The sequence below is a fragment of the Enoplosus armatus genome, chromosome 20 (assembly GCF_043641665.1).
Source record: "Enoplosus armatus isolate fEnoArm2 chromosome 20, fEnoArm2.hap1, whole genome shotgun sequence".
NCBI classification, from domain to species: domain Eukaryota; kingdom Metazoa; phylum Chordata; class Actinopteri; order Centrarchiformes; family Enoplosidae; genus Enoplosus; species Enoplosus armatus.
The window spans coordinates 14,850,526-15,113,017 of record NC_092199.1 but is presented as its reverse complement, the minus strand read 5'-3'; the positions used below and the strand labels follow the sequence as shown (position 1 = coordinate 15,113,017).

Here is a 262,492-nt window from a genome sequence, read left to right as displayed (position 1 = left end):
TCTCTCTCTCTCTCTCTCTACTTTTGTCTGCCAACCCCCCCTCTTCCTTTCAGATCTGGCGAGGGGCCTTGTCGCGTCAAGAACGAGGGAAGTCATTTTGGCAGACGTCTGCTTCGAAGAAAGAAGAAGAAGAAATTGCCAAGAGAGGAAAAGAGGAAAAGAGGGCGAGGAGGAGGACTGTGAGGTGCAGAGAGAGGGAGAGGGATCACTCGGTTCTGCTTTAGCTCCGTCATGACTTCTCTTAACCTGTCAGGTTGTGAACAGTCATGCCTTTTGGCACTGTGGGGCTCCTTTTCACGTATTTCCACCAAATTCTTATCTCCCCCCTTCCTCCCTCCCTCAGTGTCTCACCCTATCATCTTCTACCAGTTTGGTTACCCTGTATCTTTGTTAACAGACACACTCGTGTCTCTCCCTCTCAGTGCCTCTGCTGTGCTAAAGCTCTGTAAGCACGTTAGCACCGCTGTCTTCTCATTTATTCAATCTTTCTCCTGTATACGCACCATTTGTTAGCCCCCTCCCTCCTTGAATTCCATCACTCCTCTCATTATTGTTCTGCACTAATTGTTTTGATGTGCTGCACAAGCTGAATTTTAATTAGCGCTGAGATTAGTGGTTGACCCCGGCGAACCTGCTGGCCCGCTAATTATGAAGCCGTAATTTACGTGCCACAGATCAGCAAAGATATTAATGATCAGACTAAATGAGATAAAATGATAAACCCAATATAATATTGTAAGAGATTTATAGTCGAGATGAAATGGGAAAAAAATCCATTTAACCCTTTAAGATCACATCCCCAGTGCACTGATTTAACAATAAATGCCAAAAAAAAATTTCTTTGTATTCATATATCAAAATCCAATCATGTTTTCAAGTCAAACAAAATGTGACGCGTGCTTACAGAAGCTTGAACCAACCAATTTCAACCAATAACATCATGACATCCACCCATCGATCAATCTTCAACTTTTAACGGCACAGACCTAACATTCATTAGTTAGCTAGCTCGCAACAGCGCGGTGCGCCGGTTATGACACGCCCACTTTTCAACGTTCAAATCAAATTCCTCCCAACGTGAATCGACCCTTGGGGTACGCCGAAAGTGAGTTTTGTAAATGAGGAAATTAAGTTACCAAGTCCGACAGAAAACAAATCATTGATTCAAAAGATTTGAACCGCTGAAGAGCCAAGAGACTGTTGAATTCACATAGTGAAGGAAATGTACACATCCAACTAATGTGTGTGTCATCATTGTCCATTTTGAAGGGTTTCTGGGTGTGTTTTCCAAATGCTTTAGAACAAATTTGTGTATACACTACATTTCTCTATATGTGTATGTGGATTTAAAGCATGAAGCGAAGCTTTGTCCTTTGTGTTTATTGCTGTATACTATATATATATGTGTGTGTGTGTGTGTGTGTGTGTGTGTGTTTATTTCATCATTTTGTTCTGACTTTGAATGGGAACACTGTTTAGTCATGGCACAGTCTGTGTGTATGTGCAACAAATAGTGTTTTGGATGAAAGAAAGTTTCTGTAAAGCAAGGCTATCTAAGGTTGTCTGTTTGTGTGTGTGTGTGTGTTAGTGTGTGTGTGTGTGTGTGTGTGTGTGTGCGCTATTGTGTTTGCTATCAGATGTGGCTGCTGTGTTTCAGTCTGTCTGTGTGATAATGAGGCCACAGGGGGCTGAGAACAGCGACACACTAACTCGAGAGGAGGAACATTCAGAGTCAGAGGGTGTGTATGGGTGCTCTTATTCTACTATTCTGTCACCGCCGAAAAAACCAGATGCATCTCGAAAATGCCTCTCCGCTTTGGTGTTGTCTTCCAGAACATTTCACAACTTTCTAATCAATTTCATTTAGAAAACCTTTATATATCGAACAAAGTTTGTCTCGTTAAGAGTTTCATTCACAAAGCATAGAGTTGCAAAAGTGTGTTTTGTATATGTGCATTTGTGTGAAAACAGTTAATATATCTGAGTTGTGTGTGTGTGGTAGTGTGTGTGTGTGTCAGAAGTATCCCACCGCCAGTGCCTCTCTGATAAGCCCAAGAAACTCCGAGAGGAAAATCAATACTTCTGCTCATCAACCCAGGCTGGAACCTTGGTGATTACACTCAGACCACACACAAATACACACACACACACACAGATAAAACCGAGACAAGAGACGAGGAGAGTCCTTGGAATCCAAATGTCTTGATGTACCACACTTTCCCTTTGTGAACGATGCTGTTGATCAGAGTGGTGGTACGCACAGAGGACATGGTCACCTCCTCTTTCTTTTTGCAGCGAAGGCTCTATGCTTTGATGAGACCGCACAGTGTCAGCCTGAGCCAACAGATGTGAGGCATTCGACTCCATGCAGCGTGTGATAGAACAAGACGACCGACTCTGCATCTAGGGTGCCTGACTCTATTGTCAGAATTTATTTGTCTTCTCTCACTATGTTTGGCGTCTTCGATGTGCCCCCTGCTGCTTCGGACACCGTGGTTTGGCTGATCCTGTCTTTAGCTCCTCCTCTTGCCCAGTCACCTTTGCACATCGTGCAGGTTGTAAAAGACCAACTTGCAGAATGACTGGTGTAATCTGAGTTATCTCAGTCGGGGCATGGAAAGAATTTAGCTAAAACACACCAGTGTCCCACCTGGACAGGTAGTGTACATTGGGTTCTTTATTAAAATGTATTTATTTATGTATCTTTAGCTGTAAATGACTTCCTGCTGCTGCTGGAAACGAGATTGATGAAAACATCACACTGAAACAAAACGGTGAAGTTGCAGGGAAACCGAAACAATGAGCCAAAAGATGCGAAAACATTCTCCAAAGCTGACGGAAACTGCAGAGTTCTGTGATAATTATCATTTAATCCATTATTAGTAGAAGAGTATTGATTAACCATCTCCCATTGGTCACTCCCCAAACATTCAAGCCACTGGTGTGATGCTGGAGGCCCCCAACAACAGTTGCTGATTCTGCTCATTATTGGAGTAGAATTGTCTTTTCACTTCCTTAATTGGCCATAAAGATTGAAAGCATTGATGAGATTTTGCCTTGGCCTATTGTTGTGGGAGGTGGTGATGAAGGTGAAGAGAAGATGTCTGTCCACATTCATCATCACTTTCTCTGGAGTCAGCGGGAGGGCGAGGCGGCTGGGCAGAGCATCATGACAAACTCTCCTAACCCCTCCTCGCCCCTTTTTTCGTGTCGTGTATGTCCTCCCAGCAAATACAGTATTTTAATGTTGAACTGATGTTATTGTGGTCTCAAGCAGTGAAAACCTCTTCGTGTACAGAATGTATGTCCCCAAAAGAAAAAAATGATTAAACATACAGTATATATTTGGCCGTCACAATAGCTGTGTGGCTCTAGGAATGGCGGTGTTGGTCGAGGTCTACCATTTCAGTCCAGACTCAACAAGTATTGGATGGATTGCCATGAATTTTTGTAGGCATTCATGGTCCCAGAGGATGACGCCTATTGGTTTTGATCCTGCTTTTCATCTAGCACCACTGGCAGGACAAGATTTCCACTTTAGTGAAATATCTCAACATCTACTAGATCGAGTGGCTCTAACGTTTGCACAGACATTCATGGTCCCCAGAGGATTAATCCTAATGCTTTAGGTGGTTGCCAGCATGAGGTTCACATTTGTAGTTTTGAGTGAAATGTCTCTACAGCTATTGGATAGATTGCCATGAAATTTGCTTCAGACATTCATGTCCCCCCAAGGATGAGTTTTAAAAACTTAAATGACGTTGGTTTATGACCAAATACCCCATCAGCCTCAGCTGTACGTTGTGTTTAGTGCTAATTAGCAAATGTTAGCATGCTAACACACTGAACTAATATATCAGAATCAGAATCTGAAATACTTTATTGATCCCTGGGGGGGGGGGGGGGATTGTACAGTTCCGGTGCTCCCATTCAAGAGTAGAAAGCAGCATAAATTTAGAAATAAAAGTATGTACAAAATATAAAAATAAGAAATAGAAAATAAAAATATACTCTACAATATTTAAGTGAAAAATAAAAGTAAAAAATATATACAACAGCAATGCATATGTATGTCTATATATATATGTATGTATGTATGTATGTATGTATATGTATGTATGTATGTATTGCACTAACATGGTGAACTGTATACCTGCTAAACATCAGCATGTTGACATCGTCATTGTGAGCATGCTGATGTTTGCATTTTTGCCCAAAGCACTACTGTGCCTACGTAGAGCCTCACAGAGCTGCTAGCATGTCTCTTTTTTTGTATTTCACAATTTAATAGTGTTATTGATAAAATGATTCTGCCAAATCCCATTTGTCACGCACTTGGTGGTGTACAGTATTGTGGTGGTGTTTTTTAAAGATTAAGTAAAGATTATGAAATATATTAATAAGTATACTTGTTGTATGCATGTATCTGTAATTCAAACAGATACATGCATACAGCCTGTCAGAAAAAAAAAGTATACACAAAAATATAACATATTTACAGTTTGATGTGTGGATCTTTGCTGGACGCAGATTATATATATATATATATATATATATATATATATATATATATATATATTGTGAAGAAATGCCCTTTTAAAATGTCTGTGCAGTAAGTGTGTGTGTGTGTGTGTGTTGTGCATGTGTCTTGCCTCCCCCATGAAATATTGAACCGGACAGCTCATGATAGCTGGTTAATGGCAGCTCAGTTCACTTCAGCGCTGTGTGCAGGTGACACTGGAGAGAGAAGTAATAATATGTATGCGAGAGGACAGAGAGGAAGATGAGAAGGAGCGAATGAAGGAAGAAAGAGTCAGTAGGTCAGTTATTTAGAGTAAAACAGGCAGAGAAAAATATGAAGTAAGTTGCCAGAGAAAACACTGTATGGATTTTCATTACTGCACCTTATGCTATTATTGTGGGATACCGGCTACCTTCCTTTTGAGGTGGCTACTGTTACTTGTTTTATTGCTCCCGTTCAGTCACTTTGTGTGAACGTTATCACCGCCCTTCTGTTGTTGTGTTGCCTTTTTCCAGCTGCTACACTGCACCATAAAGCTGCCCAGTGGATATAAACTACTGTTCCAGTAGAGATATTATTAAACAACGCGAGCAGAGATTCCTTTTCCCTCATGAGAGAAGCAAGAAAAACCATTCCAGAGCCACTACACCGGTCTATAAATTATACCATGAACCCTAATATTTCTCAGACAGGTCTACTTTTTAAATGCGTACAGCTCGGGCCTGTATGGAAGCCCATTGCCGCCAGAAAAAATAGAAATGGATGAAATCATCAATATCAATCTCATGTCAGTGAGCTAAATATGAAGCCCCAGCCACCAGCCGGTTAGCTTATAGCTTAGCCTCAAGACTGGAAACAGGGGTAAACAGCTAGCCTGGCTCTGTCCAGGCAAGTTGTGGTAAGTGTTGCCCACTTACTGTAACAACTTTCGAGCAAATTTCTTTCAAAAAAGCAACAAAACTTTTTGGGCAGACCTTTAAGGAGGAGGGACACAGCATGTTCAGTTGACCAATCGCATGTTTCACACATTTATTCCAGCGTCCGGATCCTCGTTATTCACGACACTTCAGCTCTATAGTCTATACGACAGATTTCATTCGAAGTTTTTGAAATTACAGTTAGACTTGTATGCATATTGATGAGATGATAGCAGCTTGGAAGATAATAATGGCTAATAACAAAGCTTGTTGAAGTTAGTTAAGTTTGGCAGGTCATCTAACGACATCTAGCAACTTTCTCGAGCAGGCGTTAGCTGCTTTCCATTGAAATGAGTTGGCAACACTGGTTGTGGTTTTACAGGGAGTTACGTGCTGTAAGAGCGACTTCCTGGAGTCATTTTTCACACTTCAGTTTTTGTATGGATTAAATAAACAAGATAGAACGTGTTACAAATGAGCTTTAGAGGTGCTGGAAGAAAGATGTTTTACCTTTGGGCAGAGCCAGACTGGCTGTTTCCTCCTGTTTCCAGTCTTTATGTTAAACTACGCTAAGCTAACCGCCTGCTGGCTGTAGCTTCATATTTAGCGGATGGATATGAGAGTGGTATTGATTACGCAATTAAGCTTTTCCCAAAATGTCAAGCTATTCCTTTCAGTAGAAGTCTTGAGATTGACAAAGTTGAATCAAGATACTAACTGACTTAACCATGATTATGTTTGTTTTTTCATTCCTAACTTTTCCAGGCAGAAATGGGCCTCCATAGACTTGCCACTGGTCTTCTGTGAAGTGTTAGTTAGAAAGACTTAAGCTGGCATCCGAGGTCATGCGCACCACACCCATGTAGTATTGGGTTTCTTCAAGGTCATTCTGCTGGGGTAAGTCGATCATCCAACGTCTCTTTGCATTCACAGCCAGCCAAGTCTAATTAGAGCTGCTATTGATTAGAGTTTGCTCCCACTGAAAACCCAAGTTAGAAATGTTCATAATAGGAAATTAAATTAATGTAACTTGCCTGTGTGTTATGAAATTTTAAAACAGACATCATCAGGAGAGGAAATTGATCTCATATTTTCTCATTCGCCATAAAACAGAAGTGCATCAATCTTTGTGTTTCATTGTTATTGGATGAAAAACAAATTCCTTGAAGGGCTTTACTGGGGTGGAAATTAGGGTACTTCAGCTGTAGCTGTGAGTCTTCCAGGTTTTGAGTCACTTTTATTTTTTGCAGGACAGTAAAAACAGATGTCACTTGTATCTACTCATAGCTGCTGATGGGCTAAGACACGAAGAAATAGAGACAAAAACAGTGGGTGAAGAAGAAACACGGAGTGAATGCTCTCTCCATCCCACAGATTCATCATGTGTTGCCAGGCCCCGGTTTGCGTGGTGGGTAGGGAGGTAACTAGAGCGATGGAGGCTGAGGGGGAACAGGGCGACTAGTTCATCATGTTAGCCTAGTTAGATGAAAGCTGAGCGAAAGAGATGCTCATTAAATCCTTCCATGCCCTCTGCCCAACTCCACATTTCCCCCCTTTTCCTCTCCAGTTCCTTCCTCTTCCCTCTTACTCAGTGTCACAGTTTTGCGTCATGCTTGGCGAGAGAAACATAAGCAGTTGCGCAAGACAACCGAGTAATTATATGCTTCCTGCTGCTCATTTTTTCCTCTTAATTGGAATCATTGTCAATACCGGTGCCAGGGTCATTTCACACTTACAGGTGAAGGGTAACAGTGTAGGATCAATGCAGGTAAATAAGGTCTTTATGCTGCTCTTTTGTGTGGTGTGTGTGACAGTTTTATTGGCTTCTTGTATGTATGTATGTTGCCTATACTAATCCATACAGTGTTTTCTACACTGTTGAACAGGTCCCCTTAAAAAGGGATTTTCCCAATGAGACTTTCGCCTGGTAAAATGAAGGAAAATAAAAAATAGAAAATGGTCTATTTGTTCATGCAGCTAGCAGAGGTGAACGGTTGTGAAGTCGGTTGTGTTGTAGCTTTACACGCTTGCACAGATTGCCCACTCACACACACACACACACACACACACACAAACTCCAAGAACCCATGCCCGTCTTCATGTCCGAGCCCTTGACATTTCCCCGACATTTGATGACATTTGTGGACACATGTAAAACTAAACTGCTGGATGTGAGTTTATCAAAAATGGAGGGAGAATAGTGAATGCCAAATGTCAACAGGCTCCAGCCATCTGTTGTTATGGCTCCAGCACTGATGTGGAGTGCACTGTGGGACAGTGTCGCGGTGGTCACTTCTGCTGTGTCATGGCTCAGAGTTGGAGGGGGGGGGGGGGGGGGGGCAGTCTATGGCTTTGTAGACACAATAAACTGGACACTTGGATAAAGATTAATCATTGGAGCCCCTGCAAACTCCTTAGATATTATCTATAAATAGTTTGTAACTCAAAAACTCAGATTATCTGCTTTACATTATTGATCAGATTTGATTGACAGTGGTCTGGAAACTCACATTTTGTTTCAATATTGCTAAATCCCGATTGGTCGTCAAATTTACGAGACATTTTTTCCAACTGAGCCGTCCCCACGTCAAACAAGTAAGAAAAATGCTGTCACGAACACAAGATTACAGAGAGCTCTCCAATAACCAAAACTGTTCTAACTTTGGCAGGCTTTTGCCATTTTCTCTTCCAAATCCTTTTGGCTAGCATGGGGGTCTTATTGTCTCAATACTTGTCTTTTTTTAGCAATGTTGCCGCTCTCCCAGATCTCCACAATGAACTTGGTGAGTACGATGTTATTATCACCAATGGAACTGACGGCCAAAACTTTGAAATAAGACCCAAGTTTTAATAGCGAAGCAAGCACATAATGTTTGAGTAAGGAGAAAAGACAGAAAGGACGGTGCGTGAAATGACTAAATATTCAAAGGAACAATAAAAAGAAAATTCAGCAACAGCCACAGGAATATAACAACTGTTACATGTGTGCACACACATGTGGCCTGGCATCATTTGAAACTTTTGATTGCTAAAGTAATTTTAATTGTCGAGAAGTTAATGTACCATAGCCTTGCATGCAAGCCCCATACAAGATCCCTTATCAGCCGCAAATCACCTCAAAGCGACATTCCTTTCAGAAGTTCCTCCTACGCTGTCGGTGAAATTGCAACCAGCCAGGCCTCTCTGATGGAAACGATATTAAGAGATTTTGTATGACAGATGCCGAGACAGACGATTATTGTTAACATATGGTGCTTCATGATTCAGTCCCGCTGTAACTGAGTGAAAGACCAATACAGACACTCCGCATTGCCAAATTCCTTAAAGAACCTCACACCCACTCATCAGAGGAAGGAGTAAAGCTTAGATATGGTGGAAAGGAGCAATGATGTCGCAACAAAGTGATGGGGCGCCAAGAAAAGGTGGTTAGTGTGACAAAGAACACCCAACAGATAGGGGACACGCTGCTACATGATGTTTTTAACCATGCTGGCGGCATGGCGCTAGGGATGGCAACATCAGTCTGCTGATCTCAACAATGACTGGATGAATTGCAATAAAATCTTGCACAGACATTCATGGTCATCAGAGGATGAACCCTACAGACTTCGGTGATCCCCTGACTTTTCATGTAGCACCACCAGCGGAATAGAAGGTTTCACTTATCCTGTGAAATATCTCAACATCTACCAGTTCGGCACAGAAGTCGTTCATGGTACCCAGCCAATGTATTTCAAATGACTTTGGTGATCCCATGGTTTTTCCTCTAGTGCCACCACGAGGTTCATATTTGTGGTTTTGAGTCAAATGTTTTAACAACTATTGGATGGATTGCCTTGAAATGAGGTACACACATTCACGTCCCCCTCAAGATGTATCGTAACAACTTTGGTGATACCCTGATTTTTTATCTAGTGCCATCGTCAGGTCGAAGTTTCAATTTGTCCAATACTTTATGACTTTATCAGCCCCAGCTGTACTAATGTGTGTTCAGTGCTGATCAGCAAAAATTAGGATGATAGCACGCTAAACGAAGATGGTGAACATGGTCAACATTGTACCTGCCAGCATTTTAACAATATAATTGTGAGCATGTTAGCATGCTGACATCAACATTTAGCTCAAAGCACCGCTGTGCTTCAATACAGCCGCTAGCATGGCTTAGTCTCGCGAAACATAAAGGTGGATGGATGGAGACTGAAAAAGATGCAAGATAGGAAGGAGAAACTGTCTTGCCCAGAGAAGGGTGTTGCAGGAGAGTGAGTGGTATCTGTAATAGGAGAGTATATGGATGGATACATACGTGGAGGAATAGCTAGATAATGTGGACAAACTAAAATTGAAAAAGGAAAGACATTTTACATCCTGGAAAGTCAATGTTAAGCAGCAAGCCCGTGGATAGGATCCGTGAGTATAAGTGCTAATAATTTCAGTAGCTTTGATCTGTCTTTGCAGGAATAGGTGACCATGCAATGCACAGAATGCAAACAAACAGCTTCCCATTAAATCTGAACCCCTCTGTGATTTACTGCATTAATTTCTGCTCATACATACGCAGATAACAACTTTGATATTCTGCGAGCGGTGCGTGGTGTATTGACGATTTGATTACTGCCGCATTTCCATTGACTGGCTGTCGTGCTGTACATCTGGGATGGCTTGGGTAATGAGAAGACACATGCTGTAGCTTACACAGATAAAATCACTTCATTGCCTCGGGTTCACTGGAGGTTTGTTTCCCAACATCAGACAGGATGCAATAATTCACACTTTATTGAAAATATCAATTTGACTGTATATTCTGCACAGTGTGCTGCTGTGTGGTTGCCAGGTTGCGTGCATGTAGAGGACGGGTGTTTTAGTCCAAGCGACTTGGATAGAGGCAACTGCTAATTTTCTATAAAACATAATCAGCATTTTGGTCAGCCACTTGGGGGCAACGGAACAAGCTGTGAACACGGCATAACACAACAATGACACAGTATCAACTCATAAAGCTGTAACTGTCCATAAATTGGCTATTTCCAGACGGATATAGGTCCCTCTACTTTTAGCTCTGTTTTGGTTTCCACCATTTCTTGAGGGAAATGTCTCGCTGTTTAGCTGCTAAATGTTCCAGCATATGTTAAAAGGATAGTCCCTAACTGAGGTTTGGTTGAAGTTGCGGCTCTTGAAAACCAAAACAATGAGCTAAAACGCACAGTAGAGCCGAGGGGAGCTGCAGAGGTGGGTGATAATTCTCTGTGGGCTCGTCACTACCAGTGACTGCTGTTTTCCCCGGGACACTATTTGTCCAGGGATAAGATAGTGAACATCTCAAATATTCACTCACATATTTGTGGAGCTTGTCTCTCAATCACATACTCTCACACCTTGTCAGGTTTTTGTCTGAACCCCTCATCATGACATTAATTGACAGATGATTCGATCCCCAGTTAAGACATCAAGAGACACTTGACAGTTGACAAGAGGTGTCAGAAACTCCCATGGGTTAAACTGGGCTAAACACTTTTAGAGATACAGAAACACTATCAGCGTACTTGATGAAAGTCACTAGCCTAGCAACATTAAGGTTACAAACAACCCATTATGCAAAATTCTCTTCATTCAAAAAGAGTATCTAATGTTATGAATATGTAAATGTCTATTCCTCGAATATAATACAACGCCTGCTTTTTCAAATGTCATTTCCAGAAAGAAGTATGGGGAGAAAAAATTGGTCTGAAAATAATACTCAGATTGGAATGAACCGGAATTATCCTTTGAATTCATGTGGGTAAGTGGGTATTTGCACTATTCTACCAAGTTACACAAACCCTTAATTTCACCAATAACCCATTACATAATATCTGCCATATTTAATGACGGAACTAAGGCATAAACCTCAGCGGGCATGTCACATCTGCAAGCTACTTCCCAGACTCCCGGCCCCTTGAAATAAGATTGATAAAGTGGAAGTGGAATTCCTTTTTGATGAGACATCTAAACTCTAAACAGCGATGTGACCACAAAGAACATGGATAAAAGGTGCAGATCATTTTTCTTCTGGACATTTTGCAGCCGAGAGCGAACACTTGCGTGGCTTCGCGCTATTGTGGCCGTAACTCTCTCCAGACCGTTGAAGAAAGCCGAAGGCCGGCCAAATTGTCGACGCACATACACACACACACACACACACACACCCATCTCTACCTCCCTCTCTCACTACCTTTCCTTCAGGTTAATGAAGTGTGACCGCTCTGACAGGAGAGACCCGCTCAGAAAACCCACAGAGGAGCAGGTTACACCCTCCAAAGAAAACAGACACACTCAGGCATCCAGGAATACCTCGATTCAGTCTTTCTATCTGGTGGTGTCAGTCCTGTGTGTGTGTGTGTGTGTGTGTGTGTGTGTGTGTGTGTGTGTGTGTGTGTGTGTGTGTTACAGGCCTGAGTTTTCAGTGGCTTATGGAAATGTTCTCCCACCTACGATACTACATCTGTTCCCCTGGTACCACTCCCCTCCTTCCCTCAGATCTGTGTCCAGATGACATTCCTGTCTGGCCTGCTTCATCCCAGTCCCATGATGAATGAAACAGCCTCATTTACATAATAAACTGCTGGAGCTGGAGACGCAGGAACGAAAGGAAACCCCGGTGAACTCTAGACGCCCATCTGAACTCTGAGACACCTCTTGATTCTTTCTGGGGTGAAGAAAACCCCCATTTACTGTACAGAAAAAAAGTATGTTAAGATATTCATTTTTATTAGAGAAATAGAGTTGAGCATCCTTAGATATTGTGAGACAGACATGCATGTACTAGTGAAAGTCCGCTTAGTGTCATTTTTTATCTGTGAGATAAAGTTTAAACACTATGATGTACTGGTGAAATCTTTCTTTGTGAAAGAATATTAAGTTTACAAGAAGAGTTTGGCAATCATTTGATGATGAATTTACTGTATATCTGGCCTAGGGATGGCACAAGTCTGCTGATTGGTAAGTCATTTGGTCTGTCCACCCTTCTGTTCATTACTTTATGCCACAAAAGCATATCTTGACAACTTAGTACCATTTGTCATGAAATCTCACACGCATATTTCCGATTCCCAGAGGATGATTCTTAACAAGAGTAAGAGGAACCAGCCACACAGATGACTGCGAGGCTGTACTTTGGGATAGTTTTGCTTCGAGTTTAATGCGAATGTCAGTGTGCTAACAATGACAACGCCAGCACGCTGTCGCTCAGCAGGTATAACTATGTGCTAACACACAGTTTAGTTTGTTAGCAGGCTAACATTAGCAGCAGTAATCACATGAACAGACAGTCAGGTAATTCCAATTCATTCTAATGGGGACATCAATGTCTGTCCAGATTTCATGGCATCCCGTAGTTGCCAAGACATTTCACCCAAAACCACTAACGCCAAACTCATGGTGGCTCTAGAGGAAAGGTCAGGGGATGACCAAAGTCATTAGATTGCATTTTCTGGAAACCATGTCTGAACACATTTTCCTCATCCATCCAGTAGATGTCGAGTTATTTCACTCAATTGAAAATTTTGACCAGCTGTTGGCACTAGATGAAAACATGAAAACTCAAGAAGTCATTAGTATTCACTCTTTGGGAACATGGATATATGTATCAAACTTCATGACAGTCCAACCTATTTAATGTGAGCCTTCCCATCGCACCACAATCAGACAACATTTCCACTTGTACCAGGACCAGATGCTGAACGCCAGAAAGCTCTCGCCTTTCCTCTAATGCCACCATTATCAAAAACTCCACAACTAGCCCCACAACTGATTTCACAAGCATTTTCCACAAGAACGTTTAAACCAGGCGGTGTGTTTTTACATATTGCTAAACTGGTCTGGCAAATAGTATCGTAATATGAATGAGAAAATGAGCAAATCAGGGTTATTTAAATTGTCACAACCAACAAGGTCAACATCACTTAGAAACACTGCGCAGCTGCATATACACGAGGGCTGGAGCCGGTAGTCACGGCTGACTTCCGGCAATGCAAACAGTTATAAGGGCCAGATGTGGCCAATACACAGCATGCCGATTTAAGAGTTAGTTGCAATGTGTCGCATACGGGCCAGATATGGACCACGCAGCACCGCTTTGCTGGTTTGTGGGTGAGTTTGGCCTATTTGTATTTGGGCCATGTACGAGCGATACACAGCAAGCTAGGTCTCAAGTAAGTTTCGGCTAGTAGCATGCGGGCTAAATGTGGTGATACGCAACACAGTGGTTTGAGGGTGAGTCGTGACCATATTGCAGCATGCTGTCTATGAACCACAAATTGCCAACTTACGGCCCTGTCATTTTACAGAAAGTGCGGGCCACAACACTTAACCTAGCCTCATATTAGCCCAATGTTTACAGCTCTTTTTTTTTTTTTTTTTCTTTTTTTTTTAAACAAAGAATACAACTAGATACAGTAGGTAACCTACACGCCCATATGGTCTGATGTTTAAGCTATTGAAGCAAAAACACATTTCCATCATTATATTTTTGAGGTGATGAATCATGCAGAGGAAAGAAAATATCTGAGCTGAGCTGAGGATGATTGGTGGCCCCTGCTGGTTGAACCTGTGCGTCTGAGGGCTGCTTGCCTGTGCAGGTCTCTCTCAGAGGGTTCGGCTGGGCTGAGAGGTGACTGGTAAGTAACCGGCAACGTTAAATACCACTTTTCAATTTAAGTAAGCAATGTGTTTTTTATTAAACTGATAAACAAAACGTCAGAGGTCAACAGTTAGCAGTTAGCCAAGCCAAGTGACTTGGCTAGCTGGACAGCTTATCAAAGCAGCTAGCATACATTGTTAGCATCAGCTTGGCTTGGCTGGATTAGGTAATATGAGGCAAACTAACTAACTAATTGTTACGCTTAAAAGCCTGATTAATAATGTTTAATAAGCATGAATGTTGAAGTTGTGAAAAATATCTAACTTGTTCAAAGGTACACGGTAAATATAACAAGCTAGCGGCTAACCTGTAGTTAATCCTTGTTGCAAGTAAACAAAAACACTGTCTCTGTCTCTCTCTGTCTTTCTCTCTGTCTCTGTCTCTGTCTGTCTTTCTCTCTGTCTCTGTCTGTCTTTCTCTCTGTCTCTGTCTCTGTCTGTCTTTCTCTCTGTCTCTGTCTCTCTCTGTCTTTCTCTCAACCCCACCGAGAGCCCGGGTCTGTTCTGCCCGTTAAAAGGAAGTTTCCCCCTCATGGTGGGAACTGTTGGGTCTCTGTAAATAATATTATAAAGAGTGCGGTTTAGACCTGCTCTATATGGAAAGTGTCAGGAGATTGCTTTTGTTGTGATTTGGCGCTACATAAATAAAAATCAAATTGAAATTAATAGTGAGATAATTTCATTGGTGAGTTAATGACTTAAAATGTGCATTTTGCTTTTGTTTTCCAATTTGCTGGTGTTGGCTGAAGGAAGCTAGATGTTTCAACTGAGGTTAGAAGTTGGTCCACATTGTAGAGGGGACATTGTGGTGCAACCTGTTTTAATTTACTAATGCGTGAATCTACTGGTGCAACCATTGATGAGCGCCATTCTTCCAAAAGATATTCCCTCATATGGCGATTTGATGATGGTAGTGGAGGGTGCTGTTTATCACGTCAGTACAAAAACTCCAAAAGGTGTTCAGTTGGGTTGAGATCTGGTGTCGCTGAGGGCCATAGCACATGATTCACATGGTTTTCATACTCACCAGACTATTGAATGACCCCTGGCTGTATGGAGGCACACAATCTTTCTCAACTCATTTATTCAGGGTTTTTTTTCCTCTCCATGTTTCTCTCTCACTCTCTCTTACACTCACACACACTCCACCCTAACTCCTACACTTTTCCATCATTCTAATAATTCAAAACACCCACCCAAGCCATCACGCGAATGGAAATATTGATCTCCCTTTCAGTCGCTCGCTTCGGTTAGGGAAATGGCTTGAGACAAATGTGAGGGCCCTGGCCTTTTATTTAATCTTCACCGGGTAACATATATACATTCGAAAAGCCGCCTGCTATTTCTGACGTGTGGGATGGAAACATGAGCGTTTGGTCAAACTCGGCACTGCCAGGAAGGCCGCCGAGAGGCTTTTCAATCACGTACAGACACGTAAACACCTTCCTCGGTTTTCCTTCCCCCCTGACACCATATTGGCTGTAAAGCGCAACCCCTCAGCTTTCAGAAACCATTGGAATTTTTCCGATAGCACAAACCGTGATGTACTTACGGTAATCCAAAGTGTGCTTGCGCAAACGTGTTGCCAACGACACACTCGGTGTTAAAGGGTTAATGTATCTGCTTACTTTGTGGGTGTGTGTGGACGTGTGATAGGCAGGTGAACAGACGGCTTGTCAGATGCAATTGGCAGGTAGCAGCTGTAGATCATTTTTGAGGTCAGGGGGTTAGAGCACACACACAATGTCAGGCCACCTTATTAGCACTGTCCCAGTCATGAAAGATTCCAAAAGTGACTCAGTTCGGACAGATGTCTTGACAAAACCAGGTGGAAGGTGGAAAGTAGTCCAAGTTATAAAAGTTTGACAAGAAGAGAGACAAACGTGTCAAAAAGTCATTTTTCTTTTCATCTTTTCATTTTTCTCTTCTTAAACAGCATTCAAGAAATAAAAGAAGTTGCTTAGCAATAGTGGCTGTGTGTGTGTGTGTGTGTGTGTGTGTGTGTGTGTTTTCATTGCGTATGAAAAATGTGTGTCCGGGGTTAGTCTGTCTGTCAATATGTTCGCCCTGTGGGAATGATGGATTGCCGTGATCGCTTTTCCTTTTCCTGCGTGGATAGGCACAGCCAGCTTTTAACCCACATAGCCAGACTGCAACCATCAGTCTGAACGCTTGACACTTGGCACTGTGATTTTCTCATGTGGCCTTTTAGACAGTCAGCCGCTAGTCGGACGAGGACGAGAACGGTCTTTGCTGCGTCACTGAATCCTCTAATCAAAGAATTTACATGAGCCAAAATGTGTAGATATGATTCAAGTTGCGAATATTGCCTGTGTGACTTGATGTACAATTGCCTCAGACTGCTGTTTACAATGCTCCAGATAAGCTATTAGCCTGAATAAGATAATAACCCAATTATGTGAAACTAGATTAATAGAATACATGAGTGGTTTTATTCACACTAGCGCCATGGCTAAAACTCTAGGGATGGCAATGGTGGTCCAGGCTGAAATATCCTGGTGCCCAGCGGATGACGCGTACTAACTTTGTTGATCCCCTTACTTGTCATCGAGACAAATGTTCAATTTAAATGTAAATACTTTAGTGTATGGCCAAATACCTGCAAAAGTAGTGACATTCCCATCAGCCTTACCTGTATGTTGTGTTTACTGTAAATTAGCAAATGTTAACATGCTAAACTAGGATGGTGACCATGGTAAACAGTATGTGGTTCCTTGACAAAAAGATGAACATTTTCCAAGGTTTTCCTTCTCGTACAGTTGTGAGTTTATAATTTAAGAGAAAAAGCTCTTTTTTCTCGTAAATGTACCACTTTAATCTGGGACAATCTGGGAGTGTTTTTTTCACAGAATATTATTACCCCACTCCCCTGGCTTCGTAACTATCATTTTTTTTTAAATAAATCAAATACGCCGTCGTACCTCTGTGACTCAGTTCATGTACTTTAAATGTTGCATACCATTCACAGATAATGGATGATAATAGAGCAATTATATGAATCCAAAGTATTGTAGCAGGGTAACAGGGGCACTTTTTCCATTTCTAGGATAATGTATACATCATCTCCAGAGTAATATTCTGTTTATTCATGTATGCAGTGATATTAATAATTAGGATAACACAGAACATGACCCAGTATCTGGTGGTGTGCATGTAAACACTCATTACGATATATACACACACACACACACACACACACACACACAAAAAGGAACTGACATGAACAGATAAACACACACCCCAATCTAATTCTCCCCATGTCTTATTTACCCTCTCTGGTAGTTTTGGTGTAGTTTTCCACATTTTGGCCACGTGGGACTGTCTCAATATTCCCATATAAAACCTTCTATGCCCTTAGCTATTAGCAGCCCAGGCTCCAGAGCGGGCCCCGCACAGCCCTGCCTCACCCCAGGGACAGCTGCTCATCCTGGGTTGACTCGCTAAGACCCCCAGTGGGATCGCGGAGCTCTGTGGGAGCCGACACTGACGGAGCTGGAGGACGCTCAGAGAGGAAAGAGATGAAAGGCAGAGGCAAAGAGGGAAGTGCTGAGGGCCCCCTTCTGTCTCTCTCTCTCGTTCGTCTCAACTTTTCCCTCAGCTCCGTCTGTGTTTTTGTCATGCTGCAATAGCAACTTCTTGTTATCAATTTACGTTTGTACAAAAAAAAAGAAAATGCAGGTTTAATTAGGCTCAGAGAGGAGAAGGGGGAGGGAATCAAAGAGAAAACAAAAGTGGAGTGTGGATTTCACGTCTCAGCACCTATCTATTAGTCATCATGGCACAGCGTTCTTCTTCTTCTTCTTCTTCTTTTTCTCCTTAAATTGTTCTCCTTCTGTTGGTACTCCTCCCGGTCCTCCTCCATCTACTTCTCTCTGTTTTTCTATCCTACATCTACATCCTCTTCTGCACCCTCTTTCTTCTTCTTTTTCCGAGTTTTCTTTTGATGCCTGTTCCTCCTACCACTCCCTCTTGTCTTCCTCCTTCACTTCCTCTTTCTTTTCCTTCTCATTCTAGTTTATCTCCTCCTATTCTTCATCTTCATCTGGCCCCTCCAGTCTCCTCTCCTTCCTCTTTTTTTTTTTGCCTCCATGTCATTACAGGCATATAATTTATGAAGTGTTGAAAATGTTCCTCTGCGAGCTGCTCTGCTCTGTAACCAAGGTTACCAACATGTGAATCAGTATCACTGGAATCACGTGTGATTTTTTAGGTGGGCAAGCAGGGATGGAAAAGCTTCAGAGTCGCTGCTTTGTATAGTCTGGAGTCTAATGTTTAACATTTTTCAATTAGAAGTGATTTTTGTTTATATATGACTGATATTGTTGTTGACCCTCTTCGGGCTCCCATAACACGCCCACACACACGCACATGGACACACCACATGAGTCACACGGAGTGCATTGTATTACTGTATTGTTTTGGATTGCATGTGGGCTACAATAAACTGACATGCTCATTTTCTTCTATTTATCGTTCAGCAGATAAATAGAAAAGTGAGACCACAGGCAATCATCTCTTACGCATGGTTGCCAGCCCGGTCCGGTCTGGTCCAGCAGTTTCCTCCAGCCACGTGAGTGTCTGTTTGGTGTGTGTATTGGTTGTGTATCAACTGTTATTGAGGGGTTGTCAGACCACAGTCCAGCCATATCCCTACAACACCAGGCTGTACTTATGCACCAGCGTTCTCTAAATTATCATTACTTTTCTTATATTTATTAAATTACTGTATGTGTTCGTTCTACAAAATCCAGATGAAATCCAGATGTGATTTAAGACACTTTCATTTACACCTACAGTATATGCGTCTCTTTTAGCTATAGGGCCTCCACCTCATGTGACCCTTGTCGATGGTGCCTTGAGAGTCGTAGACATGCATGCTAGCTAAATGGCTGATGCAATAATGATGTTAAACAAGACAACTTGTCTCTGTCCCATGTCCCCGACCCCGTGTCATCACATACAACTTTGTCATGCCTCCACACAACAGCCCCCCACTCCCCACATTGCATGTTTGAAATATTTTGGATGGGAGGAGCCGGGCAGGCTCCGGAGTTTTTATTTCCCATCAGAGTTTAGCAACATTACGCCAGTTCAGTATAATCTGATCAAACCACTCAGTCCTGTGTTAGCATGATTAGCTGGGTTTTTGAACTCTCAATACAAGGATGTTTTTCTCCTGAACTCTAAAGTTTGATTGTTACTTATTTAGTTGTGAAAATAATGTTACAGTCGATTTTGGGGCCTTTAATGTCCTATGTCAAAATATTATCAATTGCTAGCTCTAAATGAGTGCAGGTTTGCTGGCACTAAATATAGGAATGGGCTGTTCGTCCAGAGAAGAAAAAAGCATATGTGAATAACGACTTCCTGGATTTCACAGCGGCCACGGAGATCATATTCAGCTTCAGCTGATTTTATTGATAATAAAGGAACCAGCTCGACATATTTCAACATGCCGTCAGTAAATTGAACTCTTTTTGTCCGTATTCCATTTTGGTTTGTTGATATCTTCCCCTGCTTGGGAAAGTGTACATACTAGATACCCCATGACAGAAAACAACATGTAAAAATGGTGTGTTTTCCCTCAGTACTCATTAATTATATACCACAGGACTACATTTGTTATAGTCAGTGGTGAGGAAGCTCTGCTGCAGAAAGAGAAACACCAATATTCTTTGACTGCTTGTAGTTTCGGCTTTATTAGTGTAGATCGTAGTTACAGAGAGGCTAAAAAAGCCAAACATGCTGAAATGCAACCATTAAATGTCCCATGGCACCTCCTCCTGGGAGTTTAAACAAGTTTATTCTGATTATTATGATTATGTCATTGATTCTCCAAAACTGATATTGATCTCATGAATCCCAAATTCAAATTAAGTAAGCATGTTACAATAGTTAAGCATGCCAGAGGACACAGCCCTCGCATCAACTTCACTGCATCACTTTTACAAAGAAGTAGAGGTCTGCTTCAGATTCCTTGATTGTGACCTCCGATGTATCCCTGGCTTATTGCTGCTGCTTCTCTTCATGACAACTACAGTAATAATTTGTTTTGAATGTCTCTGTGTGACAGGATGAAGAGAATGGACTTGAAAAGGAACTCTGGGCCTGTATACAGCAGAGGTACAGTAAATGTTAAGTGATTGGACAGCCTCTCTACCTGTAGTGTAAAGGGTTAACTGTAGGAACAATATTGGAGCAAGGAGAGATAGGATGACTGATTGATCAATATAGTAATTACCTCTTCTGGACAATCCTCACTCCTAAAGCCTGTGGAGGGGGAGGACTAATGAGGGTTCAATGACAGGGATGTGCAATCACACACATCTAACACAAACAACTCACACACAGTGCATCATAGCACACTAATCAGTGATTATCAGGCATCAGATAATTCAAATATCAATGAATTTATGGAGAGAAATGGTGCAGATATTTGTTCCTGTATTTCTTCCTTCACACCATCTCAGGGGAGGTCAGAGGTCAGAGATTCCAGAGCTGGTTGGGATTTGGTGTCATTTGATGACATGAATGCTGGTCATCAGATAGGGCAACCAAAAGATCAATGACACTGAGGAAACATTTGTGAAAGCTCCTGTTCCATATCAAGTTTGGGATATGAATGTTTGATTTGAGTTTTGATCTTTCCTGAAGACGGTGCTGGATGTCAGGGAATTACCAAGTTATTACAATTTGCCTTGTGAGGACCATGAATGTCGGTACCAAATTTCATGACAATCCATCTAATAGTTCTTGAGATATTTCAGTCTGGACCCAAGTGGTGGACCAACTGAGAGACATTGCCATTCTTAAAGCCACGCTGCTAGCATGACCAAAGATAACAAACTACTGTACTTTTGCTAGAACTGTTAAGTTTATCCTGAATGTGGCACCAGAGGGTCTTTACAATACAGAAGGGAATTTCATGGCAATTGTTAGATCATGAGAAATCTTGTGTGTAAAGTGGCCATTTTCACTTGAGGGTGATAGTAAAGAAAAGCTCATGGAGTGTCTGAAATGGAAATGGTTCATCCTCTAGAGGGCATGAATTTACCTTTTACTTACACTTACTGTAATTTAACAGGAGTCTGCCGAATAGATTTTATTATTTGTAGTATACAAGTAGGTATTTTTAGCTGATGGTGGTGCTGAAGGAAATGTCAGAGGTTCCCCAAAAAGATTAGGATTCATCCTGTGGGGACCATGAGCATTGACATTACAGGGATGCCCAGCCATTAGATTTCAAGATACCTTTTCAAGGACCAAGGTGTTGGTCAAGGAGAGATTTTGACCTGTTGGTGGAAAGACAAAAGGTAAAAATCATTAGGGATCGTCCTCAGGGAACCGTGAATGATAATATGTTATGGCAATCTGGTCAGGAGTTGGTGACCTATCTTGCTCTGGACCATAGAGCTTGAGAAACGAACCCACCAACTGCATCGTTGTTGTATGTTCAGATTGAATGTGAAGAGCATTTGACCGACTTTGACCTCAGCAGTGTTTTGGCAGTTTGTGTTTATTTGCCCCAGCTGTGTTCCAACTGTGCATACATTAGATGTAGCTAGCTAGCCTGGATTGATCCCAAAACTCCAGGTTCTGATAAACAGGGTATAATCACAGCGATTAGGTTGTATGTATGTATTGTCATCTGGGGACCATGATCGTCTGTACAAACTTTCAAGGCATTCCATCTCATAGTTTTTGACACATTTCATTAAAAACCTAAAGATTTCAACCTCATGGTGATGCAGTAGCTCAATAGCTGTTGAGATATTTCAGTCTTGACCAGCTTGGGGGACGGACTGATCGACAAAATGACAGGCCGACATTGCATCCCCAGAACCCCTCACATGGCTAATAAAAACAGTGCAAAGGCAATAGCAGAGCAGTGTAAGAATCAGTTTGTCAATGAACCTACCTACATTACATTACCTAGTAGGCTATAGTACAACTATTTGTTTCCATGTTTTCCCCCCATGCACACACATTTCTGTGGATCAGAAGTCTTCAAAATGCTGTAGGTATGGACTCTAGCCTCTGGTCGACTGAAAAGATGTGAGTTGCCAATTTATTCACCTGCTCAGTATCAGGCGTTCTCCGTCACTAAGGTCTGTCATGGCAGTCAGCTGGAGGTGAGCAGTAATGTACGAGCTGTGCGTCTGTACAAACAGTGCTGCTGGTCAGGAGGCCTGCAGAGTAGCCATGAGAGAAAAGTTTCCCCCGGAGAGCTGAGATCACTCACTCTGATAAATTGGGGTCTTAGCTCGGACTGGCCAGCACTAACAAACACCATTCATCAACCACTCATAAACACTCGCCTTGGGAAGTGTTCATGGGCACTCAGTGTTGAATTGCCAATGCTTTATTCCATTCTATGAATAATAGATGCATAATTGTATTGCTTATTATTAATGAATGCTGTATTTGTACTGTTAGGTGTGCTTCACCCAGAACCTGGTTTTAATTGTGTTCTACTTTTTCTCTGATGTATTCAGAACAGCGCCTCATTCCTGCCTAATAGGTACAAGCAGTGCTGGATCAATATGTTTTAATGGGTACTCTGTTAAGATAGTACACAATTAAGTAATCAGCCCAAACAAGGTTTATTGACAGAGGCTGTAAAGAGTTTCGCTCTCACTTTTTTCTCCCGTTGTCTCCTCCTCCTGTGTGCACATGCAGGTGTTGTTGTTTTTTTTTTCAGGTCATGTGTGCACGTGTGATGCTCAGTCTTCATGCTTTCACAATGAGCTATGTGTCAACAGCCCAGGTGATTAATATCTGCTACTGCACGGAAGCATGGGCTGCGACAGATGCTACGGAAAAGAAATTGGTCCTCCTCATTGATTTGCTCCTGCTCTCAGATCAATGATCACACTGTAATGAAAATAAAGTATGCTACTGCAGTATAGTGAGTTATGTGCTGAGACTGTATATGGGTTTGCATGTGCACCAGAAAAGATAGAGGGACAGCATTGTAATTCAGAGACACTATGTCACTTAAAACCACAAAGTACAAATCTATGCTCTGCCTCAGGCTGTATTACTCCCTAACCAGCTGTAGGTACTCAGAGTGAGAGTGTGTGTGTGTGTGTGTGTGTGTGTGTGTGTGTGTGTGTGTGTGTGTGTGTGTGTGTGTGTGTGTGTGTACAGTATGTGAGAGGCAGAAAAGCCTAGGGAAACATCTTCCCCTAGTGGCCACCAGCATACATACCAGAGCACTCCTCCAGGGCCTGGGGTCCCCAAATCTGGCAACCTAAATGAAAAAAGACAATCCCCCTTTTTATATTTAATGTCATGTTGCTATGATTACAAAAGAATGGCGAATTTCTGTTTTTCTTTCATTTCGTTGAATTTCTATCACGACTGAAAGCCAGTATCCTACTAACTGTTCATTCTCTGCTAATTGGATAGTCTGGCAACTTTTCCCCTCAAAATTCCCCATAATAAAGCTCTGCGCCAATCACACAGCCATGCTGCTGGATGCCACCGCTCCCTCGCTTCCCATTGGCCGACAGTTGACAATAAGATTCCAGCTGTTTCACCCCCTCCTCCCCGCTGCACAGCTCCGATCGACATCCATCTCGGCCAGTGGGGAGGGAGCGCCGAGTCAGGCCGCGCCGTGATTGGTGCAGAGCGGGCGCTCGGCGGGCGGGGAGTGAGAAGTTAGGATCCCCCAGGATCCAGCTGTGTGAGCTTTGCTGATGGACGGAACCGACCGACTACAGTCTGGAGGAGACAAGAGTGAGAGCAGGAGCGCCCGGTGGTCCATGTGTGCAACAATGGAGAGGGGAGGTGTTCGTGAGATTTAGAGAATATCAAAGGCTGCCTCTCTGACGCCTGTTCGTGCTCAGCGACAGGACGTGCAGCAGCATCTCCATGGATCTTTAAAACACTGATGCGGGATACGCGCTGAAAACCGCCTGTGGATGCAACGAAAAGTACTGGATTCACAATTTGAAGGGAGAAAACAGCGGAGGAAAACGCGGGAAACGAATAGATCACTAATTTTCGTTATTTCTGCTGTTTTTGGGGGTCTGCCCATCAGCTCTGCGGAGGAGGAGGGAACCATCAAGAAGTTTGTGCGCGGCGTTAATATTGAACCTGGGGCTGAACGCAGCGAAAGTAGACACACATCTCACGGTTACCTGTTTCATTTCTAACGGAGGATGCTTATGAAGTGTTGCTGAGGCCCCTGGAGAGGCTTGGACACCGGAGACCGGGGCCTGGGCGCACAGGCGTCTGTAGAGAGACAGACCCGCGCAGCGGCACACCACCTGGAAACTATACGGTCCGCCAGGCGCACCAAAACCCACAAGACCCTCTCCTCTCTCTTCTCCCCCCTGTTCCCTCTCTTCTTTATCTCTTTCCTCCTCGTCTGCCTTTCTTACCAACCGGGTTATTTTTCTTCAGACTGGTGTGGACTTTATAGCCACGGCAAAAACTGATCATGCGATGACTGAGCGCGCTTTGGGCACATCGACCGAGTCCATTACAGGTAATAACATCGAGCGGAAAGATGCTCCTGCACTCGTTTACAAAGAGAACTGCTGCAGATCACTTCACGGGCAGCGTGCTGTCGGTCGCTAAGTGATGGAGCTGAAGTTTGGAAACGAATTAGACCAATCACAGGCTGTTGTTGCTGATGGGAGAAAGATTTTGGCATTGTTTTTGATGAAAAGGAATGCGAGCCCCTCTTGATTTTTTTTTTTTTTTTGGGGTGGGGGCTCAATTCTGTTTACCAGCTTATAGCAACAAATATATGCGTAGTCGTATCTGTATCCATAAAAAAAAACTGTTTTGTATAATATTCTTTCTTTTAGAACAATTTAATGCAAATCGTTTTTCGATGAGGTGTGCGCATGTTTTCCTAAAATAATCCCTCCACCACCACTGCTCCCTGTTGCCTGCTCCGACAATACTCAGATGTAATTGTGAGTATATGTGCAGCGGGATGTTTTTTTTCACTATATGCAAAGTTGGTAGATGTCTAAATAAAAAGCAGCAGATTTAAATGTACTCTTGAATCTGTTCCGGCTGCCGCAGACACGTCAGCTGTATTTACTCTGTCTCATCATATGTTCATGGTCGCAGGAGGCGAATGATGGCCGAGGATGGGGGAAATCTCTCCGGGGTCCCCGACGCCAGGGGCTCGGAGGGCCGCTCCTCTCTGCCGAGGACTTTCATCAAGCTCAACGACCTGTCCGGGGTCCGGATAGGAGGCGGGGAGCGCGGCGAGGCGGCGGTGGAGCCGGCGTCCCCGGCGCCTGACGGGATCTCTACAGCCGGGGAGGAGGCGTCGGCGAGCGGCGACGAGAGCCTGCCCTACCCCACCCTGGCGCCCGTGGTCTTCTTCTACCTGAAACAAACCACCCGGCCTCGGAGCTGGTGTCTCAAGATGGTCTGCAACCCATATCCTTTTACTTTTCAGATAGGAGTCTGCTCATGCGCACACCTGTGACAGGTAAGAAACACCTGCTTGGCAGCTTCTCCAGTTGACCTTATTATTGAACGACCACGAGACTTGGAATCAAAGAGTAAACACGTGGCCTGCTTAGACACACAGGTTCGACGTGTATCTGTGTGTGTGTGTGTGTGTGTGTGTGTGTGTGTGTGTGTTGATCTAACTTCTTCCTATTGTGTGTATCCAGTGAACAAGCTTCATGACCTAATATGAACAAAAAGATCAGATTCTGAGGCGTATTTGTGTGACTCAAATGTGTGTGTGTGTGTGTGTGTTGGAACCACTGGAGCTGCATCCATAGTCACCTGACAGGACGTGTGTGTGTGTGTGTGTGTGTGTGTGTGTGTGTGTGTGTTTTGCTCCTCAAGCCCACACGCTCTTACTGTTCCCACGTCGTGCTGTGATTCCTCTGAGCCGGTGTTACCTTCAGATCGATTATTCATAACGAATGCGAGCGATGAAAATCTATCGACCTCACGTGACCCGGTCTACAGTGAGGGGTCCTGCGTGTTCTAATTAGTTTATTGATACACACCTGGAGTGGCCTGCTTTATTGAGCTTTACTTCAGGGTGAAAAGCTGCGGAGGGGTGGAGTCTATTCCAGTCACAGAGCCTCATTGAATCATTCCTGCCACTGAAGTGCGTTATTGATTCATAAGTGTACAGACCTGCACTGATTCACTTCCCTGGGGAGAGGAGAAGGAGGCACTGGAGACTCCTTTCTGTCTCTCAGTGTCTGTCTTTCTGTCTTGGTGTGTAGGCAACGTGTGTGTTTTTGTGCGTATGTGTGTGTGTTGGTAGCTGGATGTGAGAGAGCTATGGGAAGGAATGTTTCCTTGGCCGATACTGCTCTGCTCTGGAGGTTTCAGCCTTTGTTTTTTCTCGTAGGTGCTTTGTGTGTGTGTGTGTGTTAATGTCATTCGGATTACCTCTGCTCCTTCCTCCCCTGTCTGCCTCCCTCCCATGCCTCCTCCTCCTCCCTCCATCCATCCGTCCCTTCTGCCTCGTCTGTTGCTTCACATCATAACTCGCCCCTCTTTCCTCATTTGTCACTGTTTTAATTTAGATGCTAAGTAAGCCTGTTCTCCTCTTCCCCCAGAAAATGCTGCTTGCACTTGTCGCGAGCAGCCCCCCCCCCCCCCCCCCCCCGCCCCTTCTTTATTCCCAGCGATCACAGCTGATTTCCATGTCTGTAAATGTCAGATCTTTAAAGGTCTTAAAAATAGACTTTTTTTTTTTAAGCAGGGCACATGAGTCCCTTGTGCCTCCTCGGGGAGCAAAGGCGATCCTTGACACTATTATCAGTATCAAGTCAGGGGTTCTCAAACGTTTGCATTTCGCGGACCCCCCACTGGGACCCCCACATTAGGGCAGAACATACCCGTTTGATAAGAATTTGACCCGGTGCCTTTTAGATTGGATCTGTGAGTGACATTTGTTGGGAGAAAAGATTTAATTGGTATAATTTCTTGTTTAGTTTGCGGGAGTATGAAGTTGGTGGAGTTTGTTACAAACCAATCAGAGATGGAAAAGCACGATTTATTTAAATTATTATTGAGCCACCTGAAAATGTGCACATTAGCATCAATATGACGTTGTACTTATACAGTTATGTAATTCCCAAGTTGTACAGTGTTGCTAGGGGATAATTATTGCAGTTGTATATTGCATCCTTTGTACGACGGATGATACATTTTTCTAAAATAGGACAAATTCTGCACATCATTTCAGTTTTTAGTGGTGAAATGGTAAGAACTAGGGATGGATCTAATAATCATTTTCATTATTGATTAATATGCCAGTTAGTCAGCCAATTCTGCCAATTCTTTTCTCAAGTCATTGTTTGGTCTTTAAAATATCAGAAAAAGGGTGAGAGAATGATGAGAAAATGAAAAGCAGATGATGATCACATCTGAGGAGCTGGAGCTAACTAATGTTTGGCTTTTTAGCTTGAAAAATGACTCAACAATTGGTCGATTATTTAAAAGGTTGCTGATGCATTTTCCTACCAATCGATTAATTGTTTCAGCTGAAGTAAGAACCAGTCCAAATTGGCTCCTCCATCATGTCAGTAATGCATTACAAAAAACCTGACCCAGGATCTGGAACCGCAAATGATCCGACCAAACATCTGCTGAGATCTCGTGAGGCAGCCGCTGTCGCCACTGACAACCAGTGATGTTTTGCACAACTTCCATGCGGTGTGATGAAAGTGTCGACCTGCTGTGCTCTTCTCTGTTTGCCGCGCTGAAGTCCTACCTGGCGTCAAGGCCTTTCTTCTCCGACGGCAGCCAACTCTTTTCAGGTCGAATTGGGCCTGTGGTTTGACACGGATCAGTCAGGCAAAGTTTTGCAGACCCTGCTTTGACATGGGATGAGGATTTGAACATATTGAAATGACTGCCGCGCGATTTGTGATGAGGTTTGAATGCTGTGTGTGTGGACACGGGTCCCCGGGGCCGTAAGGATTTGTATTTAGACGTTCTCTGTCTTCTCGTTTGCCCTTTAAGGTCTATTTGTACCGATTTAGGAAAAGGTCGCCGCTTCTGTAATGCACTGTAACACTGCTGAGATCGATCGGTCTCCATGCCCCCTGTGTGTGAGTGTGTGTGTGTGTGTGAGTGTGTGTGTGTGTGTGTGTGTGTGCTGTGTGTACACTAATGCTTTGGGAGCAGATGTATCTCTGGCTATATTTTTAACTCTTCCTCTCTTGATCTGTGGCCCTCCTCTGCCGCTGTCTCTCTCTCTCTCTCTCTCTCTCTCTCTCTCTGCTTTCTGGTTGGAGAATTAATCCTGCAGTAGTCTCTCGCACTCCTGCTATAAATACATCCACAGCACACCACCAGCAGCCAGCTCTGCCTCGGCTCTGATGCACAGAGACCGCTTCCTCTGTCTGATGCTGTAGACCGACAACACGGGAAAACCCGACTGATCTCGGGGCCAGAATCTATTCTAAACAGGCATATCCCCGGTAAGCCCCCGGCCTTCAGCAGTCTGAAGTAATTAGGACCCCTGGATACTCGCTGAGGTATTTAGGGTCTAATTGAAGACCCCTGGGGTGCACGCTCTGAGTGATGTTTTGCCCGGCACATTGCCTGTGTGAAATTCCCTCTGCTGGTTTTGCTAATGATTCCTGCAGAATCTGTGTATGATAGAGAGTGAGAGCTTTTGTGTGTGTGTGTGTGTGTGTGTGTGTGTGTGTGTGTGTGTGTGTGTCTATGTGTATGTCTGTGTGAGTGAGGTTGTGTAAGCAGCACACACACACATACACACACTTCCACAGGACTCCCGTAGGTGTCTCCTCTCTGGCGGGGGAGCTGGATGTTGTGCCAAGACGGAGGAGGAGGAGGGGAGTTTGGGAACGTGTCCAGTGCTCTCTATCCTTTGCTCACGCTGATTTAAGCAGAGGATTACATGGCCCCCGAACAGCGAGGGAGGACACCTGGCCAGAATAGGTGTTTGTCATCACGTTGAAACGGCCTCATTGGAAGGCCGACAAAACCACTCGCGCTCAAGGGAGTGGGGGGATTTTGGCGAAATATGCTAGAGATTTGTTGTTTTTGCCTTCTGTTTTTTTTTTTTTTTTTTGCTTTTCTCTATATTTTGGCAAAGCTGGCTTTCGCATTTGTTGCTCGTTGCTCTGATGCGTCTGTCAAATAATGGAAGCCGAAGCAAACACTTACTTAATCAGCAGAAAATGTCTCCTACCCTCCCCGTCGCCTATTCTCCCTTCTCACCCCTCCTCCTCCTCCTCCTTTTGTGCTTCCCTTTTCTCCCGGACCCCTCGCCTTTTTCCCTCCTCTGGAGTTAAAAGCCTCACGTTGGCTGGAGAGTGAGGAAGGGTGTGTGCGTGCGTGCGTGCGTGTGTGTGTGCCATCTCCGACGGCCTCCAAAACCAGTAGAAGAAGAAGAGCGAAAAAGAAAAAAAGAGAACGGGGGGGATGGGGGGGAGAAAATAAAATCAAAACTCAGTTGGAGAGCCGAGTGGGATTTCAGAGAGCATTTTTTAAGAGGTGAAAAAGTAGGCCTGTACCAGCCATCAACTTTCATATTCTCTCCCTCACAGTACGCCCCCCCACCCTCTCTCCCAGTTCTCCTTGGAGAATTTCAGACATTTCCAACTTCTTGCAGTTTGAGAGTTTGATGGTCATTGCGAATTCTATCTGAACTTCTTTCATAGGTGTGTGTGATCATGTGTCTACATTTTAGAAGATGCATACTGTATATGTATGTATGTGTGTGTGTGTGGGTGTGTGTGTGCCTTTTCCATATTCGCTATATGAACTGAATCTGTATGTACTCTTTAACTCACTGGGAGTCTGGATGAACTCTGAGTATGCACTGAAAGATTATGTTTAATGAAGTATTCATTTAACATGCAAGGCCTTTTTTAGTGTGTGTGTGGGGTGTGTAAGAGTGTGTTTGTGTGTGTGGGGTGGGGGGAACATGTGATTCATGTGTCTTGTTGAGCATGTGATGTGACTTGCATGTATTTTGCATGGAAAGTGCTTGCCACAAGGGATGTGTATCTGTGTGTGTGTGTGTGTGTGTGTGTGTGTATTTGTGTGTATATGTATGAGCTGCATACACAATCATATTAAAATTTAACATATGCCTAGCTGGGATTTTTAAAAGCAAGTTTTTATGTAAAACACAACTTGTAGATATTGTTGACCAATCAGAAGCCTCCGTGACTAGTTGTTGCCCATTCACATAACTCCACCAATGACCAGTTGTTACCCAATCAATGCCATGTTTGATGACTTGGTGATCAATCAGATATTACTTTTGCTAATTGTTGACCAATCAGACTCCCCCCTGACTTACTGTACCCCAATTAGAAGCCTTGTGGACTAGCTGTTACTAGCAGTTGCCTGTTTACACACCCAGCAGACACAGAGCAACATTAGCATTCAGATTGGAGCCATATTTCTGCCCACCTGACATTTTAGCAGCTAGATGCACTGCTATGTTCACCTGCTAGCCGCTAACTTTGTTTGTGTGTTGTTTGGTGCTGGACAGGCGGTGTATAGTGAGTTTATGAGAGATTTTTCTTTTGCTCAGAACAGCCGCCTGGTGCGGCCGAAAATGACACGAGGGCGGTGAGAGTGAACCAAAACAGTTGCTGGCCGGAAAACCAAAACAATGACCTGAAAGGTGCTAAAATGCTCGTTAGAGCTGAGGGGAAACTGCAGGCAGATGATAATGGGTTTGTCACTACACGCTACCCAGTTCACATTCCACATAGTCATTTGATCACTTGTTAATATAAAATATTGACTGGTGCAGCTTTAAGTAACATTTTCAGATATCTAAGCGTCAGTATCCTGTCAGTAGAGTCAGACAATGAGGCTAATCCATCTTAGAAGCAGCAGTGTCAGAGGTACTGCTTTCTATAGCCTCAATAGACCAGAATGCAGTGCACATGTTGTGATTTTGCCGTTCTTAACTGGAAAATTTCCTATTTACTTTGCTATTGCTCTCTCTGCACCAACATGTGAAACCCATAGTTAAAATGCTCTGGTGCATTCTTTAGGGATGGACAAAGGGGCATTCTGGGAAATGTAGGAAATCATTAAGACGTTGAAAAGTAAAGAGGGGAAATGGGGACAACAGATATTCATCCAATGACACTTTCTGTGCGCTCTCTAATGAGAACGCAGCTACAGTCAAAAACACTGAGTGCTGACTGTAGCTGGCATTCATGTAGGCGAATGTGTGTGGGTGTAGGGCTTTGTTATTGTGCTCGAAAATCTTTGTTACATTCAGAATTGAATGTTAGTCGTTGGGATTTATCGCTGTTAGTCACTCAGCCTTTGCTCTTGGCTTCGGCAGACGGAAATGACTGAGTGTTCATCACATACCAATCTAAATATCAGTTGTTATTTACCAGCATAATTGCAATGATGTTTGGTTGTCCGTATCATGCGGCCCTACCTTGTGCTTGTGTCTTAAAATCCAACTAACATCTGTTGCGTACACACTCATCACACACTCACAGGCACCGAGGTCTTTGAAGAAAGCGAAGGTTCTCTTCGCATAATGTGTTGAGCCCAATCCAAACACCGATCCACTGACAACAGTGATAGATCAGTTTACTGGCAATGACAAACTCCTGACACACTATACAGTGTGTGTGTGTGTGTGTGTGTATGAATTCAGTGATTCAGCCGCCGCCGCTGCGTTGAAAGTGCCAATTATTGATGAAAAACAGCAGTGACAATCAGAAAGAGGTGGCAGGAGATTGAGAGAGAGACGACGAAAGGGAGCAGGGCCGAGGCAGAGCTCAGACTGCAGTAAGGTGTGAGTAGACGACTCAGTATGAGGTCCGTTCTTAATGAGGAGCTTTGTTTAAGCTGTTAAACTGCAAACAGGCTGAGCACAAAGAGAACCCTTCTTTGTGCTCAGCCTGCTACTCGTTTTTCTACTTTCTAGGGCTGATTGCTACAGCACTGTAGTTTCGACCTATAGTCTGCTCATTACAGTTTTTACATTTTCTGCTCTGCACACCTGGCGTTTGGTAGATCTTTTCCTGGGAACTCTTCCTTTGGTGCACAGAGTGGTGCATTATTACATGTTGCAAAAGTAACCGCAGGTCATCGTCCAGCCCAGCTAAAACATGTCTATTTGGAAGAAAAATGCTGGCGCATTTAGCATCTTGTTGCAAATTGCTGTTGCTGCTGTAGTTGCTACAAATAAATTCCTCATCATGGAAATCTCACATACGTAATAGAAATCTTTTCAACATTGCCAATCACGTATTGATTATTAGCCTCAACACTCAAACAGAAAAGAAAACAGATCTGAAAGGGGTCCTGTGTCCACAGGAGGGGGAATGGATTCCCCTAAAAATCAAGGCATAAATAAAAACAAGACCAACACATATCCACCGCACTCAGGTCTTCCTCTGGGTCAAACAATCACACACCAACAAGTGGATGCTAATTTTCTCAGCCAATTCTTACTCCCTCGCTGCACCTGTAAGCACTGTCGCACATAATAGTAAAAAAAAACATATATACATACTGTATATGTATATACTATACTATGTTAGACCTGAATGTCTGTTAAAAACATTGCAAAACTTTGGGAGAAAATGTATCATTCAGCCAAAAGAAATGGTGCAAAATGGTGACTTATATAATATATAACATATATATAATAACACAGCCCACTTTGTTCAAAACAAATACTGGAAATTGTCAGTAGTGACCTGGGGGCCTTTATTTACCTCGTTGGGGAACCTTTATTTTCTAATTCCTCCAGGAACTTCCTCCGTGTTTACCTGTTGCGTCGTACCTGTCCAGTGAGTCAAACTCGACACCCCAGCCTTCCTTTTGTCGGCAGGTTTTTATAATGTGAAAAAAAAAACTGCAGGAGCAGCAGTGAGTATGACAGGCCTCATATGTTGCGCTGATGGGAAGGTACATTGTTGATGTTCTTGTTGTCTTATTTTAGACTTGTAGCCATATTTCTGCTTTTTACAAATCCAAGGGGAAAAAAATATCGTGGCTCTCGAAACACTAATTAACAAGTGAATAAAAAAATTATATAATGAATGGAAAAGTGTGTCTCTGAGGTGTCTGCCTGTCTGGCCAGTGAAAAGCCCTGAGGAGCCTAATCTAAACACTGAGAATAGATCGAATCTGAGCGCTGCGTCTTTGGATTCATGGTGGAGCATGGCAGACTGAAGCTGCGGTTTATGGCTGCTCTCTGGTAAAGCCATCACACGTTCTCTGGTTACTTGCGTAACCTGGTTTGTCTTTAGTAACCCGGTTACTTAAGTGCATGTAAATGCGCTAACTGTGTTTGTGGGCTGGGCCTGGCAGCTGCCTGCGTGTGTGTGTGTGTGTTGGCAGGGTAGGACTGGCTAACCTGATACACACCCGGTGAGACTCCGACCACAGTGATTCAGGGGCAAACCGCAAACTCCACTGTAGACTGCCAGACAGCAGCAGGAAGCACTCTCACTGTCTCTGTGTGTGTGTGTGTGTGTGTGTGTGTGTGTGTGTGTTTGGCTGTGCGCATGTGTCAGCATATGTGTGCGATTGAGTTTGTGTGTGCCTGTTTCCATGAATATGTGTGTGAGAAAGACATCGAGCTGAGTAGAAATGCAACTCTCTGATTGAGGGTGAGGCAGCAGCCGCCAACTTTTTTACGCGCTTGTATTTTGTCGCGCTGCTTCGTTTCTCTTGTCAGACTGTGTTGAGCTCTTCCGCCCCCGTGACTCCGGTGGCCTAGTTAACAAATTAATGTGAATCCTGTAAAAACCACAGGCTAGCTCCCCAACGGAGGAAGGGGGGGGGGGGGGGGGGGGGGGGGTGAGAGGAAAAGAGGAGCGGCGGAGGGGTCTGATAACGGAAGGTAGTGAAAAAGGAAGTGAGAGGGGGGGTAGACTTTTACAGATGTGTTCAGGAACTCGTCTGTGGCCCTGTAAAGATCCCATCAATGTGTGTGTGTGTGTGTGTGTGTGTGTGAGTCTCACCCGCTCATAAGCTTTGTTTTCGCCTCCAGCTACAGTATCTCCCCTCTCATATTGTCTCTTGTTTGATATGCACAGTCACGTGTGTGTGTGTGTGTGTGTTTGTCTCCAGACAGCAAACATGTCACTGATTTTCAATCAATTATTTGTTCAGGGGAGAACAATTAGTGCAGATAAAACCCGGCAGTTAATTCCTGCTGCTGCAGAAAAGCAGCTTGACGTGATTAAGACGAATGAAAAAGCAAAACAATCCTGTCACTGTCATCTGCAGGTAATTATCAGGAGCGGCTGTCTGGTTAGATGATTGGTTAAATGTTTTGATGGTTGGCTGTTTGGTTAGGTGGTTGGTTGACTGGTTGGACGGTGGGGTGTTTGACTAGTCGGGTGGGTAGATGATTGGTTGATTATTTCACTGGGGGGTTGGCTGGTTTATTTGGTTGTTTGACTGATTGGATGGTTATGTGTTTTACTGGTTGGGTCGTTAATTGGGTGGTTTCTTGACTGCTTGGTAGATTTGTGGGCTGACTGGATAGGTATTTCATTGGTTGACTGTTTGGATAATTGGCTGCTTGACTGGTAGAGACTGGTTGGATTGGTGGTTGATTTGGTGATTGATTGATTGATTGATTGATTGAGTGGTTGGTGGGGTGGTTGTTAGTTGGTTGGCTTTAGGACAAGAGGGTCTCAACTTATTTCATTTACCAGTCGGTGGGCTACTGTACAATGTAAAGCTAAGGTCACTGAAATAGTACTAGCACTAAATAAGCAGACCATAAAATAAAACACTTGAAGACATTTTAATTCCTAAAAGACCAGTCTTGCAGCTTTTGATAGTGTGTGCGATAACACTGTGTGCCAACACGTTACAAAAGACATATGTGGATAGATCGATACTCATGTATAGAGTACCAAAAGGAATGAGGAGATGACCTCTCCACATTGATTTTTAATTTTTCGCTCTCTTCCAATGTGTTTTTTTTTTTCTTCCTCTTCAGCCCCCCTCTACTTGGGCTGTTCCGTGAGATGGCTGTAAGTTTATGTAGGACTCAGTCCAGGATTTTCCTACCAGCTTTTTCTCATTAGGGTATTGTGGAAGACTGGAGCTTGGCTGCACAGAGTGGCAACAGGAGAGAGGGAGGGGGGTGGTGGGTAAAGAATAAGGAGGAGGATGGGGGCGGGCAAGCGATACACTTACTCTTACACAGCAAAATCTCGATGGGCACCTGAATCGAGTTATCTTTAACTGTCTTACCGCGGCTGCATCTATCCCACGTCACAGCCAATACCTCAGTCTCTCTCCTTCCCCCTTCACCTCTCTGCTTACTCCTTCGCTTCTCCTCCTGCCTCTCTCTATCCCACCACCTACTTCAGTCTCCCCTTACTGTCCCTATTTCCAGGCACATTCACTCCCTCCTCCAGTCTCTTTCCTCTTCTGTCTTTCTTTTCCCTTTTCACACATTCCTGCTCCACCCTCTGCTAATAGTTCCTGTGATAACTACATCTCCTCCTTTCAAGCTGTTTTTTCCCCCCTCAGATTGATAAGTTAGTGAGCAGCAGAGCAGGGGATGCCATGTCCGCGTTACGTAACTAGGGACTCAGGTGGCGTTGACACACACCAGACCTGACCGCTGGCCTTATCTCAGGACCAACACACACACTCATACGCACTTTTCAAGGGGCAAACATGTAGGGCGTGAAATCGGTCGACTGTCAAATCAGCTCGCTGAGGAATCGCCAGTGTTGTCAATAATTCAGACACATGCAGACACGCAAAGAAATACATCTTTCTTGTCACTTTCTGCACTTTTTTGTCCCTCCCTCCACCTCTCTCTCTCTCCTCCTCCCTCCCTGTCTCTGTATCTCTCTCTCGATCGCTCTCTGTCAAGTCATCAGGACACTAATCAGGATTTTCCCGCAGCAGGACCGGGGAGTCTGGTGAAGGAGCGAGGGGGGGAAAAAAAAGGAGAGATGTCTTATTATAGATAACAAACGAGGGATATAAATACCTCTGGGGGCGGGAAGCTTATATAAGAGTCATGATATGTCCGTTGGCCTCTCAGCCCGCCTGTGCACGAGATCCTGTGTGCGTGTGTGTGTGTGTGTGTGCATCTGTGCGGATGTGTGGCCTGTCCATAGCCTTGTTCATCTGTAGCTCTCGTCTGTTTGTTGCTTGCCTCCACCTACAGCCAGAGCTTTAGTAAATCCCTCCCATTAATGTAAATGCAATATATTACACGGCATAATCATACAACAGCAGATTGCGTGATAGTCATTCTCTCAGTCGGGTTCCACAATGCGCCTGAAGCTCGCTGCACCATTCAGCATAACGTGCAGTCAGCCTGGTTTGTCCCAATTAATGCAGATACAGTAGAGGCTGAGTAGAAGCTAATGAACTTTACCAGCCATGTCTGCACAGTGGGATGACCACCAGAAGGGATGTGTGTGTGTGTGTGTGTGTGTGTGTGTGTGTGTGTGTGTTAGCACGTGTGTTTGTGTTTTCGGTCATTATGGACGTCTGTTGTGTCTAACCCCCCCCCCCCCGTGGTGTGTGTAATTAAGAAACGGCCTGCAGAACGAAGGAGGCACTGGTTTTTAAAGCGCGGTCATGTATCGATGAGCACATGTGTTGTGTGCGTGCATGAGCAAGCGCTGTGCGCGTTGTACTATTTTTTTTTTTTTTCAAAACCCAAAACACAAGCGCTGAAGTATGAGGAATACATTAAACACTGTGTATCTGCTCTAACGTTAGCTGCAAACATTAGCATGTCCGGCTAACCAGCGCACTATCTACAGTAGCAACCTTAGCCAGCTTTACTGTCAAGACCAATGAGCATTTCATACTACATTATTTTGTAGCCAAACACATTGGTTAGTCCCCCTCCTCGTCCCATTCCTATTTTAAAATGAGTCGGCTGGAAATATTAAGAAGTCAGCCTCAGAGTTTTCAACCCACGCATGTTAGCTTGATTAGCTAGCTAGCGACAGCTTATAAAATATGCCAGAGACAGTTGTCATTTCAGCTGGAAAATGGATGGTCACTTGCGAGAAATGCTTTTGTCCACCATTGAAAAGCTTATAGAACATTAACTAAAGGGGGGCAGGGCTGAATGAGCGGTCAATAATCCTCCTACATGTAACGACAGGAGTGACCCACAGGCCTTGCATGCAAAGCTTTATTGCACATTCAAACATGGGTAGAATGTGTGTAGCCTATATACTGTATATCTGGCTTGTGTGCAGCTAATATATGAGAAAGTGTGTGTGTGTGTGTGTGTGTGTGTGTGTGTGTGTGTCGTCTGTGTACTTACTTTTGTCATACTGTAATTACTCCGCTTCACTTCAGTGCCCTTTCACTGCGATCCGTTTTGCTCAGGCAGTGGCACTGACATGACAATAGACTCACACAGACACACACACGCCTACACACACATACACAAACACACACACACACACACACACACACACACACACACTCAGTTTTGGGCTCTCTCCCCTCGGCGCTCGGCCCAAATCACTGTGACATTTACAGTTTCGCAGCCATTAGAGCTTAATGTCCCAGGGGTGACTGTGTGATAGTGGCTGCTCCAGACTCAGATCGCAGCACTTTGTGAAAGCGCCGAGCCTCAGCATCCTTGTAACTGCTACACCTGTGCTGAGAAGGAAGCAGCTGAGGAGGGAATGGGATCCCAGGAGCCTGAGGCTTACCAGATTTAAAGGCGGTTACAAGGTCAGGTGAAACAGGTGTCATCTGTTAGACTAATGTCACAGATCAGTGCATTAACACCTGATGATAGAGCCATCCTTTGTGAAGGGGCTCAACAGCAGCTGTATTTCATCCCATTATTAACTGAATTTTATGTGAGCTTTGGAGAGCTCAGCTATCGGCTGCATTTTTGAATGTCACAAAAATCCAACAGTTACTTTTAAGTAATTTATTTGTACTAGTATTTGTAGGTTTGTGTCACCTAAAAAGGTGTACAGAAGATCTTCTGCTAAGTATTGAGGCAGGAGTTTGATGACAAAGCAGGAAAAGCACAGGTGTAATTAATAACACTAATGTGTGGCTGGACTCATTTAGGTGTCCCAGTTTCAGGGACGTGGTACCGAGCATGCCGGTTCACAGGCTTAGTGGGACACTTATCTTATTATTCACATTATATGTTATCTTATGAGTTACATTTGTGATTTACCTGCAGTGACCAGGCTTTTCAAATTGGCCCTATTCAGATTTATGGAGCTGGAGCAAGCAGCCGGTAAACAGGAAACGGCTGCTCCGTCCAAAGTTTGTTGAGCTTACCTCTGGACAGGGCCAGGCTAGCTGTTTCCAGTCATTCTGCTAAGCTAAACCAACCGTCTCCTGTTAGCGTTAGCGTCGTATTTACCAGACGGACATGATATCAATCTTCTCATCTAACTCTTGGCAATAAACTGAATACGCATGTTTCCCAAAAATGTCAAACTATTCCTTTAATTCTTCATGTAAATTGTCCCATTACAACAAGTGCAGCAGGTCAACACAGTCCTGAGAAGAGGGCTAATTAGCCAACCTAAATGAAAACGCCTGTGCAGGTAAACCGTGGCTATGTAGGGGTGTTCAGTGATTTTCTATAATATACTTAAGCATATTCATTCATTGATTTTTTTGTGGCTATTTTGGAGCAGCGAAACAAGCTAAAAACACCATATAAAGTTTTTGTAGCAAAGTGTCTTTGCAGACAGTCATTTGGAGTCATGTTTCTGGCCACGTGACGAGTCCTGTTATCTTTGTTTTCACCCACTCCAGAGACAAATGTCTGCTCTTTAGCTGCTAAATGCTCCACTATGCTCACTAGCTAGTTGCTAACTTTGTTTGTCTGCCCTTTGGTGTTGGCGAGGTAGTGCATGGTGGGTTTATCAGAACTTCTTTTTTTTTTTTTTTTCTGAAAACAGCTTCCTGCTGTGGCTGGAAACAAGGTTGATAAGTGCAGTGAAACTGATGCAACAGTACATTTGTGGGCAGTCAAACCAAACACTGAGCAGAAAGATGCTAATATTACCACCAGCAATGACTACCAGCGACCTCTTTCACTGTAAACTTAGCAATTTGACCTATGTTTCATGTGAGAACATTGAAACCTGTGCTTTTCCTGCGATGACAAGTCACAAAATCTGTTGTGAAAACTTCATCTGTGCACACGCAGATAGGTTTGGGACCAGAAGCAGAAGTTAGCCTAGCTCTGTCACAGGCAAAAAAAATACATCTTTCAGCAACTCCTTACTACACATCTTGTGGTTTTAACCAAATAATCATCACAACATACAGTATGTTAAGTATATTATATTGTAACATAGAACTCTGCACTATGTGAATACTGCTCAGCATTATTGCTTCAGATGAGGTCATGCTAGATTAGCAACTGAATTGTGAAGCGAGAAGTAATGAAAAAAGTTGGACAAAGTAATAAAAAATATCTATATATCTTGAAAGCCCACCGGCTCCCTCAAACACTCACACAGCAACAACAGCTCAATAGAATATGCCAAAAAAAAAAAAAAAAGCTACAATACCTGAATCCAGCACAGATACAAATGATACCTAAATGCAAACAGTTGGTCCCTCTCCCTCCATCACACATATTGCATTCAGAAGGCTCCCACACGTTCATAAATGTGACAATATCATATCTGGGAGAAAAATGCATGTGCTCCACCCGAGGGTGCACGCCATCCCACATGCCGGATGAGAAAGAGAGTGAGATCTGCTTTGTGTCTTGATTAATATTTTCTCTTCGTCACCACTATATCATCCTCCCTGTTCCCTCATTTCCACTCTTCCCCCTGTGTGTGTGTGTGTGTGTGTTTATAACAAGTGTGCATACTGTTGCGTACCATTATGTAAGATCTGTTCTTTATTAGTTCTCATATAGGCCAACACAGCATAGCTTGGCCAGATATACAAGCGCATGGGGAGGTCTCTCTGCTCTGTTGCGTGTGTGTGTGTGTGTGTGTGTGTGTGTGTGTGTGTGTGTGTCTGTGAGTTTTGCAATCATCCCTACATACAGTTTGCAGATGTAGACTGAGAGGGAAACCCTGTCTGGTCCCCGGAGAGGTGTGTGTGTGGTTTGTGTGTGTGTGTGTGTGTGTGTGTGTGTGTGTGTGTGTGTGTGTGTCTGTTAGTGACGCTATGTTTGTTTGTGCGATATGTAATCCAGTGTGAGTGTGTTTACCTGTATTTATGCATTGTGTAGTTGCCATATGTGCGGTTGTGTGTACAGTATGGCCGTGTTTTTTTGTCAGTAGTGGCTCAGTGGGCACATGTCTGAGAGTGTGTATTGCACTTTCTGATACACACACACACACACACACACACGCACACACACACACAGTGCAGGGAGGGGAGCCTCGGCGCTCGCGGTTTCGGTGTCCCTCGTTAACATGCTCTGTTCAGGATTTCCTACAAGATGTGGCTACAAAACCAGTTCCAGACTCCCCTGTCTCTCCCTTCTCTCCTCTCCCTGTCTCTTTGTCTTTTGAGAAGGAGAGAGAGACACAGAGAGAGAGAGAAAAAGAAGTCTGCTTCTAATTTAAAGAGCTCCCCGGCTGTCCTCCTCTGGGTCCTAACTCCCCTCTGTGTCGAGGCAGGCCGCCAAGTGCCTCTTTAAGAAAAACACAAATTAAATTCATAAATAAAACCGTGTGCCTGTGGCTCGCAGGGGAGCTCTGCTTGTTTGCCTTTATCCTTCTTATGTGTGTGCTGAACTGCTCTCGCACTCCCCTCTCTTGATACAACACCATGTATCTGAATGTAGTTATTGTTTGTTTGTCCCCCCCTCGTTATCTTATATGAGTGTGTTAGATCTTTATAATGTGTTGTTATGTATGCCTTGTGGTAGAGTAACATTTGATAACATGCTTTGGAGCACGTCATTGATTATTTTAAGACTGTATCATGAATTAGGGCTAGGCAATATGGATAAAATCCTCTTACGGTGCATGTCATTTCGTATTGCTTTATCGATATATATTGAGGTAGTAAATTCACTAGAAATTCAATTAATTTTTTTATTTTCCATAGATAAAATTACAGATGGGAATGTCTGTTTATTGACAGAATTAAATGCCTAACAAATTAAGGTAGTTCATCACATTGATGTCGAAATCCTTTCAATCAAATATTGCCATAATGCTGTCCTTCTCATTGATTTACAATATTGCCTGTCATGAAGTAATACTACCAGAGCTATTACAAAGATGCAGCGTGTTTGCATGCACAAAAGTAGCTGGGCTACAGTCGCCTTAAGCAGATTTCTTAGATGTCATGTAAAAGAATACTAGTAATTTGCAACAGGCACCGCGATTACATTTTTATGGATATAATGAGGAAATGTTTTTAATGAACATATTTGCCACATCGCAAAATGTTCTTACTGAACGTACAGTGTCTACAAAATGTTGTTTGACAACATATTTCATTTGTTTTCCTGCAGTGTCCACGATATCAGTTTTTTTGTGGTTGTGTTCAGGCACTGGAATCACTTGTGTTAGGGAAAGATTAGCACTTTGTTCCCTGGAAAAAAGAAATGTTCCCACTGAACAAAACCCTGGCAGTTATTGCAAGTTAGTGTTATATAAAGGTCATTTCTGGGAGACGGGGTTGAAACGGAATGGCAGAATCTCAATAGACAGATTTCTGAGTCTGCATTCCTGATGCTAACACAAGAGAAGGCTGGGGAGGTTTTGCAAAGACGCTGGCGATAAATCATCGCATTGTTTATATCTATATCGTTGTATTTCCCAATCCTACCATATTTCAAATGAATTGCAACACCTTATGTTACTCTCTGTCTCGCACCTGTGGTAGGCTCAGTGCTGTAGGGTTTTTAAAAACGAAGACCACATATCCTGTGAGCCCCATTTACTCAATCCAGGACGCCTGTCAACAATTTGTTGTAGCAATGTTGCGTATTTTCATTTGACGCAGTGACTTTGCCCCAGAATAAATTTGCACAAACATGTCGCTCACAAATTTCCCTGAAGCTGAATCTGTGATACATGAACTATTACATGAACATGAGGTCAGATAAATGCATGCGGTGAAGGAACATGCTGAGTCTGCATTCCTGATGCTAATACAGGAGAGAGGTTTTGGGAGGTTTTGCAAAGATGCTGGCAATAAAGGCAGCAGGCTAGATGTGGTGTTGAGCAATGATGTATGAGCGCCAAATCTGTTTATATACACTAGTTGACTGACATGGATCCATGTGCTTGGGAGGTTTATGAAATATTTGACATGCTGGACTACCCCAAAGCCTAATTTCCTCCATCCATCTTAGCAAAAACCTTTTAAAGCAAACTGCCGCTGTTTCCTGCTGTAGTTCACACCTGTCCCTCAGATATATGGCTTTTGCTTCTCCCAGTCTCTTAGGGTATTTTCATCGATCACACCGTCATTACTTTATCCTCCTCCTCCCTCTTTGCTCATCTGTTGTTTCAGCTCCCACGGCTGGAGTCAAATTGCTTTGATTGGAATTTCTGAAGGAGATTGAGAAAGATTGACAAAGTCAGCCATGCAGGAAACATCGTCTGCTCAGTTTTTCTTTTTTTCAGTCCTGCTGGAGAAAAAAACAATGTCTTTTGCAAATTTTGAGACTAGGGAAAACAATTTAAGTGGGAAAGAGTAAAAAGATGGGCTGTGCTGAAGGTGGAAAAAGAGCGGAGATGAACAGGAGGCGGAGGATGGTTTATATATATGTATTATAAGTGTTGTTCCTCCAAAGGCCTGGAGGTTGTTTCTGACAGGCTGGTTTGGTTCAGTGGAGCAACTCATTGGTCATTTCTCTATTAAGGAAGTTGCAGAGTTTATCTCCCAGCTTTCAGCGTGGCCTCTACTGTACCCTCGTGCTGTGGGCTTGCTGGGATCAAGTTCACAGCTTGTCTGTATTAGCAAAGCTAATGAAAACACTGACCGTCTACAGATGGTCAGCGTCTGTGTAAGTGCTTGCATTATTGAGAATCCCAACCCCCATAAAGCAGGTCTAATTGGACATATGACATAACATCCCTTGAGAGTAAAGGGAGTCTGTTATCCCCGGAAGTATCATCTTTGACACCTGATCCAGGGTGCCTGTCTTCTCTGGACTGAACATGATACTTTGACCTTAGCATGATTATCAGCTGACCTGGCCCACTAAACACAAACTTTACCACCGTTACCACACAGAACAACTGCAGGGCTTACAAATGATATAAGTTCAATGGTTTGTAGGTTTAGATTTTGAAAGCTGGGTCCATTTTAGTTCCAGGTTGGTTAAATACCCAGATTCGTGAAGCGAATGCATCTCTTTCAAGTCTTTTATCTCTCCTAGCTATTGTTTATTAGCTAATACTTGTACAACATATAGTTAAGTAGCAGGCTTCTCAGTCTTAGCTAGCAAAGACTGTCACTTTTGCTAGTTAAATGGCAGTGTAGCCGGGAACATATTATATCAGCTGACGCTAGTTACTGTGTTCTCTGTTAGCTGGTGTCTGTATATGGCCAAAGATTGTTAGAGAAAGAAACGCCACTAAAACACCACTCTATGATAGCTAAGTGGACTACAGGCAATTGGGTAGGGTTAGCATAAAGACGGGAAGCAGGCGGTAGGCAGATGCTTTTACCATTTGATAGAGTCAGGCTAGCTGTTCCCCTCTGCTTTAACTAGTTTCTTGAAAGCTAAAGCTTAATTAATTCTCTATGGGAATCGAAAGGATTCAGTTTGGAAAGCGGATTCAATGGTGGTTTTCAGATTTGATAAAATACTCTCGAACCCCATACCTACATATCTGGTTTTGTCAGATTACACTGGGGAACAATTTGAAAAAAAATTTCTGTTGAGTTAGATTTTTATGCTGATTAAAAAGTCAAGTTTTTTCTCCACAGCAAACCCTCCAGATAAGCAAAATTCCACTGATTAGCTGTAGTAAGACTTGCCAGCTGATTACGATTGGACTCATCTACAGCTACGTGGCAACTTGTTTGTGCAGTCACAATTGAGACAGTGCGGTGAGAGGTGTGTGCAGCTCCCAATAGGTCAGTACTATCACACACATATCTGTTAAGTACAGTATTTTTCATATTTTTTAAGAAAACGGGGATCCTATAGTTCAAAAACTTGACGTGATAGAGAAAAACTGAGATCAGTTTTGGATTCCGCACCCAAAAATTAGTTAAAAACAGCTGTCAGACCTAACTCAACAAAAAATGTGTTCCCCAGTGTTATCTGCCCATGTGTAACAGCTGAATATAATTATTATTAATGCAGCTATGCTTTTACATTGCACACTCAGATTAGATGCGTATATATTTTATTCTGCCTACTGTGTATTATCAGGATTGGCAGTGCTTTTGTTAGTGGCTCTCAGATTCCTGGGATTCTCAAGGGTCCTTGAGGGGAAGTCCCAGTATAATGAATAATTGTTCGGTTTCCCTATACTTCAATTAACTCCAAAATATCCCATTTAATGAGTGTATAAGAATGGCTATTGTAATCATACGTTTCCCTCCCCCCATTTTCATCTCCCCACATACAGAGCAGACAGTCACAACAACACAAATTTTCCCATATGAGGGTACCCTGGGGCAAAAATCTATCAAATGGCAGTCTGTAATACGTATCTATCTTGGTGTTTAGACGAAGGGGGCTTGTTATTGGAACAGTGCTTATTCTGATCTGCAGTGCAGCTGGGAAAATGTGGGTGGGGGAGACGAAATAGCCCTTGTTGATGTGGTTCATAGCCCAGATGGTAGAATTTTCTCATCCTACACAAGTCCATGAAATATCTCAATCAACACTTAAATCACCAACCCTGGGGTTAGGATATTTCTTCCACATGACCACAGTGATATTTTTCTTTCTGAGATGGACTGTGCCTGGCTGTTTGACTGCGATAACATACGAGGAGACAGATCATGGCCTGTCATTCGCTGCCAGGCCTGCTTACACAAGTGCGTTTGGAACATACTATTCTGATGTTGTACACTAGCTCGGGAACGGCGGCGTGTCATTGGAGATTAGGCCTCTGTGCCGTTCTTTAGCCATAATGAGTCGCCAGACTGATGAGCGAGACTGAAACGTCTGGGCACTACAAGCACTCTTATAAATCGGGCCCCGTTCTGAATTATTCACTACATCTTTACCCTAAGGAAATGGAGAGGAAAAAAGGAAGAAGACGGGAGGAAGATATAACCACGAGGGAAGAAACAGGATGAAGCAAAGATGAAAAAGTGGAATGAAAGAGAGAGGGCAGAGGTGAGAGATTGCAAGGTGAAGGAGTGCTGGAAGCTAGGAAAGGGTGAAGGGAAGGTGAGGCGAGATAGATAGGGAGGTGTTTGGTCTTGTGGGACGGGTGACAGGATTCTGAAGTTGGTGGTGCTTTTTGAAGCATGACAGCCCTTATCTTGATTTTCTCTTTTTTTTAGCTAACACAAGGCTCTAGGGACGGTCTGTTGGTCTACCACTTACGTGTAACTATTGTAGGACTTTCAGACAGATATTCATCACCCCCAGAGGATGAATCCTACTGACTTTAGCGATCCTCTGACTGTTCCTCTAGTGGGACCATGAGGTTGACATTTTTGGTTTTTAGTGAAATCTCTCGAAAACTTGGATGGATTGCAATGAAACTCGGTGTGGATATTCATAGTCCTCATGGGATGAATCCTAATGACGAATGCGAAAACATTTGCAGCCTTTGTGATCAGTGGTGATCCCCTGACTTTTCTTCTGGCGCTATCATCAGCTCAAGATTTCAATTTGTCTAATACTGCAATGAATGACGAATGACTTTCCCATCAATCTCAGCCATACTAATTTTAGCATAATAGCTAAACTACAGTGGCAGACATTGATGAAAACACTGATTTGTTTTTTTTCATTTTCATTTTCAAACTTGCAGCCTTCAGCCCCAACTGACGCTGATTCCAGTGACATCGCTTGAGGCAATTTATCAGATTTCGTGCAGCTCCCTCTGGAGCCACAAAAGACTAAATACAACTTTTTCACATATGCAGTAGTATCCCTTTCACGCTCACGACATGAGAAACCTTTCTGATATTGGTTACCAAAGGCCTTTACTCCAACACCACATTTTGGACTTCAACTGTTGTCTATCTATTATCTTATCTAACATTGGCTTTCTTTACAATGAGCACTACAGCCTTACAGAGCAGCTAGCATGGCTATAGACTCTTGATCTTGATATAAGCTGCATACTGGTGTTATTTTCAGTACTGTGACCAGCTTCAACCCCGGCCTCTTCAGCCTTTCCGACCTTTGCTGACAAGCCTTACTTTTTCTCCACACACCAATCTTTCAATTTTCGATCCTCTATCAATCCCTACTTTCTGGGGCACTTTTATTTTCCTCTCTTTCCCTTCCCTCTCCTCCTTCTCAGTAGCTTTTTTTTTTTCCATCTTTCTGGTATGCTACCTTCCCCCTTCAGCCAAGGTTGCTATGGTGATGTGAGTTTTTTTTATATACTGGAAGCTTCTTCCAGTGTTTTTTCTCTTCCCCTTCTTACTGTTTTTTCTTTTGTCTTTTGTTTCTGACTGGCTGCTTTTCTATGCAGAGGATGCAGCCATTGTTTTGCCTCGAAGGGCTGAGGTGTTTTGCTGCCATGTGTGTTTACTGGCTGTCTCTCCCTGAAAGAGCCTGAGGTTGGATGTGGTTAGATAAAGGAAGGACAGGTATCTGTTTCTTCCTTCTCTGATGTGGCCTCAGCACTTCCTTCACCTCTCCTTCTCCCTTTTCTATCCGTTTTCATTTAGCTTCATTCCCTCCATCTCCTCACCTTGTCCTCCTCTCTTCCTCCCTCTTTCCCCTTCTCTCCCCGTCTGTCTACCTCAGCTCTTCTCATCCGTCCACCCACCTAACACCGGCTTTCTCTTCGCAGTCAGCTCATTGAAATAGATGTGTGTGTGTGCGTGCACAGTGCTCTCACTCACTGCGCAGTGTGTGAAGCTATCTGTCAGGGCTTTTGTGGGCGCAGCATGCTGCCGCACAGGGAGGCAGGGATGGAGTGAGGAGGAGCAGAGAGGGGAAAGGGGAGAATGCAATTTGAGAGAGTGAAAAGCGTTGAGGAAAAGAGGGAAACCCCCGTCTAGGGAGAAATGTGGGAAACGAGTTTTTGGCGCCAAGAAGCTAAAATGAACTGAAGTGAGCTGAGTCATAAGAGATAAGATTAAGATGAAACTTAGTCGTTCCCTTTGGGGAGATTTGGTTTCTGGCAGCAGCGCAATTAATTTTACAGCAAGGAAACAACAGAAAAAAATCAAATCAAATCACAAAAGTAGGAGATAAAAAAGCAATAAAATAGCATATAAACAGGTAGGTAGACTGTAAGAGATGGAAATGTGGAAAAGAGTATCGATTATTCGAATTTCTGGGGTTAACACACAAACACCATGTATGATCAATGATTAATCCAAGTTTAATACTGGATTTAATTGACTGGAAGCCCCGTCCTCCCTTAGTTACTGTTGCTGTATGCCTGTCAAGCTTTCTGTTTGGGCATGGCACATAATACGGTTTACCATGATAACTGATGTTAGCTTCATGAGTTCGTTGAATACGCTGTCTCTTGTGCTAAATGAAGAAGAAAAGCAGTCTTAGATGTTACTCTTGAGGGCTACAGACATGATGTAGTTTTAGCCTCCTAGCACTACATGTCACCTCAGCCAGGGAGGTAACAATGACACACAGTTACATACTGAAGCAGTATAATCTGTTAGAGATGGACACTGCTGTGTGAAAAGACTACTCAAGGCATTAAAACTAGCACTAAATAAGTATCCTTGACTGGAAGAAAGACGTGAAATCAATCGTGATTAGAGTGTAAGGAGATACTGACGCCGCTGCACAGAGCAGAGTGAGGTCACACCCAAACAGGCCAATATTAGAAGTGACTTTTCACATAGTATTTTTGTACTTTTTGGGACTATTTTGGCATTTAGTGTTTACAACTGCTTATTCAAGCAGAGGTTTTGCTGTAGTTTAGTGGACTTATTTGAATTGGAAACACAATGAATGTAATGAAGGTGCGATTATTCCGGTTTCAAGCATGCAAATTAACGACAGAAAAATGAATGAATGAATAAAGAGAAGAAGAGCTGTCAGAGTGACCTGCATCAGAAGCACCTGATGCATGAAGACAAAAGCAGAGAAGAAAGGACAAGGTGGAGGTGGGCGCACAAAACGGAAGGATTGATGAAGCAAGGGAGTACCTGTGTGTGTGTGTGTGTGTGTGTGTGTGTGTGTGTGTGTGTGTGTGTGGGAGCAGTGAGGCATAACCTAACCCAAGGTAGTCATACAGTACTCGAGTATTGTACTTGAGTTGAATCAATAAAAACATACACGCAATCACACTGTATGTAGCCAAAGCGGTTGGATTGTGTTATTTTTATTGACTTTTTAATTGAATCCTTCTCATTGGCCCGTGTGTTTGCACATTGGAAGTGTGTGTCAGTGTGCTCTGAAGGGAGAGAAGGTGATCAGCCTTTTGTTTCTGAGTTTTGATTTTTTTCCTCTGCATGTGAGATATTCCTCCCCTCACTATATTTATCTCGGCTGCCGCTCCGCTATGCAGACAGCTGAACAACATGAAAGGCCTTTGCCCATCAGACGAACACATGCACGCAACCCACGCTCGCACGTGTACACACAAACACACAGGGAGAAGCATCAGCTAGCCCTCATAGAGCTTTTGATCAAAGTGCAAACACGGACTGGAGTTTAAAAAGCGTGCGGTCATGGCAGGTACGGAAAGTGTGCGTGCGTCTGTTCCCTCAGGTGATGCTAGTTGGTTTGCATGTACATATGTGTGCACGTGCGTGTATGTGTGTTCGCGTTTGTGTGCTGCCTGCAGCAGCCCATTCAGCAACATTAAAGGCCCATTTAAACCCCCTGAGAGGCCTGAGTCAGCAACATCACTGTCAATGAGGTCGAAGAATATTAGAACATGTGTGTGTGTGGGTGGATGGTGTGTGTGTGTGTGGTGATGGGGAGGCACTTGTTTCATGAAATATGCATCATTGTCATGCGAGTGCAGGAATGATTGAGTACATGTTTGGTAGGATTGCTGTGTGCGTGTGTGTGTACTAGTGTGAATGTGTGAGTCAGGGATTGTCTTCTTTTGTTCCTGTATTAGTGATTATGCTTATTATTTGCTCTGCTTACTTCCACCTCCCACACACACACACATTTACACACGCATACACACATAGCATCACAGCAGCAACAGACGTGGCAGCATCTGTTTTGGCATAAATTATGGTTCATGAGAGACAGATAAAGAGATGTAGAGAAGGATGGGAAGAGCTTTGCGTTAAATGAATAGCAGGATTTGTGTTTAACGGATGGCTACACTGTGATTTTAACAAATTAGTCTTCCAGGGAACACGGCCCGACTGCTGTTTCACCCAGTCAGCCCCGTTTCTGGCTTGAAATTAGGAAAAGCCACTGATTAGCAGCGCGCCAACTCAGTCCCATTTTTCGACGATGAAGTCAAATGAGAGAGTCTGCTTTTCCTGATATACTAAATTATAGCTAAATTAGAAAGAAAAACATATTTCCTCGCTCACCTCTAGTGAGTGGCGTTTAGCCATGCAGATACTTACATATGCCCAGATCTAATGATATCTGTCTCTAAGGTTTCTGCTGCCACCCCAGTACAACGGAAGTTTCTTCAATAGAAAGTAATTCCAATAAAGATTATTGACACCGTGTTCTGCAGTTTAACAAGGTTACTGAAAATGGAACCTCATTACTTTTTTTGTAGCCACTGAAATGTGTCCGCCTGTGTCCCGTGCTGAGTGCTGGCACTGAATGCCTGGCTCGTAATTTTGTGTCCTTATTCTTTAGTCAAATACTTTCTCATTTCATTCGATGTTTAGTTCTATTTTATCGAGGCAAACCTGTTGGACAGGCTGCTGTTTGGACAACATTTCACGTTTGAGAACCTTGACTCAACTTTTGTTGAATTAAAGATGGCACTTAGTAGAAAGCAAGTTTGTGTTATATGTCATATTATATTATGGTTTATTATCATTGAATGCACTAACATGCATTGTTGACAAATCATTACAAATCATACTTTTTAAAGCTGGTTAAGCTGGTCATGTTTGGAATGTAAAATCTGAACGAGCAAAGTAACTAGTAACTACAGCTGTAAATAAATGTAGTGGAGTAAAATATTTCCCTCTGAAATGAAGTGGAGAGGAGGAATAAAGTAGCATGAGGTGGAAACACTATAGTTAAATACAAGTGCTGTATATGTGGTATTATGATCACAACACACACTTTCTCAATATATATGTGTACGTTCTTTTCGATATATAAGAAAATAACTGTTAAATTGAGACATTGGTCCAGCTTAAAGCTCTGTAATATCTAGCTTTACAATGTGTGTGTGTGTGTGTGTGTGTGTGTGTGTGATGGATTGCCTGTGTGAGGGAATGCCATCATTTACTGCCACTGAAAATCTGACACAACCCTGCTGTCCCGCTGACAAACTGCCCGGGACTATTCTATATGGATGGGTAACTATGTAGTCAATTCACTTCTTTTGCCTGTGTGTGTGTGTGTTTGTGTGTGTGTGTGTGTGTGTGTGTGTGTGTGTGTGTGTGTGTCCACAGCCCTGCAATGGAGTATAACGTATGGTGTGGGTGTATACAGGGGGAGTGTGTGTGTCGCCTCGTCTTTACACTGTTCCTCCCTTGCGTAATGACGGAGTGTGTCTGCGAGGCAGGTTTGCCTCGCTAAGTATACCTGAGGGAACTCTGCACAGTGTAGCCGATCTTTATCATAGCTGACATGCTACCATACGTGTTGGGAGAGAGAGAGTGTGTGTGTGTGTGTGTGTGTGTGTGTGTACCACGAGCAGACGGCCTTGGTCGAACCCCTAAAACACTCTCCCAGCTCAGCGTCCAGCGCTAGTGATGAGACACAGTCATCTATCACACTTATACCTACACACAAACACACAGTCATACACATGCATGCACTGCAGGGAAACATATATATCATACTATAGACTATGCAAACATATGAGGATACTCACAAGCTCTTCAGAATGTAACATAACAGTAAATAAACGCAGACAAAACACACAGTCAAAACACTCATTTGAGATTTACGCACTATTTGCAGATATTAAACGGGCTCACTTTGTTTATTCAAATGCATGAGGTAAGTCTATCTATATCTGTAGCTTTCAGAGCAGAACATTTTAGATATTTTTAAGTCAGAATCTTTACAATTTCAGTCCTTGTTGATTTGCCAAGCATCCAGAAACACACCACTCGCATGGTGGTACAGTGACAGGTAGTCAGCCACCTTAGCCAGAGGAAGCCTCTAAAGCAGGCGCTCTCAATCAGCTTCATGGCGGAAGGACTTTAATGCTTATGGCCAAAGAAAAGTTTATTTTGCAATAGGCAACTTTCATAGGAAGGAAATTGGCGCCACATGTGACAACCTGGAACCAGAGAATGTTCAGACTTTTAGCCTGAAAAATTATTGAAACGGCACGTTGATTTTCAAAACATTTGCAGATTTAACTTTCTGTCGATCGACTAATCGATTAATCAAGTTATCGTTTCAGCTCTACGGTCAACAGTGTTGTCAGCTACAGTGATACTGACCATGTGATGGAATGATGAAGCTGGATTCTTCCCCCAGTAACAATGAACACGAACCCTAACCCCTGTCCCTAGTGCTGTCTATACAGTAGGTTACTGATCTTTACACAATACAAGTACATTGAATGCCCATCATCCAAAAAGCCATGAATAATATATAAATGGCTTTCAATAGAATGTAAATCCCTAGGTTTTTAAGTCTGAGAGACAAACTAAAAAAGTTATTAATTTCCTTTAATATATTAGTCAGAGTTAAACACTGGGAAAGTCTACACGGATTTGAAGCCCTAGATGGGGCCGGTCTTTCCATATATAACCAGCTCCATGATCTTTCCCCAACCTTAACCGAGTGTTGGAGTATACTAAATGTAACAACACACGGGGCGCCGGATGTGAACCCTGGGCTCTGGTGCCCAATCATCCACACTGAACTCCTGTGACTTCTCTGAGGTGCAGGAATGTCACTCTTCCTTTACTGGAGAAAAAAAAACAAAACAAAAAAACTTTGCCAGTGAACATATTCCAGGCGGCAAACAGGTTTCCTGCAACATGTATTTGGCAAATCAGTAGTAGATCAATGTGTTTCGGAGGAGGCAGGCAGGCTCGTGGAAGAAGTAGAGAGGTGGATGAGAGGACAATAGAGACGGAGGTAGCTTTGGAAGGACATAGAAATGAAGGGAAAAGAGAGCAGAAAGCTTTAAATGTGGTGAGATGGAGATAGCTGCTGCTGGTAGCCCACCGCCGCTCCGTGTAAAACAATAAAAGCCGATTCATGTCGACATTCCTCAGCTGGTTGTAAAACCTGCTTGCTCGCTTTAAGCGAGGGCTCTGCCAGTCTCTTTCCCTGCATAGGCTTCTTCTATGAAGCCACATTACACATGTATACTTATACAAACACACACACACACACACACAATCTGATCAAATCATACCCTGATATCAGGAAATACCTCTAAGCCCAGAACACTCCTCTGATAAAGCGAGTGTGTGTATGTCTACATTTATATTTAACTTTGTGTGTATTGACGCACACATTTCAAGCCAATCGGAGACGCCGCTGTGATATGTGAAAGTCGGGGGGGGGCGCTGTCCCAAATAAGAGCATCGAGCGGCTTCTGGCTGTGGCGCAAGAATAACAAGTCATTTTGGTGTTTCCTTGGCTGGAGGGCAGAACAAAGCAGAGGGGATCTAATCAGCCTCATTTCAGCTTCATTCATGGCCTGGGCTGACTCGTTTAACATTCCTCGCCTCTCCGCCAGCATGAGACTCCCATCGTGGTGTTGGCTGCAGCTTCATAATCTGATAGAAACGGCCATTAAAGTCAAATCCCTGCAGGATTATGACTTCGCTGATGTTGGGAATCAAAGGCTTTTCTAGGTTTTTCTGCAGGTTGTTGCACAATGCTGCTTTACACTGCACTGTAATCCACGTCACTTCTGCTGGTTCTGTTTGTGCATATCATTGTTTTGACACATAGAGTCTATCTGCTGGCCCCGTGGCAATTTCATATATATATTTAAGTGAAATTGTTTTTTCTGGTACTTTTTGTTAAGCAAAAAGGATCTTACCTTTTTGTTTGACCAGAAACAGAAGTCTTGTTTAAGGAGAAGTCTCGCTCTGAAATCTCACGAGAGGGTTGAGTTGTTGCAGGAAGACAACAGCGTTTCTGGTTAAACAAAATGGATTGTACTGTTAAACAAGGGATCCTTTCCATAAAGTTGTCAGACACTCTTTTAGTGGACGTATGGTCGCGGTTTCCTGCAAGGATTACGTTGCAGCCATTGCAGCACGTTCACGGCTGCCGGCTGAGGCGATCTACTGGACCAATTCCAAAACCTTTTGTAACTATTAGTCATTTAGACCCCAACATTTGTAAAAAATATAAAAAAAATAAAATAAAATAAAATAGGGCCCTCTAATACCAGGTGTAAATGAAGTGAGGATATCTCAGCCTTTGCTGTAGATTTGACCATTCTTGAAAGGCCCTTTCTCATGGAAGCACCAAACTAAATCACTGGAGTACTTGTTTAACACTGTTGCTTTGTACTCAGTGTAGGCACTAGTCCAACAAAACAGCAAAAGTGTGGGTTACTCCTCATAAAAGAAAGTAAAATCTTTCTTTTTTTTTTTCTCTCCCTTTATCTGCATCACTGCTCCTGCAGGAGATGATTTTCCTCTTAAAACTGCAGATGTGCATCTTTTAATAAACGGTCAGTAGATTAAATCGCTGCTGAACGGCATCAGTCGGCTCTCGCAGTTTGGATGAACAGAATTATTCCATCTCATCTGCGCTATCAAATGCATGCGGTGTGATACTGAGAGCCAGCGTTGCAGGGTCTTGGCTGTTGCTGTATCCTGCGCCTGGAGACGCTTCCTGGTTCGACTGGTGGGGAGAGGCTGTGCTTTGTCTGAGGGCAGCTCTGCCTTGGATCACGCCGTTTTTTTATTATGAGAGCAAAGCATAGCCTTCTCTGTGAACGTGAATGTGTATGTGTGCACGCTTATTTTTTTACACCCCCCCCCCTTCCCTTTCGCTTCCTCCCCTATGACCAGCCTTAAATTACTGTCTGCCAATATTGTCATCCTCCCTTCCCTCGGAACCCTTCCTCAGTTTACTCTTTCATCTCACTTTCTGCATTTCCCTGACCACGCTCGAGCCCCCCCCCCCCCCCCCCCCCCCCCCTTTCCCTTTCCTTTCTTTCCTCCTCTGTGGTTCCTTGGCTTTGCAGGAATTTCTCCCCAGCTCCAGTCCACTAATCAATTCCCTCCTGAGTCAGTCACTTCTCTTCCCCTTTTTTACTCCCATCTCTCCTCCTCTCTCCAACTCTACGTCTATTTGATGTGCTTCATTTTCTCATTTTTACACAACTCTGCAGCCTCACCTGTTTTTTTTTTTTTTTTCTTTTACCCATCATTGCTTCCCCTCCCTGTCCACCTCCTGTATTTGCTCTCTCTCATTATGTCAGTGTTATCTGGCGATTTGTTCCCTCCCAAACCCCCCACTCATCCCTCTCCTCTTCTCCGTTGGCTGGCGTCTTTTGGGAACTGGTGGGAGGCTGCGGTGGTCCATCTTGAGTTATCGTTTGTTTTGATGTGCTGGTATAGATAGAGATAGGGGCTGAAGGGCTGGGGCACTGGGAGAGGAGAGGAGAGGAGGGTGAAAAAGCACAGAAGAGGACAGGAATAGATACATTTGGCCAGGGGAGAAACACAAGAGAATGACGGAGCAGGCGAAATGAGAGGAGGAAGTGGGGAGGAGGAGGCGTGTGAGTGATGGCTCACTTTATAGTGGCTGGTTTTACCTCCAAGTCGACCCTCAGGACCACGGGTCTGAATGAATTAAAGCTAAGCAGACCTCCAGAGATCCTCTCCCTGCATGAAGGGATGCAGTGATGGAGGGAAGAGGAGAGGGAGGCAGTGCCCTGTGCTGGGGAGACGGGTGGGGGGGAACCCCTGAAAGGTCCCTGTGTGGCGTGAGAACCATGTTAAAGCTACAGATGGCAGCCTGCGAGGATTATGCAAAGAAGGCAAAAAGCAGATGACTGAGCACACCGAACATGCTTTGTTCCGAGGCTTTCGAGCGAATATGTCGATTTCTTTTTCTTTTGTTGCCATTGATTCATTTACAGTGTTTACAGTGTTGTGTGGACTCCAAGATCAGTCAATCAATCGATCTAAAAGAACAGACTTTTGATCACGGAATCTGCCAAGATCAAATTCAGGCGACAAGTCCTCCAAAACAGTTCGCCTTCTGAAACGACTCATACTGTTTGATCGTTTTTTCATATAGCAGTTTTCTGATCTTTCACTGCTATGGGTACGCACGAGACTTTCAGGAATGAACTATTTGGTGAATTGACTTTTCTTGCTACTTGGGTGCAGCGAAACAAGGTGCAAACAGAACATTGGTCTTATAAATGAACAGCTGCATATTTACACACCCAGCAGACACAGAGTTGTGTTTGTATCAGCTTGATGAATGTCAGTCCAACATTCACTCTCCTTTTAGCTCTGCTTTGGTCTTCACCAGCTGCTGAGGGAAACATCTGGCTCTTTAGCTGTGAAATGCTCCACTATTTTCACCAGCTACTGGCTAACTTTGTCGTCTGCTGTTTGGTGGCAAATAGTTCTAATAATGTGGCTTCATCAGAGCTTTTTTTTTTTGCTGAAAACAACTGCCTGCTGAGGCTTGAAGTGAGGATGAGAGTGGTGAGACCAGAAACATTAAAGTTGCAGGCCGAGAAAAGCAAAACAACGAGCTGAAAGACGCCAAAACGCGACCAGTTGTGTGATAATCATTTTTTTTTGTTTGTCTCTACGAGCTTCCGTATTACCCATAGTCCTACGAGGTTTTGCAGTGCTCCAACAGCTTCATGCTACTTCCTCCTGTACGTCTTAATTTGTATGTCCACAAATGTGCTTTTCAGGTGAATGTAACCGTAGGTCATTTATACACTTCAATAGACAACCAATACTGTTGTTCTTCTCGTGTCAACAGTCTCAATTCAGCTCACCGCACAAAACGTGCCTTTAAAGCAATGTCATTCCCTTCGACGTCAAATACACTGAATCTTCTGTGGCTGCTTCATAATAAAAGCCACCCTGTGACTGGTCATATAAATGCATTTAATGTGAAGCAGCAGCAGTACGAAATATTAAGTTTGCCTAAGCAGGAACTTGATACAGCTCTGATAACGAAGTGCACGCATGCATTGTTTCCTGTGAATCTGTTGTGTGTTTGCGTGGCAGACTCCGCCACTAACAATGAAAGTGTAACCGTTGGTCACTTTAACTAACCTCTCAAACCAGGAGCCTTTAAAGGAACACTATTTCCCACAACTGCAACACAATCAGACTATAATAACTTACTTCCCCTTCTTCCCGGCACACGGAGTGTCTCTTCGTGGGTAGAAGTAACTAATTTCACTCGCTCTTGTTCCTGTAGTTTGAATAGCATTTGTGTGCACTGAGTCACTAACTTCATTAAGCTTTTATTGACATAATATACTTCCCTCAGATCACGTTGGGTAATTAATACAAGTGTTGATGGCTCTCCACAAGCATCAAAATTTTGGCATCAAAGTTTCGGAGCTATTACCAGTGAACGGGTTAGTCAGCCAAGAACAAAAGTCTGGCTTTACTTTGTGCGTTTTGTAATTTCCAATTTTTCCACTTAAAACAATATGGCTTGAACTCTGTCCTTTTAGCTTTTTGAAGTCGTAAAAATCATTTCCAACCATGTTCTTTCTCTATTAATTAACTCAGCATGTTTTTTCTCTAAGGACATTGTCGAAAGCCTTTTTAAACGTTCTTCTACTTTTGTGAAATATCGGTAAAATAGCAGCATTTCTGCTTTGGTAGGACATTATAATGCTATTTCCACCGCTGCATCTTTTTCCTCTGCTTGCCCTTTTTATTCTCCCTCCTTTTTTTTGATTTGTGCACCACTCTTTCCCTCTCTGCCTTAACCCCTTCTCCTCTCCCATACTCCCTCCCTCTTGGGCCCTGGGCTGGTATGCGACCTCTCTCTACCTTCTCTCTCTCTCTCTCCATCACCGCTCCAACTTTTCCTTGCATCTTCGTAGCCCACATTGCAGCGATTTGCGCCATCTCTCATGATCAAAGTGGAAGTTCAGTCGCATTCACGTCCCTAAGAGGGTCAAATTGAATCATAGCCACTTTCTCTTTCATCTTCTGATCCTCCCACCTCTTTTCCCTTCTCTGTCTGGCTATTTGGCTCTGCCACTCTGCTGTTTTGTCGGTGAATTTACATTTCTACCCCCGTCCGAGGCGATCCATTTCTTTCCTGTTTTTTTTTTTTTTTTTTCCTCCCTCTTCAGTCAGTCAGCTGAGTAAACAAGGGCCGGTTTATGTCGATTTTGTTGACGTCAGAGAGTCGTCCCACAACCTTTATCATCTGCGTATGAGGTCATGGGTCATTATTTCTGGTTCCCTCCCCCCCCGGAGACCTCTGAGAAAAGACCAATGAGTCGCAGCCCGACGGGGGGAACAGCCCCCTGCCCACGCGAAAAAAAAAGCAAAACAGACAGCTTTTAAATAAAGTTACTGCCCTGAGGTGCCAGAACAGCATCCAGCACATCTAACGGCGCAGCACAATGTGACACAGAAGCCAGCTGAATATGGAGAGAGGAGGCCGCAGCAGCAGCTGTGACAGCGTTCTGCTGCTGACACGGAGATCTGCGATCTGATATGACTTGATGTACGAAAGGTGGACGCTTTCTGTGATCAGCCCTGTCAGGACCACAGAGAGGGAGGACATTTTAGAGCACAGCTTGATTTATCACCGGGGAGTTTCTGCATATAGAAAAGAGATGTGTCACTTAATAGAAAGTTTTCTTTCTTTCATGCCTACTCTGTCCTATGATCCCATATTGCATAAGATGTGCAACTGAAGAAAAGATGTCTCCCGTCCAAACAAATTATCTTTGCTACATAAGTGGGTGGTAAATCATTTTAAAGTATTTATGGGTTTATTTTCTAAATCTAATCTCCGCCTCCAACCTTTGACCTTAAAGGCACATGAGAATCAGTTACTGCCGTGGATGCTTTGTGACACACTGCGAGAGGATGCAGTCGCAGATGTTTTGGCATAAGGTCACTCACTGGTAGTTGAATTATGCTGCAGTTCCCAGATACATATACACATATATCACAGTGTGAATGTGAAGTCAGGTGTTTCAAGGTGTTGTGTTAACCTTCCCTGGCTGAATGAAGGTTAAAGCAGGCAGATACGACGAAGGTGTGCGTTCTGTTGTTGTGTCTGATCACCGTGCTGTTGTGTGTCTCCCGGCTGCTGCTGTTTTATCTCTTCCTAATCACCACAGCCTCAACTTGAGTCCTTCAGACACACCACACTGTCCAGGCCTGCGAGGACCTGCAGCAGCCCTGATAACACAAACACACACTCACATATATGCACATATGCACTTAAGGACAAGTGTTTGTGTACATAGATGCACACACGCACACATATACATGTACAAATGGACACATATACAGTTGTGCACGTGCGTAGACACAGGCATGCGCGAGTGGGGCCAAGAGGCTGAGGGAAGCTAATAAAGTGACCACCTGCTATCTGAGCAAGAGTGTGTCTGTCTGTCTCTGTGGGAGTGTGTGTGAGTGTGTGTGTGATAAGTGAAGTAGAGTAGAAGTTCAGTCCTAATCAGCGGCCGTCTTTCTCTAAAGGCTCTCTTCACCGTCCACTCACAGCACCGCCACATCTCCATAACAAACAACACACACCCTCTCAGCAGACAGACAAGGACGCTTGGGCCAGGCATGCACACACACACACACACACACACACACACACACACACACACACATACACAGACACACAATGAAATATATCCCAGAGGGGCATCCGAGAAAGAAGAATATATAGTCGAGTTTAAACACGCTTAAAATCAGTTTACCTCCTGAGTAACATTTTCATGAGATGCACTTAGACGCAGTATAGAGATAAACTGATGTATATGTCATAATATGCAATTTAAGCTGATTTAGGTTGGATGATGGCAGCCTTTTACCCATTTGAACCACGGGCTGTGTATGCACAGACTCATGGAACAGTCTCCACATGTCTGTCTGCTGCTCAGAAATGCACTCACAGTTGTGCAAACTCACTTTTCATGAAGAAAAACAAGTTTTACATCATTTAGATTTAGTTTTTGACCGGTTTCAACATGGCAAGTGTCTCTGGAGAGAAGAGGAGAGTGTCGGCACTGCAGGGATATAAGAACCAAAAATTAGAGCTGACACAACTGGTCAGAAAATGAATCATCAACTGTTTTGATAATCAATTAATATTTTGTCATTTTTCAAGCAAGATGACAAACGTTCTCTGGTATTATTGTTATATTTGATATAAAACTAAAGACACCAGAGATATTTTAAACTGAATGATTATTGATAACACCGTGGTGAGTCTGTGCCATAGAAAATCACGCTACTGGCATGTCCTGCTAGCACTGCAAACGTGGATGTAGAATACACTCATAGATTACTTTTGATACGAAAAAATAAGTCTTGATGAATCACTGGAAAGACTGAGATGCACTAAGAGAGACGGAACAAATTAAAGCTTTCCGGGAAGTAACATTCTTTAAAAGTTTTTGCCCAGTGATGACCACCTTTAGCTGCATTTCTATTTAACATTACTTCCCTGAATGCATCATAAAACACACATACGGAAACACAAACACACCAGTTCAGGAGCAGTTATTTTGGTTCCTTCCCCATGTCTAGAGTGATGGAGAGGAGATTCTGCTCTGTGAAAACTGCATTAGATAATCCCTGAAGCAAACCCAAACTGTAACAATAACAGAGCTATCATCACCAAAACTATTTGTGACACACACACACACACACACACACACACACACACACACACGCTCGCATAGACGTACGCACATCCACAGTCAGATCAGTGTGGGAATGTTTGTGCCAGCACCGAGCGTCTTGTGCTGTGTTGATGTTGTGATTATAGGGGGTGTTTAAGGTTGAGGATGACTCATCTCACATACACACACAACGCTCACGTACACACACACACACACACACACACCGCACCCACAGTAATCTAGATAAAGATCATCACTCACTCGCCCTCTCCTCCTCCCTCTCTGACAATGCTTACAGCTCACCAGGATTTATCCTCACCATGTCACTGGTTTTAAACATCTTTATATAAACGCTTTAATTCCTGCATGCTGCTCGGGGGGGGGGGGGGGGGGGGGTTTAAGTGTAGTACGAAAGAGTCAAATTAATTGAAATCATTATCAGAGCCAGTTTTAAAGTGGTCTTTTTATCTCCACGCTATATGTGCATTTCATTAGAATGGGCCAGATTCATGGCTCGCCGCCGGCGGTTCTCGGTTGTTTCGGAGAGCAAAAAGCAAATTCTCCTGTTCTGTTTTTGTCGCCACACGTCTGCCTTGTTTAGTTTTCGATCCTGCGAGAGATATTATTCACAAGACCTGCCTAAACTCTGTCAGATGACCGTGCTTAAGAAGATTTATCGTTCTTTGTACTCTGCGTTTTCATTTTTCTGAGGCTCTTGTTTTGCTTTGCTCTTCACATTTTCGCTCATTGAGGATCACGTACTTATGTAGGCATGTATACACACTCCACATCACGCTTCACCCCTCATGCTCCACTAAAGCCTCTGCCACGAAAAATCTAGTTCCAGTATAAAGTATGTTTCCCTCTGACTAATGGACTCACTCGCAGATGGGTCCAACTTTACAAAGTTATGGTGGTTCGACAAACTTTAACATAACTTTATCTGCTCATGTTTCTGGACATGTCATGCTCACCAGCTAGTTGCTAACTGTGCAGTGGGTTCTTCAGAGCCTTTCTTGCTGAAAACAGCTGCCTGCTGCTGCTGAAAACCATGCAAATGAGTGAATAAGTGAAATTGATTTCAAAAAGTCCTGTGCGACAGGTATCTCCGGTTATTGTAGCCCATCAGACCTATGTTAATGTTAAAGATGTGCGGGGTCCTGTTTGCTGAGGTCAGCAGGTGTATATAGCAGGTGCAACAAAACTTCAAAGAAGCATGAGGGAAATGTCAATCAAGCACCCTTTGTACACACCCACACAGTCCTGTGAGCGTGATCATTGGGTATCCCAACAGAAAGAGAAGAGGTTGAATATCTTTTAAAAAGTAGATTACGAGCGTGTGTGTTCAACCACATCTCACTGTCTTCACCATAGGCTTTCTAAATGTTACCATCATTTTGCCAGATTCACTGCCATTGGTGTAATTCTATTATTATGTATTGCAATGTGACATAAAACCAAATCAAATGTATTGAGCTGTATTGTGACGCCGGGGAAATTATTGTAAACTTTGCCATTTCTGTCCAGTCTGCCAAACTTTCCACCTCATTATTAGCATGACATACTCGGTTGGAACCCTAGATCTGGTCTCTGTTCCAGTCCCGTCCTCTGCCCCCCCCCCCCAATGCAGCCCCATGAGTCCAACTAGCTTCACAGTCAGGTGCTAAATCAGTTCTGTTGTTCTTCAGATCCAAACAGGCAAGGAGAGGCCTTATGGAGGAATGAAGGAAAGGGTGATAGGCATCGCGGTAGACAGATGGAGGGAATGCGCCACCGAGTCCCAAACAGTGGGAAAGTCCAGAGGGAGAGATTTGTTCTGCTCTCCTCTTCTACGCTTCACTGTCCCTCTTCCTCACTCCTTCCCTGTCTACTTTCATCCCTCCTTTCTCCCTCCTTCGCTCTCTGTTTGACTTCCCGGGCTGGGCTGTGATTTGTTTTGTTCTCTGCTAATGCTATCTGTTGCTATTCTCAGAGGCTCACTGGTTATAAGGATGGACAGTGTTTATACACTAGCCTCGAGTGCGGCATCACATCAACACTGCCATGGCTCCGTGTGTGTGTGTGGTGGGCAGAGGGCGGGGGTGGGGGGTGGGGGGGGGTCTTTGAGAAAAAGAAAGGGCCAGAGAGACAGAGAGCTTGCACGTAGATGAGCATGGCTTCACTCCACATTCACAAGACAATTTTACTATCTACTTGTTGACAAAAACTCTCAAGGCATCCTGGGAGTAGAAGTCTGACTTGGACAACTCTCAGTGAAAATCCCTCCACTGGAAATGTAGTTTCTAGCCCACAAAGTGAATGTCACTTTTTCAGCATGAAGAGAGGATGGCTCTGAGCAGTAATCTCCCTTTCTGGTGGCAGCCATTTTAGAGCCTGCCATCTTCATGGTGGCATTGTGGTGCAGTCCCAGTTGATTAACGTGTCGTCGGTAGCTGTGGCTGTGTCTCTCTGCTTTCTGGAAGCCACTGTGCAAAGACAAGACACAAAATTGGGTAATATATGACTTTGGAGACCTGCGATTGGTTAGAACTCGGGACTTTATAGCATGTTGTGAATACAGTGCATATGGTTCTGATTTGGGTTACATTTTTTTTTTTCTTTCCAAGCTGGAGCGCAGACACTCAGCCACACACATGCAGATGCACACAGACAAACATGGAGAAACATCCACACACACACACACACACACACACACACACAATGACGATGAATGAAATCAGCCCCTCCAGAGCAGCATGTTTTCTTTTAAGATCACCATATTCACTGATCCCTGCCCTTTGGTTTTCTGACCCCACTATGGCTTATTCCTGATGGCTGCTCATGCAGTTAATTGCCAGTCATGGTCAGCGTGCCCTTATTGAGTTGCCTTGATTATGTATCCTGTGCCGGTCATGGACTCATTACTTTAATAGGCCCGCACTGACAACTATACATTACAACTGAGGAACCAGTCTTCTTTAATGGCTTTTGACACATCTTTGTTGCTGTAATCTAAACTCAGAGACATTTCCTGGGCTGAAGTGAAATGTTACCTGGCAAAATAAGCTTGTTAAGGGAGTACAGACAGTTTTTTGAATGTTTATGTTGTAGGACTGTTCATGAAAAAGTTGTTAAGTAGCATGTTAGCATGTTGTTAAGGGTAGTTGGTGTTTTGCTAATTGAAGTCAAGCATAGATGAAACGTGAGGGAAAAGAGGACGGATTGTGGAGAAAACAAGATGAGTTGGTGAAGTGAGTAGGGAAGATGTGCCGTCTAGCTGCCAGGAAGGCATTGAGCATGACGTTCATGAACATACAGTAGCTACACTCAAATATGCACTCAGCATCCTCTGGAAAGTGGTTTGGGGTTGACTAATTTCTCATTTCAAAAAGGCCAAATCATGAAGAGTCATGAGCACTCATGAACAAATGGAAGTACTCTGCTTGTTTTGTTTATACAGTATGTTATTATTGTGCACAGAAAGGCATTCTTTAGTTATGAAAAACGTACACAGACCTTGTTTAAAAGGTATAAAGGGCAGACCAGGAGTGCAACTTTATTGCCAGGCAACAACGTCAATGTTGGACAATTCTGCAAAACCCCACACCGTGGTCAATGACAACATTTCCGTACAGCCAATGCGAAAGCATTTTAAATTCTCGCTGTCTACAGTATCTGTGTGGGGCAAATACAGCATGGTTAAGGTTAGGGAAAGATCATGGTTATGGCAAATAAACTATAGTTAAGGTATGGCTAGGCTTAGGCGACTAAAACACTTGGTTAAGGTTCAAGAAAGATTGTGGACACAAACTCTGGTGTCCTGCGTTAAAGTCAGCTACACTGCCATTTGCTACAATCTTACTTCTCACCTCGCAACATAAAGTGCGAGCTAGCTTTTACGCTGGCATTGGACGTAGGCCGCGAGGTGCGTAATAGTCCAACATGGACAGAATGCCGAGGGATACTGGGTTTGGCCTTACCCTTGTTGGTGTATAGAATGGATTTTTATTGCCACATTGTGAGCATCAGCACAGTTCTTTGTATGATAAACAGTGACCGCACGTAAGTTAAATCAAATGTACACTTCATGCTTAGAAATGCATTGAAATAGTTCCAGGCAACACCAAACCATGAAGAAACATGTCCACCACTATATGGGATTGTTCCAGAACGTCCTCTGGCACTGACACAAGATGCTAGAGCGATGGTGTTGAAAGACAAAAACACAAAGCAGGCATGGTTGTCTGAGTCATGGAGTAGTCACTGTCCTTATGAAAAAGAAAAGCCAGTAGTGGTGGAGGGACACAACACGCCGGAACCATGCATATATGTAAAGACATGGGCCCACCCAAACTGTTGAGAGAGGCAATGGGAAAAACACTGCATTCACAGTATGTAATGCCAAGCCGCAAACACTTCACACAAAACAAAATCCCGAACTTGTACAGCAGCTGTCGTGAGAAAGAGGAGCAAATGGCACACACACACACACACACACACACACACACACACACTCACTCACACATAGCCTCAGCTGTGCAGCGTGATAACTTCCACCAACTTGTATAAATCTGCCTTCTCAACCACTGTAAGGTATATTAGTAATGAATTGGATAATAACTTTAACTCCATGAAAAAAGTAATTACTTCCCCAGAGTCGTGTACATACTGTATGCATTTCAATCTCATTCTGTTGGACTAAGCAAGGACAGAATGATAAACCCATATATTCACTATTATTGTGAAATATTCAAATAATACCACGACAGTTGATGTCACTGCTGAGAACCAGGATCTTGGGATTTTGACATTTGTTTATGCTATATAACGTACATAAGAATCTTATGTAATTTGCACACTAAATACTTGCTACTGATTGGCAGGAAAGTTTATGTCATTTTCAGATAATCACATCCCTCTCGACAGAACGACCTCATTGTTCTAAATTAATACTTCTTGTTGCGAGCAGAGAAGAACAGTTAAAGTGACGGATAAGTGGTTGAAGTAGTTAGCTAAAAGAAATGGATGAATGGTTGAAATAGTTAGCTAAAAGTAATGGATAAACATAAAGACATTGTAACAATTCCTACTTTTATATAGCTAATAGTGTCAAATAACATAGTTTAAAATCTATGGAAACATTTGGAATATGACGGGAGGTGTCGATGAAGGGGTTCTATGAGTTCACCTGACAGGGCTGTGGGGGTACATCTGATTAAAAAAAGGTTGGGAACCACTGATGTACAACATCTCACCACTCACGAGAAAGTTCAGTACTTAGTACCACCTCTTTGAAAACAACAGAGGGAGGTAACTAGGTCAACAATACACACGCATGCAAACACCTTATTCTATGAATTATTCATCTCTTCCTCTCATATTTAAAAGGAAAGTTTTTGTTTACTCGACACCTGATTAGCCACAGTGGGGCTGAATTATTGGCAGGGGAAACTGTCGTCGTGCTCATTTAATAATGTCTCACACTACAATGTTCCTGCAGCTGACGGATTTACTTTTTTTTTCCCCACATTTCCTGTAAAATATCACACCTGTATTCCTGCACCAAACGAAGTCAACGCAATCTTCACTGGACTTCACAACACTTCTTTTAAAGTATGTTTTTGTGTTTTGGATAACTCTGCTCAAAGAATTGTCATCAGAGTATGTCCCACCAAGACACTTGTGAATCATACTGAAGCGTCTGAAAAACCACAAACAAATCAATGATTAACAAAGGGCCACATATTTATAGTTTGTTTATGTAACCTACGTCTGTTTTTCTTGTGATGGATGCAGAACCTCTGAACTCTGAGTTGAACCCTCAGGTCTATTATTGAACACACAGCCAAGGCTAGTGGTGGTTTAATGCATAATGTATAAAGCTGCTAATATTACTTGCATTTTTTTCAAACAACTGTTTGTTCACTTGGGAATAGGGATTTGGGCTATACTGCTGCCAAGTTGGGGTGAGGGAAAACATCATTAACATTAAAACAACATTTTAAAAGAACAAGGGAAATATATTGGACAGGAGTCTAGTGACATATGGGTGTCACTAAGGATAAATAAGGATTTGGACTTCCACAGAACTACATATTAAATATGACTGACAAAGTTCATTGTGTACCAATTAAAGAATGTTAATTGGGATAGGGAGACATAAAAGGCATTCCTGAAGCGCAGCGTCTTTGTGTTTGAGGGTGAATTTTGAGGAATGATCTGTTTCTGTTCGAAAGAACACAGTCGAAGAATCCTGATTTGTTTCGGCTGTGTGAAGGCGACACGTTGAACTAGCTTTTTAATGACGAGATGTTTGTTTTGGCAGAAAGTGTGTGGCAGCTAAGAGAGGTGAGACATTTTGAAATGTTCTCTTTGTGTATTTTTTTTTTTTTTTGTGGAGCGCTAGATTGCGATTTGTCTCGTGATCATCGTGGTTGCTGCTGCTGTTGCTGTCTCGTGTATCTCGTAAGCCCATACGAGCTGGAAACCGTAGGACTGTTGAGGGACACTTAAATAACCTAAACCAATGAATCAATCAAACGTTCACACCAAGTTGTGATAAGATGGAATCAGGTGAGGAGGTGGGTGAGTTTTGTTGAGAAACAATATTAAATGTGCTGATGTTTTCGTGCCTTTCAGTTTAATGAACGGACTCCTTTGTTGTTGGGCAGCTAGCTGTTCATTAAGGGAAGTGTTTATGTTGAAGGGCAGCCTCAGTGCAACAGACCACAGAGGGAGCTGCACAGACAGTCTCATCCCTTCCTGCTCCACACCAGAAACCAAACTTCTGTCCCCACTTCATCAAATATAATCAGCATAACCAGCCTCGCACCGCCGCCCTCCTCTCTTACCCTCTGTATGCCTCCATTTCGACCCACTTTTCACGCTTCTTTCCAAACTTGTTTTCTTCCTCAGCCCTTCTCTTGTTTACCCTCTCCTTTACTCTTCATCCTGCCTCTCAACACCTCTCCCTTTGCTCTCAAATCCTTCTGCCTTTCTTTTTCTCACTTGCCTCCTTGCCCTCCGTCTGATCTCAGTGTTATACCAGCACAGAGCCTCGCTGTGTTTTTGAGGAGCGCTTTAAAAACTGTTCAGACTCCGCTGCATTCTTGAAACTTTAAAAAAAATATGAAAGAAGCGGCAACATTCCCTTCAAATTCTACAATGCGGCTCCTCAAGTAGTATAAAGAAAACAACCCTCGACTCCAAAAGTGGAATAATCTCCACCCCTGGGCAGATTTTTCATTTGCTTTAAGAAAATATATGGTTTTCAGACACACTGCGCTAGAATAAATGATTGTGTAAGATGTATATTATTCCCAGTGGGAGGCTTCTGCATTCACGGCATCTCCCATAATTGTTCTGGCTTAAAAAAAACCCCCCATGTATCAGTGGTTTTTGTCGGGGTGGGTGGCAGCAATAAAAGGCGCCAGTAGCATTGTGTATTTGTTTACATTTGTTAGCCGACAGGGTTGAAGGGGAAATCAGATGAATAAATAGCTGGTGTTTGTTCGTACAGTAAAGGCTGGGGTGGCAGACAAAGCCATGGGCTGCCAACGGATGAATTTTTCTCTGCTTTTAATTCCTCTTTTGTTTTCAGCAAAAAAAAAAAAAAAAAAAGCACTCAACTGTGTTAGAGAGTCAGCCTACTGCAGGGAAATGCTCGTCCACACACACACACACACACACACACACACACACACACACACACACACACACACACACACACACACACACACACACTCCTCTCCATCCTCAGGTTCTTCGGCTCTTCACATCTAGAAGCACTCGGCATATTTTAGCATGTATATGAATCTCATGATTTTTAATGGCTCTAATTGGCTATAGCTCATCGCTCTGGAGTGGGCTTTAATCTTTTGCGTGTCAAGGTCTCGCCTCCCTTGCTGAACCAAAACAAACGAATCAGTACTTGTCCTCCATTTAACTCATCTGCGTTCATCCACCTCCCCTCTTCTGTCTCTGCGAGGCGGCTTCAACACACAGAGGGCCGTTTTGAAGAGAAATGCAGTGTGAAAATTGGCATGTTCAAATTGGCAAGAGTGGAAATAAAGAATTACCTGCTCATTTCGCTGTGACCGAGTAGCTTTTTGTGGAGTTTTTGAACAGCTGAAGTCAGGAATTTAGCTTTTTACTCGAGTACATTTTTGAGTGAACTATTGTACCGTGGAACATTTTATGTGCCGGATTTTGCAGTAGATGTAGAGCACAGGTTTTATAGAGGCTGACCATATTTTGTATTAAATTGGCATAGTCAAGCATACGGGGCTTTTTATTCCTATCTTTATTCAAGAGCGTGGTCTTTCAATTTGAGAGCATGACTTATTGATTTCACGTTCAGATTTTGTAATGTTTTCCCTCAAAACCCTGCCCTCGCACTCGAAACAGCCCCCCTGCTTAGATTTGCTCTGCTTCTGCTCAGGCTGTATGCTTGCACTATATTGTTGTGTCTCGTTGCGGGCGGGTTCGCTTCACTTCTTAGAGCGTCCCCTACTTCCCCTCTTTAACTGGGTTCGTGCATTCCCGCCCTCCACGGCTTTCTTTACGACTTTTGGAATAAAAGGACAGTCATTATGCAGCCTATCATATCCTTTGGTAATGGTGCTGCCACGAGTGACACGCAAGCAGTCAATCATTAACAGATGTGTTGTTCGGTTGCAACATCGACATGTGACACGACAACAGAAACAGCGTAGAGTGAGAAAATTAGTGCAGACTGTGAGGAAATTGATCATTTCAAAATTAATATTTTTTAGGCCTTTTAATCATTGTCAAACCTAAACAAAAACAAAACAACGTTGGTTACTGCGCAGAAAAAGTCCTTCTCGTGATGTATTTACAATATCTTGTCCGCAGTTTCCTCTGTAACGCTGTGTCTTAAATAAAAATTGAAGAAGAATATCATTGTTGCGTGCGTGGATTGGGTGAAATAAACTCATATTTATTCAGTTTAAAAGAGGTTTGAGATGAAAGAGGGACCCGCTTGAAGTTCCGTCGGAGCTGGTTGTCATTGTGATGCTGATTGGTGCCCCTGTCCGCTGCTTTTGTTGTTGTCAACATCTTGTTTTTGTGTCAAATGTCTGCCTGCCTGCTCTCTGCCCTGCGTGTGTGTGTCAGTGTACTGCGCTGCATGTGTGAGTGTGAAGCCCAGGTGTGGCTGGGGAAGTGAGACCATTAGCATGTTCACACCGTGTCAGAGCTGCTCTCCTCTGGGGACAGACGAAGGAGAGTGATGCCTTCTCCCTTCTCCGTGGGCAAACTCCAAGTGTAGCGTGCAAGTGTTGAAGGAAAACATCATCAGTTTTTGGTAGAAAAGGCTCCCTGTCTTAGAAAATGAGTTTCTTTTCACACTGAGACATCACACATGTTACCACAACATATTCATTCTGTAATCCCTTATGAGATGTTGGCACATTGGTGCTGCCACAGACAGATTTGCTGCAATCAATAATCTATTGATATAATAATATTTATTTTGATTCACCTGACAATACTCAGCCTGCGCAACTGCAAGCAGCTTTCCCGACCGCCCTCCCCAAAAATACGGCCGTATGGCTCGTCTGTGCAAGCAGCTTATTACGACATATTTACGTTTATAGTTAGACGGCGACCTCAGTAATTATGACTGGAGCAAAGGAGGCGGTCAGGTAAGGTTAAGTTACATTATTAAGTCTGGTGACGTAACTTAACGCCGTAACTAACGTACTTATTTTAACCCAAACCGTGATGTTTTCCTAAACCTAAACAAGTAGTTTCGGTGCCTAAACCAAACTGCGACAGTTTCACAATGCTAACCACGTATTTATTATTGTTGCCATGACGACCAAGGTCCGATACGCCTGTCACTGGTACTCTCCAACAGTCACATGCAGTCACATGTCTTTTTGGGGGTCATTTAGGTATGAGGATGTGTTGCATCTGTCAGACTAGTGAGAGTTATTTATATCCCAGAAATGTCCCATCTTTGTTTCCATTTCTGTTTTTATATCAACAGTGGCTCTTATTAGTTTATTATTTCTTTTCGGACCTCCAGTTCTTTGCTGCCTCTGTTCCCAATTTCCCCTGAGAGATCAATAATCTCATCTCATTTCACTTCTCTGTTGAAAGAAAATAAGCGGAACGTGATGGCAGACAACTGGCTGCTAGAAGATCAGCCATCAGCTGACCCCTCGCTGTTAACCATTCGTCAATTCACTAACCCACTGGATTGAGGTCACAGGGTGCCACAGGGTGTCAAATGGGCGGCCATGCTTGCAGCCCATCTGCTATATGAATCATGGATTGGGTGGTAGAATATGGGGCAGAGCTATGGGTCGTGTTACATCACCGCTGTGAGATATATGTCTATGTATGACAGACAGAGAGACAGCGTGGGAGGAGACCTGTGTTTGTGGTTTGGGGGGGGGCACTCACATATGCTCGGCAGCAGATACATGAACATGTCTGCATGCATAAGGGGACGCCATGAAAACTGGAAATAAACCCAAGCACCACTCGCCGTACTTCAACACTGGAGTTTTATGTAAATCCAACTGGGTAGAACACAGAGCTCAAGCAAGTTATTTCTGTTCTAAGAATGCATTATCCAAAGTGATGAGGACAGTTTTTGAGGTCGCTCCTGCTGGAAAATACTCAAGACGCCTGTGTGTGTGTGTGTGTGTGTGTGTGTGTGTGTGTGTGTGTGTGTGTGTGTGTGTGTGCAGCCCCCCCCCCCACCACCACCACCACCGCGAAAAGCCTCTGTTCTTCTAATTGCTGCTTCCCAAAAAGCTGCTCGCTGACAGTTTTACACCGAGTTTGACAAAAGTGGCGGGAAGAAGGGAGGAAGTGTGGTAGAGATTGGGATGAAGGGGTGAGAAGAAAGAGAGGAGGGTGGGCGGGGGAAAGGGGCGAGGTTGAATCGCACAGACTGAACTGTCAATACCGCTACCTTCCAGGGAAGTGCTGCCGGCTGCAATCCCCCGGTGCTTCAGCATCGTCTCCAGCGTCGAGAACTCTGCAGCGCCCTCCTACATCACCCGCTCCGCCTTTATGCATTCACCTTATTAATCCTGTGAACACCAGCCTCCCCTACACTGTCCTACACGGCACCTTCTGCTTCACTGTGTTAGTCAAGATAGCCATGTGAATCACTCCTACTGTCTACCCTTTGTAGATACACCTTTTATGGGAAAAAGAAAACATGAAGAACACATTTCTTGTAGAATCAAGACCCAATAATTCACGTCAGTTGCTTCACAAAGTTTACAGTGGATTCCAGCGGTGACCCAGAGTCACAAAAAAAAAGGCAAATGGTAGTTTTGGTTTTTTTTATCCTTTGGACAAAACCAAGCTTGCTGTTTGACCCGAACATAATGATCTTTTTGGCACACATGTTGTCCATCAATGTTTTCTGTTCTAGGGAATTTGTTGCCCACAGGGTAACAGACAACATGAAGCATTTTCTTTTCTTTATTATCTTTGAACTTCATACTTGACCTTGATTGTAGTTTGAAATGTCCTAGCTTTTTGCCAAACTGGTATTCACATCTGACTACCATACCATACTTCATGCATTGGCAAAAGAGAAGAGAAAGCCCCAGGAACGTTTTGTCAAATGGTCTATTCTTTTTGGACGATATTGTTAAAAGACGACTTTTGATTCCAGTTGTGTACCCCACATCTCTGGACCCGGGAGGAATAATCACAAGTCTCAGTCGTTGCACTCTGTTTGGCTGCCACTGATTCATAAAACAGCGGCTCAGTGTGACCACAGTCTGCAGGGTCTCACCCCAGCTAGTCTCTGTGTGCGTGGACAGACTTCGCAGATACAGTCCCTGGCTCTTAAGGCCTAGCTGGTGACTCCCACCTGCAAGCTCCCACACCAGCTAACAGTGTGTAAATACCCGTCCAGAAGTACTGAGTAAGTAATAGGATTGGTGGGTGGTTTAGTTGCTGTGTATATTTGCATGCATATTTTTATTGAAAGAACAAACAGTACTAAGCAAAGGCTCCATGACTGTGGTTTATGAATCATATACTGATCTTAATTTCAAGCCTCAGTAACTAAAGACAGATTCTTGGTTTTTCTTGTTTGCAGATTTCTAATGGATTTTCTGTCCATTGCATGCACTTACATGCCAATGCCTTAAAACATGGAGCCACATGTTTTTTATGATTGTTTAACCCCCCCCCCCCCCCCCCCCCATCATCAAGAATTTAGGAACCAATTGTAATTGTATCTTTGCTGCGGAGGGTTCGTGTTTGTGGAGAAAGGGTCTGCAAGAAAAAGGGGAATACTGCAGGCCACACTGACTGACAGTTGTGTGCGCAGTTTGGAGTCAGCACCTGGTTGGCCGGTGCGCGGTGGCAGCTGCTAGCATGGTATTTAGCTCCCCTTTTAAGTGCGGAGGGGTTTGTCAGTCATGATAACATTACAATGAGCTCCGGGCTGCAGTTTAAAGAGCTATTGGACGGTTAGCTACGGCAGCGCAGCGGAAATTGAGGCAAAAGATTTTATTGTCAATATCCACCTGTTAGTCAGACTCATCAAGACCACCAGCTGGAGGAGGGGGGGGGGGGGGGGGGGGGGCGTGTTAATGAAAGAGCGGGTGAAGGTCTGTAGGTGCTGTGTTGCAGTAGCTGGTGACTGATTACAAATTATCTTAATTATCTCCCGTCCCTTGAGATGCATTAGACTTCATGTAAACAGCACCACTGGGAATATTCCCACTGTTCCCTCCCTCTCATTTTCACCGTCCACCATCTTTACGCTTTATGTTTTTCTTTATTGGTGTGTTCCTCTCCTCTCCTCTCCTCTCACTTATTTACTGTACTTTCATGAGTACGCCGTAATCTCTTGCATCTGTAGGTGTTAGCAGACATTGTCCTAATGACTGTGTGTGTGTGTGTGTGTGTGCACAAATGTCAGAAAGATCCGGGAGATGTTTGATTGACGGTGACATGCAGTGACAGCGTCACCAAGTTCAACCGGGCGCCCGCTGTCATGGCCGCAAGCTGAAGCCAATTTGGAAGTACCAATAATGACTAATGCTACTTCCTGGCACCAAGACAAATCTCAGACTGAATTGGATCCCCTGCAGAAACTCTCAACTTCTCTTCTGAAGCACAAACTTAACTATGTTTTTCCCCCCAATACACTTACGTTCCTTCTTTTAATGTGTGTTTTGTCTGTGATTTTGAGAGTCAAATTCTAGCATAAGCCAACAAGATTGTTAGCCTCCACAAGCCCCCAGAACACCCTCAGTGCTCCTTGGCATAGAGAAAATCTCTCCCTGTATAATACACCAGGTAGTTTTCTATATAATGAGCTGTAAATTAAGAGTTCGGACTCTTACTGTGTGAATCGTCGTCATTTTGCATCACTTACACAGTCACGCAGGTGTAATTTTACGCATTTTTTAAATGTGACACATTGCATTATATCCCCTCATATTGTGTCCTTGATAATTAAGGGTGGTGAGCGCTGTGTAACGTGTCTTTCCAAAATCTGTCATGGGTTTTCAACTGGGCTGAGATCTGGTGACTGTGAAGGTCACAGCGTGTGATTCATTCCATTTTCTTACTCACCAAGGCATTCAGTGACTGTTCGTGCCCCGTTCGGAGGCATCTGCATTCATTATGTTTCTCCAGTCTTTTGTTCAGCCCCCCCCCCCCCCCCCCCCTTAATTTGTCACCCGTCTGTATATTTAGTGTAGTGTGTTTACTGGATTGACAGGTGTCTCAGCCCATCAGACTCAGCCATGGTGGTTGCTACTTCTTGGCCCTTCTCACCGACAATGAGAGCAGCAAGCAGTAAACTTCAAAACAGGTTTCATTTTGTCCTTTCAGAAACATATCGAGACATCAGGCTAATGAGCTAATATTAAGTACTAATATAGTTAGTATTGTAGGTGCACGCTAAGAAATCGCAACTTTCATTGTGGCGCTACATACGTCTTCACATTGGTTCAAGCTGTCTAATCGATTTGTCATCAAGATCAAGATGTTTCCTGCAGGTGTCACAATATATGTGTGTGTGTGTGTGTGTGTGTGTGTGTGTGTGTTAGAGAGAGAGAGAGAGAGGGAGTCTAGTAGGATATAAGAGTCTCTTTACTGTTTTCACGTTATTCTTTGTTGACTTAGAAAAAAAAAGATCCCTCCCACAGATTTGTGACTCTGCGTTTGTATTGTTCATGAAACAGGACAGACGCAGCGCTGTCCAAAGTGCCAGAGGGAAAGCAGTGTGGTGGTCACACACACACACACACACAGATGCAACAGGGTGAAGACAGAGGCAGCAGCACACTGGAGCGTCCAGTGAATGATGGTCTAGTTAGCAGCGGCGTGAGTCATTCTGACTTCCTGTTCAAAGGCAAACAGAGTGGAGCTGTTTGTCTCTGGCGCTGGTTTTGGTCTGCATTAGGTCAAACTGTTCTTAATATTTTATGTGCTACTTTTAATGCACTCTGCGTTGTTTTGGAGTTTTTTTGTCCTGCTCGTTGGGATGTATGATTGTCATACTTTCCATCTTTTTTGCATTAGTGTTATGGTTCTGACCGTATGACGAGATCTCTGCCGTTTGCCAAGTTTGTGGCTGCACTTTGTGAACGTGTGTGTGTGTGTGTGTGTGTGTGTGTGTGTGTCAGTATCAATGTGTTTTATTCCTAAAGTTTGATTGCCCATATTTGTGGCTTTATAGATGATCTCAGCATTGCGTGCTTTGTGGGCTTGTGTTGATGTTGTGTGTGTGTGTGTGTGTCCTTGTGGGTGGGTGTGTGTGTGGGGGTGTTTGGAGCAGGCATGAGGCAGGTTTCGGGGGCCAGCGTGTTGTGGTGGTAGCATGGCCGTCCTCCAAAGCCCTGTGGCTGTTGAACTTTTATGGAGAGTCAAGCACTGCACAGACCTTTCAGTCTACCCGGTGCACATCACAAACACACACACACACACACACACACACACACACACACACACACACACACACTCTTCATTAGAAGTGCCACCAGTAGCCAAGCCTGCAGCCTGACACTTCAAAGAGCTCTCTCTCTCTGTCTCTCTCTCTCTCTCTCTGCCCCCCCCCCCCCCTCTACTCTGTGCTCGTTCTTTCATTTTTGGGGCTTGTTTTTCTTCCTCTGTCCCTTCACGGCGTTCTTTATAATTCCCCCTCTCTATTCTACCACTTTTTCCCTGCTTATTTTCCTCTATTCCGTCACGCGGATGGTTTATTCACTTGGCTGAGCCCAAGGGAAAACACTTATAATTAGCTCTGTGTGATCTTGTAAAGGAATACTCTGCCAAAAAATAGTTCCTTTGTGTTTTAAATACTCACCTGAATTTACCTGCAGGCTCACCAGGCAACTCTAAGAACGTTGTAGTTTGCTCCTTAGCCGTAGTCGGCTGGGGTTCACCGCAGTTTGTGGCTGGTAACAGCAAAACGTGGTACGAATTCATTTGCACATCGTAATAAAATAAGTAGTGCTGGAAGCTTTCTGATCTTGTCACTATTTGGTGCACGGTTATATAAAACTGGATGGTGCGACATAGCTAATATGATAGCTTCCTCTGACTCTAGGCCTTAGAGATGCCACTGGAATCCATTAACGTGGGACGCTAGCACCATTTATAACTTTCCTGGACTGCAAGCACAAAAGTTTTATGAACATGTGTATCAATAGATTAGGCTGGTCTTTTCAGTCATTTTCAAAAGAATCTCATGCGGTACGAATAAGCTGCGAATCCGAGCTAACTCCAGCTTCCGTCCTCCTTTTTAAGGAGCAAACGACAAACTTTTCAGAGCCAGCTGTCAAGCCAACAGGCGGCTAGTATTTAACAGGCAAAAACACTGTTTGTTTTTTTGGTGGAATTCTGGCCGGTGGCGAGGTATCAGCCATGTGTCATATCGGAAGCCAAAGCAGGCAGAAGAAGGAAGGATGTGGGGAAGGACATAGCTGGACTCACTATTCTGCAGCATCGGCCAAGCGTAGTAACATCCCTCGCTACAGTCACACATAACAATTTAGGAATACAGTTTTCTCATATTTTCTTCCTTTCATAATCTGTTGAGTCTCTGGTTCATACAGTTACAGCACACACACACACACACACACACACACACAGAGGAGACAGACTGAGACTCTATATATCTCTTTCTGCGAGATGCAGTGGGGTAACTGAGCGCTACTTGGCCGCAGACCAGATCCCAGATATTGACTGATCCTCGTGTGGATTTGTTCCCGGAGAAATACAGCCCCGCAGACTGTGTGTGCTACCGCCGCGCATGATGCTCTGCAGTCTCGCTTGGAGCGGACAGATTATGCGCGTCATGATTCAGCATTCAGCAGCAACTTCTGATGGATTTTGTGTTTTGCGCTCGGTGATGAATCACGGAGCGGTGCGTGATAGCAAGCCTGGCAAAGCAAAAACAAGGCATACGAGATGTGTAGAACACGAAGAAGTGAGTTTTACAAATGTCCTCGTGAGCAGAATAGAGTCAAAATGAAACGGATCAAAAGAACGTGCTTGTGAATTTAAATGTTTCACACCCATTTTTGTTTTTTTTGTGTGTGCTCATGATCCCAGTTCAGCCTTGAGCCGGTCGTCATGTGGGCTCCAGCTGTGTGTAGTCCTTCACACCATCTCCCAGACCATAGGAACCCAAAAAAAAAGCACTGTCTGGCTTTGACTCAGGGAGACCCCAAATGAGTGTGTGCATGTGTGTGTGTAGGTGTATCTAATAGGGGGTAACCCTGTGACATACTATAACTTTGTTCTTTCATAGCAGGAAGTATTACTCGCTCATTTTTTTCTTCACTGTTATCCCGTTCATACCTAGCGCTCCCGCCTCTCATGACCAAACGTTCTCTCTCTCTCTCTCTCTCTCTCTCTCTCTCTCACGCACACACACACACACCTTGGGGTATTCATAGTTCTGCCAATTGTGTAGAATATTTCGTGGAAGGCCTGTGTCTATGTGAGCGAGAGAAGGAGGAGAAAATGGCTCCCAATTAGCTCAACTTTGAAACTTTGGCCACCATTCCCCCTTTTTTCTAGAACGTTCCCCCTCGCAGCCCCCAGCTAGGGGTGTGTGTGTGTGTGTGTGTGTGTGTGTGTGTTGGTTAGTGTGTATGCGCGCATGAGCTTGAGGGTCTGGCACTAAGACGACCAATTAAAACCAGTGCCGGCAGCAAAGGACCAATGGGAGCAGGGCGCCAATGCACTTCTCCACCGTCGACGTGGTAACGCAAACCAGATGCAGTTGGGCAGTGTGTTCGTGTGTGTGTGTCTGTGTGTGCATTTGTGTTTGCTAAAGTCTACTGTATGTGTTTTTGCAAATGCCTCTTTGCTGATACACACTTTCTGCTGCATGTAATGAACATTTTTTTACCTTTCTGGAAAAAGACATGCAGAGCTTGCAGATTTGTTTTTGTGCGAGAACCAAAGAGAGTAAGAAAGGGTCGGATGAGAAAGCCGTCCTCTAAAAGCCCTCATTCACTTGCCTCTGTATTACCACACACACCGTCACGTCCAACATTTGTTACAGACTTATGCAGAGCGTCATTTCTGACATTCTCTGTCCAAAACAACATCCTGGAGTGTGATTGCGTTGGAAGTAAGCACTATTGGCAGGACGGTGGTGGTGGGGGGGCTTTAGTTGTGCTACTGCTTTTGCTGAGAATGTATCGGACGCCTGGAGAGAATATCTGACTTCCCCTCCAGACTTGCAATTTGAATCAAGATGGTGTCTGTAGATGCTTTCAGCGCTGGGGCATTTTGGGGATGATTAAACACACACACACACACACACACACACACACACACACACACAGCAGCTGTATACTTTATGATGGATGTTAGAATCGGACGGGGCAGCTGACGTTGAAAGTGGATCAAGTGGATGTGCTCTCTCTCTCTCTGTCACATTATAGTCTGACTGCTGCTCTGTTCTCTGCTTCTGATTACGTCCGCAACGATAATCTTTTTTTTTTTTTTCCCACAAATACACACAGCGGCAACTTCCATCCATCCACAGATATCTGACCCTAGTGATGAATAACAGAGAAACCTCTCGGGTCCAAGTTGTTCTGTACGTCACCCGATTCACCTCGATTAGACGGGTTGACTGATTGTGGCAGATTTCATGAGATGATCGATGGTTCAGGAGTTCTAGATTGGGGAAGCGGTCCAAGTTGGAGCGAGGGAGCGAGGTGTGCATGGAAATAAGCAGCGTGCTCTCCTGCAATAGCCGGGAGAAGTTGTGCAGAGAGGGATGATGCAGAGAGGGATGGACACAAAGAGACAGGCGTTGAAAAGGAGGGAGAGGGATGAACGGAGACAGAGATGGAAAGTGACAGTCGGACAAAGGGGTGGAGGGACTTTAGACTTCATCGTCCATCTGTGGATGCTCATGATGGATCTGAGACGGAGACGAGGACTCATGACCTGTTGAGTGTGAAAATTGTATTTGTTTGCGGTATTATTGCTTCTGTGCCTGCCTCATTGGGAAATGAATTTCTTCCCTGAATTGGTGCGAGCTCTTCTTCTTGTGTGCACCTGTGAAAATGTGGTTCGCTTGTCCACCTTTTCTACATTCCAGCTGTTCAAGTCTCAAAGCAATGGTGTCCATTTGTCCATGACGTTACAGTAGATTAGATATTGATCACTGCGTGCCATAATTCCATCAAGGTATACCATGTGATATTGACTTGGTAACAGAATTCCATCAAGCCTCAAGATCTGTGTGTGTGTGTGTGTGTGTGTGTGTGTGTGTGTGTGTGTGTGTGTGTGTGTGTGTGTACGTACGTGCAAGCAGTTTGCCTGCGTTTGTGCGAGGCAGTAGCCTGGACTCAGGAGTACGTATCCTCCTAAATCCAGGCCATATGCTCCTCCCTTTGCCAAGGAATGTGCAGACAGTTTACATCTGTTTAGAGTGTGTGTAGTGGGCAGAAAGACCACCGTACTGTCTATAGGCTGCCAACCTCACTGTGTGATGTAAAAGAGCCATAGTGGCACGCGGCCCTGTAGACTGTACTGGGTTACAGGCCGAGGTAAACAAGCGGCCATCACTGTGATGGCATCTCACGTGAAAACGATTTAAAGCCCCTGTGAAAGGCTTGTCTTGATAACATATTCATGGCAAAATAGGAACCAATCAGAGTTAAAAAAAAAAAAAATTGACATCCTTAGGTATTATTTATGAACATTTTAAAGCTGCAATAACTGATTCTTTTGGCTACTTGGGGGCAGCGGAAACAAGTTGACGTATCCTCACCTTTTAAGTTGATATGGTGAACTTGTTAGCAAACAGTTGCTTATTTACACATCCAGCAGTTATGGAGCAACATTAGCATTCATTTTGACTTGTGTCCAATATCCACTCTCTTTTAATCTTTTTTTTTGCTGCTGAGTGGTTAGTGTACAGTGGGTTTTTAGAGCTTTTGCTTCACTTGCTGCTGTCGAAAACTACGCCATGAGAGCATTGAGAGTGAACACTGGAGTTGAGGGCCAGAGAGCTAAACAATGAGCTCACTATCAAGCTCTGAGGGGAGCTGCAGATTCAGGTGATTATTCTCTGTAGATTCATCACTATGGGCGACACCTTTCACACTGTCACATTGTCATTTGATACATTGTTATTATAAAAATATGGATTATAGCAGCTTCAGCACTGCAAAACTCAGGACTGTGTGGGTGTGGTTTCATCAGATTTGATCAACAGTGGTGGCAAATAAGAAAAATACTAGATAAATTCTGATTGGTGCCACATCATCATTCACCAACTGAGTCCACACCATTTCAGCAATGGAGGCATCGCTAGAGAGCACAACACATAAATCAGCCAGCGGATCGATCCTTAAAGATCCAGGCAGCATCATCCTGGGCCGGGGCAGGCCCCCCCAGCATGAGCACGAATCCTGTAATTGCTCTCGTGTGAGGAACGCAGATGCAGGAGAGGGAGTTTACTTGGGATCTTTCAATAAGCTGCATATATTCAGTAATAAGAAGTGACAGCTTTCTCTGAGTCACATCAGAGCTTCGTTTTCCAAGCAACTGAACGGAGGTCTCCTGTGGTTGTGAGCTGATTTAAAGAGAAAAATAAATAAAAGAAAAGCAACAGTGCTGAGAGAAAGATTATATTCTGTACAGACCATCCCCTCCTCTTCCTGTCACATGCTGCGCTCTCCCTTCAGCTTATTAGCCAGCGCGGTTTCAGAGTTTCCGACAAGCCTGACGGTAAATCCCAAAGCTTTATAGGAATCCTCTGTTAATTAGGATTCACCTTGCGCAAGGCGGGTTTGGGGGGGGGGGGGGTCTGGGGTTCGCTGGGTGGAAACAAATGCTTGCTGAGCTAATGGAACTGAGAGTTTTTAGTCTGTAAGAACGTTTCATCCCTGCAGTGGCAGTGCACTGTACGCCTCGGGGCCCCCACGGCTTTATACCTGCTGCCTCCACATCACTGCTCCTGGGCAGCTGCCCACACACATTTACTACTTGTGTAGAAAAGACAGGAGACTGATTGTAGTGGTGTTGTGGTACATATAAATGTTGGCAAGCAGTAGCTTCCATCAAACAGTTGAAAGTTATCGATCAAACACAGAATGCATGCTGATAATTTAATGGACCAATGGTGAGGCGATAAATAGATGTGCGTAAATGACGGCGTTTTTGGTCATGGAGGAAATAAAGCTGCTTCCACACTGCGTATACCGCACACACACCATTGACTTCCCAAAATAGCTATAGCTATATGGAACTCTGAGGGTGTTTGTGTGCAGATCAATGGCCTCCTCCTTCTGTTTGCCTCTGAATGAAGGCACGCCGGGATTAAACCACTCGTTCCCCTCCTTCCTGACCAGAGAAAGGGAGTGAAAGAGTGTGTGATAGAGAGGTAGAAAGCCCGCAGGAGAGAAGAAGCGGACCAGCTGTTTAATGAGGACCCTGGCTCTAATGCAAATGGGAATTGATTACCGCTGCCGAAGTGTCAGGAGATACTTAACTCTGACAGGGGGAGAATGTGTGTGCGTATGTGTGTGTGTTTACGTGTGCGTGGGCATGGACGTGTGTTTATCTTGTGGTCAATACGCTGTCTCTTCCATCTTCTTTACTTGTCACTTTATGAACAATCTGTAATTATACTTTTGTCAGCGCTGATGGATTTTTGATGTTTTCTTACATCTACACACACACACACACACACACACACGTTAGTTCCTCCTACACCGAGAACCACAAGCGGAAGAATGGGTACATGTGTGATTGTGCGCGTACTGTATTTGTGTGAGGCCTAGCGTGTTAGCTCTGTCATCTCATGTTAGCAGGAGCCTAGCTACGGCTCCTGAGGGGCCGTGTGTGACATTTAGACAAGGCGATGGAGCAGCCCCCCCCCCCCGGATCGATCTGCTCCATCGTGCCACTGCAAATAAACAGAGATCTCTGCCCTTAGACCGAGACAGGACACTAAGATGGCTCCGCTAGAGTGTGTGCCTGTGGGCTAACCATTGATGAATGTAATTATGTAGGTCATTAGATGTACACAGCTATTGAAAACACACATCGCTGTTACCAAAGCAGACAAATTTTTTTTTTTTTTTAACAAAAATAAACTGCAGCACAAGTGTAAGCCAGAGTGAAGGTCATAGCTTTGGTTAACACCAGCATGACCTTTAAATGATTTGTAAAATTGATCTTTCAGAAACGTCCTCGCTGGATTAACATCCCACCGCTGCAGTCAAACCCCCGTCCTCTGGCCTCCCATTTCTTCCCCCCCCTCAAAGCCAACAGCCCTTTAAAAGTTAACAAAGTGGCCTTCAGCTTTCATTTGCGGATGGATCACTCATTAGGAGCTCCATTAGTGTCTTGTGTTGTGTGATCCCAGTGAATTAGCTGCAATCAAGCCGTCTCACTGATGCTAATCTGAAACAACTTAAAGGGGTTAGCCTAGCCGCTGCCGGCACTCCAATTAAGAGCTGCGTGAGTCACTTAAGCAGCCTTCGCTTTCAAAAACGCCAATTCAAAAGACAATTGCTCGGTTACACGAGGAAGCCTGTGACTTGGTTTGGTTTTCATGTTGCTATGCTACTGTAGCTCATTTCCTGGACAGTAGGAGATTAGCACGTGGCCTGTTAGGCTTTTCACATGTCCTGAAATCAACTGGGCTGCCGTGTTTTCATAAGCACTGTGTTAACAGCACGAGGAGTCTGCCGGATGTTTAAATGTCTGGCCGAAATCGTTGTGTAAATAATATTGCTCTGATTCCAGCCCTGCTTCCCAGTCACGGGTCAGTATTTGTTGCTCCACAGGCGAAGAGCATTTAGATGCTCATGCGTTGAGGTGGCGGTGTAATCTACACCAGGCACCTGCAGTGTTAAGAGAGGGATATACATATTTCAAAAACCAATGAGGAGTGCAGAAAAGTGTGTCTGGATTAAGCTCCTTTTCACCAAGAAAATGATTGTAGAGCAAATCCATCAACATGTAGAGGCAGCCAGATGTGGTAAAGCAGGAAAAACAGGGCCAGAGGGTGATTGTGGGGAGTGTGGAGAGGAAAGAACCCGTCTCACCTTTGTTTATTGCAAATTCTGTGTTATTTTTGTAGAAGAACACACTCACTCAAGAAATCATGCAACATGGTAGGGTCTAAAGGGGTTATTAATGAACAGGTGTAGCATGTAGTATTTTCTTCTTGAATGATGCTGACATCAATCACACTTAAAGAAAAAGTTTGTAGAGTAACTTAAAGGAATAGTTTGACATTTTGAAAATATGTTTAATCGCTTTCTTGCTCAGAGTTAGCTGAGAAGATTGATGCCACTCTCATATTTGTATGGTAAATACAAAAATTCTCTCTTTGTCTCCCTATCCTTGCCAAGCTGCAGCAGAAAGGCACTTCCTGGTAGTTACATGCAGGCGTTTGATTTGTCTAATTCAGGCTGCTGAAGCATCAAATTAGCTTCGGCTAAACTTTGGGATGCATTTGTTTGGCAGAGAAGGAGGACTGTGCTCATTGTCCCAGCTGATATGGAAAGCAGGGATGATTGCAGAAAGCAATAACTCTCTCATATATATATGTCCAACCATCAGCCCTATTTGAACAAACATGCCTCTGTGCAAAAATTGTTCTTTACTAACGCACGAATACTGCATTCATACACTTTTCACTGACTGTGTTACTTTAAACTAGCCCCTTTCAGAATGAATGACTGCCAAATGGCCTCACAATATTTTCCTCTTATCATGCTTAAGAGGATGTTTTGTCCTCATGAGGACAAGCACACATATAATAGCTTGATGCCACAGTTATCTGGCTCTCTTGTAGGACATTAATGGCTATTAGCCAACCGCTGGTATTTACTCAGCACCCATTAGATCTGATTGTTAGCCTATGTGGCTAATTAGCATTCCCCAGCTGGCTCTTTCACTCTGTTATTAGGCTCTCTTCCCCACCAGCCACTACACTAGCAAATGTATCTGTAATGTGCATCAAACCCCGCTGACATCCATGTTTCGCTCCACGGCTATTAACAGCGTTGCTAATGATGTTTCACACAAACCTAGACAGTTTGTGTTCTCAAGGCTGGTTATAATCAATCCTGGTCTTTTACCACCAGGTTACACATCTGCCATGAAGCCGTCGACTCTCTTTGCAATTGAACATGAACATTAAATGCATCAGGAGGAAGGAAAAAGGGCATGAAATTCAGGTGTTGTGGACCACGCAAAGCAGCTCTCTGAGCTATTGTTGGCCGCATTAACAGGTGTCAATGCCGCATGTCTCCAGTCCTCGCATAAACACTGCTGAAACAGATCAAACCAAGATCAAACCAATGCAAATCAAACAGGTGGTAGACGGTTTGGATAATAACACCCTCTGCAGAAAATAGATAGCAATCATGGATGTGATGGGGAAACACTGTTTGTATTAGAGGCCCATTTGAGCACATGTTTTAATTGAAACTCAGGTAAATCACATCTGGAGACTACCAGGGGGTAACGAAGCCACTGCAAGCATTCTGCAGACTCATTACACCGCCATATTAAAAGCAAAGAATGTTTTGTCGTTCTTCTGCAAGTGAACTGACTGAATGAACTCAGTGGATAGATACCAAATCATATCGTCAGACTCCATCGTGTGCTTCCATTGTGTCTTTGTGGGAGTGCTGTTTGATTGTTCTGGAAAAACAGGGAATATATATTGGCTCCCGGGTGTTGGTCAGAGCAGCAGAGAAGTGCAGATCTGTTGTGCTGTAATTGCGCTGTAGATCCGACTCTCCGTCTCGCTCCCCTCTTGCTGGTCTCTTTGTTTCTGTGTGAAAGGAACATTGTTTGTGCCATGTGCACCTGGGTCGGCATCAGCCACTTCACACAGTGCAGCTTGGGGGGCCCCCAGGGAGCTCGTGCCTCTTGTACCTTTTATTCCCCTGCCCCCCTGTTTACTGATGAGCCTCACCGACTCTCTGCTGCTCTTTAACCCCCCCCTCTCCTCCCCCGGCTCCTTTACTCCTCCTCAACTACTAGCTTCCCCTTTTTACCTAGCATATCGTTGAGTTCCTACTAACTGCTTACTCAAAACTAAAACCTCCCAAAATCAGTCTTGGTTGATTTGGCGACACCTGTGGTTACCGTGGCAACAGCAAGTGCAGTTTAACACGGCAGCTTTGTTCCATAACTTTCTTGCAAAAATAAAAAATGATTCACTGAAGAATAAATGCAGAAAATGACACATTTTTGATTAACAATAGTGGCCAGCGCTAACCGTGATGACGAGTTAAAATCTTTGAATGTGAAGCAGCGACAGTGGGATGTTCCATTTGCTGTAACTGTAACTCCAACATGGTGTGAAAAGAGCAAAGAGGCTGATATCTGAATTACATGTATGCATCGCTTTTCCTGTTATCATTCGTGCTTAGGAAGGCAGCCCAACGTAAGAACGGCGGACTCCGCCACTGCTACTAATGATAAAATTACTACATAGATAATTACTGAACATAAATACATTGAATGGCTATTAAAGAAAAAATGCAGACCATAAATAGCATCAAAAATTAGGTTTGATTTAGTGAAAATATGTCATTGCCTACAAAAAGGGTAAAAGCTTGGGTTACAAACTTCTGCTTAAACAGGCTCCAATGTCTCAAAAAAAGTAATTCCTGCTCTTGAATGCACCCCTCGGAAAGTTTGACTTGGAAAACTGTGAGCTGAATTCGGGCGTGGGTGCCTGAAAACAGTGCATTAAAACCAGATATTCAATTTGAGAACACAATATCATTAATATTAATCTCACCAACTGCATTAAAAACTCATCCGGTCTCGTCTTACTCCCTCTCCTCTACGCCTTTTTTCTTCTCTGCCCCCCCCCCCCCCCCCCCCTCTCCACACGCTTCAGCCTCTTTCTGTCCATCTTTTGAGGCTCCCTCCTTGTTTGTTTCCTATTGTTTGGATTTTCCTCCGTAGCTGATTCATTCCCCGGCTCTCTCCATCCATCTTTATTTCCATCCGCTTCTTTTTTCCCCTGGCGCTTGCTGGTGTTCCCTCATTATAAGGGCTCGCCGACGGCTACTTCCCGCTGCACTGCTCTGAGGGCTGTACACGGATTAGATGCGCGTGCGTATGTGTGTGATCGGGCGTGTATTTCCATTTTTTTTTGTTCCTCAGTTGGCAGAAAAAAATCTGACAAATCCTACGTCCTTACGTTCTCATGTAAGTAGATGCAGTTTAACGAGATTTGGCTGAACTTGAAAAGACGACTCTACCGCGCTTTCGCTTAAATAAGAGCATACAAGCCATGTCGGCACAACTTAACTATTATTAAACCCCATCCCAGTCTTGGAAAAAGGCTTTCTCATCAGTTAAATTAAGAATGAAAACAGCCAATCAGAGCACTCGCCGCTGCTTTACAGGCAAGCCATTGGTCAAACTCCCAATTTCCAGACAACCGATATTCTTGCTGCGTGTGTGTGTGTGTGTGTGTGTGTTTGCGTAATCACAGCCACATGTGTACACATTCCTGTACTGTACATAACATCAACACACTCACAGCTCATGATGCCCAAACACAGAGATGCCGACTCCATCGCCATGGAAACCGGACCGTAGCCAATAAGAAGGAGCTGCCTCCTCGGGAGTGTAAACATTTTCTTTGTTGTCATGGAGAAACGGACACTGTTTGCATGCCATGTATTTGTTCTGATTTTTACACCGCCTTTCACTCAGTGTGTGTGTGTGTGTGTGTGTGTGTGTGTGTGTGTGTGACCTTAGATGTGTTGCCCGAGGGTGTGTAAGAGAGAGAAGGTCTGCGGCTCGGTAACGCATTAATACCAGCAACAAATTTATGGCGCTCACAGTGTGGTGCGCTTTTAGGTGGAGGAATGCTCCTGCAGACTCCACATGTTCTGGACTGCGGAGGCTGCGGTCGGGAGCGCGTCGGTGATGGCTTTGTGTTGGCGCGTAGGTCTGGTTAGAGGTTATTCAGGGTTGCTGTTCAATAACTGTTTGTTCTTGTTTGGGTTTTTGCCGCACGCTTGAACTCTGCGACAAAGACATCACCGCCAGGCGGCCGTCAAAAGGAGCTTATGTTTGAAGATTTAAATTTGCTGTTGTTGCATTTGCAGAGTCCTTCTTAGAGATGGTTTTTCTTTAGAAGTCTCCTTCTCTTCCTCCGTTTCTTTCTCTCTCTTTCTGATGTTGGAGGGAGCCAAACAACACAGACCTGGGATTTTTGCAAAGCTACAGAGAAAGTTTTGAGTCATCCAACACTTAATATCCACAAGGCATTCTTTGAGATTGGCAAAGCTTTTAGAGTCACTGGGGTTTATGGGCTTTTTCTCTCGCTCACACACACCCGTTGCCTACCTCGCTTTCCCTTTCTGAGAAGCTATTGGAGCCTATAGCCTTGGCTTATTTTCTTTGTATAATGGGCTGCTCAGTGCCAGAGGATTGGCTTGGCTGGGAGGAGAGACCAGAGGAGAGGAGAAAGTGGAGTCGAGGGAGGGAGACAAAGCAGAGTTCAGCTCAGGGAAGGCTGCTGTTCTGGGCCCCAGGTTCCCCAGGTCTCGGCTGTAATGGCTGTATGTGTGTGTATTCATGAAGCAGTGGTCACAAGCGGCAGCCAAGCTGAGATTGAGGGATACTTTGAGTGCACAGAGAACCAGACATAACGCAGACGTTACACCACCCTCACTGCCCCTCTTATTATACACTATTAGACTGAGAGAGAGTGTGTACTTGTATTACCCACAAAATTCAAATTTAAATTTCAGGGTAAAGACTTGGTTTTAAGTCAATGTTAGAGTTTGGGTTAAAGTTAGTCAGGCTTAGGAGTCAGGCATGTAGTGGCTAAGGTTAAGTCTTCAGCGAATGAAGTCGTCATTTCCTCACTCATGACTTTAGGGTGGAAATCAGCATTACATGAATATGTCAGTACTGACCGTTTATTATCAGGAAGTCATTCCATCATTCAGGGTCAGGGTGGCAACGTACCTACAGCCCTAGAACTAAACTCAGGACCATCATGCGATGGGATCACACCAGCCGCCACGCCCCTCAACGTGTTGACGTTCCGACCCATGAGTACTCAGTAGTCATTACTTAATGAGTACTCAGTACTCATGAGTTGGACCACACCCACACACTAACATGCCGGGATACCCTGATTCACGACTTAAAACGAATGTGGGTCCCTACTTCCTGCCCCCCTGCTTCTTTGCTTGTGACGCTGTCGCTGTCCACAGTATAAGCACCGTGGTGAAAACAATGCCACCCTCACGCTGTTGCGGCGGGTAATTAATGTCTTTCTTTACATTTGAAATGTATTTTTGTACCAGTAATAAAATCAAACCCCTGCGCTATCTCTCCCCAGCGTCTGCACGCCTCCTCATACAGCACCAGCCAACCAGCCTCTACCTCACAGGCACATCACTGCCAGAATAGGCAGAACCCCCCCCCCCCACTACTGCTTGTGATTTAGCGCTGAACATTCAAATAGACTTTTATTTCTTCCCTATCCAGCACAGGACAAGAGAAGACGACAAGAACAGGCTGTTCTGTCTTCTTTTAAAAATGAGAGAAGCCACAGAAAGTAAGATTAGAGCTGCAGCGCACCCTGTAGCTGTTACACAGGTGTAAGAATGACTTCAAGCTTGTCACAGAAACACTCTTTTTCAGGATCAGATTCACATTCTTTGTCAAGTTCGACACAAGGAGCTGAAAACTAGTGAACCAAAACTAAAAACTAAAAGTTGTGAGTATAAACTGATGCATATTACAGCATCAGAAACCGTACATATATGAACAATTACACACTCGCTTCTTATGTGCAATATATTTTACAGGTTCAAGGTCTACTTACTCGCCTTTTCCAGAGCTTTTAACCTCAAGTCATGGTCTTCTTGAACGAATAAGGCTTGCTCAGGTGTCATCTCAAGACTTGGGTGTGGAACCTTGTTCATGTGATTACACTTCATGGCACCTAAACTAGCTCCATTTTCTGAAGAAGACCTTGGGATGTGTTTGAAAGCTGTGGAAAGATAGTAAGTTGGACCTTTGAGTTGATTTTGTTAAAAATTCTGTTCCTTGCTCAGCAATGATGGACAAAAGTAAGAAAACAGACCCAAGTTGTAGAAAAAAGGCGGAATTATCCTTGAACTAACGAGATTAGATTAGTTTTTTATTCAAGTCATTTCCACATAACCTTTTATAAGTGTTTTCCTGTGTGCGTGCATGTGCATGTCGTCACTGCACAAGTTTAAATCTGTCATCTCGTTGTTAGCGCTGATTGCTAATTAGCGTTTCCGAGTGCTCAAATGTTTGAACTGTATCTAACATGCGAATATCCTGTGAGCTTTCATGTGCTCTCATTGTGTGTGCGTGCAGACTACAGCAGCGTGCCTCCGCTAACGTCCCTTATATTAGCCCGTGTTGTGTTCCGGGGGCCAGATCAGCTGCATTGATAAAGCTGACCCCACGTTAATCATGCTGATTCTGGCGCGGCGCCGCATTTTTCTCATATCTTAATTTCCCTCCATTTGCATATTTTCAGTTCAGGCATTCTTTTCACTTCCACTTTTCCTTTTTTTTTTTTTTTTCCTTCTTCTTCTAAGCTTTTCTTTATTCTCTCATTCAGCCAGCTAGCTGACCTCTAGCTACCTTGTCAATGCAGCACGAGGTGTGTTTCACTCTCTTTCCTCTCCCTAAATGATTGAGGACATATTTGTTTGCTGTGGCATTTAACTGGATTTCCTCAGGCCATCGTATGTGTGTGTGTCTGTGTGTGTGTGTGTGTGTGTGCATTCAATTCTAATTCCACTGAATGGAAGGAGGTCGGCCTCTAAATAGCTTTGCTTATGAGTGAAATGGCAGCAGTGGCAGACTCAAGACTGGGCGAGAGGGACAGACTGAAAGAGACGGAGAGAGAGCGAGTCAGTCAACGCTTAATTAATGAGAAGCTACAGGGAATTGAAACACTGCCTGACCTTTGCCCCTGCCTGCCCCCCCCCCCGTCTATCACACTCACTTTCTGACGGACCAGTTGCGTCTAACCCACAACAGGTCTTTCAGCCAGGAGCAGCCATTAGTGGTGATATCATACTACTGGCTTTGTGTGTGTGTGTGTTTGTGTGTGTGTGTGTTACTCTGCCAGGGATTAAAGCCTCGCATGGCCTTCAGATCAATTATTCATCCCTCATCTGTCTGTCTCTCTCCTTCACTTTTTGCCTGTTTAATTTGCTCTTCTCTCACCTCTCAATCTCTTTGTATAGCTTTTTCTATGCTCAGTCTTCCACTTTTCCCCCCCCTCTAAGTATTCCTACTCGCCTGGAAATGAGACATGAGACACACATTGAAGTGATTTCTGTCAGAGGTCATCCTCTCTTCAAACATCTAATATATATGCTTTCTGTTCCCCTGGGCTGTTCAAGCTCTCACTCACACTCAGAAAGACACACATACTGTATAACCAAGCACCTGGACACACAAACACACACACACACAAACACAAACACACACACACACACACACACACACACACACACACACACACACACACACACACACACACACACACTGGCCAGTACGCTTCTGTGCTGTATCCTGTCTGACGAACATGCATCTGCTAATTCAAAGCCTTGAGAGCACTTCCTGGCTGCAGGTGTTTGTGTCTGTGTGTGTACAAAAGCAGTTGGGATTTGTATCGGTTGTCTCTGTCTCGATACAGTGTTTCTCATCCGATGCTGTCCTCGCCAGCAAACCAACCGCATTGGTTGGTTTGCTCAAACATGCTTGACTTTGACACCCTAGGCAGCAAAACTCTCAGAACTCACCAGAAACAAACTTGAATTTGGACATCTACAATCCCCTCAATCTGCTGATGAAGATCATGTGATATGACTGAAAGCTCCAGAAAAGCTATTAAACTGGCCTTGTGGATAAGCAGGAACTTGGAACCTTAGCTGAACCATGTATCTGTACCCCAACTGTTGTTGAAATGTCATACAGACGGTTCTGGATTCTGTCATTTAGGTATCAGGTTGTTAGTCTTGTTATTTGTTGCACATGTTGGTTGCCCAAACCTGTATCCCTAGGATACTGTCACCATGGTCCCTAACCTTTACAATACCTAAACATACTGTAGTTGCCGTGCCTGACTCTATTTGAACTAATTAATTTAAGAAATGTCGGCATTGGACATTCAGAAACGTTGTCATTGGCAGTAATTAAGGTTTTTGCTCTTATTTTGTCTGGTGAATGAGTTATGGTCGTCCTACATGTCTTTATGTGTGTGTGTGTGTGTGTGTGTGTGTGTGTGTGTGTGTGTGTGTGTGTGTGTGTGTGTGCGCGTGTGTGTGTGACGTCGATGACTTAACTTTCACTCACGCTGGTGAACATAATAACACAGTCCCTCTCCATCATCTTCTGAACATGAACGGTAGTGTAGTGTGTGTAGTGTAATCGCTACTGAGCACGGCCATCACATTGGGTAATAAAGAGTCACTATTAAGTGGCATGCAGCCTTTAGAAAGCTGCTGAGTTGACAGTCTTCATCAGTGCAAAGAAGCCTTTTGCAGAGCAAATAATGTACATCATAAAAATATACTGCAAGAATTTGCATATTTGAAGCTCCAAATGGCAGCAAGAGCTACTGTACCAGTATGTGATGTACTGTAGTCTTTGCTGCTGACTGTCACGGAGAGAGGGATATTTCCTAATATTACGTCACCAAGGCAGCTCCTACAAAAGTGTGAAATCTCTCTCCCACTCCCTTCTTTCTCTCCTCTCTCTATTCACATGTCGGCCTGCTGGTGTTTAATAGGATAGTAGAGCTGTATTTTCTGCACCGAGTGTGGTAGTCTTTTGACACTACAGGTATTAGATCAGCTCTTTGGTCGGGCTATGCTTTCGCCATCCTATTGCACACCAATGACCCGAGGCCTGTCAGTTGGAAATCCATGCGGATAGTGAGGGATCGTCCAAAAGTAAGTCGGGGTGGCAGAGCAGGGCTTCGGTCTCAGCAGACGGTGGAGGATCGAAGAGAGAATTCTCTGCGTTTCTGGATGTTTTCTGATGATGCCGCTGAAATAAAATGCCGGATCACATCACAGACTTTCAAAACGCCTTCTTCAAAGTTCCGCTCTGTAGCTGCGACAACTCTGCCCCATCACCTCAGCTACAGGCACCACAGCAACAGAGATGTGACTTCACAGTACTTCCCAATGAAAGCCCGCGTTGCTTAGCAACTCACAGTCCGCAGTGGCAAGATACAGGGGTGTTTCCTGGCTGATGAGAGAGATGTGTGTGTATGTGGAGAATCTGTTTGTGCATTGAGCCCATTAGGAACCCCCCCCCCCCCACCCCTTGGTGCATACATTTCATATGTAAAACTCACTTCTAAAAGCACAAGGCAGCAGTTCGAGAGCTGAACTGATGCACCGTATCCACAAGAGGACATCTTGGATGATGAACCGGTTTTGCTCTGAACATTGATCTGAATATTGACGAGGCAAACCAGATTGCAAAGTCAGCCTTTTCTTTCGCCACCCGCAAAATGTATCTCTTCATATAGTTCCCCCTAAGTGTCCCCATTGTGTCAGTGTGATAGTCGGTGCCCTGTAAGTATCCATATTCATGAGCAGGGAGACATGAAACAAAGTTGCTGCCTATTTAAATGGACAGCGTCTTGGGTTGAGGGCTGGATTTATCAATAATGCAGGCTGGTAAAAGTTTAATGATGTTTGCTGTCGTCGATGTTCCCCCCCTGAGGATCGTTAGGTCAGTTCTCTAACCCCCGACCCTCCCCAGCAAAGAGACACACGTGATCGTGCAGTCACTTTGGTGAGACGTCAAACTGATACGGACGTTCAGCTCTATCTTCCTCACGTGCTTCTTCTTCTTCCCTTGTCTCTCACTTTTTCACACTCCGCCTGTCGCTCCTCTCCTTTGTATGATCTGTTTTTCCTCTCACACATGCTCTGTCTCTCACATCTTAGGCGCCCCCTCCCCTTCCCTTCCTCCTGTCTTCCTCCCATCTGTCCTCCCCACTCAGCTCTTGCCCAGTTTTTCAACCCGCCTCTCATGTGGTAGGCACTGATATAGCCAATGTAACAATGTGCCGCTATTTTCCCTCAACCTCCTAACTCCCCGGCTCCTGACTCAGGCTGCTGATAAGCCGTGTCAGCGAACGGTGGGGATGTGCAGTGTTATACCAGCAGGATTTTCCACGGCGCGGGGTTGAGACGCTCCGCTGTAACGCACTGGCCTTTTGCTAAGAGTCGAGCCTCTCAGTATGTCGCTGAGGCAGCTTGTTCACAAGCTGAATACTCATTTTAAGTTTTGATTAAACTCACTACCGCTTATTGACAACTGTATAAGAGCAAGAACTCCAGTATTCATCAGGCCTCATAGGTTTTTGTGCATCTTCCTTTTGCCTTTCTGGGTTATGGAAACATTGCAACAGTTCAGCAGTTTATAGACAGAATAAAAAGGACTCAACCAAAACCAGATTTCTGTTAAAATAATTGCTAAAGGAAAACCAACTAAGCGTTTTTCCAGCAGCATCAAATTAATGCAGTTACTCATCAATAACAAAGCTTGGTCATTAACTTTGCCCACTGACATTTTCACAGCTAGTCTCTGAATTCAAACATCTCTGAGGTCACAAGCATGCTCTTTGAACCTCTAGACTACTAAAAACTGGCCCAATTGTAACCTTTTGCATTTGTGGTATGAATGACTGTCCTCACAAGGAAGCGCAAATTGAAGTCCTGTGATGTTGTTATAGCCCTGCAATACATCTTAAAGTGGGCAGACACTGTACATTCCCAATAATCTTGTATGTCCCATATGTCCGGTTAACTCAGATCAATTAAGCTGCCATGGCGTCGGTACTGACGCTGAACATAAACATGGAGCCCTGATAGATTTTGCCCGTTGACAATTGCAATAAAGTTTTTTCCCAAACAAGATGGCTTGGATTGGATCTACTTTGAGCTTAAGCAAGAAGAAAGGGAACCTGCAGATGGCTGGGAAAATGCAGACAATATGATCTGTTTGGCAGCAAATTATATTACAGCACAGCTAGTCACAACATACAGATAATATCAGTAGTATTTAAATGAGCTCAGGATCTGTGGTGGGAAAATGCAGGACTGTTCAAGCTGCAGGACAGCCAACCAACATTTTGGTCATGCCAGAAGTCCATACGATTGCCCAAAGGCCAGACCTTTAATCGTTTGGGGCATTAATCAAGACTGAATGTTAGTTAGTCGGGAATGACCAGTTCTTAAAAGTGTCCACCCAGCAGTAGGGACGAGGTTGGGGTAGGTGGCTGGGCGTCGAAAGTATCTGACTTTGACAGGGGTAACGGTTTGCATCTCCAAACAGTCCAAATTGGCTCCCATGCCCACGATCTGTCCCTAACCTTAACTAAGTAGTTTTAGCAGTTTTAGTTATCTAAACTTAACAAAACCTTAACCATAGAGGTGGCAGATCAGATCAGAAAACACATTCCAAAGCACCTATCCTGCTGTGAAAGCGTTGGCTGAAAGATGAGAGAGGTGAAGACGACAGGGATACACAGACTGATCGATAGAAGTTTAATGTTCACCTGCTCAGAATGGGAACAGGCAGACAGCCAGAGAACTGTGATCTATTTTAGTGATAAAGTGGCGTTTCTTCATGAGTACTCACCTAACAGCAACAACAACATAGACAGATAAATGTAGACATGTGATTGCACACTCGTGCACGAGCGCACACGCACATATTTAAGCACAATGACAGTGACGGATCGCGCGTTACAAAGGGCTGCAGCAATCGGCCTCAATATTTCATGAACATCCTTCCGCTCTCAGTTCTCTCCTCCATTTTTTATTTTATTCTGGCATGTTCAGCAGTCCTTCCTCAGAAAAAAAGTTTCACTTTTGTCAATCTCCTCCCGCAAAATAGCAGGGGTAAGACGGTACAGACGGAAAAGTGAAAGGAGAGGGAAAAGAAAGTGATCAGAGAGGGAGGAAAAAAGAAGCTTTGAGCGGTTTGGAGAAAGGAGGGGTTGATGGGAGATGAGCAGCAAAAGGTGAGGCAGCAGCAACTCTCTCTGACTTTAGAGATAAACCTCGCTTTTCACCTTCCTTCCTGTTTTGCACACCTTCACACATAGTTGCTGTCTTGGCTTTGTAAAGTTCGTCTTCTGAAGGGAAGGCATTGCACTCCTGAGGAAACGAAGACAAAAAGCGGAGCTGTTGTCATGAGTGGTGAAAGAGAGAAAATGCTTTTTGTTTAAATGGTGAGGCCACTGAAGAGGAGCAGAACTAAGACAGGGCGAGTGATTTTAGTGTCAGCATTCCTCTTCACAGCAGCCATTTTGTAACGGTCTCCCCAATGATTTCCTGTCGTCAAGATATGAAAAGTTTCAATTACTGTCCGACTCTCAGACTAACTTCTGGCTGAATCTCGACTTCTCCGTGAGTTTAACATGGGAGACTGATGTTAGCTTCCCATTTCCTTCCTACAGTCAAAGTCTTTTAACCGTGACTGCAATCTTTCCACAACATAACCAAACCTTAACCATAGTAGTGTCAGAGCAGAAAACCGTGGTATGTAACAAATGATGTCATCCTACCATTAGTAGCTCCACATCAGAAAACACTTAATTGTGTCGTTCTGGGGCAATAAGAGACCATGTATTTTGTCATTTAATTTTCAGTCCACACAAGGCATAAAGCACATTTTCTGTGGACTTTCTGCTGACTTCGAGAGTCCACTCAAGACTTCTCTAATTGAGATGATCCATAATTCATAGCAATTTGGATGTGACAAACAATGTAAGTTCCATGCAGACCTGTTAAAATACTCAATAACATGGATTACATGGTCAGAGACAAGGCTGGATTACTGACCAGGTAGAGCGAGCAACTTGCCCGAGTCCTTTAGGCTTTGGGTTCCTGGGGAAGTTACCTGTTTTGCTCTGCAGCTGGTTTACTGTGTTTGTAGCACTTGGATTGGTATTAATAGGCCCAGGGCTCCCTGGCAAGTTAATTCGACCCTGGTTAGTAGTATTGGTCATATCAATGGCAATGACTGAGGTCTTCAGTCCAGTCTTATAGGGACCAGCAGCCTCACAGACTTGACGTGATGACAGTTACGTACGATAGAAGTCTGCGATACCCCAGTTCACATGTGCAGAATGTGGACTCTTCTATCTGTCCAGTTCTTCCTGCTGCTGCAGTCCAGCCTGCCCTTTTCCTGCAAGTCAAGCTGACAGCTTTTAATGAGGGAACACACACACACACACACACACACACACGTGTTGACGTACGGCTGAATGTCACTGCACCTGTCCCACCTCAGAGTAAGGGTGCTCGGAGTCCCAGCTGCTTCCCACGCATCACTGGTACGGGACTCGTCCTTTGACTCGTTTGAACTTCAGGGCAGAGTGAGTTTTAATCAAGAAGAGGGGCCTTTGCACATCCTCTGTGAGAATCCTCTGTGCTTTGATCTGAATTCCTTTCATGAACATAATCGGGAGTCGTGAAGCCAGAATTTCACCAGGTTGCATCAAGCAGACGATCTCGGTTACATACTGTACAGAGTAAGCAGTAATTATGCGGTTTTAACTCGTTTTTGAATTCCAAGGAGTAGTTTTGGGGGATTTAAGCTACCATTTGTTAAGATATATACCATGGAAACAAATATGGAAACACAAAGCCTGGTAAAGGATTGCGCCTCTATTCCATTGGCCCAGACATGGAAAGAGGTGCGATCCTTTATGAATCCTTGATGATCTTTGTGCTCAGTTCCAGTCTAAGATTTGTTGGCACTATGTGGTTAATTCATTTCTTTTTGTTTAGGAAAGGGACTGCATCATGATTCACAACGCTGTGAAAGCTGTGAAAGCTGTGAAAGCTGCTTCTTTTGACTGTTCTCAGTGCAGTTTTGAATTTTCTGAGAGTTTGTTTCTGATCCTCCAGTTTCGGTGCCATTAAACCACTGCGAAAGAAGAGCAACATGGTGATGTTATTAAAAGAGCGCCAGTCGAAGCTCAAAAATCATCTCATTCCATACGGTCATACATTTTCTGTACAGGCGTGTTCTGCAGCTTTTCATTAAAGCTGTATGATGTTTACACTGAGTGAAATATTCAAACCCAAGACTCCATGTTTTTGTGGCTGTCCAAATTTCATCAAATAGATGTCTCAAGGCCTCTCTTTTTCTTTTTTTTACACATTTTCCCAAAATCATGTGTCATCATCCTGACATTTTTGGTATCTTTCAAAGGTTTTTGACTAACTCCGCTAGAATTTAAAATGTAGATCGAGAGGTTTCAACAAAGTTTGTCTGCACGCGTGAGCAGAGAAGCTTGAGTGAGTAATGACCTGATTAGTGGGGTTCATGTATATCACATCTGAGACAACATTCAGTGTATTCATGTCAGATTGAGGATTCAACGTTACAGGAAAGATTACAGAGTTCAAGTGCCGAATACCTCTCACTCACAAGGCTGTGTAATCTTTACGTTAAAACAAGGCAAAAACACATTTCTCTCAATCTATCCAACAATTGCTTCTGAATAAATCTAAGGTGTGACATAGGCTGCAGTTGCATAACCATGCTATATTATATACCTGCAACACCTATAAGTGTTAACGAGATTTGGGAGTGTGGAGAGGCGGCGTCTCCCCGACTGAGAAAAGACATACATTTCATATTAAAAATGCAGTTTCTGAGATGCATTCAGGCTCTGCAACACTAATGGGAACACCTGATTTTACCGAGGTTCAGTGTTGACGTCATATATACGCACAACAGCTCCAGAAGTAACTGTAGTATCACGTCACGCGCGGGCACTCTGCGAGAGATATAGATTTGGAGAAAGAGCGTACGGACAGCCAAGGCTGTGCAGAGCAGAGACGGATGCAGAGCCACGTCCTGCGCGAGTTATAGTAAACACAATGAATAATATCTATTCAGAGAGGCTTGTCTGTATTGATCGCCCTCAGACTGTGTGCGCACCTCATCTCTTCCTGCCGGGGATTCATTTCCCTACTCTCGTGAATGAAATAAGGGCTGAAGAGAAACTTGGTGAGATGAGTTGAAACTTTTTTTTCCCACCAAACTTTGCTCTTTTGAATTTGTTGCCTTATTTCTCAGTTTCTTCCTCTCTAGAGTTACACACACACACACACACACACACACACACACACACACACACACACACACACACACACACACACACACACACTGATGCTCTTCTCTGTTGTTTGTGTCCTTGTGTCTGGTGTCAGATCATTAGTGGACAGAATCAGAGTGAATCAGCAGTGTGATGCAGGGAGGCGTGTGTGTGTGTGTGTGTGTGTACTCGTGTGTGTGTGTGTGTGTGTGTGTGTGTGAGCTTGCGTGTGTGTGTTTGTGGTGCAGAGCAGGCTTCTTGCTTTCTGAGTTTTGACAGAGCATATCCTTGTGTATCTTTCCTCTAATTGAATCCATCCCTCAGGGCGTCACCGCTTGTTTATATGCTGACACCATGAAGGTGTGTGTGTGTGTGTGTGTGTGTGTGTGTGTGTTCACACTGAAGGCAGAACACTGCAAACACTCTTCTCCTTATTGTTTAATTATAGCCCACCAGCTGGGGAGACAGAGGAAGAGAACGAGGGCAGGAGAGGAAGAGTTATTGATTGAATTAGTCAGATTATTCATATTTAATGTTTTGCTTTGTCTCCATCCTTCTGCCCGTAACCTCTCCTCTGCCCTCTCCTTGATTTCGAATAAATTATTTTTTATTTGGTTATAAGACCTCCAGTAAACAATACATTTCATGCACTTCATCAGGCGACATGGTCTGAAGTGCACCAGTAAAACCTGTCAGCTGTCTACACGTGTGCCCAAGGGCCTTTTAAAAAACATGCCCTTGCCTTGTCAGTTGTAGCGAGGGACGAAATTGTAGGTCTGAGTTCTCTCTTTGACCCTGACCTAGATCTTTGTTTTGCTAATGTTGTTTTTTTTTTTTTTAAAAGAAGTCTGGTGTCCGCTACTAGTGCAGCTAAGTTTAAGTCATGATTCTGGCACATTACTTCTGTGAAGAACCCATTTGTAAATTGACTTCATATTTGAGTATATACATGATTTCTCAGAGCTTTTAACACATTCATGACATGGCTTTTCATGTGTTGTACTTTTTAGTAATTCTGTGAATTGTGCAATGTTAGCATTAGCATTAGCTTCCTCAAACAAACTTACAACAAGTGGCAATAACAGAATGATGGTAAACGCTAACACATAGTCTAAGTGTAGCGAAGAGTCATAAAGTCCACTAAATGACTCAGAAACATCAGATACACAGGGCTCTAAAGTTTGCTAACATTCGCTAACACTAGCCACCAAAAGCTACTAGTCTTCAAGGGAGTGTATTGAGTTAAACCTGCGATTTTTGGCTGGTGGAAACAAGCTGTAAACACAACAGTTACACATCATCTTTAAAGTTGATATGTGAGCAAGCATGTTCAGCATGTTGCCTAAATACACACCCGACAGATACAGAGCAACATTAGCATTCGTTTGGAGTTGTGTTTCTGTCCACCTGACAAATGTGTGTCCAATATTCACTCTCCTTTTAGCTCTGTCTTTGGTCTCTTTCATGCTTCTATGCCTTTATTGCTAATTATTCAGAGTTTTTATTTGGGCTTTTTCTTCTTTTAAAAGTTCCATTGTCTCTCTCAGAGTCCTCTTAGTCAGTCTGCCGGTCAATTGTCCGTCTTCCTGTTTGTCCCCAAACCAACCTATCTGTCGATTGATCATTACTGCAGGATAGCAGCCTTGATAAACAGCACACCATGTAATGCCTTCAGTGAGCCACTCTGTCCACAGCAGCAGACAGCAATGACACTCAGCATCAGTATTTATGTTGACAGCTCACTGTGATGACTGTCTTTCAGTGCAAAAACATCCATCCAGCAATTTGTAATCATTGTAGAAAGTTTTTGCCATCTTTTTTCCTTCTAGAAGCATGATTTCTGTCTGCCTGCTGAGGGGAGCGTCAAATATCTTGCCCAAGGTTTTGGGCAAGATATTTACTGTATTGTTGTCTTGTCTTTTCTTTGAATGTTTTTGTGAGAGTTTCCACGCTGACCCGTGCAGACCGAGGAAGCAAGCGTCCAGCGTTTGATTCTATTGTGGCACATGCAGCAAGTTTGAACCTACAGGTTTTGAATAAATTTTCAGCGCAAACTCAGAGGTTTGCTTTGCTACTGTAAATTAGGAAAAGACAAATTACTCTATGAAATCTGAAAAGTCTATTTGCAGCACTAGTTATATCAGCAAAAGTTATGACCCTGTTAAAATTTGGGTTTTAGGGGGTAATTATGAATTATGAAAGTCCTTCTTATTATACTAGTCTTGTGGTTAAAGAGCTTGAAGCCATCATCAGAGACCTGTTCATTTATAATCCACTAGTTTGTTTTGTGGCAAGAACATATATTTATCTATAAACCCACATATCTGATGAATATACTGAAAGAATGTTGAACAGGGGGACAGAGGCCTCCTTAGAGTTTGAGAAAGTCGCTTATATTACCAATCTTTTTTTGCAGTACACGAAGCCTGAGGAGCTTATGTTCATGCATTAACATTAATAGCACACAGAAACCAGCAGACAATAAAGTTTATTCAAGTGTAGTCTGCATTTTGTTGTTTTGTTTCTCAGTAAAAACTGTTCTTTTTAACTTTAAACTTGGACAGTTGGCCATAAAGGCTACGGCTTACTGTGAGTGAAAGAAACATTTTTCATGCAGTCCTGTGGTGTAATAGAACGTTAACCTATGAGACATGTCATGCCCATTTATTATTTCTGATGGAGGAGGAAATAAAATTGCTAAAATAAGCCAATTTGGAACTCATAGTTGGCGGAGAAATGTCCTTCTTTTCAGATGAAATTGGTGATGAGATGTGATTTGTTTTGTCTGGAGCCTGATGGATCTCAGTGAAGAGCTGAAACTTTACTGAACTAAAATGACACTGAGTTTATCCCTGATGAAGGTTGATGAGATCAGTAGCGTACACAGACAACCCATGCAGCTCATTATTTTTAATTAGCCCCACCTTCTCAGTCCTTCACTGCGACCACCAGTGTGTCTCAATAATAGTTTGCTCTCCCTGAAACTTTCATTGCCACCGCTCTCAAACTAGAGGCCTGAGTGTCTGAGCGTTTGTTCCCTGTAATGATCCCACTCTCCATACCAACTGATCTTTTTAATTGCATCCCTTTGGACTCACCGAACTTTCTGTGCGTCCTCCAGTGTGTAACGTAATCCTGCGCTGCCTTCCAGATGCAACCGTCATTACCCAACTGATGCTACCGAGGATCCTTGTGGTCACCGACTCTCAACTTCCCTCCAGCCTGCATCTATTATTCAATATTCCTGTTCAATACTGTATTGGAACCACCACAGAGGATCATATTTCTAACCCAGTATCTCTTGGAATCACTTTAAAATTGGATGATTCTGCAGTACAAGATTTATGACTAATGTTCAGAGCCAACGCAGGAAGCAGTCTGCCCTTTGCTCAGCGAGGTATAGAGTAAAGATTTGGAGGTTGGGGGCAGTGGCTGAGCACTGACTTTCATGCAAGAGGTGGTTTGCTTACTGTCACAGTCCAACAGTTAAAGGGGAGCTCCTGTGACTTACAATAGTGCTTCCATAAAGTTAGGGGGAATGTAAAGGACAAAATTAAAGCAGCAGAGGCCTAAATATATCCGAGCTAGGAATGGGCCAAACTACATCCTACATTTCCCATGATGCAAATAGTGTCGTTTGTTAGACCCTCCCTGTCTGGTAAACGGCCACATCTTTGAAAGCCCTACACCCACAGTTTGTAACACAGTTTCAAATTTGTAGTCCGGGATTACTCAAGTGATCACTCACCCCCCATGACAAGTAAACTGACCTGAAATGTAAAATCAATGGAGTGCCCCTTCAATGTTGCCCCTTTCATTTTTTTTTTTTTTAAACTAAATCACAACACCACGTGCTATGATATACATCATTAATTCACATAATAAAGATTCATATCGTAGCCTAAAGTTAGCCTAAATAGTTGCAAACCTATGTAAAAATATGGAGCTGAGATATTTGAGATTATATTTGAGGTTTTCACTGCTTTTATCCCATTGTCTGGACGAAAGTTCAAATCCGGGGGGGGGGGGGGGGGCATGTTCGTCATGCACTTTTTTGTGTGTGGCTGCTGTGGGGGCCATGCTGACCCAGCTGCATTATGGGTCAGCTGGATGAATGAGCAAGTGGCGGCTAATGCGATAAAAGAATGAAAGACGGACAGGTCGTTTGTCCTCACAGCCTGTGTCCGCGCGCACACACACACACACACACACACACACACACACACACACACACACACACACACACACACACACACACATACATACAGACACAGATGAAAAGCAGCGCTTTCCTTTTAGCTTTCACACACACACAAACACACACACACACACACTTGGATGACAAACAGTCTGTTCTGTCTAACATTGTTAACCAGGCTGGATGCAGGGTGCTGACTGTGGATGCAGTAGCAATCTATAACATATGTAGGTGTGTGTTTGTGTGTATGCATGCAGCCCACATATCTGCGTCATAGTGTGTGTGTGTGTGTGTGTGTGTGTGTGTGTGTGTATTTATTGAAGAAGTATCAGCCTAATCTGTGTCTGGTCTCATCATTGATTGGTGTCACATAGCTCAGACTGGTGTTTAACCTAACCACATTAGGAATGCCCACTCCGACCCTGCGGTCAATAAAATTCATACGCTGTGCATCAAGATGTCTTCACATTCACTTATTCTCAAGCCGGATACTTCGTCCTCCTCTTAGTCAGCCTCCGCCTCTCTTTGAAGTGCTTATCCAGCACCCTCTCTAACAATCTGAACATTTTCCTACAGGCCTTGCAGACAGATCTTTGGTTAACTGGGTGAAATGGGAGCAAAAACTGCCACTCAGAACAGCCACAGTTGGGCTCTCCCACTTCCCAGATTCCTCTGTGGCTTATTTTCCTCTCTTGAAAACATTTTGTGACGGCGAATCGGGATTGAAGATATAAAAGTGCATCACTTTGTCAGTTTATACATTTGAATGGGATAATGAGGTCACTGGAGAAAGCCTAGAGACGCTTATGTTTGTTGTTACTGCAAGCTTTTGACTCTCGTCACTGGCTTGCTGTTATTATCTCTCCTTGTTATATTCCTTGACTGCTGTTCTCTACGTGGTTCGAGCGAGCATCCATGTTGGTGATCCTGCTGAACTGTGTGACACTGGGCATGTTCCATCCCTGTGAGGACATCGACTGCGACTCCGAGAGGTGCAAGATCCTGCAGGTAAGACAGTTTATGGCTTTGACTTATTATGGTTTGAATGTGTTTTCTTTGCGCACTTTGTTTAATGCGGAAAATCAGAGCGAGAGACAATTTTAATGTGAACAAGCGAGCGCATCACTATCAATATCTTCCAGGAATGACTGGCTGAAAATGTATGCAGTTATCCCCATATTTAAACTATATTGAGCTCCACCTTTGAGTGTGGCTGTTCAGAACAGCTATTAACGCGTCGGAAGAACATAACCTAACTGAATCGGGTCAAGCTCCAAGAATGGATCCTACATTTCCCATAATGCCACTCAATTACGTCTTTTTGTGAGACCCTGCCTGCCTGGTAAATGCCTACATCTTTCAAGGATTTTTGTTATTGATTTATAGCCAAATTTAGACGTCATTACACGACTGTTTTCTCTTGCTGATTAATTAATCCGTATGACGAGTGAATTGATGTTGACATGTAAATGTGTTTGTAGCCCATTCAGTTAGTTAGTATAGTTAACTCTGTTTCACCAGTGAGACTTAACTGGTAACATAGCATGAAGCAGAAGTACTGTTGCTATGGTTACCTGAAGTTTACTATACCTTGAACCCTTCATCGGAAACAGTGGTTCAGCTTTTGATTGAAACTATGTTTGAGGTGTCCCGGCGAAAGAAAACAACGCAGAAACATGACAGTAGGACACATTTATCCCGAGCATTCCTTTATCCTCCGCGATCTGTATTTAATAAGACAAGCTCAACCCTCTGCAAGGCCTTCCAGTGGGATGAGCAAGAAGGAACGAAAGAAACGCAAACACGCATTACAGGGACAACATTCACACACACAGACACGACACCGGAAGATAAGGACAACAAATGCAGAGCAATGGCTGGAAAACATCAGACATCACAGCCAAGCAAAACCACCACAGTCTGCGCGGCAGATTAAGAGACAGAGAGCAGGAGCACTGAAACACTGTGAGACATGGGTACAATTTTCTAAACCAGTGCGTTTGACAGAGAGCCACTGAAACAATATTGTCCAGCATATCTGGCCTCTGCAGCGTCCCCCATTTGCACAATCTCAGATGGAAAGTAAACAATAACGTTGTGTGAAGGCGTTTCCGTTCATTTAGTGACCTCCTTTAACCCAACAAACACTCATGGAGGAGCATTGTTGTTCCCGCTGTAAAACACAGAGGGTAGAAAATAAATGTTTTCTGCGTTGGACGAGGGAATCAAGCGCACCGAGGCGCAGCAGAATAGATCTGTGTTATCTGGCACTGTTCATCTTGGGCGGTGAAGAGATAATGTGCTCGCAAAGTGGTTCCAAATAGATTGAATCAGGGAAAAAAAGTCCTCTTATTTTCTTGTCCACTGACTCAGTGAAATTGAGCAGTTTCATTCCAAAATGAGATATAATAAAAAGAAAATAGAGCCCTACTCTGAGTGCCTGCTTCCTGATATTGAAGTAAAAAAAAATGCTTCCGATCAGTAAATTGTACTGATCGGAAGCATTTTCTGAATGTAATCGTACTTCCAGTTTCTCTAAAAATTGATGCATACACATATTTTAACAGAAAGGAAAGTAAGAGGAGAGGAGAGAGGGAGGAAGGAACAGAAAAAGAGATGGGAGGAAATGAATTGAAAGGAAAGAAGAGGAGATGGATAGGAAAGGGAAGGACAGGAGAGGAAAGAATAAAATGAAGAGATAGAAGAGGAGAAAGACATGAAGTATATTAATATATAAATAGAATTTGGAGAGTAGGATGGTTTGAGATGAAAAAAGAAACATGAAGAGGTTTGGAGTCTGCTGTTGCTAGGGCAGCCCGAGCTCGTCGCCTCCTTCCATGGCTCTGCTCGGGGACATGAGGCGTGATTTCATTCAGCGGGTCTCCTCTCTGGAGCGCAGACGAACGTACAGCCCAGAGGTTAAATGCATTCTCTTTTAATTCCTCGCTTCCTCCACTTCAATCTCCCCGTCACTCTCCGCATGGATATGTTGAGAGACCGTAAAGGCAAATAACACACACACACACACACACACACACACACACACACACACACACACTCACACACACACACTCACACGCTCTTGTCTCTGTCTTTGATCACGTCTCACACTCTCTGGAACTCACTGACTCTCACGCCTGTTTCTTTTCCTCTCTCTCTCGCTCTCTCTCGCTCTCTGGACATGCCGATGCCTCAGTCCCTCCTTACTTCCTATCTTTTCCTTTTTCTTTAGTGGGAGCCTGGTGAGACTTCACAACCTCTTGGAGTAAAAATATTTACCACAATACACGCTGTTCAAATTGATTTTGATTGCATAGTACATCGGTAACAGGAAAAAAAAAATAGGCCATGTGGTGAAAATTGTTTCATTTATGTGTGTTTATTCTGAGCCTCAACTAAAACAGAAATAGGACTTCTTTGTACTTGTTCTTGTGAAAGAATACATAAACAAACATATGCTACAGTCCCACTGCGCCAAGGTGTGGGTTCATCTATATTCCATCTGCAAAGCTTAAAACAAACTTTTCATAGATGGTTAAAAAGTGTAGGTGTCTAAAATAGTGTAACGCTGGTTACTGTTAACTGTTACTGCAACAGAAAGGCTGTCGGGCCCCATGTGTCACTCCAAACAATTATTAACAGTAACTAACATTACACAAAAATACATTTTAAACTATAAGATATACATAATCATCATGAATTGAAGTATGTCAGTCATCCCAATAAACATCAGTGAAATAATGTAATGTACTAAATAATCCCAGCTTCGCACCTTTATTTAGTGTTACGGGATTTTCAAAAAAAATTATTCTACAATACAGATACCAAAATGAAAATAACTAACAAATGTATTTTAAAAAAATGTCTTAAAGGCACACATAAATAAATAGATAACTAAACCAACAGACAAACAAGAAGATTTAAAAAGATTATGTGTTATTGTCAGAAATAGAAATAGCGTTTTCTTTCTTATGTCGACCCAAGGGCTAATATCCAGAAAAAGTTATTTTATTCCTTCAGTCTTTGTTTAAGAACTTCCTGTTTTGCACAGTGACCAGCACTAAAATTAAATGTGTAACCATGCAAGAAGCTAAAGCGTAAAGTGTAAAGCTAAGTAGGGTGGGATGCTTTTCTCTACATGCCTCGATTTGATGTGAAAATGCTGCAGCTGTGCTCCACAGTTCCATGTGTTAGTGTCAGATCAGGCCTGTGCTTAACACAGCCATGCTAGCATCGGTGCTGATGAGGGAGCTCCGCCAGGCCTCCCAAGGGCTCTCCTCTCTGATTCAGGCCAAATGAGCCCTCGTCTCCTGACACAGCTAATGGCTACTGTAATGGTCACAGGCCATTGTGTAGCTGCAGGGTAGAAAGAATGATGTTCCCACGCTTTGTGTGTCAGCATTGCTGAAAAGTTGCCCTGAGGCATTATTTCCAATTTGTTTTAATGACACTTGAAAGGCACTTGTTTTCAGCTCCATTACAGTCTGATGACATCAAAGGTCATCGTTCAATCAATGATTAGATTATTTAATGCACAAAAACGAGAGGCTGAGTGTTTTTAAGTCAACCTCCAGCCTTCTATCTTCTGCTACTTTGTGTTTCGTGCTAATCAGCAAATGTCTGCTAACACGCTAAATTAAGACCACAGGTGGACAGGTCTAAGTATGTCAGTTCACACCTGGCACTATCATGCGTCAATCACAACAATACAGACTACTCCTTATTTTCACTTATTTCTTGGAGAATTGTGGTCAAGATATGTGCCGAATTGGACATTTTGCAGTTCGAAAATAAAGTGGTCGCTGCTCTCTGGTGGGATCTATGAAATGGCAAAAACTAGTTCTCAATGACCTCAAACATAGTTTTTGCGTTTCTGTACTGCCGTTTTTTGGTACTTATCAGCCAGCATAAATGCAGATACGAGTATGTGTTTGATCAGCTTAACTGTAACCTTCAGGCTCCAATTGTAACTGTTGTATATTTCTAACATCAAACAGCAAGTTAGGGTTTTCTGTGGTATATTCCCCTTCTAACACTTGATCCCAGTCGATAAACAAACTTGAAAAGACGACAGATACAGAAAAGAGCACATCAGTGAGCACTCCCAGATAAGAGTGAAAAAATAAGGGATATGTGATGATTTAGCCAATGGAGTAGTTTCAAAGAAATGTCAAACTCTGGCTGTAATGTAGCAGCTTTAACGTTAAGGATTGTCTCTTTTTTCCCCAAAGGGGAGATTTCAATGGAACACGTTCTCCTCTGAATGCTACAGCACACACTTAACCTTCCATCGTCCCCCCGCAGCTACAGTACAAAACGCTGTCTGTGGAAAGCTAATAGATTCAGTGCCAATACAATGGGAACGCTGGGTTACAGAAAGATACACAGAGACGAAGGAGGGAGAGGAGTTGGCAGGCAGAAGGAGCTGTGGACTTAAAGTCCTCGCTGAGATGGAGCTTCTGACATTTGTGCAGAGCCGGTTGCTTCGTGGAACTGCAGTGGGAGCTCACCTCACACACACACACGCACACACACACACACACACGCTGGTTCACCCCCACGTCAGCCTGGCATGGAGGATGAACGCATGCCAGATCTTGCGTCTGTGTGTGTGTTTGTGTGCACCGTTACCTATGAATGGTCGTGATTGAGCTGAAAAGTCTCTCTCACAATATTATCTCCCTCCACCTGTGAGGAGTGGATCTCGACTGAATGGCAGATTACAGTCAGCCGGCCCCATTGTCCTCACCACATGATGCGTACACCGCCTTCATCGGCACGTATATAGCTGTCCGCCCGCCTGTCTGAGTGCACCTGTGTGTGTGTGTGTGTGTGTGTGTGTGTGCATGTGATGAAAGCATCTGACCCCTGTGATAATAGCATTCAGACTTGTGACAGGCAGAATTAGCATACATAGTGGCTGAGATTTATTTTTCCGGAGAGGTTGCAGAGAAATGTTTTCACAGAATTGATGGCACCTGTTTCAGTCCAAAAAAAAAAGAAGAAAAGAATATATACATTCATATACACAACTTCAGATCCTATCTGTTAAGGTGCCCTTTAGTTAAGCGTGGGGACGAACACAGCAGTCATCGAGGAAAGATTTTTTTTTCCTGGCTTCAACAGTTCTGAGAGACAGTTCCTATGTTCCTCTCATGTAAACACACATTATAAACACAACGTTTGAGGCTAGCTTCAGCCCATCAGACACAGAAAACCGCACCTGAACAGAAACGCTAACTTCCACAGCAGATCCAAGGAGTTAGCAGCCACACTATTTGTTTGAACACTGGGAATTTTACAGAGGGCTCCAGGAAAAAAGAATTAACTGCTTTATTAATTGTAAATAGGTCAATTGTCTAATGCTTTATAGATCAGTTAGAATCCATTAATAACACACCTTTTAGTTTTTTTTGTTGCCATGTTGTGAAAAATCCATTCAACACATGGACTTCTGGATAGAGGATTTGGCCCAAAATCCATCTATTAACAAGTTATTAATCTTATATAAATGGATTACCAACATTTATAACGGCATCATTTCTAAATAGAAGGGGGAAAAAAACGTTTTCACAACCTGGCAACCTCATTTATTTCTCTCATTTATGGCTTGTGACTGATCTATAACCAATAAAGCCATTAGTTACAGTTTATGAACCTTTTATAAAGGGCAGCTTATTAGAAAGTGGTACAAAAGCATTAAGGGTTGGACAAAAAATGATTTGAAAATGATTGTTACCATGAACTTTTCAGAGTGGTAAAATCCTGCCTCAAACAAGTACAAACTGACCTTAGACCTTATGCATTACTTTCCACTGGTTTGTGCTCATATTGCTTTATTATGGTAACTTGCACCTTGAAAAGCTACTACTTGTGGGATATAAAACTTGATGACTTGGCAATCACTTGTTCTGGCACAACAGTGTAGCAACACAAGAGTGTTCCCGCCTGTTCCTCTTGACAACACTCTTGAGTGATGTGGTTACTTTGATTAGCTCAAAATAGCCACATCATGTAGTGCAGTGGCATTCTGCTGTACTGTCTGGGAGATGAATCCCTGTTTGCACCCCATCAAGGGAGGTCAGAGGTCAGGGTCAGCTGTAGGACAAGACGCCAAGGAGCTGGTTGGCTGTCAGGGTCTCGCCGAAGGGCTCTTTAGCAGTGTGGGTACTTGCTGTGGACTTCTTAAAAGACAGACCTCCGACAGCAGCCTGTGCTCATGTGCGGAAACATATGGCAATATTTGAATCATGTGCAGGAATGTTTCCGATCTGCAGATCTCGATTGTTCGTCAAGAGCTGCGGCACTTCACACTCGGGCGCCATACTGTATCTAATAACCAGCTTTGACACTTAAGTGAGTGAGTGAGCCGCGTCAAGTCATTAGGGAGTGTTTTAAGTGCACTCAGCATTAGTGATTAAGTGCACTTAGAACATAAAGGCTCCGCTCAGGAGGTGATGAGCGGGCGTGTAATGTTGGCACTCGCTCGACGCGTTGATAACACGCAATACAGCTTGCTGATGTCTGTGTGTGCCTGGTGGACACGTGTGTTTACACTTGTTCTCAGGCAATGTGAGAAGCAACATAGGCGTACACACACACACACACGCGCGCGCACACACACACACACAGGGCTGTTTAGCTGGTGTGTGGTGTCACTGTTTAGGCTGAGAGGTTCACGCAAGCCTGAATACACATGGAGAGAGAGAGAGAGAGAGAGAGAGATAGACGCTGTCTGAATGTTTTATGTGTCCGTAATTGTGTGTGAGAGATAGACACACAGAAGCATACACACACACACACACACACACACACACACAAATACACTCAAAAGTTATTATAAGCAAGCCCATGAAAAATGACACATAGCATACACACACAAATGTACTGCAGCCGTGCACACAGTGGGATGCTGCGGGAGACACAATCACAGTAACAGGGGAGTGATACGCCTCCCCTGGGAGAGACACGGAGGCAGTGGGAGAAAAAGATAAGAGGAAGATAAAGATGAGAGAGATGGAAGTCGGTGGTAGACGGGAGGAGGAGGAGGAGGAGGAGGACGAGGAGGAATAGCTCATGTACAGCAGGAATCCCATCCAGCTGTTACTGCAGGGAGACACAAGTGGAAGACGGCAGAAGGCAAAAGAAAGTGTGTATCCCACTCTTTCTTTGTCTTCATTGTCCTAAAAGTTTACTCTTAATTATTATTAATATATATTATTATTATTATAAATTAAACGAAATTGTAGGTGTGTTGTATCTAACATTAAAAAGTAATGAGAACCTGGGGCCAGATGCATAAAACTGTGTGTAGGTTTACACCTTTAATTTAAAGACAGACACACACATACACATACTATAGTTATCAGTCCCATAGAATGTTTTCTGATTTACTGCAGTGAGTCCCCAGTGGGCTGGAGACCCCTACGCTACACTGGATGTCGATAGTGAGGACCAACTCGCATTAATCAATATTTTTAAATCAACTTTGACTATAATGACTGTAATATAAAATGTTTGCTAATAGCGGCAGAAATACGCAACTCTACTTGTTGAGCTTGTTGGACACTTTTAGAACAGTATTCAGTGTAAACATTAAAAGGCATAGTCCTTTTTCATGGAAGATATTTTGACATGCCACAGCAGGCAAAGCACAGGTGTAAATGATATAATTAATGATGGCTGAGTTCTATTTAGCTGCTTCAGTTTCAGGGTCCTCGTATTGCTGGCTCACTGTCATACTGTCATGGCTTACTGGGACATGGAGCCATCGTTAATTTTATTTGTGACCCCTGTACTCTTCCTATTATGACAGGTCAAAATGTCAGCTGGATATAACACTTTTACATTTTGCCATCTGTGATTAATCTAGTACCCACAGTTTATGGTATGAAGCTTTTACAGTTGTTGTTGTTGTTATAAACAGTCAGCGTCTGGTAAGTCTTTACAGGGTTCGTCTGGTGCACAGGAAGTGAAGGCTTTTCCATTTCTGGCAGCAGCAACTGGTTTGTTTGGAATAAATATAGACGGATGAACAGTGCTACAGTACCTGCCACCTACACACAATCAAAAGACAAAGACTTTACAGTATTGCCAACACTGTTTCCATTGACAAATGATCTCTGAGAGATGCAGTGAAAAACCGCCGCAGCAATGAACACTAGCAAGCAATAGCAACACGTGCAAAACCTGAATGAAAAGTTGTCCCTTTTAAGCTGTTTCCGAGTCGCGATGTACCCATCAAAGGGTTTCAGTTTGCCAAACAATATTGCATAACCCTCCCTTACATTATCTGATTCACAACTTCTTTTTGCTTCAGCAGTATTTTTGCAGATTCATCCCTCGCTGTTTCAAAGAGTTTTAGATTGGATTGACACACCACAAGCTCTCTGCCGTCATTTGTGGGCCCATTTCACACTTTTGCGACTGCCACGCCGACTGAAAGCCAATTTTCGCGAGGCTTGTCTGAAAGCGGGATTAGGCTGGATCACATAATATAATTAAACTTTTTAGTTTTGTTTTCATAATGTGATTATTCTTTGGAGATACTCCAAAAGTTGCAGAAAAATGTTATATATATTCTGTCCCTCTCTAAGTCTCTTCACAGGGTGAGATGAAATGAGGGATTGTGTGAGCAGTGGGCCGTTCAGCACAGGTCACTTGTGTCTGTTCCCTCTGAGGCAGGCGTGTGTGTGTGTGTGTTACGCCTCTCTGGTCTCCACATGGACGTACAGTCCAGTGAACCATGGTGACAATATACACACGCACATTTCCATTTTGGTAAATAGTCAGCTTGGTATCATCAGTGTCAGGAAACCTCGGAGACCTCAGCCTGTGATTGATGTGGTATCTACACAGCTGTTCCTGTATGTTTAGATATTCAGTCCAATCTATGTTCATCAGGACCGCGCAACATGTTTCACGCTCCACTGATGTGTGATACAAGTTTCGGGGGAATCAATATCCTGATTGCAGGGGCCGTATTACCATGTGCTGCGACACCAGTATGCTCCGCTGGGGACGCTTCAGGCCAGCACGTTCCTGTTGATGCAGATGAATTCGAAACTCAGTGTGCTCGCATGTGTGTGTGTGTGTGTGTGTGTGTGTGTGTGTGTGTGTGTGTGTGCACATGTTTGCAAAGAGGACAGTAAGGCTGACATCAACTTAATGTCAATTTATCAAGAGTGCCTTAAGGCTTGGTCTCATGTTGAGTGTGTGTGTGTGTGTGTGTGTGTGTGTGTGTGTGTGTGTGTGTGTGTGTGTGTGTGTGTGTGTGTGTGTGAGTGTGTGAGTATGCATGTACTGTATGTGTTCATGCATGTGTTTCGTAATCAGCGTGCAGATGTACGTGCATATGTGTCTGGAGTTGTGTGTACATGTGTGACAGTGAAGACATTGTCCCCATCACCCTGAGTCTTAAGGGGGTTTCTTATATTTCGAGCTCTGCAGGCATGCAGGCTTTAGCTAATGCAAAATAGATGAGTAATTACTCCCCAGCAGAGGCAAGAGGAATGACTCCTTCATTAAACAAAAGGGAAGAGAGATAGAAGGATGGCGTATCAGAGGAGAAAGCAATGCAGTCATTTTATGCTCAGCATGGTGGTAAACGTCTCTGCTCTTCTCTGGTTCTCTCAGTCATGCATCTGGGTTTGCAACATCTGTCAGTAGTTAGACTCTCCGGTTGTTTTTCCAACAGTCTGTTGATGTGCCCTGTTATCTGTCCTGCAAAGGTCCAATATGGCTTTCATATCCAGACTTTAAATAGACTGACAGAAACCATTCACACATATTTTACAGACACATGTGTGTCTCTCGCAAAAAATACAAAAAAAACATGCGCTACAAAAATGTCGGTTTCTAAAAAAAATATTTGATCTTACAAACTGTAGCAAAATGCAAAAAAAATCTAGAGTATTAAAATAAGAGTTTGAAGTTAAAACCAACGTAAAAACAATGGCGAGTTAAAATTTAGACCTGAGTTTTTATTGTTTCTCTACCTGAAATATATCTCTTTTACAACCACAAGCTATATGGTTGCATGGTAAAGTTCCCGCCCACCAGGTGATTCCCTGTAGCACTGCCACAGGGAATGTTCCATCGAGCACATTTAGCCATATTTGTTTGTGAGCAGCCGGTGAGGGATTTCATTCTTCAAAACACTAGCAATTAATTAAACGCGCACACTAGCATAAACGCATATTTTGACCTCTTAATGAAGCTAATTGCTAGCAAGTGAAAAGAACCAGTTGGCAATACCATGTGGCATGGAGGTAGCACATGTCTGACACACACACACTGACCACAGGTCAAGGACTACAGTGCTCTAAAGTAAAGGTAAAGATCAATCAGGGGTAGAGAGTCAATGTGCCATGTGAAATGATTTTCCCTGCCCTTGTCGCGTCTTAAAAAACTGCAGTGGAATCGTCCAATGGCAGAATATCTCACTAAAAAAGGTGAAAAACTGAATATGCTATTGCTACTGAATATGTTATGGAAAAGTGGCCTAGAGCAAAATATGTCGTCTTCCACGAACATGTAATGTGGTTGAATCGGGTTTGCTTTCAGCACCTTCAAAGTAATCAGTTGAAAGTTACATCCAACCAATTTGGAAATATTTTCCCTTTTACTGTGACACCTCTGTTTATATGAACTATGTTAAAATGGTGCAGCAATTAGAAAGCTGTGACTCAACCGTGGTACAGTTCTTCTATTGTACTCGTAATAATGTTATGGTATTTATACTGACAGTGCTTACATGATGACAGTGGATATCACCGTATTATCTGTCATCTACGTTGGCATAGAAGAGTCGGGTTCCAGCAGTAAAACGATACAGATTTAAATTTAGATCAAGCACTGAGCAATGTTTTTTTTTTTTCCCTTTTCTTTTTTTTTTTTTTTGTGTGTATCACTGAACAATCCGCTTGGAGGCTCCTCTGCCTCTTTGGAGTAAATGCGTGGTGTGTAAAACATCTGGAGTGATGTATGATCAATATTAGGTAATTAACCCTGGGGCAGCTGCTTCGCTGATAGATTGTACGCCCTGGAAATAGCAACGCAACCCCATATGTTGTAAATTCTTTTGGGCTTTCTGGGCAGGCTACATGAATGCTCTCCAAAGATGGGACGGATGAGAACTTTGAGTTGTACACACACACACACACACACACACATATTCCCGTGTGAACCTCTACATTTTACTTACAGTGAACTTTAGAGCAGCGAGAGGCTAGCTTCTGACTGAGCTAACAGGATTTGATGTATTTATACATTTCTCTGTTCATGTTTGGATGACTCATCTATCAGTGGGTGTCCTGTGCCTTGATCTCCTTCCAGAATTTTTCTTTTTTGACTTTGAGCTGGATTTTTCCCTCCTCATCTCCAATTCCTTCTCTTCTGACTTTTAAAATTCATGTATTGATTTTCATATTTCGAGAATTATAAAATAAGTAATGTTCCTTTTAATTCCTCCCAATCCTCAATCTCTCGCTCTTGTGTTCTTCTCCAGCCCGGTCTGATAATGATTTGGGGAGCTGAAGCTCACTCAGACAGCCAGACAGACAGTAATGAGGGCAGGAATACTGATTAGTGCAATGAGTGGCCTGTTCCAGGTTATTACATTGTATACGCTGGATCGGAAGCCATTTGTCACTGGAGTCTCAGTTAAGGCAACGAGGTGGCCTCATGTTGTGCCAAACCATCATTAGGCCGGAGGACCCATGTCGCTGGCAAGCATCTGGCTTGCTGAAGTGTCCTTGAGCAAGACACTAAATCCTCTGCAGCTGCAAGGAGGCTGTTTTCTTTCTTTTCTTTTCTCTTTCCCCTCTCCACAGGGAGCCTGACCTGCTGACAGCAGGGCAAAGAGAAAAGAGGATTCCTCTGCAGGAATTAATAAAGTATCACATTACTGTCAAAGGTTCTCAGTGGGCTACTTTTAAGCATCAAATATGACAGATAGTAGAGCCTGACTAAGACATCGGTGTGGCTGAAATTTCTGGCCGCATACTGTATGTTGGCCATTGAATAACAACATATACGCGATTAATAAAGATTTGTTTGAAGTCGAGCTCAGAGGTTCACGATTGACCTTCGAAATATTAGTTTGACAAAGATTCTCCCCTCTGAAAATGTCCTTTAGATTTCAGCAACATCTCGTGGCCTTCATCAGTGGATGGAGTTTGTTCAGTTGCTATGGAGAATGTAATGCATGGAGATGTAAATTTGGACACGTGATAATAATTTTGTGCAGACATTCATGGTTCCCACACGATGTATCCTAATTGTTTTTATAATCCCCTGACTTTTCCTCTAGCGCCACCATGAGGTTGGCATTTGGGGTTTTGAATGAAATGTGAATGTGAATGAAAAATAACTGTTGGATGGATTCCCATGACATTTGGTACAGACATTCATGTCCTCAGGATGAATTGTAGTAACTTTGGTGATCCTCTTTTCCATCGAATCCCTGCAAAACTAAAGACATTCCCGTCAGCCTCAGCTGTACTGTGCATTTAATGCTAATTAGCCAGTGTTAGCATGCTAACACGCATCAAATAAGACAGAGAACATGGTAAACGTACACCTGCTTAACATCAGCATGTTAGCACTGTCATGGTGAGCATGTTAGCATGCTGACGTTAGCATTGAGCTCAAAGCACCACGTAAAATGTCTCACTGAGCTCCATCTTGGTCAAATCCTTGAGAAAGCAGATTTAAGGCTTCGTTATCAAAAAACTGTATTTGTGTTCGAAAGGAAACCATGATCAATATACCTGATTGCCTCTTTCTCATATCAAGGTTAGTGGTTTTTAGGAGGACGACTGTAAAGCAGTGACTGCACAGCACATATTTGCGTACATAATAATGCTAACTCGTGTTTTCTGTTTGTCTCTTTCTGCAGGACTTTGATGACTTCATCTTTGCGTTCTTTGCCATTGAGATGGTGATCAAGATGGTGGCTCTGGGGATTTTTGGCAAGAAGTGTTACCTCGGAGACACGTGGAACCGCTTGGACTTCTTCATAGTAGTGGCTGGGTGAGTTATGCAATTACACATGCACACAAACACACAGGTGGCCAGGCGTAACCATGCATAAATACTGGAGGCTTGCACAAGGAGCAGCACACACAAACACACACACACACACACACACACACACACACACACACACACATGCAACAAATTTGAGCAGTAATCAGTCCGCAAGTCAGGACTCGAGAGTGCAGGGACAGATTCATGAGTGTAAGAGATGCTTTGAGCTCGTGTCACTGGATTTCGACCTGCTTTCTTTGCTTGCTGCCGTCAAATCAGATCAAACGACAGTGAATTTGAAGCATGAACCTGTTAAAAGCAGCTACTTCCCTGTGCGCTCCGCTGGGTTTGTCATTAAATAAATTGACCCTAAATGTCCCGTAAAAGCTTTTTAACTAGAAATTGGTTGCAAGTGCTCGTTCAAAAGCTGAAGTGTTCAGAATCTGTCAAACAGCTGGAGAGAGTGAGATCAGATTTTAAGATGAGTGAATGCAAAATTAGGGTGTTTTTTTTTTACTCCGTACTTGTTCCCTTTCTTCACTTGTACACTGTATAACGTTCCCTGCAGACGGAATACATTTTGTGCTTAACAGCTTCCGTAACACACGTGCACATAAATGCTGTATGCGCAAATCCAGGAGCGCAATATACTTGCAAACACAGAGACACCGTGTTTTTGTGCCCACATGCACGCACAGGCACGTTTAAACATATGCACACATACACACAGGGACGCATGCAGAATATGAACACCGTGGGCCCAGCGACACACATACAGAGCTGCACACCCAGCAATGCACACACCCTGTAATTTGATTAAACATGTTACAGAACATAGCCTGCTGGTTTCAGTCTGACATTTTCATCACACTACATCCCCTGCTGGTTTTTAATGCCATCCTTCTGCCACAGCTTCTGTTGTCCATCAGTGGGAACAGGGCACATTTCCCTCTGTGCATGTGCGTGCGTGTCAAAGTGTGTGCAGTGTCCTTCAGCAGCAGAGATGAGATGCATTTCACCCGCACCTACACAACTGTAAAGCATAGCCGCTGCGAGCTTCCTCCTCAGCCCTCATTCATTTCACTCCTCTACTCTCTTTACCCGCATCAAACATCTGAGTGGAAATCTTCTAGGGTCATAGATAGTAAAAGCTGCTTCCCCATTGGCCGTCTCGGCTCAGAGAACAACTGATATAGTAACAGAGTACCAGAAGATGGGAAATACCTTAATGTCTGATAGTCAGGCACTAATCCACTGAGTGATAAGACGGCCCATAAAAGGGATCTTCAAATTTAAACTACAGCAACAGGCAATGATATCAGGTGTAATGTTTATTGAAGGAGCACATTACAGCTATGGTGAATAGAGATATTCTAGTTCGACGCATACAGATGAAACTATAATGTCCAGGTGGGCGAAACTGTGTCGTTCATCCTCGGTGCAGGATAGGATATGCATGAGGAACAGGTGGAATATTAATGTGTGGAATTTCATAATAAAACAGAAAACAGCAATAGACAAACCCATTCATTTTATGTATTGCAATGTTAGATTAGAAATTCTTAGAAGTTCTTATTATTGTTTAATATCTGAATGCAGTGATTCGGATATTTCATGAATTAATCAAGGCGCTGACTGTAGTCGGCTACATTCTGTGGGAATGCCACATCGCATGCAACGAGCAATGCTTTAGGTTGTCGATTAATCTGCTAATATTTTTGTTTTGTTTTAGCGCTCAACGCCGCTCACAATTTCCCAGAGCCCAAGGTGACATATTTGAAATGCTTTCCCAAAAATATTCAGCTTACTGTCACAGAAGTCTAAGACAGCTAAGAAATATTTTTTCTTCAGATTTAAGAAGCTGGAGCGAGTGAGTTTTTGGCATTTTTGCTTAAAATCCTCCTTTAGCGATTCATTAATAATCGACATCTAACCACATGATGAAAATATTGTTTCATGAGGCCTGCGGTTGAACTAGACTGTTAGAATCAGCTACTTGTAAATACTGAACATATTGATTCACAGTTTGTGGTGGCATATGGACAGAAATACTGTATGCATGTGCAGAACCACCTTTGACCACCGTTAAAGCTAAGGATAGACAGAGGTCTGTGTTTGCATGAGACCATGATTCGTCAGCGCGCAGACTTAGTTACACGATGATTGGAGGAGTCGTAGGCCTATTATTAGCGCAGGATCTCTCTCAGTTACTCATTCGCCATATACAAAACCAAGCTGTGATATAAGCTAATGAGAAGTCAAATGTAAACTTGGCTCACCAGTCGGTGTGATCCTTTCCCTGCGTTTTGCTGCTCGTGTCCTGTATGTTGCTCTTTTGAATGGTCCGTGGGACGTCACTGATGTCCACACTTTCATCCGCAGCCGCACAGGTGCATTTGTCGGTGCAACAGCTTGTTGCGCTTTCATGTCATTTCAGTAATTCCTCGGCAGTTCTTGCGGACAGAGGCGAGGCTTTAATCCTGGATAAGCTTGGTGACTATTTGGGCTTTCGTTTTAACTAACTTGACAGTAAGTTGACACTGTTAATTCATGCCGTCCACCCCTGTCTCATGACTGAATACAGACCGTATTTCTTCTTCTGTGGTGCAATGAGATGCACAAGGAGAGCTGGTTTGATCAGTTTCATCACTAAGTTAATTTAGCATCTTGCAATTATGGGACCACACTAATGTAATATTTAAAAGTAGTGACACATGGCAGTACTGTAGTATAGTATTTGCTTTCTCACTCTGGCACAAATGTTCTCTTTTGGAAATAAATAGACTAAAACAGAGTATATGCAGAGCTGTAGCTGGACATGGACTCTATGTGAGGAAATCCTCTTATTACCTCTCACATGTAGACTTTGACTCTTCTGCTTGTTTTCAGAGCGTTATATCGACCTTAAACTGTTAAGGGCCCCATGTTATGCTCATTTCAGCTCTATATTTTTATTCTGGGAGTCCACTAGAGTAGCGCTGGGGACGTGGCTGAGTGCGGTGACATCACAACCTTACAGAAGTCCTGACGGCTCGTTTAAAGGCACAGTGTCTGAATACCAGCTGTGTGCATTTCTCCGTGGACCGAGCGCTTTGATGATAGATAGGTTCAGGCAGTATTTTTTGGTCCGGCAGTCTGCATGCAACTGTCTTGGTTTGAAATCAAGCCTGGTTCTTCCAAATCATCCTCTTTTCTCTCCATCAAACATATTTGCCGTCACTCTTCGCTCTCTAATAACTGTGTAACAATGTCACCAAAATGATTTATGAAAAAAGGTTGGCATAGGTTGGGTGTGTGCGTGGGTGTGTATCAGAGCATGAACAATATGCAGCGTGACAGAGAACATGGCACAAGAAATTAACTCTATTTCTATAGAGTCTGCGTGTATGTTGGCTTCCATCTGAGGTGATGGTGTGAACATGCGTGTGTGTGTGTGTGTTAATATGTTTCATGTTTGTCTATGTTGCCATTTCTGAACAAATTAAAAAAAAAAAAAGAATCTCATCTGTACGGAGAGCGCCCAGCCATACGGAGACAATGGTAACCTAGGTAACGGCTGGTTGTCGAGCATTTGATATATCCTGGCAACAGTTGTTAAGTCTGCGGAGGAAGGCTCTGATGAACTGTTTGTTTCTCTCCGAGACGATAATTACAGCTAAGCTGCTTTTTCAGCAGGTCTGCGCTCTCCCCTCCTAATCACCTCACTGTCAGGAGGGAGACAGGACGGCAAGATGGAGGGGTGGTGGGGCGAAACAGGTGGAGTGTGGAGAAGGAGAGGGAGGGAGTGCAGGGCGGATGTACTGCCGCATTCACACGGTGAAGAACAAATCAGTAGATAGGAGTTTCCGACTTGAAAAGAAAGTTTACCTCAGTTTTCTGGTGGTAGATGAAAACTCCCGCTTGATAAATGACATTTTAATTTCACACAAAAATAAACAAAATGTCATCACACAAGTCATTTTGCAATTGCATCACTGGAAACGGCTTCAAAACACTTGATATTCCATTTGGACTTTGACTCTGTGATGCTTAGTTTGCTCTCAGTCGTGAACTCTCATGTATCACTCTTCATCTGCATGTGTGCGAAGTGTGAAAAGGCTGATGACAGCACCCAGCGTGAATAGAAAGATTCACTCAGGCTGCTCGATGGCTTCATATGACTTCCAGGTTGTTTGTTTTACCTGTCTCGTTCGCGCATGATGTGAACACAGAATGAGCAGACGATCTCCTCTCGAAGGTTTTTTTGACCATCACCTGTACGTAGAATTATGAGACAGGTGTGGTCGTATTGCATGAAGTTATCTGTCTTAGTTTTGTGTGATATCCAAGATTCTTGCACTTATTCTTGTTGTAGTTTTGGCCATCATGCCTGTCAGTAGTAATAACATCAACTCACCAAGTGAATTTTTAAGATCTTGGAGTGCGGTGGCATCGGCAAAAAGAAGAATAACAACAACACAAGATGATCTGATGATCATATAGTTTTTTACAATTATCACACATGAGTATTAGTTATTACCCAAAATGTCCGCTGTAGATGTCCGTCACAGTTTACAGACCCACTGCCAGCTTTAACCATCACTTATTCTTTCTGTATATTTGTGCGCAGTTGTTATTATTGCAGATATTTCAGGTGCACTCACTTTTGGTTTAACCTCCAAATAAAGCGGCTTAGCTAATCTGGCTAAACTGTTTGCTTGTTTAAGACATGTCTGTCAGACATCATTATAATTACTCTGGTGACTACACTGTTATCATAACCGGTACGAAAGAAAGACAAAAGTTAAATTAAGGGGAATTATTCTTTACTGTAGCAGATAGCCCAGTTTATCTGTTTTGTCAGCTCTGTGTCTGTGAATGCATGTTTAGCCAAAAGCAACTTTGTTATTGTTCTCAGTAAAACTGTTAAAAACAAGCCTTTTTGCACATAGACGGACTGATTGTACCCGAGTGTAAGTCGACAAACTCACATTTTTAGACGCAGCTCTAGATTGAATGACATGTTAAGAGAGTGTTTTCATTTATTTATGTATTTATTCATTGATTGGTGCAGTGGAGCCCCAGTCGATAGCCGAGGGAGCGTACCGGCACTTACTGTAGCAGACAGGGTATCCTATCCATAGTACATCGATCGGACTTAACACTCTCTCTGAGGCTGGATTCCTCCTGGAGACAGAAAGGATGACTGAGGAGGGAGGAGGAGGAAGGGCGATAGATTGACAGAGAGAGGAAGAGACAGCCGGGTCGATTGCTTCGTTGGACTCCCTCTATATGTATGTTGTTTGAGGACAGACACTATGGATGAAAATACTCTGTTTTTGATTCGGTCAGTTTGGATGAATAATATTTTGCTGCTGTATATTTCATAGGCTATAAAAAACAGCCATCAAATCGGTCATTTATCGTGAGTTTCCTATAGTAATTTACCTATAAAGAGTCAAAACCTAGCTACAAAAAAAGTACATTTTCTCAAGTGGACACCTCAGTATAAACAATAGAATAGAACACCTAAGCACAGGCACTCTGTTTAGCATTTGATTTAATATTTGGATTATTTTGGGGGTGGGGGGGGGTGGGGGGTCACATTGTTGACTTTTTACTGGACGGTGACAGTGGAGCGATATAGATGGGAAATGAATGGAGAGAGAGAGATGGGGGATGGCATGCAACAAAGGTACCCGCCACTTTGTTTAACATTTTAATATCAGTAAATTCTGTCGAAGCTGATAACGTAATAGCACGTGAGAATCATGAGCATCAAGCATTGTTATGTTTTACACACTTACACCATGGCCATGGGGAACACTTGACCCTGATTGACTGGAGGATGTACAGTACATTACTTTCAGGAAGCATCCTCATTATGGTATTACAAATCAATCAGCCCGCAATGTGCTTGTCCTCTACAATAAAGTGCAAGTTTATAGGAAGTTTGGTCTGAAAGATTAGAACAGGCTGGCACAAAGTGGAGACTATATGTTGCACCCATCATCTTGACTATGGTCTCACTCATTCAAGGAAATTATATGAAGGTATCTCCATTACCTTTACCATGATACATTGATCTTCAAAATGCAAGCTTAGCACCTTTTAACTGTCTTTAAATATTCAACACATCCTCTTGGATTTCAGACCTGTGATTGAGTCACACTAAAGGAGGTGAGAGAGAAGCGCGGAACCTAATCCGGAGCGCCCTCGCCTTTCTTCCCCGTATGATTTATTGATGACACTTTGGAGCGGCTCCAGCCCAGTTTAGGGGACAGCGGAGGGAGGAGAGAGTGTGAGGGAAGAGGAGGAAAGGCGAGGGTGGTATAGATGTCAAGAGGAAAGGATGGAGAGAGAAAGAGAGAGAGAGAGAGAGAGCGAAGTGGGTAGAAAGGTACATAAAATTAGGGAGAGAGGAATAGAAGAGGTGGACGAGTGAGCGAGAGAGAGGACACAGGCAAGGATACAACATCCATGAACAATGATGGCCATTAAGCAAGCTGTCCACTGTCAGGAGTCCAGCAGTAGGCCTCTCAGCCTCTCCTTCTCTCCCCCCTCCCTCTCTCTCCCTCCCTCTGTGAGCTTGCACTGCACAGCATCAGCACTGGACGCCTGTATTTTCTTGTCCTGGGTGTCCTTATCCACCTGGGTTCTCCTCCATTAGCTAGAGTATCTCCCCCACTACAAGAGGGTCAGCAGATCGGCCATAGATAATCGGGAGGGAGGGAGGGAGGGAGGGAGGGAGGCGATGCTGGAGGAAGAAAGATTGAGATGGAAAGGGGCTGAGCGGAATGTTTTAAAGCTTCACAAGGACGCATTTGCATGTAGAACAGTACCTGTGTTATCAAGCACAGTAACAATGTGGTAATAGAGACGAGCATCCTGCAGCCTCTGTTGACTCACCCTGTGCTCCCAAATTAAATCCTGCTTTCATTAATCACTGGTGGGAAACCCTCTGCGTGCACAGAAAGTGAAAACGCTTAGAGTGCAATCCACAGAAGCGACTCACCTGTGTTGTGTTACGCTTCTGTCTGTCCTGTTACCAAAAATGTAGGTTATAATGAAATGATCAAGTTACTCCTGTCCTGATACTTTATGATGAATAATGTTGTGTTTCCATCTTTACCACAAAGAGGACTGTCCAATTCTGCCTGACCTTTAGTTCGCAGTTCCATTCTAGCATCGTTTAGTTTGATATTGTAAATACAAACACAGATGTTTCTTTTGTTTTGTTTTTTTACTCAGCCGTTAGCAGTGTGTGCAGTCTTTCCGGTCAGGCTGCACACGGCCGGGGATAATGATTCAGAATCTAACATCAGCCCATCAGCTACTGTATTACTGTATATACTGGCTGTGAGAAGTATCACTAACACTAAAGTTGGGTTAGGGTTAGGGTTAAGCAATAAGAAAGTCCTTCAGGCATTCACAAAGAAAATGGGTTTGTTGAGTTTGATTTAGTTTGACCTGGGAACAGTTGGTTCGAATTGGACTATTTTATATGCAGCGAAGACACAGTGACTGTCACACATTTTGCCTGCATTTTTTGGCGACACAGTTTGCTACAATTACAAAATAATGAGTTTCCTGGAGGGAATGATAGCAAGCACATAACTTTATTACCGTTATGTATTATTAAATGCGTGCTGCTTCTGCTGATGTCTTTTGTTTTTACCAGTTGTAAGTCAGACCTGTAACAGCAAGCGGAAGAGGATGCAACAACCGGGCCGAGCAGTTAGATTTCGCTCTGTCTGAGTGCAGACCTCTGACTTTTCTGCCTGGGGGTAAGAAGAAGGAGGATTCCCTCACAGTATCTGATTGTTGCAAGAGAAAGAGAGATGCTCAGCAAATCAACCATGACTGTGAAGAATTAAGTTGGTTAACATTTGGGTTAGATAAGCAGCAGAGTGGGTTGATGGCAGCAAGTGTTGCTGATGAAAGGGTTTCAATCTGATTCAGCATGAAAACACTCCATCTGTCTGTTCTCTGTGGTTTCTCCTCTCTCCACTTCTCCCTAATGATACTACATGCACTTGCTTTGATACGATCAGACTCTCATCATTAGCCGTTGACCACGCGGTGACCTGAATTGTTCGTATTGTTTAAATGTGTGTCGGTGGGAGTTGCTTCCATGGTACACTCACGGCACTTCAACAATACTGTGTACATATACACCACACTAAAAGCCACCTCCTAAACACACACACACACACACACACACACACTCAAAGAGCCATCCATCACTCACTATCCGTTTGCTGAGGAACATCTAGTGTGACAGCTTGCCTGTCAGGGATGTGGAGGCGAATAGAATGCAAACAATATGTGACTAAAGGAATATCAGAGGAGAGGACAGATGACTGGTTAGTTCATAATAAGTGATAAATGACAAGACAGAATACGATGGATGCATGTGCAGCTGCAGTGGTGAGGAGGTATAATCCAATTATCTAATGACAAAGTCATTATCTACTGTAATGCTAGCCGTGAAGCAACTCTTTGACTGTGGATCAATCGGATAAAAATGAACTCCGCTCCGAGACGACGCTTTGATTCCCCAAAAACCTCAAACAACTGCTGCATTTACTCCGTTTTATATGAATACGACTCAATATTTCATGGATGAGTGATTTCACTCCAGGGTGTTAGTGTTTTGTATGCAAATGATTAATATTGTCAAATAGCCCCCCAAAAAACGTTTCAAAATGAGATCTAGTCTTGTACAGAGGAAATCTGTACAAACAAACAAATGTGTTTTTCTCACTATGGTTGGCACGTTTTGGATTTAAGTGTGAGGATAAAAAGACAGCATAAAAAAAATGATGATTACAAGCTATGAATTTGAAGATGATGATACTAGTAACTGTGAATAAATTGGTTATAAATGTGTAAGTGTGTGTGTGTATAACACTAGCTTTATTGTTCTCAACTGATTATCAGTGTGATTTAGTGAAAGATGTGACTCCTACAGAAAATAAAAAGCTTGATACGCTTCTTTTAAAGAGCATGTTCATGATAAAAGTGTATTTTGTGGGGATTTTGATTTTTTTAACCATGTTTGATAAGGCTATGCTAACGGTTTCTCGCTGTTTCCTGAATTTATGCTACGCTAGGCTAAATGCATCCCTGACCTACCTATCATAGGTGGTTTTATTGATTTTTTGGCCCTTAGAATACATTCATGAACAAAGTGTATTCCTCTGCTTCAAGCTACGCTAAACACATCCTGGACCCATCTCTCTACGCACATAGTTTTCAGCTGAATTCATCACTAATTTTTCTGGCCACTTGAGGCCAGAACTCGAGCTAACAAGCTAAAAAAATCATACACATTTTGGCTTTCATATGGCCAAACTATTTTATGTTTACACAGGCAATTGCAGACAGGCATTCATTTGATGCCGTGTTGCAACCTGTTGAATCTCCATTTTGCTCTGTTTTGGTCCACAACCAACCCCCCCCCCCATGTTCACCAGCTACTTGCTGCGTCTGTCTCCTCTGTAGTGTTTGGTAGCTGGCACACAGTGGGTTTATTAGAGCTACCTCCATTGAAAAAAGCTTCCTGCTGTGGCCTGAACTGAGGAGGCCAAAGCTAGGCTAGCAACTTCTCCCTGCTTCTAGTCTTGACGCTATGCTAGGCTAAACACATCTTGGACCTATCTCTGCTCTTCAAATTCACTTCAGTCCTCTCACTCTGGGCAACTAGACAAACAAATAGCTATGTAATTATCAGCCTAGATTATCAGCAATGGACGTGTCTGTTTTACACATATTTTGCCGCCATGATATTGACAACATTGCAGAGCAGCCCGAGCCATTTGTCAGCCTGATGCACAGCGAGGATGCCCCAGCTCACCTCATCCGTTATCCAGCAAATGTATTTCCAACATTATTTATCACATCATTTCTTCACTGTTAAAACAAACTCCCCAGCCTCAAATCGAGCATGAAATCTGAGGACACTCTATCCGTCACGATTTGCATAGAAATATAGAGATGGAAACCGAGCCAGGGAAATGATGAAACAATACACACCCGTGAGGTTCCTTTTGTATCCGTCTCACCGTTGATTTCCCTCAGATTTAGCCTTTTGGTCCATCTATCTGTTGCCCATTCCAGATACAGGGCTGGCGGCTATTTAACATTGTAACAGTGCAGTAGCTGCAGGAAGACAGACGCGTGGACTGACTGAGGCGGACAGGAGATGGACAGACAGACAGACAGACAGACAGACAGACAGATACAGACAGAAAGGCAGACAGATAAAGGTTAGGTGAGGACAGGACGGGTTAAGCATTGGACACTGTTCTACATTCCTGAGCTGCCTTGCGTACTTTTCCTATTAAAGGTCTATCTGGGTGGCATTATATCAAGTGTGTGTGTGTGTGTGTGTGTGTGTGTGTGCGTGTGTGTGTGCGTGCGTGCACAACCTGTTCCAAGCTACCGTTGCCTTTGTTTTGGAGGAGATGTAGCTGGAAAGCTGTGTGTATACCATCATTCATGTGCCTGGCTGCTTTGGCACAAACACACACACATTCATCCTCTGTGATAAGAGAGGACGAGCTAAGAGGCAAGCTGTCTCCACGCCCAGTGGAGTGTGTGTGTGTGTGTGTGTGTGTGTGTGTGTGTGTGTGTGTGGGTGCTTTTTATTACATGACTTACATGAATCTCATTACATTCTTCTGCGAGTTTGTCCTTGTAAGGATCTCTCCATATCAGGATGTGCACAAGTATCATATCAGTGTGTGTGTGTGTGTGTGTATGACAAGATGTAAAACTGTTTTTTCGTCCCTGTGCGTAGATCGGCTGTGGTGTGCTTTAGTTTGGGAATTCTCCTCACGCAAACTCCCTCCAAGGTTGGGCCTCCCCCGTCGGCTCCTGCTTCTCATTTCGTAGTCCGCCTCCCGCTGCCCTTCCCTGTATCAGCCTCATCAACACTGGCACGGACTCTGACGAAAACAGCGCACGACTTCCTGCCGCTTCCACCGTTTGTTTGATACACTCCATTTCTCCTCGGCTGTTTCTCCATTCCAGATGAGGGGAGATGGGTCAGTTTTCACTGAGCACACCAAATGTCATCTGGCTCTCATCAGGGGCAGCAAGTGTTTTTGCATGGACTATTTTTCAACAGACATCATTCATCATCCGCTTTTAAGTTTGTTTATGTAACTCTGACGAAAAATTACCCTAATATTTGTATTATATGTGCTCTGGGGATTTTTAGCGTGTCTATGGCACTGAAACATGAGTTTTCCCATTGGTATCCTGAATATTTCCCATAGGGACTTTGCTATTCAGCTCTGAAATCATGGTGAATTTATTGTACGTTCTCTGTCTCCTATAGCCTGATCATCAGACTGAATTGCCATTTTGCTTTCACTTCATTATTCAATCTGACATATAAGCCGTTTTCTGTTTGGAGGGGATTGTTTTTTTGTTTTTTACATAACTAATCAGTAGTGACTGATGTATTTGTCCTGTCTACATCATAGCAGCGGTTAGCAGTAGTGGATGTTAGGAGCAGTTAACACAATAGTTTGACATTTTGCTTATTTGCTTTCTTACCACGAAATAACTCATACTTAGTTTAGCTTAGCATAAAGGCTGGATACACGGGGTAAACAGCTAGCCTGGCTCTATATGAATGTAACAAAATCCTTTAAAGATCACTAATTAACGCGTTATATTTATTTAATGTACCCATAGCGATTGTATCTGTATCTGTAGTGCCAGATACAGTACACTGACAGTGACTGTAACTAACTGAACTTGAAGGGCCACTGCAGTGACTCAGCATTGCACTTTTATGAAGTTGAGGGACCAACAAGAGACAGTTTGAATAAAAAATTAAAAAAATCGATGCAACAAATATTCAGACTTTTAGTCTCTAGAAGGTGTCAAGCTGCTAACACCCTGGATCCTTCACTTCCCATAATGCAACTCTATGATATCTTTTGGTTAGGCCCTCCCGGTCTCCAAGCACAAACTGAGATTACTTGAGGTAATTTTACCATACTTGACAAAGCTGCTGCAGAACCACAGAAGGCATAAAATTGACTTTGACGTATAATATTGGTGGAGTCCTCCTTTGATGTTGTTTTTCATTTCCTGGTATATGATATTAACCTTAACATTCCTGTTGGGACTAATCGTTTTATATGTCAGTTCTTTTCTATTTGTGCTCCCAAAGTGGCTTTTTTTTTGCACTCGTTGCTCTTTCATAAAAGTGCCAGTTGATTGTTTTTGACCTGACTATGGCGGCCATTACAGAACATGACACAGCTGCTGATGGGATGTACCTGTTCCCAGGGACTACCAGATACTGTTAGCCCCACGCCTCTCCGCTGGTGATGGGAGGGCATCTCTGTGCTGTTCTGTTAACTGTTTACCCATTTACCTTCTCTCTGTAGCCTGCTGGCCATCTGTCAGCTCTGAGTTTGTGTGTGTGTGTGTGTGTGTGTGTGTGTGTGTGTGTGTGTGTGTGTGTGTGTGTGTGTGTGTGTGTGTGTGTGTGTGTGTGTGTGTGTGTGTATACAGTATGTGTGAGCAAGTGTGTATTCTTGCTTCAGTGTAACAAACCAGAAAAGGCTCTTACTGGGACACCTCAAGGAGAGCACACGCATTCACACGTTCATGAAGGGAGTCTCTCGCACTAAAGGTGACCCACAGGCTTGTGTGCACACACACACACACACACACACATGCACTCGCACACACATCCACTGTCCGACATGTGTTGCGAATTTGTACAGACAGACCGACTTGGAGTCGGTGCGAGGAGGGAATTCCTTCATCTGCACACCCCTTCAAGCTGCACATGTGCTCAGCATCTGCTCCACACACACACACACACACACACACACACACACACACACAAGGAGAGAGTGAGTGTGAGGAGAGATGCCGATAAACACTGATCAAGAAACAAGAAAAACCTTTTTTCAAGCATTCGCTCTCTCCACTAAGCGCTGTCCTTCTAACCTCCCATCACAGCCGGAGAGATCCTCCTAAGAGCTGCCGGAGCGGCTGTTAAAAGAGCGCGCGCCGACTCAAGGTTACGAAGGCAAACTGATCTGATGCCGCTCTTTTATGTACCGTGCCCGCCACAAACCTCCATCTCGATGGCGAGTGATTCAGCCTGCTCCTGACGTCTCAAAGGGGGAACGCACATATGCCGCTTGCTCCTTTGAAGGTTGATTGTGCGAGGGTGCATGGGAATGTGTGCGTGTGTTTGTCAGACACACAAACATGGCGTGCGTGCTGCGCTCCACATACAACCGCAAACACACGCATTGCAGTGTGTGTGTGGTGTTTTTCTAACTTTCTGGTCTGTTAGTTGCAGTCCAATGAGCGTCGGAATGAAAGCATACCGTTTGCCAGAACACATGTATTGCAGTCATCTCTAAAGGCAAGAATGTAAATGTGATTGGGTACATTAGAGGATTAATTACCACTTGCCCAGTGAGAGTGGGAGAGCATGTAATACATGCAATATATAATTGGCTACATAATATTGCCCTTACATTTCCCTGTGTTTTTATTCCCACATGATCAAGCAAGTTCTGCCATGTGAGCTGTAATGGCAACTCTGCCGTATTTACACATCTTCTCCTTCTTCCTCTCCATATGTTGCAGGATGTTGGAGTACTCCCTCAACCTGCAGAATGTCAGCTTTTCGGCGGTGAGGACGGTTCGCGTGCTGAGACCTCTGAGAGCCATCAACCGAGTGCCAAGTGAGTGCAGACCTACTTTAGCTCTCTAACCAGACTCCCAGGAAGCCCTGTCCTCTCATAATAACACACTTTCGGCCTCCTCTGGAGACAAATACACTTCTTTGATGTGGGACGAAAAATGCTAAAGATGCGGACACTGTGGGAAACTTTTAGGCTGATCATTGCTTTAGGCCATTGTGAGGGATTTAAAAAGAAATGTTTGGGTGTGTGATGGGTGATTGGGTTCAGATGTTTCGTTTCTTAACGCTTGAGCCACTCTGCACAACAAATTCAAATGTTGACTCAAAGACTCAAATCTGGTCAAGTTTTGATAAGCTCTCAGAGTTTGAGCTACTCACCACCTCTGAAAGGACACTGACCAGTGAAGTATGGAAGGAAAAATCAGTTCCACATTGTAGTGAAAAGAGACGGGTTACAGACTTGATGTTTCAATACTGCTTTGTCTTCATCATCAAAATGGACACAGGCATAGTGAAAATACATATAAAGCCATCCTAGATTCAGTTTAATGTCGTCATTAGCCCAGGACCATTGAAATGCTTTTGGATGGTGGATCAAAGGACAGGAGTTGCCACACTACAGCAGGGCTTTGGACGAGAACACATATTAATCCGGAGCAGACCACTTTCTACATAGTGTAAGGATACATTTTCAGTATTGGTGGTGTGATGGAACTTAACCACATAGTTATTAGTGGCTGTACGTGTATAGTGTGTGACCATTGTACAGCTTATATTATTTATATTTTCCCGAAATGCCAAAATAAACCTGAAAGTAAGATTCACATATACCGGCCTTCAGTTAAAAAGTGGGAGTACTGCTGCACTACTGTTGCAAATGTACACAATCTAATGACGTATGACCAGTTTAGTTCTTCTTTAAGGCCAAAGGGCTCCACTCAGTTTATCTTTTCCCCAAAACTTTAAGCCCAGGCTTAAGTGCACCTTTATGACACAGTATGAACAGAAATCCTGTTGTCAGATGCTCAGTGTGTGCTATAAAGTCTCATCTCTGCCTGTACACTTTGTTCTCAGATTAAAGAGTATACGTGCCTCAGTCTATTAGCCAAACAGATCTTGTGCTTGCCGGTGAAACCAACACTGGCAGGTGGCAGTAAAAAGTCTCTTTTCTTTCTGTGATAGTTTGAACTCAATTGTCGCGGTATTAATGTCCAATTCAGACGTGGGACTTTCATAACTCATCCTGAAAGAGCCCACATTTGCATCCTCACACACAAGTGCAAAAAGTAAATCAAAGACAAAGTCGCAGTTTTTGAATGATGAAATGATGAATGATTGAAAAGACTGACATTTGATAACTTACCACAATGACCAACAAATAATATCTTGCTTCTTGTGATTAATCACTCTTGGCAGCAGAACTTATTAGCTAGTATAGTTTTAACCATATCTTAATAGATTGGACTTCCGCTCCTCTGTCGTGGCACTTGCTATAATTGGTGATCATGCAGGTGGAATGAATTCCTGCACAGAAGTGGAAATGTAGGTCAGGGACAACATTTAGTATGCCCCCCCCCCCCCCCCCCCCCCCCCCCCCAGCCATCCAGCTTTGGACAGATTTATATGCAATTTTCCAACTCACCGCCTGTTATTAAAGGACTGCAGTTCATAGCGACACTCACAATCAGACTATCACTTGTATGTCACCATGCAAACACAAATCCTCCCCCACTCTTTCACATATTATCCTAACCCCCACCCACCCACCCACTCCCCCCCACCCAAAAAAAAAGAAAGTTCCACATTCCCCTCCCCTTTCCTTTCATCAGTCTCCATTAGAGTTTCATCAGCACAGATTGAATTTCCAGCACACACATTAATGTTTAAATAAATCCACTCTGTACATTCACTCTCACCTTGATTCCGCCCCCTGCAATGCTTTCATTTAAATACAGACCCTAATTATGTCATTAGCTCCTCAATTGTTCAGTGGAGATGGCAGACTAACCGAGCAATGATCCCCAGGGTGTGTGTGTGTGTGTGTGTGTGTGTGTGTGTGTGTATACATGCAGGTGTTTACCCCCATGTAGGTGCATGGACGGGACATCAGCCCCCTTCCGTCTCTCCTTTCCCTCCACTGATGACACTCCCGAACCTCTTCTGTAATCTCACCCTCTTGTCAATCAAAGCCACTGCAGGGGTCCACTGCTGCTCATTAGGCCACATATACTCCGAGAGCACACAGCCATGCGTGCAGACTCGCTCATTAGGCATCCAACCATTCCTCATCCTAATCACGGGACTAATGGCGGCATTAATGTGTGGATGATTTGGTGTGGTTCGGGCCCTGCGGGGAAAATGTCATTGGGTTGAGTGGTGGTGGTGGTGGAGGGAGGGTCCCCAAGAGTTTGGTGTGGCTGTTATCTGTCTTCTGCCCCCCTACCCCCCTCCCACACCCTTCATCCCTTCACCAGAATAATCAAGTTCTGCAGAGAAGCATGCAGCATTCATCATGACTCTGGGTGGAGATGTTTATCGTGGAGCTATTTTGAGGCACACTTCACTGCATTTGAATACATGGGTGCTCTACTTCCTGGATGCTGTGAATTCATTGCCTACATGTGAGGCTGCATTTGTGGCACTGACTAAGGTGCTTTTTTCCCCCCCTGTTCCATTATTAAGCAGTCGTTGAGTTGGAAAGAAACAAGGCGGAAAAAGGGAGAAAGCTACAGTTTGCCCTTTCAAAGTTCGGCAAGTGCTGTACAAGGAATATGACCTGCCTAATTGGCGCAGTGGCATTACAAAAGAGGTACAGAATGGGGATTCACAGTTGTATCAGTGCAGCAGCATTGAGTCATGTGCATGTGAAGTAGAGTAGCCCTGCCGTGCACACATAGTGATATGTAGTTCTCTTGTGTGGCGGTAATACCTGCGCTGTGCACATTGGCACAGTCACTGTTGACTCTAATCATTCCACTGGACGAGGAGCAGTGCTAAAAAGGGATCATTTCACAGCCAGTGTGGACAGGCGGAACGAGTGCAGCAACCAATAACTCAGTGTGCTGTACAAAGGGGAATGTCAGTATTGTTTTAAGACTTTAAAACCAGTCCTTCAATCCCGTGCCATGTCTTTAAACTTGAAAGTAACAAGACTAAAAGCACAATAAAAGGCTAACTTTTAGCATGTGAGCATGCTATTGAAGCATTAACCGCAAAGTATGGCATTGGCTAGCAGAAATATGTGAATGGGTTTCGGAGGTATTCAATGCCGGACAAGTGGACATTTTGAAACCACGAATGTCTTGCACAACCCCAGGTTATTTGTAATCCAGTTTGAATGACGGTTACCAAATGCACTGACATAAGCGCTGAAGTGATTAGCTAGTATTCAAGGCTCAAGTGTAAAGCAGCTGGACACTCAGGTTGACAGCGAGCCACTTGGCACATTAACAGCAATTACTGTAATGCAATGAGCATCCACTTTATGTAATATATATTTTATAGCACAGGCCGCAAAAAGCACACAAAACAGGCTGTCATCAGTATTGATAGATAAACAAAGGGGGGGGGGGGGGGGGGTTACAGTAATGAATAGAGATCTCTCTGTTTTAAACATCATCAATCCTGTAAGAGGAAACAACGTGCGTCATAATCTCTGTTTTGGTGAAGAATTTATTGCCATTGTGTATACTGGAGATGTAGCTGTATTTCAAAAGGAAGTGTAAGTGTAGTCCAGTAAATCATGGATTGTCCAGCCCAGACATGAGGTGCATATCAATGCCAGGTGGAAACAGGGCCAAGGCTGGTATCATGTCGGGCAGTGCTACACATCTCTGAACCTGGATCAGCAGATGTATAAACTCCCTCTGCCACATCGCTCTTTTCTCACTCTCTCTGTCTGTTACCTCTTACGTTAAGTCTGTATTGGAATAGAAGGCTGGAGCTCATCTTAAAACACGCACACACACACACCTTCACACTCGTACTAACGGACACATTGTTCCCGGGCTGGCGTCCACGTCCTGGCCTCTGGCATTGATTGACGCGCTAACATGGCAGCCCTGCCAGTGGAAGTGACGGATACATTTTGCAGGCTTCACCCACCGGCTGCCAACAAAACCAAAAATCCCAGGACGTGTCACCGTCACATCACCACCCACCGTCTGCCATCTGATTGGCTAATACACTCACGTCCAGCGCTGGCCCACGGGGACTTTGTACCAGGTCTGTCATTGGCTACATCAAGGCAGACATGACAAGTTGCAACATACCTCTGTGTTGGTCTTAGTATTCAAAGGGAGCGCTGCTGGCCACTCGTGTGTCAAGAATACAGTATGTCCTCCTGGGCGACAGAGGAGGATCCCCCTCTCTGGAAGGAGAGAGTGATGTATTGGACACACTGCTCATGGCATAGAAACAGATATGGTGGACACAAAAATCTACATCTAGATTTGCTAAATTACTGAGAAACACAAACCGTGAAGCAAAGGGTGCTTCTACTAAGTATTAAATAACTGCATACTTTAACATTTAGAATGTATTGTCAGCAAATGCTACTTTTGTGACCTCGATTCAGCTGTTAAAATATGCAAATAGAAGTGAAGAGCTGCTTAAATGGGTTTTAGTTTCAGGCCTTCAGGCACTGAAACCTAGAATACTGACTTTAAAATGCTGAAATATGATTTTTCTTCTGTTTGTAGGAGTAAAGATGCCATTGTTGTACACTTTTTTTATGCTCAGGCTAAAGTGACACATTTATTTCACTATCCAGCAGACACTACTGTATCTTTGTCAAGCCAAACATATATTTGGAATAGAAAAGGACCTGATGATTGTTACTCACCTGCCAAAGCGCCTGGTTTGGTGGCCATACCAGCCAGCTGCTGTCTGAATTTGCAAGTCATTATTTGCCTGCTGGCTAGGGTTAATGTATTTCCCCTCCCTGGTTATCAACAGTTCCTTAATGCCAAGACCAGCTGAAGTTAAAGAGGAACTCCGATTTTACACATAAAGATCTGTTTAGTGGACATGGGGAGTACTATACAGCTTGTGAAAACAATTGTATAATGACTTTTGTGGAGCCAGAGGAGTTTTCTTCTATGGCATGAGAACATAAGCCCTGATGATGTCATGTTGTCTCAGCTTGGGCTTGGAGACATTTATAGAAAGCCTGCCTTACGAAATCTGCAGTTACAAAAATATAAAACCGCACATGGCACAGAGTCTGACAGACACAGGATTTGACAGGCAGGGAACATCTAATGAAAATATACTACTGATTTCATTATGGGAAATAGGAAATGTACATTTTTAAAGCTTGACCCATGCTATGGCCTAAAAGTCAAAATATCTCCCTCTGCTGCTTCGATTGACCAATCGTTAAAAAATCAGTCTCTTGTGAGTAGCATAAACCTGAGACCTTTAGGACCCAACCTGACTGAACCCAACTGATAGAACCCAACAGCCAAATTTGAGATCCAAACCTGACCCAAGACCTTAAGTTATATTTTTGCTTTATACTGTATAAAAAAAGTGGACGTAGTCACTGTGATGTCACCCATTGATTTGTGGACTGCCATTTTGAAGCCTCGAGTTTTGCATTTTGGCTGTGGCCATCTTTATTTTTGGACTTAGAAGTGACCATATTTGGACCAGAGGGTGGAGCTCGGCATCTGAGAACCCGAAGACACTATGCACGCCCACCTATACCAGCAACCTGACTGCACCTGGCTTCGCCGTGAGACGTCGCCGCTAACAAAGTTAGCTTGTGAATGTACTTACCGGAAAAAATGAACAGCCGACTCCTCAGAGTGTCTTTCAGTACAACCGAACACCTCTATCCACAGATCACTGTGGTAGCGGCTTGTCAATCACAAGGTAGCCCTGCTTTAAAGAATACCCATACCATTGACTTTCACTCTTCCCACCATTACCCAAACCCAGTGCGAAACCTGATACTTTGTCAGGGTCTGTCCACATTGGGACAGGCAGCAGGACTCTACCTCTGAGTTCCCCCAACTTTAATCGTTGAATTACTCCTGTAAAGGAAGCAATGATTCATTGATAACTAATTGAAGCAGGAGAACACACCGCACCAGGGTGGAGGGCAATGGTGATGTGATGCTCCAGGCCTGCAAACGAACAACAGACATAACAGGATAATACAGTATCATGCTTCCCCCCTCAGAGTGTTGATGATGCTGTGAGAAGGCCACGTTTGAGCGAGGCAGTGTTGATTGATAAGCCAGAGGCGGCAGTCAATAGGTGATTATCGCAGGACACAAACCCTTACGCACTCACATAAACACACTCAGACACCGTCTCCGTCTTAACGAGACCGAGCCCAGAATAGCCTCTGCACGCTTCTTTATTGTTTAGCCCCAACAAGTGCCCTTTCCCCAAAGCCTTGTCGAACTGGCACACACAAGCACACGTTTTCTTCACACTCAGACGTGCAATGCGTGCACATGCTTGCTGTTATTTTCGCCCATGCATCAGTAATACAGAGAGTTTCATTCTGTCCTCCGCTCTTTGTTAGACCTGGTGTTTGAGCAGCGCCTGGTTCTTACACACTGTCTTGTACTTCTGCCCAGATAAGCCCTAAAGGCAACAACAACACAGCACCACTGACCTCCCAGCTCCCTGCGCGCTCATGCCCTCCTCCTCCTATAGCACATTGTTTGCAGAGCCTCATTACTGTAATTAAAGAGCTTGCAAGAACGTCCTAGCTTCTATTCTTCACAAGGCCTATAAGTCACCCTGTGACTTCTGCTGCTGTTTTGTGATTGTGCGGACGAGAGGGAGAGCCCGGAGGAGTCAGGGGACGGGTTTAATCCAGGGGCTCCTTGTTTGAGAGTGGAGCTGACGAAACAAAAGACTGATAAGGTTAGAAGGAGTTCAGAGGAGGAAGCAGAGAATGTCACAGAGTAATCCTTGCTCTTTGCTGTCAATCCGCTTGCTGCTGAAAACAAAAGATCTTGACAGTAGATTCTCAACATGACAAGAAAACCCCCAGAAGCTCTTGGCATGCAAGTGATATTTCGTTGCTTAAAAAGAGAAGAGATTCTGGTTTACTAGCGTATTTTCAGTCCAAATTCATTTTCAGTTCAATGTTTTAAGCTGCTGCAGCTTCTGAAAGCTTGAAATTCAGTTCTTTGATCACTTGGAGTCGTGCTGTGCTACAGTATTCCCAGATAGCCTGAAGACAGGTAGGCATCCATCTCCCCAACACAGCTGTGATTTGTCAAAGAGATTTGAGTTTAAGTTTTGGTAAGTGCTGCTTTTGAACATCTAGATGCGTAACAGTGGGGGAAAAAAATCCTTGAAAATAATGTTGTGGAAACGGAAATAAGTGATCTTTTCAGAAAAGCTTCCATTTCTTTTTTTTTTTTTTTACAGTCCAGGGGCCTGGTTTATCAAAGCATGCATAGAACAAGTTCTAAATATGTCTGTACGTACTGGTGTTAATCAAACATGCGTACTCACATCGTTACGCAATGAACAATTTCAATTGTTGTATGTCCAGTCTAGGACTTGAGTTGTGGAGAAAAGTAGCAACCGAAAACGACCATCACAGACAATAAGGTTAAGATAATGTAGCGACCAGGATGACAAACTGTCATTTCATGTCTTTTCCTGCATTGTTGCAGGTGTTATTGTATTTTAGATTCATTTCTACAATGTTTCCATGCGATCGGTCAGGGTCTCCCAAAAGGACAATAGTAGGGTTTGGTTGAAAATTGTGCTACGCCTGTTGCCCCCAACAATGCTTTTGTAGGTGAGAACCCATTGCTTGCAACAATACTAAATGAAATTCAGTGAAACTAAAGTTGTTTAATTTTACATTTCCACAAGCGGCTTGTCCAGAGATAAAGCAATAAAGATACAGAGTGGGGAGAGATAACAAAAAACGATTTCACTTGAATGAATTGAATTACACAAACTGGACGTTGGGCACAGTACTAGTTTGGTATAATTCATTCATATTACGAATTTGCACTTTTGGACAGACAATATGCATGGCTTAATTAAATTGAATTAATGTTATATTATTAATGGTATCAAATACACGTGGTATCAAAACATAACAGTTCATTAGTAGAGTGATTACAACTGAATGTCATTAACAGACCCCGTGGATCTCTGACATGGAGCCACATGTGCTCAGTGTCGTAGTTGTAGAGAAACAAGACAAAAATGAGACATTAATGGCATCATTCTGGAGGGAATTCTTTTCTTGTTTTCCAGATAAAATTGAAATCATCAGGAGAGTTAACTGACAATCTATCAGTTCTGCTGACATGGTTGAAAGTAAAGTTGGGGATTGTTTGTACGTAATCTAGGAATCAGTTTGCCCTGGATAACATCGTTGTATCACTAAGGGTTTGTGTGTGTGTGTGTGTGTGTGTGTGTGTGTGTGTGTGTGTGTGTGTGTGTGTGTGTGTGTGTGTGTGTGTGTATGTGTGTATCTCAAGCACAAGAAGAGAGAGATTGTTGAATCGGATTCCATGTATAGAAATGAGCTCATGCCTGGTTTGAGCACAGTCATGTGCGTACGCATGGTTGATAAATGAGGCCACAGATCTAATGACATCAGATTCTACTTCCTGTAATTTCATACAAATTGGTGTACACAAAAACAAGTAAACTTACTCGGGCAAATAAAACAGCAGGTGAACAGAGTTCAGATGGGCTCCCTGTTCTCTTTTCTCTCCATCGGTTTTCATTTTTCTGCATGTACTCTCTCTCTCTTTCTTCGGGTCACATGACTCGCTTATGCAGAGGCACATTTCCACTTCAGGGACGTCTAGTCGTCTCCGTCTGGAGCCGCTGACATGGAGCTTGTTACCATCCACTCGTAGCAAATAAGAGGAGACGCAGGTGTACACTGGCCCTCGACTCAGAAAGCCCATTAGTTCACAGTACACAGATTACAAAGCTGGCTAGGCCGGAGCTGAACCTGGACAGGAGAGCAAAGGAAGCAGACCTAATCTGCCTGCTAGCAGATGGCTCCCCGATCACACACAGCCACCCGCCTGCCAGCCATGTTGGGATGGAGCGGCCGCCCACAGCGAGGTTGGAGAGGGCGCACAGGCGGAGGAGGAGATGATTGTTATTGAGTATGAAATGTCGATCACTTGGAATGAGCGCGCTATTCAGGTCGGGGGAGGCTCAGAGGATTGATTCTCTTATCTGGGCGATAAACAGGCGCTCTTTTCATGATATTCGTGCTTGTCTGCGTCGCTGAGTGAATTGTCCTCATGCATGGCTCTCGTCTGATTTATACCACCATCAAGATTAACAATCAATCTTGAAAAACTCATTTTTTGGGGTCAAAGATCACAGTAAACAAAAACTTGTAGCGTCCTTACCATATGGCAGGATGCTCTTTTAATCATCTTTTTATGTTTCTTCATTAAAGGTACCCTGCGGACTGTTTGACCTCTAGTAGTACTAGGGGGCAATGGTTTTATTGTGACGTCCCCGTTTAGTTTGTATCTAGTGATGCTTGAGGACGCACTTGCAGATGAGTACTCAGTACTCATGGGTTGGACCACACCCACATACTAACATAGTATTTTGCGCAAACATCCACGGCCATTAACAGTGATACACAATTTAAAACAAGTAGCCCCTTCCCTACTTCCTACCCCCCTACTTCCAGCGCGCTTGCTCGGACCGCACCCATCTTCGAACTCGTCCTTCATTTTGACAAAATCTGTCTACGTCTGACAAAGTCCTCAAAAGCCGATGACACACACACACAGACACTCACAAGGTGGAAACAATACCAGCCACATGCTGCCGCGGCTGGTAACAACGCTGAGAACCGATGTACACATGGGCTCTCAATCTTGGAGAAAAATGGCTTTGCAAATATTGTAGGAGGAAGAAAATGCATTCAACACATTTGTTGGCCTCAAGGATACATATAGTGTGTTTTGGTGAGAAATGCTGAATGTAAACGTAATGTTTGCAAGGAAAATCCACAGGGTACCTTTAAACTGTTTTAATTCACTGAGTGTGCTGCAGCATGTTTTCATTCTTACTAAACTGTTCCATAACATACAATAGGTTTGTTGCAGCATCCCTTTCCCCTTATGTCTTAAACATGTTCATACCTCTCAAGTCACATTTCATTTCTTCCTTCTGAAACAACCTTTGGATACATTCAGATAGAATTTACTTTTAATTTTGATTTGTACTTGATTTGAATTTCCCTATGCCTCCACATAAAGCGCATAATGTGGATGTAAAAGGAAACAGTTTAAAGCGTACAATGAAGTCTGATTTCGGACATTTTAAGTTTTATACATTTTTAAGTGCAATAGACTATGAAGTATTTGGTTTCCAGACAAATCACAACTGTGTTGGGGAATCCATAAACATTATTAATCATACATTTATTTTGTGAATTTGTTCCACAGTTTACCAAAGATTATGGCTTATGGACAAAAGGTCGATTTACTTCCTTGTTCTCCTCATAAGCAAATTGAGTTACTTATACTTTCATATCAAAGATCCGGCTCCTTTGTATGATAAATGAGAAAGTGTGTGGCCAAGGATCCATGCTGTTCTCCTGGGTGCGGCTGTCGGGGGTGTGAAGGCCGGCACGGGGCAGTTTAAGTATTAGATTCTCAATGCTGCAGACGGATCTCTGCTCCGGATCGCAGCGTATGAAACCGCGAACACTAATCCCAGCTGCTGTCACCAACTCTGGCACAGCTAAGCAGCATCCTAACAGCTCAGCACATTACTCTATGAGGACAATCACTTGAAGAAGCTGCTGCTTAGTGTGTGTGTGTGTGTGTGTGTGTGTGTGTGTGTGTGTGTGTGTGTGTGTGTGTGTGTGTGTGTGTGTGTGTGTGTGTGCGTGCGCGTGCCTGCACTGCTCATTAACGGCTAGAGAGAGAAAGATGGGGATAGAGTTGCTGTTGTAGGCAGCGAGTCAGGTCTCCACACCTCTGTGACAGCGGCTGAATGCATCAGAATTCTCTCTCTATGTGAGCTCAAGGTAATTATGTTAAACGGGTGTCCTACCAAAGGGCAAGTGGCAAGAAATCGCCACAGGCAGTGACTCACACTTTCATTTTTACATAACTCCCTGCGCTGGATTGCCTCTCTCTCATCATGACATGGTGTTTCTCTTGTAAACAGCTCTATGGCACAGCATTTAATAACTTTTTTCTCAATGCCATTATGAGAGCTTCTTTATGACTCTCATCTCACACTGTGATTGTATACACTGTTATGCTGGTAATTGAGTATTGCATCCAGTGCATATTGTGGCAGCTATTACACAAATTGAAATGACTTGAAAACAATGTTTGTCAAGAGCCTTGGATGTCATTCAGGAGTTTCTGTGTTTCCACCGCTGTCACTTTCTTCCCCAGCTGGGTTTCATATTCAGATCCCTCCCTTTGAGAGAATGATGCAGTGCGAACGACACAATCCACACGCATGTTATCCCACAGATGCTCCTCACTGTCACTCATCCTCCTGTCCTTCAGCAGTTCCTTTGCTCCTCTCCTCCCTTCATCTCCGCTCTGTCTCCCCCTTGTTTTCCTTCCATTCAGTCAACACCAAAAGTCTCAGTGTGCACAAACGGGAAAATAACATTTTTCAGAATCTGTCCACAAATATGGAAAGTTCCTCGTGCAGTTTGGCGCGCCACTCCCAGACGACACAGATGAAAGTTGTTGGAAAGTTGTTGTTGTTGGGTTTTTTTAGACATGCCTTTTTTTTTTTTTTAAACATGGCAAATACATGTTTTATTTAAAGCATTTAAAGCAACAACTCCCAACCAGAGAGGATTTCAAGGCGTAATATATTTTGGATGTGCTTTTGTTTCAAAGGCCATAAGATGACACAAATACATAATTTGAATGAATATCACTATTTTAGCACTCGGTATACAAGCTAATTAATGCAATTTGCCATTTCATAACAGGAGATTATAGAAAGTTTGCACCATTCATAGAATACATTATGAATGACAATTGGCCGCTGGCACAGACATATAAAAGCCCCCCCTTTTTGACATACTAGATCAATCTGCCCCTGCAGTCACTGTCATTCAATTTTCTTGAATGGTATTTTGCAGGTTAACCTTAACTCTGTCTTGTCAAAACAAGCCTGTTGTTAGTTAAACAACTCTAAGAGCGTCTACAGCTAGGCTAGCAGCTTTTTGAAGCATGGCGGGGCTTTGAGCTAAATATTTACCAAGTTCGCCATCTTAGTTTAGCCTGTTAGTCCGCTAACGTCAATCAGAACTAAACACAAAGAACAGCCAAGGCTGATGGGAATGGTAGTTTTACAGGTATTTCGTGACAAACCTTTTTGGACAGATTGATTTTCTGATCTGATGATGGCGCTGGAAGAAAATCTTCATAGTAATCAAAATGGATCCTCTGGGGACCTTGAATATCTGTAGCAAATCCATCCATTCAATCCATGCAATGGCCGTCAAGTTATCCTCTCTGAACCACAAGTTTCAACCTGGTGGTGGCACTAGAGTCAGGTGATTATCGCAGTCACAAGGATTTATCCTCTGGGAACCATGAATGTCTGTACAAAATTTAAGGGCAACCCATCTTATAGTATAGTATATTTCCACCCCTAGAGACCTGCAGCATGGCTATAAATGCACCTGAACTTCAGTATTTTGTTCATGTAGGAGGAAAGAAAGGCTATCATACAATCCATATGAAAGGACCAGGAGTGAAAAACGTAATGGGGTACCCCTACTTTTGCCTGATTTTATTAAGAGAAATCTTAATAAGAACCACTTCGAACAGAGGCTCTGGCTTCTGAGCCCTTGACAGTAAAGTCCATCAACAGCACACTGAAACAATGAGGCTATAATTGCTGTCATTTTCACCCTGTAACGCCAAGTGTATCATATTTGATACATGAGTTTTTGAGACCTCTACATCATCAGTGTGATATTTTCTTTCCTGAAAAACCTGATGTATACAATCAGACACATGCAGTGCACCAGAAGAAATTGAAGCCCAGGCAGAAACCCATGCCCCTGCGAAGGTTTCAAGCTGCTGTTGGCACCTCTCTCACAAGTGCAGGAAAGGGCAAAATCAAGTGTGGCAGACCACTATCCTCTCCAGAAGCAGGAGGAACACCTCCTCCCCCCCGCAAAAGGCCAACCTCTAGTGTGCCCCCTGATGTGAGAAAGGATGGCATTGAAACTCAAAGTTTAATGGGTTAAAAATGTTGTGTTTTATATGTTTTTGTACAAAAATGATACAAATTAAAACTCATATATGCAAATTGATATTTAATTTCTTTTTTTTTTTTTTTTGTCAGAAGGTTCAATAAACACTCCAGTTTCAAAAAATTTGAATGTTCTGGCAATTATTTCATGGTTCAGGCTTTACAGGGTTAAGTAAACATTTTGTTTTGAAATATTTTCAGCATTTCCTGCATTCAGATAGATAGATAGATAGATAGATAGATAGATAGATAGATAGAAGAAAATCAGAAAATAAGAGCAAAATCTGAGCTGCAACAGCAGAGGGACACGGCCAGATTTAGCAGAGGGAGTGTGTGGGCGGCAGGAAGTGTGTGTGTGTGTGTGTGTTGTCAGAAACTTGAGGGAACACTGTCCAGAGCCGACAGAATCAGGGATGTACTGTATGAAAAAAGCAGGTCTTCCACTGTGGCGTTAAATACAGAGCAAACTGTAGGTGTACTGCTGACATCCTGGGAGGGATGTTGCTGTGCACACGCTCTGTTTTCTACAACGGCCTTTGGTATGTCGCTGCGTTCCCCTGCCTTATTGCACTTATAAACAGTATGTCAGTCACGTTCTGTTGACAAATACCACTTCCCAAAGACATAGACTTTCTTATTGTTACAGTTGGGGTTGAAGACTACATGATAAGTACTTTACATGAACAAAATCTGGGCGTGCGATGTTAAAGAAAGAAGCTCTTCCCAGTGGCAGAAAAACACGTTGTCCCGACAAATTAGTATATCGAATCACTTCTGTTTGTCAAGAGCTAAACCCCATGTTATGTACAAGTGACCCACAGCGCCACTCTCCATCTGTTACAATGAATGACCCTGTTCTGACAATTGCCCATTAGGCTTTTGCCCGTAACTAATATAAAACAATAATATAAATTCATTAGACTGTGATCTGTGGTTCGACCATTCATCATTATCATTTGATCTTCATTCAACTGTGAAAAGTGTTCCAGCATCCACTGGCAACTGTATACTCTGATCAGATGAATAAAGACACTGAATTGAGCACTTGTCACTGTAAGTGTGCTGTAATAGGCCAGTGCTAAGCCGTGTGAATGGCTGTAAATTGAGAGGCACTTGGATTGGTGCTCATATCGACCAGTCTATTCAATGGAATACCCAGTACTCATAACAGCTCTGAAATACGTGTCACACTGCCACTTAGTAGTAAAAGATGTTTGATTTTCACTTCTAACTGTGATATACACCTCATCCACACACACACACACACACACACACACACATCTACTGTGTGTGCGCATCTGTGTACTGTTGTGTGTGATGACCTTTGTCCCCTCTCTCAGGTATGCGTATCCTGGTGACCCTGCTGCTGGACACCCTGCCCATGCTGGGCAACGTGCTGCTGCTCTGCTTCTTCGTCTTCTTCATATTCGGCATCGTGGGCGTCCAGCTGTGGGCCGGCCTGCTCAGAAACCGCTGCTTTGTGGAAGACAACATCTCCTTGTGAGCTCCACGTTTACTACATGTCGATATTTCACCTGCGTATTTGTGCCGGTGTGTGTTTGTGTGTGTGTGTGTGTGTGTGTGTGTGTGTGTGTGTGTGTGTGTGTGTGTGTGTGTATAGAGTTTTGCCCATTTCGATTTCAGTAGTCAGTCAGCTGCAGTGTTGGCGACACTATCATCTATCTCAACTCAAATACTCAAATACTTAACTGCACTTTTAAGGTACTTTACTTGAGTATTTACACTTCCATGCTTCTACTCCACTTCAACTGAGAGGGAAATATTGTACAACATTTACCATTTACTGTTCAGATTCAATATTTACCTTTATTTATTCAATCTGATGCTCTCTTTGGCTTGGTTCTTATTTTAGATTTCACTATTGTTTCTATTCATCGTTGATAACGTTGTACTCACCAAAGTAATTACTGAGATCTGAAAAAAGTGGCTAGATTGCTTAAAATAAAGTAGTCCGATGGGGCAAGAAACACGAGCAGTTGTACGGTCGTACTGGTCTTAAATAAACCACCACGTTACCAAACTGATCTGGAAGAGAAAAGAGACATTTTCCGTTGTTGACCTACTGTACTTGCTGTATGCATAGTTTTCCTGTGCAATGAGGGATTCTTACCAACACTTTGGCTGCACTCACTTTTTGGAGTCTTACCTCCAAATACATTTTTTTAGATTGCTAAGCTCTTGGCTTGTTTACAATCTGTGTGTACATTGTCATCATAACCATTAGAAATGATGGCCAAGTTTGGAAAAGAAGACCAAAGTTTTAATAAACCAGAATTATCCTTTTAAATGGCCAAAGGAAGATATTGATATTACATATTGATCTTGAAAAAGATGCACAACAACAGGACAAACATGGCTGTGCACAAAAAAATGCCCATACTCATGCCGTTATTGGCCCTCAAGAACCCAGATAGGTCAAATTCTTATTTGTTCCAAAGGTGCACACGGTGACTGGATTTGTTGTTTTCCCAATAGAGCCGAGGCACAGATGAGATTGCAAGCAGGTCTACAGGAGGCCAAGGTAAAACTATGGAGTAGACCTTGACCCCACACACTGAACTAGGTCAAGCACTGAAGTCAATGGGGTTAGCGATTATAGAGTCTCATCACTGTGATGAATGGGCGAGCGACGAGCCCCGGAGTAATGAGAAAAACCCCATGCGGCCCCATGCTGTATGGAACATGGGCACCCATGACTTATTCATGTTCCCTGTGTCGTCCCGGCTTTATTACTCTCTATAGGATTTATGACATCTCACAGCTGTAATTTAAGTTCGTGCATAATGACCATGGTGAACTGGCATATTTTTTTGTCATCATCATCAATTTTTAGACCTTCTTCCTATATCTGGAAAGGTCTGTGTTTCTGAATCAGACGAATGGCATTCCTGGCTCTACGTTCAAAGTCATAAACATATCTGTTTTTTATTTTCTCGCCTGATTCAATTTCTCTTGAAATCATATCGCCGATACATATTTTAGTGCTTTAGCTAAGTAACAGCTGTTGACTGTTAACTGGGTTGACAGTGACTCTTTATTGGACTGATGGAGAATATGTGAGAGCACCCGGTAGGAGCCACATCCCATGCGTCATTTTGGGGTGCGATAAATCAAATGTGTTTCATACTGAGCTCATCAGACCAATAAGTGTTCCTCATCATTCCAAAGTGTGAAACAGCTTTTAAGAATGTATAAATAAATACACAAGTGTGAGGTGGTCCAGAAGTGGAAAAAGGTCCCGCAAAGTATTTTAGGCCACTTTGCAATTAAGAAATCCCGCCAGCTGGGTGCGTGTTGACAGACAAGCCAGATATCACGCAATCACCAGACACACATGCCAGTTATTCCAGACAGAGCTCTGTAACAGATATGCCAAGAGGTGGTGTAGCAGGCGGACAAATGTGTGTGTGTGTGTGTGTGTGTGTGTGTGTGTGCGCGCATCTCAGGCAATGCACACAGGGGTCTCCCCAGCCATTTGGCCCCAGGTTTGTCAACACAATTACAGCTGGCTTCGCTGATTAGTTCCTCCTATCTGTTTGAAGGAGTGTTAATCAGTGAAATCCGCTGCTGTAGGATTTGCATGGAATTAAAACCTGCAGACTTTCAAAGTTGATCCACTTAAAAATTCTACCCAGTGTGTGCCAACATTCAAAGGCAGAATCATCCCATCATATAAAAAAAACATCCAGACATTTTAACCGCCTCAACCTGGCAACAAAAGCGGGTTGCAGTTGAACAGTGACGGCTGAAGGGCAAAGATGGGTCCCTGAAAAGAGACACGTCACTGTCTTTGCACATTTTTGGGGAAAAACCGTGGTGAAGAATTTAACCTGCAACATGTGATTTAGCCTTTCTATCCTTGTGTCAGGATGTCCTGTGCTTTCACTTCATGTAGCTGCTCGAATTTCTACATTGCTTTTGTGAAATGTACAAGAATTCTCGGCCATTATAGTTAACGATTGTTAAGTCCTTTTATTATTTTATACAGCATATAGCAGTGTGTTGCACTTGAGGGCACCCAAGGGTACATTTTGAACTTTACTTAATGGTTAGGCATATCGTAAAGTGAGATTATGTAACTTTTGAAGGAAGAAATAACATATTCCTGCTATTATTAATGAAGTGTGGACTTCATAAGAAATAAAACGCCCCCTTGCTCATTTCAATACACTCAGTAGTTTTGCCACGTGTATGACCAATGGCTTACAGTAGCAAAAGTTTAGATATACAGTATATTGTTGTGTAATTGACATTACTGAGCCAGTTTATTACCCTGCAGGTATCAGGCTGTGCTGTCATGAATCTACTGAGCCCTCTGACAGGCGACACCATTCTCTTGCCCTGACTGAACTTAACTTTAAGTTTCTTATACTTTTAGATGCTTACTATTATGTACATAAGACCCTAAATTACATAGTTAGAAGGTTATTGTGGATTTGGGTTTCCAGTGGCTTTAACTCCTTTGACCCAAGCAAAGAACATATATTTTGATATTTCCACATTGTGGTCCCATTTGCTCTTAGCCAGGTCACTTAATGATGATGATTTTTGAAGGAGAATTGGGTTCAAGAGAATCTTGGGAAAATGAGAGAAAATGAAAGATTTCAGAAATGATCTTGTAATTGCCACTTATGGCCACGGTTCCACAAAAGTTACATAGTCTCACTTTAAGGGAAGTGTGTAATACACTTCCTGTAAGATGTGCGTGGATTCACTTTTTGAAACCAGAGAGAACATTATTTAATACAGATGCTAGTAATGCTCAAAAGATCAATCCACTTCCATTTTTATTGTTTAAATTGAAATATGTCAACTTCAAGCACATCTCTCAATATATTTGGCTACTCTGAAGTTCAGTGTAAAGCAGTAAGTTAACTGCAATGTCCTCGTTTTGTTCCCAAAGCCCTCTCTCCATGGAGAAATACTACCACACTGAAAATGACGACGAGAACCCCTTCATTTGCTCTCAGCCCCGAGAGAACGGCATGAGGGAATGCAGCTCGGTGCCCAAGCTGTACGAGGAAGGGGGCCTGCAGTGCAATCTGGACATGTACTCTTACAACAGCACTGACAACACCACCTGCGTCAACTGGAACCAGTACTACACCAACTGCTCTGCTGGTCAGTTCAACCCCTTCAAGGGAGCCATCAACTTCGACAACATCTGCTACGCCTGGATTGCCATCTTTCAGGTAAGACGGCTATTCAGACCTGCAAGGTATGGATGAACAACTGGCCCAAAAAAGTAGTCCGTTTTGTACAGTACGAGACAAGATTTTGCAATGAGGCACATACAGTATGGTTTGGCTGACTTGCAAGCCCGTAATACAAGATGGAGACGAAGAAGGAGCTTAATTGCCCCAGCGGCTGGTGTATCAGAGAAATGGGGTTACAGGATTAGCAGGTCGCCACATCCACACCACCAGACTGCTGCCTCATTTTTCCACACCATTTGTTTGCTATCTCCACAACATCTGAAAAGCCTTTTGTTGGAGCGTTCATTCATCGCTGTCTAGCTGAGGGAGGTAGTTTTTGGAGGACGAAAGCCAGATTGGAGATGAGTTCTCCCATAAGTCTGGCCGCCACTCTGGTTTGCATTTGTGGGGTAAAACTCACAAGAGAAATGTTGGGGATTAGTCTTCTGCTGAGTCTTGGTATTTGGAACACGCTGGACCTTGAAATATGGTCTCTTTTAATTCCTATTTTTAATTCCACGCTCTGTTTGAATTCTTCTTTTACACGTTATCTGATAACTGTTTTTGCTTTTTTCTTTGTCTCTGCTTATGTTCCTCTTTAGGTGATCACTCTGGAGGGCTGGGTGGACATCATGTACTTTGTGATGGATGCTCACTCGTTCTACAACTTCATCTACTTCATCCTACTCATCATAGTAAGTGCCACCAGCTGTGTGCATGTGCCTGCTGATGATTGAACAAGTGGGTCAGCCAGGGGACGGTTGTGGGAGAATCCACTGTTGAATGTGTGAATAACAAAGTCATCTACCACTCCTTGTCCTTAGATTGGCTCGTTCTTCATGATCAACCTGTGCCTGGTGGTCATCGCAACTCAGTTCTCAGAGACCAAGCAGAGGGAGAGTCAGCTGATGAAGGAGCAGCGGGTGCGCTTCATGTCCAACGCCAGCACTCTGGCCTCCCTCTCCGAGCCGGGCTCCTGCTACGACGAGCTACTGAAGTACCTGGTTCACATCATCCGCAAGGGGGCCAAACAGGTGGCCCACATCTGCAGGCTCTTGGCTCGCCGCGCTGGGCTTAACATCGCTGCCTCGCCCCCGGCCACGGAGCCCCAGCGCAGCCAGAGGAGGAGGAGGAAGTCCTCCAGGCAGGGATCTATGTCAGTTCATCACATGATGCACCATCATCACCACCAGCACCACCACCACTACCACCTTGGGAATGGCAGCGTGAGGGGAGGGGGGAGCATCAGGTGCCTGGAGGGTAGGGATGTGGAGGCTGGTGCTCATAACAACAACGGAGGGGCTCTTGTAGCAACTACCAGCACTGGGCACCTCGCTTTAGCCCCGTCGCCCTCAGTGACAGCAGCCACCTCTGACACAAACCTGGCCACGTTGTCCAATCCTGCTGCAGGACCTGCCGATTCCTCCTCAGCTCGTAGTGTTTTCCACACGGAAACTCTTCACTGCACCCCCTTGCCCACGAACCTGGGGCCGACCCCGGCCTCCTTCTCCCTAGCCCCGACCCCCATGTCCCGGGCAATGAAGAGGAACTCTGTACCCTTTGCGGCCCTGGGGTCTAAGAACTACCCGACTCTGCAGGCTCGAGCCCTAGCAGAGTCAAGACGAGGGAGTGCTGCGGCCAGCACCCTGACTAACATCAACTTCAGCCTGAATATCCCCCCCATGCCTCTGGAGAGACGACTATCAAGCCTGGTGGACACACACACTCCCACAGGTAGACAAAACACAACAAACTAACTGCAATGTGGTCACAGTTACATCGCATTGCAAATCATGATCATGAATACAATCAAAAACTTGGAAAGTGACTAGCAGCGTTCCTTTGCGTTAGCTGTGGTGGATAGAGTTCGCCTTGCTGAGTATTCTCATTAAGTAAAAAACTGGGAGGCATACTGGGGTTTGAAAATAACAAGCGTATCTCTTTCAGTCCGAGTCAGTGTTTCATTTCCATATCAGTGTAGAAGCAAATCAAGTGACACGCCACTGGAAGTCTTCCTTTTTCTGCAATCACCTATTTGGTGGAGTAAGGTATCGATTTGTTGTGATTAAGCCTCAAACTACAACGCTGTCCAGAGCAGGTTTTTTTCCTGTGAGAGGCAGAAAGAGTGCTAATTAGAGTCAATAAATGTTAATCCCTCATGTGCAAGCTCCTGGCCAACTTCGTCTGCCCCTGGCCAAGTTCTGAAAGGCAGCGGGCTCAGCAAAAGTCAGGCCAGGTCCCGTCCAGGTTGTACAGATAGTGGAAGCGCTGGCAGCCAGCCAGGATGCAGCCTGTAGAGACAAGACATTACTCATACAGCACACACTGCCCATCACCTTCAAACACACTCCCTCTGACACACACGCAACTGTCCAAATATGCTGTTGTTCACAACAGACCTCTTTCATTGGATTTGACAATTTGTCCAAACCACTTCATTTACGCAATTTATTACAATCACGCTGATTTCACTGCAGTTTCCCTTTTCTTTGTCTCAGTTTCTCCATCTGACCTTTCTCCCTCAGCTGCAGCCCAGTTCTCCTGCCAGCTGTCGGCCCGCGACCTCAGCACCGCCAGCAGTGCCATGGACACAGCCGCGTTGACGTTCGACCCCGAGAGCTGCCCCTACTGCGCCAAGGCCCTAGCCAACGAATCGGAGGGCGGCACCGAGGGCAATGAGACCCCCGGGGACTCCGACAGCGAGGGCATGTACGAGTTCACCCAGGACCTCCACCACAGGGACAGGAGAGACAGCCGGCAGCCCAGGAAGAAGCACCGCAGGCTGGGCAAAACGGCGGCGAAGGTCGTTCACTTCTGGAGACTGGTGTGCGACACATTCAGGAAGATCGTGGACAGCAAGTACTTTGGACGAGGGATTATGATCGCCATTCTGATCAATACTCTGAGCATGGGGATCGAGTACCATGAGCAGGTTAGTGTCCATGTGTGTGTTTCTCTATTTCTCATTAAGAAAAGTGTGAGTGTGTGAGGTTGAGTGCAGCTGTTGGATGGCGCTTCATTGAAGGTAGTAGCAAACCTGCATGCCTACGCAAAGTTCACAATGGGGACATACAGTCGTGCATAATGGGCAGTCAGGTGGGACCTAATGAAAGATTGTCGGAAGGTATCAATTTAACTTAGATCCTCTGCGTGATTCTGTGTGTGTGATTGTGAAAGCTCACACAGCTCCCACAGGCCCAACTGGAATTCCTGATGTCTCTCTCTGGCCTCGTTTGTTTACATGAGCGTAATTACAGCCATGTGAGAGAGAAAAAAACGGAAATGAGAGACAGAGGACACAGAGAGAGGGGGAGAAAGAGGAACAGGGGTGATTTAACGGGTGAGGAAGGCCCCCGCAACGTCTGACAGAGATTTTCTCTCGCTCTTTCATTCTCAATCTGCAGTTGTTTTGTTTTTTTTTTACTCCTGGGTTTCTTTCTTTTTGACCACATTTACAGCTGATATTAACATGCAATCTGTATCAGGACAGCTTATCTGGATTAGGAAAAAGGGCCATGTTAATGCAAAGTGTAAATGCAAGCAGAGCACATTGCAACCGGAAGGCTGTCTGATCGACAAGACCACATCTGGAGGTCGGATCTCAGCCAGGTGTGACTGCAACCTGTACAATGTCAAGAAAAGTATCCGCCCGACAAGTTGAAAGGTCGATGTTTTACGGTTATGTTTAAGCACCTCAAAGCAATTAGTGAAAGTTCACGAAAGTCGGGAAATGCTCGCACACATTGACTTCTTCAATTTTAATCTTCAGTCGTTATCGAACCGTAACTTCGTTTTTTTTGGTAGCCCGAACCAAACAACATGCGGGATCCAGGACTTGAACCCCCGTCTCAAGCGTACTGCGCTTTTTGCGACCTCCTCCCCATGCAGTGAAGTGTACGAATGCCATATGCCCGGAACCGGAAAAACCCTTGCCAGCAAACATGATCCAGGCAGCAATTACTGTACGTTTCCCCCAAAATGTATTTAGAGAAGCAGATTAGTTGTATATATTATGTACTTCTAGAAGACCGGGTTAGCGTGGGCAACCGTGTCTTCTAACAATTATGAAAGCAAATACATTTGGAAGGAAAAGGTAATGCCAGGCGAGGAACGAGGAAAGGTTGTTAGTGTCAGTTGTCTGACACTGACAGACAGTATTCAGATCATGTACTGAAGTAAAAGTAGCAATACCACACTGTGAAATGTGTATTTTGTAGTTTACTGCTGTATGTGTTTAAGGTTGCGCAAATTTGAGCTACTTTAGATACTGTTGGGTTAGTTTAATCCACAGCAATGCATCTTATTCTGTAAGATCATCATATGTTTGTACCGCCGCTGTCCTGGGAGAACCACGTATCTCCACAGAGTCTAAAAGCAGCCCTGTTTTCAGCTTTGTGGTGATGCATTTATCAGCTAATCCAAGGGGGATTTTAAATAGTTTATTTAGCTTAAGATGTGGGAGATTGTTCTCAACCCATAGCGGAACACTTAATCCTTCAGTTTATCAATTACTTTCAAATTCAAAATCACCAAATGTGGAGATGGCGTGGACAGGAAGGGGATGAAAATGTGGAATCTGAAAAGTAACTACAGCTGTCAGACGAATGTAGTAGAGTAAAAATATTTGCCTCTGAGATATAGCTGAGTAGAAAGTAGCATAAAATGGAAATACTCAAGTTAAGTACAAGTACCTTAAGTACAGTACTTGAGTAAATGTACTTAGTTACATTACACCACTGCTGGCAGCACTGGGTTAAGGTTACAGAAGGATGAAAGTCTGCAGTGACTTGAGACACAACACCAGAACCACAGTCTTTCCCTAGCCCTTAACCGAAGTGCTGAACCACAAACGGGATGCGAAGCCCGGACCCTGGTGTCAAAGTCCTGCTCCTCCCGTGTTCAAGTGTATTCTGTCGCGTTTCTACATAAAACTATTTGCCGAGTGCAGGACTAAGTTTTGAGATGTGTTTTGTGATTGAGGCTATTGTGTTGTGTTGTTGGCATGTGTGATTTTGTATAAAGTTATATAACACAAGTGAAGTAAGTGACACAAGAACTGTGTGTGTGTGTGTGTGTGTGTGTGTGTGTGTGTGTGTGTGTGTGTGCGTGTGTGTGGGTGTGCGTGGGTGTGTGTCGGTGTGTAGTAGGAGACTGAAGCCTAGCCAGGTTTTACAGGGTTACTTTCGGTCCCTGACCCAGTGCCTGTAAACAAATCCAGATGCCAAACATCCTCAGCACACACACACACACACACACACACACACACACACACACACACACACACACACACACACACACACAGAGGAGATTTTATAGCTTTCTAGTCTCCACATTTGTTCAGTCCTTACTTTTCCTGACTCTTCTCCCTCCCCGTCTGCCCTTGCTCCTCCCTTTTCCTCCTTCCTTCTTTTTATTGAAATCCTTCTTCCCCTTTTTCTCTTCCCATGTTGCCTCCTTCCTCCCACTCTTTTCCCTTTTTCTTCCACTTCTCTTTCTCCTCTTTTTTTTCTTTTCCTCATTCTCATTCAGACTCCTTTGTCATCCTTTCTTCTTATACCCTCCTTCTTCTCCTCATCTTCTTCCTCCCCCTCCCTCTTATCTCACTCCTCTTCCTCCTCTCTCTTTCAAGTGCTCTTCCCTAGTTTGGGTGACATGGATCCCTCTAGTCTCCAGACAGGCTGCAGAAAACTTTACCGAGACGCTTCATTGATTGCAAGCCCATCAACATCCAATAGACACAAGGATCACTAAGCCTCTGTTTGTCTCTGTAACTCTGTCCACATGGAGGAGAGGCTGGCTTTCAATCTCCATACATCCTCCAGCCAAGTTTTCTGCTGGAGTTCTGCACACAGTGTGTACCCCGTGCGACTGCCACTTATAAAGGACTAAGGTTGAGACAAGTCCAGTTGTAACTACAAATGGTATTTACAGGCAGGTACTTTTCTGTTCTTTGCCCACAAACCAAAGCTGAATAATAAAGTTGCGTATCACCTTCGTAACGGACATGTGCAGCGAGTTAGCCCTCAGAGGCTGACTCAGTGGCCAATACAACACCTCCTGCAGCTGCTCTGCGGTGAAAGCCTTCCAGCAATTCAGGAGGCTTCATCATTTCTGCAGCCAAAACCCCCTTGAAGGTGCTTCATTGCTGCACAAACCGAGTAAAAGAAAATATTGATCGCAAACGTCTCAGTTCTACAACAAAATCTATAGATGCTGAAACATCACAGGGATTCCTGTGCCCGTGGGTGGTGCTTCAAAAATAAAACAACACACACACACACACAATTTTTCATCCTATATACTTGTATGCAGCGAAAAGGAAAAAGAAATGTTATGAAAAGCATTTTAACAAACATGCAAAATGGGAAGACATTTTTCATCTTCAGTCCTGAATCCTGCAAATGTCCAGTTTTGCAAACTCACCCCGCCTAGCCAAGCAGAAATGTCAAAGAACTCATCTTAAAAAAAAAACTGTAGGGGGCGCAAAACAAAGAACTCAATAAATGTTAAAGAATTCTGAGAGAATTAAACGGTTTTTCTGTTTGATGAATACCACCAAGACCCCCTGAGATGCAACGTATTTCGCACTGACTTTATTTGAGTACTATGGTCAAAGCAACTGGATGTTTTCTGCAGTTATTAGTTATGAAGCATGTGATATCCAGGCTTTTAGTTCATTCATTGTTCACCTGTCCTGTGCCCTAGGCAAGGTGGATGTATCATAGATGCCGTGATCCTTCATCGGTACGTCTCTGACAGATGGAGATAAACCCTCCTGAACATCAGGCGCTACATGTGAAAGTTTGTGTTTGGGGGGAAAACTGTCCCTTTAAGAAATTGTATTTCAGCTCTGTTGAGTGTGACAGCTTTTCGATCAAGTTGACCCGTTTTCCAGTTTTCTCCCCCTCCTGTTCTACACACACACACACACACACACACACACACACACACACACACACACACAACAGATCTGGCATTATGTATCATTCAGCTGCAAATCAGGTTGTGGAGTTCTGACTGTGTCTTAAGGAGAATTTGACAAGATAAAACATCCACCCTGATGAGCAATTGATGAACGCGCGTACAAAATGAATCAGACGTCAAGCACAACCTATTTATAAAGGCCAATCGATTTTTCTGCTGGCAATAATAATAAATACATATGACGTGCTTATTTATCGTGAATTATACTAATTATGAGCAGGACAGGTCGATCGGACAGAAGAGGACGTGTTGTCAATTTGTCACAAAGGTAGAGTTTCTGCAGCTCTGTGTGTTTGTGTGTGTGTGTGTGTGTGTGTGTGTGTGTGTGGATGCCATATAACAGTTTTTTCCACGGCAGTTGATTTTGGTTCATTTTAGTCTAATTCTCAGCAGATTTGCTTGTGACACAGAAATACTCAGTGAGAGTAGGTCTACTTCAACTGTAAATGACATTTATACATTTTCCAGTTGATCAGTCCCTTTGGGAGATGAAAAGATGTCAAAGACACAGGCATTGCTCTGGCGACAGAGAGTATGGTATATGCTACATACTCACTCAGCCACGCCCCCCAGCAGGCTCCAGGCACAGCACCACCCACCAAGTTGGGTTGTCTTGGTTTCATGGCCCTCAGCTTTACTGTTTTGATTCAGTCTCAGCGATCTCATCAGCATTGTTTGTGGCCTCAGCAGGCAGCTGTTTTCAGTACAAGAGCTCTGTTAAACCCACTGTATGGTGCCTGCCTGCCAACAAACAGCAGGTAGGCAAAGTTAGCGAGCATCAGGTGAATATAGTGGAGCATTTAGCAGCTAAAGAGAGTGAATATTAGATAGTATCTGTGTGTGTGTGTGTGTGTGTGTGTGTGTGTGTGTGTGTGTGTTTGTGTGTGTGAGGCCTGCAGAAATGTGTATTGCATCAATCGAGGGGGAACCTTGAGTTTTCATCATCGTTGTACAGAATATCTCTCATTATTGTGATTAAAAAGCAGCTCTAACACTTTGGCCATAAGTACTGAATATTGACTCTGTAATGCACTCAAACACGTGTTCTGCATGTACTGCTCTGACCTGACTTCTGTGACATAAACTGGCCTCTGGAGTAGACGGACCATGACAGATGCTGTACATCCACACACGTGTCCTTCAAACATGTTGTTACCCTGCAGCCCGTCAGTGTGTGTGTGTGTGTGTGTGTGTGTGTGAAGAGCTCCAGCGCCTGGACCCTCATTTTCCATGACATGTAACAGAGCCCCGACCGTCTGCTTCCTATCTCTGAAACGCACACTCACAAATATGTACACACAGGCACTCATACATGCTCTCGCTTCGAGGGGCAGCATGAATGCAAATGTGTGCGCGACGCCGAGATGGAAGGATAAAGAGATGATTAAATAGAGTGTATGATAGGGATGACAGAGTGTAAGGACTTGGAGGTGAAGGGGATAGAGGGGGTGATGGGTGGAAGAGTGGAGGCGGACGGGTTGGACGAGTAAAGAGAGGGCGTCTGCTTTATCTCTCCGCGCAGTTTAAGAGCGTTACCATTTATGGTGGAGCTGATGGAATAGTTGTGTGTCTGCCAACTATGTGACACAGCCCGTAGTCTATTTACTTGGGAAGGTCAACCTCTCTCTCTCTCTCTCGCTTTACATAAGAAACTTCCCTCTGTCTTTACGGCCGCAGAGGCAGCCCGTCCCTCTCCTCCCCGCTTCCTTTTTTCCTGACACTTCTCCTGTCAGTCTCTCCACTCCCTCGCTGAACGGTGCTGATGCCAAAACTGTGTGAGGAGAAGTCATGAGGCATAGAAAAAGACAGGGGTGTCAAGGGAGAAGTGGGAAGTAAAATGCAGGGTTCCTCTTTTGGAAATTGTTGCTGCTGTTAAAGTGGAAGCTTTTTAGCACCGACATGAATATTGATTCAGCGCGTAGCTGTTACATGAGCACAAAGTGATCTGAAGTCACTTTCGGGTCATGTGGACTACATCTCCCACAGGCAACGTTTTGACTTTATTAACCTTGAAAGCTATGCGCTTGAAAAAAGAAAGTACATACAGTCGAGTGGGTCTTTAAACTTCTCAGTGCTGCTTAACCGTGATGCAGCTCTGTGTTTGTACAGTATGTATGCGTGTGTGTGTGTCTGATCTTTTTATTCTCACTTTATGAGGAGAGGAAGGCCCAAGACTCACTTGAAGAATGACATATGTTAGGGTCAAGTGCGTGGGATTGACTTTTCAAGTAGAGCTACACAAACACCGTGCAGACGCTTGTGACTGAAACACACCGCAACCTGCAATTCAAAGCGTCAACTGTCATTGACAGTCGCTTGAAATGAGCAAATTGGTGTGCAGATGGACCTCGCAAAGCTCCTTGTTAAGTGCAGCTGAAACATGGAAGCGTGTCTCCTTGTTTTGTTCTCGCAGCAATGCAATTATTTACTGTAATCATGGTTCACACTCACCAAAATTCAGTGAAGGTTGAGTGTTTTGACTTTACATTGCATTTCCGCTGCAAATGTTTGCACATGGGGTCAATCACCAAGACCCATTAGCCATTACTACTAGCCATTAAGGGAAAATGTCCTGTGAAATCAGTGAAAGCTGTTTCACCACCTGCCTTGCATTGGAATTGTCTCCTAACTTCAGTTTAACAAGAGTCTGCAGCCGTGCACGTGACTCTGTGAGGCTGTACTTGGGCACCGCAGTGCGTTGAGCTAAATGCTAACAACAGCATGCTAACAGTGACAATGCTAACTTGCAGGTATAATGTTTACCATGTTCACCATCTTGGTTTAACTTGTTAGCATGCTCATATTTGCTATTTAGCGTAAAATGCAACATGCAGCTGAGGCTGATGGGAATGCCATTAGTTTTGCAGGTATTGTGGGACTTTGTCGCTCTTTATACTACTTCACCTGATGGGTTTACGTTGAAAGCCTGGTGTGGCTCATGCAGACACTAAGCTAAGCTAAGGGTACATTGTGCATCTGTACCTATATGTCACTCAGGTCATTTAATTGAACGCTGTGTTTGCTTATTACATACTACTCCTTCAGCCACTGTTCCCCTCTGCCTTATTCTCTTCTTTCAAAATAAAAGAACCCTGATATTTCAATTTGAGAGGTAGAATTAGGTACAGTTACTGTACTGACATTAACACATTACACTTGTGACTTCTTTCATTTCCATTGGTTATGGATTCAATCGACAGTAGTCAGTGTGTTTATGTGTGTTTGAAGGCCTCTTGGTGCATTATCATGCTGTATTGTGCGCACACACACATTTGTTTCTCCCCTTGCCAAACCCAGAGAAACAGTGGAAAGACCCTCTCACTGAGCTCCTCGCTCCAACCAGAGACAATATTTATTCAGCTTTTATCCTGCCCTGTCGGAGGAATGCAGAGTTGGCATCTGAAGACACTGGCCTCCCTCCAAGACAGGCCTAAGAAAAGTGTTTTTCTAATTTGTACACTGGTGAGACGTAGACGACGAAACAACAGCTCCTAATCCTGGTTTACAGAGCGAGGGCTTTTCTTACCCTGAAGGCCATGAAATCAAAAAGGGAGAATCAATGAAGTGATCAAATGATGGATCCAGTTATTTCCTGGTTCAGTGAGATGTCAAATAACATGCTGCCTGTATTAAGCTTTAGAGTTCTCCCTCCTGGCTCCTGCTCTGAATCTACCATTTTATCCCCTTCGCATTCTCCCATCAAGTTCAACTCTTTGTGTGGTGGTTAACAAGCTAGAATAACCATTAAACACAGAGGGCAGAGTGTGTCTAAAATAACAATGTTTAAACTGAACAACCTGTAATAAGTAAAATGAAATGAGTTTTCTTAACGTTGAGCAAAAGTTTATTTAGCATAAGACATTTAATTGAATCATTAATTCCATTACTCAAATTGAACTAGCAATCCAAATCACGAGGCTGTCAGATTATTAAAGTTTCTGTTGGAATAAACCTCAACCTGTATCATCTGCAAATTAAATATAATATGTCATAAACATTAGACATTTGAAGTTCTTGCAGTCGAAAGTTGATGACTGTTCCTAGTTTGGTAGTTATGTACGGTGCTAAATATGCTAAAATAACCATGAAGAAAACGAATGTATGTAAATAAAAAACAGCAAGGGCCCTAAAAGTGAACCTAAAGCTGACTAACTGACATGCTCTTGTTTGTTGAATCCGGAGCAAGTCTCTGCTAGCCAAGAAATGTTGTCGTCGTGCTAAGCTAAGCTAACCGGCTGCTGGCTGTAGCTCCATAATTACCGTGCAGAGATGAGAGTGGTATTGATCGCCTGATTCTTGGCAAGAAAGCAGAGAACCATATTTACCAAAATGTCAAACTATTCCTTCACTATTAACAGGGGCTGAGTTCAGTCTTAGGCGGCAAATTGACTTCGACCATGCAGAGTAGCACTGCAGGGCACCTCCGGGCACACCTAGCCCCTGCAGCTTCTGTAGCCTTTGGAAAGATCCAAAAACCACAGTAAATTTCCTCATTATTCTTCCTTCAAATATGCTCTGGTGTTGGTGCAGACTTTCAGACCATTCAGTCATCTGATCCTCATCATTATTATTAAATCACGACCAACCAGCCATAATGGTTAGTGTATCATTCTCCATTTCACGCTTCAAATGTCCTCTTCTCTAGCATGCCTAAGCAAACCACTTGATTAAACTACACCAACACACACACACACACACACACACACACACACACACCAGACATGGCGCTGCATCATTGACAGTCTGGAGCGGAGCATCCCGTTTCGATTAGATCACATCAGATTAGGTGACATTACATTAGCGCTAACCAGATTACACTATTCCTCATCTAACGCACTTTACCTCCTAACGCTCCTGCAGCCTCATTACCCGGGAAACAACCATCGAAGGAAGCAATTACAAAAACAAGAGCGTCTTTCTCACTGACACACTCGCGCACATGGACACATTCATCTCCCCCTAGGTGGTGCGCACACCTCAGTGGCCATTAGTCAATTAAGACATTCCTCCCGTTTGATAAGCTAACGGCCGTGAACCTTTCTGTGACGCTGACGTTTTCTACCTCCGTGTCTCTTGCGCGTTGCTGTGTGCGTTCCTGTGTGTGTGAGAAAAGGTTTTTATGGTCTCGTTCTCTTGCAGCAATCTTGCATGATGTCTGAGGAATGTCTAATATACCGGCTGGAACAATAGCAGAGCAGAAACAGTGGGGGAAAAATAATGACCTGAACCTCAGTCTCAAGGCCAGATGTCTGCAGTCCAAGTCTCACCTCATAAAAACTGTACTTCTTGTTCTGGCTTATCAATTGCGTCTATTATAAAGCCGTGTGTGCATGTGTGTGTCTCCACGCATTGGCTATAAGTGTGAGTCTGTGCAGAGCTTTGTGCAAACAGTATGTGTGCGTACATGGTAGTGTGGGAGTGGAGCTCACGGTGTGGGTTGGTGTGTGTGGCCTGTGGATGATTATTGGTGTAACTTTGGGTACACCTCTGTGCATTTGTGGTATTACACTGTACATGAGTGTGTGTGTGTGTGTGTGTCTACATAGCTGTGTGTGAGGGCATTCATCTGAAAGAACACATAAACATCTAAGTGCCCCAGCATTTGTTCACCCTTTGAACTTTTCTTAAATCACACAATGCGTGTGTGTGTGTGTGTGTTTGCGTGTATGAAGGATTTGCCGCCGCCGCGCTCGTCAGTGTACAAATGAATGGACACAATAAAGCAGCGGGATCAAACGAACAGATTCATCTGTGTCTGTGAACCCAGAGACAGACACAGGAGACGCACACAATGACAAAGGGGGGAGATGAAACGGAGAAAAGCTTGTTTTTCAGGAAGCGGGGTTCCCTGGCAGGAGCTGCCCTGCAGGCTGCGGGCAAATGACGGGGGGAGGTTCACCCCCCCTTCTCTGTACATATTAGTTTACACTGTCCATTTAACTGGTGTTGCATGATGGTGCTTACGCCAACATGTGAAACAAGTAATGTGATTAAATACAATTCACTTCAGCTGATCAGCTGCACAGATGAGAGCCACACGCAGTCATTTGCTACTGCATATCATTCATTTCCCGCCAGTATTGCTTTCATTTTTCACCCAGTTGATATCAAACAGAGTTTTCACAGTTCACTCAGTTCTTCTGATACATTCGGCATCATGTTTCACAGAGCGGAACTCTGATTCAATGAAATCACAGGTTATAAAAAGTGCGTGGACGTGCTGACTGGCTGTTTCGTGGCGTCAGACAGTGACTTAACATTACACATCTTACTTTAGTTTATTCAGTTAAAGTTAAATATCAGCCGAAATAAAAAGTCTTTTTACATACTGTACATACATCCGGTTCTACAGCTCTCCACTTCCCGCTGTGTTAACCAGAGGAGATACGAATGGCGCCGCTTTGCCATTGCTGACCACATTGTGTTCCAAGGGGGTTTATGCTAAAAACTTGTCAGGATTCAAGCGCTCTGCTGCCACCTTGCGCCTACAGTTATCAAGTGCAGCCCCCTCTTGTACAGCCTCGACATCGCTGTGGTAACGTGGAAGCAATCCCGTCAAATGAAACGTGTGACATCTGAATGTTATTCCAGCCACAAACCCAGGAAGCAAGTAATCACTTTTCAGATCCTCTTCAAGTCACAGTGAAGTTCAGTTCAAAAAAAGCGGCAACCACTCCGATTCGCCGATTATTTCTGCTCATTGTCAGGCGTTGTCACCTCAGCTAACAGCCTGGTTAAGAAGAGCAATAGTAAGAAATATGAACATCGGATATATTCTTTGATTTACTGAACACAAGGATGACAAGAATATTGGATGCTAATGCTAAAGAGCTAGAGCCACGAATGATGAAGCAAATAGCAAAATAAAGGTATCCTTTTTTGGAATAATTAGTTATAAGTGATGGTATTTCGAATTATGTCATGAATTACTATTTTAAAAAGAAACCCTGACACTGTTGCAAGAGTAGGGTGCCACTCGTTTCATTCAGCCCCATAAAAAAAACTCTGTTATACAAGAGGTGGGTCTGCTTATACCCTCTCCCCCGATTGGCCAGGAGTCAGTTACATAGAAAAAAATCAACAGGCTCAGAAATAACATTTTTCCTAAACACTTGAAACACTAGAGGATAAATAAAACATTATGTTTTTACAACCTACTGAATGTTGCCTTCCAGCACTTCCGATATATCCTCGCCATAAAAATGACAACATTGATTGTTTGCGTTACATTTTACATTTTCCTGGCAAGTGACATCCTTTTGTCGCAGCAAAAAATGACTGTCCTGTCTCCGGAGCAAATACAAGAGAGACATAATGTAGTTATAGTGCTGCATATCATCTCATAGAGGTCTGTGTTCAACGCCGGATTAGGACTAGTTTGCATACAGTTAATCCATTTCAGTTACATTCAATGACTTTATTCATCCCAAGCCTACAAAATTTAAAAAGAACGTGTTTGTTTGGTATTATTTACCATGAAAGCACAACATAAATAGTAAAGGTAAGGGCCGTGCAGCAGGGCCGGCATTACATACACAATGTACACAGAGTGAGTTGAACAGGAGGTCAATACGCTCCTGTTTGCCCTGGGGCTCCTAGCGGGTTAATCCAGCCCTGTCGGGGTCTGATAGCTGGGTGTAGAAGTTGTCTTAGTTTGACCCTGGAGAGTGCTGCTTGCATCACGTCTGGGTTCTTTTAACCATGAACTCGATCTTACCCAAGTACTTTTAGACACCTAAATTTAGCGGAACTTCAACCATGGCGGCGGCAGATCAGAAAACGCTCATATGGATCATTTTCGTAAAGGTCATGTGGGTCATTTTGGAAGGCAGTTACAACATATTTGGGTACAGTATGAGGACTTTTATCATAAGCCAGTGGAATTCAGGTTTGAAGCTTCAGGCTCTCAATTATGTTGCAATATTAGGCCTCGGTGTTGCTGGCCCCTCTTTTCCGCCTCAGGGCCCACTGTTGCATTCTGGTCTTATGGGAGTAATGACTTAATACTAAGCAATGACTTGTAAGTGTTGACTTGTTCAAGCTCAGGCGCGCTGTCAAGATGCTCTCATTGAAGTTTTCTGTTGACACTGGTTGCTTTTGACTGCGCTCACACTGAGCACACATGCACATAGTGAATGACCCATTTCAAGTTTCAGCCACAAAATTTCAAGAAAAAAGTTCTGCAAGTAGTTTCTCTGCCGCCGTGCTGCCGTCACGTAAAAGGATTCGTTTGATTATTTTAGCTGAAATCAAAGACGGATACACCTAGCTTCACTGACGGGGGTGTGGTTGGGTGTGATCTGAAATGTGCGTGAGTACTCCTCTACATCACTCAACCAAAGTGAGAAGTTACAGAGAAATAGGCTTATTTGCTTTGGGGCGGAGAGTTTACTGAGAAGATCTGTCCGTTAGTTATGAAGCTACCACAAGCAGCCAGTTAACTTGGCTTAGCGTAAAGACCGGAAACAGGGGGAAGCGGCTAGCCTGGCTCCGTCCAACTATAACAAAATCCACTTACCAGCTCAATAATGAACACGTCGTATCTCTTTTGTTTAGGGGTTAAGTGCCTGACTACAGTGCTAACGTAAACTAGCCAGCTGCAGGCTTTAGCTTTATAATTAATGGCCAGACATGAGAGTGATATCCATCCTCTCATCTAACTCTCCACTTGTGAGCAAATGCAGAACTTTAAAGAGGTCCTATAATTCCTTTTTGAAAGAGAAATTGGGGTCCACTGCCAAACGCTTGAGTCTACACGTAGTATTTACTGTTCCAGATGAAAGCCTAGCTTTAATCGCATTTTAAATGTTTAGTGCTTTAAAGCAGGGATACTGAAGCAACCACTTTTCCCATATGGCCTGAAAGCAGCGTAGCAACACCAGCGACAATATTTCATGACAGCAGACTGACTCTGTGTCGCTGATGCTTAAGTGCGCTAGACAAACCGGTGCCGTAATGCAGCAGCGAGGAGCTGCCGTTCAACTGGTGATGCTGATCTCTGTGTTCTCTGTGCGTCCGTGCTGGTGTCGAGCAGTCGCTGCTCAAACAGTCATGGTGCGTAGTGATTAGCAGCAGCCCACCCGGACAGGCTAAATGGCACACACAGTGTTTACATTATATTACATTACCTCCTGGTTCAGCCTGAGGATAATGTGTCTGCTGGGATGACAACTCTACTTATACACACTTCACACACACACACACACAGAGTGATATTGAGACTGTAAGATCGGCAGCCACACACACACACACACACACACACACATCATGTGCACGCGTCCGCTTGCACTTTTGTGACGGAGAACATGCAAACACACATCAGGCCCATCAACACCTTCCATCCTCTGTGTCATGTCAGTGAAACATGTGTGTGTATGACACCATGTTTGAGTTGTGTAAACTGTTTATTGCATGGAGATCAAAGGCCTCATGGAGCTCGTCTGGGGTGTTGCACAGTGCACAGACACACAGCAGCATTCCCACCGGCTCTTTTCTCCCCACCGATAATTACGGATACCCGCTATAGATGTCTGATTTACATACCGTGTCATATTTGGATGTGCCGCGCCTTTTATCTTTTGGCTCGTGTTCTTTCTCTTGTCTGTCTACAGTCTGTTTTTGCTTTTTTTCTTTTCTTTCTTTCTTTCTTTCTGGCACACATCCACCCACGCTCAAATGCTCTCTCTCTCACACACACACACACACACACACACACACACACACACACACACACCAGTTGTTTGATCTAGATGTGAGTGGCAGCCCAATTCTCTGATGAGCTTTGAGCAGACACATTCAGCAGCAGCATTGTGCTCTGTGTGTGTGTGTGTGTGTGTGTGTGTGTGTGTGTGTGTGTGTGTGTGTGTGTGTGTGTGTGTCCTGGTGCGAGATAAAGGTTGAGAATGTGTGTGTGTGTGTGTGTGTGTGTATTGTATTGTATTGAGTGTGAAAAGACAGATTTGTCACATTTGAATTGAATTCAGTCATTGGCATATTTCCTTGTGCACATATGACACAGCAGGTGCAGTTACTTCAGTCTGGTGATTTTCAGCATTTATCGTCGCTACAGATTATACGTTCTATGCTGTTGGAAGAAGTTCAAGGTGCTGCCAGTCGAGCTAAAAACAAGGCAAATACAACCACAATCATGCATTAACCGCTCCCCTCTCTCTTTGTCTCTCTTTGTCTCTCTGTGTCTCCCTGTGTCTCCCTGTGTCTCCGTCTCCAGCCGGATGAGTTGACCAATGCGTTGGAGATCAGTAACATTGTGTTCACCAGCCTGTTCTCTCTGGAGATGCTGTTGAAGGTTTTGGTCTACGGGCCCTTCGGCTACATCAAGAACCCCTACAATATCTTCGACGGCATCATCGTGGTCATCAGGTGAGCTGCAGAGCCCTGAAATGATGCAGGGATCCTCTTCTTCCTGCTCTCTGCCACTGGGAACACATAACCCTAACGGCCCCCATGGTCATTCATTATACAAGATAAAGATAAGATGTAATGAACCCTGAAGGTCACATTAGCTTCCCATGTAACGAACTTGACCCAAACTCAATGAAAAACAATGTGATACCTCCATTCCAATGTAGGGAGTAAATAGAGCGGTGACACACCATAAACAGTCTCTAAGAGCGATGCTGCAGTTTGCAGTGAGGTGGTGCCTTGTTGTAGTAAACATGAGGAGGACGCACCGCTAGAATAATGGCTTCTCCGTGTCCAAAGTGTTTTACTGTTACTGCTATTTCCCTGAATTGGCAGGTAAAAGTTAGAGGAGGAGATCTCAATACAGGAAACACATCCACAAATGTGCCTGAGGCATGGGCTTCAAATGAAATATGGAATATTAGCGTACAGTTTTAATGGAGGTCAAAACTCCACCAACGCTTGTGGCACAAAGTGTAAGTTAATGGTCAGACCGGCGCGCTTCATCAGGGTCACCGTCTCTCTTCTCTTTGGGCAGTGTGTGGGAGATCGTGGGTCAGCAGGGCGGCGGCCTGTCGGTGCTGCGGACCTTCCGGCTGATGCGGGTGCTGAAGCTGGTCCGATTCATGCCGGCCCTGCAGAGGCAGCTGGTGGTGCTGATGAAGACCATGGACAACGTGGCCACCTTCTGCATGCTGCTCATGCTCTTTATCTTCATCTTCAGGTAGGCACTGCAACAACAACAAAAAAATGTAGCGATCTTACAATCGTAGGGGAAAAAAAAATGGGGGAAATGTCTCGTTGTCATGTTGCTGATGGAAGAACGACATCAAAGAAACAGAAAACAGACGAGGTAAAGTGAAGGGAGTTGGATCAGTGACCATGAAACACATTTTGTGGATGGGATTGAACGCACAAAGGTGTGGAATGAGAGTAAATTGGCTTCAACATGAGAAGCAGACAGACGCATGACAGGAAGAATGAGATCCATCGATGGGATGACAAGACTAAGTGATTCCCTCTGTTCGTTAGCAACCCTTCTCTCTGCCTGGTTAGGCCTGAGGCTGAGCTCAACAAAATCAGATGTGTGGAGGTTCTCCGCACTTGTCTGATACACACCTGATGGGGAAATATGCAGGGAACTTGAATCGTCTTTGTCAGGACTGTGTGGATGTGGTTTGACCTTTAAATGTTTGAAATGAAGCTTGAAATATGTCCATCAATAAACTTTATTATTTCCAAATAAAAAATAAAAGAAAGGTGATCAGATAAACAGGTGGTAGCATAGTTGCATTTGTGAGATGCAGATTGGTGACAAATTTAAGGAAAAACTTGATGAATGAATGAGTGGAGGCACTCGACGAAACGCAGCTCCACACCTCACTGTGACACTTCATGCTTTTCCACCCATTTGCGCTTGTATTGGTGCAAAAATCTCTACTCACAATCATCAGCGTTGATCAGCACAAAACACACACACTAAACACACTAAACCTTGAAAGACTGAAGAGAGAAACAGTTAAATTGTTAACAGTGTGTGTGTGTGTGTGTGTGTGTGTGTGTGTGTGTGTTTCTGAGCTGCTTCATCTCAGCAGCTTATTGGGATGTGTGTTTATGTGAATGCATATATCTGAGTGCTGACATGCACTTCAGTACACACACACACACACACATGCATATTTCCAAGGGCCTTGTATATGCATAGATAAACAGCCTTTGATTTGAGTGAAGAGTTGCCAAGTTGACACAGCAGAGGCCTGTTCATTGATCCCTCAGCTCCAGTCGAGCTTCAGCGTCTGTGTTTCTGAACAAGAGACAGACTGCAGTGCAGACTCACCGCTGGTTCACAACAACAATAACACCCCAGTTAGTATGTAGCGGTGAATTCTCTTTCTTTCTTTTTCCTTTCTCCTCTCAAACTCCCCTTTTTACATGTTAAACTGCAGAAACTATCCGTGCTGCCAAGTCTACAGTCGTGCTCCAGACTTGGCAACGTGGATATCTAGTTAAGAATGCAAATACTTTCCAAAATGGTGAACTTTTCCTTTAAAGTTTTGAATTGAATCCGTGAGTTAGATTAGAGGATTGACAGCACTTTCATGTCTGTGCATTGAGTATGGAACTAGAGGCAGGAGCCAATTAAAGCAGCATAGCATAAAGATTGGAAACAGGGGAAAACAGCTAGCCTGCCTCTGACCAGAGTTCAAAAGTCTGTTTCTTAATCTGTGCACAAACATATATGTGAAAACGACAATTTGTGGTTTTAGGAGAAGTTTCGTTCTCTAACTATTTCTCAAAGGGCTTCCCAGAGCATCGTCATCACAGCGAGGTCTCCAGGCAACCAGCGGAGACGCTGCAGAAACAACCTGGGTGGACGGATGAACTGTTGTTGGCCAGGAAACCACACGCAAAACCTCAAAATTGTCGTCTTCCCAGTTCTGCTGGTGTGCAGATTAAACAAATGACATGCAACGAGTCAGTTAGTGAGCTGTGGAGGTGCTGGTAGAGCCCGTCACCCTCTGAAAGAAAGCAGATATTAGTGAACTATTCCTTTAACTTCCAAAGTAGTGGAAATAACTGTAAGTTGTTTCTATTGCCAGTGATCTTCTTTTGCTTGAATGGGTGTCTTGTGTCATTGCCATGGTTTGTGGCGCTCTCCATGGTGCTGAACTTAACCTGGCATAAGCACCCCATTTCCACTCCCTGTCTTGGTAACTGTTTCTGAACATAAATAGGACATAAAACTAGTGTTCAGTGAATACTTCTATTTATGCTATTTATCATGTTTAGTTTGTTCTGCCGCAGCTGTTTAGTAAGCAGCTGGTATAATCAGTATAGTGCAGTCAAAAACATGTCAAACAAGTCTTTTCAGCATGTTAATTTCCATTTATTTGTACTGTATCTAATGGGTTGGCCTGGTGTAAACATTTATCGCTGTGTTTCCTGTTTCTCCCCTGTGTTTCCTCCCTCCTCCCGTGTCAGTATCCTCGGGATGCATCTGTTTGGCTGCAAGTTTGGGTCTGAGAGGGATGGAGACACTTTGCCAGACAGGAAGAACTTTGACTCTCTCCTCTGGGCCATAGTGACTGTCTTCCAGGTGAGCGTAAACCCCTTTTCCCTGTTAAATATTGACATTTCACTGTGTTATGGCCAATTTAGCATTAGCTTTATCCCTGGCTCCACAGTCTGTTAAGATAATAAAAAAAATAGCAGCAGGATGACCTAAAGGTACGCGAGCTCATCTACCATCTGGACGCTTGGACTTCCGGTGTGATCAAACTGTACCTGCTGACGGGCCCTCCAGCAACCGACTTAGAATCTTCCTGCTTCTTTGGTGCCGACTGAACCCGTCCCCATTCAGAGGCAGAAGACAATTTCCTCCTGAATAAATAAAACATATCAAATCAAATATTCCTCTTCACTCTCCCACTCCTCTAACTATCTCCCTAACTGCCTGGCCTTTATCTCTCTCCCTCATTTTCTTCCACTTATCTCATTTCCATTTCCACGTATGTTATAGGTTAAGTAGGTCTGCCTCTCGCATCATGTCACCTTGGATTAGTGAATCAACTCAAAGGCCCTCTGTGGGGTCCAACCATCTCTACATATCCTATTGTATAGTATTTATCACCCTTAATATAGTAACCATTTATAATTCAGTGGAACATCTGATCCGGGACGATGTAATGTGTCAGCATGTCTCGCTCTACAGGACATTGTGCTGACATTGTCTGTCGTCATGATGTTACACATGGAGGCTTCACTGACTCAGTCCATATAGCCATGACGGTTTTTAGATTTCAGCGTTGTGTCTTTTCAGATGGAAAGCTTGTGGTGCACAGAATGTGTTACATTTTCTGTTTTTGACAGAGAAATACAAGAGAGATACCTATTAGAAATTCCACTTCATCAACACGCAGCCTCTGAAATATCACAAAATCAATGCCCCGCCAAACCGTCTCCCTGAACTGCGATCGCCCAATCGCCGTTTGGCAACTTTAACTGGGCACGTCAAGCCTGTCAAACTTTGAATTTCTCCATACGTTGAAGCGGTGTGCTTGGGGCTGTACAGTAACAGCCATACTCAGCATTTAGGATTTTGGCTTTGTCAAAAACCAAAAACACAAGAGTAAAAGTGTACGGATTGGATTAAACAGTGTGCTTATCTGCTTGAAGTAAACTGCAAACATTAGCATATCCAGCTAACTAGATTACTACCTACGATAGTAATCTAACCCACTGCACTGCATTACAACAAAGCAGATTCTTTCTGTAGCGTTATGTCCTCTACATGGATCATCAGCTGATGAAGATGCTAACTTTTTTGCCTAGTACGGGTCACTTTGTACGTAGCCATCCAGTGCACATTGAAAGAAAAGAGTCAACTGGAAACATTAAAAAAGTCAACTGGAGACAGCGTTTTCAACCAACACGTGGCGCTAACTTTAACTTAGCTAGCTAACTACAGCTGATAAAATCTGCCAGCTGTAGATGTCATTTCAGCTGATAAACAATCCGCTGTTTGAAAACGCACCCAGAATTCGGAGAGGGAAAACTACCACCGTTAGCAATGTAAACGGCACATGTGCCTGGTGAGAACGGAAAGCTCAGTAGGCGTAGAAATAGTGTCTAAAGGTGACGAGGCGTAGCGAACGGTCAATTATTAAACAAATTCTAGTGAACTAGTCGAACAATTGCTGAGCAATGATGTGCTTTTTCCCATAAATTCCTTTTCCTCTCCTGCAGATCCTAACCCAGGAGGACTGGAACAAGGTATTATATAACGGCATGGCCTCCACCACTCCCGTAGCGGCCCTCTACTTCATCGCACTCATGACCTTTGGCAACTACGTCCTCTTCAACTTGCTGGTGGCCATCTTGGTCGAGGGTTTCCAGACTGAGGTATAATGTTGTTGGTCACACGTGCACAATGCTAACTAATGCAAAACTACAATTCAATTATTGAGCTATTTTGTCTGAAGTTCAGTCTTAAAATCCTCTTTCCCTAAAATCATATGAAAGAAATCTTTTTTTCTAATTGGAGTGAGGTTGTTCATCTCCTTTTAACTGCAGGTCAACTTGTTGAATCTTGCACAGTGATCTGGCTTGTTTCCAGGTCTTAACACAAATCATTTCTGTACAGGGTGAAAGTGCTTTGGAAACTGGTGTTAATATATTCTTAACATTCTTCTGCCCTGCTAGTTTTTTTTTTTTTTTTTTTTTTTTGTAAAATTAGGTTTCAAGACTGAAACATGAGGCTAAATTACTCAATGAGGTGCTTATTTTTCAGCGCAGGCACACATAACACTAATGGAGGGATGTTCACGCCCACACACACATGAGAAATTCCTTAACGTTGGAGGCATTAACGTATACCTTTTCTTGCACTCTCTGCAGCGGGTTACGCGAGGACATGAAATCACACTAGCAGCAGCGTTTCATTTTCCTCTCCTCTTCATCTTCATCTCGCTGTCAGCCCCTTCTCCTCCCACTCTTTCCCACTATCTCAGCAGTCATCCTCATTATTGTTCTGCTTATTTGCCAATGCAGTCATGCCATAAAGTGCATCATAAGAAAACTATGTCTGCCAGACTAGACTGCGCATCCCCCTTGTTTCATCAGTCTCATGCTCGGATTCCTTCTTTTCATGCCCCCAACCCCCTGATCTTTCCCCTCTTTAGTGCAACTCTCAAAATGTCATAAAACAAAAGTGATATGTTATCCACCGCCGTACCATGTGTGCGAGCCGTCTCTCAGACAGAAAAGAGCCAGGGACAGCAAAAAGACAGTGAAGAAGGTGGATTAAGGTGGCTGTTTTTGTTTAGAGACAGCAGCTGGGGAAAAACAGGAACATTTTCGTGTCTACAGGTTGAAACTCATTTAGCGGCCTCTCTTCACTTTTCAGCCGGCCCATTTGGAGCATACTCCACAACATACTTCATTTGAGACAGACAGAGCGACTGAGAGAAAGGAATAGAGGGTGAGATGAAATGAGAGAGTAAATCACACGAGTGTTCAGCCTTTCTTCAGCTGTCCACTTGTCTCCCACACTCTCTTTCTTTAAGGGGTGACAGCACCTTTGCTTTGATCACAGACGCTCTTTTGCTCATCGGATGAGGAGCGAGAGAACAGACGACGGGTGGCAGAGAGAGAGAGAGAGAGGTTGACAGCCTCATAAAAAATGGATTAATTGGAATGGGCTCCTCCCGCTTATCTACTGTACAAATATCAAGCGCATGACTATGGTGAATGGATTCCCATAGGAAGTGGGAGACACTGACCAAAGCTGCTTAAGATGAAGGCTTTACAAGGCCAAGACTGTAATTAATGCATTTCTGTTGACTTCTTAAAGTCAAACTGAAATTAAAATGAGGTTTTGCTAAGAATCAGTATATATATCCCTGGTATCCCCTTTCATCAGTGTTCTGGGAGCGCGGATTTTTGGCACCGACTGATGATACCGGTACTGTAATTCGATTGGTTCAGTATCTGTGTGGAGGGAAACTAAAGCAAGCTAGGTTAACTAGCTTTCCCTGTGAAGTGCAAACTAAACAAACAAGCGACTATAATCAATATTTTTGTATTAGCAATAGATCACATGACTAGTTGTGTGTTTAAAGAGAGTGTCATTGATAGTGATGACTTATTACCCGACGCTGGAGTTCCCCTCAGCTCCACAGAGCTTTTTAGCTTCTTTCAGCTCATTGTTTTGGTTTTTCCGGGCTGCAACTTTGCTGTTTTTGGTTCACCCTTATCTATCTATTTCATCGCGCCGTTTTCAGCTGCAGCAGGCTGCTGTTTTCAGCACAAAAGCCCCCAAAAAATCCACTGTACACTACCTGCCCAGCACCAAGTGGCAGACAAAATAAATTAAACCCTAGCTGGTGAATATAGCGGACCGTTTAGCAGCTAAAGAGATAGGCATTTCCCTCAGGAGTTGGTGAAGACTAAAAACGCCCTAAAAGGAGAGTGAATACAGGACTTACTTTGTCAGGTGGACAGAAACACAACTTCAAATGAATGCTAATGTTGCTCTAAATCTGCAAATCTGGATGTGTACAGAGGCTAGCTTGCTAACACAAGTTTGCCACAGCAATTTAAAAGGTGATAATATGCTAATGCTGTCTTCACAGCTTGTTTTTGCTGCCCCCAAGTCAGTTATTGCAAGTTTAACGTCACAATTGGTCCTCCCAAATGTTGAGACTGCTAACAGTTGACAGCTAATGCTAACAGCTGATCGCTAATGCTATGTGGACACAATTCCTGCAGTATCATTTTAGCTTACACTAAAAAATTGAGAAGAATTCAAGTTTAAGTTTTCAGTGTCTTTTGTCTTTGTTCAAGTTTGACTTGACTCTGTTGAGAGATATGGGAGGAAAGCGAGAGAAATCTTCAAAAACACACACATACACACTCTCTCTCACATGCACACACACACACACACACACACACAACCCACTGTAGAACCCCCTAAGGTCTGTTGGCTCGTTGTGTTCTCCCCCTCTGCTTTCCTGTATCATCACATAGCTGTCGGCTTAATTCTCCCTCTCCTTTTTTTTCAACTTAACATCCTTTTCTGCAAACACTAAGTTTATTTTTAGTCGGCCGAACTTTCCCTGCGTCAGGGTTGCTAGGTAACGGGCGCTTGAACGACGTGAGCTAAGCCAGGAGAGAAGTACGGATGTGGAGCGAAGACACACAACAGCCACGCACGAAAAAAAAAAGAAAAGTGTATTACTTCTAATGTCCATATTGCTTTGGACATTAAAGCAGAGGGGAAATCATCTTACGGAGGTGTTTCTTCAGTCCTCTTTTATTTTCTTGATTTAACTCCTCCTCCATCCTCCTCATCTCCTCCATACTTTCCTATTATCCATCGCTCTCTCTCACTGTGTCTCTCTGTCAGCTTGTGACAGTGTGTCCATGTGGCAGAATCCAATATTCGCTACAGAGAGTGCAACCAGACCGATCTGTGTCTTTATGGAGAGCTATTAACAGCATTAGCTGTTCTTCTTCTTTTTTTTTTTTTTATCACACCTCTCACTGTGACAAGAAACATACATTTCACACATATGCAAACGTGCACAATTCACACCAAAGCACACCTACAGTACAGTGCTTGACAAGCTGCAGAGGAATGCTTCCGTGCACAATATGTCCTGAACGATGCATTGCTGTACTGCAGTGTCATTAAATGCATATGTCGAGATCATTTCCATTACTGCTGCCTGCCCGAATGGTTTCCATACAAAACATCAACGGACCAACTGGAGGGTAAAACATGGCTGTGCTCTTCACCTCTACTCCTTGCTGTCCTGATGCTCCTGAGTTGCTGAAGTACACATGTGCAGCACATGGCTGCACACTGTGATCCAGGACAGTTGCTTTGATATGCTCTGTTTGCATGGTAAAAGTCAAAATGTTACGACAGGCTGAATCTCCTTTTAACTCTCTCCTTTTGCTCTTGTCTTACTGCTGTGGGTCCACCTCTCACCTCTGTGCCTCTTTTCCTGTGTGCGCCTCCCTCTCCTGTCCGGCTGCACCGATATCACTTCCACTGTAGGAAGTGAACAAGCGGGAGGACTTGCATGCCCAGCTGAGCCTAATTCAGCTGCCTGTAGACTCAGGGGTATGTAAAGCACTGCAGCGCTGCCCCCCCCCCCCTCCCATTTAATTGACTAACCGCCCTCCTTCATCCTCCCCTCTGCCCTCCCTCTCCACCCGTTCTCCTCACCTTCCCTATGGAGGCTTTACAGTTATGTGTCAGATCTCTCAACAGCCACAGCTTGGAGGTTATATTCTTCTCATTATCATTTTGGCTGATTAACAGCTTTGTCATTTATCAAACACACTAATGTAGATAATACATTTCAAGCTTATGCTAGCAGCTAGTGTCTTAAAGGGCCACTCTACCCAAATGACAAAAAATGATCTACTGTCTTTTCTAACTTGCCATTAGTGATATCGAGCCATGCAGATTTAAATTTTATTCACAGAGGTTTTGAGATATTTTCTGCTGAATGTCTCGCTGCTAACCCAATTCAATAGTGTACTGAAGTGGGAAGTTAATTTTCTTCATCGACAGAATCAGGTGGCTTGAATTTTCCAAAGCTTGAATGGACATTCAATCATCAGTACAAAAGATGAGTAACTGTGTTAAAAAATATCTCATTCTTTGATGAAAAAAAGGCAAAGTTACAAGCCTGTGTACATAACAATGTATGACGAGTCAGCTACAACTACAATCCACGGACCTTAAAATAGTTTGAGCGTCCCGCTAACAGCAACCAGAAGCTAAAGATTACCCTCTGTAGAAACCTGACAATATGTTCAGCAGTTTAAGTCAGTCCACTTTTTGAGTCTGGGTCAACCACCGGCTTCTTCTCCAGGCTCAAAGGTGTCGTCGTATTTAGAGCCATCCGTCTTAGCAAACAGATGAAAAAGACGTGATTTCACAGAAACAACGTTGATGAACCAAATCCGTAGACTGGCTCAAACCACAGATTGAAAAATAATTAGAGCTGTTCACAGCAAGGTCTGTGGATTACTCTGACGAATAGAATATCTTTGGAAAGAGACATTGCAATTGCATGTTTCAATTCTTGCACCACAAATGGAAATTCTGTTCACTTCCTCTGTACTGGGGTGACGGTACAAGTCTCAGCAAATTAAATCTCAAAGCCTCTGTTGAACCATCATGGCTCAATACCACTAGGGGTCAAAGGAAATGTATCTTGGGTATTTTTGAAATTTGAGTGAACTTACTGTAACAACCCAGAAAAAAAAACTAAGGGAGCAAGGGAAGCAACAGAATACCAAATGGCAGAAATGCAGTTTGTCACCTGTGTTGCCAAAAGCACAGGACCTCCAACATGGCTGCCAGAGAATGTGCCACATTATCTAAAAGTCCTCTAACCTGCTTCTTGCATGATGCCCCAGCTGCTGAAACTAACCGGGGCGGTGAGTGACTGTTCAGAGGAGTTTAGGGGAGTCAACGAAGTGCTTAAACACTTGCATCACTTTGCTGTGTGTGTGTGTTTGTGTGTGTTTTCTTTCTCTTCATGTCCTTTTTAAAAGCAGACTCCACATCAAACCTCAGATTGAGTGCTCACCTCCCACCAGCCCTCCACCCTTCTCTTTTTTCTTTCCAGCCTCGGGGTAAGAACGCCGCACCGGCGCTGCCAAAAAATCTTCCCCTCTCCCTGTTTTATCTGGCTGGATGGAGATGAAGAGAAGGGGGGGGGGGGGGGGGGGGGGGGGCTGTGGCGGCTTTTTGGAAGGCCCCGCCACAGCCAGCTAAATCCAGCCGGACTAGAGGATGAGAGCTAATAAAGCGAAGGGGTAGATCAACTGTGTTTGCATGACTCAGGCTCTTAAGGCACGGCCAGTACACTCTGTGAAATGAGGACTTTGAAAAAGAGATGGCTGTAAGACTTGTCCTCGTGTCCTCTAATTTTACACCGTTGAATACTATCCAGAACTGATTCAGTTTTCCAATGGGCAAATGTGAATTGGGTTTTTTTTCTAATCTTCTTGAAATGCAGCGACCAACTGGGCACCTGAGCTTCAAATTGTGTTTTGAGTGGAGTCTGCTGGCTGGTCTAATAAATCTGTTGCTGTAGTTTTATTCACCTGTGTTGCCTCTTATAACTGTCCGTACACTGTATACTTAACATGCATTTTATTTACTAGCCCTCTGTGGAAGTCCAGAGATGCCAATATTAAAATGACTAAAATTAAATTTCCATTTTATTCTCAGTTTAGGTTATGTATTATCTGCCAATTTAAAAAAAGAAAACGAAAAGTCAATTTATCATTTAATTTCATTATCATGATGGTAGCATTATGCTATACTGGGTAGTTTTCATTTCAATTATAGCAGCAACTATGCATTTTTTAGCTAGCGTCCTGGCTCTATGGATGACAGTGTCGTTCGGACTGAAATATCTCAACAACTATTGGACGGATTGCCATGATATTTGGTACAGACATTCATGTCCTCTAGCACCACCATCAGGTCAAATGGAAAACTGCAATTTGATGAAATTATGTCGTTAAATATTTGCATCCCTGGACTTCCACACCTGTATACTGTGGCTGTCATTAATGCCTTGGAGTTAGTTTAGCGGTTTGCTACTACGTCGCAGGTAATTCCAGATCCAATTCTGGGCTGATGAGTCTCAAATGCACCTGTGGTAGGATACAATTTTGGTGGACACACACAGATAGACACACAATTACCTCCTATCAACATCCACCCTCCATCCCCCATTTACACCCTTTTTGAAGCGATGTGATTGAGATCCCCCTGTGTGCCTCTGGTGTCTATTATTGTCTGGCTATCAGCAACAGGCCTGGTCTGGCCCATCTCCTGCTCCCACCGCCATGCCCAAATTGGGGTGGCAGAGTGTAAACATGCTATCCAAACCACCCAGCTATTTCGGGACCAGGGATTTCCCTCGAGTCCAGCCCCCCTCCCCTCCTCTGCTCCAAAGTTATCATTTCCACCTTCCCTTTCTCCAGTGAAACCTCCATTGTCTAATGCTTGGTGAGAACACTTCCTTCTACTCACCGATCTTGGCTGAATTGACCATAAACCAACAGTATACTCAACACCAACTAGGGGTGGGGGGATTGATACAGCAGAGTATTGTGATATTTTGCAAACACCAAGTATCGATCTTATAAATTATTAATATTGCAAATACAAAGTTGCTGAAGGTGCTGCATAACTTTTTGTACAAGTTGCATCAAAATACCTGTAATAGCACAGCCGTCCACACACATTTGCATTCAGTTAAGTTCAGTTTGTCAGGTGCGTGCACCATCAATGACAGTGTTGGTCAGTCTGTCTGCTTGACAATCCCATTTTGCTGCAATACAATGACTGATGAACAGACTGAAAACTTATCTTATTAGATAAACCAGATGTTGACAAAGACGTCCTTTGGGGACATAATTTGCAGTTGATAAAAGGTAATAAATCGCAAGATATCGCAATACTCAGCATATCGCAAAATACTTAAAATCGCAATATCATCGTATGGTGACTTAAGTATTGACATAATATCGTATCGTGGGGCCTCTGGTGATTCCCACTCCTCATTCCCACTCATATAATCCAGTGAACATCTATTAAAACCAAAAAGTGCAAAGACTTCCCTGTTGATTGCTCCTCCCATCAGTCGTATTTAATTCCTGCTCCTCCCGAGATGCCTTAATCTGGATATTAAAAAAATGTAATGTCTTCTTTTTTTGGGCAGGGAAGTTTTTTAAATTCACTCTGGCTGGATCATGTTTTAGGCGGATTTGTTTTCTGGCAGCTGAGATACGAATAAATGTCTGCCCGTGAAGAAGTTGTACATAATGTACTAGAAAGGGTAAAAAAGAGAGAAAAGAAAGACACAGAGAACAGCAACACAGAGAAAGAGGAGGGAATTTGGCAGGTCTGAGCAGGATTAATCTCTGCCTCGCAGTCTGAGGTAGTTTCACCAACTTTAGCTCTTCACCCCAGCAGCAAATTGCACTGTGCCCTCCTGACAATCAGAGGATTAGGGCAGAGCAGATCTTAGGTCAGCTCGATCTTTTGACACCATCAGTCACAATTGTACAATTTAAACTACTGGATCAGACTGGAGAAAGACTGGAGTCCAGTACTCTTATCAAGTTCGTCATAGCACTTATTTTTCTTATACAGCCTTTGGAGTCCTACACAATATTTCCTTACAGGAATAATGAATTTAGGACAGCCAAGATACCGAGCCAAAAGAGCTGCACACCATTAAAGATCCATGTGATTTTGCTAAACATTTGTATAAAAATCTAATTTTGTCTGACATTTTGCTAGTTTCATGTACCAAAGTGTTAGTCCTACAGGTATGGGGGAATCATAAGCTATAATTGGCTTCTACTGGCAAAGTTAAGCTCTTGACACTTCTCCCATACAAGATAAGAAAATCATTGCGAAGCTGAAGCAGTGTATATGAGATGGCTACCTAAAAGGAATGTGCGCTTTTAGACACAGCAGTAGTTTTCATGTAACGGCCCCGCAGGGAAGGTGTTCTAATGGAGAGGATGCCATTATTATAATGATTTGTGTACATGCATGCCTGTTTGCGTCCTTACGTTGAATTTACATGCAGTCACACTGCTTCTAAAATTCACCTTTACGTTGCACTGTTCGACGCGTCCATTATATGCAGCAGGCCTTAGCATGGAGAACCACAGCAGCCTATGTCAGACACATGCAGGTACAGGCGCTCAGCAGGAACCAGAACCAAGACCAAAAACACGACTGCCCCCCCCCCCCCCCCCCCCCCCCAACCTGAGAAAGAGGGAGAGGAGATAAGGTTGAGCACCCACAATGCTTAGTGCTGATGCTCCACTGGGTTTGTCCTATCACAGCTGTCCTTTCTGAGTGATTGCGTGTGGGTTGATGAGCCCTGTGGGAGAGGGGCCACTGCTGTGGTTAAAACATTTTTTTTATTTTTATGTCTGGTGATAAATTGTTGGCGGTGTGGGCTGTGTGTTTGGTTAGCAGTATGTCAGTGTGACGGCGGATGTGTGAACCTTTTTACTGCAGTATAGTCCTAATGCCCAAACACATTATTTTTATTATTATTATATTATAAAATATAGCTAATGCAAATTAGCCCTGATTGTCTTCATACTACTCACACAGAATCAGAATCAGCGTTATTGGCCAGGTATTTTAAGGGTGACAAATTTAACTCCAACTTTCAGTAGCTCTCGATGTACGCACACACTGTGCCAAGAACAAATGTACAAGGAGATACTCATGACAAACCGCTAAAATAATGAAAACTGAACTAAACCAAGCTAAACATATAGCTATTATTTTCTAAAATAGAATGAGACTACATAATGATGATATTTATTACTATAATAAAAAATAATGTCTGATATATGGTATATCTAGAAGTGCTTAGTCAAAGGCAGTTCAAAGGCTAAATAGAAATTCTGATTTGTGCTGAATAAACTAGTCAGTCAATCGATAAGGCAATTGACAGAAAGTTAATTGTCAACCATTTTGAAAATTGTTTAATAATCATTCATTAAGAAACAAAAAACAAAGAGTTTACAGCCATGCTAGCAGCTCTGTAAAGCTGTACCGATGCACAATGGTGCTTTGAGCTAAATGCTGACAGCATGCTAACATGCTCACAATGACAATATGAAAATGCTGATGTTTAGCAGGTATAATGTTCACCATGTTACCATTTTTCTAATTAGCATTATTTTTCGAATTAAAAAAGGCACTAAGCACAACTGAAGCAGATTTTGGTCGTGAACCAAAGTATCGGACAAATGAACAGATTTGACCTTGGAGGAAATCAGTCAGACATAGTGGCTTTAACTACAAGGGGGAAAAATGCAGATAGGTGTCTCGAAGATAGCCATCCCCAACACGCCAGCAGTAAACAAATATGCAGTATACCCACACCCACTTTGTCTTTCTCTCACACTCCACACTCATGGGAAGGATCAAGAAAGTAATTTGTTAGCTTAAAAGGAGGTGCATGGTGATAAGGTCCTGAGGCCTCTCTGCACACAGTTTATTCACTTTGCTACCACAGAGGTCTGACTCACTGGGTCGGCATTCTATTAATCCAGCATCCACCTGGCACCCTGGCACACATTAATGGAGTCTGCGAGCTCTGGCATAGCGCAACAAATACGAGCAAGAACTCTGAGGTTCACTGCAGCGGGATTTGCGCGTTGAAGGGAGGAGTGTGAAGCAGAGGCTCGAAATAAGTAATGAGTAATTAAGAGCTTGAGAAACATCTGGGCGAGATAGCAAGGAGGAGTAGAACGATGCGCAAATGGGAGATAGTGAGAAAGGCTCATTTTGACATCGCTGTCTGGAACAATGATAGAGAACAAAACAAGGCGCAAACAGTTCTGCTGCTCCGACAAAAGTCAAACTGGGCTGCTGATTTACAGATTGCCTGACACCACGGCGAAGTGTTGTGTGTTTGGTGTGTACGTGTGAGAACTGTAGATCTAGCAACCACACTGAATCTCTTTTGTAGCTGTTTACGGGCCACGGCAAGTAAAAAGAATTGCCACACGGCCAAACTCAATATACGGGCCAGGTTCTCTCTGAAAGGTTTCAGTGTGGTTTCCCTCACTCTCCTTGCATGACAACATTTAACACGGTTAATAGTTCTCACCCTCTCTCCGTGCCCTTTGACCCTCACCTGTCCCGCTTACAAGAGGGAGGTTGCCTCTATAGCGACTGATCCAAGGCCAGATCTGAACAAGGACTGACATGACACTGGGACTGGAAGATGCAGCTAAGCAGGGATCTGTGTTTAGAGGCAACTTCAACCCACCTGTTTTCTGTTAACTCTACTGAGAAACAGAGATTTTCACAGGTGTATTCCCTCTTAACACTTTTTGTGTGCTTTTGTGTGTCAAGGGCGATGCTTCTAAATCGGGTTCGGAGATCGATTCCTGTGCACGAAGTATGGAGGATGTTAACGGCAGCAAGAAGGATTTGTCAGCCTCTGCAGGTGAGGCACACACATAAACAGCACATATGTACACAGACAACACACTCTGCTTGAATCAGCGATGCTACAAGAGGAGTACAAAGGATTGAACACTTGTACCGTCTGTGTTTGCACACTTAACTGCTGGCATTTTCCCTCCCTAATCTTCGCTAGATCCCTGCAGATTGCATACTGTGTTGTGTTTCTTACAAAATGTATGTGAAAGCTTGTGATACAACAGCAGGTTAGGCCAAAGGCATTTAAAGTATACCCTTTACAAACATCCCCCCACCTGTTCCATGTCTGTGGCCTCCCGCTCTCAGTCTTTTCCCCGTTGGTTTCCCGACCACACTCAGTGGGGCTCGTGCCTGGCTGTCTCCCTGCACAGCATCAAGCCAGTGCAGCAGCTTCATCCATAATTCCTCGTACGCCAGTTCCCATCCCCTCTAATTACGGCTCGCGCAGGCTGAGAAGCCCAATGGAAACACTACTGTATGGAGTACAACTCCCAGACGTACGGTATCATCTCCCCTCCAGCCCCTTCAGATGCTCTGTATAAAACTGCTTACATAGCTGGAAGAGCCTAATATACATCTTCTAGGCCTCGGATAAAGGTTGGAAGATGGAGGAATTAACGTTATTAAAGTTGCATTCCCCTCCGCATGTCATGTATTTGTGTTGCTGCCAAACATAATATCCTCTCCCACGCATCCCATAAGATTAACGCCGCGCTGAAATATTCATGTTGCTCAATAACAGCGTGAGGCATCCATTTTTAAGTATGCTGTGCTGCGTTACTGAGGGTGTACCCCTGTGGCACTCCTCCCCATGCGCCACCTCTTCCTGTGTTTATTCAATTTAGCACTTTCATTCACCTCTACGATGCTCTTTTCATCAACTTTTTTTTTTTTTTTGTTCCCCTCTATCACTCACCTCTGTCACTTCCTTTTTAACACCACCCTCTTTAATCCATCAATATCATTCATTCTCTCCTCTATTCTTTACTTTATTAAACCCTGGTCATCATGTTCCCTTACTAGTAGTGCCCGTAAATGGTCATGTGGACCTGAAGACCAGCTTGACTCCACCTCTAATTACCCACACGGCTGCCACCCCCATGCCCGTACCCAAGTTGCCCGTCGGAGGGGACCCCATCCTGGGCTACGAGTCCCGCCGCGGCAGCAACGTCTCCATAGACCCGGCCTGCTATGACAAATCACCGGTTCGTATATTTATTATTATCCTCGCGCACACCAGAAGCATGTGGCCGTTTTCAAGTGTAATAAGCCTGTTCCAGGATGTCAGAAGGCCGACATTAATACATGTGTTCGGGGATAAGTGCCACCGCCACCCGGCATTCCCCCGAGTGTCTCTCTGAATTCATTCTATGTGTCCTGCTGATGTGTGGAGGTCATGATGATTGATGATGATGAATGTGGCGTGCCTGGTCCGACACTCTACTTACTGCTGCCACTGCCACTTTTTATTTGACAAACTGGTGATCGGGATAAAGACCTGAGAAAATAAGCCCACATCTCTGCATCTGCTCCTGTCTGCCTGTCAGCGTGAATCTCTATTCAATTCAGCTCACGTCAAGCCGAGTCAAACCAATTAATCTTGCTTTGTTTGCATGAACATCGCCAGAGTACCGAGATGCAAGACCCATGCTTTAACATGCTTTTTCTCTCTCCTGCTTTTCATCAATCTGTCCTCCTCTTGACCTCCTGGCCGTGCCCCTGCTCCAGACCAGTGCCCGGAGCTCTTCCCCCTGCGCCCCGTGGAGCTCCGGCAGCGGCTGGACCAGCCGCCGGTCCAGCTGGAACAGCCTGGGCCGTGCCCCGTCGCTCAAACGCCAGAAGAAGCAGTCCGGGGAGCGACGGTCGCTTCTCTCCGGGGAGGGTGGCTCCAGCTCAGAAGACGGGGAAGGCGGAGGAGAAGGAGGAGGTGGCTTGATGGAGGAAGATGACGCCTCTCTGGCCAGGACGGACTCCATGTCCCAGTCGCAGAGAGGGCCCCGACACCGGAGGATGGAGTCAGTGGAGACCCGGAGCTCCATGGATTTGCCCCCTGATGCTCTTCTGCAGGTAGATGATGTGCATCTATCAGTGTCCACCTCTGATTAATCTCTAGAGTGCTGTATGACATTTGACTTGGAGCACTTGGGGAAGTATAGAAATACCACAATCTCCACAAACTGCAAGTCCTGCTCGCTTGAGAATAGCAACTTTTAGTGAACATCTTAAAATGATATTGTTAGGTTTTTATGGCATCTTGTAGATGCACTTACTGGAGTGTTATTCCTAGTCATAGCTCTAAGCAGAAGATGCCATAATGAACTCACTCAGACAGATAGATAGATCGGTTATTGTCCTCCGTTAGAGGACCATGACTTGACTCAAAATGGCTATTACTGAAGGGCTGTGCTTTGCATTGTGCACCACTGGGTCATATCTGGCAGTAGGATGCTAATGGCTGTGTTATTTATTCGTGTACTCATAGAAAGTCAACGTTTTCCTTCCAAAACAAAAGATTAGAGGAGGGGTCTTTAGCGCATAAACACTCCTCCCTGGCTGATGGAATGTTAATAAGGGAACTTACCTGCTGTCGTCTTTGGCGGGAATGGAGACCTGCATTCACTCAGCGCTCAGGGACACGCGAGGGAAGGACCAAAACAGTGTGCCGTTCTTTCAGCCCAACACAACGCTTCCAGCATGTTTGTACTCGTTACAAAGCCAAAGAGAAGACAACCACACAAGGCAACACAGGGAGGAGGATAACACACTCATAGTAGCAGTAAACAAACCTTTGTGTACCAGAAATGTAAACGTGCCACACAAAGCACTGAAGATAATGACACAATGACATTGACATTAGAAGTGTAACTGCCTCCTGTCCTCCCCCTGTGTAGGTGCCCTACCTGTACCGCTCAGCCAGTATGCATAGCTCCAGGCCCCCCTCCCTAGACCACCTACGGCCCCCAGAGCACAGCGACTGCAATGGGAAGGGCTCTCTGCCCGCCCTGGGCCCCACACATGTCTCTCTGGAGGACAACACCGAAGATGAAAATGCAGAAGAGGAGGCCATCGTGGTCAGTCTGTGTGCATGTTCGCTCGTTCTTGTACTTTTGTCCTCATGAACGAAAATTTCCTCCAAAGCATGTTAAAGACAAGGAAATCGTTTCTAGGGTTTAGAATCAGGATTAGTTCTATAAATGATGGTAAGGGTTGTGGTTAATGTCTGTTTGTATCTTTTCCAATTCTTTCTCCAAGGGCTCTATGGCCAATGTGAAACGGAGGCAGGAAAGAGGGCAACTCTGTCTTATATTATTAAAGATTATTCTTTAGTTTAGGGGCATTCGTATAATCATTTAAACAATACATAATCTCGGCTATGCATATTTGCATACTGTATCAGGCTAAAGCCTGTTTGTTTGTGGGTGGCCCTTTTTTTGCAAAACCTTGAAACAGCTTTGCCAGAACAAACAAATTCAAAAACTTAACTCTGTGGAGAATAATTGTGGCTCACAATATGCAACAGGAAATTGTGAACATATGAATAATGAATGCGCTGTGCACCTCTTGCTCCCTCCAGGGTCGTTTTGCCAGACTGTTCCGCTGGCTGGAGAAGAAACAGCCAGAGTGGTGTCGACAGCGAGACACCTGGTCGCTCTACCTCTTCCCTCCAGAGTCGAGGTAGTGTTCACACCTCCGCTCATCTCCATAACTCCACCTCTTTGCCCTGTGCTCAGTTTTGCAAGTTCCTTTTTCTATGATATGGGCATTTTTGCATATTCAGAGGTTCTGGGTGCACAGTGTTCAGGAAATGTGCTGTTTCCTTCTGCGACAGTTAGGATAAATGAAGTTGTGTATTTTAAAATTAAATTAAATATTAAAAATAAGCAACTTCACAGCACTTTTTAAATGTTTTTTTTTGTGTTAAGTGTGCAGGAAAAGACTGAGCCCTCTTCTTATCATTGCATTTGACTGACAGCCCATAATGCTGACTGTAATAGCTAAGAGCACAGCTTTTTTTTCTGTCCTTCCTACATCAACTCCCTTTCCCTCCCGCGTTCCCACTTCAGAAGTCTCTTTTATCTGCACATTTCTGCCATGTCAGGGGTGAGTAAGTAGGAGCGGAGGGAGGATGGGAGTTTCTCCCACTGAGTTCTGCGTGTTATCTCAGCCCCGTGCAGAATCCATCGCTTCCCACCCTCCCTCGCCCCCCTCACCCCCCTCCTCCTCCTTCACTCCTCCTCCACTTCTGGGGCTTTGATCAGCAAGCAACACGCTGGCCCCAGCCTGCCGCCACAGCACCGCAACATGCTAATCAAACATCAAACAAGCCCCCCCCCCACACCCTCACCCAATAGGCACTTTAGGCATGTTAGCCACCACCAGTGTCACATAATGACCATTCCAAATGAGCAGGTGTTTGAAATGTAATGACTCATATACAGTGTGAAATGATCTCCATCTTCAGAGTTACAAATGAGACACTTTTTGCTAAGACATCGGTGTATTTACACTCTGCGTTTGTTTTGACTTGGGGGGGGGGGGGTTACTCCATGACTCGGTCATGGCATCACCATAATGTTTGGAAGCTGCCAATAGCGAGAATCAGTGGTAAAGTTAGCAAACAAGGCTAACTAGCTACTACTTTCTGAGTGGAGGCTAGTTAGCCTCGTGAGCGTGGACGATATACTTAACAGCAGGATGGGGCCTGCCAAATGAATTTTGCTACGTGACAGGTGGCTTAAAACGCTAACTGCAGATGGCTAAAAATGACTTGTATCACTGTTCACAGGATATACAGCATGAGGTGCTGTAGTTGGTAGCACACATGGAAGTTGACACTGAGTCTCCTTGCAATGCCGACTCTCAAATATCGAATGCTGTTTCTACAAAAATGCTCAAAAGCTGTTTTATGATTTAGTTTATATTTCATCTATTTCACATATCTGTTTAATTTGAGCTTTTTCAGAAGTTCTGGATAGTTCTCCTCTCTTTTGACGGTATTATTTAATTTGGAAAAGGTTAAGAGGAAAAGCTCCCTGTTGTCTGTCATTGTCAGAGTATTAAGAAAACTGAAGGATCTTGGCTCAAATTGAGCTTCTAGCTGGCTTTCAATCGCAGCGGGCTGCAAGGTTTGGCTGTTGCTGAGAGTGACACAGAGGACACAGGCTCTGCATGGCGCCCATTCTGGCCTTGAACCGTCACGGACGCCCGCCTGTGCTCACAATCACATCAAGAGACAGCAGCGTAGTGGGAGGCCGGAGTCCAGCGGCTCTCACATGGACACGAGTTCACTTCAACCTGCCTTTGTGCTCGCTGCTGTTGCTGCTGCTACTGATGATTACTGCAGGGGAAGTTTTAAATGAGCAGAGGAGTGGGCTTACTGTGACGCAGTCACTGCGATTAGACGTGTTCGCCACAAGAATGGGCTGTGCAAGAACAGCCGTCTATCAACATGGGGACCTGGTGCAAGGCTCTGAGGGTTGTGCATGTGGTCCCTCGTACAGTAAATGATTACATTATGTGGAACTATATATATATATATATATATATATATATATACATATATATGAGCCTTGTGGGGGATGGGTCATCTGAGCGGCACACAAGAAGATACAGATAAGAATAGAACAAATAGACAGCAGGGAGGATGTTTCAGAGTTACAGTAAGTAGTGAAAGTAATGATCTGTTGCATTTTTATGTCGTGCCGGATGGTGTAACATAAAAGTGATACAGCCTATAGCTTACTGTTCCCGGCATCTGTCAGCTGTTTCGTGGAAAGCAATCCATCCAGCACATGGGAAGTGATGCGGTTTATGTCTCTGGTTTGTTTGGACTCGGTAATTAGCTTAAGCGGCTCTCATGCTTTCTAGCCATTCTAAACAAAGAGGTCATGCCGTTGCCTGAGCCCCACCCGACAGAAACTCAAACGTCTGCAGCAGAAGATCCAAGCAAACATGTCACACTACCACCTACACCGTTAAAGTGACAGGTGATTTCTGGGACATGCAGTGCAAAAACCCCACGGAGACGTTAAAGAAAAATGATGACGAAAATGAAGAGTTGGTTGACTCTGTTGAAATAAGGCAATAAAATGTACAGCTTTACAGCTTTAAATGAGAGAATTGTGAAGAGAGCAGTGTTTGTAGGTGGAATATAACTGTAATCAATATTTAAGTCATTTAGAAGCAGTTGAAGCGTTGATGCCAGAAAACTCAAAAGGTCAGTAAATATCATCAGAGGGGAAAGCTTCAAACACTTGTCAAAGTCGTTTCACATAAACATCCACGCATCAAGATGTCAGAAAGGGATATTTTTGCTTTTTGCTTGAGTGTGTGGTGACAGGTTTTTCCCGAGGTTTTTTAGGGGAGTGTGTGTTTTTAAGTCTTGGGGGCCATTTGAGCTTGACATTAAAGTTCTCAGCCAGACGTTGGCCCTTCAAGCCCCCTCCACCTGCTTGAGGAAAACACTTGAATTCTTTAGCAATCAAGGCTCTGACGTGGGGATATCAAAGAGGAATTAGCTCATTCAGTCTGTGGATGACACACACGCATACACATGCACACAGACTCGCTGTTGACACAATGGTGTCTGTGTTGCCAAATAAAGCCAAAAATCCTGATCTGAGTCTCACAATATTGTCCCCTGCTGTACACTTAGACCGATATGAGCCATCAAAGCGGATTTGACGCACGGTTTAATCCTTTCCAGTGCCATATATAACAAGCGCTCCCTCTTTCTTTCCCTCTGTTGTCACCAGCTAAAAGCCTGGGAACCTTTTTCATGTCGTGCAATGAAAGTCAGGCATAATTAATGACTAATATTTCTACAGTGGTTCATCACAGAGTCACAGCATGTGAGACGAGCTCTCTTAAGTTGAAGGAGATATTTGCCCTTGTACAGTATGTCATTATTTCAGGTTTTATAGGACATGCTTAGTATTTCCATTTCATGCTACTTTATGCTTCTACTCCACTTAAATTCACAGGGAAATATTGTACTTTTTACCGCACTACATATTTGACAGGTTACTAGTAAGGCTACTTTGCAGATTAAGGTTTTACATACAAAGTACATGAGAAGAAGATCGACAGCATCAGTCCCAAAACACACCTGTTTATGTTCAAGCCCTCTAGCGTCCATAGTAATTCTGACGGAAATAAAGGAGGAAGTAAGGTGACAGTATTATAGACCGACAAAGTAGAGAGGAACATGATATCGCTGTTGGTTTCCCTCTTCTAACTGACAGTCAACGTTTTCTTTTTGCTTTTTCTTTTAGCTTGGCCATGATCGTTCCCCAACATTAAACACATTTTTATTTTATTTTTTGTTATGATGACGACGGTCCCCCAACCTTAGGAAAGTAGTCATTTTAACCCAGATCACGATTTTCCCCTAAACCTCACTTTCTTGCCAAAACCTATTTGAACCTTACCCATAGCGATGCCACACCATAAAACAAATGTATATTTCAACAGGGATTTATAACATCAGTTCAGAAAATGGTTCCAGTTTATAGCTTGTCGTTGTTGTCAGTGTTATCGCTGTCAGTTGACAGTTTCTTTTGTTGTTGACAAAGTTTAAGAACGTTCTTTGGTGTATTTGCTTCATATTTGTAGTTGTGTGTGCCCGATTAACCAGCTATTTTTGCCTAAACTAGTAGCACCTCTGGTTATAAGTATAACGCAATAATTGGGGCTATTTTTATACCAAAACACACACTTGTTGGTCCCCTTATTTTAGCTGCATAAATGTATGCCAAGTCCATTTCCGGTGTCAATGAAATCTCACATTTCTGTGTCATTATTTGTCAGGTTTCGGATCCTGTGCAATAAGATCATCAACCACAAGATGTTTGACCATGTTGTGTTGATCATCATCTTCCTCAACTGCATCACGATCGCCATGGAGAGGCCTCGCATCGACCCCACCAGCGCTGTGAGTCTCGAAACACGTTTAAGAGTACAGGCACACCATTCACTGTGCACTATATGACTGTTCGCTCTGTTAAGTTAGAGTCACGAAAATACACAGCTTGAGTGTGTTGCCTTCACAGTCTTCAATGACAAACAGAAAGAAGTGGAGAAAAAGGGAAGACAGGCAAAGAAGAATACATCCACATATATATATATATATGTGGAGAGAGAGAGACACAGACATTTCTGAAATGTATGTGTGGAATCCATCACAAAGAAACTCGCTGGCTGCTCAAAAAAAGTCCAAACAGAAATGGAGAAAAAAGGGAGAAAGTATCTGTCAGCAAGTCCAACCTTGATGGCTGTTCAAACAAACACACACACGCACACACACACACACACACACACACACTCCTCAAACCAGAATTGCTACTGTCGTTTGCTCTCCGCAGAGAAATGGAGTGGAACTTTGTGTAAGCAGGGAATCACTCCTGTGTGACTGTGAGCCCATAGCTTTAGGTAATGCGTGCGACACCCCTGTATCTACTGCACTGCATCATCAGCACCATCACCTGCTTAGCTAATGCACCATCCCTTCAAATAGAGGAGGGCTGGCTGAATGCCGTGCAGCAACACACACACACACACACACACACACACACACACACACACACACACACGCACATACATCTAACTCTGTGTCCTTTGCTACTTCCAGCAATAGCAGTGGAACACAGCCCAGCCGCTCCGTGCACAAACACAATAATTATCACTGTGATTGTTTTATTTTTATTTTTTTCTCACTGAGCGAGGTGTGGGCCGTGGATGGGGCCTAATTGCGGTTGGGTCTCGCTGGAACGCTCCGTTCTGCTTGTTTTGCGACTGAAATGCGGAGGAGACAGTGCCGTGGTAATTGATTCGATTATCTGTGGGCTGGCGTACGTGGCTAATGTCCAGGAAAAGGAGATGTTTAACAAATGGAGGCCGCCCCACGGGCAGCCCGGTCTAATCAGGGCAGAGAGATCACACACACTGTGTCTCACCTTTTCACACACATATGTAAATACAGACACACACAAATGCACAAAATCCCCCACAGCGGCCAAACTAACATTCGGATCAGAGAGCAGCATTTTGGGATGCACATATATTTTGTCAGCTTCCTGCCGTGGCCGCCGTGTCCAGTCTGCACCCCGGGGCCATTATTGAAATGAGATGGAAATGGATGACGTAGTGAGCAGCCCGAAACAAGAGAACGAGCCGTCGTTCTAGTTTTGCGCTGTGGTCCTTACTGCTGCAGATCCCATTTTCCCGTGTGGTTATTGCGTAATGCAATTTGTTTGCCTGTGTGGGTTTGCTTTGAATTAATGAAGCCGATTGTGAATCGATTGCCACTCGCTGATTCTGTTTTTGGCTGTGTATAACAACCAAACATGTATAATTTATCACGCCGCGGCTTTTGAAGCACCTGCTCTACATCACCCATGGCGCCAGCATGACAAGAGACATATGTTATATTCTTTAAATAGAAATGTAGTCATTGTTTCAGAGATAAAATGTTTTAGTCACAACATTTTAGTGTGGAATGCAGCCTGAACAATTAGTTTATTGTCCTGGAAGTTATGTCACACACTTTGTATTTGGCTTGAAGTCTATTGCTGTTTTGGTTTGGCGCTGGAGGTTGCCTGGATACTGTCTTCCTGTTGCTCAGTGGAAATGATTGAGGATGATTATACCACCTATTATGATTTATTATTCCTAATTGAGCTAGGGGACAGGACATCACTGTCTGGAGCTCAAAATTGAATTAAATCAGCATTAACAGCATAAAATACAATCAGTCTAAGTTCTGTGCGTCCACGTCATCCACTCCAGACAACATTAAGATAGGGAGAAGGCGCTATGAAAGCTTTCTAGGAGGTGTGGGGTGACTCTTTTGTGTTGCTGCTCAGGAATACAGGAAGGGTTTGTAATTGCATGATTGAACGCTGCATTAAGCAAGATTTCTATGCAGCAATGCATTACTGTAAGGTGATCTACTAGCTCCTTAATAGTTAGAGAGATACTGTACCTAGATTACCCTACTGGAAGTGTTTCGTATTGGTTATTGTTTTTCACTGGCTTGTAACTAAGCAAAGTGCCTCTCAGTTTAAGTCATTGCTGACCTCTCCCACATTACTTCAAACCAGGCTGAGCTAGAATGAGCTCCTTAGGCTGATGGCTCGTGGTTCCCTGAGGTGTGGTCCGACACACTGGATGCCAGGCGTTGAACCGGGAATAACACCACCACCTTCAGAGATGAGGAATGAGAGGGAGGCAAGAGGGAGGTGTTTTACTCCTCTTGAGCCCTGAATTCCTGTCACCATCTGTTACAATCTGTTTTATTTAAATCTTCATCTTAAAATACACTAGAGCTGTAAAGGAAGCACCCACTGCACACAGTGGAAAGCCATCACCTGTGGGGGGTTGGCCGGAGGGGGAAACCACAAGATCAAATTCTCATTCAACATTCTTAAATTGGTTTTATTTATATGTATCATTTTGTTCAGTTTGCCAAAATGTAAGTATACACGTGGAAAAAGTACACTTAAGTTGATTCTGGGCTTAGTTTTGGTCAGCTAAAATGGCTAACAGCTATTTACATGCAATATTTCAGCAGCAAACTATATAGTCAGACAGAGAGCAAATTCTCAAATTCTTTAACATTGTTTATTTTATCATTTCGTTCATTTCAGTCAGCCAAAATATATATATATATATGTATATATATGTGAGTACACATTTGAAAAAAGTAACTTAAAGTTGATACTTTGCTTCATTTTTGTGTCTAAAATGGCTACAGCTAACATTATCGACATGCAGTATTATGGCTAGCAAGCTAACATATTTGTTTAGTCTTCTAGAGCTAAAGCCTGACATTGTTTGCCTGGACTTTTGCTTTTTTTATTCATTTTATTCAACAGTTGGCCAAAATATAAGCATACATGTGGGAAGGAAAGAGCCTAAAGTTGATATTGTGTTTTTGTAGGCTAGCTAGCTAAAATCTGGATTTTTGTGCTAACATGCCTGTAGAAAGCTGTTTGTTTAGCCAACAGAGCTAAATTCTCAGTTGAAGTCATTTTATTTAGAGTTTTGTGTTGTTTTCAATTTCCGTTAGCCAAATGTAAGCACACATATGCAAAGGGTAATTTCAAGTTAATTTTGTTTTACCTTTGCAGGCTTGCTAGCTGACATGGCTACAGCTTACAATATTTTGGCTAGCAAGGTTATTTGTTTGTTTGTAAGTTAACAGCTTGTAGGCTACCGCTGGTAGTTATATTCACCTAAATCTCCAGGCTTTTGCCAGAATGTGGTTGGACTAACAGCAAATTGAGGCAAACTGTTGATCTGGTGAATGACTGTCTCATTAAGACATTTTCACCTCTATCTCACTCGATCCCTCGCCCTACCCTCTTCCTCCTCTTGCCCTTCTCTCATTCCCTACCGCATGCCTGTTTGTTTCTAATCAATGGAAGTATGAAAGCTGGTTCACAGAGGACGGGAATGGCTGCTGTCAAGCCTGGAATTCATGAACCCTCTCAACGGCAGCATTCCCAGTGATGTCATGCCTGACATTCCCAGAGAATTCACGCCATGTCCGCGTTTGTGATTTTGTGTTCCTCGGAGCATGGGTGATGGTAGTCGGAGGCCGTGGGAAAGGCAGCCACCTACACCCACTCACATGCACACACACACACACATCCAGAACATAGACAGTCAGTGGCAGGACAGGGTTGTGCCCCCTCAGACAGAGGGGAAGTAGGGTAAATAAGCAGTCGCTGAAGGGATCTTATTCTTGCTAGCTTGCTTGTTTTCTCTCCTCGGTCCTTGTTTAGCTCAGTAAATAGGCTCCCATCTCCTCCTGCGTGCACACACACACACACACACACACATACACACACCACTGAGCCATGCTGCCTCTGGCAACAGGGAAGCAAGGCGCGTTATAATGTGTGTATAGATGGAGATCTAATAGCTCGGCCTTCTTGATGGTGTTTGTGTTGCGTGCGTGCTCACAAAACAAAAATTGAGCATTTATCGCTGATGAAAAAATAAAGGACCTGACGCAACGTGCTCGTTTCATTGGAAAACTGCCAATTTCAGCCTAAAGTATTTGTTTCTCAACACAACTGAAGTGTTCCACCGGTGGCATAATGCCACTTGCTCCCAGCACAATTGATTTGATTCAGGGAATTCTTTTAACAAGGTTATTTGCATTGCGGATAACATTGTCATATTTTTTCTTTTCATCAGTAAAAGGAAAACCATTAAGATTTTAGGACAAACATTAGACGTCTTGTTTGAATATTTCCCGTGGTGCTAATAAATATTAAACTTATATATATCATAATTGCGCGCCAGCCATCATTAGCGAGTACAATGGGGATGTTTGTGCGGAAATGTTTTCAAATAGTGTGCGAGGAAAATAGCTCCCTCATACATTATTCAGCTGCACACTAGATCAATTTAGAAGCAGACAAAGAACGGACTCAGTTGGAAAAACAGGCATAAAACACAAATGTGAATTTTAAAATCATTATTAGCATGTACCGCAACTCAAACAGGTTTCTCTTCCTCCTTTCCTGCAGGAGCGGATCTTCCTAACTTTGTCCAACTACATCTTCACGGCGATCTTCGTTGCTGAGATGACTATAAAGGTGAGACATTCTGGATTAAATATCAAAATCAGTAATTCTGCAGCGTGTAACTTGCTTCCCATGGCCTACTTATGGTTATCGTTTTAAAGGTACATGTTTGTTTTGCACTCTTCTTCTGGTCTTACTCACTCAGTTGACATCGGCTCTTATGCCACAGAATATTTGGTAGGTTCGGGATTTGTTGGTGCCGTAGCTCGTCATTTGTCTCTGGCTTTGACGGGCACAAGATGAAACATCTTGTGTTCTCTCACAATGTAAGAATCTTTGCATAAGATTGAGCAACCCCCGAACCAGACTCCAAAAACCGCTCAGACACAAAGCTGCAGAGGAAACACGGAGTCTGCCTGATACCGGCACGCACCGTAAGCCTCCCCAAAAAATACAAACGAAAACAGAGTTAAGAGGGAGGAAAGGGGAGGAAGAGAATGAGACTCAAACAGACAGTGAGCACACACACATACACACACACACACACATACACACACACACACACACTCTCCGGACTGTTTCATAATGCTAAGCGGAGGATTGTCTCGCCAGTATTCAAATGGACCGGCTTTGAATGGAGGTCCATGCAGGCGTGGGCGGGAGCGAGCACAGGCAGAGGGGAGGAAAGTTCATGGGTGTCACTCATTCAAAGCCTCTGTCTCTATTTTTGGTCCCAGAGCGATTGGCGGGCTCATGAACGTAGGGCCTCCACACACACACACACACACACACACACACACACACACACACACACACACACACACACACACTTACTTCTCTCCCACTACATTTCAGAGGGAAATACTGTACTTTTTACAGCTGGAGTGACTGGTTACTTTTCAGATTAAGATTTTACATCAAAAAAAGAATATGCGATCAACTTCTATAATACAGTGCAAAGATTAAACATTCATTGTGTTAGAATACATAGTTGTTGTAGAGGAGTAAAAAGTACAATATTTCCCTCTCAAATGAAGTGCACTGTACAATGTAGCATAGCATAGAAATACTCAGTCAAAGTAGAATTACCTGAACGTTTTAGGTATAACAATGAAGTACCTGAATAAATGCACTTTGTTGTCGAGGCTGTCTGGACTGTCACAGAGGCCTGTCTTTGTTGATAAAGTTGGATCAGCCTCTTTGATGATTCCCCTGTTATTTATATACAGTGCGCGCTGTTATGCATTGATTAGCTTCGACTAATGTAAATTATCTTCTATGCATCTCGTCAGTTACGATGTGTGTTTGGAAATGCATGAAGCAGAAACCGTTGTCTTGGCCTGATTTAATAAGTTTGAGCTAAAAAGACGAAAACAAAGGCAGCCAGTCTCTATTGTTTTTCTGGAATGCAAATTGCTTCATGGGCAGAATAAATGAGTGGAACCTATAGAATTAGAAATGAGGTTTGGAAAAGCTTGCAGCTTTTATGATCTTCGCTGCCAAGTTCCAAGTAAACAGTCGCTCTGCAAAGTCAATAAGCCGTGCATATAGGACATTAAGCATCAACTCCTAATAAATACAAAAGATGGCTTCATGATCTGCAAACACGCAGACAAATATAGATATTAAATTACTGATTCGCATATCGTTTCATGCTACTTACATTTGGAGTTAATATTACATTTGGAATGTGTCCAAACCAAGTTGGTGCCACAGCAGTTTACCCTTTGTGTTATCTGCTATTTTATTAACACACAGTAACCACACTCTGCTACATCTTCATGCACCGTGCCTCTATGTCCTGTCTGTGTCCAGATTGTAGCTTTGGGCTGGTGTTTCGGGGACAAGTCCTACCTGAGGAGCAGCTGGAACATCCTGGATGGGATGCTTGTGATGATTTCTGTGATCGACATCCTGGTGTCTCTCATCTCCAATTCTGGTACCAAGATCCTGGGCATGCTCAGAGTGCTGAGGCTGCTGAGGACCCTGAGGCCGCTACGGTGAGTGGTCCCCCCAAGGGATGTGGACATTTTTATAGACAAACACACTGAGAGGACAGACAACCACCCCTGAAACTGGTGATGAGGTCTCACCTTTCATACAATACGATCTTATACAAACCAGTAGGTGGACGTAGTTGGTGGGCCGTATTAAAGGGCCAGTACCAGCCTGACCCCATGTACTGTATGTAGGCTTAAATCCCTCGCCCAGAATCATGGGACAATAAAAGCACCTGATGTGGAGGTTTCGTTTTAAGAAGGCGGTGGAAACAAACTGACGTTTTCTGACATGTACCATCTTTAGGAGCTTTTGGGAGATGTGTGTGCGCCTAGGCATTTATTTTAGTGTGCATTCACGCGTGTGTTATTGTCAGCGTGTATGCAATTGCTCAGCTATGTTTATTTGAGCGGAAATAAGGCGGAAATCACCAATTTGGGGACTGTATTTGTGTTTGCATCTCCAAACGTGTGTGTGTGAGAGAGAAAGAGAAAGAATGTGTGTGTGTGTGTGTGTGTGTGTGCACTCCTTTAGTTTTGGCCTCCATGTGTTTGTACCATTTGCATGTGTGTGTGTGTGTGTGTGGCCTCACAGCTGCGTGTTTGGCGTCTCATCTCGTGAAGGGAGAGCTCTCGAGGCTTTGCCCTCTCTTGAATATTTATCGCAGTTCTCGGGAAGAGCACGACAAATCAAATATTCATTTTCATCCTGCCAAATTTACCCACTAAACACTGCTGATCTCTTCCGTCTCCTCTTTGCTTTTTGAACTTTCACCTCTGACATGAAAGAGAAATCTTGTGCAGAGACTCTTTTCGCTGAAGGCAGGGGCCTTCAAAGTATTACTTTCTTCTTTGAGTTCCTGCTGTAATATTAATGTTCGTGAACTAGGTAATGGATTTGTGTGTGCTTGACATCCTCTTTGTGTGTATTGTGTGCAATTTCTTTATGCACATTCATCTTTCTGTCACACAGCGCACAATGTAAACTGTGCATGTGATTGTCATTTAAAAAGTTTATGATACTTACACTTACTTATTCAGCAGGACATTCTTCACAAATGAAGGCAACTTTTATGATTTTTGAAGCGTAAATGGAATCCCCAGAAGTAAAGAGTGTTAGGCTATAAACAAACTACACCACAGTGACTTCAGCGTCACCACCACTAAGCTTCCAACTTGTAAAATAATATAGATAGATATCGATAGATAGATGGTGTTCGGCATGATGTCCTTGACAACCTCTGTAGTCTCATTTAGCCACTTGTTAGCAACCGCCTTTTTTAAGACACGTAAAAGCTTCAAAATTCACGAGTTATGGAACAAAACGTTAAAATCTCTTAAGCTTGTGTTAACCACAGAGCTAATCTCAGGCATCTAACCAAAAGCCCATTCAAGAAACCCAGTGACTTCGAGACGAGGGACCCGGAAGTATAAAAATGCTGACTCATGTCAGGGTTTTAGGACTCATTCCTGCAGAAAAAGCAAACGTGAACAGTGTAGTTATTACCCAGTATGCCCATTGTAAATGTCCATCCGATGTGTACGGACTCACTTCCTGGTTCACCTTTGACCCACTGCAGTTCAGTCAGCTGCCTCACGTGGAATAGATCATCATGTGAATGTAGAATATGAATAGTGTTGTTGTTTGGCGTGTTGTGCTGAGCTTGATGTTTCCACGCAGGGAGTGGGAACTTCCTCCCCTGTAGTGGAGCACAGGACCTGGGGATGGGGAGGGAGGTCTTTTGAAATGCTGTAAGAACAGCAGCAGACAGTAAGCAGATACCTCACACAACATACTTCAGAATTTGGTTCGGTTGCCACTGCACGCTGATCAATTCCACGTGAAATGTTAAGGTGTCATTACAGAGAGTGCACTTGCTGTCAAACAAGAGGCTTTCCAATTAGATCTGGTGCAACTGTGACAAAGCGAGTTCTTGAAATGACTACCTGATTCTAACTGCTGCTGAATCCTGTGTCTCGCTGTCTGCCCTCCCCTTATTTAATCCCCAGAGGGTGGCGAGGCTGAGGCTGTATTAATGTCGAGTAGGGAAGGTTTTAAAGTCAGATTAGAAAATGTGTAGCAATTACAGCAGGAAATTGGACAAATTTCAAGTTTGAGGGGGAAATGTATCCTCGGGAGCAAAGGGCAACCATTTCTCTTGGGGAATGATGTCTTCAGTTTGAGAAAAATGCAAAATGGCAGAGAGAGAAATGGGATTAGGAAGACTGTATGAAGACAGGCAGCGAGCGAGGGGGGGGAGAAACAGGAGAGGATGGAAAGAGAAAGAGGAAAGAGCTGAGCTCGGTAGCTTGCCTCTCTCGTCCCCCGAGGCTGCAGATGAGTTACGAGAAAGCAATACTGTAAAATCATTTTTTTAAGGTAGGTATTAACTTTCAATCCAAAAGGAGGAGCACAGCATTAAAGGCTATAGCATATTAGGCTATTAAGTGTGCTGCTGTGGGTATACTGTTTGGCTTGGTAATAGTGTGCTGCAGGTGCTTAAAACTCTGTTAAGCCCCTTTCACACGTGCAGTCTATCAGTCTATCTCTGAAATGCTCAGGGAAGCGGAGCAGGGATCGATATTCAGGGAAATCTGTATCGCCAGCTTCCCACCTCAAAAAACATATCACATATCTTAGTCCCTCCCAAATGCTAGTGCTGATTGCGAGAGAATGTGCTCCTCTCTCCTCGCGATGCATTTTAGGAAGTAAACGAAACAGAAAGTCAGTAAACTGAACAAAATTTATATTTATTTTTGTTAGATGTGTCATTACAAAAATATATAATTAAATCATATACATAAACATTGTAATGGATACACAGCAAGGCTATAATGCTTGCTATTTTCTTGAGAAAAACCTCAAAGCTATAAGGTTAAAAACTAAACATTCTCCAAAATTGTGCCTATCGAGCATACTGCGAGGCAGGCACAGCTTTTTTTTTTTATCCGTAAAGCTTCAGTGTTAGTTTCAATATCAGCTCGTTGTCACTCCAGTTCGATTGTGGCAGACTCCGTGGCTGTTTGAATTAAATATGAGCTTCGTCGGTGTGTTCCCCTCTGGCAGTGCAGTGCACCTCGGGTTCACACAGGCAGCATCATCATCCCATTCTTGAGCTGCTTGCTACATGTGTTTGTGTGAGTACGGTTGCAGCACGCAGGTGACTTTGTATGTAGAGGAGGAGGGTCCACATGGGGTGCAGGAGCATATGTGTGTGTGTGTGTGTGTGTGTGCCTGACAGAATGATGCATCAGTTTTGTGTAACAGGACACACACACACACACACACACACACACACACACACACCTCTGCGGTCGTTCATCAAGCCCACAGCCTGAGCTGAGGGCCGGCCTCAGGGAAAGCCCAGAGGTTAGCACCCTGTGTCACCAAATGGCACTTTTATATCTCGCAACACCACCTACACCTCATCGACAACACAGCTGCCACCCAGAAACCTACCCCCACTGGGGTGTCCATTAATTGCACCTGCCACTCTCCCAGGCTTCATTGCAGGCTTCGTGGTGATGAGGTCAGGTTTGTTTATTGATAAATCCCCCCCCGTGGTTGACCCCCGTCGGCTCAGCCTTTGAGCTCATCTGTCACATGATGATGATGTAATTATCCACTGGGTAGTTTATGTGCGTGCTGACTGGTGTGTACGTTTATTGGCCATCATGCCTCGTATGTGACAGCGCTGACGGCGGCCAATTAACTGGGCGCATAATTGCCATTCTTCGAGACGCTGAGATTATGTTTGCGTGACAACTGAATTCATTGGCATACAGTTCACATTTCGCTCATTTAGCGGCGGGTGCAAGAGCGGTGTGCTGAAGAGGAGGAAACAGCAGGGAGAAATTTACACAGCAAGGTGGAGCTAGAAACAAAGTTTAGACAAAAAAGCAGCTGCCTCATTTGTTATTCCCTCTATATCCCCGCAACACCTCCAGCCCTCCTCTCCTCCCGCTATTCCCTATTTCGATCTCCCCGCGTCTCTTAATTACACCCAGGGTTTGCACTGTGGGAACACGCCTGCCGCTTATTGCCCGACTTGTTGTTCTCTTCCCTAAGTGCGAGGGACTTGCTGATGGAGGGGAGAGATGGGCGGTGCATGTGTGCAGGTGTGTTTGCATGGCGGCAGGCTCCTTCCCCCACTGTGTGAGCTGCTATGAAATTATGCAGAGGTAGATTAGAAGAAGCGAGCGCAAACTTTTCTCTCTCTCTGGCCCCCCTCCACCCAGCTCCTCCTCGTCCTTTTTTTTGTTTTCACGTCATATGCAAATAGACTTTACGGAGAGGAGCCCATCGCAGTGTGTGTCCTTCACATCCTCATCAGAGTGTATTGACTCGTAATAAGAGGCCCCGTCTCTCCTTCCTTAATAAGCCTTTTCACTTTGGCGTATTTGTCTGAGCGGAGCTCCGAAGGAGGACATGATGTAAAGAGGTTGGCTCGAGGTTTTCATATGCAAAGCAGCAATGTGGGGAAACATCTTTTTTTGCAGGTAATGTGTGATCCGAGGGACTGTCCTTGATAGAATCCACAAACCCACCGACTTCCCCAACAAGCTGCAGTTTTCTGGACTAGGATCCCTGCCTTTGCTGAGGAATTCAATACAAATACATTCCCACACCAACAGCATCAATCTGACAAGGAGGCAGATGCAGCACTTGAACAATAGCACCCTCTGTAGCTCAGCGGTGGTATTGCATCCGAGCATTGTTTCCAATAGAAATGTCAAGAGAGGCAGTGAGGTGCAAAGTGACGAGGTGTAGCCATGGGCTCGTTATTGTCTGATCAGGACTATTGATCAGTGGCCTCTGTCGGACCTGGTGCAGACAAAGACTAATAGACAGGCATAGAATGGCAGAGCAGATTGTCACCTTCACAACCTCTTTGCCTGTGTGGCATTGCTTTAAGGCCTTTTCATGTATCAGCTTATCTATTGCATCACATTGACTTTGGTGTGTGTGTGTGTGTGTGTGTGTGTGTGTGAGGGGGGGGGGGGGGGGGGGCTGTGGGGGTACTGTTGCATCTGTGTGCTCATGCATGTACATTTGTGTTTTCTTGTGTGAAAGCCTGCGCAGATGACTGTGTGTGTGCACTGGCAGGTTTCATGTCGTATGCGTGTGTTTGTGTTTTGCCCCATCTGAGAAGAAGCTCAGCTGCAGTGCAGTGCAGACCCAGGTGCCATGCTGGCACTAATTAAACATCCTCATCAGTCCATTGGCTGAATTAGATGTGTCTGTTTCCTTGACTGCAGAAATGAAAGGAAGCAGAAAGAGGTGAATGAAAGAGAAGTGAATTTGTCTTGAAGGCAACAGGTGTTTTGGTTTGGAAAGTTGTGAAATGTGTGCAAATGAGAAAAAGTAAGTGACTGTGGAAGGGAAATCAAGAACAAAAAGAAAGGGTTTATGTGTGTATAAGTGTGTGTGTGTGTGTGTGTGCAGACAGGGTGAGGGCCTGAGGGGATGTTGGAGTTGCGGGTTGGAGCGCTGCAGGCGTCCCTGCTCCATCTGGTACGAGCTGTGCTGTAAGTGACCTAGGAAACACACATACAGGCAATGCGCTAACATCCCATTATATACCGTGTTCCAGTGTGATCAGCAGAGCCCCGGGGCTGAAGCTGGTGGTGGAGACCCTGATGTCGTCACTGAAGCCCATCGGCAACATCGTGGTCATCTGCTGCGCCTTCTTCATTATCTTTGGCATCCTGGGAGTACAGGTGAGAGAGTGGAGGGTGAGGGTGAGGGGGGGAAGGGGAGCATTCAGACGGAAATAATGAGAGACAGTGAGCAGTCTCTACGTCCGTGACACAGAAACATCACCCTCCTCCTACCACGCTGCCACAGTTTGACACGTGACAGTTCTTCATTTTCTCCCGTCCCGTCTTGGTAGTACATACATCACGAAATCTTAGCAAAAAAGAAGACTTTCCATGCTCTCTCCACATTATAACTCATATGGTGGGACACTTATGTATGCTTATCTGGTCGCAATGGAGATTTTATGGCTAACAGCCCAAGGACCAATCTACACCAATGAGCTCTTTGCCCTTGCCGCAGCTCAGGCTCCTGCTTGATCTGCCATCAGCATGTTTATGTCCATAAACCATCTGTCCAAGTGAAGTAGTGTCATGAAGGATTAATGGCTGTGACGATACCATGAGGCACAGATTGGAAGCTGTCACTTGTTAAAAGGCCTCCATACATCCTCTGGTGTTGAAAATGTTCAAAATGTTGCCAACACGAGTGTGGTCATTCATTTTTTTGTTATTTATTTCATACCAAGCAACCACTGCTGTATTGTGCACCCTTAGTTTCCAGGAAATCCTTTTGGCAGACCCCAATCCCAGCAAGTGCCCTAACCCGAAATCTTTTGAAGAAGCTTTTAAAAAAGCAGAGTTAGATGAGAAGACCTATACCACACTCATGTCTATACAGCAAATGTACAGCTACAGCCAACAGCAGGTTAGCTTAGCTTAGCATAAAGACGGGGAACATGGAAAATCAGCTAACCTGGCTCTTTCTAAAGGTAGCAAAATCCTTCAAAACAAAACCCAAGAACATGATTTGTTGTGGGAAAAACTTGTATGAATCTTCTGGAAATATACTATATATGAGATGTATGTACTTATATAAATACATGTGATATAACTATATATGTATATGTACATCTGTGATATATTCATGAATGTTTCTAAATGCTTCCCTCGAACATTAACCCCTTAACCTTGAAATAAGATTTGAGGCAACTAGCATGAAATAATGAATTCAATTAACTTTATCAAGAGCGTTGGTGAAGATAGATGGGTAGCTACATGAGTATGAGATGTGTAACTGTCCCTCTACTGCAGGAGTTATTTCGGTGTCCTATAACTTTTAGCATACATGTGGGAATATGAGTATCGTTTTAGGATAGACTTATAGAAAACTCTGAATCTACTAGGGATGATTTGGAAAAGAATAATGACCAATTAATCGTGATGTATGCAGACATGAAGGAAAATGTAACTTTACGTAGTTACTCATTCCAAGATCTCCCTACTTCCAACTGAATTGGCATTTTTTTTTTTGCCTACCCTCTAATTTCTGAAATCAAACTTACCACAAATAGCATAATAAAGGGCGTGTCTGTGTTTTTCCCCCCCAGCTCTTCAAGGGGAAGTTCTTTGTTTGTCAAGGCGAAGATGTAAGGAACATTACCAACAAGTCAGACTGTTTGCAGGCCAGCCACAAATGGGTCAGACACAAGTACAACTTCGACAACCTGGGACAGGTGAGGCCGCAGAAATGATTTCTGATCAATAAATACATAACAAATGTCTTGTTGAACTGCTTCAAAGCTTTTGCAAACCTTATGTAGTGGTATGTATTTCTATCTCACCCCGCCTTCCCTTCCTCTGCCTCAGGCTTTGATGTCTCTGTTTGTTCTGGCGTCAAAAGACGGCTGGGTGGATATTATGTATGACGGACTAGACGCTGTAGGAGTTGACCAACAGGTAAATATGTTCAAACTGATACTATGTGTTAGTAGTTCTTCATAAGTTAGAATTCAATGTGTACATACAGTGAAAGAGGGCTTCTACTGTGACTGCCTATAAAGTCCTCTGTGTCCTGTGTGTGTTTCAGCCGGTAATGAACTACAACCCGTGGATGCTCCTGTACTTCATCTCCTTCCTGCTGATCGTGGCCTTCTTCGTGCTCAACATGTTCGTGGGCGTGGTGGTGGAGAACTTCCACAAGTGCCGGCGCCACCAGGAGGCCGAGGAGGCCAAGCGCAGGGAGGAGAAGAGACTGAAACGCATGGAGAAAAAGAGACGGAGTAAGGAGAAGGAGCTGGCTGGTCGGTAGTCTTTCCACATCTTTCTGAGTCCTGCTTGATTTGAGCCTGAGCCTTTTTTTTTTTTTTTTGCTTTTTGATTTGGTTTGGCCGAATCCGGAAGAACGCAATTAGTGAGCTAGTACCAACTACAGTTGCTACTCTGCGGTAGAACCCTCCCTTTACCCTCGACCATCCTCTTTTTCCTTTCCTTGTAGGCCCCCCCGGCTAGCTTTTGTGGCAGTTCGGTGGTCACCTATTCTGGATCTGCAGACTCTGCTACAGACTGTGGAGGCTCTTCTTCAACTCCAGCATCAAATTGATCAAGCTGGATGTTAAGAAAAGCTTCCATTATCGGCCGGTTTGCAGAGCTAGGACAGCTGACCGCCGGTGTTAGCCCCCCACCCTACCTTTCCCTCCTCCCTTACCTTGCCTGGTCTACCGTAGACGCCGTGCTTGGGATGGCCCCTTGGAGCATGCCCAGTGAGTGCTGACAGACGGGGCTTGCATGGTGGTGGGTATACAGAGCTAGAGGGAGGGGGAGTTGTTAATCATTTTATCGCCCTAAAGGAAAACGAGACGACCCCCCTCCCTTCCCCTCTTGTGCATGTGGTTTAGTACAGCCGCAGGGGCAGGGACAGACTAAAATCTGGAAGAAAATGAGGAGTGTACCCTTAGTTTTTCCTGTAGATCTGAGATCACTTTGGGTGAGATTTGTAGGAGTTAGCGCTAATTCCCTGCCTTGTCTCCCCTCCCCTTCGGCTGTATAGGAGTTGGTGACAAACTGCTTGGTTTGTTTTTTATTCTTTCCACTGCCTCCTACTCGCAAAAAACACAAGCGCTAGCATCAGCTAGCATTAGACTGTTTGTGAATTTAGTGCCTATACTTACAGTATTGTACCCTCTTAATCCAAAGGCACTTTCTTTTGAAGTTTCTACAAGGAGCAGTGGACACTATTGGTTTCTTAAAGCTGAAAAACTTTGTTTTCCGTCGATATGACATGATAATTTTATCTGACGATAGGAATGTGTCCGTCCAACTCTTGAGAAATACAGATGGAAATTGATCTTCCTTTTTCAGGAGGCGTCTGCCAAGGGTATCCGACCAAATCGAGAAAAACTCTCCCAGACCCTTGCACACTAACACATGAACACTTTATATCTCAGGAGGCCCTTCCCTTCTTCTTGAAAGCGCACATAACCTTCCATGTTCCTCGTACGTTTCCCTGTTTTTGCGGGGGGGGTTTCTCCTGGCTTGATATTTTTGGCCAGGAAATCTTTTTTACACACAGTAGTGTTTAGGCTGACAAAAGGGCTAGATGTTGGTTTATTAGCAAAATAGCAAGACAAAAAGGCAAGGTTGATTGAAAGAGACTGGTGTAACACAGTTCATAAGGTGGTTGTAAATGTCTGCTTTGGTTTGAGAACTTTCGTTTGAGAGTCACCGGCTTCCTGATTGTTACAAAACAAAAAAGTAGTCAATCCAAAGAACTGGACTCAGAATCACTGGAAAGACAAAACGTAGGAACATAAACCAGCTTAATCTTTCATCGCTTCCTTCTGGCCTTACTCCATCTCTCTTTCCCCTTTTCTCTCTCTTTGACTCTCTCCTGCTTCTAACTGTCAGCCATCCTTCCTTCCTTGCTGTCTTCTGCTTCTCCCTGACTAACACGGTCTCATTCCTCTAGATTTATTGGTTCCGGGGGTGAGTTGGGCCCTCTCTGAAGGCACATTGAAAGGTACAGAGTTTCCAGCATGTTCTGTGTGTCCCTTTAAACCCCCCCACCACCACCACCGACCACGACCACCCACCATGGTGGCTAGGGTTCTAAGTTCAGTGATCACGGGAGGTAGGGCCCCATTCCGCGTCCCCGCCCCCCTGCCTCTCTCCCATCAGCCCTCAGTCCGCTGGACATGCTGTTACCTGTTTTCTCTGTCGTGGCTTTGTCTTTCACAGCTCTTCCACACCGTCCGCGATCCATCCACAGCTCTGCACCGCTGCACCACCACCACAAAAGAAGAAGACTCTTGTCTAGTTAGGTTGGCAGGGAAACTAATATGGAGTCATGGTGAGACAGGGAAAGGGTACTGTAGTCCCATTATTATAAGAATAATTCTAATTTATGATGTCCCGGGCCTTATTTTCACTGTGATGGCCGTCCTCTCTGCTGACAATATTGTGCTCGCCAAAGTAATTGCTGAGATTGGGAACACAGTGACATTGTTAGAACAGAGTGTGACAGGGCAAGAGACATCAGCATTAAGACTATCAGACAGGTTTTAACAAGACTAAAGCTTTGATCATACTTCAGCAGAGACCTTAGTTAAGCGTGTTAGCATGCTAACATTTTGTAATTAGCACGAAACACAAAGTACAGCTTGGTTTTGCAGGTATTTGGTCATAAACGATAGTGTTGGACAAAGTAAAAGACAAGGGATCACTAAAGTGATTAGGGTTTATCCTCTTAGAATCATGAATAACGGCACCAAATCTTGGACCAATACACCCAGTAGATGTTGAGATGTTTCCTTGAGTAGGCGACAATTTTGACCTTTTTGGCTTGAGATGAAAAGTCAGGGGATCACCAAAGTCCCAGGTATATATCCTCGTGGAATCATGAATGCCTGTACAAAGTTGATTGGCAATCCATTCAGTAGTTAAAAATAAGACAAAGGGTCTACAGCCACACTAGCAGGTCTGTGGAATTTTAGTTTGGCACAATGATACTTGTTGAAAAGTACAGCTGAGGCTGATGGGAATGTCATTTGTTTTGACGGTACTTGGTCATAAAGTTGAAATTTTGACTTGATGGAGCTAGATGAAAAAAAGTTATTAGGATTCATCCTGAGGGTGACATGAATATGCGTACAAAGTTTCATCCGACTAGCGTGGCGCTAGGGCCAACAACTACGGTAAGTTTTATAGGACAAAGTTGAAAAGGAGAATGTCTGTAAACTGTGATGGACGTTTACAACGGACACTTCAGGTGATCATTTTACCATATGCCTTCCTTTTATTTCCCTTCCAACTAAGTTTGGCTCACCTTGTTTTTCTTGCTCATCTGACTTGCAGAGTATGAGGTTATTATTACCAATAGGAATTATGGCTCATTAGCCCAAGTTCTGATAACTCAGACTTAAACTCAGAATTATCTTTTAAACTTCACTAGCTTGATGTGTTTCTCTCTCATTGTGTTTTTTATAGTTTCAGCTCACTGCTGTTACATTAGATCACAGCCAGATAGATTAGAGAGCTTGATGAGCTTGCACGAGGGCTGCCATCTTGGATGAACAGATTCTCTCTGTTGTTAACATTCTCTAATAACATCCTGTATTAAAGTTCACTGGCCTCCATTAAAGGGCATTGGACCACAGAAATTCAATCAAGAACATTACTTTCCCATTGAGTCTTTAAAGCTTAATTTAAGACACCCAGTGCCAAAATATCTAAATGTGATGCCAGTAAATTAAACTTCAACAAACTCTTAACTAGTTTTTCTAGCTGCAATCTCCACAGTTTTGCATCCAAATAGCTTATAACTTATAACAATGGCTCAAATAGTTTCTTGTGTGGAAAACAATCTATTTCTGGCTTCTCTCTTCTATTAAATCACGATCTAAAATAGAATTAAGGCTCTTGCCAAGCTGCATACATTTATCTCGACCCGACTCGAACGGCTGATTTACTACAACACGCTTCGTACAAAGGTCACAGAAGTACAAGTTGTTATTAGATGAGACCGCAGCAGGTTTGTTAACAGCAGTTGGCTTTTGTGGGGCACAAAGGTCATCTCAGGGCTGTCTGACCACTCTGACCGGTTTGCTGTGGCAAGATAGGCAGGATCTGCTGAGAGGTGTGTGTCTTTGTTTGCACTTATATTACCAGGTGCCATGTCCGTTAAATAGGGGCATCGCATTCCTGGAAGGTAGACTTGACTGTGCTGGATTGTATTCTTGTGTGTGTGTGTGTGTGTGTGTGTCTGTGTCTGTGCGCACGCCTGTGTGTGCATATGTGAATGTGTCAGGGAGCAGATGGTTGCAGAACAGGTTGTAAAATATGCAGGAGCAGCTCTCATCCCCAAATCCCTTCTCCCCTCTCAGTCTGGATGACTGTCTGAGAGGCGAGCAGGACCCCTACACCCCGTTGTTGATCCTATGCGGCATTTCACAAAACTACTTGCAGTATTTTGATATTTTTTCCCCCCAGAGGTAATTACGGAAGTGCCACAAACACAAAACACACACATAAAATACAGCATCCACAGAGTGTGTCACTAGTGTATTTGTGGAGAGTAAGGTGTTTGTGGGTCTGTGTGTGTGTGTGTGTGTGGGTGTGCATTTGTGTCACACGCAGTGTGTTTGTGTGTGGACTCTTATCTTTAGCTTGCACTGCACTGGAGCCGCCTTTCCTGGAGGCGAGGAGGAGGAGAGGAACAAAGAGAGGAGAGGAGATGATGGAGGAGGCGCATTAAGATTTTGACTGATGGTGGAGGGAGGAGGAGGAGAGATACATAAGGGTGGAGGGGAGAGGTGGGAGACTTATACAAGCGCACAGACGCACTTGATGAAAAGTTGGATCAAATTGTAACTATGCAACTGTGTAACTATAGGCAGGCGTAGATTAGAAACGCACTCGAGTCAGATGTAAGTCACAAAAATGACGACAAGAGACTTAACTGCACTGAGAATTGACTCCCCAAAGAGTCCCAAGTTTTCTTCTTCAAGTCAGTGCTTTGGGTGCTAAGGTCAGCATGCTAGCATAGTATAGCCCAGCCCTAAATATCACTATTAATACACCTTTGAAAGAAAATGTTTCAAATGCAGTGTCATTTTAAATGTCACCTTCAGGGCCCTGAAACACTTGCATCCTGACTTGGAATTTGCTCATGAAGACTTGTGATTTGCTCCAAAAGACTTCAAAACAGCTCTGAATCACACACACAAACATTTGTAAACTGGGACTGAAGAAAAGGCACGCTTAAGAGGTTGAAGGAAATGGTGGTAATCGCGTAGACACGTAAAGAAAATCTCAACCATACACAGAGGTAGACATGCATGCACTCTGACACACACACACAGAGTCACAAACACACACACGTCCAGGGCGGCACTAGTTCTCCTCAGGGTCAATGTGAAGTGTCTCCCTGTTTGAGTTGACTTGTTGTGTTGAGTCATGCATTCTGCAGTCACAGTCAGCTGCTTGTGACAGACACATCAGGAGAAGCCACAGCGCACTGCACATGATGTATGCTGCAAATTGTAAATATAGTTTCATATTATTTCCTCCCTGTTTCTCCCTCAGTGAGCTATCAGAGAGACAGCAATGCTGGGCATTTTGACAGACAGCAGCTTGTATCAGGGTAATGATGCTCGCAGTGTTCCTGCACTAGTCTATAGGCTGCTGTGCAGCAGTAGTGGTATATAGGTGGTAGCAGTTTCTCAGAAGTGTACCATTCAAAAACTCTATTTAACCCTCACAACATGTATTTATAAAGCCAGTATTTGAAACATATAGATTTGTCAGACAAGACGTAAGCATAAGTGAAGTAAACCTATGAATTACCTGTTTGTGGACCCATGATGTGCCATGCCTTTAGGGCTGCAACCTTTTCATTATTTGTTACTTTATGGGTAATTTTTAAAATGTTTTAGTCAAGTGTCATCTTCCACTTGCTTATTTTGTCTGAAAAACAGTTAAAAAACCCAAAGAGATTCTGTTTATAATGATATAAGATAGAGAAGAAATTCACCTCCTTACATTGGACAAGATAGAACTTAATTTTTGGCATTTTTATTTACTCAACTTGCTAAATTAAAATTCTGTGTTTTCTCACCATTACCTGCCTTACCTCAAAGTCTTTAGGCAGCTCTATGAGCCAGTAACATCACTTTTGTATCCTTACTGGATACAGCTACCACACTAACCCTGTTTCCTAGAAATTCTGTTTATATACTACTCATTTGTTTTGCCAGTGACGTTTTGTGGGAAGTTTAATTGCTACCAGGATTATATTCGGTTGGAACAACAAAATGACTTGGTTTTTGGTTTTGGCTAAAGTAAATGTGGATTTTTTTTCAATCTTAAACCAAACCATCTTTCTCTAACATTAACCAACTTTCTTAAGTTGCCTCAACATAAGTATAAAAAAGTTCAGTCATATTTTAGTTGCAGGGAGCAGATATTCCATTGCACAAAGTGGGAAAACAAATACGTTACTACTGAACATTTTCACCCAGTATCAGTATCAGAATCAACATTTTGCAACTGTACTATTATTGTATGGAATAGCTAACAGACTGCAGTTATTATGACTTCTATTCTGTGTCATGAAAGCGCCAGTAGATGCACCATATTGTTCAACGACTGTGTGAAAAATGAAAGCAAAGTGGGATCATGCGATCCTTAAAAAAGAATGCCAAGTCAAATATGATCAAATAAAAGCACCATAGCTCAGTAGCTTTTTAATGTCAAGCCCTGTCTAATATATTCCTATTCTGACAGAGTTTAGAAACTTTACAGTGAGCTTACTTTACATTAACATCGCTATAATATTTCATATTCGACATTTTTTTCATGACTTTATCCAACTTTATGTTTGTTTTAATCTATTGTAGTAACACATGTGGGTCTACTCAACAGTGACATTGTGATTATATTCAATCTAATATTCCAGGGACCATCAGTGTCTTCCTGATAAGGCTCTGATGTTTTGTCAGCTGTCTGCTACAGTTCCGTGTGAAAGCTGAACGGTGAAGAAAAGCCGTCATGTTCGACAACCAATTTTTGGCTTTTGTTAACGGCATAACGCAGGCAGCAGTACGTTTGCTTCAAAACATATTTGCTGTTGCAAATTGGCGGAGTCTTTGTAAAAGATGCAACCTTGTATGGTCTTTGCTATAAAAGCTGCAGTGCAGTAAGTTTGTAGTCGAACAGTGATGCGTTGGCTCTGTAGAACATTGTAGGTATTTGAAATGAAACAATAATTCTGAGGTTATAGAGGTGAGTTTTGTTGTGCTGTTAAACACCGGGGCAGAGAGAGGTAGAAGGAGAGGATAATGAAGGCTTTAGAAACAAACAGAAAGAACAAGGAAAGTGTGTGTGTGTGTGTGTGTGTGTGTGTGTGTGTGTGCGCGCTAGTACTCCTCCTATAAGTCAGTCTCAGAGAACTGTGGCTCTGCCATGTTAACAGATGGCCCTCGACTTCCCGAACAGGCTGAACGGATCAACACTGTAGCCCAAGCAGCTCTGTCTGGGTCAGCCCCCACATGAGTTCACTCTCTCGTCACATCTCGCCCCCAAACAGTCATCTTATCAAGGAATACGTGTGCATGGACAAAATAATGTACACACCTCAAACACTGCAGACACACACAAAGGTGGGTTTCTGCAGTCCTCTTCATATTTACTGTGTATGTGTCGTCACACTATGCGTTAGTTTCTGTTCCTTTTCGTCTGGTTGATATAAGCTGCCGTGATTCCCAAGACTTGTTCCACTTGAATTGAATAATTTTGTTATTTTGGGCCACAGACGTCACAACCTCTTTCCCTCTCTGTTGGCGGTCTCATGTTGCTTTGGAAACTCACATGTTTAAGTGCTGATTGCCAGTGGTGCCAGGCAAAATAGTGCAACCTCATCTTTTGTGCTACTTCATTTCCAAGTGCAGTACATAGTGGACCTGCGGTGATTCCTGCAGCTTTGAGTGTATCAGCCTCCCATTCAGTCCAACAACAGCTCTTACCCTGCTGGTTTTCCACTCATGGCTTCTGTACCTTACCAAGCTAACTGCACACAGCCAGTGACAGCAATCGAAGCACAACCTTAAAGGTGCCCTGCAAGTTTTATTTACATTCACTGTTTCTCACCTGAATACATTGTGTGTGTGTCCTTAAGACCAAATAAACACACCAAATGCATTTCCTGCCAGATGAAACATTTGCAGAGCCATTTTTCTTTTTTAATTTGAAACATTGTTTACGCCCATGTTTGCTTACCAGTCTTTTTCTCTCTGGCCTTTGTTGTCACATTGCTACACTTCGTGGCACATTACCACCACCAAGTGTTGATCAGCAGAATAGTGTGAATGTCCACGTGAACAAAGTACTAACAAAACAGAAACCCAGTCAAACATTGCTCCATAGTACTACTAATGGTCAAAAACTCCTCAGGGTACCTTTAACTCTTTAGTTAAATCTCACCCTATACGTTATGAGTAGTGTGACGAAGGAAGGAAGTGAAATCTTCCCTCCTACCACCACTTATCTTACAGAAAGTGGTGAAAGTGCAGAGCATCTGGACCAAAAGCAACTTGTCAACATACCCATCAAACAGCTTGAAGGTGCCCTGTGGAGTTTTGGACCACTAGTAGCACCATGGGGCAATGCTTTTAAGAGTGGCTCCCTGTTCTTGTTTGCATCACGCTCTCGCTCAAGCATGTGGGCTTAATGCGACGCACATTCCTGCCACTTGTTTCACGCTGTTACGCTGACAGTTGTTGGCAGTAACGCGCCAAGAGACGTGGCAATGCACCCGCAAAGGCAGGGGAGAAGTAAAGCACAAGCTAGCAAACACTGCACAATGCACAATTTATGCACAAATCAACACATTTATTAGACCTTAAGGATGCACACACTGTGTTAAATTTATGACAAATGCTGCTGATTGGCCTCCAACTCGGAAATGACCTGCCTATGCTGTCGTATTTTTGACGTTCAGATATTCCTTCAAAGCACTTTTACACGAGGTGTTTACATTATTTTGGACACTCCCTGTACCTGACTTAATTCTAATATTCAGGTTAGCGGCCATGGTAGAGTTAAGACACAGCACAACAATGATAGCTTGATCTGTTGCCTGCTTCAAAAAATAAGCTGTTTTCGATTCTAACAAGCATATTATGTAATATATTTCCAATGAGCTTATTGTAAGGAATCACATTTATCTCTGAAACACTTGTGTACTGGATACACTTTCTCTGCACATTGACCAACATTTAACAAGGAATAAAACAAGTGATGAATTGGCTAATTTACAAACTGTTTGAATCACAGCATGAAAACATCTGCTCATATTAAACCTAATTAGAATTGTTCAATTCTGCATTTAGGGAAAAAATAGCTTTTTTGAAACTTTAATAATCCCAAATGCAGGTCAGATTTACTTTGAGGTTCACAAAGTTTTCCAACCTTTTGAACCTTTTTAAGTCCACCAAAATATATGTAAATCTCAAACTAAGATGCCACATAATATAAGGCTCTATATCTCTGGTCAGTCAGTTTAAGAGTCAGTAAAAAAAATAAAATAGGGCTTTAAACGTCTGTTTCATATAGAATGGTTTTCCCATTGGCAAGAAGTGGAGATAATGGAGTCGGCAGCTGATGTGGACAATGCGACCGTTGTATTCTCCATGTAGGTTCATAAATCCTCATCACCTTGCGGTGGATAAACAAAGTCATTTCCTATGTTGTGGTGTTAATCTCTGTTGTCAGTACACGGCCAGCAGTCAACAACAAGACGAGGATAATAGGATCATCTCCTCACACATCGTTTACCCTAGTGCCAAACACAAACACACACATACAGACATCCAAGAACATAAGTGTGGGTATATGCAAAGCAGCTTGACATTCCATGAATAGCTGTTCTTCATCTATTAGCTCACACACACTCACAAACACAAGGAGACACACAAGCCAGCCTGGTGCCAATCCCTAGCTGTATCTGGGTCAGAGCTAACAGAGATGAATCTAACGGAAGTTTCACATTGCCCCTCTTTCTTTCTTCTATTCCTCTGTTGTAGCGACGTAATTAATAACACCAGTCCTTTAGGGAGAGAGAGGGAGAGGAGACGGGAGGGGAACAGAGAAAGAGTGAGAGGCGGTGGCAGACCTTGGCAAAAAGTCTCAGAGATGCTGCTCGGGGGTGTGTAAGTTTGATGCCACAAGGTGTATGTAGCAGTGTTAAGGGAAGTGTTAAATGTGGTGAATCTTTCATAACCTTTGGGGGATAGCAGCGACTGGAAGCCATGTTACTGCAACTGCTGGGGGGGGGGGGGGGGTGTCAAGGTTGTAATTGTAATGTTGTAATATTGTAAAAGTAGAACCCAACCACATGATGTATTCATTGTAACTTCATCCAGTAAACTAGCTAATGAAGCTCATTTGCCTCCTGAAAAACCTTAAACATATCAGTTCACCCATAAATCTGGAGGCATGAAGGACCGATGATGGATATGTACTGAAGAGGTGACGGCAGAAACTGATGGATTGTTGATGTGCCTGAAAAGGAAAATCAAAAGTAATGGAATGGGTAATAAAGCTCATTCATTTCCACCGAAGCCAATGTTTATTAATAACTGCTGTGAAGGAACACACTGTAAATACTTAGTTTGATTGAAAAGCTGTAAGTCATTGGTGCGAGAAAAAGAAAATCTGCCCCAACAACACTCGCTATGAATGTTTCATGTTGGAAACTTTCTCTATGAATATTTCATCCACAGAAATGTCAAGAAGAGAACAGCACGGAGCAGAGTGGCAGACAGTCTCACACTGTAGCGCTGCCCTGCTGCACTGAATGGAGTGATGAAAGAGACATGAGGTGGACTTTGAATTTTCCTTTATTTCTCCCAAGCAGGAGAGTTCTTTATGCTTTATGCTTCTTTAGGCTCCAAAAGCAAAAGCTGTGTCTTAACCTTTGTGTGAGTGTGCACATGTGGTTTGTCCAAGAACCGGCATTCAGTACAACTGTAGCAGTAGCAGATGAGCTGTGTGGTGTGATTAAATCAGGCTGGACATGACACACATTCCAGTTGTTGGATTGATTATGGATTAATTTGGGCATCACAACTGAATTTGGACTGCATCTGTTCCAGTCCTGGCCAGCTGCTGTTGGAAATAAGCAGATAAAATCCAACAATGTGTTGTGTTCAAGGATTCTAATTTGATTTGATTTGTTCGATTTGGGCGACTGGAATCAGGATCATCAAGTAGAGAAATAGAACCAGCCAGTGTGAGGTTATACTTTTGAGCTATATGCTAAAGACAGCATGCTAAAATGCTGACATGCTGATGTTTAGCAAGGTTTACCATGTTTGCCATCTTAGTTTAGCGTGTTAGCATGCTAACATTAGCCAGTTAACACTAAACACAAAGTACAAATGAGGCTGATGGGAGTATCATTAGTTTGGCCATAAACCAAATTATTGGATAAGTTAAGAATTTGACCTGATGGTGGCTGTAAATGAAAAGTTAAGGGATCACCAGAGTATTACAATTCATCCTGAGGGGGACACTGATGTCCTTACCAAATTTCTTGACAATCAATCCAAAAGTTGTTGAGACAATTCACTCAGTTTCAGAAATGTCAACCTCATGGTGGCGCTGGATGAAAAGTCAGTAGGCTTCATGCTTTGGGAAAGTCTATACAAAATGTCATGGCCAACCATCCAATCCAATAGTTGTTTCAGTCTGAAACACGACCAGATCGACGTCCCTACAGCCATGTCGCTCGCGTGGCCAAAAGCTGGCCAAATCAGCCCCAAACAGCAAGCTAGTGATAAAGTAGCGCGGCCAGCCGTGAGTGAGAATCATTAATCCACTTCAGCAGGTTTCAGTTCATCTGCAGAGTTTACATTCCCTGTTTTCCACTATCCTGTTTCAGCTGTTTCTTTGCCTTTCCCGCACAATTTTCAACATAATATTAGACACAAAAAGACAAATCTGTTTGTGATGGATGTTCGTTTCTGCGTTGCTACAAGAACTTGTGAGAATGTTCTTGCAAGATTTCAGGGGTTCCCCCCCCGCAAAGTGACCATCATCGTAGCGTGTTGTCCTCTGTATTTACTCAGTCATTCGACATATGCTGCTTTCTGACTGTCAAAGCTAAACAATCGGTGCATGTTGGTGGAAATAGTCGTGTCTGGGGTGTCTAGTCACAGAAGGTTTCAATAATCTAAAAATCTGTTCTCAGGTTTAGTGCCAGACTAGAACGATTATATTTGACAGAGTGAAATAGACAGCAATACTTATTTCAGCTACTTTATGTGTGGTTTATAGCTTTGAATGGGTGTTATACTGTTTTGACTGAAAATCTTGCATGAAGGGGTGGAACAGATGATATTAAATTCAAGTCAGAGTACTTTAACCAAGAATCCTCTCGCTTCTTCTTTCCGGCCGTGTGTTGTTGACAGGGACAAACATGGATTCAACAAAGGGAGAAACGCTGTGTCATTATACTGTTAAAAAGCTTCCCATCGGTGTGCACTTTGTCATCACTGTTATCCCTGTTGCTCCGCCCTCCACTCACGCCGTCCAATCGCTTGCCTTCACCATTCAGTCCCCCATTCCAATTGGTCCATCCTGCTCAAGTATGACTCAGAAAGAGGTGTGTCAGTCCACCATGTGAACCAGCACAATGTGTGTTTGTGTATTAAAGAGTGCAGATGACTCTGTGTGTGTGTGTGTGTGTGTGTGTGTGTGTGTTATCATGCCCTGTCATTTTGAATGATGTCATGTTTTCTTATTTCTTTGCCTCTTTTCTTCTGGACTCCTCAATTTGCTCTGCTGCTCCTCTCTGTTATTCCCCAGTTTAATTCATTTTTTTTATGGTTTTTGTCTCTGTATCTGTGTCTCTTTCTCTCCGTTTGATGTTTAAGCAAAGCAGCAGAGTATTCAGGAACTCCAGTTAAACCTTCTTTTTTTTATTGTTTTACAGTAACTGTTTATGTTGACAACTGTCTTTTTATTTTTATTTTTTTAGACTCAGTGTTTGCTGGATTTCAAAATTGGACATCCAGTCCGTGACATTGGAGGTTGACACGTTTTTCCTGGCAGACACTGAGTCTCAAGGTTTACTACTGAGCCCATTCACCACGAAGGACAGGGGCATAAAAGCAGCAGCCGCATCCAACCAAACTACTGCCTCAGAAATGTGAAAATATAAACTCATTTCCATCCAGATCTCTTACCTTTAAAGTGCACTGTTGCTGCTTTTACGGCCCGTGCCCTGCTCTTCCTTTCACAGCCATTCTTTTTATCATCCGGGATCCAAACTTTTAAGTCTCTTTCAGTCCCTACACCTCCTCTATCCCCTTCAGCCATACCAATCCACACTTCTTACCCCCTCTATTCCAATCATCCGTAAACCTCTGATGGAACTACCGAACCCATAGAGCCTTCATAGACATTCAGAGGAGATCCAGCAAAGCAGAAACCATCGCACCAGTGAATCAAAGTCATAGCGGTGTCTCGTGTTGTTTTGAGATTCATGATCAGGCCTCCTTTTCATCGGAGTAGCCGGCACAACATCCTTTCCACCTCACAGCCGACTGTAGACACCCTCACGTGATCACCACATTCTGGACAGCTGCAGGTCTACCGTGTTCCAGACCCATTCTCTACATATCCAATTCAACCCAACCCGCGCTCACCCGCACGGTCACAGTACAGCCATAGTGCCGTGCTGTGCCGTTCTTACTCATTGGTCCCACAACCAAGGACCCTTACTGTGTCTGTATTTCCCAACAAAGACCGCCTCGGAAATGTATTGATTATGTTTTTGAGCGTGGCCGCGTCCAAAAGCAACTCCCAGGCCCAATCCCCAGCCATTCACATCCTCCACCCCCAAGGGTGAGCTGCGAGTAGGTGTCCACGAAGGGGAAGGTGAGTGCATTGGAGGTCAAAAAGGAGGAATAAGGCTCTTGGGGTTGTTTTTGGACAGGGGAATTATTTACATCTTTTGTTTTTTCTAACACTGTTTTCCCTTGTTGTATGTCAGACCTCAGGCAGATTCTCAACAGGGGTTTTAGATCTCCTTTCAGTCAGCGAAGTCCTTCAGTAAACCTACGACCGAATGTCCACGGGATCCAGCTGCTTTGCATTCCGGTTGCGCTGCGGCTCCGTTGCTGTTTCGGTGTCCACAGGAAACGTTGCAGGAGTGGAGCGTCTGGTCCTCAGCAGCCACATTCATAATGTAGTTTAGAATTGTTTTGCCACCTTTTTTTTTTGTGTTGCACAAGCTTAGTAACAGATGCTTTGTGCCTCTCGGTTTAGTTATTGAGCTACCCCACGCTTGAATAGCGTAAATAGAGTATCTTACATCGGTAAAATTCATTTAACGCATATTTTCCTCCTAGTTTCGGCCTCCGTCCCCACTAAGCTGCTTGTCTTACCCCGAAAACCAAAGACCTGCCGGGCAGTCGGGGGCTGTGTGGCATTGAAAAGATGACCTTCTGTCACCTTCTGTGATCACTCATTGTAAATGTCAGTGATTTTATAATAATAATGTATGAGTGCTTATGCGAACGAATCACTATTTCGTACTCCAAAAAATATGTAAATGAGAACAACTATAGCAGCGGATTGTGTCTGGCAGCCATGATGGAGCCGCGATGCAACAAAGCCAGATCCGGTGGACACTCGCCACAAAAGCATAAAAAAAAAATGTTGGACAGACTAACTAACTTTTGTGGGTCAAAAAAATACCGTCATTATAGATTGTAGAAACTGCATGCAGTGCAGTTATTTAGCAAACATACTGAGATCTAAGCCCCCATGAGATGATCGTCTTGGATGGCCTGGTAAATGTACACAGGGCCGATGTCAAATGTGAGGATGGAGACCTGTACGGAGAGGTTCGCAGGTGGTGAAGTCTTCCCTGTTTGCCATCTCAATATTAAGTCAGAACTGAGAGAGGAGGCTGCCACATCAGTGAAGGAGGGGGGAGAGAGGGGAGAGGGGAGAGGGAGGAAGAGTGGGAGCTAAATCATTTCCTCACATTCCACTGAATATCTTTCTGTTGCTGCCTTACTCAAAGAAGAATCATTTGGATGCCAGCTAGGCTCAAAGCAGGAGCAGCATGAACTCCATTAAGAGCAGCTCTCCCCTGCTATCTGCAGGAGGGTGGGGCCGCCCGGTGTAATTTGCCGCCCTAAACTTTCACCTTTTCTTCCCTCACTTCATTCCCTTCCCTCTCCTCTAGAGACTAGTTGGGCTTTAGCCAAAAGGTTTCTCTCTTCCGTTTTCTCCTCCCGTATCCCCCCGTCTCTTGTTCGGCTTTGCCCTCTTTGCCCCATCCATAATATTAAGGGCGATGCTTACTTACTTCCTTACTTCCTTTATAGGGAAAGTGAACCAATCTAGCATACTCACTTCAGCTCTCCCATACTACATAAATCTGTTTTTCTTGGCCGTGTATTTTACTGTATGGGAATGTAAATGGGACCGCAGATAAAACATGTCAGGGGGAGAAAAAGTTGTACAAAACAAGAGCATATTTAGATGAGTGAGGGAGTGTAGAGGAGGAGGCGAAACAAAGGGATGCTTAGCTCGCCGTGCACCTGCAAGCAGTAAGTAGAACAGAGTAAAAATAATGTTTGCTCCTCCAAAGATGAAGGAGGATCTCGTAAATCGGAACTCCCAGTGAGTGAACCGAGCCGTAGCGTCCCACAAGGGCCATGCCTAACAGCCCTGACTCAAAGACATGTTGCCCAGACATGTTGCCCGAGATGCTTTGAACCCGCGTCATCGCTCAGCGGGTCACATGGTGAAATGTCCAAAAGCATAACCTCATTTATAAAAAGCCGCTGACAAAATGAGGGATGTTTGCTGCAAGAGACAAATTTCAGGGACCTGAGGTGCTGAAAAGCAAAGCAGGTGACTGAGTACGTCGCCCTGTTTTAGTGCATTTATTTGAAAAGCCAGACCAAGCACACCAGAAGCCACATTATTTTCACCCTGTGGCACGCACATCTCCGTAGGAGTTCAGGAGCAGTCAAACTCCAACACCCGCTGCCCTGTGGCTCAGCCAGTACAACCAGTGTTCAGGCTCGTCTCCCCTGTTGTCAGTATCAATACTTACCAGCAGGCGAAAAAATTAGCTCTCGGCAAAGATGACCCGGAACACAAATACAGTATAATTAACTTGAAGGCACTCCACGGAGCGCAGACTTCTGCCAAACCTCAACAACTCTCCAACTTGCAATGCTGCAGCCGGGGGCCATTATTTACCTCGACATCAGGGACAGCCAGGCATTTATTTGAAAGAGGCTCACATTAGAGGCACGCCATTATTCTTAATACTCACCTGTTTCAAGTTTTTTTTAATGAAATTTTAATCAGGTGCCTCCCCTATTTCTGATCTGCGCCTAGTTCTGATTTGTAGTTTGCTGTTATGCAAAGTCAACAGTTATTCATGTATTATATACAGTTATTATTAAACAATAATGAATAAATAAATAGGGCCCAGGTTTAAAAATACCAGAATTACCCTTTAAGTCTCAAACTGAAACTGAGGCATCAGGGTTATTTTCCCTCCAGAGCCTCATAAGACATTATACAGCTGCTTTCACAGCCTGTATAGTATTCTCACTCATGATGAGTGAAATGAACTTTAAGTGTAAAATCAGTGCCCCTTTAATAGTGTTCAGTGTTCAATGTTTGAGCAGTGTTCTTACTGATCAGTAATAACTTCAACTTTGCAGTTCTTTTCTTCTGTGTTTACAGGAGATGTAACGCCTCCTGCACAGATATTCTACATTCAAAGAAAGCACAATAACGTTGTTTTTCTTTTTTTAAATGTTTGTTTTCTATTTATGAAAATAATTCACATTGACTGTGAGTGCCAACATGTTGGTGTAATACTACACCACAGTTGCCTAAATTGAACACGCTCCTGGCCTTCTTTGAGAATACTGTATCTTTATTGATAGTAACTGTGCACCTGGTAGGGTTCATCTCAAGGGATGAATTTCAATCCCGAAAGATGAATATCTGCTCCGTTAACAGACTCTGCCTACTCAGCTCTCCTGTCTTGTGCCCTGATCTTTGAGTGCAGTTCCCACCAACACGGTAGGGAAACCACTAGACACACACCATGAATTGCACACACACACACACACACACACACACACACACACACATACACACACACACGTATAGAACACACTCGTGGGAATCGTTCCAGCCCGGCACAGCTGCAGCCGCAGCAGCACACCTGGGCTAATTGGGCAGAGGGGGAGAGCTCGCAAAACACCCAAAGGACTTTTGCCTTTTGAGTGTGTGTGTGTGTGTGTGTGTGTGTGTGTGTGTGTCTTGGTTGGTGTGTGTCGTTCCCTTTCCTTCCCTTCCCGACCTAGAGCCTCTCCTTCACTGATGGAGTGACAGGGTGATAGATAGAGCAAGCCTCCCCTCTCTCTTCCTCATCCTCAACTCCCGGCCCATCCCTCCGTCCTCCCCGGATGGAGGAAAGAGGCGAGGAAACAAAGTGATGGATGAGTACGGGGGAAACTTTTCTCCGGCGTTGTGCTCTTTCCCTGAGAGGAGGGAAGTGAGAGGAAATAAGGGGAGGCTGAGTCACATGACGGTCAGAGAGACAGAGGGGAGAGATGGCCACACCTCCAGGCCGGAAGTAATCCTGACAGCAGCCTCCTTTCACACACACACACACACACACACACAGACACACACACAGACACACAGACATGTTGAGCGATGCTGTTTACCTCCCATCACTCTCACTCAGGAGAGAGTTCATTTAAATAATTGTTGATCAAACGAGAGGAGATTTGATTTGATGAGTCATGACTGCGGACCACAGGGGGGCTTGGCTGGAGTCTCTCTTTCTCTCTGTCCGTTATCTGATCCGGCCTCCGCTTCTGTAGTCTCCTCACATCTCTCTTCTCGTGTGTGTTATTTTTAATGCCATCTTAAGAGACTTTAACACATGGACGTGCACAGGAGGCTGCTGTGTTTCACTAACCACTTTTTCTTTTTAAAGCAGCTTTTGGTGACTCCAGTCCTCAACACAGCAGGTCTACTGTACAGTGTCCCAGTATATTACCTCCTATCTCACTTTTTGAACGCCACCCCCACCCCCTCCTCCTCCTCCTCCTCCTCATTACCCTGCTCCCTGCACCCCACCCCACCCCCCACTACTTCCCACTTCCAACAGAAGCTCAGAGTAAGCCCTACTACTCCGATTACTCCCCCACTCGCCTGCTCATCCACAAGATGTGCACCAGCCACTACCTGGACCTGTTCATCACCATCGTCATAGGGCTCAACGTCATCACCATGTCTATGGAGCACCACCAGCAGCCCAAGGTCAGACCTGGGGGGGAGGGGAACAGAGTAATACCTGGCCTTGAATAATAATTGCAGATGATTCTGAGCCTCGTTGAAATCACATATGCAACTTAGTGACAACTACATTTGGTACGATGCATACAATGCAGTTTGCGTGTATAGTGGGTCAGTCCTGCACTGCAAGTACATGACTGACTCCATCAGTGCGGTTTGAGTGTCCTTTAGTCTGGTTGTAAATGTTTCAAAGGCATTTACACCCTGCCATGAATCAAATTCAGGAGAACATTTTCAATTCTGGCAATTTTTTTTGGCATGAAAATGTTCAAAAATACTGAATGTTGGCTCTTAAAGGCTTTGTTCTGAAAAACTACGAGTATCTACATGGGCCTTTAAAAATGAATGTCATTGGAATATTACTTTTAATCTCCCTGGAACACCAGGTTTATAGCTTCAGAGGACTTCAGATAGTGTCAGGTGTACAAGCTGTGAATAAAGAAAATAATTGAACAAAAAATAACCTTTCAAAAACACGCTTACAAGTTCTTTAAACAAGGGTGAGAAAGGGATCGGGTCAACAGAGAAGGAAGTGAAAGTAAGATAAGAAGTGGAAAAGTCTGGTGAGAAATAAATATGAGATTATTAGATAGTCAATAAAAGAGATAAAGACATTTTATAGGGTTTAAAGGCGTTCCGTAAATTTCACCCATCTGGTACAAAAACCCAAAACACAAATGTATCCATATCCAGGTCTGATATGGATACTTAGGATTTATACCCCATATGTTAATCGCCACCAGGCAGCTGTTCCAGCTGGGATTTGTCTTCCTCTCATTTTTGAAATATTTCTATATCACCTGCTTCATCAGAGCCCTGAGGTGGAGGTAAAACAAAAGATGGCTGACGGAGGTAGAGGCAAAGAGTGCATTCAGCAAGATTCCACAAGAGTAAAAGAGACAAAGAGATGCATAAAAGAAAGAGGGAGAAAACTTGAGAAGAGGGCGAGGAAAGGTTATAGGACAGATAAGGAGGTAGTAAGGCGTGGTAAATGGTCATGAGGCAGAGTGGGAGGTGGTGTGGGGTGTATCACAAACTGGAACTAGCTGTGAGTGGATGAATTGCCACCAGTGAGGATTTAGTGAAACCCCCACAGACCACCAGTCCTCTCCCCGTCTCGCTGCTAAAGGTCAGTTTTTACATGCAGATGGGCCCTGTGAATTCTCCCAAGGGCCAAAACGGACACTTTAATTCTAATGGCCTTTTCTGGAGAACGAGGGAGGGAGGAGCGGAGGGCGACGTGAGCGATCTATTAATGGAATGGCTATTTCTGGAGAAGAGGACAGAGTCTACAATATGGACCCTTTCTTATTTCATGCAAAGACTCTAAATGCAGGGAGATTGTATATTTACACTGCAGAAATATCCACTATTGCAAGCAGTTTAGTGTAACTGAGTCAAGTTGAACGATTGTCTTCCAACAGGGTGAGATCATTTCATTGGTTTTCGGTGCAGCTTCAGCACATTTCATGAAAGGAGTGGCAATGAAACACAGTTCACTCACTGCTAAGATAACAGAAAATGCAATGCTAGATTCACTGACTTGTTGAGACGGGTGCTCGCGCAGTTTATTAATCTTCAATATTTCTCTCCCTGACATCTTCAGGAGCTGGAAGAGGCGCTGAAGATCTGTAACTACATCTTCACCCTCATCTTTGTCCTGGAGTCTGTCTTTAAGCTGGTGGCCTTTGGCTTCCGACGCTTCTTCAAGGACAAGTAAGTGCTTTGAACTGAAATCCTGAGCAAATGTTTAACTTCCGAGTTTAGGACTCAATTGGTGGTTAAAAGGTACCGTTCTTTAACCTCTGCGTCATGTGGAAAATCTGAGGCAGCGTTCGGAGAGCTTAAAAATTAGCTTTCTCTAAGGTGCTCTGGTGGATGCTTCTCAGCGAGGCCTGTATGAATACAAACGGCCTCGTTAAACACCCATAAAACACGCTGCCTCAGATGATTTCATAGCTTTGAAATCCCTGGCTTCCCGCCGAAAACCGCACAATAATGCACAAACGCAATCACAACAGCACAAACGCACACTACCACACATCACATATACACGAGTACACACACGCCTCAGTGTTGTTGGACCAGAGCTGACCACCAAGGGCTCCATGCTGTCCGCTCTCTTTGCCAGAGCAGACCATTATCCTTTTTGCATTTGGCGATGGTCCAGTTTGATATTACCTCACTACACTCACACACACAGGTACACACAAACAGATAAACACAACATTTAGCCAAGACCCCAAGTACTAGGTTGAAAATCTCATTGAGTTTTAAGTTGATTTTCTTGTGTTGATTCATACACTTTGAGTATCTAAATGAGGATGTGAAGGAGAGAGAGAGAGAGAGAAACCTGCTCATGGAAAAGAAACAGTGGAAATTGACAAACCTGATTAGTACGACCACCCACCACTATCTTCGCTGCCTTTTTACACACTCATTTTGTTCCAGTGCACATTTATTGCACAGCGGCTGGAAAATTAGATTTGGTCCCAACACTTTGATCTCAAATCAAGTCACAGTATCTGGGAAAGAAAGTAGCCTGCTGACTCCTGATCTGAGTGTGCCATATCTATCTTTTATGACACACTAAAATAAAATGATACCATTGTTGTTGTTCTTTTTCACTCTGCCTCATAACACTGAAACAGTCTGCACACTTCCATGCATCCAGAAAATGATCAGTCTCTGAATTTAAAGTTTATGTGATAAGTTAATCGCGTGTGATTAGTAATCTCTGGACCATTAAAGGGATACTTCACACACAATCTATCCTCTGAGTGTCAAACTCTCACCCTGGTAGGCTTAAAAGGTTGTAAAAAGTTTGTAGTTCGCTTCTTCGCGAAGCACCACGGCTGTCGGCAGCTTGGATTCCTGCCAGTGACAATTGAACTCCAGTTTTCACAGCAGAAAGAAAAAGGTTCAAAATGCCCGTAAGAACTTATCAACCCACTCCTGCCACACTTCTCCTTTGTCTGACAGTCATAGTTTCACCAAAATATAGCGTTCTATCCCTGATAAAAGTCTGACATGTTGTACTTTACAAATATATCACTGTTATCACTAAACCAAACCAAAACCACGAACGGTTACAAGAATAGATCAACATGCAATGTTAGTGAGAAAATGCAAACTTTTCTCACTAACACGGCACATCCTTAAAGGAACAGTTTCAAATTTTGGGAAATGCATTTGTTAGCTTTCCCAAAGTTAGAGGAGAAGATCGATCCCACTCCCAAGTCTCCACCAAAACTATGAGACTAGAGCTAGTAGACGGTTAGCTTAGCTTAGCCTAAAGACTGCTGCCAGCTACACTGGCTCAGTTCAAAGGTAACAGCCTACCAGCACTTCTAAAACCACTAATTAACAATTTATATATTGTCACCGGGAGGTTGCCAGGCAACCAGTGCTGACTGCAGGCAGTCACTGCGTCTGGCATTTAAAACCACAACTTTTGTTGTTACTCTTTTGTGCGGATCCAGTCTTTATGCTAAGCTAAGCTAATGTCTTCTGCTGTGGTATCAATCTTCATATCTAACTCTCCGCAAAAAATAACCTATTTCTTTAAAATCTAAGTGAAAACTGGCAATTTATACGTCATGCTTTGTTAAAGTCCAAACAGCAACTTCAGTAATATGGAAAATGTATGCAGACACGCACTCTTAAAACCATGAGGTATAAATTGTGTGTGTAGTTTTCTATTGGCAGATGTCAGTACAGTACAGTTCATCTGTTCTTCATTTGTGAATGGCGCTGAGAAACATGTCTGCTGTGATGAAGTGGTGGTGTCTCCAAGTCCAAGTGAAGACAAGTTATTTGTTTTGAAGTCAAAATCCATTTGTCAAGTCTAAAGTAATCAGATATGTGACTCTAGCCTGTAAGTCCAGGTCATTTAATTCATCTCTATACTAAAGGAAATGACTTATCAGAAATTGGTGATTTTGACTATTTGCTTGGATCAGTTTTTGCAGCCAATCGCATTAATCAGTGGTTTCAGTAAAACGAAATGGTCTAAATCCGTGTAAGGGATTGATGAGTGTGTGTGTGTGTGTGTGTAGGTGGAACCAGCTGGATCTGGCCATCGTGCTGCTGTCCATCATGGGCATCACTCTGGAGGAGATTGACGGCAACGCTTCTCTGCCTATCAACCCCACCATCATACGCATCATGAGAGTGCTGAGGATCGCACGAGGTATGAACCCACTGCCCCCTCGTCCTGCCCATCCATCCATTCATCCATCTATCTATCCCAACACCCCCCCCCCCCTCCGACAAACACTCTCACAGACACGTACCGGTCTCTTTCACGGTGCTGTACTTTTAAGATGCCTTGTAAAACAGCCACATCCCTGGAAACTCCCCCCTTTGTCATTTTTGCATGGCGGGTCTCAGCAGGGTTCGGGCAGGGTGTGAGTCCGCCAGATGGCACAGAGAAACACAGTCAGCTGACAAACACAGCACCGAGAAGGAGCAAGAGGGAGAGAGAAATATAGAGACAAAGACTGAGAGAGGAGAGAGGTGAGGAAAGATAGCTGAGGATGGGGGAGAGCCGAGACACATTATGACAGTAAGCGAATTAAGCTGGGAGACCAGGTATGGAGGGAATAAATGAGAGGAGAGAGGGAAGACTGGAGAAATAAAAGGAGGAGGCAGGGATGATGAATAACGTCTGACCTGAAAATAGATTACAAGGAGGTGGGAAAGAAGTCGGAAAGAGGAGCAATCTGTGTTAGAGTGAAAAAAAGTTGAGATGAAGTGAATGAGGATAAGGAGAGATAAAGGAATGGAGGAGAGGTGTGTCGGTGGGTGAGAGAGCATACAGTAAATCTGGAGAGAGAATAAAATGGTGGGAAAAGGGCGGAGGGCGAAGGTCGAGCTAGAGAGACGGCATGGATTTGGCAGGAAGGGGGGAAAGCTAAACTGCCCGTGTGCTTCAGGCTGATTACTTGTCCAGGTAATTAAAGATAAGGGAAGGCTGGGGGGGGGGGGGGGGGCGGGCAGGAGGAAGGAGGTGAGGGGAGCTGGGAGGAAGAGGAGATAAGACCAGGCAGGAGGGAAGCTCATCTGTTTTGTCTCGTCACTGACTGTGTAATAAAAGAAGTGGCATGGAAGTCGTTATCGATTACTGTCTCACAGTAGACCGGGCACAAGCACATGCTCCTGTGTGTGATGTGTGTGTGTGTGTGTGTGATGTGTGTGTGTGTGTGTGTGTGTGTGTGTTTGTGTGGCACACATCGCACGTTCAGACTGTGTGTCGATGTGATTTAGCTGGATTACGTTTACTCACAGGCTCCACTGTAATCATCCCCGCCAACACCGCCGTACGAGTGTCATCCTCTTCTAATGTTTAAACTTGAATTCTACTGAAGCTGCCTAACGATAGCTGTTTATAAAATGTATTTCATATTACATACTATTACTGCATACTTTACAGGCTGCACAATGCAATATGTATCGTGTCCAATATGCTTACTTACACTTTCCTTTTTAGCTTTTACAATTACAGATGGCTGAATTCCATTTAGCTGCTTTGGTTTTAGGGTCATGTTGCTGTGCATGCTTAAAGGGCCTCACATTGCCTGTTTACTACGGAGGGAGATGTGGCGAGATTTGAGGGGGTGGGAGGATCGCTGAGAAATTTTGCGACGGCTTTATAGTTTTGACTTTTTAGTTCCGCCCACTAGTGCATGAGGTCGCCTGAGCTGTGAGTAGCAGTAGCAGTTTCCCAGTGGCTGTTTGATTGGATCGGTAAATTTGCCAGGATGGGCTGCCACTCAAGCTGCGTTTTCTTTTGCTGTTGTTTACAGTCTGTCCCCAGACCAGACTGTTTCCAAGGGGGTGTTCAGTATAAGCAGGAAGACTTACGGGATCACGGGATTTATTGTCGGCATATTCAAACATCTAACAGGCTACATTTTTCTCACTAATATTGCACACGAATATATTACTTCTACTACTACTATTACTTCTACTACGCCTGTTTTCTCTTTGTCAAGAGTTAGATGAGAGGTTCGATACCACTCTTGTGTCTATATGGTAAATGTACGAGTAAAGCCAAGAGCCAGTTAGCTTAGCTTAGCACAAAGACTGGAAGCAGGGGGAAACAGCTAACAGCTGTGTCTATGAAAAGGTTAAAAAACCTGCCTAGCAGCACCTGTGAATGTAGCAAATGAACCTGTTAAATCTTATTTATTTAATCACAGTTAAATCAGGGTTTCTGCGTCACTGTGAGGTTGCTAAGCAAACCATCAGTCGTTGAAAATCTCTACTATTCCATTCATTATTATGCATTATCTATCAGTCTTGGTGTACCTCTTGTGGTGCCCCATCGCCATACCAGTGACCTCATCAAACTGCAACCCCAATCAGGAGGATATGACCTCAATCAGGCTATCTGAAAGCTTAATGTTATTCAATAACAGGAAATCTGTGATTAAACTAACGGCGCAGGATTAGTCTGTAAGTAAGGAAAATGTCCTTTCAATTTCACTGAAGGCGTGGTGGCACAAGTCCCTGCTCTGTTATGTAAGACTGAACAATCTTAATATTAGTGAGACAGTTTTTCATTTTCTGTCTGTGTGTCCCCGCAGTATTGAAGCTCTTGAAGATGGCGGTGGGGATGAGAGCTTTGCTGGACACCGTTATGCAAGCCCTGCCTCAGGTACACAGCCTAACTCTGTTAAATAACATCCACCAGAGCCACTGGATTCTCTTTCCCCTCCTCATCTGTGTTTCTCTCTGTGGATCTTTCACTTCCTAACACGTCCCACAGAAGCTGTCCCTGAAATTGCATCCCAGGGGCATTTTCTTTTTTGGTACATATTCTTCTGTTTCAGGGCGCTATTGTTTCCCATGAGCCTTTTGCCAACTCTAGAGACCCGTATTTGCATAACCAGCCTCCCCTGCAGAGATTGGGAAGTGAATACAGCTTGAGGTTTTGTTTTGAACGATGGTGGGTGGATTTGAGGGTGGTGGAGTTGGTAAATTAGAACAACTTCTGCGGTGTTTGCATTGCGAGAAAGAAATAACACTCAATCCTGTGTTCACAGCATTCTTTGATACTACCTCTGTCTGTCATTCAAAGAGGGTTGAGCGTTGTTCCAGGCTAATTCCTCCTAGAGCTCGGAAGTCTTCATAATTAATAAATTCAATAATAGGCGGTGGTGGGGGTGTGAGCAGGCTGCCACATGCTGGTTAGCATTGACAGCAGCAGCAGCAAATCTTTGAAAACCTTAAGCTTTTCATAACCTAAACCAACCTCTGTATCAAAGCTGAGCGATAACAGCTTTGGTTTATTATCTTTTTCACTCTTATCCAGGATCAGCTGCACTATTAGAGCTGCTCATATATTTATTCTGATTTTGCTTCTTTTACTCTATTGTGTCACTCATTCACGGCTTTTATGTGTGGCACATATGCAGGTTACAGTGATAACGGTGGCAGATTTACAAATTCTTTGTCGTTTTAAGTAACAATGGTCCTGGATTTCAGACAATGGTAGACAAAAACAGCTTCTCATTTCAAGCCGGCTAGCTAATTAAGCTGACGTTCATCGAAAGAGTTAATCGAAAACGCTAACCCTGCAGGTCTTAAACATGACCTTGATGGCTACATACATGATGTCGTGCCAAAAGAGTGAGGCGAAAGCTGCATGCTCCATGAAAAAAAGTCAGGATCCTCCAGTTGACGATCCATGTAGAAGGCCTGGAAATAAAGCAACAGCATTGCTCTTCTATTGCAGTGTAACCTACTAAGATTAAACAACATTTACAACAACGTTACCTCCCCAAGTTAGTCTACACAGTGGATGTGCAAGTCATCAAGCCCACAAAATAATGTAGTACGAAATGCTCATTGGCCTTGGAAGTAAAGCTTAGTTACTACTGTAGGTAGTTAGCCAGACATCCTAACATTTGCAGCTTACGTGAGAATAGAAATACACACTATTTGATCCATTCCTTACAGTTTTTTTCTTGTTTTCTTTTTATGGAAAACCACCATCCAAACACTTTAAATGCGGAGTATCTCTCTCAGTACAGTCCCAGGCTCACCGCATCATGCAAGCCTGCTGTGCCTAGTTCCGGTTGCTAAGCTATGATTGGACGATCACTGTACGGAGGTGGGGTTTAGCAAATAGTCAATTGATGTATCTTATATTTTCTCCTGGCTGTTTCCTCGGGGGGCCCTCGATTCATTTTCTCACTGGGATGAGCTGTTTGTTTGTCCCTCGTTGTCGGTTTATTTTGCCAACAATGCTAATCCCTCTCTCTTCCTGTTGTCTCTCTGCAGGTGGGGAATCTGGGTCTCCTCTTCATGCTCCTCTTCTTTATCTTTGCAGCGCTGGGAGTGGAGCTGTTTGGTGACTTGAGTAAGGACACGCACCATGCGTCACAGGCAGTCAGGCAAACCAGACAAAAGCTCCAACAAATATTCACACGCATACATACCGCTCAGGCTATGCACAGGCATGCACCAAGTATTTAATTCTCCCCTCTGTGGGTTTAATCCATCTGATGTTAATTGCTTTGTAAAACCCTTTGTTGAAATACCATATTGATTTCTCTAATTGAAGCTAGTAGCTTTCGATTAATACAATAGTATTACAGTTTCATTGCAAAGCCCTGTGTTGTGGCAACTGGAAAGCCATGAAAGTTTCCACGTCTGTATCTTCATGTCTCTCTTTTACTGTCTGGCCGTTCCTCTCCTTCTTCATCCCCTCCCTGCTCCTCCTCGTCTCCCCAGTTTGTGATGAGCTCCACCCATGTGAAGGTCTGGGACGCTACGCCACATTCAAAAACTTTGGGATGGCATTTCTGCTGCTCTTCAGAGTTTCCACTGGAGACAACTGGAACGGCATAATGAAGGTGAAGCTAACTGCAGTTTGGGATCCTGAAGACATACATACATATAGTTGGTTGTAGATGGGAGTCTTTCCTGTACTATTTTAGTACTAGATTTGTTCTAATTTACGCTTGAAGACAATTAAGATACCTTAATTAAGATGCCAGTTACCTTAAAATCACTCTTCCACTCAATCTCTGTTGTCTCTATGTTCTATTTCAGGCCAGTATCCCTACAAATCACATTTATATTGGACAATTATGCAACACACTTAAGTCCAATGCCAACGTTCAGTGCCAGTAGAAGTGGTGTGCCCTTTATGTAATGAAGCAGAAAGTAAGAGTGTGGAGGTCGTGCTGATGGATGGGCAAAGTAGTGCATTTGACTTTCACACCAGAGACCTGACTCATGTCCCATTTTTATGGATTTTTGTACCATGAACATGAGCTTTACCTAACTTTGACCAAACTGTAGCAGAAGTTATCCCTGCGTGGAGATCGCAGCCACGCTAGCTCCTCTTTGAGGCTGTACTAGCTAAATGCTAACGACAGCATGCTAACATTTCCTAATTAGCACTACACATAAAGTACAGCTGAGGCTGATCGGAATGCCAAACGTTGTTCAGGTATTTGCTCATAAATAAAATAAAAAGTATTGGACAAATTAAAGTTTTAAACTAATGGTGGCGCTAGAGGAAAAAGCAGGGGTTTTCCCAAAGTCATAAGGAGACATCATGAGGGAACCAGGAATGTCCGTACTAACTTTGGTGCTAATCCATATTGTAGATGTTGAGATATTTCACTGGATAAGTAAAAATAAACTTTGACCTGCTGATCACCAAAGTCAGCAGGAGTTTTTCCTTCGGGCAACATAAACATCTGCACCAAACTTCATAGCAATCCATCCGATATTACTACTTAAAAACCTAAAATGTCAACATCATGGTGGCACCAGATAGAAAGTCAGAGTATCACTGAGGTCAGTGGGCTTTATAATCTGGGGACCATGAATGTTAAAACTAAATTTCATGGCAATCCTTCCAACAGAGATGTTTCAGGAGTGACTGACAGACTGGCTTCGCCATCTATAGAGCACACTGCTAGTTGCCATTGGACAGTCCAGTATCAGCGTTCTGTTTGGCTGTAGAGACGTCTATATTGTTTGCTGGTAAAGCTTTAGCAGATGTTTTCATGCGTCTTCCAGGACACATTAAGGGACTGTGCCCATGACACCAGCACCTGCTACAACACCGTGGTGTCTCCCATCTACTTCGTCTCCTTCGTTCTGACTGCTCAGTTTGTCCTGGTCAATGTTGTCATCGCCGTCCTGATGAAGCACCTGGAGGAGAGCAACAAGGAAGCCAAGGAGGAGGCGGAGCTGGAGGCGGAGTTGGAATTGGAGAACAGGCTCATGGCGGATGCGGGAGACATGGCGACGAGGTCCCCCCAGCTCAACCCCCTGGGTCTGGGAATGGACAGGTCGAGTTCTGGGGGCTCCCCCTGGAGGTCCACTGGAGGAGGGGACAGGGAGCAGGAAAGGGACGGTCCTATGGACTCGCCCACTGCTGATATAACCAGAGACTCTGTAAACATCAGAGCAGACCCCCCTTCATGCCCGGAGCCCCCGCTAGAGGTGATAAATCTTTTTTGTGTTGCTTGTATGTTATGTACATGTGTGAGCGTTATTGTGATTCTGAAGGCCTTCTTTCACCATAGTTCCCTCATCAGCCATGTTAACATAACTCTGGTTGTGTTTGTGCTGAGTGACAGAAACAATGGACTTTACTGAAAAACATTTCCTCTACAGATCCCAATAGTAGCTTGTTTAGTAGTATAAATACATCAGTGATATCCCTCAGGATACTTACAAAACTGCATATCACAGATGGCTAACTTTGTAGCTACAAGTAAATGCCTTAATCACTCTGTTGATAAGTTTAACATTATTGCACACAAGTAAAAGAGACTCGCATTCAGATAACGTCTATGTCTGCGTGACATGGCAGATGCTCCGAGGTCCCTTGCTGCTGGGGGGCCGGGCTGCGCGGCCAGTCAGATGACCCCCCCCACGTCCCAGGTCCAAACCATTAGTTGATTCTCTGGCCCCGCTCTGAGGGACGCTGAGCACGCTGGATGATATCTGAAATAGTGAAGGAATGTCTCTTCACTGTCTCAGTGTAATAACTGGAGTCTGTACGTAAACAAACTATAGCGGATGTGGCCATTTTAGGACATATTAACTACACATTCTGGCGTCATTTCAAAATATAAGTGGATACATTTATCAGGGTCATCACTGTAAGTATACCCTTTGATATAAGCTTGTGGGTCAAGATACACTCAAATATTGTTTTGTCTGTAAAAATGTATTCATCTACCACAGAACTGACATATTCTCTTCACGTATTAGACACTTGTGACTGCATTGTTATGGTTTATCAAGTCAATAATGTATCTAGAAAATATACTGGAAATGCACATTTATTATTCTGTGTAACCCGCACTGACCCATACCAGGATGGTTTACAGTGTGTGTGTGTGTGTGTGTGTGTGTGTGTGTGTGTGTGTGTAGCTGGTCCCTGTGGAGGACATGCCAGTCATAGATAGGTCACAGTGCCATGGGAAAGCAGGACCACAGGGCCTTGTTGTTCACTTCAACAGTTATTTCCAGACAGCGGGGGAGTGGGGGGGGCTTTTTGGGGATAGGAAATAGAGGTCTCGCTATCGTTATGTTTCCCCTCTAAGATGTTATCCGTCTTCCTCCGCCGCTCTTCCAAAACATGTGTGGTTAAGCCGCAGTCTCTCTTCTCCAGCCCTGTGGGAGACCAGCTCCACTGCAGTGTTGCAGTGCCCCCCTGTGGAATTACATGGTAAAACATGAGAGCCTGTAGTGGATGTTGGTGAGGAAGAGGCTGTGCATGTTCAGTTGCTGTGTGCTGCGTGAAAGTTATTTAATAAAAACACTCACATTTGGCTAAATTTATTTCTAGTTCTCCTACTTGGATGTGCTTCTTTTGTCTTGTTTCTGTTTGTATATCTGTTTGTTTCTACCTGATCGACTGTCTTTTTCCTTCCCTTTCTTTCTTCGTGATCCATTCTTTCTTTCCACATTTATTCACGTGTCTCTGTCTCGCCTTCTGTCTTTCCTTCTCCCTTGTCTTTTTGTCCCCCACAACTTCTGTCCCTTTTCTCTCTCTCCATTTTCTCTCTGCATTATCTAAGTTTGTCCAGCGGAGAGCGCAGTTTGACTCGGTCTCCCTGGTCATCCAGGGTTCAATGGAGGGAGAGTTGAGTTTGATGGACAACCTGTCCGGCTCTATCTGCCACTACTACGCGCTGCCCCCCAAGCCCAGCAAGCACAGCACCGACAAGAAGGTCAATAATCACCCGAATGATGACTCACTTCTTCCATTTCATACGTCCAGTGGGTCTTGTTTCTCTCCAACGTGTAGGGCTACACCAGTAATCAATTACATCAAAAACAAAAATCCAGAAAGGTTCCAGGTAGTCTTGTTTTCCTTTACACAAACCAAAACACAGTCATATCCCTTGTTTTTCATGCAGTTTCATGCAAGGACTTTCTTAAAACAAGCTAGAATGCCTTTAAAGGGTCGGTTCTTCCGAATAACCAAACATCCCATTTTCTGAGTTAGTGGCGTCCAGCCATGCAAACAGTTTAGCCCAATAGTTTTGAGATATCCGTCTTTGAGATTTATGCCTCCAACCCCAATGCCATAAAGCTACTAACTAACCAATGACTACCACATGTCCTTTCAGAAACCAGGATAATCCACAGTCCTTACTGGAACTACTTTCTCCCAAAGAAATAGTCCCTATCTTAGGACCATGTTGAAACTCTCACTTTAACATGTTATCACTTACATTGGTGTGTTTTGGAGATCCATATATCAAATATAAAAACCCGACAAGGGGTGACCAGATGAACCTAAGAAGTTACAGTACCAGAATAAGAAACTTCTTTTCTAATCTCAAATCACTCTTTGATTGAAATGATCCCAACTCTTAGACATACGATGAGTGGTCGCAGGTAGATGTGACTTTGTCTGAGGGGTCACAAGCAAAGAAAGAGTCTGAGCTAAGTAAGAAAACGTGTTGTTTTTATTTTATTTGGGTGAACTGACCTTTTAAATAAAGCAGATTACTATTGAAACAATAGATTTTTATTGAAAACAGGTGAAATTATCTCACCACCATTGGCAGAATTTACCACTTGTTTTAATGAATATGAAATTTTATGACTCAATACCAGACTAAATTACTTAAAGATGGATAAAGCTCGCAGAGTACAGAGTCCCTGGCCTACAAAGCAAAAGATGGAATTCAATTTAAGAGAATTTAGTACATGCTGTCCGTTGAACTTCATTTCATAAAATTCATGAAAAAGCATGCTAATGTGATGTTTTGTACCCTACAGCCATTACCATTTTTGTACTGGCATTCCTCCACGTTGAATATTTTCTCCCTCTCTAACTAGCCCCTGTTGCCCACCACAGTGCAGTGCGTCATATCCCGCCTCAGCTATGATCTCATTCCCTCGCTCACGTCTCCACTCACTTATATTCAGTCATGCTTGGCAGGTCTTTCAGTCTGGTTCAGCAGCCTCAGTGACATTGGTTTAGAGTTTGCTCTGTCTCTCCTGCACAACTTTGTGTCTGTTTGTGTCTGTATGTTTGTTTCTAAGTGTGAATCCCCACTTTACCCAACAGTCCCAGCGAAGCGATAACCCACCAAAGGCATTCCTGAAGCTGACAGATCACACTCGATCTGTCAGCAATGGCTCAATCGATAAGCTATGGATCCCAAGCTATGGATCACTGAGTCCCTGAATAATACATCTGGGCGCCTCTTTTCCTCATTTGAAGGCACATTTTGGCCAATTACATTAGCATCGCAAAACCCCATCTTCTAAAAGCTTTAAGCGCGTTTGAGATGTCGTTATTAGACGCCACAGGCCACCTCTCTCTCCTCCGGACACGTTAGCGGAAATGTTTTCCATTGGGGTTTCGGCCCATGAGCCTCTCTGCTCGGATGGCCCATTTGCCTGTCAGAAAGCATTTCCCCCTGTTAAGCAGGTACGAGGCCAAATATACGGCAGCTCCCCTTACAGAGGCCAGAAATGCTCAAGGCTTCTAAACGCTGCGACGCTGGAGCCAAACTCAGCAGAGCGCTAGGACTCAGAGTTCAGTCATGTGAGTTAACTCGAGACTAGCATCTTGGATTCGGCTAATTTAGCTGCGTCGGCACAGTTGTTTTGTTCAAGATTGAGCCTCCACAATTTTGAAATAACTGTATATTACAATACACGCAAAATGAATGAATGAATCCTTCCCTTCCTGTCTGCTTGTTTGTTTCTGTGAGAGAGTGTCTCATTTACATCACGTTAAACAGTTTGTTGTCCAGAATCATCAGGCTGTGCATTTTAGTGTGTGTGTGTGACCCTGTCCTAATATTGCTGTTGGTAAACCCACAATGCAATAATAGCAATACAGTTTAAAAAGACCTCTTGTGGTTTTCCGGTCTGTAGATTATATTTGTGTTTTTTTTCCTCGTTGCTTTGCTCTGCTACATACTTCCAACTGTGTATATGTTGTTTTAAACATGTATTTTCCTGTTAGCTGCAGGTCTTTATCTGTGCGTAGCGTCCTTATTTATGTGTGTTTGTTCTCTCTGCTCACCAGCCGTTGTCTCTTCCTGCCTAGATCCCTCTAGCGGAGATGGAAGCTCTGTCTCTGGCCTCTGAGAAATCCTGGTCCCTAGCTCTGACAGACGACTCGGCCCCCGACGATTTTAACCCCCTCTTTCTAACCAGTCTGGAATGCAATGTACTGACAGTTCCTCTCTTTCTCTTTCTCCATCCCTCTTCCTCCTCTTCCGCTCTGCAGTACCTTGTAGTGTTTCCTTTCCCGGGGAACTTCCAAAGCCACTTGTCCCCCCACTACGCTCACACACTGGGGTGTAACAGGGGGAAACCAACTGGATGCTAAATTAACTAAACAGCTCATTTGCACCCGTAGAGTCAGCACAACTAAAAACATTTAAAGTGGCTATAATCAGTTATTTCATATTAATAAAGGATCACATGACCACTTGTATGTGGAAGGTGTCATTCATACCAATGAACCCAGAGAATTAACCCCCGACTCAGCCCTACAGAGCTTTTTAACGTTTTTCAGCTCATTATTTTGGCTTTCTGACCTGCAAAGTTGCTGTTTTGATTCACTCTCACCGCTCTCATAGTTGTTTTCAGCCGCAGTAGGCAGCTATTTTCAGCAACAACAAAAAAACCCACTAAAAGCTGACTGTACAGCACCAAACAGCAGATAGACACAGTTAGCAATTAGCAATTTAGCAGCTACAGCTCTTTATAAAAAGAGACGGATATTTCATTCAGGAATCAAAGGGCACCAAAACTGAACTAAAGAAGCGTAAAAATTTGACTTTTTATTGCCAGGTGACCGTGAAAACACAACTGCAAATGAATGCTAATGTTGCTCCATATCTGCTGGATGTGTAAATAGGCAGCTGTTTGCTAACAAGCTTGCCAAAAAATGAGTGATGACAGGTTTAAAGCCACTGTGTGTAGAATTGGAGAGATTATAGTATCTTTTACATTATTCTAGTGACAGAAATGTTTGTTTTCAAAACAATTAGACAGTCCTGGTAAAAAAAAAAAATTTTTCATCTCAGTGTGCATTGCCATCTGCTGCAGTTTCCTATAATTTCTTATATGTAAATCTAAATTTGCAGGAAAGTTCCTGGAAACAACTGTGTAATTTGTTATTACTTGTAGGGACAGTGGAGACAGCAGGTCAGCTAAGCATGGAAATGGGAAAATTGGTCTAAAAGCAAGCATACAATTCAACATATATGGAGAATAAAGTGTCCAGTGCTAAATGAGTAATTCATTTACTCAGCTCAACTCAATATTTACGTAAATTAAATCAGACCTTTTACTACTTGTAAACTAAAGACAACTGACTAAACTTCAATGACTTTATCAGAACTTTGTCTCTATTTTCTCTATAATTAGTCCCAATTTACATAACTCTTTCCAGCAAACTTCTGAGGAAATTACCAGGAAATGACAGACCCATAAAATACGGTGGCACCCAGCATACTAATACGTGAATACACGTCCTGAATACGTGTCTGATTGGCTGGCATGTGCGAGTTAAAATCGTATGTCGGGACACTTCCACCATAGTGGAGAGTCAACAGTCGCTATTATAAATCAGTGCGCACACAATTGCAGCAACATTTAATTTATGCCCCATGGAAAACAAATGGAGCCAGCTGCATTAAGTGGTCATTGTATAAGCACAAAAAATGCACTCGGAGCTGTCTGGATCTAGAAAATAATGGACTTGCTGGAAGGAACGCTACTGTTTCACATTGTAGTGTTTTTTTTTGTCACCACCTCATCCATAATTGTCTCATACCAGGACACGTGGTGCATTGAGGCTTATGTATGCATCCTCACCAGGATGAATCTATATGCTCTACATTCTATACGGGAAGATGTCCTCAATGACAGGGTGTCATTGAGGACATCTTCCCTCTAAATTGAAAATGAATTGAATGTCATCTGGTTGTCGGGGTATAATTAACAACCAGTTTGGCTCATTAAGGATCACATCACTTCCCTGTAGTCGCATGTCTTCCTCAGAGAGGGTCACTGTAACCTTGGCCCGTGCTGCACGTCCAGGCCAGCCATGCAGTGGGATCAATTTTTATACATCATCGGGTCTCAGAAACACATGACATGAAATCGCTGTTAATTGGATTGTGCTGGGACAAATACAGAGAGAAGGGGAGGGGAGGGGTGAAGAGGTAGAGGAGCACAAGAGGCGTTGAAAGACCCTGGTGAATCTAACCATGTGCCCTCCAACTTTCTCTTCTCTTTCTCATTCCACCTTTCCAGCCTACTCTGTGTTACTCTCCAGTCCAGTCCAGTCCAGTCCAGTAGAGTAGAGCGCCTCCTCACCTGCCAGTTTGCAGTTTTCTCTCCTTCTTATGTCTTATTTTTCTTTCTCTCTCTCTCTCTCTCTCTCTCTCTTTCTCTCTCTGTCCGTCTCCCTCCCTTCTTCTTTTCCTGAGTTTCCTGTCTTTTTCCTATGTGCTTTACACGTGAGTCCACGTCTTTTCTCGTAGTCCTTTCCTGTGCGTCTTCTTCTGTGTTTGTCTTCTGTCCTCTGGCGTTGTGTTGGTTTTCACTCCTCTCTGACTTGTCGTGTGTGTTTGCTACGGGAGGTAGTGTGCTGGAGCTCCAGTAGCTCTTGTGATGAATGGGAACTGGTTCTGTAATGGGGTCAGGCTGCGGGACACTGCCCCAGCTGACACACGATCACGGAGCAGGCTGACGTGGACTTACATGACCGCCGGGGAGTTAAATGCAGACGCAAGACTCAGAGTGTCTTGCGCTTAAAAAGAAAAACAAAAAAGAAAGCTTGGAAATTTCAACCGAGCACGGCCTTGTCTCTGTGATCTGTGGCAGCTCTGTGCCAGTCGACTCCAACACGCAGATCCTGTCTGTTTTCTGTGTATGCTGATGACCGCTGCCTCTTTGTTCACATTGTGTCTTAGAGAGATATCGGCTGTGAATGTGTCAGAAAGAGTGTGAAAGTGCTTGAGTTTAAAAGAGTAGCACCGATGACTCCAGCTCCAGAGGGACCCTGACTCTCTTCTCTTCCTCCCCCCAGCCGGAGCAGCTCGACCCCGGGGAGCCACTGGAGGACAACCTGCTGAGCGTCAGGAAGCCCGCCGTGGGACGCACACACTCCCTGCCCAACGACAGCTACATGTTCCACCCCCTGCAGCCCTTGGGCGACGCGGCCCCTGCTCCAGCACAGCTACTAGCACAGGCACAGGGGCCCCAGCACACACTGGGTACCCACAGGGCCCAATCAGGTAGCGTGTGATACAGTGTTTATTTAATATCACCTGTTTTCTAAGACACCACATTTGCAGACTGGTAGCTTATTTATTTGTTTTGATCCAGAATGTGTGACACCTCACTGGGATAGGACGGAAATGGGAGGCCTTGATATTTAACCTAATGCAGGTTGACATCCAGATGCTGTAACTGTTTTGTCGCTTCCCCCCTCAGGCTCCAGTAGCTCTGTGTGCTCACAACCGGAGATTTCCCAGCAGCTGACTGTTCCCACGGACCTCTTCAGACCCATCAGCCCCCACAGCCACTCAGACTCGGAGAGTATACCGCGACTACCCCCTCCCAGACGCACGCACACACTCAGCCGCACGCTCCGCAGACAGGTGACTACATCATACCGTTCCAGACTTTCATTTTAACAGGCCGTGTTATTTGACGATGTGTCTCAACCATGTGCCATTGACGCCCATCAATCTGGAAGTTTTTATTGATACCAAATACTACAATACGAGGCTGATTTTACAGATTAATGCACTCTGTAGTAGAGACAAGAAGCTGATCTTTGAAACAGCTGCTGGAGTGTTTGGTGAGAATGAAAACCTGCAGACCTTTGGGTTGAGAATTACAGGAGAGCAAATCTCTTTCCTTCGTTGCATGTTCTAAACAATTTCACTTGTCTTTCCTCCTTCTTTCTCCCCTTCTTCCTGGTATTCCCATTGAATTATCTGCTGCCTCATTCTCCATGCTGTATCTGTTACTCTCTGACCTCAGCTCAGTTGGGCCCAAAAGCCGCCCGACCCTGAGCTACTGCTCAAACACAGATACTCCTGTTTCTGAAACAGCGACAAACAGCAGACTTTAGCTACCACTGGGCCTTTCAGAAACACTGGACTCCCATGTTCACTTCCCATGGCAGACTAACACATACACACACACACACACACACACACACACACACAAACAGGCTTCCCTCCTTTTTTCCCCTTTGTCACTCATTCTATTTTTTTTTTTTTGCCGACTGCTAACCATCAGCCACAAAGCATCTATGACTCTCCAGCAGGTAGCTTTGCTCGTAGGAGACCTTCATTCTTCTGTATTCATGTATACAAGCAGCAGGAGCTTGGTGTTAACCCGGCATCAGTGGATCATTCGGTAGCTAAGTGATAAAATGTTTTCAAGCCAGACTGAGGTGTTATTTGGCCGAGAGATTTACCCAAAATGCAGTGCACTTACTACACTACAAACTATACAACTCAGGGGATTGCTACAGAGCAGCATGCGCTGTCCATATGCATTTGGCCATTTTGTACACGCACCACAGTGATAGAGCACTTGTGAATTTTCTATTGACTTGATTAGTGCTTGAAACGCACATAACCGTTAACCAGAGTACAGTAGTTATTATTTATTATCGCAGGTGACCCGATTTTGCTTCAAATAGTCCGGCAGGGTGATAATTCTTTTAGTATATTTCCAGTATGCACTCTCATTGTTTGGTACTTGGTGTTGTGTTGCTGTGGCTGGTGATTGGCCTGGCCTGGTTGTGATATCTGTGACCACTAGGTGTCTCTGCGATCACACCGTTCAGGCTCATGCAGGGGAAACCCCGTGATTCCACACATTACTCAAAGTGCTGTGCCCTGAAACTCATGCATGCCTTGTTTCCTCATCTATAGATTCAAGATATTTCAATTGACCTAATCCAACACAATTATATTCAAGTGCTATTCATTTCTTCTCCCCAGTTTGTGTTCTATGAGGAACAAGTCATGAGCTCATGAGGACATTTTATGAGTTTGAGCAAACCATTGTGCTTACTAACCCTTCCTCTCCTACAGTAGCTACATATTATGTCTACCCTCTGACTGTTGGCCTTGCGCCCTGTAGATGGTTTTGTTCAGACATACGGATGACGGCACGGAAACACCGATCAGAATTTGGTTGTAAATTTGAAACTGACGATTTACAGGGTTTTGGTCAAAGGTTAGAGGGTCAGGTGGTCTGGCTCAGAGTTCACTGTGTCAGCCGGCACCCAATCAGCCGAGTCCTTCTGTCCAATAGAAAAAGCAGCGTACTCTTTCCTGGGCCAAATGAGAACAACAGCAGATATGAGCTTCTGACTTGGAAATGTCATTCAGTCAGTACCGGATGCTTGGGAACATCTCTCAGACGTACTGGATTGTAATATGACAACTAGTCTGTGTTTATTTCACACCAACAAAAAATGTGGGGTAAAAAATATCCAAAAGAATCTTAATCGTGATGTTGAGAGTGTCAGTGGAGATTGAAGTAGTTCATTTTAGTCGTAGTCAAGTCCCTTTAAAGACCCCCTCTAGACATGTTTTAAGACATAGGAAAATGCTTGGAAGAATCATTTATGTCTCATATAGGTTTTCAACTAAAAAAGTTCAATTAACTAGTTGCTTTTTTTGGTTTTTACTGTATTTATATATTTAAATCACTTCTACTCTACCTCATTAAAAAAGAATCCAGAATCTATTAATATGCAAATATCTTTCATTTCAAAAGTTTAATTGCTGGACACAAGATGTCTCCTACTTCACTGAGAAGTCAGTTCCAAGTGTTTTTCCGCCGGAGGTTTCAAGTCTTCACATCACACTTGTGTAACTTGCACACTGGATCAGGACTGGCTTTCAAACTTATTTGTGATGTCACAAAGTCCTGCTGGTACACACGTACACGTGTTAAACGCAGACTGAGGGTGAGCACAGAGAAACTTTCCACTTTCAGGAGATGAATGTGAAAACAGTCTCCTAGTGTCAAACTGTGCGCGTCCATCATTCTGCGCAGTGAAGCTCAAACATCCAAGTGAAGCAACAACAATAATACTTTCTGAGTGGAGGGGGGCTTTAACTATTATTGCTATCAGATGTGAATATAAGATACTGGCTCTGCCTCTAAAGAAGCACTGTGCACTAAATTAATAAAAGAATCCAATCCACATCCAATAATGTCAAAAGCTGTTTACCCAACTTACTCTTGTCAAATCTTAATATGAGTAACGCAGTGCAACATCTGTGTTATCATTCATGGAGGAATGCTGCAGTTCCAATTTAACCCCACGCTGCCTACAATGACAAGAACAGAGAGGACTCTGGGAACATGCCGGCTAGACTGTGATCTTTGACCCAAACCGCTGCTTCTCATCTTCATCGCCTCACACTAACTAGTCTCCCCGTCTCATCCTCCCTGATCCCCCGTACCCCTTCGCTCTCCTCCATCTCCCCCTCCCTTCCTCGCATCGCATATTTACCTCCATCTCCTCACCCTTCTCTCCTAAATACCCCCACCTACCCCGCTTTCCCCTCCATGCCCCGTCTTCCAGGTTGCCGTGTCTACTGATTCTCAGGAGGCCCTGTGTTCAGATGGAGGGGAGAGCAATGAAGGACTTGTGAATGTGGCCTCTCTGGGCCTCCCTCCATCCCCCTCTACCTCCTCCTCCCCCTCCAACTCTCCCTCCCCCTGCTCCCGTCATCAGCAGCAGCCTGCTCTCTGCCTGGTCCCCGCCACACCAGGTGCCTCCCCTAAACCCTCGCGCCCCAGCAGCGTGCACACCCAGCTTCACCGCCAGCACTGCCCCACCTCCTCGCCTCCTCCGCCCTTACCAGCCCGGCCGCACCAACAGGAGGAAGCCTCGATGGATAAGGAAGTGTCCCTCATTACCCACGCAGGGTTGGCTGGCGGTGGTGACATCATGGCGGAGGACAGGGGCGATGGTGGTAATGAGGGTTACAGCAGCTGCGCGGGCTGCCAGGAAAGCCGGAGTCCATGTTTGAGGCAGCTGAAGAGGTTCCACAGCGCAGACACGCAGGGCCGCAGTGTCCTCTTGCCCCGCCCCCGCCCTTACTCCTGGTTGGACGACCCGCGGCGCCACTCTGTTGAGGTGTGCTCCTCGGCGGAGTCCAGCCCCCAGCGCAGCTCCACTTCCTCCGGCTTCGTGTCGCGTGCCGACAGCCTGCAGATTCACAGCCAGACCCCCGTTCAGACCTCACTGCCCTCACCCCGACGCAAGAAGAAGATGAGCCCGCCCTGCATCTCCGTAGACCCCCCTGACGGAGTGGAGCCTGGCCTCTACTCAGGCTCTGGTGGACTCGCTGGCATGGGGCTAGGGGGGTTAGGGATGCCCCCTCCTCTGCCAAGCCGGGACACCTGCCTGAGGAGGAGAGCGCCCTCCAGTGACTCCAAGGACTCCTTTGACCTGGGAGTTGGAGAGGGTTCGGGACAGGATGGGGGCTCGCCAAACCCCAACACCAACCCCAAGCTATTGACTCTTCCCAGTTTCTCCTTTGAGAAGACGAGCTCCGAGCACTGAACACTGATACTCCCAACACACAGATCACACACACGCACACAGCCGGACGAACCCTCCACACACACAAACACACGATGCACGATGTGTATCTGTGATGGTGATAGTTCTAGTAATAATGCTGTAGAGAGTAATAATGGTGAAACTACAACAAACAGTAAAAACATCCTTGGTTTCTTAAGGAGTGCAGTACTGTAGTAGTGTGACCATCCCTTGTCTTTGTATTGTTACTGCCAAAACAACCAGAGAAGAAGAAGAGGACACACGAGACAACAACACAAACATGACTGTTGCTCTTCTGCTACGCCTGCATGCCACTGGCTGCAGCTTGACCCCAAAACCTCTGGCGTGACATCAGCACCTGGGATTTTGGCGCCCCTCTGTGGTCGCCATCTGAACTGCCTGGTGTTGCACAGGGTGGGCTTTGCCCGGTCAGTGGAGGTACAAAGCAATATGAACGTTTTAGAGACACTATTTTCTTAAATTATTGGGCCATAGTGTTTGTACAGGATGTTGTTTTTTAATTTCATTCAATTGTTACTTTCATGTCTTTTTTGTGATTTTCTTCTCTTTTTTTTGTCGAAATGGTTTGTCTTTGTCTCTCTTTTTTTTCACTGTAGGATATTTCTAGCTTTCTTGGTTTACTGAGGAAAGTGAACGTTTTTCAAAGTGCTGAAAACCATGTATTTGTAGGAATAATATATAAATATATATATTAAAAAAGAACAAGTCATTAAACTGAGCTTGGATTTTTAAGCACACGCATTAGACCGTGGTGGTTTGATTGTTGGAGGAAAAAGGAGGCTGCACACACGTTTTCTTCATTGATTGCTTGATTCTCTCGAGTGTCTCAGACAGTCCCAAAGTCTCTGAACACAGGATGTGAAGACCGACTGAAGAACTATAAGAGAAAAACAACAATTTCAAATTGATTATACAGTTGTTTTGTTTTACCTGACTTTGACTTTTTCTTAGATTGTTTTATGTTCAGGTGTGTGTGTGTGTGTGTGTGTGTGTGTCTGCAGCAGATTTATATCCCTCTGGACATCAGAGATTGATGTTCATTCCTCATATTTCATCTCTGAGTGAAGACGGGGCTGTCACTGCAGACACTTGGCTCTTAGGTTCCACAAACACACAAGCATAATAAAGGTAAGTCAAATGTTAATGGTTTTCATTGTGGAGTCCAAATTTTTAAGAACGATGCTGCATTTAACCTTCTGCATGAATGAGTTACAGCATAGCTACTGCTGCTATGTGTGTAGCTTCTGAAGCTACGCCGGCTAGCCTGCATGCACAAATTGGGGCTACGGACATACGAGGCTGAGGCAACAAAATCTGTGATTGGTCAGCCTGGGCTACTTGTGTTTTCTCCTACAAGCTACTAGCTTAACACAATCGAATCTCCAATCCGACTGTTGAAGGTCGAGTTGCATTGTGGGTAACGTAGGCGCCTGGTTTTGGCAAGGAAGAAGAATCTTTTGTTCTGCTGCATTGATTTTGATCGTTTTTATTTTAAACTGTCTGCTGTGAGTTCGACAGTGTTCCAATGTGCAATGCCAAATCGTTGGAGTATGTAACTATACTTTACAGCAGGATACGTCTCTGCTCCCATCATTTAGCACCACCTTCCCCAAAATCTGTTCTTTCAGAATCAGTCAGTGGAGACAGATGAGCGCTGCACACAGACAGGACGCATTGTTTTAAAATGTCTGCACCTTTTGTCAGCTGTTATCAGTGGCTCGGTAGCAGCAGCACATTCAAGAGGTTGTGTGTCAGAAAAGAAAATGAATGTCTCCAGAGATGTATACATGTTCCTCCACTTGAAACAGGATCTTCATCTTCTCCTTTGAGCAATAGCTTATAGCTTAAGGTTATTATAAAACTTTCTCTATGTTTTTTTTTTCCCCACAGATGAGTTGTGCGGCAGTGAGAATGATGTGACACTCGGTGCACTCTGAGCTCTCGCTCTGTACGTTACTGCGCCGGAGTCATGGCAAACACATTAGCAGGAGATAAATGTGGTCGCAGCCTAAAATACCTTGTCTGCTTTTAGCACAGACAAACAACAGCACACGGTTAAAGAATGTCGAGGGGCAGGAAACATGGCAACTCAAACCCGAACAGAAGAGAATGCATCTAATGAGGCACTAAAACATTATTACACGGCCTTCATTTCTGCTGTTAACGATCAGTGCCAGTCGTCATAACAAGCAGGCAGCATGCATCACTGCACAAGTGACCTTTTATACAGATGAGCGTAGATTTCATCTTTAATGTTGTGTCCACACTGGCCGTTTCATAATCTGACCTGTGTTTGTTGATGCTCTTTGAAGTTTAAATATGTGGTCTGACATTTATGCATAAGAATGAATTAAATCATTAACATACATAATAATGAAAGTGCTAAGATCTCTGCGGGAGCGAAAGAGAACTCCTAAGGCGCTTGTGGTTAATAAATAACCGCCTTTGGAAACTGATGTAGTGATGTGAGCATGAAACAGAAACAAAGCAGCTTTCAACAGCGATGCATGTATATCAGAGGGCTCCTGCTGCTGAATGTAGTCCAGAGGCAATAAACCCACAAAGTGAAACAGATTAAGACTCTGGTTTGTTGGTTTGCACTGATATTTCAAAGGCAGATGAAAGAAAGAGTCTCGTCTCAAACTCGGAGCCAATCAAAATGCGGCCTTTAGCTCAGCAAGTTCTCGGTCTTTTCCAGTGTGTTTTGTATGTATTCATAGGATGTTGCTGCCTGTATGCCGGCATATGTTGCACATCATCAGACCATTTGAACCATCCGGGTGAATAAATATATATAAATATAAATATTGTTGCACAATAAAAAAAAGAACGATTTTAGTCCGTTCTCAAGTTGTGCCTCTTTTTCCTCAAACAGAGACTGTAGCTGGAAACGTGACCTTATTATCAATTTTATTGGTATATAATAATGTTTCTGTCCAATGTTTCATATGTTCATACAAAATGACGCATTCATATGTTGTGTGTGTGTTTTACAAAAAGAACAATGGGATATGTCGTTCCCGGCTACCTGGATCAGGAAATACAGTTGCAACTGCAGAAATGGTTGAAAACAAACTCTTATCGTGCAGCGGGCGGGTTATTTCAATCTTTAAGGATTCTGGAAACACCTTCGGAATTATTTTTGAATAATTGGAAGCTTAGTTCTGTGGCTCAAAACTAACAATAACACATGAGAGGCACAAACTGGGGCTACGGCTGCTGACGGTTGATGCATTCAATAGTCTTTTTGCTGTTTTTAGCACTATAATGTTTTTTTTGTTGGGTTTTTTTTGCCATCTGTCATAATATTCTATCTTATACTTTGGAGCTGTCTTAAGGAACATGTAGGAGTGTGTGTGTGTGTGTGTGTGTGTGTGTGTGTGTGTGTGTGTGTGTGTGTGTGTTGGCGTGTGTCTCAGTGTGGATGTGTGTTGGCTGCACACTCATCTTATTGAACATGCAGACCTGTATTTAATTTTTTTTTGGAGCAAGATTTCAGTCTGCACAGGCAGCCACGCAAAAAAAAAAAAGAAATGCTTATTTTCTGAGACAAACATGAAGAAGAAAAACTCTTCACTCTCCATCTGTAGGCTTGAAATGTGACGAGTTGAAAAAAGTTTGTATTTTGATCCTTCACAGAGGACGTCAGCTGGAGTCAGCTTGGATTCCAGCGGAGACATAGACTGACAGCAAAAAGAAAAGTGTCAAGACGTACAAACATGTTCATAGAAACTTCTTGAACTACTTGTTGCCACCCCTTGCTTTATCCACTGCATGTTCAGTGTGTTTCGAACACAGCTTCTCTGTAGTTGCTTTGAGAAGTTTTCCCCTTTACACTGTGAAGCAGCAAGCCACAGCATTTTCAAATCCAGCTGTCACGTCAACGATCTATTCAAAAGACATCTTTTCATGCTCACAGTATATATGCTAGCATGCTGATGTTTAGCATGTTTACCCTGTTAACCATCTTAGTTTAGTGTTTTAGCATGCTAACATTTGATAATTGGTACTATTAGCACTAGTTTTGACCTAATCATGGCGCTAGTTACTATAATCCTGAGGGGAACATGACTGTTTGTACCAAATTGTATGGCAATCCACCCCGTAGTTGTCGTGACATTTCACCTATCAACAGCCTAAAAAGCAAGTGCTCTGTTGCACTTATAACCACACCCAAAAGTGACGTCACAGTGCACTGACACACCCTTTGAGTGCACTTCTACATCACGGCAGCGAGGTAGGAAGTTAAACCACTGGAAGTCAGCAAAAACTATTTTCACAATTTTCCGCTGGTGTTCAGTTGCTCGCTAAAACCAGTAATGTCAACCGGCGGTGCAAGAAGAAACTCTAGGGGATCCCCAAAATCACTAGGCTTCATCTTCAGGGGGCCATGAATGTCTGTAGAAACGATCATGGCATCCATTAAATATTTCTTGAGACATTTCAGCCTGGACCAAAGTGGGGGACCGCCAGACAGACGGACGCCGTTAGCGTGGCTAAAAATCCTCCACTGCAGTAGAAGAAGAAACAGTAGGAACTGGGTGGCTGCAATGAAGCACACCAAACCACCATGGATTAAAAAAAAACGCTCTTAAAAATACATAAAGGTCTTTGAGACTCATCCATACACAATCTTCTTCGAATTTAAGTTCAGTCCGATGCTGAATTAATCACTTGTGTATATAGATGTGTACTGCCTGAAATGACAGTGATGGCAAATATCCCGTCTACACATTCAACAAACTGTTCAAATGCATAAAAACTTAAAGGGACTCTTGTAATACTTTTCTTTGCATATGAATGAGCAGCAGCAAGCACTCAGATTCAAGCCGCTGCTGGACTCTGACAGCTCAGACTGCGGACAGCCCCGTCTGCAGAATCTCATCAGAAGATTTGCAATGTAGCAAAGTGGGATTTGTTTTTTCGCCAGCAGCAACAGTGTGTGAGTGTTTTTAGTTGTTTTTTAGTTCCATCATCTCACGGTTTGGCTGTTCATGAATGATGATGCTCCGAACTGGCTTGCAAAGTCGTGTTTTGATTCATAAAGTTTCTCTTTTTTACTGACTTAACTTTTCAAATCCCCCATCCCCAGTGGGCACTCAGAAGGAGAAATGTAGCCCAGAGGTTAAGGTTATCCTATCTTCCATTTCCTTTTGGGGCTAATGTTACTTTATACAGTCTTTTGAAGGTGGACTCACTTACATTTTTAAGTCCTAAGGGTTAGGGTTCTGCTAACATGTGTAACCAATCCCAGGTGCCGGCAAATATATTAAAAAATGGTGCAGACTGGCATTTCCACCCTCACTCCTTTCCCTGAATAAACCCAATAAACTGTCTGACACAACCCAACAAAAAACCCATTTCGAACACAATTGCATTCACTGTCACGGATTCTCCTACATTCTCCTCCTTTCGCACTTTTCCCACTCTTTTTTTAATCTCCTATTACGCTCCCCACCGCTTTTTCTCTCACCCGTCTTGGTCCTTATATTTTTTCATTTCAGCTGTGCCATGGCTGACAGCAGGGCATGCGAGATGTGCTGGAATATTCTGAACTCCTGTATCAGGTTTGTTTTCCAACGCTGTAGGACTGCGTGATTAAAGCTTCCCTGTCTGTATCTGATGTCTCATTTCCATCCACGCTTTACTTACTTGACCCCCCCCCCCCCCCCCCCCCCCCCGCACCCAGAGAACAGACAGAATAACACTCCATCAGCCTCACTAAACCAAATTAAGACGGCAGATGGCCTCCAAATAACAGGGTTGTAAATTGCAATACAACAACGCATGGAAAAACAGGGTTAGTCAGTTTTGTAGAGGTCTTCTGGCACATCAGCCACAATAGGTGGAGCAGAACGGAGGAAGTCTTTACTACACCAAAACAAGGCAAACTAAATATATGGCTGCTCCTCCCAACACAGGACTGGAGCCTGAAGCTCCTCTCACAAATTTCTGCATTCTACATTAAATTGTTAAATATCACATTTTAATACACATGTCAAACATGTAATTGAGTTGATAAATAGCTAATAAGTTCCACTTCGCGGTGTGGTGTGTACAAAGAATTAATTTATGTCACCTTCACAGAATCATCCTTCACCGTCTGCAGGAAAGAACTGACAATGCAGACGGACAAAAGCTCCACTGTGTCTGTGCTCTTGCAGGTATGAATCTTTATGGTATTTATTGCAAGCAGTGTTACTGTATTGTTCCGATCTTTAAAGCATTACCTCACCCTAAACTTGACATCTGCTCCAACTTCCCCAGAACCAAGAAACAACATAGAAAATACTAGAAAAAGTGCACTTGCTTTTGCTCCAGATTTTTAGATGCAAACACAAAATGGTTAAAATGTCCTAAAATGTTAATTCTTTGCATATTTTCAACATTGTATTGGAGTTGCAGTTTTAGTTGAAGCACTGAAATAGTTTGACGTGTCAGCATCGAAGGAAGCTTAGGTGCCAGTTGAAGTGTTAGAGCTGACAGCAGTTGAAATCAGTTGAAGTGTAATGGCTGAAAGCGTTCAGTTGTCAAGTTGAGTTGTCAGTTTGTGTGTAAGCGCTGAATGTGGTCTGAATTAACAGTTGAAGAGTAAGCGCTGAAAGCAGTCAAACTGTTGGCTTAAATAAAGGCCATGAAAGCAACTGAAATATCAGTCATCTCTGAAAGCAGTTGAAGCGTCGGTTGAAGCGCAAGAGCAGTTCAACTTTAGTGCTGGAGAAACACAAAGCGTGTCGCTACGTAGGGAATTGAAGTCGAAAGAGTTGAGCCGTCAGCAGGAGAGTAAGAATGTCAGTTGATGTGTAGACACTGAAAGCAGTTGACCTGTCGAAAAGTAAGAGATGTAAGCCGTTTATGTTTCAGTTGAAGTGGTGACCAGCTGCTCAGCAATCTTTCTCTGACTGACTTATGAGTCATGATGAAGACTGAGTTGAAGAGTTGCAGTGGCTCCCACATGGTGCATGAGAGTAGTGTTGTATATGAGTACGTGTGCACTACCTCACGTTACTGTTGGTGATGGAAGGCCCTGCTGTGAAATGAGAGCACATGACGAACGGTTCCTAAAGCCCTCCAAGAAATGTTGCAGTACATTTTGTGAAATCCTCTTAAATAATGTTCAAAGTTACTCGCCCAAATATCTGGCTGTGAAGATGACTCAGTGTATTATGCAATAAAAAAAAACAGTTTCATACTGACATTGATCTGATGTGGTTCAGCTCCTGTTGGAACTTTTCTAACTTTGTTCCTTCAGCATCCAATCAGCCAGTCCTGATATTTTCTCTATCGGCTGCCGAAAAGGTGAAACCGGCCCCCATTTAAAACAGCTAAACCCACATGAGGCTGCTGAATTCAATCTTTCATCTGAAATCCACCATTGCTTAAAATTTAAGTCAGACTGAGTCTGTGGAGTCTGAGGGCAGAGATAATGTGGATCTGTAAACCTGAGTGTTGAGTCCACATATGAAACAGGGAAATATCTGATAGACTGTTTAACTGTGTGGTGGTGTGGGGGGGGGGGGGTCCGAACTACTTTTGTGACTTTTGTGATGGCACAGTCCAATTGTAAAAGTAAATGACTCACAGTTGAGCCACAGCGGAGACTGAAGGTGGCGATAATAACATAGAATCAAGGTCTGCAGGTGGTTGCTGTGGAGACGGTTCGGTTGATGAAATGCTGTGATGGCGGCCGTGTTTTTAAACTGAGCAGTTACACAGCACCTTAGTTAAGGTAAAGAGTGAGCCGTACATTGTCTTCTTTATCTAAAATGATGACTTTTGTCTCCTGGGAGGCAGAGATATTTGAAAGGGTGTAGGGGGGACTGACAAAAGCAGGGAAGAAGAAGACTGCAAGCTGGCAAGCATGGCTGGAAACAATGGAGGTGTCAAACTTTTGGTTGAGTGAGGCTGTTTCACGAGGAAGGAACTGCATTCATCACGTTTGTTAGGCCTCAAAGATGCTCACGATGACGCTTGGTGAGTAACTGTGAATGTAAATATAACTTGGTTTGTTGACCTGCAACTAACATCTGTCTTTTTTATGAACTATAACCACGAGCTTTCATTAACCTTCACCAAGTGTCTTAGTTGCCTAACCCCAGCCATGCATTGAGCGCAGTGAAAGCAAAACCTTTTAAAAAGTCAAAAAAATGAAACTTGTAGCAGTCCAAATGCAGCAATAAAATCAAAATAATCATAATCCCAACTCTCAACATTACAAGGGAGTGTGTACACATGTGTGCATATGAACTGAGACCATCAAACAGGAGCTGAGATGAAGAGGAAGCTGTACAGGCCTTGGCCTCGCTCAATTATTAAACTGAGCTGGGGAAGAATAGTGGGGATCAAATGTATTAACCAGTGTTTGTTTAAAGCATCAGAGGTTTAGCCTCACACTGCAACAGACTCATCGAGAGACTGATGAACATTGTTGTCACACTTGGGATCAAATCATTTCTTTGGTGCAGCTTCTTCAGCTTCACTGGAATCTGTGGGGTATTTTTTTTTTTTTTTTTTTTGGAGAAGTCAGAGATCATTGATGGGAATTGTGAAGAAAGTCAGTGAGCTCACAAATGCTTACACACATGCTGCAGATTAAGTTAGTATAATATATATAGTATAACATTTAGAGTAAGTTCAGTATAATTGATAAGGGGGCTGGTGCTCGTGGTCTATAACAGGAGACTGTTAACAACTGATGATGCCGTGCGTTTTAAGCTTACCGGAACCTACGTTATTAGGAATGTCTGAATGAGTGTCCTCAGTGAGGTAAAGGCTTTTAAAGCCTTAAAGCTTTAAACCCTGGGGAGTCCACATAGCACACCTTTCATTTGCCTACAATCAGCCAGGATTCTAATCACTGGTTCTTGATATCCAACCTTAGTCAGGGGTGATGACAGGGTTTTCAGAGACAAAGGTAGCAAAGGTTGGAGAGTTTGTGCCGTGAACTTAAGTGAAAAATCACCATTTGACAGACGAAAGTGTCCATGGGGATTAAAATTTTATACCGAGATGGAACAAAAAGATGAAAAGGATGTGACAAATGACGTGTTTATTTAGGCACAGGATCAACATTGAAGTTGCAGATTGTGAAGTCTTACTGTGCATATTTTGCTTTTCTTGATCCTTCCAGTCAAGTGTTACTTGGTGTGGTCCCTCCTCAGCACACATCTAGGTGGACATCTTTGAGTCTGTTCCTCAGTAGGGGCTTCACCTAAAACATTTGATGTCATATTGTCCCAAATGTGATCAATCAATGCGTCCTTTTTGCTTTCGACAGCGCCTCTAGATCTGCTGTCTCGACGGGTGCAGTGAGGACAATGGCTGCTGCCAGACTAAGTAGAGGGGAGAGCTCCATGGCAGAGGGAGAGACCAGCCACAGCATGGTCTCCTCAATCATTTTGAAATGGAAGAAAAAACCAAATAACCAATTTCAACCTGTAAAACGTATTGATCTTGGCACTGATTAATGTCTTTCAATTTCTACAAACCTTGAGATGTGAGAGCTTTCCTGGAATAGATTCCAGTCCAACAAGAGAGCCTCCTTGTTCAGCCTTGGAACAGACATTGCTAAAGAGCTGATTTGGTCACACCCATGTCTGTGGATTCAGAACTCTGAAGTCTGTGGGAACCTGCTCTCCAGGTTTTCAACCAGCGGGGCTCGGAAGGGGTCCACGACCTGCAATGAAAATTATAAATTTACCCTAAAGGAATGAAAATACATTGACCTTAAAACTGTCCCAAACACCATCTTGGAAGTAGCAAGGGGCCTTTTCTGACAAAGGCTACAAACACACATTAGTTGGCCTCGCGAGTAACGCCAATTCTTTGCTTACCTTGATCTTGCAGAAACTGTGACTGTGCCACCCCCCCCCCGTTGCTTCCACACTCGAGTATAAGCGCATCAAAGCAGTTGCTGATTAAAGGCACAATAGCTTTGGTGTAAAAAAAAAAAACAAAACCCCAAAAAGCCTTTGCGTTTTTGGCCTGCCCTTGAGTTAGTGTGTTGCAGCCTCATCCGCCTTGTCAACGGACAAAGCGTAGCCTGGATACATTGCCAAGAGTCACTGATCCTCATGTTCCCTCATGACCATGTCCTGAATTCATCACTGCCTGTTCTCTGCTTTGATTGATCAGGGCCGATCATTAGGGATAAATGCCTGTGTCTGAATGGTTACTAGCTCTGGGCAAACTACAAAATTTGGTTTTGATCTGATGCCAAGTAATGCTGGGGCCAGAATCTTTTATTGCTGAAAGCTGCTAATGTAATATTGTGTGGGGCCGCACCATTTGTTAGGATTTAGATGGAGAATGTGTCAGTAATTTCTTTGAAAACTTTACCACAGAACGATTTGCCAAACGTTTCTTTTCACTATCGTCTGCTAATCACTTCATCAGATGTAACACAATACACGTTTTAATGGTAAATAAGAACTGTTTATTGAGTGAATTGTCTGAAGTATCGATGCTTTAGGTATTGATCCACCCACCCCTCATGGTCCAATCAGAGAGCTACATGCCATGTATTCTCCACCTGTCCGCTGAGGTGAAACCCTTCCTAATATAACCACATTGTTGTTAAGCAACTGGAAGTTTTAATGAAAATCAGTGATTCATCTGGATCCAGACCAAGCTGAGACAAACCCAAAATGAGGAACTCTGATTGCTGGACATGACTTTACCACTCGATGTTTTTCAAGGATAACTTTGGGTTATGACAACTTGAATCTTGTTTTTGTGGTGTTTGGTTTGACCGTCAGATCTCGTAACACAGCAACATTGTTAAAAAGAGGTCAGGCGAAACAAGAAACACGAGCAGTCGGACAATCAGACGGGTTCAAAACGAATCCCCAGGCTAGCCAAACATATCTGGACGACAAGACGAAGGCAAATGATGAAATGATTCCCTCAGACTGTCTGTTGTACATATCCACCACAGTTCACAGACTGACTTCCTGCCTCAACCTTAACCTACTGTTCACAGTGCGCTTGTGAGTGAGAGACCGACTTGAGGTTTCGGCCTTTGTAGCAGCGCCAGTGTTCTCGCGAGTTACGATGGCTAAAACTTCGAGAATAAGACCTAAGTTCAAATACACCCTAATTATCCTTTAACATTCTGAAACACAGGAAGCACTCCAGCTTATCCAAAGTTATCCAAAGGTAAAGCTGGTGTTCTCCTATACTTTCCCTTTACTTCTCGACCCTGTCTGTGGCTCTGAGCCCCAAGCCCATCAGCTCCTACAGAGGACACAGGTCACAAACATGTCGTTTCACTTTCACACTAGGCTGAATCATTTCTTGGACTCCGTAGTTTTTTTTTGGAAGTAGTTAAGTGGTAGTTTTGGTTTTGGTTTGTTAAAAATAAGAAGGATGCAGAATATCGGCAGCCTTGCCCTTTAAGTTACGGTTGGCTCGTTACGGCTGCAGAGTATTGTACCGTAGTGATGTCTAACCTGACTGACGCTCAGAGAGCTGGACCTGAATAGTTTATTTTTCTCTTTTTATGCCGTTCACGGCCTCAAGACGGGAAGTCGTGGGGGAAAATGATTCACGGCCGTGCCACTTTAACTTTTCGTCAACTCCGTTCATCAGCGGTTTAAGCAGTTTAATGAGAGAGGGCCTGCTAATGTTCATCATTGAAACACACTCGCACAGAGGCAGAGACACAGAGTTTGTTTGGGTTTTTTTTTTTTACCACAGAAAGTCTCTTTACTGAAGGAAGTATCTGCAGATCAGATGACAGACAAACTGCTGCCACTGCTTTCTGTTTGGCCAAGTTCAACTTTTAATGCAGTTTTCCCAGAGTTGTTTTAATGGAGGCGCTGCACCATTTGAAGGAAACTGCCGGCTTATGGAATTACGGTGAGTTTGCATAAAGTGGCTTTGACAGTCCAAGCAGATGAGATATCACCTCATATATTATGAGAGTGGACCCAGATTCGGTTTTAGAAGATGTTGTCTTGCACGAATGAGGAAAATCAATCCAATAATGCAAATGCAGATGGAACTTTGTCATTTAGTCTGGTGTCCTCTCTTGAACTGGGGTTGTCCTACAGAGGGCAGGAGAGTTGTTAGAACTGGACAAGTATTGAGATTGAGGTCAGCGGTGCGGCAGAGCGGCAGACAAACAGGCGCTGTTGAAATTAGAAACCACCCCAAGTCGTGCCAGGTGACGCGCACCAAACACACCTGTTATTATAAAAATGATGTATTTGCTTCCAGCTGTCAAAACTCTGCCCGCTGCTGCCTGACTGACAGCCAGTTCGTCTGTCCATGTCCCTTTGTCTTTTCTACTCGTCTCACAGCTCTTCACCACAGTCCACTACCCGCTCAGTTTGTCTCCCAACACTCTGAATCGAACAGGGTGTTCATCTGGAAGAGAGTACTCCTGAATGTAGCATGCTGTGCTTTTCTATAAGAACGAGCTTCATCGAGAAATCACAGTTTAATTATTCAGCTTTGTGCATAAAAAACCGTAGCAGAACGAGAGGTTGCTACAGCCCCTGCACGTCTGTCTATAAATAATAAAAAGGAAGAAGTCCATGTGCAGACTTCAAGGTATGTGTTCTCCATTCAGCTCATTTCACACAAGCAGAAACTTGTTTTCTTTTTGTTCAGATTTAGTTTGTTGCGGCAGTGTTGATATTTGTGTGCTGTCTGGTGGAGAAGGAATGCAAAGATTGGCATGTTAATGTGTGACGCCCGCTACACATCATTAGTCTGTTCCCAGTCACAAGCCGGATGTATCTCCTCCTCGTTGAGGAAAGCCTCATTTCTTGCTCGAATCAACAACTTGAAGGCACACAAGGGACATGAGTGGAACCTGCTTGCAGGCACGTCCTCAAAGGGCCCCAGAGCTCATTTAGTGCAATGCACTGTTTTGTTAAGTCATTTTCAAAACCCAGAGGGGCGTTCCATTTAAGAGAAAACACTAATTGGAACCATCTTACTGTCATCGTGCTCCTGTGATTAGGTGGAGTTAGTCGGAGTTGGGCAGAATCAGCTTTTAGAACTGTCAGAGTTTCTATTTGCGGCTCTAACAACAAGGTCACACTCACTGAGGACTGAAGTGTGTGTTGCGGTCTGAGGTGTCATCTGTGTGTGAAGGTGAAGGCGAGTTGTATGCGAGCATGCGTGTGTGTGTGTGTGTGTGTGTGTCAGTGCCTGTTTTTAGGTCTATTGTTGCTCACGTTTTATGGTTTGTTTCTCTGCCTTTCTTTTTAACACTTGTGTTATTATTGTGAAGCACTTTGTGACCTTGCTCTGTGAAAGGTGCTATACTAAGTCAGCTTTACTTCCTTACTTATGTACTGTGTATACAGTGCCAGGGAGAGGACTTTTCTATAGTTAGCTTAGGTCACTTAACTCGAGAAGGTGTTGAATGACAACAAAGCCACCGAATCTGAACTCCTGCAGTTATATTTTTATATTAACAATGAGTCCAATGACTTTAAATGATCATCAACATTTTAGTATCTTTCAGCTCATTGTTTTGGTTGCCTTTGGTTCACTCTCATCAGAGGACATGAGTGAAAGAGTAAAACAGTTGGCAACCTTTCGACACAGCGCACTGAATGGTTTGATGGGTATGGCAATGATGGGAATCATCCGCTATGGCCTTCGCAGCCATCAGATCTCAACCCAACTGAACCCCTTTGACAGACTTTGGAGCGATGTGTGACCATGTATCTCCTTGGAGAATCTACGCCAGGGCACATCAAACACCTTACGAAAACACTTCATGATGGCTTTTACTTTAAATGGTCTCCTATCTATTTTCACCCAGAGTATCTAAAACTGTATGCTGAAGTTCAACCCCAACCGCCACAAAATTTATGTCAAATTTCCTTTACGGCCCCTTTCGGGATCGTCTCATCCCGCGTGGGAGACCGTCCCGAATGCTTCCCACAGACAAATGTGCTGCTCTTTAATGGACGTGGGAAAGTGAACCAGTTAGTCCTCATCCTTTTAGTTTGCTCTCCTAGTGTTGCTCATTGCTGCCTCTCGTAATTTGCGTCGAACAAGTCAGACTAAAGAAAGCGTTGGCTGTGAGGAGCTATATCTTCAAGCCGTTAGAATATTATTATAAGCAGCTGATCATATCTGTCTCCAAACAAATGTGTTTTCAGCATTTAAAGACGATAAAATGACCCACATACCACCGTTCTACACAGCTCTAACACTGCTTGTGTGTGTGGTCGAATGTGGTCGAACGTTTCTTGCAGCTAGATCTCCGATGATGCTGGCGAAACAAATCATTTCCACTCGTAGGTGAAGGTTTGTGTGTGACATGGGAGTGCAGCAAGCCGTAAATCTGCGTCTGATTCAGTCTCTTTAAGGAGCGACGGCGTGGTAATCAAAGAATCTGAAAACACTCTGAGATTTGTGTGTGTGCACTTTTGTGTGTGTATAAAAGGGTATAAAAATGATTTGAGGTTGTCCATATTTTACAAGGTTACATTCAGTACTAGACATTAAGATGACAAACAGCCTCACACGTACATATACACACTCCCACCCGTCTTCCCTCTGGGGCTGGACTGCAGAAATAGCCTTGTCACTGTGCTGAAGCTGTGCTCCACTCAGCATATTGAAGATTATGAGGGATCAATTGCCTCTCAGCTGCTCCGCCATTAACCTTTTACCGGCTCATCACCTCTCTTCTTCTCTCTCGACTCCGTTCTGTTTCACTTGATAGCTGTTCCACACACTTGTAAGTCGTCTCTCTCATTCTTGATCCCTTTTTCCGTCTCGCAAACACACGAGCGTCACGACTTCTCCTGCTGGAACCTCCTTCCATCTATTAGCGTGTCTATATTTAGATGAAACAAAGACAAACTTGACCAAAATGAAAGTAGAATTTGAGCAACCGATGAATATGTGGACGCAAAACAGCATTCATTTGAATTCTTTAACCTCTCGTCCCCTGCCTGACCCTCCGCTGCTCGAGCAGAGGGTCCAAAATACGTATCTAAAATATCACTTAATGAACCTTTAAAGCATCTTAAAGGGCAATTAACACAGTTCCTTCAGTGTGACTGACAGTAATGAGTCAGCTTACGACTTGTTAATTTAATGCCCATTTGTAAACCTGACAGTTAATTAGCAAACCAAACTGTTTTTCGAGTTGTCTGTAGGACACGCAGTGATACGCCTACAACACCAGTTATCACATGGAAGTACGGATGTCACCAGATTCAGCCAAGGAATCTGAGGCTTACCACGTCATTTATGGAGATGTTACCCAGCTGAAAGACCAAAAAAAAAACACTGGCACACTCCATTTCCTGTTCATAAGTACTTGAATTTGCATCAAGTAGCTCTCATTGGTAAAACTGCAGCCGTAGTGCCTCTTCGCCACGGCTGATCGATTGACTCGCTTGCTTGACAGGGAATTCATCTTGACTGTGGGCACGCAGAGCATATTCACGCACTGAAAAGAGCACTGTGCACCTGTGCTGTCGCTGCCGCGAGTAGGACGGGCACTGCACCCAAGGGAACGAAGAGGAGACCGTTTTAATTCCAGAAGAGAGCTTTCGTCCGATGGCGAAGAAGCTGAGCTGACCCTGCTGGCGCTTCAGAGGATCCACAAGTCCCTGCAGATTACTCACCTCATGACAGAGACACAGAGGGAAAGTCTCCATTGATGATGAAAGTATCAGGCGAGTGTGTTACCCCCGGGCCACGCCGCCTACCTGAGCAGCGTGTGTGCGGAACCTCTCGCAAACGCAATCTGTTTCTGTTTAATTTCCTTCCCTCTGTAATTACCAGTCTCCACTCGCAGAGCCGTTCAAGCCCGGCACATGATGCCCCTGCAACCGATACGCTCTGCCACCTCTCATCCAGTCTGTCTCATCGTGGTGTGCGGCGATAGAGCAGGTTAAGAAAGGCCCTGTGGGCTGCTGCAGAGGTCGAGTCCAGACTGCTCTGGTGCCCTGACCGCAGCCTCTCTCTCCATCTGCCCCCGAGCGCCGCTCACTCACACACCACACTAAAAACAAGTCCTGAGGAATAAACAGGGAGAAGATGATAGCTGTGTGTGTGTGTGTGTGTGTGTGTGTGCTGGAGGATTATCTTGGGGAGTTGCAGATAAAGGACTGGTGTTTGTAGGGGAAAAGGATTACGGTTCAGTCAGGCAGTGATGATTACAATGTGGAGAACAAATACGATAATTCAATTTGTGCGTTTGAGCTGTTTGCCAAAGTGAGTTTCCTGCAGGGAAAACTGGATTTACATGACTTGTGTATTTGATGGATTGCCATGAAATTTGGTCCAGCCATTCATGGTCCCCAGAGGACGAATCCTACTGGCTTTGGTGGTCCCCTGACTTTCCCTTTAGTGCCACTGAGGTTGATGTTTGTGATTCTGAGTTAAATGTCTGGACAAATATTAGATGGACTGCCGTTAAAATCTGGTGTCCTCCTCATAACTTTGGTGATCCCTTGCATAGCCAGACCTATCTCCACACTGTGTTTTAGCACCGTGCCAGTGCTGGAGAACGCCCATTATCATTCTGTTTTAAAAAAAAAAAAAAACCCTCTGGCTTGTTTGTATTTCTTTAAACCAATCACAGTCGTCTCGGGTGCAGCGACCCTTGCAAAACGGTAACACGCAGGAAGAGGAAAGGGGAGGAGAACTCCAACCGAAACACCAACAGCCTACATCCTGTGAGCCAGACTAGTGATCCCTCAACCGTTCCTCTGGCGACATCATCAGATCAAAATGTGTTCTATACTTTGGTTTATGTCCAAATATCTGCCATCACGTTCTCATCATCCTCGGCTATACTGAAAATCTCACCAAAGGTCATTCACGAATTTTACATGATGAAGGTCTGCGGTCCAAACACTTGGCTAAGGGAAAGCTGGTGGGTTTTTTTAAATATTGAAAAAGTAAATGCGTCCCATTTCAGACATCAAGACCACGATCTATCCCTAACCTGAACTTAATGCTTTGAGTTGCCTAGACATATGCCAACTATGCCAACACTCAGCAGTGAATATTGTAGGAAAACAAACTAAATATATTGAAAGTGAACATTCTGCTGATTCATTCAACATAAACATTTATTTCCTTGTTATCTTGCTAAAATATGTAGTCAGGGGCGCCAAACCAGGACACACGGATTTGGACTGGAGACACAGAAACTCATAAATAAAATGTGCTTGGATTGAATAATTATTATGTTCCAAACCTTTCGGAAGTTATGATTAGAGGGATTAAAGTGTTCGTGCACAGTACTCTGTACAAAGTCCATTCATTATTATGGGTAAGGACTATGGGTAAGTTATGTAAAACAATAAGTTTAACCATATTTTGTTTCCACAACTTGAACCAGTGAATAAGAGCGTGGACGTTTGAGGAGGATCCATCGTCAGCTGCACAGGGATCAGCACACTGCAGGCAAAACGTCCCCATGTGGAAGTGTGCCTCTTTATTTACGAATTCAAAACTTTCTGCACGCAACTGTTTGTGTCCGTGCAGGTTTCTCAAGTCTGCAGAACATCAGTACGTGCATGCGTCAAATGTGAAGCAGACAAAGATCGAACCTTAAGGCCTTTGTACGAATAAAGTCCCTGAAATGGGCCTGAGGCATGAACCTGATGATTTTAATCTTCTCTTACTGTGACTTAATGCTGAGCCCATTTGATCTTTTCCCTGTTTGTTGCCGGTGATTGAATTTAAGCTCAGAAACTCACATCCAGTGAAACGCTATCCACTGCTATATTGGGGTTTTTTGGGGGTTTTTTTTTTTAAATCCCTCTCGCTGGATTTAATTCTGACAACACCAAAGTCCGTCTCTGCAGTCTGTAAGCACCTACTGCAGCGGGAGAGGTGGAAACTGAACACTGACATTCACCTACCCGCCTTATTTTCTCTTTACACATTTTTGAAACTCCAAAACTAAGATGTCGTCTCCTGTTAAACTCCTTAATTTAATGGGAAAAAGACTGATACTTCAGCAGGACAGCGGCGGCACGGCTTGTGGCAAATCTCCCAGATGGGACGGCCTTTTTATAGTCCGCATTCAGTATCTCTGAAACTCTGTTAGCCCGCTGAGAAGTCCGCTGGGCCAGAATCAATTTGTTGCCTCGGAAAGCTCTGCTTCACTGCGTTAGCTCACTGCTACCAGGTTTCATGGTGCTACTGTGCATGAGCATATTCCTCAAACTGCAGCTGCCACTCGCTTCATTCCACCTCGTCCGCTCGCTTTGCCGTGACCTGAGAACTTTGACCCCATGTAAGTCTGTCGCATTAACTCACAAAAACAAATGAAGCAGGAACTCAAAAACACTTCAGTCCGACAGAAGAGAATAAGTTACATCTCTGAAACTAATTAAAACTCAAGTTTAGCTCAGCTACTTACTTCTTACATCCGACTGCCTCTTCTCTTTCCCGGCAGCAGCGTTCCCCGGTGTTCAGTCTGCTTTTAACATTTGTGTTTCATCTTTTCCCATTTTTGCTGCTGTCGCGTCTGGTCCAAGGCTTTATTAATCCTTGCAAAAGAAACTTGCATGAGTAACTTCACTGAGCTTCTCAGTTCTGATATCACGCCTAACTTTATGTTAATTGTGGCCTACTTGTACGTCTCCTCATCTACTTCTTGTCTGCTTGGACTTTGATGGTGGGGTTAAGGTGAACAGTGAAGATAAGTCACTAATATCAGGTCTAACAATACTTCCTTGTTTTTTGGAAGTGGAAATTTGTATAGATCTGTCTTCGCAGTTGCTCAGCTAATCCCTTATTATTTTCTTTGTTTAAATAGATTAAGGATGCACACAACTGTGCCTGTTTTACTCACAGTTACTTAAACTAGAAAGATGCGGTATCAGGAGGAGCAAAAGTTCACTTAGCTTCTATTGCCCGGCTGGGATGCTGCTAACTAGGAAAGGAAAATGTAGTAGT

The 262,492-nt window shown here is 43.8% G+C and overlaps 1 protein-coding gene across 1 annotated transcript; it reads left to right on the top strand.

Moving 5' to 3' along the window:
- Nucleotides 1-25,234: 25,234 nt before the first annotated feature.
- cacna1g (calcium channel, voltage-dependent, T type, alpha 1G subunit) lies at nucleotides 25,235-243,568 on the top strand. Its single transcript, XM_070927129.1, has 39 exons — nucleotides 25,235-25,542; nucleotides 102,811-102,922; nucleotides 115,815-115,948; nucleotides 129,563-129,660; nucleotides 144,188-144,347; nucleotides 147,772-148,060; nucleotides 148,666-148,758; nucleotides 148,888-149,797; nucleotides 150,595-150,995; nucleotides 165,276-165,427; nucleotides 166,008-166,193; nucleotides 168,452-168,566; nucleotides 170,216-170,371; nucleotides 174,033-174,098; nucleotides 180,912-181,005; nucleotides 182,025-182,206; nucleotides 182,730-183,068; nucleotides 183,893-184,072; nucleotides 184,576-184,676; nucleotides 188,811-188,934; nucleotides 193,541-193,609; nucleotides 195,353-195,537; nucleotides 201,129-201,255; nucleotides 202,683-202,808; nucleotides 202,942-203,031; nucleotides 203,162-203,354; nucleotides 205,040-205,090; nucleotides 221,297-221,448; nucleotides 223,091-223,200; nucleotides 225,543-225,676; nucleotides 228,075-228,145; nucleotides 229,774-229,852; nucleotides 230,227-230,348; nucleotides 231,529-231,957; nucleotides 233,547-233,699; nucleotides 236,045-236,167; nucleotides 239,045-239,252; nucleotides 239,452-239,618; nucleotides 242,582-243,568. The coding sequence occupies exons 1-39, from the start codon at nucleotides 25,235-25,237 to the stop codon at nucleotides 243,566-243,568; spliced, it is 7,776 nt and encodes a 2,591-aa protein (XP_070783230.1).
- The last annotated feature ends 18,924 nt before the right edge of the window (nucleotides 243,569-262,492 follow it).

Excerpts from the sequence above, each read along its gene's own strand:
- cacna1g (XM_070927129.1), top strand. The coding sequence starts at position 25,235 with ATGGCCGAGGATGGGGGAAATCTCTCCGGGGTCCCCGACGCCAGGGGC. Across the intron at positions 228,146-229,773 it reads TTATGCAAGCCCTGCCTCAG|GTGGGGAATCTGGGTCTCCT; the intron begins GTACACAGCCTA and ends GTCTCTCTGCAG. Across the intron at positions 231,958-233,546 it reads GCCCGGAGCCCCCGCTAGAG|TTTGTCCAGCGGAGAGCGCA; the intron begins GTGATAAATCTT and ends GCATTATCTAAG.